The sequence below is a fragment of the Rhopalosiphum maidis genome, chromosome 1, assembly GCF_003676215.2.
Source record: "Rhopalosiphum maidis isolate BTI-1 chromosome 1, ASM367621v3, whole genome shotgun sequence".
NCBI lineage: Eukaryota > Metazoa > Arthropoda > Insecta > Hemiptera > Aphididae > Rhopalosiphum > Rhopalosiphum maidis.
The window spans coordinates 48,235,596-48,498,807 of record NC_040877.1 but is presented as its reverse complement, the minus strand read 5'-3'; the positions used below and the strand labels follow the sequence as shown (position 1 = coordinate 48,498,807).

The 263,212-nt window shown below is 27.1% G+C and overlaps 4 protein-coding genes across 5 annotated transcripts; 3 read left to right on the top strand and 1 right to left on the bottom strand.

Annotated features, from left to right (window-relative positions):
• Positions 1–45,735: 45,735 nt before the first annotated feature.
• LOC113549116 (maltase 1-like) lies at positions 45,736–51,996 on the top strand. The gene is made up of 9 exons (XM_026950283.1): positions 45,736–45,925; positions 45,993–46,172; positions 46,279–46,454; positions 47,176–47,534; positions 48,038–48,218; positions 49,183–49,375; positions 50,366–50,564; positions 51,505–51,651; positions 51,807–51,996. The coding sequence occupies exons 1-9, from the start codon at positions 45,763–45,765 to the stop codon at positions 51,967–51,969; spliced, it is 1,761 nt and encodes a 586-aa protein (XP_026806084.1). The 5' UTR covers positions 45,736–45,762; the 3' UTR covers positions 51,970–51,996.
• A 23,476-nt stretch (positions 51,997–75,472) lies between these two features.
• Positions 75,473–90,354, top strand: LOC113547816. Its single transcript, XM_026948337.1, has 5 exons — positions 75,473–75,578; positions 85,230–85,305; positions 85,727–85,874; positions 90,020–90,116; positions 90,209–90,354. The coding sequence occupies exons 1-5, from the start codon at positions 75,476–75,478 to the stop codon at positions 90,352–90,354; spliced, it is 570 nt and encodes a 189-aa protein (XP_026804138.1). The 5' UTR covers positions 75,473–75,475.
• A 22,527-nt stretch (positions 90,355–112,881) lies between these two features.
• LOC113550519 (C3 and PZP-like alpha-2-macroglobulin domain-containing protein 8) lies at positions 112,882–252,662 on the top strand. 2 transcript variants are annotated; one of them, XM_026952410.1, is made up of 25 exons: positions 112,882–113,004; positions 167,702–167,797; positions 206,499–206,683; positions 235,962–236,150; positions 241,549–241,904; positions 242,121–242,276; positions 242,849–242,977; positions 243,085–243,251; positions 243,326–243,443; positions 243,514–243,647; positions 243,714–243,884; positions 245,163–245,391; positions 245,490–245,640; positions 245,778–245,954; positions 246,027–246,233; positions 246,324–246,693; positions 246,761–246,931; positions 246,995–247,205; positions 247,330–247,567; positions 247,649–247,779; positions 247,849–248,061; positions 249,589–249,743; positions 249,816–249,957; positions 250,030–250,240; positions 250,320–252,662. In XM_026952410.1, exons 2-25 carry the CDS (start codon positions 167,709–167,711, stop codon positions 251,459–251,461), a joined length of 5,442 nt encoding a protein of 1,813 aa, XP_026808211.1. In that variant the 5' UTR covers positions 112,882–113,004; positions 167,702–167,708; the 3' UTR covers positions 251,462–252,662. The 2 variants fall into 2 exon arrangements, with proteins under 2 accessions (XP_026808211.1, XP_026808210.1); XM_026952409.1 differs by having other exon boundaries at positions 247,330–247,576.
• A 239-nt stretch (positions 252,663–252,901) lies between these two features.
• On the bottom strand, positions 252,902–259,739 carry LOC113550521 (muscle-specific protein 20-like). The gene is made up of 5 exons (XM_026952411.1): positions 259,583–259,739; positions 255,406–255,487; positions 255,200–255,329; positions 253,601–253,721; positions 252,902–253,305 (listed from the first exon to the last, which is right to left on the bottom strand). Exons 1-5 carry the CDS (start codon positions 259,607–259,609, stop codon positions 253,114–253,116), a joined length of 552 nt encoding a protein of 183 aa, XP_026808212.1. The 5' UTR covers positions 259,610–259,739; the 3' UTR covers positions 252,902–253,113.
• Between the last annotated feature and the right edge of the window lie 3,473 nt (positions 259,740–263,212).

Genomic DNA, 263,212 nt, shown 5'->3' with positions numbered 1-263,212 from the left:
TTATGTACAGCGCCCTTCATCGAATCGACCGATAAATATGAAATAATAATTGTTCAAAACCGTTGGGTAAACCATTATTTTTCATTGTTATTATTGTTCTGCAGAAGAAAGGAATAATGCGTTCGATAGGCGTGTGCATTATATCTGCTAGTCTAAATCTACGAAAACGATAAAAAATGGAATACGAATGACTGAGAGTGTCCCCCTTAAACAATAATGATTCGAAAATAATATTACCACGTAGTAAAATGACGCATGAGGTTGTATACCGTTCGATACTTACGTCATACGCAGGGCAATCATTATGCTTTAAAGTTTTAATACATTATCCCGTCGACTCTTATGATTTTAAATTACGTACATATTATACTGCATACTTATAAACAAAATACATTTTGATCGGTAGGTAGAACTTACAAGCTGATATTTTTAATATAACCATATGATATTATTTATACAATTTGAAAGACAAAAATATAAATAGAAAATTAGAAACTGTATAGTGGACGTTTCTCTTTAGTCGATTCGATTCTCCTGTACGACTGTGGTATCGAAAGATTAATTAGTATTGACTTATTCAAGCAATGGATGTCCCCTGAGGTCCAAATTTTTAAATCTCGGTCTGGTTCAGTTTAGGTAGTTATATAATCTCGGTTAGAAACCAAACGGACAGCCCAGAGTCTAATTAATTATTCCATTTCACGCCACCAGTCCAATTTTATGCGATAATGTAAAATGAAACCTTAAAACGATGGAAAAATGTTAAAGGGTCATTGATTATTTTCTCTATTCGAGCTGCACAAGGAAGTCGACAATTTACTTTAAGAACACGGAATAGTGGATTACTCTGATATGTCGTAAGTTACCGTTTTATCAATTACTCAAAATTATATTTTTCAAACTAACATATGTCATGACGGAGAGAAATATATTTAGCTAATAAGCTTTTGGTTGTCATTTTCTGTTATAAACTATAATAAGCTAGTCTCTCGTCAAGAAGTTAGGATGAAGCTAAATACTTTGGAAAATCTGAACAGTTTTTATTTTCAATACAATATTAATGTTTAGGTTCTAAAACATATTTCTTCTTTCCGGTAGCTTATCCGTAAAAAACCTATTTAAATATTATATACTACGCTTTTTATCAGTCCTATAAAAAATTACGATCTGTAAGACATTTAAGTTGAAGAACTACAATATAATATGGTAATACAAATATGGTATAGATTATATCGTGACGATGTGTACTGTTTATCATTTTATTATATAACAATTTTTATTTTAGAAATATTGACTTTATAAATTATATACCTTACTTAATAAATATTTTACATCAGGTGCCGCTCTCTCTTCGTGTAAATGCATGCGTGTATGCAGTAAGAGGATTGCCTCGGGGCCGGAGAGGGAAGAGCAAAGTAATATCGGTGGCTAAAGTGAGTGCATATACATATTTAGCTCAACAACTACCGCCGCAGGCAGATGAAACTAAATAATAATTAGAACTGCGCCACTGTACATTCGCGGTAATGGTAGCGTCCCGTTCGGTGCATAATTCCATTAACGGACCATAATATAATATGCATACATGCGTGCGCGAATATACGTCTACATATTATTATTATTATTATCTATATTATTATATGATATAGATAATACGCTCTCGGGTCTTAACGACGGACAATGTTAGCCTGCAGACTTTTACCCGGTGGCATAATTTGTAAGTCCTGGAGAGACTCCGTTTTCCTCGCAGATTTAGACGGTTAATATGCCAACATCGTTGGAAGGGTAAGCTGCAGTGGTGGATGGGTGGAATTGCAAAAAAACACAGAGACACACCCCGACCCCGAGCGATTGCGTTTTGGGGGTAAAAAAATAACGTTTACGACAATAATTATATCCAGAGCTTCTTTAGGGAAATTATCATGGTCGTATATATTATGTAAATTATATTATACAAGGTGATTATTTATTTATTAATTAACGCAGTCATAATATCGGTGAATATAATATATGTATTTTTTTAAATATATTTATTTTTATAAACGATTTGAAATAACGACAATTCGATGTTTTCGAAGAAAAATTGTATACTTCTAAGATGATTTTATCTCATAACTAGTTGATTGATATTTTAAATTTTAACGGCCTGAGTATAGCGACTAGCGACTATTTTTGGTTACTGAAAAACCAAAAAAAATTTTTTTTATATTGATACTTGCCGGCCGTTCAGCACATTGTATATAGATACGTTTACGATCTTCCTATACATACTCTTTTTAGTATTAAATATGACATCGTTATCATCCTAACTTGTGCTTTTAATATTTAAATTCATTATTAAAACTGTTGATAATTTATCAGACATCTCAATTAATTTTAAAAATACTAAAAAAGTGTGGGAAAATACGGTTTTTAAATGTTGACATCGTATTTGTTTGTCGGGCTATTGACATTTTACATTGTTCACGATTACAAAAACATCGGCTTTTCTCAGCCTTTTCAAGTCATTTCTCCGAAAAATAATTATTTAATAGGTACATTTTTAATATTATTAGCATATTATATTATTTGTGCTCAACTCTTGCCGTCAAGGTACTTACTACTTAAATTGAAATTTTATAGTCATACCATATACGATTTAACATAATGATAGTGTTTTGAATTCATCAAAATCATATATTTATGTAGAGCTATAAGAAAATGCTTATTAAGGGGTTAAATATATTATATACATATGTAGGTGGTTTTCTTAAAATACTATTTAATGTAACGAAATAAAAAGTACCATTTTTCCCCTTCGAAATTCATCAACTCATACCGGTAGATCATTTGCTTATATATAAAAAACTAGCAACAGACAATCATTTACGCTGTTTAATGGGCAGTTAAAAATAAATGGACTGTTAATTGGCAATCTAATGGAAACGAACTATAGCCATAGCAAGTAGGTACAACGGCGAATCATTAAACTCGCGCAGTCGTGCCCGCGGGTTATATTATTACATCTCATAATTTCACAAAGTATTGTGCATCGCCGGAATAAAATTTTTTTTAGTTTGTCGTTGATAATTTTCTTTGCTTATATCATTAAATAATTATGTGTTACTTATGTCTGCTGTCAGAAGCTATTTTTGCCTTTAAATGCTTAGGTATAAATTAAAATGCAATTATTATGATGCATACAATTTTAACATAGGTACAGTGTTATACATCATAACAGAAGTCAAAAATATATATTTTTAGAGGGTGCCGCTTTAGGAATTTAAGAAGTTTTTGAAAGCCATCAAAATGTAATCTACATGACGTTTAACCAAATAGAGTGTATAAAAATGTGTTTCGTATTATGCATTCGTATAATTTAATATCGAAACACATCTAGATTATCCAGATATTATACTGCACGATAAAATAATACAGGGAAAATACTTTTGTGATGGTTGATGATGTTTATATAAATGACATTACCACGCATGTCTTTTCGGTTTATAGTTTCATAGCAAAGCGATGAATGTGTTTATTTTTGCAATTGTGTATGTAATTTTTTTTTTTTGTGTCATTTTACACAAAAATCAATATAAAAAGTGCTTTAATTTTAAATTTTGAGAGTGGTTTCTGATAACAAATTGGATCTAGTTGGTTCTTTTGAGTGGTCGTCAAAATTGAAAATGTTTAGTACTTTATCGGTCATTGATACAAGGTTCTTTATTAGTTTTATTAAAGTCATTTAAAAATATTATAATCCAACTGCATGGTTTTTTTTAAGTGTTCGAAGTTAAAATTTGGACGTAATTGGACATTTAAACTAAGAACAACAATTTTAGTTATTTTATTGTAATTAAAAAATATTTTTTATGGGTATTTCAAAATTACTGATGCTAATTATATAAAATAAATAATTTGATAATTATCTAGTAATCATAATTTATGAAATAATATTATTTATTTATTTTTATAACCTAAATAACATTGTAATAATTAGAGAACTTTATTTTTCATTCTATAAATGCTTATTAATTCATTATTTATTTTATTGATTTGAAGATATCTACTGTATGCATATATCTATTAGGGGAAAATACCATATCTTGCCCCTCCATATAATTATGCCAATGGCTATATGAATACTATAATTATTGAGTTAGGTACTATTAAAGTTTTCATATCAACTGAATATTTTAAACTGACTAAATAAATTTATTTTTATTTAATGCACATATATTAAATATGTATTGTTGTGTACCTACAATATAAGAACACTTAAATTTCACAAAATATGCCTCCTATACGGATAATGATAGTTGAAAAAAGTTCGATACAAATATAGTTTGTTATATCTGTTAGTTACCTATGTTATCTATTAAAATCTATTGAATGTTAAGTACCACTTCACTTTATGGTTATAGGTAATTAACTATAGGTTATTTTTATACTTATAAAATGAATTCGTCATTTTCAAATTTAATTTTTATCTCGAATTTGCTATTTTGATTTTATTTTGTTCGAAATGACTTCTAATATATTCGAATTTTATTTTAAGAATGTTTGTACATTAATTTACCACTATATCATTTTACTTTCAATTGGCGATCTAACATTTCAAAATATTTGTATATTATATATTTTTAAATTTAAACATAGAGCATTGCGTTTTTGGAATATTAATTGTACAGAATAGTTAATAACTAATAATTTAGCAGGTCGGTAGTATAGCTTAAATATAAGAAGAGCGGGTACTGATTGGTTTCTAATAAATAATCTTATTTGGTTTTATATAATGTGTGGGTGCCCACTACTAATCAATTATCTAATTAAATCATAACAATCATTATGATTTATGACTAATGCAGAGAATTGATACCTTTAAACCAAAACAAGTATTTACTATGTTATGTACAAAATATATTGATTAATAAAAAATTTCAATCAATATCAATTAAAAATATGATTTTATTTCATATACATTACACATGATATATAAAATAATTTTTTATTTAAAGGATAATTAGGTCAAAAAACATATTTAAATATTAACTAGGTAGGCATCTATTTGTTTTATCAAGATATATATTATACTAATTTTTCATAACTAATTTATAATATAAATGTAATAAAAACGATTTATAATTATATCTGTATATAGTCATAAAATGTACAGTATAAAGTTAAAATTATGACTTCTGAGTTATGACTGTATGTTTTTAGTTTTAAAAGTATATTGTCTAAACATTTTTTTTTTTTTTAATACACTAAAAACTACTCTAACTAATTAAATGCAGCACATGCAAATTATAAATGACAACGCTGAACATATCAGATTTTCTTGTTCAAGATATAGTTGTGATCTAAAAATGCTATTAGGAATATACTTTAAAATATTAAAATTCCTAAAACTTTAAGTTAAAAATTTGATAATAAAACCTACTTAAAAATATAAGAATAGTGCCGTAATACGAGTATATGAAACTTTATTATACTATACGAGTCTATAATATATTATTTTTCTTTAGATCCGTAGATATTTTGATATTTTTAAATGCAACAAGTTCATTTAAAAATTGTTTATACTGTGGTATAAAGATAATACAAATGGTTTTTATTACCTGTCATTTTTTTTATTATTATTTATTTATACGTCTTAACGGCTATTGTTATTGGCATTTATAGTAAATACATTATAATATTTAATATTATATTAAATTAAGTTTAGTACATAGTATTCTATTTATTTTAACTACACGGGATTATTTCACCTGACATTTTAATTGAGCTTCCTGTGTATTAATTTATGGTATTCTAAGAAGATATCAATTGAATAAAAAAGTAAGATAAAACAAAAGACAAACGTACAATTTTTAATGATATATATATTTGTTTTTACTTACTTTCCTTTGAAAATCTAACTTTAAATAACATACTATTTCTTATAATTGTAAGCCATAAGTATAAAACGAAAAGCAGAAATTCCACTACACAAACAAATTTTAAATTATTCTGAATTAATTTTGTATCTGTGTATCTATCTTCAGTATTTTAGATTTTTTTAATGAGATACACCATGAAAGATTTGAAATAATTATTGTTGGAAAAAAGTTTTATTGACGTTATTTTTAAATACGGTAACACAGAGAAAACTGTTTTTTTTTTAACGTAATTCCATTTAATTTAAACATTTTGTGATATATTTTATTCCTTCAATAAATTAACCTTTTAAAATTGTATAGGTATGTTTTTTTATTGATATATTGAACTGTGAATAATTTGATTAATACGATAAAATAAAACGATTTCAATATAAAATTATGATTGAATGAACAACAAAACAAAACATTATAAAATATAATAATAACAAATCAATGAAAAATAGTAATACTAATTAAATTTTTTATTATTTAAAATTAAATAAATATTAAGTTATAATCGATTGAACATAATTAAAAACATTTCTAATAACAAAATTGTTAATTTAAAATAGTGTTTTAGTACAATAAAAACAAAAGGAACACAAATAAAATTAATGAATAATGATTGCATACAATTTAATGCCAAAAAAGTTTTTTTTTTATATAGAATTTCACTTATTTGTTGTACTTGAGTAATTTTTTCAGTTTGAGAGAGGATGGAAACGCAAAAAAAAAATAGTTTACGAGCTACACGTATACTTATACAAGTTTGTCGAGTATCAATATTATGCACAGATGAGCGCGTGCCCGTGGTTGCTTTTAGAAGTTATAAGCGAATGGGGATGATTTAGATTTTAGGTTCGTATAGTACTAGCCTAAACCTAGCTCTTATAATATAATTTAATTTTTTAATAGTATACAATTTGATTTTTGACTTTTCTGTTCATTACGGTTTACGAATACATTAGATTTTACGTAATATAAAATGTAAATTTAATAAAATATTGTTATTGAGTATATTAATATATTTTTTTCATATCATAGTGATTATTACAGATGTATAGGTACACATACATTATTGTATAGACACACTGGCCCGATAGGTGTTTATGTATTATAATAAAGGCAAGTATACTTTTAAAATATTTAGTGTGATATCGACGAATAGGCCAGCCGCTGACTCTTTATCGTTAGAATACATTCAAATCGTTTATATATAAACAGTGAAAACATGAAATTATTATTGATTCTCTCACTCGGAAACCGTTGCAAGCCGCATTGTCCGGAGGGAACACGACTACTAGAATTATATGTACATAAAGTTAAATTACAGGTAGGCATTTTTCCGGAAAAACTTGATTTTATCGCGTAATTCGCTGAAGATCGTAATTTCATGTGCTGCCGACCGTGGAGGTGGAACGAAGTAATCTATTCCTATAATCGAACTCTTCATTCGATTATCAATCGAACCGTATCGATAGGTTTGAAAGACCCAGAGGTTCGTCGTCGCCCGTTGGTGTAAACCTCGCGGGCGCTGACAAAAAATTATTTTTGCCTTTTGTCCGAAAGCTTATATTTAGATTATTATACTTCACTATGTATTCAATATTAACAACAATATTGGTTTGCAGTGACGGTTAAGCACGTCCTCGCAAATAATGATGAATCAGTGCCGTTTTGCAGTCGGAATAATCCAATATATAGCTGCCCACGTCGCTCAATTGTGTTGTACTACGACCCCTCTGTTCTCATCCGCGACTGATTGCACGAGAAGATCAAACGAGCTCACAACATTATTGGTAATGACTAATGAACATTCCGAATAAAGGTATAAAATATTTCCAACGTCCATTTTGGCAGTACACAAATACTGCATTATGTACACTGTAAATTGTACAGGACGATTCGTCAATAATGCTCATTCATCAATTACGCATTTATTATAAATTTTTTTTAAATTTTAAGTTATGAAATATTAAAATAACGCTACTAAATTTTAATAAAATATACTATAGCAGGATATATTCTAAAAGATTTATAATCTATTAAAGTAGCGTGTTTCAATGTCCAGGATAAGTATATATGCTCTATAATTATTATAATAATATAGTGAGCATGTTTGGTGAATAATCATGTTCACGGGAGCGAGGTATTTTATTTTTTAAATGAGAGTCCATGCGTACTAGTGATTACAAATAATAATTAATGTTTAACATTTACTCTGAAGTGCCACGTCGTTCAAGAGCGGCAATTTGATTGAAAAGGAACATTCTCGTTAAAATACTGAATTCCACTTTGATCGTTATAATAAATTAATATTTGTATATTATGCTAAATTATTATTTTCATTATTATTTTATTTATTCTTATTAAATGCAACTCAACTTTATTATTAATAATTGAAAATAGGCGCGTAAACCTATATGTATATAGTTACTTAAAAATCTAATCTGAAAGTCGAGTACTTAGAATAATAAATTTATTTAAACGTTTTATTCTTCAAATACGTAGTAATGTACCTATATTGCCTATACGATTCGCCGTCCAACACTAGATCTAGATGTCGGACAATAAAATACCTGAACGCCGGACGGGATCTATGTGCTGAGGATTTAATTTTCTTGACAGTTAGCATCGGTATTAATATTATATTAATCTAATTAATTAATAAACTCGCCGAGTCTAATACAACCACAACGTCGTTATTTCGTTTATAATATTGACTCGTACACGTTTGTAATTTATCGCCGTCGCTCGTCATGTAGTTATCATAATATTATGTCTACAGCCGAATGTATACATTGAATAGAACTTCGATAATTATTGATTATGCGTGAACATCTGTCCGAAAGGTTGGCTCTTGTACGTACTTGTAGCCCATCCACTCTCTTTACAACAGTGTTCGTATTTGTCCTGTCGGTCGTATGATACTATAAAATAAATTAATACCGCGTACGGTACCACGCCGGATAATAGCAATGCCTTGTTTTAAATATAATCTGATAAACCTGTTTTCGACCACAGAGTAGATATAATTATGTTATTATCAGTCCAGCTATCACGTGAATAATTTTATTCTGCTCGTTCTGTGATATTGTTCTCTAGTAGTGGTTAAGGCAAACACACTAATACAATATTATGATTCTTTTAAAGGAGAACATATATTTTTTCAAAATTATTAACAATTTTTCTACGTCATTTTAGGTTATTACACAACCACTTATTTGAAAAATAAATAAATAATATTCCTATTTTGTATTGATACAACTTTGCTTGAATTCAGTATCTTGTTTAAAGAATAAAATAGATATAAAATTCATCTAGATAATTAAACTTCAAATCTGTCTCACACAGATAATTTTACTATTTCACAGTAAAATATGTATTATGTCTCATACAATTTGGTAGCTCCTGTATGGCTTATGCTATATCATGATTTTTTTGGTTTCAAATTTCTCATAGCTTTTATACTAAGTACTACACGTTTAATTGATGTAAAAAAATATTACTGAGTTTATAAAAGTTGGCGGTGTACCACCAAGTTTAGGTATATTTTATATAAGTAATAAATTTAATTAATTACGTATTGTGTAGTATGGGCGTGGTAATAATGTTTCGAGGGAAAGTTTATTAATATGAATATATTATACATAGTGTACACTATGTAGTATACACGTTTTATATTGCGACTGTGGAATTTTAATTAATAAGAAAATTAAAAACAAATGTTGGCGTTTTGTTCTCGGAACACATTAGATTGAATTAAAAATAAAAAATAAACAAAACGAACAACATTCCCCCCGCGTCATGATAACTTTTGGAATTTTTACCAAGTATAGTAAGTATATATTAAAATATAAAAATATGTATCCAACAGAAAATGGATGACATTTAAGCGGAAACTACTTTGTCGGTCAGAAGTTATAATATTATCTACTGTACAATGGAAAATACGCGGTGAATGCAGTTCAACGACGGTCATCGTTTAGCAATATGCTACCATGACTTTGATCGTGACTTTAACTTATAAAAAATTGCGAGTGATTAGTTTTTAATTAACTATTACAAGTGTGGATATGTATATAATATATATTACTTATATATTACATACATATATAGTGTATTTTACTAATTTCTATTTACTAATTTATAGGTGTGGAAAAAATCTCTTGAACAAGATCAACTGAATATAAATCCAAGAGAGAATAGTCAAATGGTTGTTTGTGAATTCTTACATATTTAAATCAAGATAAATCTAATAATTAAGTAAAAAAAAAAAAAATACTTTTATGCCGTTAATAATCTGAATAATCGAATGCAACATAATATAATAAAGTATAGCGAATGCTGATCACGATGTATTTCAAGATTAAATATTAAAAACAAAGGTTTTACTTTGAATTTATTAATGAATCCTATTTTATTTATAATTAGTTAATAATACAGAAATTAGTTTTATTTATTATAACAATTTGATAATTTTAATCGAATAAGTTAAAATAAGTTATCAACACATTTTTTTTTTAATCTTTTATAATATAAGAACTTATAGTACCTACTAAATAGTATTAAAAAATAGTAAAACAAACCAACACTCGAACAAAAATAATACGAGTCTGAAATCATTGACGAAGCACAACTGAATGAGGCATGCCATGGATGGTTAATACCACGGCAGCTATAACGGAGCAGGTTTTGGGATAACTAGTATTTCACAGCAATAAAAAGTAGTATATAGTTGGAGCACACAGTGATCGTATGCTCTGTCGGTAGTAAAAGTTACGATAAATTATTCATGATAAACAGTAAGCACAGATAAGTATAATAGAAATAGATGACATTTTTGTCATAAATCATTATTACTTTTTTAAATTCAAAATATTGGTGATAAAATAGTGTTTGTGTTTTTATTCTTAAGGGTGCGGTGCATGCTTAGCATTCCCAGAGAATTTGCCACTGATATAATGGTTGCTTGCAATAGTATCATGATACCTTTTAGTAAAATACTTGAATAAAGGTAAACTTTTGTCGTATTCCGTGTGGACTACGTTCAGAATTTTCTTGTTAATTACTAAATTAAATAATATTGTCTAGATAAAATGATTTAACTAGTCCCTAACCACCTAACCAACCTAGCCTACGATAGAGTAATTGTATATTTTCATCTATTTGTATATTGTGGTAACGGATTAACTATATAGTTTACATAGAATACTGGGACAATGTAATAGTATGATTTAAATGCAAAAAAAAAATATAATAAATACACTACATTATATAATAATAATATCCTTTAATCATATTTATCTTTATCAACACTAAAATGTAGTTATCTGGTCTTAACTCTGTTTAGTACGTATAATATATACCGATCAAAATCAAAATAAAGTTTAATTTATTTAAACTGTATGATGTTTTAATATATTGTGTACTGGATGTTTTGCCGTATTCCAGTTATGTAACTGATACAAATAATTTGTGACTATTTCTTTATAAAAAAAATAACAAGTTTATATTATATAATATATAAATCGAATCTGAGCTATTCACAGGCATTTATAATATTGTTTGTTATATAAATATTTATAAATATGCATTTTAATTTATTGTATTTGGTTTAAATTATACCGTTGTATTCGATAAGCCGATATAGGGTTTAAGTAGATGTCATACTTCAACATTATTTCTGTATTATAATCTCAAGTTTTGACCCAAATATGTGTTAGTACCCAGTCTAACAAAAGGTGGGGATTTTTTTTTTTTTATAAACATTTTAAAGCTAATAATGTGTTCCGAATTTCATATCCATTCAGAATTTAAGTACTTTTTCGAAATTCTATTTGAAGCATTATCGATGAGAATAGCAAGGTTGGCGAAATAATATGGGCATCCATGTAATTAGAATATATTTATCACCATCGATAGTGGTCACAATGTATTTTTGCGTTTATATCTTGATGAAAATAAGCAACAATCAGTAAAATATTATACTCATATAGTATTCCTACCAGATAGGTTAGGTTATTAGTATGTTAATATATATTATAGTTATTAAAATATGATGTAGAATACTAACATATTTAGTAGTTAAAATGTATTTCTTTATTATTTGGCTAATTTATAAAATACTTAGAAAAATCATTATAAATATATTGTTATAGTAAATCCGTAACAATATTAAGTCATTATAATATGTCCAATATGTACTTTTTGATACTTTATAGTAATAAAATTAAAAAATAATCAGAAACGTAAAATGTTTATTGAAAATTACAATGTTCTTTTAAACAAAATATAATTTAAAATTTGAACGAAGTATTTAAATTACAAAAGTCATAAAAATACATACACATCAATTTGATAATTTAAATCTGAAGATAATAATGACATCAAACTAAATAAAACAATTATTTACTATTTTAGTTTAAGCTTACAATATTTTATAAAAAAAATGTATCTTATTTATTATTTTACTTTCAATTTAAACTGTATTTTTGAAATATCGATTCAGAGCTATTTATTTTACAATTTTGTGATTCTTTTTAGAAACACGTTTCGAGAAAATAAAAATAAGGTCAAAAAGTTGCATGTATCAGTCGATTGAAAATTTAATACAGATGGTGTACTTAAGAAACATTTTTTTACTTTCCACGTAGTTTAAAAGACGTATTCAAAGAACCACGTAAACTTGACAAAGAAATGAATTCAAGTTTACTCATTTTAATAATTTTCGGATAAATTGGATTTAAGCACAGTCATTTTGGTAAGTGTTAAATGTTAAAAGTGTGAAAATTTTCAATTAATTTATATTATTAGATTCTGAGCGAAATAATTAATGTATGGATTTGTATAGATTTGTGTCATAAATTTGGATCTATGTATTTTAAATATTTTTATATAGTTATAAAAACAACTCACGAGGGATTTTGTATTCAACTTTCTAGTATTTTTACAGAGTGCAGAATTTATTATTGATATTTATAAAAAATAAAAAATAAATAAAATGGAAAATTTAAAATGTCTATAAATAGTTTAAAAAGAGCCCAAATATTTTTAAACGATGTTTAGAAATTGATCGTAATATTTAGAATATTTATGTGAAACATAAATATCTAGTATTCTTTCAAGGACGTCAACAGAGTGGGGAGGGGTAATTGTAATTAAAATAAAGGCAACTCTCCAATTCTTTGGCTTTTTTCTGAGTCAATTATTATAACCATTATGTAGTATAAAATATCACATTATAAATATTTATTAAATTAAAAACAAAAACCATTTTTTTCTTTATCAAATGATTTTTATTAAACTCGATTATGAACATTAGAACTAAAAATGTTGTTTTTATAAATTTATGACATGTATAGTGATAGGGCCAAGTGCGCTGTTAACCAAGTTTTTACTTTTTCGCTAAAAATAATTAATGTTTATAGATTAGAATAAGTACAATATAGTTTCAAATGTGTAGTATCAATGGCTGAATTTTTATCAGTGATTAATAATTATATTTATCGTTTTTACTATTTTTAGAATAGTTCTAAAAATATTGAAATTTATGCATTAAAATCTACTATTTTAATGTAATGTATAAGGATACCTAGTGTTCTAGTGAGTAGTTATGACAATGTTTAGTATTTAATATTTAATAAAAATTAATAAGTTATTTCTTAATATATTTGGTAGTTCTATATTTAAAAGTGAATTCAAATCTTCAAAAGTGAAAAATGTAACATTTTTCACTTCTTATCGTGTATATGTGTACACAAAAAAACATAAATCATCTTTATTATTGCTTTGCTCAGAATCTATAATTAAGTAAAAACAGGAATTTTTACTCAAAACTAATATTAAAAAAATAATTTTCTTCATTAATATTGATATTAAAAAATATAACATGAACGCACCCTTAGAACAAGATTGCCACATCTCACAATTTATAGTTTTGAGAAAAATCGATTTAAAGTTTGGACCTAAGATATTTTAATGAGTTTTTTACTTATGCGTTTGAAAATAAACACTTAAGTACTTGAAATTATACTTTACAATATTAATTTTACAAATATGAAATTCTCTCTTAAACCTAAAAATTTGGACTTGTGATCATTTTCAATTTGTTTAAGTAAATGCAAGACTGTCATATTTTGAGATATGACTGTATTGCATAACGAAAAGCTATTCTATTAATAAATACATTGAAGTCATACTGCGTGTTGTGGCTGCACCATCACAAATTATAAAATGCAACACTGCTACTTCTCTAAATATCGCTGTTTTGCACTCAACATATTACATGCTAATTAGTTTTTATTCAGTACATAAACGCCACAAGCCGAAATAAGGCAGTCATGAATTTTGACTTCAGTGATAATTTGGATAAATTAAAATAAGTATACTGTCATAAAGTAAATACGGTTCTCTCGTATTGAAAATAATTCAATACTGACATATCTATAGTTTCTGAATGAAAAATTATATTGAATGTGGAGTTCTAGCATTTTATAGAGCTTATTTTTCTCTATTCAACAGTATTCATAATTCGAAATTGATGAATTTTGAGTTGTGGCAGTCTTGTTCTAGGGGTGCGAAATATTTTTGGTAATATAATAGTTTGATAGACCGTCTTTACTTAAAATCGTTTTTCGTTTATAATTATAGCAGAGCGCTACTTATATTCCTACCTTTAAAAAAAAAAAAAATTGTTTTTATTATAATTTATAGTTTTAGATTCATACAAGATATTTAATTTAAATTCACGAACTCATTTTTCAAAACGCTATACATACAGAGATATATATATATATATATATATATATAGTATAAATGTATTTACTGTAATCGATAGAAACTAATTATTCATAGTATTTTTTTCCGCGTAAACATTTAAAAAACAAATATTATATTTCCATTTGAAATCGAATCATTTTTTGAGAGCAATACAATACAATCTTGCGTTTGTATTTTTACGAGAATAACATATTTCAACTATACAGCACAGGCAGGTATCCACACTATTATATATATATATATATATCTTTGAATAAACACTCCTTTGACCTATTTGTACCGGCATTTTTAATTCACGTACTTTAAATTTAATGATGTTCCATAAAGGTGGTTTCGATTGCTACGAAATAAGAAGATTAGGAAAACACACACACACACACACACATGCACGTATTATACTATAGATATGGTGTAGTTTGTGTAGCGAGTCAGAAGAATAGGTAGTTAATATTTGAGCGCTATAGGTACATCGTAATACTGTGTCTAATGCTCGCTACCATAATACATATAAAACTACTGTTTTTCGAAAAGGTTGGTGTATATAACTATATCAGAAATTTGGCTGTAATTCCATGGTTTTCAGTGAAAAATACGTCATGTTAGAAATGGCTGTGCTTGCTGTCAAAAGTGTCCCACTGTTGCTAGAAGATCCTGTAATAATATCATCTTCACTTTTATTGTCATTCCACTGCCATCCACCAGCCAACGGTATGACTGTATGTGTGCGTATTACATAGGAGAATAAGATTAAATGTCTCACAAAAACAAAAGATCTTTGGTGACGTACTTTCTTCTTAGAATTTGAAAGGTAGGTGCGTTTTTTGGAATTGGTTGGGGAGCAGTGAGAGGACGAAGAGAAAAAACTGCAGTGAATGGCATGGAGTATGATGTTGAGTGCTCACGTTTCTTTTGTTTCGTTGTATAAAATTAGCTTTTATAACGAAATAGACGAAAGCTATTGTCCCATCGATTAAAAAATAGAAAAATATTTAAAAGGGCGTCCAGATAGATAAAAAGTTTGAATACTAAATATTTGTGACTTAACTGGTTTTTTAAAATATATTAACTGTTTTATTTTTCAGCAGTCATTCCATCGTTCTGAGGAGACGATTATAATTTATTTCCTAGAATATTTTTTCCACATAATTTTAATCATTTGTAAAAAGTATAAAAATTTAGATTTGTATTAATTTAAAAACATCGTAATTACTTATTTTGGATAGGTATAAATATAAGCGATATGTATGTAGAACGTAAATTTAAAATGTGGTTTTTATTTATATAAAATATAGGGGCTTGGGGAGAATTGCTTTTGGAAAATGTTGCTATTTACGTTGGTACCCGTACCGATAGGATTCTATTGCAGCTAAAATTAATTTGAACATGTGAAAATGTATTTTGGAATAATAAACTGTTGATATAAAATTAATAAAAAATACATTTTGAAATAATAATTAAATTATAAACGCTGTTATAAGTATGGTTACAAATTAAAAATAATACGGTATTTCATTTAATTGATTATTATATATATGTTATTACAGGCTTTATGTAAAAAACTATTTCAATAAATTGTATACGAGTAACGAGTATCATATTATTCATAAATAATTAAGTAGTGATGTGCATTCTACGGCCGTAATCGTAATCGTACGCATAACTAATTAGATGACACTGGTATGTAATTTGAAAATCACTTCAAAAGTCTTTTCAAATATCAAATATAGATAAATATGTTCGAGTGGGTAAGTATATTTCATACATTTAACTTTGAATCCACGAAATAACTAATCATTACAATACTCCGTGTATGGCGACACCCATATTTTTAAACTATAGTGATAGCGATCGATTATTGAACTGAATTTGTCTTTACTTGAGGCTATAGGTAGCTAAAAAAAAAAAAAAAAAGTTTATATATTACAGACTTAAACCTAATATAGTAAATATTACAATTTATTATTAAGTACGATCAATTTTTTATGCACGACTTGGTGCCAGTCTTTAAGGCACGCATAGCTATCCTATTTAATTTTTAAGATACTGACGTACTACTAAAGTATCTACCTCAAGAATGTTCGTCCCACGAAACTTCATTTCGATATGTAACACGATTTTTGAAATTTTCAGAAAACGCTCGAAACGGCAAAACTCAAACGAGACATATCTCTACATTTTTACAGAAATATTGAAAACATTCTTATAATAATATAAATTGGTATGAATTGGTAGTTATTTTAAAGATTCCGATAGTTTGTGTTATTTTACAACACTTTTGATTACAAGTGCTTATACAAATCACATGATACATTCTAACTTGAAACGTGTGTCGAGAATTCTAATATTGAACATATAACAATAACCCGAAAGTTTCATAGTTTTTAAAAAAAAAAAAATTATTCAAAACGAATAAGATTTATAGGAATATAATTATTTAAATAAAAAATCTATAAACACAAAAATTCAATGTATAATATAATTGGTTTTCGTTAGAAAATTATAGAATCAAGAATAAAATACATTTTTCATCAACTCATAATAATATATGGCAATGTGTTAGTATTATTATATTACGATATGTAATATTGCTATTTTTCTCTCTAAAATTAATGTAAGCTCGGAAACATTCCAACTACAAATTAAGCATACAAAACCCATATGCGAAAAACAATTAAATCACGTAAGTATACCTACGGCAGAAACCGACTTTGGGACGGTTTGTGAAAGATAGAATATCGCAGTAAGACCAACTGTAGGCCTAACCGATCTGCTAGTGCAATGGCGACTTTGATGTCGGTTCTGAAACTTTAAAGGAATTTAATCTAACTCTGCCGACGATTATTACGATGAATTCGCATGTGATTGCAATCATGTTAATACAATAAATTGAGTGTATAGGTATATATTCTGCGCCATCGCATAAACGATTTGTTGTACAGCGTTTATACCATTTCTAGTAAAACAAACAAAATGAGGATAATAATATTAATACCAAACTGATCGCGGCAACTCGATGGAGATTTTACAAAGAAAAACTATCGTCGGATGTGTATGGGTACTCAACAAATTCCCAATGGGTATACATAACATATACTTGTCTTTTACAAGCATCTCTGACGTTTGTGAATTCAATTCGTTATCTACGCATCCCTTTACGATTTCAACAATCTACCTACCTTTCCATTGCAGTTATATTACCTTCGGAGTACCGGCATTACTTGACGACATCGTATCAACTAATATTATTACGGTCTAGCGTAAAACGTGGCTAACGATTTCGCAGTCGATACGAATTATTTATGGTTTTCATCCGTGTCCGTCCGCGTGATGAGTTTTCTGTGCAAAAATAAAACGATTACTAACGAAAATATCGCGTAATATAACGCAGTTGTGAAAATATAAAACTAAAACGTGGAAATTATTTAAAGGTACATAGTATTTTTTTTATCGAAAATTGTAATATAATATAATTATTGCTATATCGTTATAACGTAATAATAATATAATAATATTGCACGTGCCTTACTAGTTGGGTACATCGATTTATTTGCTTTGAAAACGCGTGTCACAATTGGCTCCGTGATCGAGAAAATATTCAAAATTAACTGGTCCATGGTGTCGAGGTGATATTAAATGCACTTCTGGCGATGAATCGTCGGTGATTTGGCGTCGTTTCAAAAACGAGATGCCATTTGTCTTCCGCGCGTGTTCATAATACTATTATTATACCAGAACACATAATATTATATTGTTATTCGAGTTAATTTGAATTTTATGTCAACTCCTCGAATCCCAATCGGTCCGGACCGTCGTATCGAAGCTATGCAAATCGCGCGTTTTGCAATAGCAAAAGTAATTTTGGCGGGGACAATATAATCCCTCGGGCGCCACAGAACATCTTTATGAAAAAACACAGAAAGAGTGTGTGTGAGAGAGAGAAAGCGAGAAACAGACAGAAAAGTAGATAGAGAAACGAAGCTTAGATCCAGAGATAGCCACGGTTTTCAAACGGAGAAGATTCTTTGTGTGTATTTTATTCTCTAATCTACCATCTACCTGGTATCAAAGAAGCATTTTTTTTTAGAAAATCATATTATAGAACGTACAATTTTAGAATATTGAATATCAAAGAATAGAATTGTCTTAAGAATCGTGTGTAAGAAAATAGATTAGACTAAGAAGATAACTAAATTGAATTTTAGTAAATTAATATTTCATAATATTATTTTATTAAATTCAATTAGACATTAGTGCATAATATACCAACAATACAAATACAATACGACATTCAAATAGATAAATAAATAATTTTACTAATTACGTATTTTTCTCGTAAAATTTAATAAACATTTATGCTTACAAACATAAATAAATAAATCGTGTTATTAAAATAGAGGTAAACAAAGTATTATACAAAGTATATTATATACATAATCATAAAACAATTTATAAAATTAAACGAGTAGAAGATAACTCATTTTTAAGTGTAAGTTGACAACATAATACAATTGGTTTGTATTACTGAATTCCGGTTTTATTTTTATACTAATTAATTAAAATGGCCATCGTATATTGATCCAAATCAAGTGTTTCAATATTTAAGGTTACTACTGCCTAGTTTTCATAACAAATTTTCGTCATAGTTTTATTATTTTTTATACGTATTAATTTATAAATATTTGAATAAGTATATTTTATAGTTGTTTTTTTTTTTTAATCAATCTGTTGGATATTAATGAATCTAATAATAAGATAAAATAACTTTCTAGAATATTATGTACCCAAATCTACATACTGATGCGTTCATCATAAAACCGGTGACCGATCGCGCACAAAATCGGTGTCTAAATGAACTATTTGTGTTACCTATATAACGTATGCGTCGAAAACCAAATGGATCATCGGAGAAGATGAAAGCGCAGTGTAACTATACTTCCCGCTGCCATCGGCAATAAATTGAGCAGAGCTAGAAAGCATATATATAGCAGTCGTGGCAAAGCGAAGTCAATTAGCAATTCAAATGCGCCGTTGCTGTGTTCCGACGGGGTAAGTCTATATTGGAAGTTATTATTATTCGCCCGACGCCGAGGGATTCGGTCTGTTAGCAGTAGCAGCAGCAGCATCATCGGTATTATAACAATGAAAACATTATTCCATACCACTAGGTTTTTAATACATTCCACTTTTTATCAATATTATTATTATTTCTTTTAAAACATTTAATTGAATAACCATGTCTGTGGAATTGATTTCATTTTATAAATTTATTTCGTCCAAAATGTACAGCCGTGTAAGTTTACCGTATTCGAAGTATGTATTATTATTTTTTATCATCAATTTCCCGTGGATGTGCTAGAATAGTTTTGTTCAATTCAAAATGATTTTACGTTTCTAGTAAAATTAAAAATAATAATAATAATAATAATAATAATAGTACGCAGCGTATTTTTAACCTTTAAATTTCAGTCAATTTTATAACATATTCTTAACAGCTTAACAAAATAATATTGTATCGGTTTATTTTTATACGAGTATTTATATTCCAGAAATTGCCGATAAAAGGCTTTATAAAGTCAAGAATATTAGTAAAAAAAAATTTATTTTAATAAAAGCGTATTCCGCGTAGCTTATAAAAAAAAATAATAAGCCGAGAAATCTGTCTGTTTCAGAAATTACATCAGCTTTGTATGCATAAATATATATATATATATATATGCATTTAGTTTAATATAAAACTAAAAAAAAGTTTCTTTTTTTGGTTTGCTCGGAGTCATTGAGCTGGTACTTATCTTGGACGACGTAATTCAGTCCAAAATACTGGGTGACTCTACGGGTCTTTAATCCCATTCTAAACGTGTTTTATATCCATTGCCACACCTACGGGTATTTTACGAAAGAGAAAAAGCGGGAAATAAGTCCTCGAAAATACCGTTAACCCAGGACATAAATTTCTAACCGTCCACGCCTCGGGGAGGGAGAAAATATCTTTAACGATATAGCTGAAAAACCAACAATTTTTCTTACGGAAAATACTCAACGAAATTTACCTCGGGCGAAAACAAAAAATCTCATCATATACGGTTATACTTCAAGCGAAAAATCTCATTCGTAAGGAGGGCATGTCTTCTTTTTTTTAACTAAAATGAATCATTCGTTGATTTGTGTGGCGGCTGCCAGTAAAATAAAATGTCCACTTTATATTGGATTTCTTTTGCAATATATGAGCAATAAATGACGACGAATCGTTAGAATTTTGGATTATTTACTACGCGCAAGCAATGTATAATATTTTAGTGATCATATGTTTGTTCCTTTTTTTGATTTTATTTATTTTTAAACCAATAAAACATGAAAACTACATAATATAATTACGATACATGTTTTAACAAATCAAATACGTTAATACGATACGCGTCATCCGTTTCGTCATTTTATTTATTTGTTTTTAGCACGGACATTACAGACGAGTTCGTACAATAATCATATAAAATGCTTAGAGCTCTGCGTGGAAAAAAATAATCTCTGGCCACGGGTCAGGGGACTCCACGCCAATTTAACACGACTTAAAAACAAATACCTACCCCGTAATATATCACATCGGACTATTATGCCGCACGTACAATACAGCTCAAGTGTTTTTGTACGTCCGCGGGACTTATACTTTCAATTAGTAAAAGGTCCCACCACATTCAACCCTGCACATAAAACGACGACCGAATACGATGGTGCACGATTTGCACTCGCGTTTCGTTGAAGAATTTGTATACTTGACACCCATAAACGTTAATGAACATACCCCGTAAGTACCCATACCCAACCACCTACCCATTACATTTCATAACAGAAAACTCAAATCCCCCGATCCTTAACCGTTGCCACCCGTACACCCACATACAAAGGAAGCGTAGCCACTCCTCACAAACCGTTATTTCGGGGTAGGAACTTCGTTTCTGCACGCAGTCCCCGGGACTTGCATTCCTGACAAATGGTTTTCTATTTAACGCGATTGCACGTTTTTTGACATTTTCCGTTGATTTTAAGCGTCTCGCTTCCTCCTGAACTAAATATGAGGACGATCAAACAGCACGTTTGACTCCTTAATCCATAATTAACTTTTCGCGTGATTTGCTATCAGTACGTATTGTTATTTCGAGCGAACAATTATTAAGGGATTAAGATTTTATATCGACTGTCAAAATCCATTGTTTTCGGATGGTTGGAAAAAATCGAAAAATCTACTTGTGGAACATTCGGCTATAATATCTGTAGGTTTATATTCAGTTTAAATAAATCGATGCGTACTTACTTATTCTAAATATTGTTTATTTGTTATTATAATTTTCGAAACTGTCATACAATGTTGAACGGTAAATATAGAACCGATGCAGTATGATTTTAATAGTCGTACGATAATCCATAAGGGTTTTTTTATGCATTTTATTGTTGTCTTGATATTTTTATTGTATTATTAATAAATAAATGCTCAACGTAAACACATAAGCGTACACAGATATTGGTCTGGTAGAGTTTTTATCAATGATTGGAGTCCACTTAAAAAAAATAAGTGCATTTTGATTTTAACTAAAACAATTAGGATGCCTGTCATTTTAATTTTAATATTTACATAGTATATTCTGTCACTGCAAGTTTCACATACTATTCTTTAATAGAAAATATAGTTGTTTTGTATCTCCATATGATCAAAAATAAACATACATTATTAAAAAATATATATTCGACTAATATTAATTATATAAATTAATTAATTATTATAATACATATTGAGTGTTAGGTTATATAACTTAAATAAATAAAATGATAATAAATTATAATAATGATTTATTAATTTTGATATTCAAAATATATTTTGTATTTTAAATATAATATAATTATATGGTTAACAAAGTGTCTATACTGTTAAAGTATTATGTAAGAAATTTCACAACTGTTTTATGCATTATTCTTACCTATAATTAAAATCTTAAACAATTAAAAACTTTGATAATTAAAATTAATTTATAGTGACTATGCGTTTAATGAAGTTAAACTCAAATGGTCAAATAGTTTAGAGTTTGAAGGGAAAAAAATCATTGCAAAATAGAAATTATAAAAAAACACGATTGGTAAAAACTTTTTCTATTAAGGTAGTCGACTGAAGCGAATCTTATTATTTTAAACGTACCCACTCGTTTACAAAGTTATTATACAAAGCATTGTTTTTTACTTATGTTGCGAGTTTTTTTTCAACGTTTATTTAAAAAATATTTTATTAGTATTAAAATAATTAATTTTAGTAAATTTGAATAATAACTCTGATCGTTATGATTCATCTAGAAACGCCTTGTATTAAAATCATACAGTAAAGCCGTCGATAACAACGTTACTTTGAAAAACAAATGCTAACGATGTGTATACTAAATAATTTTCATGATATTACATATTGTTATGGACATTTATTTCTCATAATTCGGTCAAGATCCATCACTAAAAAGTGACAAGGATATAATATAATATTATATTCTATAGTGAACGGGATGTATGTCGACAGAACTAATAACAAAACTATATAATATAGAAATGTGTACTTTGCAAACAATTTAAGTAAAAAGGTCGTTCTCGTAATATTGTGATTAATGACCAAATTACATACATATTTTTGAGTCCTATTACAACTGATGTAAAAAGTATTTAGTGAATGATAAGAAATCACGAGTAATACTACTCGTTAATCATCTCAGATTGAAATACAGATCATCTCGTGTAACTGTGAAAGTCTAAATTTTAGATTCTTTGCGAAGTCATAGCATAATATAAGAGTAATTATGTGTCACTTATCATTATTTGCAGGTTATACGTGGAAATAAGAATATATTTCAAGCAGTTCAACTAGTGTCTACTGTCTCCGTAACTAATTTAAAAGGGAATAAACATTTTGTCAATAAATCAATTTTCGTTGTCTGAACGGGGAGATAAATAACCGAGAAAAATGTATTGTTTACATATGTACCATTATCATCTCATTTGTACAGTAACGCATAAGCGTGATAAAAAACCCAAATATCCGACCACATTTTTTTTTCTGTTGATTTTAGTCGGTATGAAACGTTGTTATAGTCACTGTATAATATTAATTTAAATGTCATAATATATATATATATATATGTATTTAGGTCACATTTTAGTAATTAGAGCTAATTTTTCTAAATTATATTCACAATTAACAAGTGGAATAAATGCAGCATTGCCAACAATTGACCTAACATTAGTAATAGGTTTGATATAAAAAAATTATTAGCCATTGCAATTAAAAACATTGACTGTTTATATAACTTTTTGGTTTAATATTCATTTATATATATATTAAACTAACTACTGTTCAGAATTAGATATTATAATATGTGTATTTTAGATGGTACATATTATTATGATTTTTTTAATACTATACGATTTCTGGGTTTATATTATTATAAGAATAATGGCGAAATGGATTCGCGTAAAATTCAGATGAGACGAAAAATCATTCACGATACGATCTAAACCAGATATTTTCTGATTTTTTTTTCATCATATTAAAATTTTGCCTTTAAAATTTAGTATGTCAATCCATTTTGGACGTTTCGACGAGTGACGTGTTATAATATGCAGGTAAAATAATATATTATTCTGCGGTCAACTACGTGTGAGCATAATAATGTATTATGGTCTTACTCTTACCTGCAACCTGCAGCTGCGCAAGCTAGTACGTGTCCGAGTGCGTGCGGAATGTAAAAAAAAAAAAAACTGCAGATACACCTCGAACGCGCGCTGCAGTCTTCGGCGTTTTATTGGACAGAGATATTTAATATTTGAACAGATGTATTTCTGCAGGTCGGATATTAAAAATGAATGCTCGACGTCTACCCACTGCACACGAGAGCGTATCACATTGCTATGTGCCTATGTACCTACTCCGTATTACGTGTAATACGCGTACGCCTACTCATGCTGGCGAGGACGATACCTGTCCTGTAACCGTCGGTGATATATGTTCGTCGCGTGTGTAGTGTGTACAGAATGATTCACCGACCACGCTCAGCTGAATTTCATATCATTTAACTACGTATGTGTTTATTTAAATGCTGATTTTTATGTTTATACTTCCGCGCCGTTAGTACAGTTGTCTCGGATGTCTACTTCATTTTATGGTTATATATTTTATTCATCAGCTATTCTACTTTGAAAAAAATTGTCTGTCGTCGCAGGACATTCTTTAAACGTCATACCAAATCTGAGTATCTGCAAATATTAGGTTCGGTAATATTTTCAGATACCAAAAATTAGAATCTTAATAAATTCATGATTTACGGACAAATTAGGCTAAGCATGATTGATGAATTGTCCTTTAAGCACAGGTGTCTGGTAAAGCCGTAAAGTTTGAGTGCAATGTGAACTGTAGAAGTAGTCGTCCATTTCGTCGTCGTACGTTCTTCATAGTGCTAATAAATCGAGGTTTTTGTATCATTTAAGGATGGTAGAATCAAAAAAATTTGTTCAATTGATTTTGCATAACATTTTTAAATGGAATAGTTTAAACACTAATACGTTGAATTTACGATTTTATTATTTATATAAATTTTAACGCAATTTCTGATTTAAAAACCAGCAATAATTTAATTCGAAATGATTTTAATAATAATAATAGTCTAAATTTTAATGGGAAGTCTGTATGCAAACTGTATGATTATTATGTTAATTGTCGAAGAATAATTAATAATATTTGAAATAATAATCATTCAAACATTGAGTACTACTTAAATCAAAACTAGAACAAGAAATATATTTATTATTTAAACAGACACAGTGTGCATATACCTAACCGTTTGAAGTGAATAGCTCATTTCAATTTAAATTGAATTTAGTTAATTATAATTTAGTATAATTTGGTTTACATACACTTCAATCATAGTAACCACTACGTAATAGAGATAGGTACATCGTTATTAATCAAGGTTATTTAATGTTAATGAAAAATAAATAGAGAAATATAATATTATTCAATTTAAAATACGGTAGTGATGCTAATGAATACATCTGTAATATATTTTATTGGTAGTCAATAAAACCAACATCGTATCGAAATAATTGTTCTACTATTAGGGCTGGTACTCCTGGAAATTCCCAAGGGGAATAATATCGTTCCTGAAAATACAAGGAGTGCAAAAAAATTAAAACGTATGTATATATTTTAATACATCCTAACTCAATATTTTGAAGTTAATATTATTATGTTTAAATAATATTTCAAAATGTTATTTATTGCAATATAAAAACTATTTCATGCTAAAATATGCTATAAATATGTGTATGTAGGGAAATGTCCGTCAATGATTAACTAACCATTTAGTCTACCTAGGTGAGCTAAGTGGACAATTTGTAACTTTTTTCAATAAAAATAATATTTTATCTACCTATTTGCTTATAACTTTTTCTGATTAAAAACTATTATTTCTCACACATTTAAATGTTTTAATTTAATCTTGAAGTTTTCATAAAAAAAAAAAAAATCCTAGAGTGTGAAACACTGAAACCTATATTGAACCTTAGTGTGGCTTTTTTAGACACTTTTCGTCTACATTTGAATTTTTTTAATATTATTTAATTTAACTATTATTTCTTTAGTTTGTATTATGTATTTCTTCCGTATTCGATTTTTTGTGATACTCAATTGACAATTATCGGCATTGCTTTCGATAATTAATGCCAAATCATGTCCCCGAGAATTGCTTAACCCTACTTGTTACACATTTAATGAATAGGACTACTCTCGTATCTATAGTTACGGTTATGATTTCGACACTTCAAGTCGTATTGTAATCTGATTAACTATCAAACCGGTAATTACAATATCGTTTTGCTAATTGTGTGTTTTTGATTCGATTAGTGAGGCATAATTGTATATTTGTGAAATATAATTTTTGTTTCCATTCGATTTAATTGGTAAACAATTTGTTGTTTTTATTCTTTATAAAATTGGTGTGCCAAAAAAAAAAAAAAACACCATCTAAATTATATTGAATACACGAATTATTCAATTAATTAATGGTGTAATCTATTATTGTTATACGTATTATTGTATTATTATTTAATTTATTACTGAGAGGTTACCTGTCCGGCATTTCATGATGTTTAACATTAAAAACATATCATTATTAATATCGTTACTACAAGAAAAGGTTAGAAAAACAATTTGATATAATTAGACAACGGTAATAATTAAAAAACATGTTTACAATTTTCTAATAAAAAAAATAGCTGTGAGATTGAATATAATTAAAACTATTCATGATAGTACTTCTATTATAAAGCAATAAATAAACTATATGATGGCTTATTAATTACGAAGCATACGGGTAAATGGTTAGGTATTTACATAAAATAATTGATGATTATATTTGTAATTATTGATCTTCTCAAACATCGTTATGAATTGATAAGAAAATCAAATATGTATTTCGAAATATATACAATATGTACAATTATTTGATAATATACATAGAGTTATAGAGTAAATTAAGAACATTAGGTGAATAGTATTGTGTTCGCCATAAAATTAATTGTTGTTTTTATAATATTGCGTCCAATAAATGAAAATAAAAAATAATGTATGTATTAATTATTATACGTAATATAGTTATGCATTTTAATTTGTAAAATAAATAAAAACTATATTTAAAATAATTATTAAAAGTATGTTGTCAATATTAAAATTAATGCTTTTATCCATTAGTATTTTGTGATAACGATCATAGTGTTATTATTTATTGATATTGAAATGTGACTGCAAACAAATTACACTTCCATAGGTCATTAAAGCGAGAGTATAATAGGGTTCGCAGATGTCAGTTTTCGTTGAGCACAATAGTGGCGATGCTATTATGTGTATTGATTATTTTTATTTTTAAAAAATTTTACGTTGATGACGATTTTTTAGCGATTCATTATACATTCATACAAAATGAGATACTGAGGTCGATGTATGTAAATATTTAGCTGAATATGCATTGAATGTACAGTGCTATATTATGTTATATATAAATGTGCATGGACTAAAGAGAAACATACTCAGCAACGTTGGATTTTATGGCATAGTTTGTCAAAATATTATTTTACATCATGTAGGTTTGTTTTAAACGTAATCTGTTTAACGTAGTATTTTGATCCTTTTATCATAATATTAAAATCAAAAAAACCTAATTGAATTCAAATTTAGCACATCTATTTCAGTGTCCTCTACTCGACATAGAATTTCAATCGAAATTTACTAAGTAGCAAATCGATTGATCTAACTCGGAGGAATGTACAAATGCTATATTATAAGATAGTTATACGTATATTTATAAGCTAAGCTAAAGAGTGTGCGTGTAGTAAGTATACGCTGATGAAGTGAAACTTTTTTTGGAGAAATCATATCAACAGTAAAAATAATATCCGCGCTGTTTAAAATGACCATACTGATAAACTGCAGATAAACGCAAATTATAAAAGTGTTGAATATGTTAAATGTATCGACCGTGTCAATAGCCACAGGCAGGTTCGAGTGCCACTAGAACGGCAGTGTCGCCAGTGTCAACCCCGTCGCGTCTGTGTCCTCCACAAACAGCGGCGTATCCGAGGACTTGTAAATAGCTCTTAGATAAAGGTCGTGAAAATTCTAAAATATAGTCGTGCAAATGATTACTAACGGTATGCTAATTAATGTATTGTATTTTTAAAAAAAGTCAGACGGGTAGGAGCGGGAAGACGTAATGCATGTACCATGATTGCACGATGTCGATTAAATGAGGCCACTGTAATAGGTTGTAACGAATGTGTTAAAATTTAGGTAATTACATTTTTTTTTATACTATGATAAAATTATAGAAAAACTGTGTAAATACAGATGACATTTAAAAACAAATCTAAATGTTGTGAAACAATATTCTTTAGGTAAGTTGCCGAGTATGTTTCTCTAATCTATTAAAACAAATATTAGATAAACTATAGTAACAACGTTTTAATAAAATATATATTGTATAAATGATATAATGTGTATGCAATATAAATATTATTATCAAAATGCTTATAAATTATAATTTAAATTTATATATTATTTGTATTAATATGTTTAAAAATATAAGTAAAGTGTAAACATATAAATTATCAATTATTATTTCAAATTTAAGTATGAACGAGTAATTTATTTTTATTTGTATTGAAAACTAACATATCTACTACTTAAGAAGAAATTCGATTAATTCAAGTGCAAATGAATTTATTTTAAAATCGGTGGTTAATGTTATTTATCTATATTAGGGTTCTATTTATATTCAAAAATAAAAAAAAAAACAATAATTGCTTTACTATAATACTAATTATTGTAAAACTGAATTTGTAGGTAAATAAACACTTGAGTAACCTTCGAACTCTTCATTTAAACATCATCTAAGGTACCTAAATGGAAGCGCAAAACGAGTAAGAGTTTTTAATAAAATATTACAAATGAATTGGACACTCGATGAGAAATAAAATTCTACTCGCGGACCAATGTCGAAGATATAAAAGTAGGCATCTTCGAGTTACGATCGAACTTTTAGGCCTTTCATTACATTGCTACATAGGTATATATGATGAACCTATATAATTTTCAACCCAATGTAAAAGTTCCTTTCATCGTATTCAGTTAAGAAAGAACGAGAGCGGGGAGGTCACGTTGTTCTATATGAAACTATAACATAGATCATACCCTTCTTGTATTGTTTATTTTTACGAAATGAATAAAATTGATTAATAAGTAATAAACATTTATACAAGTATTCGTTTTTCACAAAACCTTTAAGCAATTATAGCCAGTAGGTGCAGTGGTACGTAAAACTAATACGAAATTATACGATAAATACGTTGGGGCTGTAAGTATTTAATACACCTTTAATAGGTAAAACCATAATACCTGTAGACGAATAATTATATCATTAATTTTTTTGGAAAATATTCATTTTTACTCCGATATTGTATATGTGATTAAACAGCACATAATAATATTATCACATAATTTACATAATAAACTATATTAATATCTCTGTACAAGTAAATTGTTATTTAAATTAATTAAAATTTATTTTAATTTTTCATAATAATCATTAAAAAATAAAAACACATCATATAATGCATGTATACGGAAAACGTCATATTGACGTTGGAATTTTTATTATTTATATATATTGACAGTCCGTAGTCAACTATAGGGCAAAAGATTTTCATCGTTATTGAGTGTGCATAACTCTAGTGTGTTTTTTTAAAAATATTATGACAAACATAAACACATAAGGTTAGGTGTTGTAGTTGAGAAAAGCATGATACATTAATATTAAGTATATACGAAGAAATATGAGATGTACGCATATACATACGTGTTATACAAGATGGCTCTGCGTGAATTGAATATTATTATTATTAAAAAAAAAAAAAAATTGTTTTCCCACATTTTTTATCGTGATAATATAGGCTTGTCTCGTGTATAAAACTGCCACCTGGATAAGTGATCGTGTTTTTTCATTGTAACATTAAAACCATCTGTATTATAAAATAATATATGGTGTTGAGCCAGGATAACAAAAAAATTATCTAGATTAGTTGAAAATAATTTAATAAATACAATAAATATTCAACATTTTAATTTTATCTTTTTAATACCACAGTGGTACCATACTGTTTGTATTTTAGTTATTTATTTTTGTATATCAACAATACAAAAACTAATAACATTCTTGGACTTAAGTGCACATAACAGTAGCCGTATCTATTATTTTCATATTTATATTTAAATATAACACTTCAGTAAGCAATGTCTTTTAGCACCACAAAGTCAAATTATTATTGAACTTTCAAGTCTTCAATACATATATTACAGGTTTTATTGTAATCATATTTACTCGTGTAAAGTCAAACTTATGTATTTTGTAATCGAAAATATGTACACTTTTCGGGATAATCAGTTATCGGACCTTGAAATGGTGCTTGCGAGCTACATCTGCGGAGCCGACTCTAGAATCAATCTTGCTAATTGATAAACGTGACGTTTAGGATGAGGACGGGGATTGAGACTTGAAGTAAATTATTGATATACGATATTTGAAGTGAACTGTTTATACAATCCGCTAGCCCACACGTTCCGTTCCCTTTGCTGTTGTAAATTTAAATTTATACGAAAAACAAGATTTATTGTAATTCTTGAGTTTCTAACGGAATGCACACAAGGTCGCTCGCGTTTTTGATTACACTTAAATTTGTCAAACAGGGCCGTTTCATGTAGGTACATCAGTACATTTTTACTTTTCATGTGCGTACAAGAGCTGCACATACACATGTACACATACGGGCGCGAACAAATACATGTCGATGATTTTGTGTACAATTGGCGAGTTGTTTAGCAACCTTTATTTTTCTGATCTTTACTCTCTAAACCCACAGCAATTAATGTTTTTCAATACCTTTTTGTTTATATTATTTTAATATTTATAGGTATTTACGTGTTACACGCAATAAGATTTGAGAAAAAAGTATGTTTCTTTTGATTCTGTTGGGTTGTTTCCAAGGGAAAATGTATGAAATCGAACACCCCGCGTCAACGGTGCAATACGATTGCGCGCAAAAAGTGCATATTGTAGGCTTAAATTATTATTATTTAATAAATTCGCCTATAGAAATTTTACCATGCATATCATATTATTATATTCCTACTTCGTTGAAATTTATTATGTATAATACAACAATTAATTACTTTATAGTTTAATATACACGGTATTATAAATGGTTTAATATTTCAATGAATGAAAGGTATGCAATATATTATTATACTAAATATTAGTAGGTAGTGTAAATAAATTATTACAGAACAATAATTGTGAATTAATCTAGTTATTCTAAACCAACATCATAAATGTAGTCAATCGTGTTGCGTACGTACGTAAATGTACGTACAAAGGTAAAAAAAAATTACAATCGTGTTGTGTTTTTCCAAGTAGAAACGTAAAACGTGGTCAATCGTGACATGCGTTCCACATTCTATGCTATGCTACGCATATTTTGTGTTTAACTTCTATTTTTATGATTGTGCCTCTTCCCTCTCTCTTTCTTACACACACACACACACACACACACACACACACACACACATACAGAGTAAAGTTATTATGTAATATAAATTATATTGTTTGTACATTATGATATATCGTACCTATCATATTGTTATGTATCGCTATTGCGCGCAAATTTCACCGTACACAAAACGATAATATTATAGACGGGGGCAGTATCGTCATTTTCGGTTGCGAGTGTTTTAATTAATTTCACTATGAGCATTAATTGAATTGCCGTGTAAACACGCGACTCACCTCGCCGCATTTCCGATTCCCGTGGCCCTGCCGAACGGTCATCGCGCCTCACATTTCCTCTGTAGCTCTTCCTGCTTCTCCTCCGTTTTCGCGAGGCTGCTTCTAGTCTGCCGACCGTTAAGGGTCAAACCGTAGTAGGCTAAATGGAGAGTGGTGAATACTGGGCGGAATCGACTAATGGAATATCATCGTCGTCTATAATATATACATATATGTCATCGTTCACTGCATAATATAATAGATACGAATTCAAATGCTATACACGGTTAGCTGTCTGCAGGATACTCGTCATTCATATATCATGTAAAATATTTATAGACATACAAGATAAAAAGACGGGACATAAATAATATTATATTTTAAAGTTAAAAAATAAAAACTGAAAACAAAATATTAACAATTAAAACATTATATTATTAATCTTTATTCATAATTCATCGATTTTATATAACTTTATACGATTTTATTTTATATGAAAATGAAAAATGTTTTCTCAGTCGAATCAATAATCGTATTTTATTACGTTTTGATCAATATTATATTTTTTGGCAGAATTATTGAGTAGCACAATGTGAAACATTCTACTGTCGATAAACGACAACGTTATCGTTTAGACATTCTGTAGTAATTGTTGTATATTTAAACAATAAAGAACGAATGAACAGTATCTTTGGTAATTTCTATATCGAATGAATGTACGTTATATAATAAATCATCAAAATAAAAATTTATTCGTATAGATTAATGTTTGATTAAGTCAATAAAAAAAGAAAAGCATAAAAAATATATTTCTCAAAATAATATAACTTTTTTGTAACCAGACATAGGCAAAATTAATACATGATTATTTTTTTTATATTTATCCATCAATATGGAATATCTACCCATAAATATAATTTATAATACGAATTTGATAACGGCCATTTTTAGTACACAGCTATAGACAGTATTGTTAGAGATGATTATTCGTCATTAGATTGTTTTTCAAATCTCACGATATATCGTTGAAACATAATAATTTTGAAAAGCTATCTGAAATATAACTTAATAATGCCAATAATATTACAATATTAAAAACTAACTGATATTTAATAAAAAAATATTATAAAAATTTGGTTTTATCTGACCTATTCTTTTATATTATTAATATAATAATCCAATGAAGATTCAACACCCCATTTTTATGATTAAATTATTCATATATTCAAGTCCTGATTTTTTTTGAATTTTTAAGTAACTTAATAAGTCTAAATGTTCGATTACTTTTTTTTTATTTCATAATTTAAGGACTGTTCTAAAACCAAATTAATTGAAAAAAGATTTAAATTCGTGATTTTTTGCACGGGAATCGATCAATTGAAGGCAAGTTAATTATTTGAAAATGTTGATGTATTATTAGTAATAATAATTTATCACTATTATTATAAAGATTTTAAAGAATGCTGTTTAAAATATTCTATTTCACATCTAATTTGTATTTAGATAACTATACACAGATGATAATTATTATTATACATAAAATACACTAAATTATTTAAAATAATTATTTGCTTGACAATTCATTGAAAAAGGAATTATATAACTTGAAAAAAAAAACCAATTAGATAATCATACCTGTACAGTTTTTACAAGTGGTAAAAAATCTAAATGTTTGAATAGAAGCATATAAGTTAATTGCGTATTATAAATAAAAGCTACATACAAAATAACTAAAACATAAAAATACCTCAATGTGTAATGCTATTGTATTATTTTTTAAATCTTTAAAGTGCATGCTTCTGTAATTTTATAGTCGTTGTAAAAAATAAAAAAAACACCCGTGAGGAAGTATTGTTTTTTCAATTCTTTTCATTACTGCACTATCCAAAAAAAAGTTTCAAAAATCCCCTATTTGAATAGTTTTCTTTGGATTATTCTGCGGAGAGACCAATTTGTTAGATTTTTCATCACCATGACTGACATTAATAGAATCTGCTACCCCAAACTCCAACATTTTGTTACTGTGACCCCATAGAATTATGAAGAGGTGTTTCGAAATTAATGAACATGGTGTCAGTTGTTACGTATTTAGTAACTTTACTAAGAACAAGACCCAAGAATGTATCTGTCAGTAGTTTTGTTTTGGAATTGGCTGTCAACTCGTGGAATATATAAATTTTATATTTTAATAATAATAGAAGACTATAAAGATTGTTTAGGATAAAATTGTAATGTATAAATAACGAACAGGAAAATAAGTATTAGATATTAAAATATCAGTTATTGATTTTTATACTCGTATTTAATAATGACTATAATAATTACAATAACTAAAATACTACATAATAATATTATTTTAAATTGTAAATAATTGTTTAGGATGAAAATGGAAGGGGAATCAGTTTAGTTCACGGATGAATGAGCAAATGAAAGTCGATGAGACATGGGAACAGATATAATAAATAGTAAACTAGGTTATACGCGATAATAATTATAGGTGAAGTCAAAACCTACTATTTTGTGGGAATTATGGGTTTTTATCACACAACATTTTGGTCATTCACTATTCTTGTCTATCATCAATAAATCTTAAAATTTGATTATATATATATATATATATATATATATAGGTAAGTGTATTATATTTATTATTTATTTAAATATACTTTTGTAATAATAGTAAATATTCCAAACACAGGAATTCGAATAAACAGACAATTCTTTCTTGTAAATAGTGTAACTTAAAATATAAACATATTACAATATTGCAATGTTATCTTGTTATCTTATAGATGGTATCCATTGTAATCAAGCTTACAATATCCGATGGTCCGTATGATTATTACGACACGCATTCGACGGATGATCAAATTATTACAGTTTAACCAACTCCATTAACTTGATGTCACGCTACATCACGTCATATTGCTTACATAATATTTCGTTCCCGCCCTTACATATATTAGTAACTAAAGTCAAGAGACTTACGAGAGCACGTGATCGGTAAGTGAATAGCAGCCGCTGATAAACTTGTAATTGTCTTACAGTGCTTATAGTAAAGTTTACACAAAATTATCAAATAATAAAAATAATAATAAAAAAAAATTGTAATTTCACTGTCCACAATGATACATTCAATTAAATTTGGATAGTTATGTGCATACAATATTATGTTTTATCGTTGACGGATAAATAATGTTAAATATTATAACATTACACTATACTATGTACGCTATACATTTTGAAACAATACAGAAAGTGAATTAATTGTAAATGCTGTTGAAAAATAAAGTGTTAACTGTAAACATTTTTCGTAACTATTCATTTTGCATGTATTTAACTATTAAGTACTGAAGATTATATTTTTTTCGAATTAATTAATCTAAGAAAAAAAAAATTAAATTAAAAATACCACCATGACTTTGATGAATTAATACTAATTATTAAATCGATTCCACATAAAATTATTAAAATCTAATTATGTATAAGAAACGTCGAGTTAAAAAAAAAATTTCTTGTCATTATAGTGAAAATAAATAATAAAAAAATAATATTATTACTGAAATCTTATATAAAATCTTTCCTGATAAAGTGATAAATATTAGCTTCAGTTATTTAATTTTAGTAAGCTATTAGTTGGATTTTAATATAGTGCACTGTAATAAAAATATTTAATTATTTTTAAATCTATTAGTTTAGAACACTATCTATTTTATGAAAATCTAACATTGTTTATTTAATTTTTCGATAAAAATTGTTTACATATTTTCAAATTATCACAGCATAGGTAATTTTTTTAATTAAAAAAACATATTAACTTAAATGCTCTAAGCCGTTAACATAGATCAAATCGTTAGTTTCGAACTATCTACCCCACAGATGTTTCAACAAAAAATGTTTATTTATCAAACGGAATAAAAAAATATTGAGGTTTATAAAAAAACAATTATGTTAATATAATATATCATATATTTATATGACTAGCATTTTTTTTTAAGTAACCACTTTATACAGGTAAAAATGATGCAGGAATTTATTTTTGAGGATTTAATGTCGATTGCATTCATGAAATATTTTTATTACAATTATAACATGGCTGCATTATTATATAATTTTAATTGTTAAAACTTAATAAAAATTTGTCAAACGAATAGCTATATTACATCTAAATCGTATCGATATTTGAACACACGGTTTTTATTCTCGTCATGAGTTTATTTGTTATTTTATCTCTGACGTAACTAACTATAGTTCAAATGGTGATCCATTAATCTGATTAGAATCAAGTTGCATAGTATTCCAGGATACCTAATGATAATTTAGTTATATTTTTCAAATAGACATTTAAATAATACTATTCTACCGTGCGCCACGTACAATTTATTTCTTTAAAAATAGCGAGAATGCAGATAAATGAAATAATAAATTGTGAAGAATTTCGAAACCAATACAACTTATAATAATATAATTTATTCGACGAGTATTCTTTTAAAATAATAGTATTATTTGCTATGTAGTGGTGAGATTTTTTTCAACACATTTGAATTTTAAACTGTGCAAGATAATATGATATAGATCTTTGTTATTTATAGTGAACAATTTTTAAAATGCAATAAGTATTTTTAATGGTACCTTCTTACTTTAATAATATCGACTTATCAAAAATAACTATTGACGCGTGAGAAGTTACACATGAATGTATTTTAAATAATGTGTCAACTCGAAATGTCAATTATAACTATAGTGCTCAATATAGCTGTACTCAAAACCTCACGCTCGAGTGTTATTCGACTTCGATTTTTCGTTTTATATTCTGTTTAAATTACCTCAATACTTATAGGGTACGATTCAGCTATATCCAGACATTATTTTGTTTTTAGCTATTGGCCTGATCGAAAGCCCACGATTTATTTTCTACAGTCATAAACTTGCGCTTAACGATCGCGGAGTTAGTGAATTTAGCGAAGGAGATACAAACGAGTTTGGAGTGCGATGTAATTTTTAGGTTTACCTGCTTGCTTACCCCCCTCGACAGATCGACACCGATCCGTTCATCTGTAATATTTTTTTCGTCGTTTTTTCCTTTGGTTTGCAATATCTGTTAATTGAATCTGTGAATAATTGCCAGCGACGATTGGTATGGTACCCGTCACGAAGAAGGCGCACGTGCGATTGTCTCGTCCGGAAATGCCCGTCGGAGGCGAAAGTCGAACGGTGTGACGCGTGTACGAAAGTAAAAATACGAATCGACGGTTTTACGGGCCAAATCATAACCGTGGACACGCAAATATTCCAAATTGTTGTTATGGTTATAATCAATATCAGCGACATAGAAGACGAGATAAACGGTAATCATTTTTGGTATTCGATATGCGGTTTTGGGGATGACAGTGATATATTTAGAATTAGTTCTGTTATAGTCCCATTCACCTAAGTGTCCCCTCCGTATTTTGGACAGCGATTATAACACATGTGATCATAATATTATATAATTTAACGCGTTATTGCAGTCCACAGAACATATAATAGTGCACGACTCGCAATTATTATGACGGGTAATAAATAAATACCGTGCCCGGGTGGGCGAACGTTCGTGATAAATCCTGAGCGCGATGCTGCTGATATTCCGTATATAATATTATAGTAACATAACGTTACAAGCGTAGGATACGATTTGACAAAAAAAAAAAAAACAACAAACAAACAAACGCCACAAACATAAATCTATGCTTTTCTGCCCACCCGGTGCGGCCAGCAGTGAACCGGATAAGGATTTCCCCTAAGCTTGAGCTATGAATAATAATTGCTCATTTGTTTTTATTTTACGTTTCCACGTACCCCCTCCGCATCGAATTCCGCCACCAACGCGTGTACAGGATTTGAATGCGTACGATTTGCCCGGGACGAATTCACTTCCGGATAAAATGGGCGGTTCCTTCGAAAACCAGCGGAAAAAAAGAAAATTAAAAAACTGTTACAATATTATAAGGAAACGCATTTCAAAGTAATTGGACGAGATGGAGAATTTTAAACAGTATAATTTTTTCCAGTACCTACGTTTATGTCGATAACGCCTTTTTTCGATGTATTATGTTAATTATTGGCTAGCTGATTAATATTTTAAATTGAGATAACTATTGATAAGCGCGATTTATATACCAACACAAAGTACTTTACTGCGTAGTCTGCGGGAGTTGATTTAAATAAAATAATATTAATAGCCGATTAGACTAAAATATTATAATTAATATGACTTTTTTATTATTTTTATTAATTATGAAAATATTACTTTTTAAATAGAAAATATAATTCAACGCAATGCATAAGTTAAAAATAATGAACAAAACTTAACCTTTACAAAAACAAAATTAATATTTAATTTAAATTATTTTCGAATTTTATGATTAAAAAAAAAAAAATATGACAAAATTCTTTTGAAATGAGTATTTTTTTTTTAATTTTAATATTACAAATTCGATATTATTAATCAATTATTGAACATTAGAACATAAATGAACAAAAAAATCGTTCATTTATGCATTACTGCGTTAGATATTGATTCACAAACATTCATTTTTAATTGTAATGTCTTAATTTTATACTTTTAAGGTTTATGGTATTTGTTGTTTATTTAGTTATACTATTAAAAAAAAATGTTTTAAAAGTTTTAAGTAAACCTTTTATATAGATCAAAATCTGAATTATCTGGAAAGTTTATAAAATATTAAAAACTTACTATTTTCTTTCGGATCAGAATATTTAGTCTTGATTTAAGAATATCACTTGTTTTAATCGTAATTATAAAAATTGAATTATACTACCCATTTTATAAATATTTATTAATAACAAACATTTTAATTTTACTAAAAAATTATTTACTAACACACTAAATTTGTAATAAATATTTAAAATTGTAATTTATTTGGTAACATGCACAAATCATATACTATTGAATACGCTAAATTAAATAAACGTTGTTATTGGTCATAATTGTTTGTTATAGGCATTTAAATTTAAATAATGTAACTTAAAATCAGTATTATGAATCTTTTTATGTTCACAGTGAATATTATCTTTTAACTTGCGTGGTATCTCCAGTTTTCAAATAGAAAATAATAATAAAATATGGACAGGGCCTGATCGAGACAAGCAACACACTTATAGTACCAAATACTGAATATCCGTATCTTGTCAGTATTATAATAATTTTTTTTTTTTTAAGAAGTTGTTTGGGTTAGTTGTAAAAATATTCAATACAAATGAAATGTTATATAGATTTTCTGAGTATTTTATCTAAGTTTAATTTTAGTTACAATATAATAATTTTAATATAATTTCATACAATTCCTTTATTCCTTTATAATTGGATTTTATCCTTTTGTGCAATATTTTCTATACTTCCACATAATACTTTATGGTATCTTCATTATGATGTCTTAAATATTATTTTTCTCGTGGATGTATACAATAGAGGCAGTTTCGAACATAAAAATCGATATACCTTGTATTATATGTATTTTGTAATGTATTTTTTTTTACAGAAGATTATGGATTCTATTGTTTCCGGGTTAATTGTAAACACTTTATCTGTTTCTCTACTTCTTCTTCTTATTCAAAAAAAAGTTTGTAAAACAAAAAAGATATGAAAATATAGGAATTTTGTTATGCTAATTATACTTTATTTCTAAGTAAACGGAAAGAAATGAAAAAAATAAAGAATGGAAAGATATTGATTTAGTAACTTAAATTTTTATTTTGTGGTTATATCGTATATTACTAAATTAATCGATTGTATAATAATTAATAACTAAACTTCATTTCATTTAATTCGAGAGTATGTTTATTAAAATCTTGTTTAAAGGTACTAATAATGATTATAATATAATTATATACATCAATCCGCTATACCTGTATCATGAAATATAACTAATAAATAATAAATTCGATTTTTATATGTTAAGGTATGTTTTTAAAATTAAAATGTGACGGAAAGTAATGGTTCTAAATATATAAATTAAAAACTGTAACAGTATTATTGTAGTTTTATTTTTATATAAATTTATACCTCTATATTTAAATTTAAAAATTACCATATGCTGAAAGTCGATAAGTTATTTTATTTACATAAGTTAAGTATAAAATATGGGATTTTATAAAATTAGTAGGAATGTATACTAATCAATTAATGTTCTATAGTCAAAGATTTAAATTTAAATTCAGATTATTTTATTTGGTTACGTCGAACGTACTATAGAAATTCAACGTGTTGTTTCAAACTGGTCTATCTTTTGTTTGTTTTTTTTACTCGTAGTTGGGTTATTGGCTATTATCGGATGCACAAAACTGATAAAAATAACTGTAATAAATATTTTTAATTTTAAACATAAACAAAAATTATTTCTTCTCGTTTTCCGCTTCTCAATGTATAGGATAATAATTTTATATCTATCGATAATGTTTACTGTTAGATTATACATACTAATCCTAGGTCTATTCAGTTTTAAGAATACAATTAAATCATTATTTTTTGGATTAAACAAACAGTTTGATAAAAATACAATCTCTGACAATTGTTCACTCGTTTGACTATATAATCCATTTATGATGTCAATTTTTCAATTATTAGGTGTCTCTTTGTTTTAAACTGTATTTCTTAGGTGTCTATAATAACGATAAGCACTTCTATATTGAATTTCATAGGTACTTAATGTTTCGTCAGTGTGAACAATCTCTCGTTTAATTATATAATATATAGTAATTGTATATTGGTGGTTAAAGTATATTTATTATGAAAACCAACAATTTACTAAATAAATTTTATTATCATTCAAAAAATGGCATTTAACTTTGTAATGATTCCCAATTAATCTTTATTTAAACTTATATTTTAGATTCTAAGGAGTATGATTATTGTATTAATTTAACTTTACAAAGACTTGTGTCTTTTATGCATATACACAATAAGTAGTTAAAAAATTACTTCAATCTTAAACTTTTATTGGGGTTTTTGATAGAAAATTTGATCTAGTTTGTATTTTTAAGAAGTAAAAGTTAGTAATATTTAAAAAATAATCAAGAAATATCGTAAGAATCAAAAAAAAAAAAAAAAAATAAATAAACAATAATAAGGAAAAATGTAAGTTTTTAAGCAAAATCAATTTTCAATTATTTGAAAAAAAATGTAAAAATGTGTTTGCAGATTATAATCTAGTTTTCAATTACATAACACGATTCGATGACGATTCAGTAGACAATTCAACAAACTTATGATTTGAGAGTTATTTGTATTTCTAGCGACAGAAGAGTATGAATTGTATTTTCCCGTATACCAATCACTGTGTAATAAATTTCCTATTTAATCAATTTATTTGAACGTTTTTTTTTAAATTAAATACACATTTGAAAGTTCCTATGAAGATATTATATAAGATTGTGGTTAAAAAAAATTTAATTTATAAAAATATCAAAATGATAAAAAGATTTTCTATCAATAATCTCTAGTACGGTCACGCAAATTGTAGATGATAATATTTTCTGTAATTAATGTATTAGATTCTATTGTACAGTTAAAAATTAAAATCATGAAATCTGTACCTTAGCATAAAGTTTAGATTTTAAAAAGTATGACTGAATGCGAGATTCTTTGAGTATTAGTGATCGGGTTGATCTAAAACTCGTTGAAGAAAAAATTGTGTTCATTTTAGAATGATTGAACATACATATTAAATATCAAATAGATAAACCTCAACAAGTATTGAATGCACATTTATACAGAATATTTAATAGTATTAAAACAAATGTAGGCAAGTGAATACTATTCTACTGTACATAAAGTGTCGAGCTAATTTCTGTAACGCGTGTGTTAAATATGAATTCAGTGATATATTATTGTAAATGAAAAATGATTCTTTGCGGAGACCGTCTGTAAGCCTATATCACTACGTATATTTTCATGATGTGATTTTTGATAGCTATTAAAGTAATTAATTTTATTATTAGCATTACGGTAGGTTAATATATTTTTTTTCGAAAACATTGTATTTATTAGTATTTAACTGTTATAATAATATATATTTATACCATATTATATTACTGTAAGTACTATTAAATAGTGTTAATATAAACCATATTATAATTAGATAATATCTTAAATTAATTAACATGTTTTAAAAATGTTACTGCGTGAAGTAAAATTTATAAATGTGTTAATGTTTTAAATCCTTACAAATAAGGTTTTAGTATTATAACAATAAAGAATTATAATTCAAATTTATTATGAACATTGTATATATTTATTGTTAATATACGTAATTTATTATCAATATAACTACAAATTAATTTGTAAATTTCGAAATTTTGATAAACTTTAATCAAAATCCAAATTTAAATGTTTAGAAAAAGATATTAAAATCAAAAATTGTTGATAATTTTATTTGTAAAAGAGCCTCATATTATATTTCCAAGCATTTTTACTCGTTTATAATTCTTTTATGGTCATTTAGAGTCAAAATACTTTTAAAATAAATTATATTATGTATAAAAATGATTGTATAATTTAATATTTAATGGAAGTTTATAGTGTTTATATGGTTAATGATTATTTGTTTCTATAATTACACTAATTAAATAAATCAATTTTGTTAAAAAGTAGATTTGCGTAAAAATGTCCGTTTTCTTTAATTTTTTGTTTTTTTCTGATTATTTTGAAAAACTAATATTTATAATTTTAGCTTCTCTTAAGTACAATTTAGATATAATTTCCAATCCAAAATCTTCCTCAATGTGGAAAATAGAACCGTTTTTAAATTATTTTTTCGTGTATACTGATGGCAGTAATAAATGTACATGGGTACACAATAACATACATTATTATAAAATTAATATATTCATTGCTCTCTTAGAAATTGAAAACGATACCTTAAATTTAAATATTTAATATAAATATGAATTAAAGGTTAAATTATTAAAGAATCTATTAATTTATCCATTTTATTTACATCGAGTAAGTATTATAATTTATAAGACAAAAATGATTTTAATAAAATAAAAGAAGTTTGTAATTCCAGTTGAACTATGTTCGTCACATAGTATATTTATTTTAGATTAGGTACATTTTTATAATCGTATATTCATTGTAGAAGAAACAATATTGACAATAAATAATGTTTAGTAAAATAGTTTTATAATTTAAGTACAATATTATTATTTTTAATTTAATAACTGAACTGTCTGAACTGAATTATAAAGCAAACATAAATGAGAAACTATTGAGATTATTTTTAATGCTTTATGATGGCATATAAATATGAATATAAATTTTCGATGTATAAAAAGACATTCTCTCACTTATCGTCATATTATGTAAGTAACTTTTGACTTAATCCAGTTGTATGTCATGTTTGTATTTCATGTATATATTTTACTACAGACTACAGTATTATCTTAATCATACATTTGTATTATTTGTCTATATTAAATACCTAAATCCTAAAATACATTAAGTTTTAATGACAATAGTTTTAAATAAATATTTGATATTGAATTGTGTAATTTTTAAATAAACTCAATTATCAACTTTTTTATTAAACGACATAATACGGGGATTTGTTGTTAGAATTAGATCTATCATATAATTCATTAGTTTTAATAAATTTGTACAAATTTTTTATTTAAAAATAATAAATTGAATATGGATACCTACTAATGATCTTTAAACGGTGCTAGTTTAAACTTTGAGAGGGGGTAGAGGATCCCTTCTGTCAGTTTTACTAGAGAAACTGTTTAGTATTTATAAAAATAATTAGTATTTTCATATTCTCATCGTCTATCGTATGAATGATTAATCATGATTAGACCTGTGTATCTAAAAACGCCTGCCAAGTCAGAGATCGGCTTGTAAACTTTCTTGATTTTCAATTTTTAGAAATGTATTAATTTTTTGCAATATGTATGTATAATGTATTTTATATTCATTTTTAGTTAGTAAGATAGATCTCCAAAATCGTAGAGCGGAATTTGTTATTTGGGGTCTTGTTAGATTCACATTGTCTAGAAGAAGTGCAGAGAAGATTTTCAGAACTGTATTTATAGTTAATTCACTACAGAGCTTTAAAAAAATTAAAACACATTTTATTATGATTTTATTTATGTTTTTTTTTCAGCTTTATAGCTTTGTAGTGAGTTAACGATTGATGATAAAGTTCTGAAAATCTTCACAGCACTTTTCCTAGCCAATGTGAATCTAACAAGATCCCAAATAACAAAATTCGTTCTTCAGTTTCGTATATATCACGCCAAATGAAAATCTAGCAAAAAATTACTATTTTTTTAAGTGTGAAAAATTAAATAATTCTTTTTGAACATTTTTAATCTCACATTTTGTATCTACTTTGTAATTTCTTTTTAATGAGCTATTACCAACTTTTTAGGCTATGATAGTTTTGGAGAAAAGTTAAAAAAAATAGAAATTTTGGGACTGATTACACAGACCTTTTTCTGGATTCAAATCGTTATACCGCTTGGGTCTGATATTGGATCTCTCTCATTAATATTTTATGCTAAAGTTAGCTTAATAATTATCCATCTACTCATTACAACTGAGTTACATTTTTATTATTTTCCTATTTAACACAAATTCTTGAAGTTTTAAAATTCAGACTATTTTCATTTCAATTACAATATTTACTTGATTAAAAATCAAGAAAGTAAAAATATAGTAAATATGAAAAATAAACTAACAAACACATTCGAGTCTTATTAATTTATTCTTAGACTTTTAAGGATATAATATATTTTTATTATATTTTCTGTTATTTACTGAACTAAACAAATATGATCACTACTATTGTTTATGTTAAATGTTTGGTATTACGCTTTAAAATTTTCATACATTTTAAAAACCTTTACAAATGTTAATATTTATATATTACTATTAGTTCAATAATTGGATGAAATTAATTTCTAGATCTTTATAAAAGAAAATACGTTCAATGCATATGGAATAGTTACCGTATTAGTAAAAATTAAGATGCCCATCAGATTGATTTATTATTTATTGTATGCCTATTTAAATTGTCACGCTTTCCAATTGAATAAAATTATATATAATTAACTCTTTAATGACTCTTTAAGCCATTAATAATATAATGCATATAATATTTTTGTATGTATGATCATACTTCATATCGTTCGAATTTAATAACAACTATAAAGTTATATAACCTACTGCAATATATATTATGTTTCAAGTCTCATCGTAAAATAAAACAATAAAATTGATACGTTGTTGATGTTCATGCAAGGGGAAACAAAAAGTGTGATTAGTTATATTAACAGAGGATAATTTAGATTATTTATCGTATCAAATATTACGTGTTTATGTACTTTTACTGTAGGTTTATTAAAAAAACTATATAAACATATAATTATACACTAGGAATATCTATCTACATTTTTGTTTTTGTGATAAACTTCAAATTAATTCTATAAATTTAAATTATTATGATTTATAACTTTGATAATTATAAGTGTATAGTATATAAATATTTTGTATCTTGAATACTGTATTTATAAATACGAGTAGTTGTATTTATTAAATTACTATAAAACAGCGTTTTATACGAGATATTTAAATTTCATTGTACCTATTATTTTTAGTTAGTTATAGTTGTTAATATTATAACAAATTAACAACAATGCATTGGACTTGTTTGTTAATTACTTGCATACAGTTAACATATAGTAAAGTACTAGTATCACCAATTGGAGATTTAGATTGGTGGCAAAATTCTATAATTTACGAAATCTTTCCGTTATCTTTCAAAGATTCAGACGGTGATGGATCAGGAGATTTTAATGGTATAATTTTTATTATTTTTAATTGTTATTTATTTTAATTTTGTTAAAAACTGTTTTCGTCTATTAGGTATAACTCAAAAATTGGATTACCTCGTAGATTTAGGAGTGACTGCAATTTGGCTAACGCCATTTTTCGAATCACCTTTAGAATCTGGTGGCTACGATATAACCAATTATCTAGACGTACAAAATGTTTTTGGTACAATAGATGATTTCAAAGAGCTTTTAAACGCGGCACATGCAAAAAGTATGTAAATAATATATTTTTATGTATTAATAATATATATTAATTATTAAACTAAAATTTAACCAATATAAGAATTGAAAAATAATACAATATAACTATATTATAGATTTAAAAGTTGTCATGGATTTTGTTCCTAATCACACCAGCGATAAACACATTTGGTTTGAAAAGTCTGTCAATAAAGAACCTAATTACGTCGACTATTATATTTGGAAAGATGCAAAAAATCAAGAGGAAGTGTTAAAAAATAACAATACAATTCCCATTGAGCCAAACAACTGGGTAATATTTAAAATATAATTGATACAGAATATTTGAGTGTTCATAAAATTATATATTATTTTACATGAGAGTCATATTTAAAATATTTGCTTCCAGAGCAATTTTTTTTTATTCTACTCACCTATTTCTTCAAAAATATCAAATGTTGATAGAAAAAAAATTAATGTTTACGTATTGCCTAATTAAATAATAAATTAATAAAAGAATTTTAAAAGTCACTATATTTTTTTATAGTATGACAAAATAATAGATTCGTTGAGCAGGTACCCCAAATTCAAAACTAAATTATTAACTGTGTGTAACTATACATTTGGAATTCGTAACTTAATTTTAAGTCTGGAAAATTAATTTTTGAAGTAGAACACTACGGCAAAACTTATCTAGGACACCAAAACTTGATATACACTCAGTAGTTAAAAAATTATATCAAACCTTTTTTTTAGTAATTTCCATATAATTGATAATAAATAAAAATTTGAGTTCTATATCATAAATCTCAGTAATTTTACCCAGTCATATTTAACCTATTGAGGGTATTTTTTTTTCAAAATAACTGTAATTGCAATTCGTTATCAATATTTGCTTTTGTTAAAATGTGCAAATAATGATTCAATAAAAAAGGTGCAAGTCGCTAAGCTTGAAATAAAGCTTTTTATATAAATAATTAGTTTAATATGTGTGTTCGTATATGTTTTATTAATTCATCTTAAATTAATTTTAGCAAATGATTTTTGGAAATAGTGCTTGGGTTTGGCATAACACTCGCAAACAGTTTTATTTTGCTCAATTCATTAACAATTTACCAGATTTAAACTATCGTAATGAAAGAATTCATGAAGAAATGAAAAAAATTTTGAATTATTGGATAGAATTAGGAATTGATGGTATTCGAATAGATGCTTTAAAACATGTATACGAAAGTGAAAACATGGATGACGAACCAATAGTAGATAAGAATATTCCAGCTAATTATTTTAATTTAGATCATATTTTTACAATTGACCAAAACGAAGTATATGATTTGATTAAAGAATGGCGATTATTACTTGACGAATTTAAACTAAAAGATCATCATACAAGGTTTGAAAAATTACTTAGTCTTTTATAGTTTTAATTTTAGAGAAGAGTTTTAAGTAGAGTTATTTCTAGTTTGATATTTATTTATTTTTTTAAATAATAAAAACTGAATGGAATTATATATTATTTAAATCAAATAATAGAGGCTAACATAAAATATAATTAAATAATATATAATTACATAATATGTATTTATGTAATTTGTTTTCATATTATATATTTATGGACTATAGCATTTGGCAAAGTACATATCACTGTGTAAACCTTAAGTTATATAATATGTATGATGCCCACGTAGATAAATATTAAGTCTGAAGATAACCTCTACCTTAATTTAAAAAAAAAAAATAAAAAAGTATAAGCTAACTTAATAGTCATTATTATTAACTTTTTTTAAAGTTTGCAAACTACTTATAAAAAATTAATTTTAGTTACAAATTACGTAATTTATATTTAGGGACCAAGTTAATTATGTAATTATTTTTTTAATTAAAGTCTTCTTTCAGGATAATAATGACAGAATCATATAGTAATACGAGTGTTTTATTTAAGTATTACACTTCTGGAGCTGAAATACCAACAAATTTTAATTTATTGGAAGAGTATTATCATACTCCGAGTGACTATGAAAGAGAAATAGAAAATTGGATAACTAAAATGCCAGCTGGAGCAACATTTAATTCAGTGGTATTTTATATAACATTTATACTAATTTTGTTAATTAAAAAAATTGGATATGAAATTTAATATAACATTTTTATTTTTAAATACTTGATATGATTTCAAATTATAATTTTAGGTTAGGTTAGTATTTTCTATTTAGTATAGTGACAATAAATTGTTTAACATTAGTTAAAAATTAGTAAATGATAAATTTTAATTTTTGAAAAGAATATAATTTATTGATAAAAGCTTTAATAATCAACATTGGTGTTCTACTGAATATATAAAATAATATGTATGGACATATAAAAAGTGGATTTAAGTGGTCATAGTCGTTATTATAGCTTATAGCCTGTAGCAGATTTTTCAAAAATTATTATAAAAGAAAGTAGTTTTAAGTTAAATATTAATTTTCTCCAAAGGTACCGATTTTTTTCGTATAATTTGAATTAATTACAAAATAACATTTTTTAAATCAATAATATTTATTTTATACTATTTTTTAAACATTTTATTTAATATCGACATACATTTTAATTTTAATATTAAAAAACAGAATATTTTTCAGAAAATCTCAATTTATAAAAACCGAATTTTAAACGAGTATACGCAGTTAATTTATTATTTAAGTATTTTAATTTAAAATGATCAGAGTAATGGGTGTACAAATATGGAGATTGATTATTAATTCATAATAAAATATTGATTTATATTTTTTAACAAAAATATGAATCGTAAATATTAAAAGATTCCACTATTATTTAAATCATAATTGTGTATAAAGTACACACATACATTTTTAAAATAGTAAATAATGTATAACTTTTTTAAATTTTATGACTAAATTATGTAAAAAACAACTCTAAAACCTTTAAATTATACAAAAAATATCTTTCTGAAAAAAAAAAATGTTTTCTTTAAAATTTCGTCTTATTTAAATTATATTTTATAGTTCTCAATAATTTAATCATAAACCATTATAATTTAGCTCCAAAACCACGATCATACAAGATTTCCAACTTTTTACGGTAAAGAATTGATTGATGGCCTAAACGCTTTATCCTTATTTCTACCGGGTGTATCCATAGTTTTATATGGAGGAGAAATTGGAATGGAAGACTTACCAGATAAAATTAATTTGTCGAGAGGACCTATGCAGTGGGATGATACGGAATACGCCGGTAGGTACCTATAATAGTGGAAAGCAACAACCTATAATATTGTGTTATCATCAGAATTTTAGCTTTAACCTTAGAGTGAATACTTTAATGTTGGTATATTATTAAGTTGTAACATAAAAAAAAAATCATTTTAAGTTGATTTTAATGATATTTTGTTATTTAAGATAGCTAAAAGTTACAAAGCAATTAGAACAATACACATTTTTGAAATGTAATATTTTTTATATTTTAGTGTTCATAGTAATGCAATTTAAATTTAATACAATATATTTAATTAGTCAGCTTTTTTTATTTCTTTAATATATATGTAAAAAAAATACTCAAAATCTTGTGATATAAATATTTTTGAAACAATTGGTCAATTTTTTAAAGAACAGGAACATCGGAACACATTCTAGTCCATATTATAGATTCACCTACAATATACAAAATTTAATTAAAAATGTTTAGTTAATATTCGTCTCAACCATGGTAACTAGCGAATGAATAAAATTAATGGGTTAGGTTAGGTTATTAAATTAAATTTTAGTTAAACATATATCATACACATATTTATTTCGCTTGCTATTGCTTATTTTAGTATTAAAATGATAATATTCAACAAAACATATTTTGACTGGCTTATTTTTTTAGAGTTTTCTCATTTTTCTTTAAATCTAAAAACTACATAAAAAGCCTACATCATTAGTCAATTAGTATATAATATAGCCATTAGCCTTATAGGTACTTATTTTGAAAGAGATAAATTTATCTTTTTTTCTGTTAAAAACATTTAAGCACTTCTAATGATGGATGACTATACTATGTTATAGATGGATTGTATTATACATAATTTTGAAATTATCATAATAGTACAATTTATTATACTTAATATATTTTAACAAATACATAAATATATTAATAAAATATAACAACTGGACAAAATTGATATTTTGGATACCATGTCACTTTGCATGCATTAATGATTAAATACTGCGTTATATTATATAGGGTTCACTAATAACACGAACGGGCCATGGATCGAGGTACACTCAGATTATATCACGAGAAATGTGCAAACTGAAAGCAAAAATCCTAAAAGTTATTTAAACTTTTTCAAATCGGTATCGAAATTACGGCAGACAGAAACGATTAAAAGAGGAGGGATGGCAATTGACATTTTTAACGATGCAGTTTTTGTTTTGAATAGGTAAATAAATAATGAACTATATATAATTTAAATCTTGACTAATTTCTTTGTTAATTATTCGTGTTATTCTACAAATTAAATATAAATATAATGTAAAAGGCGATCTTTAGAAAACTATTATTACCTCGACAATGATTTACATCATTGAATTTTTTTCTTAAATAATTTAAAGTCGTTATAAAACAACTTTATTGAAAAACAATTTTTATTGTCAACATTTTTTTTAAATTTTTACTTACTTTTTTAAGCGGCAAATATATATTTTTACAACAAGAGTTACAATAGTTTTTAAGAGCTACTGTGCTCACTATGACTGTTAATTTATAATAACCTCTGAGAGTCAACCCCACTTTCATAATATCTCCTACTATCATACGTTCTGGATTCCGAGCTAATTGAAAAATATATTAGTTTTATAACGATATATTTATTTTTGTTAGTAAAATTATCGTAAGCCATGTAAATCAATATACAAGCAAAATATATTTATGCATGTAGCACCAGAATAACAAAAATAAAATCTGTATTTCAGTCGAGAGGGTAATTTGGGGAGTCCTCTAGGTGTATTACTGGCTGTGCTACATACAATATTCGGAGAGACTATTTTAGTTTTAAAGCAGGACTGCAATATTCTCAGGAGCACCAAACTTTCCACCACCGTCCATATAATAGTGTCAGTAAAATGCAGGAGTGTTATTTAATTTTTTTATACGGGATACAGAATATAAATTTATTAAAAACCTACCATAATACTAGACACTAGGGTAGTAGTTTTGGCCGTTTTGCTCATTAACTTTTTCCTCTTTTCAATTGTGATATTATTATAGTTATCGGGGTGCTAGATTTTTATATTTGTAATACATATGTCATGTATATATTTATTCATACTCAAAATATATAAATAATTCATATGATTATCTTATAATATAAAATTTTACAGATTTTTACCGGGATATGAGAATTACACGTTAATTATCAACATGGACAAGAACTATACACAGCATGTACGTTTATCAGACCAAATATCAAATTTGAGCGATTCTTTAACTATTGTAGTTGGATCAGAAAATTCAAATTTTAACACTGGGTTAGTACCAAATAATGTTGTAAAAAATTAGCATGACATATTATATTTTGGAAAGTTGTTGCATTCAAAAAATAATAAACAATTTAATATGTACAACATACAACAATATACTCGTGTATTCATATAATTACATGGTTTTTAAAATCAATTTTTAGGAATTCAATATCAACTGGACAATGGTTTGCATTAAACCCCGGTGCCACAATTATACTAACTGATGCAACTGCTCCAGAATCAATATACTCATCAAGTACTCAGTTGAACATAACATTTCAAGTTCTATTATTTTGTTTATTTTTTATTAAAGTGTATTCCTAATTTGTATAAAGCACAAATTTCTTAATAAAATAAAATAAGTACCTAAGTAAAAAATCATTTAAATTCTGAAATGAAACATTTACTTATTTCAATTATTAGTTATAGATAAATCATAATAATGTACATATTATACTAGTTTAATTAGTGAAAAATATAAAATAAGAATTTAATAGTGGATTTTAAATATAGTTATGAACGTATGATACTAAATTAATATTAAATTAACGAATTGATTATGTACATGCTATTTTTGAATGTTACTAAGTTAATTTGTTATTTTGATTTCATAATTTTTATCATTTAATAATATGTTATATTTTGTTGAGGAGTGAGAACGAAAATTTCTTTAGAACATGACTTTAATTTACAAAAATAGAAAAATATATGTTCATTAAATTAATATTTCTTATCTTTATAAGTGTATTCATGAGAACAAGTTGAAAAGTTTTCATTTATAGATAAACAAAATATTTACCAGTAGTGTTCATAACTAAAGTGGAATCTTAAATTATGAAAAAGCAATAAGCCGTGTATTTGAAGCTTTGAAAAATAAATAAATAAAAATACTATATAAGAGAAGTAGGCAGTAGGAATAAAACTAAGTAATAACAAATAATATAATATACTTTTATTTAATTTTTTTAAATATAAAGAATACGATTTTTAATATTTTATAAAGTTAATTAATTATTAATCTAAACACATTAAGTACTTAATTATTTTTTATTACAATAGAAATGTGACAGAACTATGGTTTGTGGTTAAGCCTTGATACATCTATAACTGAGCGTTATTCGCTAAATCTAAATAATAGACTTATACTGTCCAAGTATAATTAGTACTAGAATAAAATCTAAATTATAAAAAGTCTTAATCATCCGAGTTTCAATAAAGCTGTAACAGTATTTTCAAAAAAGTTATATGTTTAATTCGATTAAATCGTTAATAATTATGGGTGATTTTTGAAAAATACTTTATCCTAACAAAAGAACACTACGTAAATGATAAACAAACCCAATCATTTTAAAATATGAACTTTTAGTATACATATTATTTAAAAATTCAAAAATTAGAATTTTGATAAATACATATTCAAGGATAAAACAAATATATAGACATGATTTATGAATTAGTCTATAATGTTCGCAATATTAAAAAGACTATGTTACTTCCACTCGACGAAAAAATAAATAATTGTATATCCATTCCGGCAAAATATATTCCATTAGATAGAAATAAAATTGTGTAGTTAAAATATAATTGAATTTTTAATGAGTTCAAGAAGAAGTGGAGAAAACATTTGATGCTATTAAACTACATATACCATGAAACATATAACTTAAACCGTTGCCGTTAAATTTAATAGTATTTCAATTATATTTCCTTTTCGATAATTTCATGTTTATTAGAAATTTAAACCGTGGTAATAAAATGACAAAAGAACATTAATTATTGTTCAAAACTTGCTCAACAAGATAAAAACATATAATTAAGTTTTTGTTGATAAAAAAAAAAATGTATATTTATATATATATATATATATACATATACTAAGCCTTACAGTACAAGAAAGAGCAGCGTTAGATAATTGGTTTAGCCAGTTGGACGAAAAATAATAAGCATTCATTAAAAAGGCGAAAAAGTTTCTCAACCGTTGTGATGCCTACTTTTCCGCTTCTTCCTAGGTTCGGCCGACCCCAGAGATAAGGCGTTCGTCTGATTTGCGTGTGGGCTAAAAAACATTTTATGTGTACATTTTAGCGTACATCATTTTCAGTAGCGTATTATCAAATCTCCTGGTTATTACCTTAAACATCTTCCGCTCAGAACGTAAAATATTAATTTTAGTTTTGATCTATATGAATAGAATATTTTGATTTAGTTAATAGTCGCCTGCCTCGTGTATGTTGTTAATACATTTTTAAAATATATAATTATCAATACATGTTAAATATTACTTATACTAGTTTAACTCGGGTTTCTCATACTAAAATATACATATGAATACGTAGATACCTATATTATTAGCAAAATAATAATTACACAATGTAAACCATTTAAAACATTGGAACGACATACAACAGATTGAAAATGTATTGGGTTAGGTGAGGTTAGCTAATCTAACCCCCTTTGATGAAGGCAGACAAAAGCATTTAAAATATGTACACTTTTTTAAAATGTTTAAATACTTTATATTATTAAAAAATATTGGTTAGATAAACGTTAGCTTTTGAAAGTCATTATGAATTCGGTAGGTAGATCGTATATGCAACAAATTACAATTTGTACACACATCTGAAGCAAACTTTCGAAGAGCAATTCCAGTTGTTTAATAAAACTCGATATATTGATACAGAAGGCTCCCAATAGGTTTAAGTAGCTTAATCTTTTTTTAAGAGGATCAACGTTCCTCCCATAATATTTAAATAAACGACTTTTCCCATTATTACTATATTTTGAATCTGGGAATTTGGCAGAAATTTGAGGGGATTAAGTGTCCCCGAATCTCCTATTTGCGCTAACAAGTCTCCCTATTCGTATTGTACATTAACTAGTTTATTGACTTTATTTGTTAATAATATAAATGGTAATCAATTTTATATTTTATTTAATGCTAATTGTATAACTATGTTAATATGGATACAATTATAAATAAACAAAAAAAAAGTCCCAAGCGATTTGGAAATTATCCCCACCCGCCCAATACCTCTCCCTCAAATACACCGCCACGAGTTATTATCAACACACTGTACAAGTATACTATCGTACAAAGTGGCAGTTGAAAACCATATTTACATTGTACAGAACAAAATGCTAAAACCATATTTTACTACGAGTTCAAGTATTACTATCAAATTAAATGTTTATTTATTACTATTTTAGGTCCCACCGTTGTCTCTGCCTCTTTGGGAAGCCAAACTTCCCATTTCGTATTTCATGAGGTTGGGGAAGGAGGCATGTGGCTTTATGTTAATTACGTTATTGGAGCATCAACACGGTTTTTCTATATGCTTAAAATGTTATTAAAACAAAATATACGTCCAGCAGCCTTAATTAATTCGGTATGAAATCATACGAATAGCAATGTTATAAATCGAATAGTCGCGTAATATATTTTTGATCATCGACCATATAAATACAATATAATCCATAACGTATATATATATATATAAATATATGCGTAGTCGAGTATAGTTAACCACCCGTTAGGTGTGCAGCTATTATACTGTTACGCAACTAAACAGTAATAAATGTAAATTTCTGTACAGTGACCTTTGTAACGAGGTATGCCTTAACGAAATTCTAAAAAAAAAAAAAAAAACAACGGTGAAAGTTGGAATAAATTTGACATTTTACGGAATTGATATTCTTATTCGAAGTTTTTGTGCACGCGTGAAACCATAATTTTCCCGCGCGTCCGTAAAAGTGTATACATTATAATATAACGCACGGGGTGGAAGTGTGCGTGTATATACGTAGAAAAATGATAAACGAGACGACGAAATGGTGAGTTGGCAGACATCGGAGTCCGGGGTTAAGGTAAAGGGGGTACCGGATGTGAGGGAAATACGTCCCATATTCGTGCGATTATGTGCACAAGGTTTTTTCCTCTCGCTTCATCACTCCCACTATTTCTCTCTCTCTGTCTCTCTATCTCTTTCTCTTTCTGTCTTTCTTCTCTCTATCTCTTTCCTTATCTCTTTTCCTCCATCTCACCATGTATAATATGGTACACATATAGCAACATCAGACTTATATACAAGTGTGTACTGTGCGGGGTAAACACACCGGATCTACGCTATCCCCGAGCCCTATGTATTCGTCTTGGGTACTGCAGGTCATTGTAGCAGGCAATTTCATCTTGGCCAAACAGTTTGAAAATGTCCAATTAATTTCGTTCGACGACCCGGAACGATGGCCGTGTGTGACGTACAAATGCCGTAATTCGGGTGCGTAGTACACACAAAAGGCGACAGTGCAGATACTTCAATAAAATATGGTGTCATGGTGGCGACAAAGGTCACCTGGAACAAAATTATTATATTTACTATAGCAAAATGAAGTGTGCTTAACTACAAGGAAAATATCAAGGTATTTCCTGAAGATCCTAGCCATTTACATTGGTAATAAAAATACTAAATAATAAGTTGACGAAAACTCGTGGCTTGATGAAATGGTTGACTTCTTCTTATAAATAAAATAGAATTTGTTTAGTACTTTGTTTTGAAAAATATTAATTTTTTATTGCGAGTTTGCTCATAACAGAGTAAGTTTAAGCGAGTATTGGATGCTCGGAAATGATTTATTTTTAGTGTTATTTTGTAATTTAGAGTTCTATAAGCTATTAATCTATACGAAGCTTAGTTTGAAAAAGACACACAAATCACAAGTAAATATCGTGTGTGACCTTATTCCTTTTCATTTATTTCCCTGGACATTTTGCAAGTCATTTGTTAAAAGGATATCTTTATTATACATTACTCGGGATAATATCGGAATCATTTTTCACGAGATTTATAATAGCAATAATATTTTTTGTGGATATACATGATAACTTTCAAATTTTCTAGACTAGTTTTGAATAGACCACTTTATGTACTTTTACCAATTGTTAATAATAAAAAAAATAATAATACGATTGGTATTGTTTATATGCACTTGAAAAATATAAATTAATGTAAATATTTAAAATTATAGTCATTGAGAAATACGATATTTATAAACACGTTTGAGCTTAGATTAGATAAAAGCGTTTACAATTATTATCTATTTCTCGTGAGTAAGTATAATAATATAGGTAAGAATAGTAGTTATCAATGTATACCTACGAATAGGTTTTCGAAAGACATCTGTATTGAGACCGGCGTATTTACATTTACATAAACGATAATCTTATTTTATGATGTTTTTTTTTTAAAATATAAATGAATTATTACTGTACATGTATCCTATATGAATGCGATTAAAAAGTGGAAAAATAACGAATTATTATGTGATATGAAATTTAATAAATTTTATTCAGAATCTATTAGAGCAAATTTATCGTTTGTCAAATTAGGTATGCTTTTCTTAATAAAAATATCTATTCATATATTGTAAATTATAAATGTATTATAAATGTTCGTGTTCGTTCATAATAATAAATATAACGAGCTTCGACGCATTCGCATACTGCTGTGGGGTGATAATGACGTGTGAAAGCGTACATACTACATATAATAATAATCATAATAGTAACAGAAAGTTGTTAAATATATTATTATTATTATTATTATTATTATTATTATTATTATTATTATTATTATACCGCGACTCAACCGACGGTAATTTATAACGGTGTCGTCATTATGGTGTTACGAAATATAGTATACCTACATAGAATATACATACCTACTCGCCAGTTATTAATAATTATTATTCTTGTTCGATATTATTATTATTATTATTTTGCTAGATTAGTGATTAGTGAGAGCAGTTTCGAAAAGGATTGCTCGAATTGTAATTGTATTTCATAAATAATATCGTTTGATGTTCGTCAATCACACAATTTCACCGAATATTTTAGACTATCTAAATTACATGTATCTTCGACACCAGTATAGGTGTTTTTATGAAAAAATAAATAGATGTGTTGGTACATCAATATAGCGGTGCTTAATAAAATATAAAAATATAATCAATTATAAATAAATACAAAATTTGTATAATTTAAATTCGATGTAACCTAAACATATTTATTGATAACCGAAAAAAAAATCATAATAGGTGGAATAAATAATACCGTTAACATTAATTAAAATAAATAAATATGACACCAATAAAAATATAAATGAATGGATTACGGAGATTATACTAATAAATTATTTAACAATAACCAAACAATAACACTACAAACTTTTACTTTTAAAAAAATGCTCAAAAGTCATAGTAAAATATATTTCCAAAATCCGTTTTGACTTTAAATTATCTTATTTAACTTTTCTACATAATTACTGAAACTAATACAAAGTATGAATAATAGTAATCAATAATAATCATAAAAAAACATAAATCATAAATTAATACATAATCATAATATGATGCATAATCCAGAAAAACCAAATTTTAATTTTGTATAATTTATAAATAAATGTGGTCTTTAAGACTAATTGTTTTATAGTTTTGATAAAAATAAAAATTCCAAAACCAAAAAATGGATAGATAAAGTTGTATCTAAGTAGTAAAGCAACACAGTTAATATAATATCAGAATGATATATTTGTACTTTCGTAAATATAGGTAAACGTCATAATAATATATTAATCTTAATACGTTTTGAAATCGGTTCATATAATTTTTTACCATCCATCAGTCAACTTGTTATTTTTATCCTATTTGATTACCTTTTTACTTTTGGTGCCGTTGAATCCTTATGCAATGAGGATAATATGCTTATTATTACATCATTTATACCTAGGCATTTTTAACGAACTTTTTACGTACAGCAATTTTTAAGTTATTATTAAAAAATGTATTAAAAATCTTAAAAACATATTAAAATACATTTAGCTTCGCATGCGCTGGCACTTCATTATTTTATTTTGGACAGTTTTAGATGATACAATGTTTTTTTTAATTGTCTTCAACAATCTCAACTACTAAAGGATAAAATTGGTGATTGGTATATTATATTATATTATATTCAAGCGCCAAGCGTTTTGCACACATATTTTATCATAGTAAATTCCGCGGAGAGAATACGTGTACTTGCCAATATTCACGATTCGTAGAAATATCAACACTCCGTGAAAATAAAAACAACAAATAAAACAATTTTGATTTTCAGTGAAGTAGTACGATGAAACAAGTCAACATTTTTACTTGTCTTATATTTGTCTCGAAACACGCGATTTTTCTGAGAGGTATATCGTTATAATAATATTTTTATTTGAATAAGATGTATCTACGTAAACTCGACAGGCATTTCAGCTTTTGCTAGAAAATGTAAATATTTTCTTGTTTTATTATTTTCATTCTTATATAGACAGTAAGGTTCCTACTTTATATAATATATATCAAATATTATAGTATAAAAATTACAAATATATGATAAAGAAAAAAAAATAATTAAATTAGAATGGATCTTAGGCTTTAGCATATTATCCAGCATTTAAAAACAATTTGGTTTGGTGATAAATTATATTAAACGTGAATTTAAAGGAGGATAAGGAATAAGAAATCTTATTCGTCACCAACACATTTCAATAAAAATAGGGCTTCTTCTCTTTAGGCATTTCGCAGTCATATTATTCAATTATTATACATCGTTATTGTGAACTAAATTCTAGATCACAGCTAAAGTGTATAGATATATTTCATAGGTTATATTTCTCTCTGAAAATAAAAAAAAAATTATACAAAATAAATATGCATACATTTGTTATACAACTTAAGTACCTATCGCCTTGCGTATAAAATACTGAGAAGTGATATGAATGGCGTTTAAGATTGTATTTGTTTGAGGTTCAAACCATATAATCTGACAAATATTATATTATTATATATTTATTTGATTATATATTACACTAATTCACTGGTGCGATGTGCCTAATAATTTAAGCTAATATTTTTAATTATTTATTTTCTTGAATCTTGTACTATTGTTACATATTATGTAATCTTATTAAATATGAAAAGACAACGATGCTTCTTAGTATTGCACTTTTCTACTTACACGATTGGATAAATTACGTCGGAAAATTAATGTGGATGATGACTACTCGATATTGTTTCGTGAAATTCGAGAATGAGTATAATATTTTTTGAATAAATTCTGACGTACGAGTATATTTCGGATTATAAACGGTGTATAATAAATCATTAGCCGAACCATCATCATAATCAAATAATAATTCATCAAACATATGTATGTAAAAAAGAAATTGTACAGAATGAGAATAAGATATTATATGGATTGTGGGTGCCATAAAATAACGAATAAATATCACTTATCGTTCGTTAATAGATATTTCGATAAATTAATCAATCTAATCAAATTTATCAGTTTCACAATATCAATCATCTTGAGTGAACTACTGTGCATAGGTTATAATATAGCTTTTATTACCTACACTATTGTAATTTATTTATTTAACGTTTTGCGGGATACCAATCATGTGACAAATTTATGTAATAAATTGAACATACCTAGCACATGCCTTACTTACCGTTTCAAATGTAACTCTCGGTGATCGAATATTTTATCCTGCATTTTTATTAAAACGATATTGATGGTTTTCTAATATATAATATTTCGTCCGTGAAAAATAGTTCGTAAGATCGTAATTTAAAATGCATACACATTTAAAACGACAAGACATAGTAATTGATTGATTTAAGTAAGATTATGCCGCGTTAAGTATTTCTTCGATTAATCAACGATAGTCAATAAGTGCGAAATTATTTTTATTTAAATTAATGTATGTCAATATTTGCGAGGAATTAATATGATTACCTCGATACAGTTGTACAATATATTTATAATGTATATTATATAATTGGTTTGAGTGTACAATGCAAATGTCTCGGTTTTATATATTCTTAGCGCGTAAGAATTTCAGTTGATTTGTAGCCCGGTCGAATTTAAAACGAAATAATTCAAATTATTTTTCACGCAATTATTCGTGTATTTAATAGAATATTTCTGTACTGCGTGTATAACATTATTTGGTTTCGAACTACTTCAGATGTCATCGAATAAATTATTTTAAATACAACTTTGGTGTAGTTATGTCGACAATAATTGTATATTCCCCGCACGCATTATGCACTGGCGCGTAGTGCTGGATACACAACCAGTCGACTATATAAATATTATACGGGAATAATACAATATTATTTTGTTACAAACAATTTAATGTATACGCATAGGTTTTTCGGATGATGCTCGAATAACAACTAATAACACTAGTCATTATTTTCAAATTGTGAATAATTGAGCCTCAAAGTTAGTGGCCAAAACTCGAAAAGAAAGAAATCAGAATGCCACTCAACACACCTTTTGTTCACTGTACACACACATACCTACCCACGTTGTACATAAATATTATATACACAAAACAAGCGCGGCGAAAGTTTTTACACGCCCAAAGTTTTACCTCAACGTTTACCTCGGCGCATAAATTGTATAATCACGTGCAGCTCCGTTGTTGGCAGCGTAGTGATCTGTAGATCACACACACGTACACATACACTGTGCATATTATAATATTCAGCTGATTAACAAAACGTTATACTATACCAGAACAGCAGCAATATTATCGTATTTTTTTACACGGCTTATCATTGAGTTTTAATAACGTATACATATTCAATGATATGTACATATATGTAATATGTGCGTATATACATAATTGTATATGGGTTTTGGTATATACGAGTACATAACCTTTCGAAGATATTAAACTACCGTAGAGTTTTTTACGCAAGGTAGACACATTTTTAGAAATGCCTCAGTTGAAAAATTATAAATATGGAATCACGTCGGAAATTTTGTAACAACCACTATATAAAAAAAAAAAAACCATTTTTCATAATTTGAGTAGGTTCGTTAAACTAATGTCATGATATTATATAGATAGGCATATTTTTAGAAATTTAATAGCATTTCTTTGTGTCGCATATTATATAAATTTTCAGCTGCACATTTATTAGGGGATGATTTGAAGTGTTTTGCGGCAAATCTTGGCTACACCGATCCCCAACTATGATTGGGCGTGTATAGATAATATATGTGTGTGTGTGTGTGCAGTGGCGTAGTCGTGGGGGGCAATGGGCCATGCCCCCCTTGTATCGACTGTATCAGCTTAATATAAAAATGAACTGTTATTGTTAGTTATTGAATATGTTTTATCAAGTATTTTGGGTTTGTCCCCCCCTCCATTTTAAAATCCTGGATACGCCACTGTATGCGCGTGTTGTGTATAATATATTATAATATCTTACGACACGTATCGTCTTGGCCAGCGGCGGGATGCAGCATTAAATGACGGCAATATGATATGACCTGTTCGTAACAATAAATTTATAAATTTAGGTCAGGGTTTAAGTTTTTGCGAATTGTTGCTTTTTTCACAAACGTTCAATACGCATCTCACTCTCTCTCTCTCTCTCTCTCTCTCTCTTTGCTATCTTGCTTCATCTATATCTCAATGTGGCGTCTCTTTTGTCGTCGTGAACGCCGTTTTCGATACGATAATTTATCAAACCGAACTCTCGTTTCGCCGGAAACGCCCCTAGATCCAATACGCGAATGATCGAGTGGGCTCGTAAATCAAGTATTCATTTTGGCGCCGCACGGACTCATCCATTGCACAACTTTCGTCACTACCGTGCGTTAGTATATCATATATTGGTCGACGCGCAGCCGATAACAGGGCCATATGCAGATAATGTCTCATTATTATCATCGTGTATGCGTGTGGGCAATATATGTCACTAGTGCATTTTGTGTAATGGTAATCATAAAGAAACGTACATGTTACACGTCTTATGCTATGATATAAAACAATATGATACTTTTTTATTGTATGTGGTCATATCACTGTAAACAATAAAATATTGTCAGACGAACGAATCAAAGGCATAAAAACGTTTCTTTGATACCCTACCTTTGCGATTATATAATATGGTGTTATGTCATGTCGCGGTAGTTAGGTTGGTTGGTTTGTTTTCTCTGCACTAAAATATGATACATCAGACACGATACCTATGCAGTAAGATATTTCGCGATACTTTTCTCGAATTATATAGCTCAAAAACTTGTAAACCTTGTGAACTGATTTTTAAATATTACTTATGAGTTAATAGGATGATGTGTAATAATGTCACGTTTAACATGAGTAATACACTAATATACAATATACATAATTGGTATACAATTATTCATACCTATATTTTCCTATTGGAATGTTCTTTATCAATACATTATAATACAACTATTAAGTGTAATTTCGTAACACAAAAATGTTGTTATTTACAATAAACACATATCTGTTAGCCAATAAGGTTTAGTAAATATTATAATATGATAATTAATATAATACAGTAAAAATGTGCGAATTTTATTAATAATTAACAAGCTATGTTATTATTTTATAATTTTGATATGTTTTTGTATCATATGAATTACGTAAAAAGGTTTTTCACTTTTCACTAAACATAAAATTCTAATTTCAGGCAGAATTTCATAGAATTGGTTAATCCGGTTAGTGATAATGATAATAATAATATAGTACATTATAGTGTATTCAACGGTTATAATCCGACTAGGAATTACCAAGGTTTCAGAAATGAAAAACAGTTTGTTTAATATATTACACATAAAATTAAGGGCCATTCTGAGCTCATTTCACTCGAGTGTCTTTTGTGATCTGATGATAATTAGCTCTAATTTTTACTTAAGATTAAGCAACAAAAAATACAATTACAATGATGATTTAAAAAAAAATCTTTTTAAATATTGTTTATCTTATATCAGTCGCGTGCACTATGAATTATGATTGTGAAGTATTTTAATATTATAACTGATATCAATTGCTTGGAGATTACCTAATCGCAACGGTACCTGTCTTCAAATAATATTATAACCTTGATAGTTATTAAAGTTTCAGACTTAATATTATAGTATAATTTAATACATCAAGCCATAAAGTTGAGTAACCTGCTTTATTATCATAGATCAAGCTGCTATACATAGATATATATCATACACCATATGAAATTCTTCAGCTGATACAGTCACAAATTATAATTTAAAGTTTAAGCTTATATTTTGTGTTACAAATAATTTAATATTACTTAAAATTTGTATTACTTCCAATAATGTACCTATATAATGTTAATAAATAAATTGTATATATTTATATATTATATTAAGCTAATTAATACTACTAAATATAATACCAATGTTCCTAAATGACCAAATATACGCATTTAATAAAATTATTTAATAGTATAGTTAAACTATCCATTTATAGTACAATAACAAAATGTATGTATCAAAAATTATAATTTGTAAACGTGTAACTATTTGAAAGATTTTTAAGAATGTCATTGACGTAGAGTTAATTTTATGGAACGAATTTCAATTAGATTAATAAATTCGATCTCTAATTATTTAATAAAAATAAAATAAAATTATATTTTTAAAAAGGTTACCATTTTTAAGATGAATACATGTTTTACATTATTATTATGTCATGTTGTAAAAACATTATAAATTATTTTTTGATGTAAAAATGTTATAATAATACATCATATAATAATAACTCGTATATTAGCCTGACAGCTAATACACAATATATTATAAAACTTTAAAACATTTATTTAAATATATAAAATTCATGGTGATAGTTTCTGAAAGAATATTTTATTCATTTTTGTATTTATAGTTTTGTTATTGTAAAGTTTTAGTATATTTACAATCAACATTTAAATTCTAAACGTTCAAAATATAGTAATACGTTTTAAAACTATTTTCTCAACTCATATTTATTTTTAAACTTTTTTAATAATAACATTTTTTAGATATTTTTATTATGAATTCGAGAGGTAGGAAAGTAAAATGATGATAATATAATATCGTTGTAATTATATTGTAAATATAAATAATAAACAGCAACTATATGTCTATAAATACAAAACATTAAGCAATGTACATATAATATGGAGTTATATTCTTATATAATTATTTATTATATTACTTCTACTTTACTTCATAAGGGAAATAAATGTCAAAAAAAATTTAGATTATAAATCTAAAATATATTGAAGTAATTACGAGTAGCTACCAAATAATAATCTTTAATCTTTACATTATATAAGTACTACAGATTGTACAAGCAATAAAAAATTAAAAAATAAATTTTCAAAAATTTGAAATACATAAATTTTTTGTTGGGTTAATTACGAATATATATAAAAATTAAAAGGGTTTAAAATCATTTCCAATAATTTTTAAGAACAAAAATAAAATAATAATAATATAAATATATAATATTCATTATAAAGAGCATTTATTTTTTCTTTTTCATTTAACTTTTTGATTTTGAATATGAAATTAGTTTTTCTATTACAAGTTTAATATTTAATCTACCATAATGTATTAAAATGCCGTTTATTTATAAAATAAAAAAATGCTTTTATTAAAAATATTTAAAGTTTATTTTGTGTAGGTACCTATATTAAATGTAGATAATGATATTTGATAGACATATAACTAAATAAGTAAGTAAGATAACTTTAAATCAATAACTTTTAATAATAAATGGACGGAATGATTTATTAACACTGTCGTTAAAAACTATTAATAAACATAATATAATAAATTATAATATAAAATAATATATTTTACTTTTTTAAAGTTTTAGATATTTTCATATTTAAAAAAAATATTGAATTCTCTCTTTAATAATCTAAATTAAAATATGATATAATCTAACAATAATTATTTAGATTAGATATTTAAACATTAGATCTGCTTTTAATATATTGAATTATTAATAATTATTGATTATTATAATATTATGGTGAACTATTATGATTCATAGAAGTTTCAAATTTCACAGAATAAGCAATATTATAATACTACTATAATGTTATTATTACTAAGTAATAAGCATTTCAATATAGAATTTTTCATCATTGATTGTATTAAAATTAACAAGATTATACGTAGGTACTATGTACCTTCATAATACGGTGCCTTACAAACATATTAACCGTTCAAATAATTACTATTGTATAGTTCATATATATATATATATATATATAAGCTAATAAACTCAATTATCCTTTGTTGATGCCTTTACTCCGTTTATTAGTTTTAAATTGTATTTACGAAGACTTCCTCCAGATGCCTATGGTTTGGGGTCTCTAGCTGTACCCAAATAATTAGCATCGTATTGCATTAGCTTAATGTTTTGAATGTTTTGATTTTTGTGTGTGTCTTGCAACTATTTAAAATAGCAGATCAATTATAAAAAATGAAGTATTATAAGAATTAAAGTAAAATTACAGTATAGAATGATTAATAAATAAAAAAAACAATTAACTTAAAATTATATTATAAACCACAAAAATTGTATGTTCAGGTAACGTCATAGTAGTTAGTGTTCATTCATTCCCTTACGATTTCCCTTCAGCATTGACCATTGCAGTACCACTTTGATTTATTTGTATCAGGACCATTTGGTAACAGTTGTTCGTGAATTCTTAAAAAAAAATTAAATGGATTTTTACTTTTTTCTTGAAAACGTGCCCAAGTCATGTTTTTGTCATTATGAAGTCTCCATTCTTTCATGAAAATTTAATAGCAGCTACAACTGTTCTCAATATATTTAGGAATTTGTAAATCTGCCATTTATTATCATGACCAGTTGGTAGGTTAGGTAAACGTAACGTATGAGTTCACCTCCATATGTTTGGTAGTAAATGTACATTTCTTATATAATAGCTTACGAGAAATGTAAATGAAATTTCGGATAACCAATTAAATATATATATATATATATATATATCATGCCATTATGATCAAAGAAAAAATATTTTAAAAGTTAAATAATACATTTGTATCTCTTGATATATATTTTCTATTAAAGCAACATATTTTAATAATAAATGTATAGTGTTCTAAGTATAAAATTTTTTTGTTTAAACTAGTAATATTAATTACTAGTTATATTTTGTCAAAATCAATGTATTAACCAATGTATGATTTTTTTTTTCAAATTTCTTTCTGCTGTGAAATTTATTGTATTGTATTTTTAAAATTTAATTCCTTCGATTCTGAACTGTGAATATTGCCATTTTATAATGATATGATTACCTTTTGGTGCACTAAAAATAATTTCACGTATTTTTTTTTTATTATTATTATTATCATTTTCTGTAAGTACATGTTATATAATTTTCATGATATTTTGATATTTTTTTTAGCTATCTATACAATTTTAAATTTACGATGTTTTTTCTACGAATATTGAAAAAAATTGTTCACTAGGTCAAAATGCTTGAAAATAAAATATTCAAAGTTTAAAGTATAAAACACAACATTTTTGTTCATATGCCTACAAATTAAAAAATATCGAAAATACAGTTACAGCAATTTTTAAAGATTTGAAACAATAGCAAAACAAAAACCAAAATCAGAAAAAAAAATACCGGTAATTTAAATTGATGTCGGAAATATGATTTTGGTTTCAAGTCCAGCTAGGTAATGGATATGCATATATAGATTGACGAACTATCTTTAGCAGAGAACTACTCGATTACTATAGGTATTATACTCGAAACCGCTATAATACTATACAATAGAGCGGTTTTCTAATTTTTCTCTCTATTAATTTAAATCAAGTTTACACTTGTGTTAAGGATAAAACTTTAATGTATCCATAGTTACGATGACGAAGTACAGTTAACTATTCATCGCTAAAGAATTCTGTATTGTAAGATTGACGGAAAATGTTGGCTACATGGTTATTTCTCATGTATAGATCACAGATGAAAAAAATAACTATTCAAAAGAAATTAAAAGGTAAATTAAAGTAAATAAATTGAAGTAAAATAAAACTGATAACAACCACGTATGCGCATAGATGAAAATCGATATTCGGTATTGATACAGGTCAAATTATTATGCAAAAAACGATGCTTTTGCAAACCACTTTTTTTTAATTTTGACGTGCATTGGTAATAATTAGTCCACATAGGAATAGTTAGGATAACGTCGTTGCTATAAAATATGTTTTATGTTCAATTGCATTTCGTTGGACAAAAATCGACGTTTGTATACATAGCATATTAGCGTATTATTTCAACGAGACTATTAACCGTAATAATTCATATTGATTAATGTAATTGTACGCGTGCATTATTGCACACATATTATATTACTATAATGATATACGACATGTGCTGAACGAATGTTTACAGTTAATAATTAATATCAGGTATTTAAATTGTTATTGATTATAAATCAATAAAACCATATACTGTGTTATTTCATTAAATTCACACGACGAATAAATTTACCTATAACATAATAATACTATTTATAATGTACATAAATCGAGACGACAAAAATGAATTATTAAACTAATACGTTTGTATTAAATGTAGAATGTTCATCATTATTATTACCGAAGAGGTTCGAGACTTATAGCAATTAAAACATTGACGAAACACAACAGAGCAACATTACATAAATACGTTTTAATACACCAATAAAAAGAATTCCAACAAAGTATTTTATATATTTTTGCTGATTTCCTGAGTTTTTGCATTTTTTTTGCAATTTTTACTGACAATATTTACAATTTTTATTTTACATTTATTTATACATTTTTTTATTATACTCATACATATTTATAAAAAATGTAATAATGCTATGATTGAAATATTCATACTAAAAAAAGAAGTAGTAAAAAATTACTTATCAGGACACAACATAAATATTGCTTACAATATATATGAATTAAATTGTTTATGACAGCTCAATAATGTTAAATTTTAAGTGGTTTATTGAGTGACTATTATAATTGGTACGATTACTGATAAGAAAAAAAAGCAAATTAAAACCAAGCTATTTATCTAAAATGGTATTTTAGTATATTTTTTTATAGGATTATAATTAATTATAATTGATAACAATCCCTATAACTAATTGGCAACTAGTTTTGAAGGAAAATAAAGTTTTTTAAATTCATTTTTTTGTATACAAAAGACAATTTTAACGTTTTTTAGTGCTACGATTTACAAACCTTGATTTATATTCAACAATGTTTAAATTTTATATTATATTATCGTATTGATAATATAACTATGCAACTCCATCTGCTGAATCTGTAATTGCGCGTACACCGTTCTTTGTTCGCTGCATCTCAATCTCTTGGATATAAAAATTATTTAGTCCAATGAAAAGAAAGCTCATGTTTATAAACCATTTATTAAAAAATAAAGTAGATTAAAATATATTATTACAAACGCAGTATTAATAATATGTATACCGTTGGTCTTGACTTAAAAGCTCGTCGTCATTCGTTTTATAATAGTTTAATATTAATGACGTATATAATATCATATTCATCTTAATATTCTTTCTATTGAATGCAATCATCTCCAATAACTGGAAAAAAAAATTATTTTGTTAACGCACTAAACATTATTGTTTTATTACAAAGCAATATGAATCTTTTTCTATTTATACGTTTAAGATTTACTGCTATATTTGTATATTGTTAAACAAATTACTTTTTTCATCTAACATAATAACATAATTAATAATATATTAATTTTGCAAATCATCTTGTGGTTCTTAATCGACTTTTGTTATACGTTTTCCTAAAAATATTTTGTGTATAGGTGAAAGAAAAATTGTTATCTACAACTTTCTATGCTATGTATTAGAGAATAAGTAATATAATTTAGTTTGATATACTTTTTTACACATACATATTTTTTTATACGATATATTATTCAAGTGTTTTTAGGCATTCGGTACAATAAGTTTTGTAAGCATAAATATAAAACATTAGTAAAGCAAGCAGCCTATATAACGACGCAGTAAATAAAAATAAAAAATAGTATATGTACTAACATAATTATCTCTGTATTTATATTACATTATGTTATAATTTTATTGTAAATCATTAAACATCTCCGAGATTTTAATTAATTATTTGAGCGTTATTGCACATATAATAACATTAATATTTATTAATTTATATGGGTTTTATTAATTTTAACAATAGTTTAAATAAATCTTAAGTCGATGAATGTGATATTTTTATAAAATAATATATAGTGAAACTTCCCTTAACGGTTACCTTTAAATAGCAGACGTTTTATTGGGAAAGGGGAAATTTTCACTATTTGTTTATAGGAAAACAACTAAATACGGGATTCTAATTAACGATACTTTTATTGCTATATTTTGATAATTTATATTATCGTAATTTTTATCTTAGTATATTTTATTACAATTTATATTTTACACATTATTACACTATTATAGTTAATTTTATTCATTGTAGGTAATGGCCTTCCAATTTGACATATTCATTGAAACGTTATCGAAATATTATTATAAAAAAGCTAAAGTAATTGATTTTGTTTTAAATGATAATACATATTATAGAGCCATTTATAAAAACAAATAACACAAGTCATACATAATTTGTGTGTAAATGTATTATGTATACATAATATTTATACATATTTTTAACGTTGTACATTTTTTCATTTATACTTACCCCCTCTAAATAGCGGAAAAATGTCGGTTGATAGGAGGGCCCGGTATTTAGAAGTTTCACAGAATATCATTTTTAAAAATGACTGAAAAAAATATTTCATAACGATTCAATTTTTTTTTTTTTTATTATTATGTTCGTTTTAGCTTCGGCAACATAGGCCATTGCCTAGCTTTGTAGATATATACATTATATGTTTACATTTGATACAATTAATTATAAAATTAATGACTTATAAGTATATAACTATTTAATTATTAAATGTTTTTCTCTATTTTTATGATGGTCTTGGGGAATAACGTGACGCTTTCTGGTTGCAGTCAGGTCCGATTGTCTTGTATAGATTCGTTGGTATGTTATGTTTTTTCTTTCTTCTGCGTTTAATCTGCACTCGGTCATCAAATGTTTAACAGTGAAGTAATATAATTTACAATTTATTGTTTCATTTGATTTATTTGATTCTTAATATATTTTTTAAACATTATGACTTTATAAATTGATTACGTTATTCGTGTTTATTTTTTTTCAAATATTATATATAAATATATTTTTTAGTTCCAACAAATCAAGTATAATTAAAATAATTTCAATGTTGAGAATAATGTATTAAATTTCTTAGAAAAATTAATCACATTTTCTTTTTTTAAGAATTCACGCCATAGTGGATAATGCATTTATCGACGCATATAATATTATTATGAAAAGCAAATTGTGATATTTAATGATAAAGATAAATGAAAAGAACAAAAACCAAGCATTCATAATTCTGCGCAACAAGGTACCATTAACTTATTAAAGATGGAAAAATACAGTCAAACATATTATTACAGCGCAAACATTTAATGTTTATATATACACATGGAAATTTATATACATCGTCGTAAATATTACCTATGTACGGTGTAAAAAAAAATAAGAAAAGTTTTAACAGTAGGTACCTTTATTTTATAGGGACGTCGTATATATACACTATACATGGGAGTTGAATATACACTTTATTCGTGTACAAATATATAATGTGTACATAAATATAATATATTGTATACTGAATACCGGGGGGGGGGGAGTACTGTTTCAGTTAAATATGGAAACAGGAAAACACAGGCTGGACACCCTGTTTGTGTAGGTACTACCTGTATATTTATACATAAATTTGGATGTTTTACTACACAATATGTTTCCAAATATTTACCACCACTAGTGGGCTCTGCGGGGACTCCTCGAAACTTTTGTCGAAAACTTCTACCACTTTTCTATTCCAAAACTGACTGTTTATTTGCGTGTATGGAAATATAGATCACCTCAAATCATACACATGCGTCTAAATCAAAATTGATTTTGTATGTTTCTTGATTATTATTTATAAAACTGTTGGAACTAAGGAAAAATTCTATGTTAAAAAATAAAATTATGAGGATTATAACATTAATACAGTTTAAAAACTAAATATAAATAAATATATAAATACTAATATATTATTAAAAATGCAATATTTGTAAAATTTGAAAAAACAAATAAGTGTTTTAATACCAATTATAAGAGGTACGGTTTTTTTAGATTAAAATAATATTTCACAATTTATAATATTTTATGTACCTATAACCATCTCGCTATTAATGGATTCTAGGTTAACCTATTTTCATGGAATGTTTTTTTTTTAGATCATAGACCATAGGATTCATACAGTATAATAATTTAGAGACTTCTTGTTTGAATTTGGATTTAGATAATATATCAACACTTTTAAATTAAAAAATATCTGCTAAAAGTATATAGAGTAAAATAGGTTGCTTACATTTTAAAATTGAGAAGTTTATATAATTTAGTTGCAATATTAAATATCATAAATATTTAGGTATTAGCGAATATGTAATGTTAGAATCATTATAATTAAGATAACTAAAAATAAGAATTTAAATAAGTGCATCACCCTTGAAGGATACAGTGAGGGTGAGCAAACTTGATGATTTGAAATGTTTCTATAAATATAAAATGAGATCTGGCGTTATTAGTTCGGTTTTTGAATTATATTTGTACATTCATTCTACTTGTATTGTTAGAAAATATAATACTATTTTAATACCGCGTATAATATATTATTTTGATCGCATAATAAATGTTTTGTATATTTATTTTACAAAGTCATTAATTTACGTTTTTCTGCGGGTATTTTATAGAATCTACTCGAAATAATAATATTAATGGAACAATAATATATTTTTCTCGTATGTTTTTATTGCATTTTTCCATTTTTATTAAAAAATAAACTCGATACATTTATTTTTAAAACTATAATAAATTTATAATAATTTTATTTGTTTATTAAACAATATGCAATTTTTTCATTAATACAGTTAGGTAGTTCTTATCATTGTCAACTAATAAATTCTGAAAAAAAAATAATAAATTAATTAATTTGATTTAATTAAATCTTTATTACTAAGTAATGGATTTTTTTTTAATAATTAATTGTCTTATCTGGATGATATTTTTCTTAGCATAGTCAAAATAATTTATTTTTTCATTGAAACATTGCCATTTTTAGTTGCAGTTATCGTGTATAATACATTTAAATTTTATATAATGTATCTTAAAGGAATATCAATTTAACACGAAGTGACTTAATGTTAATTAATGAAACTTTAAAAAATATAAACATTAAATGTGGTAGAATAATAAAATATTATGATACATTTAAATGATATGATTATTGTATATATAGACAATAGACATATTATAGTCAAATACAAGTAATTTTTTTGTTATTGTTTATGAAAGAATATAGAAAATCAAAATACACGGAAAAGTAAGGATCTGTGGAGTTATTTTACTACTGGTAAGCATTGATAATTATTTGTTCGTCTAAGAATGCATCGTTATCGTCCGTTGTAGAATATATTATCTGATTAAGGCTGAAATAAAGTAAATCTGATGACATAAATGATTTTTTTTCTACCAATAGGGATTTTTATTTCATTTTTTGTATTATAGTGATGTTTAAAGGTGTTTGGTAATATTGACTGTAAAAATGTGTTTAACAGAATGTTATTGGTAGGTAGTTATTTTACCTATATGGCAGAGGTATATACAATATTCAAAATAGTAACAATAAAAATATTATAAGGTACATGGAAATGGATGGTTGTGCGTACTTTTATTACTAAACGGTACGGTAATTGAAATAAAAACTTAGTGTTAGTAGCAGTAAGTACCTACCGTGAATTCCGTGTCACTCCTCGAACAATAACAATTACTACTTAAAATACTACTGCTAAAGATTAATATACATAAAAGTTTTATGCTTTTAGCGATAGATTGTAATTCGTGAAATTAAACGAAATTCCTTATAGAATTTATCGTTTATTTTTTATTAAAAATACTTAATGTAATTTATCGTAAAAACCATCTCGTTTTGTATTATTTATAGTTCATTTTTTATTTGTTTTTAGTAATTTGCTAATTTTATGGAACATTTGTTTTAAATTAAGTAAACTATTATGACTCGAATTTCATAAATTATATTTTTTTTTATTGAACATTATAATTGATGTTATAATTTATTTAAAGATATTCATTTAAAATGTATACATTTATATACTCAGAGCTGTATTTACTGTAGTGTAAATTGTGCAACGAAATGTAAAACAATGACATTTTGAAAAGCTGTTGGGTTAGTATTATGTTGTGCGCTGGTGTTGTATACTAGAATGATAGAGCAAGTACGTGTTAAATTATATTTTAAATATCGAATATTTTAAAGTACTATAAAAAAAATGTATTTATAAAAAAAACTAATATCTTTAAATTAACAATGAATTTTACTATAAAGCTGCATTAATATAGTTAACCAAATGTGATTATGTGTAATGTTTGATTTATACTATTAGGGAACAGTATTTTGTTTAAACGTGCATTTGTCAATGCACTTTAATTCACTTTTTAGAATATAATGCATTGATAAAAGTAAAAAGATGAAAATTATAATTAATAACAATTATTGTTATATTTTAACATACAAATTAAATAATATTTCTACGTTGCATAATGTATTATTTAAAATTTCTCAGGAGTAATTGTAATAATTTAAGTGAATTATTGTAAATTATTAAAATATGATGCTTAAAGTTAATTATAAAACATTAATGTATGCATCATATACTTTTTTTTTGGCTCACTCAATTAATATTGAATGATCATTGGAATAACGAATAAAAAAAGATATTTATTTTTTGCAATAAAGTATAATTCATGATACTATTTTGAATATCACATAATCTCACACGTAATGAATAATGATTCAATTTTTATTTTAAAATAAATATAATTTAGATATAATTTATAGTCTTTAGATATAAATTATTATAGTCCAGTATGCTTTTTTGTATTACAATTACAAACTTTTTTAGCACAAACAATGAGGCCCTTAAAATTAAAAAATAACTGTTGTACATAAATTATTATTGTGTTTTGTAATAAGGTAGGAATTAAAAAAATAAACAATAATTTTAAACTTTCACCAAAGTGTACCCAACAAAAGCTAATATAATATTTTTAGTACTGTCGTGTCTTGATAACCTGAATTTCAACGGAAATAAAATTTTATTTAACTAATAAAATATATAATACGAGTAATATTACTCGAATTTTTTTAAAATTAAGAACAAATTTGATTTATTATACGCTATTATTATGTATAATTATTAACTGCAATTATTATATTTATAATAACTCATTTTCTATACTATTATATAATATTTTCAAAAATTCAGTCTTTTACTTTAAAATTGGTCTATTTATTGGAACGGTTAAATGCCACCTGTTGCGTATCCACGATAGTTTAAAATAAAATACTGAAATATTTCTAACCCGTGATATCATACTATAATTTTATAGTTTTAACCCTGCCCCTTCCTCAAAACTCGTTATAACAAATATTTGATAATATTCAGTCAACCATGGCAACAAGTGTACAAAATCACGTTTGGTCGATTAAAAATATTACGTGAAATATTATAAACAAAAATTATTTTGGAGTATATTAGTTCTTATAATTTTTAATTTTAGATATATTTACACGCTCACAAATACACATAAAAATATATGAATATATGTATGCGCGTGTGTATTTATTTTATTTTGACAATACGAATCTCTCTACATTCGCGGTGTTTCTACCACGATTCACTTCCACTCCGCATTGAACACTGACTATATAGGAAATGAACAGTTTCGTGAAATACGATCACGGGTCGTCGGCCAGTGAATTTTTCGAACGCACCCGGCGCACCGATGCCGATTTCCGAAAAATGATCTACAACTTGAGTAAGTGAATAACCAAACATCGCGGTGCTGCTTTGTTTCAGCGTTATTGGTCGCTTTCTTTTATTAACAATACGCCACTGATGCCCGCGGCCATAATTTAATAGATTGCTACTTCTCTACACGTAGTAACTACGGTACGAGAAAAAAATAATAATATAATAATTGGACAAGTTTTTCTGTAATTTAAATTTGTCTACTTGTCTCACGGACACAAAAGTTATGGAGAATGTTATTTCTTCATTACCGCTGCGGGTCGTGTGTCCCGAGGAGTATCGTCGAAAGTCAAAAAGTTTTCGCGCAGCTCGCGATCATACGAGCCAAGGCGGAATAACTTTCACCTGCAATTTCCTCACAACATTCCACAGAGTCTTATTATTATACTGTATGGGGAAAATTTAACACTTTTCATATAAAAATACGATTAACGCATCCACGCTAATATCATAATATAAGTAATACTATGTTTCGCATTCCGTATTGATTGGTGCTATTAATATTTTGATTAATTACAACAAGGTACTCAAATAATATATACTGTAATGTATGGTTTTAGTCAGAACGTTTATTATTCCGATATTTTCACTGGATGGTCGGCAAGTTTGCAGGTTTTTTCTGCTTATTTAATTAATTGCTAAACAAGGTAAAGATTAATCCATTTTATGATACTGGTAAAAAACAAGTTTATAGGGAATAATTCTAACTGTACGATTTCTATGCATTATTAAAAAAGACAATTATTCAAAACTTTATTAATTAAAAAAAAAAAAAATGTCCACTATTTTGAACAATACTATGTAAAATGTATTAATACACGTGGCCGATGTTCTTTAATTTAGATGTCTGTATTTATAATATTTGTAATATAGCATTTAGTTTTCTTCAATACTATAGTTTTACAATTGAATAGTCTAAAAACTGTGGTTTAATTTTTTTTTGTATTTAATTAATTTAAAATTACTAAAATCCTATTGAAATTAGATTTATTATAATAATGATTTTATATTTCTTTTAACTATAAATTAGTTAACTTTTTCAATTAAATAATTTAAACAATTTATTGTTGACTTTTTGTTAACGCTTTTATGTATATTAAATTAAAATTATTTTCATAATTTAAATAAATAATAATTATAATAAATGTGTACATTTTTAAAGCATGTATTTTTTTCTTTTTAAGAGTACGTTATCTGCTTTCATTTTCAGTATACTTTTAGAGTATTACGTTTTAATAGGTATATATATGAGTTTAAATTTTAAACTTTTACAATTTAATTTAATTTTCACCAACTAACATTATATCGTACGAAAAAGAAACATTACTCTAGAGTCTAGATTATAATTTTAACGTTCTTCTTTAAATATCTAAAAGTTGTGATGGATTTTTAATACTCATATATTTTTAAGGGTAACGATAATTAATTAATTATGTTGTATGCCAGCATAACTGAGTTAACTACATTCTGCCCACAAAGATATTTTTTTCAAATAATAAGGTTATAAGATGTGCCTACTTGATCAAATTATAAAAATTAATCTATATTTTTTTTATTTACGTCGATAAACATAGTTAGTAACAACATTAAATACTTGTTATATAGTACCTACCTAACTATTTCTATGATATTGTAAACGTTTATAATCTAATAAGGGTAAGTAATTATATTTTTTTTGTTAATTTTATTATTTTATAACTTATTTTTAAAATTTTATAATGGTTCGTAAAATGTATGAATATTCAGTTATTATTTTAAGACGATTCTACGGTAACTTACTCCTTAATCCTTTAGAGGGTTCATCCTAAATTCCTGAAATGGCTTTTTTTATTCTTGGAAATGTTTGTGTCCTTTGGTTATACTCCTGCCCTTCACAGTTTTGATTTGTTCAACTTATCTGACCGTAAAAAAAAAAAAAACTTCTCGTTCTCTTTAAAATTTCTGTTTAGTAGAATTGAAAATTCTGAGTTATTGACATGGATACATTTTAGGATCTTTATTTGAAAAATCAGATCAAATTCTCCTTTTAATTTATTATTTGCTTCAACAAATAATATTAGCATTGTATCTTTACGCACTTATGTATGTTGTAGACTTTGATCCTGATTTTAAATTAATTCTTATTTTTAAATTAATCAAAAAAAGCTATCACTATTATTTTTATTATTATAAATGTTATTTTATATAGGCTTTGAGTATATTTTTAATAAATTTTGAATTACTATTAATTATAATTCAATATATTTTTATAACCCTATTGATTTCTGATTACATTTCTGCAAATCAATCAATAATTAAGTATAATAAGATGGCCATAGTAGCATAGTTTGATCACTTTGACTTGTCGTATCCCATTTCATGTGTATATGTTTTTACGGATTTACTATATTAGAGTATAAATCCTACATATATTCGGACGTTTGTTAAATAAATCGTATTGATATAATTACTATATTTAAACAACGCATTGTGTGCTTTGCGAAAAATAAAATATTATATAAGGTCAATCAAAACAATTTATAGATATTGTATAAAATAATACATTATACTATTTTTTTATACTTATTCTTCAAAGTGTAAAAGAGATTTAGATTTTGTGTTTATATTTTATAATAAATTTATTATAATATGTTATTAATCAATATTGTCTAAATATACTTGATTATTCAAAATTAATAATTTATTATGTTTTTAAACATACATTTTACACCAATATTATATTTTGTTTTGCGAAAATCGTTGTCGTTTTAATTAAGTCTGAAACACTTAAATCGTATATTATAGTGCCTGGTTCATGGTGGTTCCCCGTATTATCTTCGTCGCGTTTGTTATATTTTATTGTAGATTACCATAATAATTTATACTGGTTTTAAATCCATTCCAATTGCCTCTAAGGACATCAGTTCCTCTTAATTCGTCGTAAATGTTATCTTTTATGCTAATTTCTTATCTTATTTTATAACGTTCACCAATATCATTCCAACTCATTCTTTAGCATTAATATACAGTGTACGGCAAGTCACATAATTAATCTGTACTCGGTTCTTATAATTTCGTATATTTTAATTATTAAAACTTATTCACGTTTTTATACCGCCAACTAAAAATTAACAGTATGTAGTGCTTAGTCTAAATTTGTATTGATCGAAATTTGTGCATGCATATTGTAGTTGCATCAATAATAATATGAAAATAACGTTGCATCTAATCATATACTTTATAAGTTCGGAAATCATTCACGTTTAGAATATTAAGATAAGTTTTATAATTACGTTCATCGTTTTTTCATTTATTATTCCTGATGATTTATAATTAACTCATTTCACTAAAATATCGTGTCATTTACGGCAATCATTATTGTTTCTTCGACATTTTTTTATTGAATTTTACGGCTACTTATATAGTGCAATCGTATCTATAGCACGGCTAGCTCAGTTGGTAGAGCATGGGACCTTAAACTCGGGGTCGTAGGTTTGAACCCTACGTTGGGGCACCACTTTATCGTATACGTGGATCGCTTCCGACGTACTTACACACAATTTAAAATATAATAATTTATTATTACAAGCGTGTGTTCTAATAGTGACCGCGTCACAAGATGACCAGACAACGACCCATTCACTCTCCCATCTTATATTTTATATAGTAATACTATAACAGTAGTGATTAACTTAATTATTGTAATATAATTATTATAATAGATAATCGGTACTCACTTACTAAAGAGATAATAACAGTAGTTTTTTTTTCACCTAGTTCTGAATAATGTATCTATTAATTTTTATTGCTTCTTAAGTAGTTATATTATTACGATTGTATGATTTGATTTAAGTTGCTACTTATAACCGATGTAAAATAAACGTTTTCTTAATCTATATTTAAAACTAAATATATTACTTTTTGCCACCTAATTAATTTCTACAAATATCAAATGCATATTAATACAACAATATGTATACACGATGAAAGTACCACTGTTTATTAAAATATTATTGATGACAATTAATTATCGTGAAAAAAATATTTTTAGGTATGAAACAAAATTTAGTTTATCTAACTGAATTTTATTATACCATAATACGTCATAACGTTATGGTACATTAACAAAAAATAAAAAATAAAATAAAACTTCATACTAAAATAATATGTTTGTGTATAAAAAATATATAATTATATCGTATTTTCCTAAAGGTTAAAAGTATTTATAACTGTCACAACTAAAATACATTTTTTTAATCTTTAATTATTGAATGGAAAAATTAAATTATATAATAATATATGATTGCTATATTTATTTTAAAATAGATTTTCATTTAATGAAAAATAAAAATAATTTATAACAATAATTTATTAGGTTTGTAGTTTTTTGATTTTATTACGATTTACTGTATTTTACTTTATTTATTTTTTTAAATAATTTATTCAAAACATTTTTAGTAGAATTTTTATCATTATCCATTGTAAAATTCAGAATAATAAAGTAATATAATTTAACTGTTTATTTTTTTATATTTATCTTACATAGGTATGTATAATTTTAATTAATATTGATCTAAAAGTTAATTACATGTTGATTGTAATAATTAATTTTAATTGTCTTATTAGTAATGAATTTGATATATTTTATGTTCAAGGATTATTTAAGTGGTTCTAGCAATTTTTATACTTTCGTTCTATTACAAAATTAAAAATTATGTTTTAATATAATGTAGTGTGGCCCACATCAAAAGAAAAATACATTTGGATCATTCGTAGAAATATACTTAGGAACCAGGGCAGCGAACCTTTAGATTACCGCCATATAAAGTAACGATAAAGTTCTGATTCCTTTCCAAATAATAATAAAAAAAATATTTATAAGTGTTCACCATTAAGGTAATTAAAACTGAAAGTTTATTCAATTCAACTAATTTTATTCGTTTAAGGTTGAATTTGACACAGAGAGATTATATTAAAACACATTCATGTTATACTTTTAGATCATCGTTTTCAGTTTTTTTCATTTTTTAACGCCAAGAAGTATTTTATTGTTACATATTACAAAATACACTTTTATTATGCACTTTCCTTGTAAAAATTTGTTTATCCAACCAAAAAAAAAAAAAATTATATGATGTGATATTTGTAGACTTTTAACTACTATATTATTGTCATAATGTAATTTACCTTCACGTACTATTATGTCATATTAGGTTGCAGAAAAAATTTTCATGAAACTTACCTAGAAATTTTGAATTATCCAAAGACATTGTAAATTTTTTTTAACACCTAACAGTCAATAGTATAGTTTTTGAACCAGCCAATCAGGTGTTCAAGTATTTACCCAAAAATTCATAATTTTGTATGTATTATGTTATGCATTGTAATGAATTTGATAAGGTATGTAAAAAAATATTTTAAAATACACAAATATGTAAGTATCGAAAATGGCTCTAAAGTGATAAAATAATCTCTTTATATGTTATTAACGTGTAAACGTTTTACCATCGCTCCTGTCTCATAAAACTCCGGTTTTACGACCTATATCAGGTAGGCAATCGGAATACTATAGATTTTATATAGTTTGAATAGTTTGATCGCAGCTATTAAAATACAATCTAGATCCTCACGGGTATTCAATTCAAAAGGATTTGTTTCGTTATCCACGTTGCTGCGCTATTATAATAATATAGGACCGGTGATTCGAATGAGTTTTTCGTGTACATAAATTGTATAAATTGAAGGTATTCGGTGAAATGATCGATAATAGTTTGTCACTGATGAATTGATAGCTAAAAAAGTTTGAGGTCATAATTAATATAAAAATATGGTTTGTGTATTAAACATGATATTATATTGTTTTTTTTTTAATTTATTTAGTATCCAATAAATATGCACTCGATTTAAAATCAACCATAATCTATCTCAACCATAGTTTAATACTATTTGATTTTGCATAAATTTTATGATTGTTAGATTTATTTACAATTTACAATTTATATTATATATAATTTATTATATCATACATTATAATATACCATCTATCTGTATATTTAAGTTTTATTGAATTAATTTTGGATATGGTGAATCAGCAGAGTAAAAATGTATGATATGTTTTAAAGTAGTCATGTTTATTATTTACAATCAATTATATAGTTATAAATTATTTGTATGTTTATTTATTAGTTTTATAATTAATTGATTATTATTTCTCGATCATCACATTTATTTTTTTTTACATTGAAACTTTTACTTTTAATAGATATGTGTTATTAAAAAAATTGTTATATTTATTTCTGCTTACACCTCTAAGTTCAATAAAAAAGAACTTTCGTTGTACTTGGTTGACATAATATTTGATTTATTTTGTACCTAATAAGTTGTATTTAATAAAAATTACGTAATATTACTATAGGAGATAATATCTATACATTATATAAATTTACAAATAAATAAAAATTTGTATGTAAACAAAATAATAAACAAATATTTAAAAAAAAATACAAACGCACTAAGTTTGTGACAATTTGTTCGAAAATAATACATTTTAATTTAATTTTTTTTAAACTACTTAAAGGGAAATATTGTTTTTATTCATAAAAATTAGTTTTGTATTCATTTTATTGTATTATAATTAAAGAAATATATTTTTTTTTTTTGATTTGAGATTAATAAGTTTCAAATCAGGACTATGGGAATTATTCGTATTTTTTTTTTTTTATATATATATATAATTCATCATTATAAAACCATCTAACATTGAAAAATAATACAATAACGTTTAACAGACATTTTTTTTTTTTTTAATTTATAGAAATAATAATTGTTAAGAACTAATAATATACAATATTTGAATAATTGAATCTCAAAGTTTTTCCAAATTCCAAACCACTGAACTATAAAGGCAGAACTTTTAACTCACAAAAGTACAAATAAATAATGATTCAAATATAATATAATCCTAATAAGCCAACAAACTGTACATGAATGAGTTTTCATAAAATAACCATTTCTTTAATTTGATAAATCGGTAGTGTATACAACACTATGCACTATCTGAATTTAATTTTTGGTCGTTCAATCAAACATATGTCACGTGAAAGGATTGATACCATAAATTATATTATGTTTCTACAGTATTTTCAGAGAGAAAAAACACTCGCATAACTTCATTGGAAAACTAATAACATAGTCGTCTGGCACAGACTCTAAAAATATTTAATATCGCACATATCGTTTACATAGTACGTATATAGTAAGTATAGTAATGTACACATATAAACGTAATATCAATGTATGAATTTGTTTACCTAACACATATTTAATAATAATTTATAAAAAATGTACAACTTTTGTTTTGTAGTTTCATATATATATATATATTAACGTGAGTATATATACGTGAGCGTTTGACATAATAATATGTGTATATGAAATAATATTTTTCTTGATATACATATATATTACCTATACAAAAAAAAATTATTATATTTTACAAATATTATTCGGAGAAGACATATGAGAATAAATTTCATTACATTATTATAAACTACGCAATAGTCGCATTATTTTATTAAAAATAATCTAAATACATAATCTCTAAAACATAAAACAGTATGTTTTATACTTGTTATCACTACATTGTATGTTGTCAACTTCATTCCATTTAAAATAATATTTTTGCATTATTCTTCAATTATTATTACTTTAAATCAACGAGTAAAATATTTTAATAAATAACCAATTATTTCTTGTATTTACAGTACCTACGTGTATATTAAAACCACTCAAAACTTAGAGATATATCATTATTTTACCGATCAAATATCTCTAAAAACGATAATATTGTAATATATATTACATGAATGTATTTTTGTGATAATTGAAAATATAAAATATTATTATAATCATAATTTTATAACGATATTAAGTATATTTCGTATAAAAAGAAAAAAAAATGTCAATAAAATGATTGCATTATTGAAGTTTCCAGTAAAACTACTTCAAGGATGGTAACTCGGGATTTGATTTTAATTTTTTTTTAATACAGATGGTATAATGTAGTTTACTTTTTTGAAATTATGAGGTGGATATTCTGGTAATGTGTTAAAAGTTAGAGAGAATAATAAGTAATAAGATGGTTCGGATAACTGTGGATGTTTTTATGCATTTTTTCACTATAATGGCTTTCGTATGTAGCTATATATTATAAGTAACGATTTAATGTTGATGTCATGGTGTATGATACGCATACCATGGAGTGTTAGCTATGAGACAAATATTTATGGATTGAATTAATTGGAAAAATGTTTAATCAAATAATTTGGTATACAAGGTTAGTAAACCTTGGTATACAAACAATGTTGAATATCATATAGATATGTTAATGAAAGACGAATTAATTGATTATAAATTTGAATTTTGCTTTCTAGAGAGATTTTGAAATGAAGAAATTGTCTTAGTTTATGAAATATGAGATTTAAAGATACTCTTTTTAGTTAATGTCTAGATTAATCTCTTTGAATGATGAAATTCTATGTATTTTAATGAATGTATAAAGTAGATTTACTTTTGTTGGTTTCTATTCCTCGTAAAATGTAATATTCTAATAGTCTGCAGTATATAATATGTTACAAAATATTGAATTAAAAATTAAGAGGTTATTAATTTTATGGAAAGCCCGTTTTATATGGAATGAATACCAGAGTAATCATTTTTATACTACACTAAAAATGTTTCAACAGTAATTTAAGCAAGAAGATAAAGTAGAGTTTTAGGGAGAGGAGTTTGAAAAACAGCTGAACAACATTTTTTTAGCCCTATGTCATCGCCTTATCAGTAGCGATGTTATAAATTCGTCTAAATCGTACTTAATGAGAGGTAGAACTGTATTCATCCAAGTTTGTTGGATATAAAATAAGTATATATTGTATTATAAATGTAATTAAGAATAATAATAGACTTATTGAGTAAGTAATTGAAAATTGTATTGAATACAATGTCATGTCTTGAGTATTTATTATTTTGTAAATTGTTAATAATTTACGAAATTTCAGAGGTTGTCATGCATTATGTAGGAAGATTCATTGAAAGATTGATTGATAAGAAAGTTTAAACATGATAAGTGTTCTTAATTAATTATTTTGGATCTATTTTAAAAATCTTATATTAATAGATTTCTTTTATTAATCATTAAATTGGCTAAAAGTGATGTATCTTACGTAGAAGAAGTTTTTTTTTCTTTTTTATTTGGGATATTTTTTATTGCGTCCCAGTGAGAATAATCGTGATAGGTAAGTTTCTTTCTGAGATGTATTTAAGACATTTTTTTTTACAACTCTGATTATTTATTTAAACTTAATTTATCTATACATGTACATTGTACTTAAATTGTAATATATATTTGTTATAATATACTAGTCTGATTAATATTCAAAATGGTTTTTAAGGATTACAAATCAATATTATATTTTTAGAATCTTTTTTTAAATACTCAAACACTCAAAATCCTAAGTTTTGTGTAAATTTAAATTTATAAAATTACTATATTGATAATTATAAACATGTATACATGTTAAAACATACCATAGTTTTAACTCGATGTAAATAAAAATATAACAACGTAACAATAAACTATTATTTTGATTGAAATTAAACAATTCGTTTTTATTATATTTAGGAGTTGCAATGTACAAGACAACATATAAGAAATCGTTTTATTGGCCGGAAAATATACCCAAATCCAATGATTACCAGTAAGTATAAACATTTTAAATATTTATAAATACATATTTCCCACAAAAATTGAATTTATTAATCCCAATGTAGACTGCATTAGCTCGTCCTACAAAATTACCAGATTATATTTTTGCATTTCACATATTATACATATCAATCACACAATAGCTTCAACTGTCAAGTTTAAAATGCATTATAAAGACGTTTTGAACTGAAGTTATATAGTCATATGGACATATATAAATTTAATTTTTTGACTTTCATATTGTGATTTGTGGGTTCTAAGTTGTAGGTACCATAGTGCTATAGGAAATAGGAGTATATTTTCAAAATATAGCATTGTGTCTAATAGAATATTATGTGTTAATGATTCATTTAAAATTGTCGTATTTTAGTTAATTGTGTTCATTAAAAATGTAAAAAATTATTTTATTAAAGAATCGAAACTGGATTTACTATGATACCGAAGCCAAATGAAGATCATTATAAAAAGCTGTATACACCTGAAATTTTAATATCCAGACAATTGAGTGAAAATAAAAGAATTTTACCTCCTTTGGAGTACTCAATAAGTGCCTCACCAAATGTATGTATCTATCAGCTGTTTTATCATTAATTTTAAAGTTTAAATATTTTTAATACAATTCGTTTTTAGAAGACCCCCTTAATGTTCAATAAACAATTTAATATTTTTTTTTTATAAAATGTATGAATAATTATTTATTATTTATTTATTATTATTTATTTTTATAAACTCCATTTCCCCGCATTTTATTTTGTTGATATTATTTATTATATATTTATACCTGTAGTATTAAATAAATCATTAAGCCACGTATTTGTGTTACGGTCAATTTTAAAGTGCATATTAAGCTTTATTTAATTACATATCGTAATAACAGGATTTCCCTATAAATGTGTCCAATGTTAAGGTTTACATTATCTCATATATTACATTTTTTATATAAAAGTATATATTTATGAGACACTAGTATATATAATATATTATACTATATTTAAGTCTTGGAAACGCTATAAATTATTCAGTTGAATTTATTCCAAAAAGCAGCGCGCTAAGTATTATCACAAGAGGTCGAAAATATCAAAATTCCTTTATTTTAAATACAATTTTTGGCGTATTTTGACTCATGTATTTTCGTTTTACTCTCACGAACAATAGACCGTCTGAAGTAGCGTAGATTTTGGACGGTTCGACAAACATAAACGTTTCGACGGTCCGATTTAGACAAAATACAAAGGTTTTTGTATTGGGTTTTGTGTAACGTGTATACACGGGTTGTATTTCAAAAGTTAGCTAAAGAATAAATATTTCAAGAGCCCTGGCTATAATATAATATTATCATATTCTAGAAAAAAAATGTAATCATGTTTTATATATATGTACATCAGAATTATTATTCTACGTTATGCAACCATTCATACTTAAAAAAAAAATATTAAATTCAATAACTATACATTTTAGCTTTAATAAATCTACAAAACAGATAATATTTAAAAAAAAAGTATAACGCGATACAAATTTATAAATCGTTTAAAGCATTAAACCATCGTCTAGTGTTTTGAATACACGCAATAATCGTATTCGTATATATACAGAGTGTCCCGCGAGGATTTACTCATTGTGATATCTCTTGAAATAATGAAGATATCATAATTCTGCTTTTTTGATAAGATTGACAAGAACAAGACCTACAAATATTTCATGTTTTAATTTATTTTTATGTTTTGGTAAAAAAGTTAAAAAATGTATTTTTTATTTAATTATTTAAAAAAAAAATTGAAGATAGCCATTTTGTAGAGTTTTTTTTTGGAAATATTGACGTTTTAACATTTTAATTTCATTAATTTCCTAATTTTTAATATTTTTTCTAATTTCAAAAAAACTGCGAAATTATTATTATGTTTATGTCTTGCCAAAAAATGGGACAAGATAATAATATCAAAACATTAAATTAGGTATTTAAATTGTAGACTATGCCATACTCAAATTACCAACAAACCATAAAATATTAACTATTACGTATTTATAAGTTGGCGGACAAAACACCTTTTTTTACTAATTTCAAAGTAAACAAAATACATTTATTTTATCTATTTATTTTAATTATCATAATATAACCGTATTTAATACTAGGTATAACAAAAATGTACATATTGATATTTTGTACAATAGTTATTTACTTTATTTAAAAATTTAACAATGTTGAGGAAATAAAATATGACGATTATTGCGAGTGACAGTGAAACCAGTTCGCCAGCCGTACGAGCACGTGGGTCACACGTTTGATACAATGATACCACTATGGCACTGTCGTATCAAATAATTCATAGTATTTTCGAAACTAGAAAATATATTAAAAATCAGGAAATTGATGAAATTAAAATGTTAAAACGTCAATATTTTTAGATAAAAAAACTCTACAAAATGGCTATCTTCAATTTTTTTTTAATAGTTAAATAAAAAAATACATTTTTTTAACTTTTTTTACCAAAACATAAAAATAAATTAAAACATGAAATATTTGTAGTTCTTGTCCCTGTGAATCTTATTAAAAAACCAGAATTATGGTATCTTCATTATTTCAGGATATATTGCAATGGGTAAATCCTCGCGGGAAACCCTGTATATATATTATCTAATATTTATCAGCTAAATTCAAACTGTCCCAACTAAAAATACATTTAAATCAGTAAATAATATCTATTTGGCTAGTTATTTACATTATTTTTAATTTTTAATATTCTGGATATAAAATAATATTTATAAATGATTCACTTTATTTATTTCACGCAAACATAATGCATATTAGTTAATTTTATATTTAGCATTTTTTTTTTTATATTGTATCTTCAAGTTTGAAGATAATTTTAAATAACAACGTTTAAATAAAAAAAAAAAAATCTTCAATTTTATATGGTGTTACGGTATTTTTCGTAATGTTTAAATTTACATTAATTGAAAACTGTTTTGATATTTTTAAAAATATTCAAAATATGTTAATAGTTATAACTTAAAATATGCAAGTAAGATTTATTATGTAATGAGATTGTAATTTCTTAATTTAAAATATTAGTATACTCATATAAGTCAATCGTAATATTATAATGTCTAATCAAATTAATTTACTATAACTTTATATCTTGCATATACATTTTAAATACTCAAAAACATTATATCCGTTGATTTCTCGAGGCTATACGATACCATTAGCATTTAAAACTGTTAAAATAAACATAAACACAGGTATACCTTTTTTGTTATTAGATTTGAGTTATGAGTTTCATCAAAATGTATTGTACTCTAGTCTCAAATATACCTACTAAACATAATACATATTAACAATACATGTTATTTACCTTTATATATAGTTTGTTAGTATAATAGGAAGTAAGTGCATAAAATATATTATTTTTTCCGATGATAAGACATATATATATAGGTATATACTATAAATATAATATGTAAAACAAAACGTGTTAATGAAATTAATAATATATATGCTACAGTAAATTATATAAAATGGAAATTAATGTTATTTGCCGGTTATTAACAACGTTAATGGCAAAAAACATGGGTAATTATTGTTTAAGATATGCACGTGAAACTCAAATTCTATCATTTTAAAAATACTGAAGTTATTTTTGAAAATAGAAACAATGTATTTTTATTATTTATTTATTTTTACAAGTTATACTGCCGTGAAATTTACTGTTAAACAACTTTTCAGCCCCACGACAAGTACAACGTTTATTGTTGCAACCAGTCTTGGAATAGTAGCGCTGGTACCTTTGAGAGCCCGCAACAGAATTATTACTAGATACTTTTTAAAGACATTTTTATTTTCTAACTTCATTCACGTATAGTCCTTAGCAGACAAAAAAGAGTTATTAAGATCCCGTTTGTTCGTAAGGCTTTTTTTAAATTGTTTTCGTTAAAAAACGTACAAACAGTATGTATGTCAATAGCCGTTTTAAATTGATATCTACACACTACGACAGTAATACACAATTTAAGGTATAATCAACTATATCATTTTTTGTTAGGTATTATATATTTTCAAATGTCACTTCCACCCAATGTTGGGTGATCTTAATATTAATATTTTAATATTATGTAGGTATGCCTTATCAGTGATCGATAAAGTTGTATTAGTTTACCCAGTTAGTATCAAAATTAGTTCAGCGGCCACCTTAGGCATTGTTCGTGGAAACTATATGTTATAAATTATACACATAATGAACATTTCCCATTTATACTGTTATTAATGTTACTCACTAGAAAGTAAAGTTAATAACCGGTTGTATTTTAGATACAATATAATTTACCGTAACATATATCGTACAACAAGGCATTTTTTAAATCTATTATTTAATTTTATATTTACAAAATGTATTTAGTGAAAGATATTTATAAAAGTATAATCAACTGTTATATTAAATAAAAAAATATTTTTTGTAACATCTTATTTTAAAATCAGTTATTGGATATTTTTTTATTCATCCAGCCTAATATTCTTAGGTCCTTACCTTATGGCCATAATTATTTTATATTCTTATCTTAAAATAACATACTATAAAAGGGATGAGTGACAACCAATAAAACTGGATTTACAAAATCGTGCAGTTATTGATACTTCTGACACTTGTGCTAAATAATTATTTTTATTATTCACTCCAAAATACAATTTAATAAAAAATCATCAACTACAGTGTCAAGACGAAGATTTAAATGACTCAAATACACACGCAAAATCTTTGTATCAAGAGAGCTATATAAATTGGACGCCAAGTCAAGCACATAAAAAAGGTTCAGCTAAAGTTATATGCTTTTTTTTCATCATACCTATATAGTGTATACAGTATATATTGATTGGTTTTATTTTTTCGCTTATTCGCTAGAGGAAACACCAGAAGAGTGGGCTCAGAAATGGAGAAACGAGTGTCACAACGTTCGAGATGCCGACGATTTAGTGCATGACTTATCGAATCGAATTATCAAATCGCGAAAGATGATATTAAGTAGAAAGAAGATTGGCTATGTTTAATAATAGGTACTGTATTAAAGATAAAAATTTTGATGGCTTTTTATTATTTTATTATAATTAAAATTTTGTATAAATTATAATTTATAAAAATAAACAATTAACAATTTTGACTTGAGAATATAATTTTATACTAATTTTTTATTTTCATCAATCAATACACAACTTTAATCACCCAGTACTTATAATCATTTTAATGTTTTATCTATTTTTATTGAGTATACTAATGGTTATATAACAAAGAAATTAAATAATACAACTTATTTGTTTTAATTTTTTTTATGGTTTTCAGTATCATTAAATAGTTTTTAACTCAATGAATAATAAAATGTTTTCATTTTAAATTAAACATTTAACTAAATATAATTATTGTTATTATTATTTTTAAGCTTGTCTTACAACACGTACAACTTTTTTGTGTATTATTTTGCAATATTATAATTATAAAGTTTTAATTTTTGAACGCAATATAGTTTTTTTTTTTCATTTTAACGTTAAGTATAATATTATTAATGAATAAAGAGAATACGCCCTTTAAATAATTCAAATGATCATGGTCCATTTTTAATCTTATCTTAAAATAAATCGCTTTTATAAGTCTACTAGTTCTATATAGTTATTAATTAATTATCCTTAAGTCATAAATAAATAGTTTTTCATGAATATATTTAAACTTACAAATTTTAATTTCATTAAAAACTCATAACAAAAATTCTCCAAATGTGAAAAAATTGCAAAATATTTGGTGATTTAGCACTTATCAAATTTAATGATGTTTTAAAGATACTAGCCCGTCACATTTTCTTATTGTACCCCATTTTTTTTTATTTATTATTACTTCTTATTCATAATGTATTTAATTTCGTTTTCTTGTTAAATTACTGAATTGTCGAATAATAAAAAAAAAAATTTTACTACCGAAATAAATTTTTATTGTTATTTAATATACTAAATTATTATTATATGAATAACGATTTCCAACTTTTAATATGAATTACAATAAAAATGAATGGATTTATTATAATATTAAGAACGAAATAATGGAAAACACTATTAAGGTAAGAATTAATTTTGAATAAATAAAGTCTAGATAGTTTTAAAAGTTATAATATTATCTCTAAAATTATTTTTTAAATATTATAAATTAAAAACACAAGATATTTTTGGCTACAGTTTTCTCAAAGTCAAATACATTTCCATTGTTATTATTTTTTTTTATTGAGATCATTAATATAATTTATAATATATTTATAAAGTAGGTATATTATAATACATATTATTATTCAAATGTATAGGAAATAATGATATGTACAATATTTAACGTAACATTACTTTATTGTGTTATTGTTATTTGCAATTTATAATACAACTATTCTAAGTTTTTAATTATATTTAATAATCTATCGTGGGAGCAATGTTTAAAAAAAAGTTACCCATCCGTGAAATTGGATATAAAGTAATTTTTCTGAGTAGTCTTGTGAATAGTGAATAATTTTGTTTAATATCAAAATTGTAATTTAAGTAGACTTACAATTTAAAATTTAGTTATATTTAAGATTAAATTAGCACACTTCAAAATGATAAATTATGTTTTAAATATATTTTTAAACACAATAAATAAAAAAAAGATATGTATAATAATTGACAGATTTATAAGCAATCTTGTTTGAATTGTCATTTTTTATAATGTTATTATTATCTGTTATATATCTGTATAATACATAACAAATCAAGAGTTACTAGTTATTGAGCATACTAAATTTGTGTTTTTATTTGTATATTCTATTTAATTTATAATTGAGTATTTTTATCAGTGAATAATATTTCAATAAAAAATAACAGAGCTAATATATAGGTATTTCTTATAATTATTTATATACTAATATGTATTAAACTATTTAAATCTATAGTAGTTGTAATAATTATACTAATTATCATGTATTTTCATTTGAGTATATTTGTATACGAGTATATAGGTATTTAAATACTTTAATAATTATTATTTACATTACTTCTTCAAGAATGTATAATTTAAAAATTATAATTTTTCGAGTACGAAATTACTAATATAATTTATATTTATGATGTAAATAGAATTTATTTCCAATTTTCAACATTGTAATAAACTTGTTTTTATTTTTTTTAATTATGAAATTATGAATTGTATAATATTAAAATAAATATAACTAACTTGGATATGACTAAATAATTACAATCCTGCTAAAGAAAAGTAAATCGTAAATATTGAATACATGGTTTTAAATAAAATAAATGTATTGATAATAATAAAAGGTTTCTGACTTTTATAATTATATCTTAGCCACTTTCGATAAGGTATAGATTTTAATTATTTATTTATAAGGCAGTAATATTTCAATTTTATGCCTTTCGTTCTTATTATATTATATTATTTAGGGTAAATAATTTCCTATCCTAATTTTATAAGTTTATAGAATTACAAACAATTTTTTTTTTTATTTATAAATAATTCAAATGTAGATATGAAATAGTAGGTACATAGGTTCAAAATATGTAAATTGGAAATATCAATTTTTTTATTTAAAACTTCAAAAAAATACACCTTTTTATATTAAATTATTTTTACTGATGTCAATTATAAAAATGATCAACATTGTTTAGTGTTAAGTCTAATAATTTGAGCTTGTTCTAAATAAAACATAATGAAAAAACGAGAATGTAAAAAGTAATAGTTAATTAAAAAGTTCTACAGATTTTCAACCTATATCGCTTGTAAATATTTTTTTTTTTTATTCAGTCAGAACATTTTTGTACAGAATTAAATAGTTTCCGTGCAATAAAAGAGGATACTACGTCATATTAAAAACTTAATGACGGTGTTATACTTTTTAAAGAATTACTAAGAATGTTTTATTTTTTTGACCAATTTACAATAACTAATCATATTGTTGTATCAAAAAATTAGTAGGTATGTGTATAACTTTTTAATAACGCACCTATTTTTTTTTTTTTTTTTGTAAACAAACTTAAATTATTAAGCATTGATCTCTAAATGTATATGTATAACAATGTGAATTTGAAAAAGTTAGTATTTTTTTTTTTTTATTCTAAACTCATTGTCATGTAAAGTTATAAGACAGTTTCTCACTAATTTGTGGTTAATGACTAAGCTTACAATGCATATAATAATAAAATATAATATATTCATCATAATATACCATTTAATCTTTAAAAGTATATTCTTCTTTGGAATTTGAAATTAAAAACCCTAAGCAAACATTACACATAAGTTAAGAGAAAAAAAATATTAACATAACTGTGGGAAAAATATAATACTTCAAAGTCATAAGAACGTTTTTATTCTGTATCACAAAACTTGAAATAGAAAATGAGTGTTGCTGGTTAAATGGGTCTCTTGGTACGTATATTTAATATATATACATATAAATATATATCAAAAGTAACCGGAGACATTTTAGTGGACTTTCTACCCGCGGCCGACATTATAATTACATCCAATGTAAATTATATTCGGATACAAATAATGCATTCCCCGTGGACAAATGTTGACTATGTGAATTAGTGACCTAGTAAATTTATATTCCATTTTAATGTTAAAGAAATACGAAACGCAACTACCGATCATTTATCACGACTTTGTAAAATATTGTTCTCGACGGATGCTTATGGGCTCATAATCTCTCGAGGCGGTATATACATTAGTGTTATTTTTTTTTCTTTTAAAATGAAAATATAATGATATTAAAAGTGCATTATTAGTAATAGTACTGTAAAGTTATTATATGCAGACTTTAGTACAGGTCTAGTTATATAATTAATTCAAATAATAATAAATAACGGAGATCGAAGACAATAATATAATGAATAATACAGTTGAACATACGCTCCAATGCCGTTTTTTTTTTAATTTTACTAAGGGCATTTTTTCGTTATCAGGAATCACTGTAAGCACTGTGCATGAAAATACAGTACCTATAATATTTATATGGGAAAATCAATGTCTGCGTCCGAGTTGGGCCCCGATTTAAAAACTGCTTTACTAGCTGGGTACCTAATTTTTTTTTATAAATCAATTATAAAAATACATATTGTTTATAATATAAATAAAATGTAATATTGTTTTCATAAATAATCTTACATTTTTCTCATTAATTTTGTCATTTTTAAATTTCACTTTTAGTAAAATGTAATATACTATCGTTTTATTAGCAATAATTCATAAATGTTATTTTTCAATATGTATATGATAAAATAAATGTGAATTGTATTTTCCAATATGGCATTATAGTTTATAGTTATAGCATAACTAATTATAATGGTATAGAATGAAAGTAGAAATAAAACTTAATCGTGTTTTCTTAGACAATAATTGGACACTAACATATTTCATACAAGGAAATACTAAAAAATAATAATAGCTAAAGTATCTAATAGTGGGTTATGAGAATTTAGAAAAAGTTCGCCCATGTCAACGCTTTTAATATATTTTTTTTATTTTGTATATTAACTTAAAATACTTTGATACTTACTTAGAAAAAACTGGAACTTAACTAGAGTAGTACTCGAAAAAATCCTGGACCCGACTAGTATAGTACCTGCGATAGAACCCTACTACTTGGGACCCAACTCCAATGCGCCGCTCTCCATAACGGACATGTTTTATTCTTCTATGATGTCCCCTATTAAGGGTTGTCTGTTTATGGGGAGTTAAATTCCCACGTAATATTTATATATTTTATGTCAGACAGGTCAGAAGTGTTTGCTATTAAGAGTATATTCTTTAAGGTGTTTCAATAGACAGAGACATCTGATACGGTCACCGGAAAGACCCAAAAATAATTTTGTAATCGAATTCCTTTTTAATCGTGTAAAACCTAACAAATTATTTTAAATGTTGACCTTAATACTTTAGTTTTGTTTATTATACAGAATATATAACAGTTAAATAATAATAACTGATAAATAACATTAACTAAAAATTTAATACTTTTTTATTTTAATATTTGTTTTTTTTTATTTGATTGATCATATAGTTTTATAAAAAAAAAAATAATTTTTTTATATTTATACGATTAAAAGTTATTTCAATATTAATTTAATTAAATTTGTCAGTTATTTATGTTATATTCCGCACGCACACACACACACACACATATATATATATAATATTTATATAAAACAAAATTAATAATATATAATTTTTGAACGAGTATTTTTCACGTCCTCGTATTACAATAACGTTACGAAAATTGTTCAAGCGGAGGTGGGATTTTAATAATTAATTTTTTTTTTTTTGCATTATAATGCTACAGACTAAACGATATCGGCCTAGGTTAGTACATAAATTATTATATTCGCACAACACCTTCAACTAATAACAACAGTTTACAGAAAGAGGGCTTATTACATGCTTTTGTTTTGGTTTACATATACTCCAAAATGTACCAACGTAAATATAAATAATAAATGTAAATATTGTAAATAATTTGTATCCAAATCGCAACATCCACCGGCTTAGTTTTATAATTACGTTTTACAGCGATTTGTTTTTACGATCGATTTTTTTCCGATACATATAAATAAATATAAATATGGTATTACGTAGCTGCTACACGTGACTACAATTTCACAAGTTTTTGATGCATTATTTACTCTCTCGTAATAATTGGTATCTTCTGTTTTTTTCATAGATGTGACAAAATGATGTCTTTCGTATAAAAATGGCACACCAAATAACCCATTTTGTAGCAGAAAGTCAAAAGAGCTAAAAACTTTCTGACACAAGATAATATGTTTTTATTGTTATTCGTTCGGGTAAATTAAGCCAACTGTTAAGCCTCCACCAAACAATAATATATTTTTTTACCAGTATATCTGATCTATTGTGAAAATTAAAAACAATAACGCATTTTTCGTCTATATTGTTATTAACTGCGATCGTTTTATAGAATTTATTCGTATATAAATCCAAACCGATTCATACGTTTGTCTCGTGGAGGATGTACATTTTATTTTAAACCAGGTTGAATATTTCTATGAATATGATGCACACTACGATATTACGCATTTTTTTACTGCACATTATTTGTAGGTAACTTTGGGAACGTCTTATTGTATGTACATTTACACATATAATATTATAGAGCCTGATAATATATCTAGGAGTCCAGGGGCCAATACTTGGTATCAATGGAAAACCAAATACATTCATATTTTAACTCCTGTTAAGATATTGAAAACTTAAGCGTACAAATACGTTTAAAATTAATCACTGTTATGAAAGAATATCAACAATATCATCATTTGCACTTTAACACATTAAATAAAATAAATCAATAACATTAATCTCATTAAATGTTTTGTAAAACATTCAAATGTTACCTTTCTTAAATAATATAACTTAATAGTTTGAACCACTTATATATGATTATTTAATTGGTATATAGAATTAACACTTAATATATATAATATATTTTTTTTTTTTTAACTTAATTCCTTATTTAGCAATATGTTACAAATTTGAACAATAAGCTTAATTTATATAATAATATAATAACAGGAATTACAGAGTGAAAAGACCTCCCAGTGTAGGTACTCCGTCAAGATAGTAATTAGACTATATTACACATTTTTGCATTTTTTTTTTCAATTTATCTTAGCAGGTCACGACATCACTGTCTTTTTAGTCTTTTTTTAGGGTTCTCTGGAATAGTTGCGGATGAGAGTTGAGAATAAGAGGGTTTGGGTGTTGGGTTAGTCAGCTATTGAAATGCTTGTAATGTAGTTTGGCTAACTCGGTGACAGTTGATATTTTTAAATCAAAGTGGAGAGATTTATTGGAGATGTGGAATGGAGCATTTTAAAATGTTCGAAGAACTTTGGATTGGAACCTTTGAATACGGTTAGTATTAGATATTTTAGCTGCACCCCAGAGCTGGATTCCATATGTCCAGATGGGTCTTAGGAGTAGTTTATAAATTAATAGTTTGTTAGGTAGTTTTTTTTTTTGGCAATTAATAAGGGTCATAGCAGACGAAAGCGGTTATTAAGTGCGACAATTGTGACTTTTATGTGTGGTGCTCAAGTAAGTCGACGGTCAATGTGAATTCCAAGATATCGTACACATTGGGCATTAGGTAAGGGATACATATAATATAGAATTATTTTTTTTTTTTAGCATAATAGTGCATATATCATATTATGATTGTTAAAAATAAAATAATTTAATTTAAAAGTTAGCATAAGTATTAATAACATATTAAAATGATACCTTAATTTTTAAGAACGAAGCAACTTAATTAATGAAAATGTATTCTTAAATTTAAAATTTTTACTTTCAGTAAATAATGAATGTACTAATTGAGTATTAAATGTTTTCCGGTTAATTGTTATTCAAATATAAATAGATACATAAAAAACTTGAACATGAACATGAACTTTATGACTGAATGGCAAGCTTAAATCACAATGGCCCGGAATAATGGATTAGCTTTGAAGTGTCTGAAGATAGTATTACCTATTACTTTTTTGTATTTTAAGCTTTGAACGTGAGTTTTTTCCAAAACCCATTTTTTAAAAAACGGAAAAGTACTTGACCAAATGACATTTTGTTGACATTTTCTGTTAAATTACTCGCAGAACTCTTCTAGATGAACTTAAAAAAAAAATAATAATAATAATAAATACATATTTGTAAAACTAATTAGTTGCGAGATTGTTTTGTAAAAAAAAACTTTGGTCAAACAAGTTTTTAGTTTAATTTAAAAATGTGTACCTATTTTTAGTTGTATACTAACGCGAAGTCACTGATGAGCAGACGTAGATTTTAGCTCTAAAATTAGTTGGTTTTTAAATGTTTTCTATAAAATATAAAATCACATATCTCAAAAATATTGGCTTTATACTTTATCATGGTTCAATTAAATATATATAATCTAATAATGTAGTTAATCAAGTTAACATTTATCTAATCGATATAAAAACTTACTAATAAAAGCTTCATAAAAATTTTAATATTTATTTTAAAAACGATATTGTATAATACATTTGGTCATATGGAAAATCTCTTATTTGTTTTATTATACGTATAAGAAGGTATATATTTTGAATTTATAATATAAAAAAAACAGTTACGTAGGATAATGGAAGAATCGAAGGAGTGTACAACCCCTCTCTTTTATCCTGTTTCCATAATTAGACATGGTTTAGTTTAAGTGTATATTAATGTTGTGATCTAATATCTCGATGAAAGGCCTAACCTTCTCTACGGCCATCGATACTGTTAAAATATTCATTTTTTTTGTTTCGCGCAGTGTCTAAAATGATTTACATTTATTAAAATGTTTTCTTCTTCGCAACCCGTAAAAATAAATAAGCGCATTTATTATACAAGTACAAACGCGACGTCACAAACTGCTGCACAGGTATAAATCCGTCGTATATATTATTATATTGTAGTAAGTACAATAATATATTTAAAATTTTTATATTGTATAAACACACTGTGAGGGTGGTTCGCGAGCACAGCGGATGTTTTTAATGATAAGTTCAAACTTTTCGGCTTCTTGCCAGTGGATTATTATATTGAGTTTTCACGACGAAAAAAGGCCCGAAAAATATTAAAAATAAAAAATAAAATAAAAAGTAACTCGAGGCCATAAATCACGAGAACAATAAAATGACAATATCGGTCGCGAGATCAATGCGCCTTACCTGCTCGTCTACCACGCTTAACCTCTTACCCTTACTATTAAGCCAATAGCCTTGATAACGTACACTAATATTAAAATAATTTATGTTACTATTACTTCAACAACGATCTTATTTTTATCAACGATCTTCTCTTTATCAACGGTCTTTGCGCTCGAATTCGATGAGTTAACATCAGATACGCACACTGCATTCGATGTTTTACTGTTCTCCACGGATGTGTCCTTCGATGCTGGACCCTGGTAAAGGCCACTAAATGCCCAAAGCAACCCTGATTTTATTATAATAATAATAACATTACAGCAGGGGGGTATTTTTTTTTAAAAAGTGACACATCACAAATATGATTTGATGTACAATAATTTCAGTATAACAATTTCAAATCACTTCGACAGATACTTAATAATATCATATAGTACCTATAATATATTGTACTAAATTAGCATAGACGGAACAGTACAGTTGTTGTTTAAGAATATTTTTTTCTTCTAAAATTACGTAGTATATTATAAAATCTAGTACACATCAGTTGGAAAAGATAGTGGTTATTATGTACGTAATAACGCACTTAGTACAAAAACGTGAAAATCTCATTAAGTTTTTTTTTTAATTTAATAATAAGTATATAAAATGTGATATGATTTTACACTGATCAAAGTTTTAGCACAACTACACGCTTTTTAAAAAAAATCTTGATCAATAATAAAATAGTTGATTTAGTTTAGGTACCTAATATAACTTTAATTGTGCTATTTTCAGAAATACACATGTTTAGGTGTTTTCAAAAAAAGTGCACAAAATGTTATAAGCCTTAAAATATAATTACATAAAATGAAAATAATAATGCTATTTTATAAGACATTAATATAATATGTAAACTTAAAAAAGAAATTACCTGAATAAAAAAATGAATTCAAATGTTTTCAACAACTCGAATTTGGTTGCAATAACGATAGAGTTCAAATTGTGTTTATTTATAATCTATTAAGATCATTATGTACAATAAAGATAATTTAGTTAATACTCCATCTCGGCCATAACAATACTAACTGATTGATGTAGTTCAACAACTAATAATATTATTCATTATCAGCGTATTATTTCATACAAGATGAGTATGTGGTTTTCTGACGAAAATCCGAGGGCAAGGGTTTTGAAATGAAAACTGTGGTCAACTCGAAATAAGAATTAAAAATAACCTATCTATATTGTTCTATATTATTGTTGTAATATGTGCATCACGAGTTAACAGTAGGTGGAACAGAAAGGATTTGACGTTTTTATAAAACGTCCAAATCAAATATTCCGTTTGCTCATTCCAACTCGTTGTTGTACGCGTAATACGATATACGATATTCAAAATCGCGCGTACTAAATATTATTACAAATCGCACGGATATGCCAAGAATGTGTAAGAATGTGTATCGACAGAAAACACAAATAAAAATACGAATAACGCATACTATTATTGTTGTTGTATTCAATCCTACCATAAGGATATTATTTCAATATAAAATTGCAGAATACAATATAATGTACACGAATGCGATATGCGCGACGTCTGATAACGTTTTTCAACAGCACTTGAATATCATCGGGCATAACATTATAATAATATTATAATGGCACATAGCACTACAAATTGTCCGCAGTCGTGTGTAACAATATTAGTTTGTACAAGAATAAATAAACGGGATGTGTTATTGTACCCCGACGCACGCATATACGTATTATATACTGCAGGATATTTTAGGTTATCCGGTAGATACCTATGCACTTTCGGAATAGGTATAATCCGAATTAAGTGATTTAAATCGAAATTTTCGTTTGGTTAATGCGGATACTGGAACAACACAATATAGTCATTCTATTTAACATTAAACACGTTAGTGCACTGTGTATTATAATTTGAGACTATATTTGTATACTAGTTCTAAAACCACTATTTCGATAGTATGTTGCATACAACTTTTTTTGAGATATTCTGATAACCTATGGTTTAGACCAATTTTTTATTTTATTGTTATTTGTTTGAATAAAAATATATTTAAAATATATTAAAAATAATCGCAAGCATTTATTCATCTATTTATTATTTAAATCCTAAAAAAAGTTACAGAATAATTTAAAGTAAAATAAAATTAATTTCACATTACACATGACGGATTGTCTTTACACAATCACATTTTAATTACATTATTTTTATTTATTGATTTTTGGTGTGTTTTCTATTCCACTAAATACATATTTTGATACGTCAACAGAAAATGTATAAAAAAAAGATTATTAATGAATTTATTTCCGTTACTCAATGATAAGTGTATGTATTTTTAAATAAACAATATAAATATATATATATATATATACATTTTTCTTTTTAGTTATGATATTATACAATATAATATAATAAATTATTAATATTCGAGTATATAATGAAAAAAAAAACACAGCGAAGTTAAACTGACATTTTTTTTGCGCAATTTAAAACTTTTTATTTTAATAACTTACATCATAATGTTACTCGATTAATTAATCTTTGTCAGAATTATAAGAAAACATTGTGATATAAACGATTGATATTATAATTAGTTTTAATATGACAATTTTTGTACGTTTTTATTATTATAATTAAAAAAAAAAAAAAGTATAAATAGTAAATACACAAATACAAAAATCAATAATTCGTAGTATTAACACCATTTTTATATCAAAATACATTTTCAATAGAAACATAAAATAAATAGAATGATAATATTTGTGGGTTTGTTAAACAAACAATTATAATACCAATTATTATTAGCTTTGTATTAACATAATTTGATATGATACAATTATCCGGTACTTAATATTATGAATGGTATAAGTGTATTTTACAATTTACATCTATACACATAGGTATTTTACATTAAAACATAACAAAATATAATGAACCATAAAAAATGTATTTATCTAACATGTTATTTTATAAAAATTCTCTGTGCAATAATAATGGATTAATGTTACTTGTTCTCTTTGCAGTATCAGTCGACTTGTGAGATTAATTATTTATTTTTAAAAAGCTGCTTTTATTTTTAAACGTATAACCAAATGTAGGTATCTAGAGACAAGAATTATTCATATAATATACAATAGAATAATATAAGCTGGTTGGGTTATTCGTTTGTTGAAAAAAAAACATACATAATATTCGCTGTTCTCGTAATACTCCACGTAGTTATATATATATATATATATATAATCACCATTAATATATACATATATATATATATATGTATATATGGAAAGATAAATGGAATAGAACTATCTGACTTTGCTTTAGTAGCCGAAATGGAAACTCCTTTGTTTTACATTTAATAGAGTACGATGATTTCGATGAACTATCTAGTTTTGTTAGAATGATGGTTCAATTCCACAATGGCTTTATGACTATAAATTAACAATATTATATTACTTAGTTTCTGTATTTTTTGTGTAATACAGTTTAAAAAAAAACACACGCACACAAAAGATTGCTGACAAAAATTTTCTTCGTCGCTATTATATTATATTCTCGTATATTTACTTGTACAGCATATACGAGAAATCAGGTTTTATTCATCAATGTAAAGTATTATGATAAGTACTCTTATATTTAAAACAATTGTCTTTATTTTATTGTTTATCTGACACCAATTATATACAATTAAGTTTCTATACTTTGCGAAATACATTTTTTTAATTATGTAATTTTGAGAGAGAAATAATATATTACGTGTACTTACATCAAAATATGTCCACAACAATCTTACAATGCCATTAAATAACCTGCTGGGTTTTTTTCTGATAGTCATTTGAGTTTCAGAAATTGAATAATACGATACATTTTTGTATATTTAGATCTTATTTAGGAAATGGATCATAAAAAAATAACCAAAAATATTTTTTACTGAGAGTATTATTATGTAATTTAATAAAACATAAATATACATTCATTTAGTTAAGAATCTTTTAACTAGTTAGTAGTTTGAAAACTCGTTCGTATTGATACGTGATACAGTACCATAATACGTGAGTTAAATCTCAATAATGTGTACATTGACTGTGAAATAATTCTTGGGTCAGAATTTTCAGCTGACTTTTATCGATTCATCAAATTACGACTTTCCGTCGGTTATAATAGTATGTGTGTATAAGTAAGGTCTATATAACAAGTAATATTAAGGTTGAAATACTTTTAATACATTCAAATTCCTTCTTTTAAAATTTCAATTAATTTCTGCAAATATGAGGAAATTAAAGAAAAACAAAATGTAACCATTTAGAATTAGGTTATATAACAGGACGAATAAAATAAACAAACATCTCGAATTTCTTAAAAATCTCAAAATAATGAACAACTCTGTCTAATCTAACCTTATTTGTACTTAAATTCTAATTATTTTTATTCTTTGTTATATTTACATCTTGCTATATGCCAATTATATTTGTCGTTGTTGCCTTAATATTTATTGTTATAAAAATAACAATAAAAGTTTCGATTTATTTAATTTTTTCATATTAGACATGTTATTTTATTATATATTTGTATCTCTTATATCTCTTAATTAAAGTGCCCGTACACGCATTACATAATATATAATAATAATAATAATAATATTTTACTCGATTACGATCGATTTCGAATGTCACTCTATAAGTATAGTATAATAATATAGTAATTACTTACCTGCTAAACATAATATTATTATAATTCACGTAAAATAGTTATTGTTTTGCCGAAGTTACAAGCGTTTCGTACACATTTACAATGTTAGCAGATATCTAAGTGTAACTGCAGTATGGTTCTAGGCATTATACTTTATATACATACACGAGAATGCCTAAGCAAACACAATCGTGGGTTACCCACCGTAGAACTATGGAACTATTCCTTGGGGAAAACCCAAGTTTCATCATTATGTACCACCGGCTAAATAAATTACAATGCAATCTGTTCAGCGTCATTAAACACGAAGTTTGCTGGAGTACGTCGTGCACTTTTAATTATTAAACGCATATTTGATATAAAGGAAAAAAATAATATATACATATTATAAACTGAATAAATATTATATACGTAGCTCGAGCCAAAACGGTTACTTCACAGTGTGCAAACAATATGCGTTATTTTTTTTAATTGTGTACACAATATATTATGCATTCCACATTATTCAAAGTACATCGAAGTTCTGTACTACTGAAAACAAATATTATATTTTATACTTTAGTAAAATGTAAATTTTTTTCAAGAAAAAAGTTCAAACAATTATTATTTTTATTGAATGAGAATATCTACCATATAATAAAAATGTATAATAAGTATATAATACTATCGTTGTATTTAATGTATATTTAAATTGAAAACTTTATAATAACTAATAACTTTACTCTTTAATTTGTTTTAGAGTAATTATTTTGATTATTCTTGAATATTATTTATCTGTTAACAAAAAAAAATCAGCGATTATAGTTGCAACGTAAGTGTTACTTTTTTTAATCTATGGAATTAAAATAACAAAAATCCTTTGGTGTATCTACTCAACGTTTATGACACTACTTGACTTTGAAAATATACTTGACCGTTACTTATTTTTTTTTCAGATTCACGTTTTTATATAACCTTTAGTCTTCAGACCTGGAGATCTTTCATTATTTTATACATTTTAATGACAATTTAACACAGTCATAGGCAATAAAGATAACAATGTAACAATATTTAAAAGGAGCAATATTTTAAAGACATGCTAAGAAATAAAATTAATGTTTTTTCAGCAACTATATTACTTTAATCTTGATATAGGTTTATAAATATACTCATATTACCTTCTTTAAATACTATTGTTATTTAAAAAAATGATTACTGTTCCAAACAATATCCTTTAATTTTAGTATGTTATTGTTATAGTGTTAATATTTACACATACAACTAATGAACATTGCTTATCTAATATTTCTTATTGTCTTACCTACCTCAGTATCATTGTAACAGAGTAAAATATGATACACTAATATTGATTACTCGCCTCATATAAATTTGCATATAATATTGTTAGACTAACTGAACAGCGAACGTAATAAACGTATACTTTCATACATTATATTTATATTATCCATAAATACAATAACATGTAAAGCACTTATGTTGATCATTTGTATATAATATTTTATAAGTAAATAACTATGGTTCTTAGTGTTCTTGCGCCCACGACATTAAATATAAATTTATTTTAAGTTGTTTATGTAAATTAATCTTTAGTGAACTGAAACTTTCGATCAAATACCATATTATACTTTATTAAAAGGCTGAAAACTAGGAAATTACATTTTCTGACTTCTCTTTGAAGCAGTGCACCTACTGACAAATTGAAACCTTTTAAACGTTATTTTTGTAAGTCTGACAAACTAAAAGTTAGCCCGTTTATAGAAATTTGAGCAAGATTCCGTCATTATAATTGCATTTACCTATATATTTTATAAATATACATTAGACCCTTATATGATGTGAATAATTTGAAGAGTACATGTCAGAAGTAAAAATAATAGTCTTCATACAGCAGAAAGTCAAAGTCAATTCCAAGAATGAATATAATATTATAATCAATGTTTCTAAAAGGATCTAAATACTTGTCTTAATAAATAAATAATTATAAACCACAAATAATATTATAATTTGTATTTAAGTTGTAAAATCGTAAATAAATTATAGTTATAATACCTATGTCCTATACATTTCTTATAATTTTATCATTGCTGTATAACTGTCTTAATTAGGTATTATTATCAAGGATGGATACAATTATTAAGTTAAGATAAAATAGATAAATTTTAATTTAGTTTAAAGTTGGAAATTACGTTTCATTTATAAATGGTTAAATGGTAAATTAATTAAATTTAACTTAATTAGTTAAAAATCAGTAACTTTTTTTTCTTAATTGATTATTTACAATTTGTAGGGTTTAGTGAAAAAGAACAACAATTAGCATATTTGATAAATGTGTTTACAAAAAAACAAAAATACAAGTAAAAATGATACTTATAAGAATAATTTTTACGAATAGATGCCCCCTAATAATATAATCTTATTGATAGAAGTTAATAGTTATTTATGTTGATTATGAATTAATTAGTTATATAAGATATCATATGGTACCACTGACTTATCTTTGAATTCCACACGAGAGATTTTAAATTATTAATGTGTTTGGTGAACTTGTAATTTTCCATAGCATTAATGTAAAGTCATATTTATGTGCATTATTTTGATTCCTATTAAATTTTAGAAATAGTACACTAAATTATTCTTGACAAACAATCTAAAATTTAATACCTGCTTACAAAACATTAAAAATTCTAATTTAATAATTTATAAACAAAGTAACTCTATATAATTTATTTAAAAATAATTTAACTTTTAAACTCTTTAGTATAACTATAATTGTTAAAATTATAATTATTATAACTATATTGCTATTATTATCATAATGTGATACATTTTTATAGTTATTAAATAATGGATGTAGATCATGTATATCAGGAGCGCAATTTCAATGAAAAAACCAAGGGTGCTGAAGCTCCTCTATCTTTTTTAATAATGTTATCTTGAAGTTATGGGTACTTGTTGAATGTTACTGTTAAAATTTAAATTAACACGAAACAATTTTCTGCTTATAGTGCCCCTCAATTTTGAAAATTGAGGGGCACTATAAGCACACTCCCCACCAAATTGCGCCTATGATGAATATGTTAACGATATTGAGAGTCGTGTGCCTAAATGGGAAGAGAGAAACACTATTTTTATTAATGCCACTCTTCTGATGTAGGGCCTTATTAATACTCCTATATATTTATGCTTAAACCTATGTAACGTTAAAATATATGTTTATCCCTGCGATGTATAATAAGTTCAAATAAGCTATCTATTATTTTTATCAACTGTAGTCTTTTTAAGATCTATTATATTTTGGCGGAGTGTGGAGTCATTGGTTTGTCATAAGCCCGTAAATATAAGTTTTGATCCAACTTCGTGTCAGAAGGTTTTTCGCCATATGTTTCAGGAATAAATAAATAAACATATTATTTCGAGTTTACACACGATTGCGTTGTTAAACGCTATATTGTAGGTGAATTAAAATAGTCGTATGACTTGATACTACAACTGCTTACTTAGAATATTTCGGTAGATTTCTATCGGGTTTTCGATTCAAGCACATTATTGTAGTGCAGTTATCACGTCAGAAGAACGCGAGATCGATGTCGGGACGAAACCGTCGGAGGTCGATCTTTGGGACGTGGAGCTCGACATTGTTGGGCATAAAAATGCGGTTTATCTTGACGTCAAGATTAGAACGATTTTCGTGTTTTTCGGTTGAATGCGGTGTCGTAACCGCCGCGAAACGAATCGTCCGTGTTGTAAGTAGTGTACATGAAATCATCGGTAAAAATCAAGGAACACAAAAATATAAATAATAGAAGTCATACTATACAACAAAAGAAAAAAATATAAATAAAATTAAAATAATAGCAATGGTATATACATTTGTGTTGCAAAAATGCGAACTTTGGTTGTTCGAAGACACAAAATAAGACGTGATGATAACACGTTGTATCAGAATAATATCATCGTATTTTTCTATATTATTATAATATTATCACTCCATGTATTTGTATGTATAATTAAATATATCCATGTACGTAATGTAATAAAAATATAGGTATGCTGTTTAGTTTTATTTATAAGTCTTTTTAGTTTTTAGCGCGCGAGCGCGCGCGCGTGTGTGTGTGTGTGTGTGTGTAAAATCAGAATAATGTAAATTTATGTAGCGATAATGGCTAATTATAATCATTGAAGCGAAATAAAGATAAATTAAAATAATAATAATAATAATAAAATAAAAAAACACAATTAAGGAAACTATTTCCATGTCTTTCTTTAGTAAAAACAAAAACTTAGTTGACAAATTTAGTTTGAGTTATTTAATTCATTGTTACTAAATAATTGTTTTAATTTCCATTAATAATTATATTATAATGAAGTTCGTATAAACATATTTATCATACGATTACGACATTTTAATTTATATAATATTCTATGAACGTATTAATAATTATCAATTATTATTTAATAGTGAATTCGATTATAGAATTTTGACGAAATTCTTTGAAATCACCAACAATTTAAATCTATTTGGTAGTTAAAAAGTCATAAAAACTTTTCTTTTTAAATTTAAGTTTTGACTCACTCAACCTTTATTTACTGCAATACAGCATAGTGGTTTCACATGCCTTACTTTATTCTTTATTTATACAAAAATATTAAAAGTATTAAAAATATTTAAAGTTTTATGTAAAAAAAATATCTGGTTTGTATAATATAATACAATTAAATATTAAAACGAAATAAAATATTTATTTTGAGTTTGAGACAGTTATAGATACGTTATTGGTTGTTCTTACTTATGACATTAAACAGTTTATTCTATTCATTTGCAATCATTTTTGAAAAGTTGAGTTTTAATAAATTTAATCATATTCTTGTCTAAAAATAGTAGTGATGTCAAACAAATAAAGAAAAAGGTGGTTTAAGGGTGATATAAATTAATCACTTTGTTTATACAATTATTAAAGTTAAATATTGCTCAATTATCATGTACATTAAATAATGATAAAAATAGTGTTTTTTCTAATAAATATATTCTAAAAGTAATGGCTGGAAAGGATATAACACGGTACACAACATTTATTCTAAATTCAAAAATAAGTCATAAATAAATGAAACTTTAAAGTATATAATACGTTTGAACTAAATACGATAGTGAATACCTTGCAGCTTACATGTGGCTAATACAACATATTATTACCAATCAATCGCAACATTAACATCATCAGTATAAGTTTAAAATTACCTTAATTCAGAGATTCAGGTAACTATATTTGATCAAGTTCAATCACAATAATATTTTTAAAGAAGAATTAGTACGACTATATATACAATACCATACATATAAATAAATAATAAGTTTAATTTTAAAGTTTATTAAATTATTGTTTCATAAAATCAAATTGGTTGTGACCCAAACTATAGATTACAAAGTATTGGACATGTATAATATTTTATAGAAATGTTAGTTTTGCTATTTCAAAGTATTTTTTCCAAAAATGTCGAAAAACCACCTAAGAAACTGTGAAGTTACCCAGTTCAAATCTCTTTGGGGATGGAAACTTTTTCTATTATTTTGTAACTTTTCAATACACTTAGATTATTGGTAGTTTTAAAAAATATTTAATTTATTATTTTACAGATGTAGGTTCTATTTCTTAGATATAAAGAACATTTTTCTATCCCGTTCAAATCTTGAATTAGAATTTATTAAACTCCCTCTAATTTGGTTTTATTTTATAAGATTTATTGTTGTATAATGTTTTAACAATACAAACTACCAAATAAATTGTGATTGATATACATGGATTTGAAAGTTTCTACCATATTTTAAAATTTGATAGAATTTGATTAATATTTGATAAAATATCAACAATTTTGAGTTTGGAGTCGCAAATTGTTATATTAAATTCTAAGATATCACGTTTATTTTAGTAATAGAAAACAAAGTTTCTTGTAGTTGTATGCGTGACAGTAAAGAAACTGGTTTTTCATATAAAAAAAACTGCAAAGTCGGTGCTGGTTAACACTATATCAATACCTTATAATACTTTTAAAATATTTCCCTTCGTACTATTGCCAAAGAAAAGCAAATTATTGACACGATCAAAATTACGGTATCTTCTGTGACACGAAGCTACATAAGTTGAAAAACAAATCAGTCGAATGGCACGAGCTCATATAAGAACACACTAGCTACTACAGTTAATCATGTCTATATTACCGCCATCTACCTATTCAACAACACTAAACGCCGCGTTGAATGAAAATAATGGAAGTGACTATACATAATAAGGGTCTTGAAAGTTTGCAATATAGTATAATATTATGTCTAATAAAATATATGCAATCTAGAAAATATTAAAACCGTCAAAACTGTCATAGGTATATGTTTGATAGAATTGACATTCAGTGGTATTCGATTTTAGCCACCCTTAAATAAAATGTCCACTTTTTATCAACAACATAAAAATAAAAATTTTAAATCAGACTGAGTATTTCAGAAAGTCGTTGCACATTTTATAAGTTTTTAGTGTGGAATTGAACAGCTTTTGTTTCCATTAAAATGATTATTGTCGTTGGATTTGTATTATTTTTGATTTATAGAAAATTCATGAAATTTAATATAATTTGTAATGATTTATATGTATAAAGCTATAACTAAAACAAGTGATAGAAAATATTCTGGTAAATAATTTAATAGTATCATATGATTTGTTAATTATATTTTTGAATTAGGTTTGTTAAATTCGAATGCAATAATATCATATAAAATTCATAAATTAAATGTCATCGGCAGAAAAAAATTATAGACATTAAAACGTTCTTTAATAATACCTTCATAATAACGATACTTATAAAACCATGTATCATGATAATACATCAAGTTATGCAAATCTAAATAAATAAATATGATATACACATATATTATACATTGTAACTTTATATAGAATATACATACATATCGTATGTTTACATGAAAAATGGTCGAATGAATGTTGGAGTTATTCGATTGTAATTTACAAAAAAATGTATTTTTTAAAGAATTCATTTAATATTTTCAATGCAATACTGTATAACATTATAAAGTACACACAGCTGTAAGGAAATGACGAGATAGGTACTACAGGTATAGCTGAATACTATATTAAAATAATATGAACAAAGTCGCAAGTGAGATAAAAAAATAAAAATAAAAAAACTACAGGCACTATAATTGCATATTATATAGACACAAGGTTATTGTTGAAGAAATGGGAAAATAGTAGAAACCCTGAGGTAAGTGAGTTAGCAACTACCGAGAGGGTGTAGAGTGGAGACATATATATTATTATTATAAAAATGAGGCGGGAAAGTGTTTCTGAGTCGTTGGCTGTTCGCCCGTATTATACATGGCACACGCGCGCGGGCACACACGTACGTATACGACACTTTTAACGAAATGTTTTAGAAGTATAATTTGGTAAAACGCTTATTTAGAGTAGAAGTCATGAAAAACAAAAAATCACCAAATATATTATATTTCAAGGTGATTTACAAGTAACTTTTTTAGTTTTCTCTACGCGATTCTATAACGTAGTAAAATTAATTTTTTTGCAGACATTTCCTTTTCCGTTATTTTTTTATAGTAGGTATATTTAATACCCTTTTGTTCTAAATCAAAATCCCATAAGAAAATTAAAAAATAAGTGCGCGTTGTCGATTCAATAGAAGTGACATGTTATTTCCTGCTACTCATCTAAAATTGGAGCACTTTTTATACACATAGGACAAACTATAATTACCTATACATAATAATAAGTTCGATGCTCGACATATTGAAGACGTCAACGAACGTCAGGAAAACGTTCAGCGTCTAAACAAGAGACCAACAATAATATAATATGGTTTTGCATTATATATTATATTAAAAAAATGTATAGAATTTCGAAAATCGGGTACAGAGTTCATAACATAATAAAGGAATTACTGAAATCCGGTAAAAAATATACGACCATTATATATGTATATATTTATTGAGAAAACCACACGTGTATAATAATATAAACAGTATTTATGTAAATTATATTATTGTGTTATAGAGCGGCAAAAAAGTTTATTGTACAGGATGATTCACCATGCTCATATTTTTTTTCTTCAGTAAATTATTCATTCAAAATCTTATTTTCAATTTCATGAAAACTATTCTGACGCGCTGTAATAACTTTTGTTTTTCAAATGTAAATTTTTGGTGGCTACTTTTTCTCAAAATCATTATTCGAACAAGTATTTTTTGAGTTTTTAAATACATGTACTAAGAATAAATGCTATACGATAAAGGGTTTAGAAGATATAGGGGCTAGGGGTATTTGATAATATTACTGATTTGTATTAATCTATCAATACTGAAAATGGCTTAAGGTTAATAAATACTATATCCGATATTAGATCTGTTAGGTATAGTTTTAAAACCGTCTTTTAAAGACTGTTATTTTTAGTAAAACGATTTTGATAACTGTGAAAATACTCGTTCAACTTTTGGATTATTTCCATCGACATTTAAAAAAAAGATGGGTTCTCATTTGATAAACAGCAATTAATTGCATTGTAGTTAGAAAACATCCATTAAGAAGTACAAAATATCTCAGCAGTTTGAAAATGAGTTCGTAAAGTATTTTTTTTAAAAATTTTAAATGTCAGAATTTGAATAAATTCACTATGGGCGATAAAACGGGGGTGAGCGACGAGTGTTCTCAGTGAATCACCCTGTACATATATATGTGTGTAAAGTTAACGCACATATAGGAGCAGGAGACATATATGGTGGCAGAAAATAATAATAATATATTTTGTGTACAAGTAAGTATAACGTCGACGGGGAAACGGTAAGCTGTGCGGGGGATGGGGTTTCGGGAGCAAGGGAATAGCATGCGGTGGGCAGAGAACAGCGGAGAGCAAAAGGGTTGCGTCTGCGTGTGATCGCCGCCACCGCCGACGACGCCAACGACGACGACGACGACGACGACGACGGCGGCGGCGGCGGCGGCGGCAGCGGCGATGGTGGCGGCGGTGGTGGCGGCGATCGAGTCCTCCGCCGACACCGCCACACCACAACCACCGCATCGCCACCGATCCGCCACCGCTACCGCCGCGTTCCGTGGGGTGGTAAAACGCGATGCAGCCCGCCGCCAAAATCACACACCGCTCTCGGAGTCTGTGACGGAATGACTTTTGGTACACCGGCGCGCGTCCAGCTGCAGTCTCATCTCCGTTAATACGACTTTGATACCGTGAGTACGATATTTGATATACCGAAATAACTCAAACTATGTTAAGATGATAGATTACGTACGCAGCATGACGCGTAAGAATTGTCTCCACGAATTTTTTTTCAATAAATAATATTGTAATGTTATTCGTTATTATCATACATCACTGTTATCATCACTGGTAGTACCGAAATGGTAATAAATTATAATTGATTAATTGTGCCGGATTTATATACATTTTAATACATTTACTGAGACTGGTGAAATTCGGCGCGAGAAATAAATATCGACGATTGAGCAGAGAATGCACATAGAAATGCATGTGCTAGGGATGGCCGAATTCTTAAAGAAATTTAAATATATTATGTAGAAAATTATCTATATTTATTATTAATGTAATGCCGTATCAATTATTCGTTTATATAATTGCGATTCCGATAGTAATTTTGACCGGCTTTCTTAATTTAATAATAATTATTAACTTTCGTTGGTTTGCATATAAAATAACCAAAATCATTTTGGATATGATCTTTTATGACTATAATCGTTTTATGGATTTTTCATTCATAAATGCATACTATTTTAAGGTTTTTAGTGCATATAAGTCAGAACTTAATTTTAAGATTAATAATATACAGATTGCTCCGTTTAACACGAAGAACACGTTATTTAAAAAAACACTAACGTTTTTAAAAATATTACTTTTAAACAAATAAAGAAAATATAGATTTTTAAACTTATTATCTTACCAAAATATTTTTTGGAGTATGTATATTTATAAAAATAAATTTTCAGACTAGTTGTTTATTAGTTATAAGTACATAAAGTCAATAGGAGTGGAATAGTGGACTTACATTTATGGGATCCCCTATAGCACTCCCCTTCGATCATTTAGACGTTTATACTAACTCATTACTTAACCTAACTAATAAACTACTCTCCCGAAATTCAATTTTTGTGTATCGAAATCATACTAAAAATATTCTACTTTTGAAAAAACAATTAAAAACGCACATTGTTATTAATAAAAGTAAAAATTAAAAAAAAACATAATGTTTTCAACAGTTACAAATATGTAAAAACAATATTTTTAAAAACGTTAATAGTTTTAGAAATAATGAGAGTCTTATTACGTATGTACGTAATATTATACTAAAATTTTTCTGCGTTAATATTTATATTATTATATTATTGTCGTATATTGTTGTAATGATAGTGATTGGTAACCACACGATAGAGATATGATCATTATATCTAATTAGGTATGGTAGTGTGCGGCATGTACGCACACCCCACACTGCGTGGACGATGCAGAATAGTGTTGAGTTGTAGGTATAGTGACTATGGAAATCGAAAGTATTTTATAAACAATTTAATAATTATTATTTTAGTAATATTGTAATTTTTACACTTATCGTTAGTTTATGAATGCTTATCTATCCAAGTTAAAGTTATATTTTATAACACGTGTATAATACCAAATTGACTATTTTTACGTTTTTTTTATTAATTCAAGCCACGTTTGTTAAAAAATTTTATATATTCGATCAAACGTTTATTAGGTATCTTATATCGTTATAAAAAGCTCGAGTAATATACTACGTCTTTAATATAAAAAAATTAACTATATATACATATATATAAATATTAATTTAAATTAGTTATTAGATACTTATTTGTTTTTAATATGATTTCCATTTAGAAAATGTAGTTTAGTCTCTTTTTGATAAATATACATTTGTATATCTGAATAAATGTATAAAATGTATGTAAAATATTGAAATATTATTCAATTATTCAAACCAAGTGTATATGTTAATAATGTTAATAGTGAGTTGGAGTAGGTATGTGTATTACATATATTATGTTTCATCGTTTGATTTTATATTATAATATGTCGCTCAGTTTAACAAATATACATTTGACAAAGTAAAGATTAAAATATAAAGGATCTTTAGAATTTCTTTTTCGTTTTACTGTTTTATTTATACAGATTATTCTTCTGCAGGATTGGATTCTTTGAAATCAATAATATTAAATTATATAATATGATGCTTATTTATTTTTTCTACAATGTCCAACCGAGTTATAATTCTATCTCAAAGTTAAATATTTCAAAATATAAAACTGCATTGAATATAAATATGGATTCTTATCAAATAAAATTTGATATTTTTGCAACATTATCTTTGAAATTAGATATGTTATAATATAAATTAGATTCGTGCAGACATTTATTTATTTGTCTTGTAAGAAAATAGAAAAGACAATATTATCATTGTATAAATTACTCGTAAACGTGCATCGTATTGAATTTTTTTTTTTTTTTAATTACATATCGTTATATTTTAAAATATATAATAATAATATTTGAAAATTGTTTTATGTTTTTAACTTTAGTATTAATATAATTATTACAGCGTTTGAATAATATTTATAGGAATATCAGATTAAATATTTTCAACAACACAAACATGTTGTTTATACATAGGTGGTAGGTACTCTGTTTTCAATAACGGTTCAAGTATATAAGTTGTTAGGTAAACACGAATTTAAATTATCATACTGAATAATATTTTGAGTCTATATAGGTAGTATAAGTTCGTATCATGCGTATATGCATTGTCAGTGTGTACGGTAGTGAACGAATCACATGCGAACATAATGTTTACAATTATTTAGCTAGGTCAGGTTACGACTACAAAGACCGTTATTAATTGTTTTTGAATTAGTTACGGCCTACGCGCGGATTAGTAAATCGGTCACAATAAAGGCTTATTTACAGGAGTTTCGACTCGGTTTTAAAGCATTAGAACTACACTAACTTTTTTCCCCCAAAAAATTAATATTTTTTATTATATAGTAATAGTAAATAGGTTTAGTCAAAAAAATTGCCCTAATATTATATTTTGTATAATATATAGTGTTTAAGGTAAAATTGAAATACATAAAAACGAATTATTCGAAATAGTAAGCATAACTATAATAATATTAATGTATTAAACTACTACTGTAATGCAAAGATTATGATGCATGTTAAACTGTGCATAGTGCTAAACAAATTTAGTAACTCTGTGTTTATTCGATAATGGTGAGAGAGATATATCACTCACTACGTAGCACTCTTGTAGTAAATAATTACTTTTAAGTTAGTTTATATGTAGTACAGTGAAAGAACACAAAACGACCATTCGATTACCCTACACGAGCACATAAACCTGTGTTTAATATATAGTGTAACGTTTTAATGAAAACTAGTCGTTTTGACCACAATATAATATAATGTAGACGTATTTTTCGGAAAACAAAAAAAAAAATAAACAGAGGCTTGTATATCAATTTCTCCGCTGCAAATTGCCTTGTCACGTCATGTTTACCACTCGTCATCTCGTATATAACTCAGCCCCCTGTAGAAGCAGAACCACTACACTGTCTTAAACCATCACACTTTATTACACCTTCCGGCCACCACTTTGGTCTGCGCCAAGCCAAATACATAGCAACATTTTGACTCTTTGTAATTTCGTTCGGAATGTTTACGGTTTATTAGTTTTCAATGTTATCGTTTTTATAAGCGCTTTTTTATGGGATACAAATTTTTGTTCATCGCGCCCAACCCGAATCACTGTCGTTATATCTGTGCCTCGCTAAACCACGATAAGTACGACGAACAGTCAAAAAAAATATCTAAAAGCAAAATACCTTCAATAATATTATTTCGATATGCATAAACGACGATAATCAGAAATATCTCATCGGTTCTTTTATATGCATAAAATGTAGTTTTTACGGTTTAACTCTTACACGATTGTTTTATTGATTTTAAAATTATTTTTATCTTAATAAATTGAACAAAAAAAATTGAACTTAATTATAAAACTTACATACCATTTAAAAATTTGAGAAATATATCCGTATGATTTTCATTCACATTCTTTATTTAATTATATAAAATGCCTAACTTCATTACAATCCACAATGACATTTTCACATAACATTAGTTATTTTTTTTTATTAAACACGGCGATTTGGATAGGCTATTTCACTACATATATGTCTTGAGTTTGTTTTGGCTACATAATGTTACTTAGCGTCATGGATATTATTTTTATTTAAATTAATTCTAAATCTAACATATGAGCAGGTCAAAAACATTCGACAACTTCGAGCTTAAACTATTTGACAAATATTTTATAAGCAAGTTACTTGTTCACAAACAAAAATATTGCTTTATTATTTACAACCAACTATTGTACCGTTGACAGACAAACTAAAATAATATTATTTATACCTACGTTATCGAGAAAAATTCTATAAAACTGAAACAAAATAATAAGACTGATAAAAAAATATTACGTGGGTAGATTACAATTTTGCTATAAACTTACGAGAGGAATGATTGTAATCCGAATAACCGACAACTAAACACTTGTCAATTTACTGACCTTTCCACGACGATGGAAAACAACAGACCAATTATTATGAACCAAATTAATTTTTACTAAAAAAATTTTACTCATACACAAAAATTAACTTAAGCAATAATATATATAAAATACACATTAAATGTATTAAAAAATTAATTGATAATTTTCACTGTGAAAAATAAATGTCATTAATTATTATTTCATTTAAAATCGAATTATTAAAGAACGAAGTTGAATTAAAAACTAAAACAGTACTTTTTAAAAAGATGAGAATAAAAAATAATGATTATTTTTCAATTTTTTTTTTTATAAAAAGTTCAATATGCGATTTTAATTCATACTTCAATGAATAACGGTAAATTATGAACATCGAACAGTTAATAATTAGAGTTTTGTAATAATAATATAATATAACATAATGTCATGTCCCAATATTTATATATTTTTTTATGATAATAATTAATATTAATTATTTTCGATTTTTATCACATGTAATCGTAAGTACTATCTATGAACTTTTATTATTATTACTATTCATGTTGTTCACACTGTTGCACAGTAACTTAAACCGGGAAAATTGATGAGGGTATTTGCTTAACTTCATAGACACACCATACTTATGCTTTTGTGCCACTATAAAATAAAGTATCGAGTATATTATGTCAGAGTACGGATGTGTGTCGTAGAGGGTGGACCGTGTCGAAAACGGGACATTAAGTTCTGAGTGGAATGTAGCGGGGATGGTGATAAGGGCAGATTCATAAAACACACGACGCGCCGCCGCCGTCTTATCGCTAGAGTTTGTCATGTCCGACGCACTCGACGTGAGATGAGGTATAGGGCTGCTGTATTATTCTTGTAATTTTACACCCCTCTGTTTTCCTTTTGCGTTTCGTCAGAAAACGGTTCGAAAGGACCGAACCGTGATTCAAAACCTCATTTTCCTCCTCCCCTTCCCTCAAACTCGGGATAGTTTGTTTGTATTATTTTATTTTGCTTTTGATTTTTTTTTTTTTTTTTTTTTTTATCGTAAATCTCCTTTTTTCACGTCTCGAGCACCGTAGTGGTGGTTTCAGTTTTCGCATATTATACGAAAAGTCTCCCGACAGGTTTTTCGATAATAAATCAACAGAACAATAACTCACCCCGAGGCGTATACCTATACGGTAAAAGCAGTAGCGTTTCGGACCGCGAGTCTCGTGTGCACGCACACACGCACATAGTTTTCGTATTATTATATACACCTGTATTGTATATATTACTATTAATATAATACTATATATACGCGGCGCGTACCTTTTGTGTTCGTTGTTCTAATTTTTGGGTTGTTCCCGATGGAGTCCAAAAGTACATACGGTTCTATAATATTATATACATTTTATATACTAATGATTAAAACTGCGGAAACACACGTGTGGAGAGGTTTATTTTTCCACGAAAATACATACGTATGTAGTTATAGCGATAAAAATAATAATGATGATGATGATGATGATGATGATAACTCAACCGAATATATCACGATATCTACCTCTCCACACAAACACAAATATACCAACATAAACAATGCACATCGAACAACGTGATTCTACATCAGTGTATAATATATATATATATATATACATATTATACCTAGCATGATCACTTTCATATTGTAATATTATGAAACTCTATGAATTAAATCAATTTAATGTCTAGTGCATAATATTAAGTACTATTCTATTATTATAATATACATGTCGTTAAGACCATATTATATTATTCCAATGCTCTCCTTTTTGTACAATTTGTGGTGCACCCTGAAGTGGCGATACAAACTTGGTTTTTTTCAAAATACCACATTTTTTATTGCAAGTTAACTCAAAAAAATATTATATGATTTATTAAACTAAATACAATAAGAATAGAGAGTAATAGGTTAAAAGTTTAGAAGATAAATGGGTACTTGGTGGTTTTAAAATTATAATAATCTGCCCATAATAATCTATAAGCGTTTTATAATTTGTAAAATTAACGAAGTATCCTTAGTTTGTAAACTTTAGTCTTTCGAATTAATTTAAAAAAAAAAAAAACAAAAATTGAAAATTTGCAGTACTTAAAGAAAGGGAAAGTACTTGAAACAAAAATAAATTTGTATCGTCACATATAAGATGTTAGTTTTTGAAAATTTGGTTGTAGAATATAATCAATACTTCTAAAGTCAGAGTTTGATTATGTGCATATTGTTTAAATTATGAAATGGGGGAGAATAAATAATCATTCAGTTGATTAATCAACCTGTGTATTACATATACTTGCTATTGGATGAAATAATTATATGCAAACGGCTATGACGATGACGCCTCCTGTGAAATTCATATTGTCCATAATAAATAATGTATGTGTATTATTGTGAAATATTATAACGGTTGAGGGGACTCATCGGGCGAGTGGAAAAATGCGTGCGATTATCGGCGCGGATGAAAAAAAATAAAATAAAAAACACCGTTTGATTCGTATCACGACGTACGTCAGTGGAAAATGAATGGACAACGTCACGTGTGAATATCTAGTATAATATAGTATAATAATAAATTATAATATTATAATCGTCGACTTAAACTGCGGTGCAGATATAATCATGAAGTGGCGCGTAAAACAATGTCCCGTAATGAAAAACGGTGTGCATCGCTGTCATTATTGTAGTCGGTAAGGCTCTATATTTCTCTCGTTCGGTCTGTCAGTCCGTCGGCGTATTAAATTACCGTTTTACTTCGGAAATCACTTTGATACGTATGTGGTACGCTTTGTTTGAGTAATGTAAGTGTTATATTATTATACAAACATTGAGTTCTCAGAAAAATAAAATACACGAACACCGTTATGTAGTACAAAATACGAAGACAATATGTGTCGTATACGTCTTGTATAATACGCTTCATTATTACCATTATTGTTTGTTTTTTTATTTTTAAGCATTTATCTTAAATATATATACATTTTTTTTTTATATTTTTATTTTCGAATCGCGTAGACACTATGTTATACACATTATACGTAATATTCTGTTATTTTATGCACCAGCAACATTTCAACGAAACAGTTGAACAAAAAGATGTTAAACTACGCGTCGTGTTCCTAAAAGATTACAATTTGAACAGAAAAGCCGGTGTGGCGTTAGCGATTAAATTTATGACGCGAGTGGCGTATTACAAACGGTTAGTGGTGTCCAAGAATATTGAGTAGCCGAGTTTCGTCACTAAATAATATAATATTAACACAACGCATTGCCACAATGTTTGATCATAAAATATTTTACAACGATATTAATATTGATAGTTATAATTTATTTCAATTTTTTCACTCTGTGTTAAATTAGGTGTCTTAATTATTGCACTCACATAATTAATTGGTTCCTGTGAATTCTGTGAACTGTGATCAAGTATATATCTGATTGACCGTTTATTAGGTAACAAATTTATAGTAAATATTCAATATAGTAAACACTGGACCACGTCTGTGAAAAGACTGAATGGCGTAGCATTATTCATTCGAAATAAATTGTAAATAATTGTGTAATAAATTTGTATATGAAAAAAAAAACGATTATCACCGGGTATTCTGTCCACGGATGGTAAACACTTTATTAATACAACATCTGTGCCGAGTGTATTATTACGCAATTTATATTAATTAATTTTTTAGAAAACTGGAAAATTAAAAATACAAAAATCCCATTTCCAAAAAAAAATTGTTCCCGGTAATAAATTTCTAATTTCACTAACTATTATATAATTGAAGTTAGTGCATATTAGATAATATATTATAAATTATTCGCTTAATTCTTGTGGCAAATGGTATTGTATTGAATATAGTTATGTCGAGTGTTTGTGAGCTATATAAAAGTATTTTATATACTTTGTATAAAAAAAATGATAAATTATCCATACACAGCATGATATTAGATTTACTATATATGATTTTCTTTATACGATAGACTAGATATTGAGACTATTAAAAATGATATATAATAATATTGTATCATACATATTTATTTTTGGTTAATAATATACTAATATATTATTTAAAAAAAATAATAGTTGTTTAATTTGTTTTCGATTATAATTGTAACGAGGTATAACAATTAACATTAATTATTATGGTTTGACGACTAACAATTATTAGTGTTCGTTCTTGTTCAAAATTTATCGAGTACCGAACTCAGTGAATTATGTACGCAGTCATATTAAATAACATCCCTTTTGTTCGTAAATAAATCGAGAAAGTGAAAAAAAAATATTTTATAACATTCTGTTTTTAATTGCCGTTCACAAATTTATGTATGTTCGTATCAGGTATGCAAAATCCCACGCAATTAGTTTCAGCCTTCCAAATATAAATCATCATGATAATGTATTAATATACTTACTTATCTCGTAATATTATCATTTCCACACCATAGAATTATCAAGGGGATTTTAAGGCTTAACCCACTCAGATAATTCTTAAACCTTTTTCAAGTTTGATGAGTATTATTATTTTATAGCTTGTAATATTGGAACAATTTGTTATTAACTTAAAAGTATTTATCAAACTGAGTTATATTTTGGTTCATTTTTAGAACTAAAAGCTTTTATCTTACGATCTGTCGTATTTAATAAATAAATAATTTTTCAATTAAATATAAATCATATTTTTGTGGTTCTAGAAATATTATTTCAGCTACTTAAAGTCACCAACGAAAGTTATTATTTATAATAATATAATACATAATATATAATTGTAAATTACAATAATTATATTAGATTATAATGCTATAAGACTAGTGATAAAAGTAACAAATATATTTAATACATCGATAAAGTAGTGTGAACTAACTCATTTTCATATTTAAAACATAGAATAAGTCTATACCCCTGAAATTTGACTTGTGACTATCTTCCGTATCTGACCGTCGCGTCGCGCGATGTGAACGAAACAGCGAGGTCGTCAGAAAAAAAAACCAATATAATATATTTCACACTGATGGTCAGATTTAGGTGAGTATTATGATACCGTCTGAATAGGATATTCAAAGTCGAGTCCTATATACAGTCGAAACACATTTTTTCGACTATATATGTGATGTTATATTATATTGTTTCCAGGGCGGTATCGATCGAACGCAAAAAATAAAAATAAAACGTAAATAAAAACGTTTTCCATCGAACCGTCCGAAAACAACAAGCAGACATATATATATATATATACGGAGTGGGATACCGTGTTTCGCCGTTTCCCCGTGTTGACCCCACGAGAACACACGGCGACCCACCCTGTATGCGCGCTGGCGAGCGTGTGGGTTTTTTTCATCCCGTGACAAAAAAAAAAACCCAGCCGAAATCCCTCGAGTGCTTGCTTATGGCTCTTCGGTGACGTTTTTTTTTTTTTTTTTTTTTTTGTATACGAGAAAATTCGTTCATTTCGTATACACAGTTGAAATATACGTAGGTTCTATGTATTATATATATATATATATATGTTACGTACTGTCCGGTGTTTCTGTTGACGAAGCGTTTCTTGATTTATTTTGTCGAACACATTTCGTCCATTTCGCGTGGACGATGGATAAAAAAAAATTATACACATCGATCAGCGATGATCAGACTGACAGTGTGGGAGACACACACGCACACGCGCGCGCGCGCGCGTGCGAACACGACTGGGTTCGCGGAATAGCTCGACTGCACTGCACATCCTCCGAGTTTTGACGATTTTCTTTTCTCCGTTTTACCACCTTGCCATTGTTTGCTAAACTTCCGTCGTAATTTACCGATTGTCATAATATTTGATCTGAAAACTAATATTTACAGTCCGAAGTTGGCAAAAAGTTCAAATCCATACTGTATATACTGTAAATACAGTCGCAAAATGCACAATATAATTTCGTATTTTATTTGCAATCAATACAATAATATCTTAGCGTTCAATTCTATTGTCAGTGTATTCATAGTATTATAAGCGTTTGAACATTTTGTCCCACCGGCAATAAACGACAAATACGACCCCGTCGCGCGTCGTCTCCACAGTCCATTGTGTAATACACTATACTCGTGATATGACATATATTATTACATAGCATTGCGTCGTAAAAACCGAATGGGAAAATTTTATATTTTCCTTAATAAACGCAATCGAAAATGTCGTATATGCGTTTGTTATAAAACGCAGCGACCGTGTGTGTGACCAACCCGAGGTGTACGTTTGTTTTATAGACGCTGTGACACTTTTATTGCAATGCTACAAGCTCTGATATCCTATATAAAATATTAATGATATATAATATATATACACATGTGTGTGTGTGTGTGTGTGTGTGTTTGTTAAATTATAGTATTATATATTATGTTATATATCTCTTCGGCGTAGAGTTGATTAATAATTATTCGAATTTACAGTTTGATAAGTGGATTAGTCAGTTAATATAATACTAGATCTATCCTAATCCAATCCAATTTTAATTGGTTTAAACAATCTATATGATTTGTATATAGTGTCTATAATTCTATAATAGTAAGTAGTATACTTATATATATATATTTTATCATCTATACTGAGAAATTTAAAATGTAATAATGATTAACGGTATACAAATGTAATTACTCATTGAATATGTAAAATAAATATTTTTAAAAACACACACATTTTTTACAAAATAACTTTTAAGTTATAAAACAATCACACTATTTGTATTATTACAATAACACTTGTTCCAAATTCAATAGCAGAGTTATTTGAAATTTTCAGCGAAAAACAACTTAAAAACCAGAAAAAAAAAACACTTTCTCCGCGGTGGGTTTCCAATAAAATGGATCTGACAAAGTGACAACGACGACAATACATATGCGATATAACACACTATTATAATACGTATATAATGTGTTTTGTGATGTATGCGAAAGTATTTCCGAAAACGGTCATCTGGTCGACATACCACTTGTCCGCAATACAAGTCATGGAATTGCGTATAATATATGTATTACGTGTGTAATCAGCCGTTCGGAATATCGGCGAAACGCACTCAAAGAATTCGCGTGGAATTCGCGTACGCTGCTGTCGAAAATCGGGTTTTTCCCTTCTCTGTACGTCATGTAAAATCATAGTGTACAAATAGAACCGTTTCATTCGACTCAGCGAACAAATTTCTTTTTGTTGTTTCGAGTATGCAAATCGAGTTATTTGTACCCATCACGGTTGATGCTTATTTTAATATAATAATATTATTGATTATTATTGTACACTCGATAATAGTTTATGAAAAACGAAATAATATACAGCGGTGCGTGGTATTTTGACATGACTTCTAAATAGGATTTATTTTTTTAATCACTATCTCGTTTAGGCTAATGAGGGAGGGCATCTAATTGTCTGCTAATGCATGAAAACAACGTACTACATTTATAAATTATGCTATCAGACGAGTTTAAAAAAAGTATTTAATTGGGGACAAAATAATAATTGTTTGGTTTATTTGTATACATTATACAATATACAATATGATATGATATTTAAATTGTATATCTCAATATCTGTATACATTTATTATCAAGCCAAATAGTGTTTATAAAATAAATAAATGTAAATCTAATAAATTTAATAAATGATGATGCACTTGCCAGGTGTACAGTAACAGCTGCTATTAATTTGAAATAAGTGTTTTTTTTTTTTTTTTTTTTTTAATTTAAATAAAATTAATTAATTTAGAAGAATGGCTTTATTAATTATTTGTATGTTTATCTTGTTAGAAATATTTATCCGTTTTTATATTGATAAATAATTGTTTATTTTATCGACATTTAATCTGGTTATTATTGCTTTATTCTCCTAAGCTTATTTTATGGCTCAGTTTTATTTTATTTCATTTGTCCAACATTTAAATACTAAAAAAAAAACTGAAAAAAAATCGATTTAACTGATTATTCATAACAATAATACGATAGATTTTAAAATTGTATAGCACTGTCGCATTGATGTAGGTATTTATATTATATTGGTACTAACGTGAGTTTTCTTTACTCTTTACATAACTTTTGCTTCGTTCATATATTTTAAGTTTTGGCCGTATGTGTTATTATTCTCATAAGTTTGAAGGACTATTACGATGAGTTCAAAAATCAATTAAATAAATAACAATTTTAGTATAACAATAGAATACTCGGAATATGGTGTGGTATTTTTGTAATAGTTTTGAATGCCTTTTACATAATATGGGAAACACAAATTAAACTAGGAGGAAAAAATGCAAATATAATTTTATATTGATAAAAATTTCAATTATTCATCAATATTTTATAACATTACATAATACATATCCATCCAAAGAACAATACGATGTATATCATGTTAAAAGTCTCGTAAAAATATGTCAAATGTTTTAGAACAAAGAACATAATAATGATATACAGATAATATATATTGTATACAAATGTACATAAATGAAATATAACACATTCATAATTAAGCTATTACCGGAAGAGTTGGTAGTTTGTTTCTCGCCCATTCACATTTTTTATAAACTCAGTGTAATAATAAATTATATTATTGATCAGATCGTTTAATTTAATAATTATTATTATTATTTACCGTTTTTGAATATTTTATTAAATTATATTGATTGTTAATTTTAATATCAAATACAACACAGATGTGGTATATAAATAAAAATATATAATATTTATGGTGGCAATGTAACCACGCAGTGTTGTTTTTTTAACTTCTGCTCCGCTGAAACTGCAGTGTACTCGGAGAGACAAAACGTACTAAAAGGGCGGCAAACTAATAGAGTTTAATGAAGCAGAAACTCGATTACTAAAAAGAAAAACTCGTTGTCGTCTCGTAGCCACGCAGTACTCGCGATTTTTTCGGCAAACTTTTCGATTATATCTCTCTCCGTAGTTATAGCGCTCAGGATAATCGAGTCAGGGATGTCACCAAGGTATGGCGTCTCCCCCTACTGAAAGTCCCACAAAAAAATAAATTAAGTTACGGCAAGAGTATTGGAATTTAAAGTAAAAATAATGACTTATTTCCGTATTTCCGTGTGGACCACCTAGGGAATAATACTAAAACAGTATATTCTAACTGGCCTAGAAATGCGCTGTGTGCACGTGTTTCGGTCACGAGATTGTATGATGACGAGGCGCAAAGAGTTTTGCGTCAACGAGCAACTTTTACGGACGACAAAACGTTTGTTGTTGTGGTTTGCACGTTTTTCGTTCGATCAAATCAATTTCCATCTCGGACTCGGTGCGACTACCTTCACCCCCCACTCACAGATTCCTTCAAACCATACCCACAATCCAATTGTTCCATTGTCGTCACCCCTACTGAATGTTATTTTATTGCCACATCCGGAATCGAAGAATACAACTTTGTAGGTATAAAGAACCATATATATATATATATATATATACACATAAAAATCAAACCAAAGTCCCGCCATTGTGAGCGTAAAAAAAAGCAGAAGATCCAAGATGTTTATCAGACCGCTTTTTCCACCCTTATTGCATGACCGTTCTCCACCGTAAGCCGTATCGTCGACGATAAACCACAGTGTAGTTAGGATAGCCTTTTTCACCGTTTGCATCAAACCCCTCACTGAAATTCCAGTTTTAATTCCTAAATATCTCGACCTTCGAGGGGCGGATATCGTATAAAAGAACACATTCAAAATGCAAGTCATATCTTAAAAGGATTAAGCAAAACTGCAAACATTGGATTTTAACTCATCATAATTTGATTTATTTTGTGTAAGCGGATGTAGATATTAAAACTAAAATAAACTTTTTAATAGTAGTTAATATTCATAGGTTTCATCGATCTAATACTGGAAAAATAGATCAAACTCAATAATTTTAATAACTGTTATGAATTCATAAATTTACTTATTTTTATTACCCGATATTTATTAATGGTTTTAATCGAGAAAAAAATCGAACACATATTAATTAAATTATAATAATTATATTTAATTCGATAGTAAAAAAAAAAGTTCATTATATTTTAAATAATTAATTATATTAGAAATTAGAATAATATCTTTTTTTTCTTTTTTCCGTATTCGCAGTTGTTAGCCGGCAGTATAAATAATTAAATAAATCTTTGAATTTTATCAATTAATAGTATACAAAAGACATGCAGACATATTATAGTTAGAATGAGTAAAGATACAATTATGTACTCGTGTATAATAATATATAATATTATATATTAGACCAGTGAGAACCGTGACATTAAATTCAGACTTTTCTTTTTAAAAATAATGGCATGCGATTTGAACACTTATTTCTCTCTCTATTTTTTTTTTTTTACTACGTGTGATTTGGAGATGCATCGGTATTAAATGATCACGAATCCTTTGTTTCGAGGGTATATATTACACGCGTGAGTATGCTAGGGTAACGCGGCGAGAGGCTAAATCACGTCGGTATTTATTTTTTTATTATTATTTTTTTTATTAAATGAACTCGAATAATAAACTCAAAAATTAACTGCTATACGGAAAATAAGTACCTACCTACTCGATTATTTTATGAGTGCGCACTTGCGTCTAGGATTTTATTATTTTTTTTTTTTTTTTTTACTTGTGTTTGAAGAGTCAAATCGTGATATTTTTTTCAAACGTTCGCATGTATGGAACTTCGGAAAATATATATTTATTTAAACACAAATCCTTAGTGTATACACTATTTTTATTGAATAGACAACTGCAATGATGGGTTGATTCTATACTATACATCTACTCTTTATACTTGTATTCATATATTATGTATAGTACTTGTATTTTTAACACACACCTATATTCGTTTAATACGATAACGAAACCATAAAAATAAGATTATAAATTCAATTTTTGACATACTCTCATTATAATACATGTATAAAGGATGATTCAACAAGCATACTCACCCCTTTTTATCATTTAATTATAAATTTATTCAAATTATGGTTTTTTAAACATACTTAAAAACCATATTTTCAAATAAAAAAAATACTGTTTTTCAAATAAAAATAGCCCCTTTCTACTATGAAGTATTTCGTGAATAATATTTCCAAACATTTTGACATATTATTAATATTACAATTTGAATAAGTAGTTTTAGATTTATATAACTTTATGTGCTTTGGAAACTGGGTCCATAATAGTAGATTTTGAAAATAATGGGGCTATTAAAGTGATTTGAAATTAAATGTTAACAATTAATATTAATCCATATAAATATATTTCATAATCAATAAAAATGTTTCAAGTATAATAAATACTGCATTACATATATTTTATATTTTTACCACGTTTAAGAAGTATCATTGTTAGTATAAGCATTGTAATAACTAAAAAACTACTTTCACAAAATTTAAATTGAAAACATCGAAAATTCCTAAAAAAAATATCCACTTAATAATTTAAAGTAAAAGGGAGGGGGTTATAAATTTAAAATAAACCAGAAGTGTATCTCCACAGGATAATCCGTTAACAGTATAAAAACTTTCAATAATTAAAAATATGGCCTTAAAGTATATTTAAAAATTCAAAAATTCAGAATTTGAATAAATTTATTATAATTAAAAAATAGGAGTTAGAATTTTTGATGAATCATCCTGTACATTATTATTATAACCTATATTACTGGTTTTAAAATTAAATTAATTGTTTTTACATTAATTTAGAGAACTTTAAAGTTCAGAATAACGTGTTAGTATACACCGGAAAAGGCTTTTGAACGCAGTTATTGAAATGTATGGTATATTAATTAATGGGTTTCCCCTTAGATAACTATTTCGTACTGGCGATATGTAATTCATTTAATTCAAATGTTTGTACGTATATAGTTATTATTGGATTCAATTTTTCAATTCGTTTCTTTTCTATAATAATAATAGTGTACATGTGAATACATATTTTATCAATCAAATAAATTAACTCCTATAATGTTTATTAATTTAAGCTATTATCATGAAATTATCTTTATTTAAATATATAACACATACAGACGAATGTTTGTACCTTAAAATGTTCTTGCAGATACTTGTTTTTAATTAACTTCTGTCTTGTTTTATAAGTCTGATCTGTTAAAACATTTTCAATTGGACGCTCCATCGTACAATTTGGGCTTTCAAAATATATTTGTTTTAGATTAGGCTACTAAATTTGAAAATAATTTAAAAAAATACAAAATTTAGTTTTTATTGTTATTTTATTTTTTGGCACCTAACAAAATATAGAATATTAAACAAATGTTTTTAGTGATCGTCAAGAAGTACAATGACAAAGTTTACTACAAAACTAATAAAACTATAAGATGTTCGATGAAGTGAGACATTGTTTGAACAATAATTTTAAAGCGTAGTGTTTGTGTTGTTAACAAGGCAGTCGTTGAAATTTTGAAACGAATTTCTATACGTTGACTATAAACATAAACAAAACATCTTTATTTTGTTTTGTGAAAACCAAAAGGTATTTTTGCTCTAGAATTTCTGTTGTTAAAATGTATAAATAAAAAGCTGTGTATCATTTATTTTAGAAATACTTAAATAATGTACCAAATTCATTTAGATATATTGTTTTTACTATACGAGTAGATAGGTATGTATAATGGAATTTGATAAATTATTGTTTTTTTTTTTGTTTATACATTATTATCATAATAAGTATATGTATTACGTTAATACAAATAACTAAATAACAATAATGTTATGGCATATTACAAATGTTTATACGCATAATATATTTCAAAACAGATGATTAAATAATTTATAATTCGTACTCTTATCGACCTCATAAGATTCCAGGCCGAATAATAAAACCAGAAAACACCGTTGAATACTAAACATGCATGGTTATGTTCAACCTGACCTGTGTTAGATTTTCTTTTTTTTAGTTAAAAACTACTATGTATTACTTGTATGTAGATATTTTATTTTAAGCCTACAAAATAAAAAAAAAATTAACTTTTAATCGAAAACAAAGAAAAAATAACTCTTGAAAAGGTGTGAAATAAGAATAATTTTGATTGGGCTGCATTACGGTTTATAATAAAAATCTGTACACGTCCAAAGCAGTGCGTTTAAGCTTTACTTAGTACCGTCCACCTTACACCATCACGTTATGTCTGTACGTGTTTATTTTTCAACCGTTGTGTTAACTCGACTTCATCCGATATTTAATGCATATATGCAGAATATACCAAAGCCTAAACTAAAATATTTTAAAAAACATTTATGAACACTAAAATATTAAATTACCTATTTTGTTTACTGCTGGCTTAATCGGTATTTACTCTGAAATAAAATCAAATATTTAAATAAATCAAAGCCACTGTCGTTTGAAATATTTTTTTCATTGACCAGATAAATTTTTATCATTAAAAAAAAAAAAATCGCAGTATAAGCAAATATTTGTATTTATTATTATAGCTATGTTCAAAATGTGTATCTATATTTAAATTGTTCAAACATACCGTAAATAATTATATTTTAATGGATTAGAATAATTTTTGTTTGATATCATACCTATTTATTCTATACAAATATGCATTTTATAACGTACCAAGCTAGTTACAAATGCTATATAAAATACTGCAAATACGTGGTTTGTACTAACATATCTCAAAATCGAATCAAATGGAAACTTTTGCATGAAATGTGTAGCACTATTCATTACATTATGATATTTTGTCATAATAATATACTAAGTATTATATTTCATACAGTGACTTGTAAAGACTATTTTTGATACTATGCCGTCATCGTTTTACAAAAAGTAATACTTATATGAATTACACTCTATCACTCGAAATATTTGGCTAGAGTTATCGTTACGCGCCTGGTTGTTGTAGAGTGTCACTAAGGCAAGTTGTGGCCTCTGCCGCCGGTTTGTGCGCACGTGCACTCAATCGGCTCGGTTTCTCTGTCTCATATCTCCAGAGATCGGGTAAGGTTTGAAAGTGAAGTTGTGCTATTTGTGTACCAAAGTGACGATTGAAAGGAACAAGCGTCACCGGTACAACGTAAAAAATTGTACTTTGTAATTATAACTGCTACAGATAGCTTCATATTATGTAGGTAGGAGTAGTGATGAGCGTTTTGAATCGGGAGGAGGTTAGGCTAGAGTCAAAGCTACTCTACAATTGTCTTAAAATAATTTGAGAGTACTACCTACTGATTATGTATACAAGGACATTGTAATTTTGTAAACATTTTCTTTAACATAAGTATAAATTGATTTTGTAATCCATATTTCGTTTAAAAATTATGTTCAAATATAATGATAATATTACTAGAGTTATTACTATTATGCTAACAAGACCAAATAAATATTAAACCATTTATAAATTCACAAATGGATTTATTGTTATCAACAACCATGTTTTCAATATTATCATTCAAACAAAATTTGACCAATTAAATTAAAATTAAACAAATTAAAAAAATAATAAATATTTAATTAAATAAAAATAATTGATGTTATGAAACTAAGTAAAAATATCGGATCATGTGCAGATACACCACTGAATATCTTTAAAAATATATATAGTAGGTATTTAAATAATTACTGTTGGAAATGTCAATAAGCCATTATGACGCAGTGAATATTGTAGTTATGTACCACTGTCCCTCGGCGACTATAATGTGTTAAATAAAATTATACCATCTATTAAATCGTGAAAAGTTAGTTACTCTTTTTTATTTGTTTCCAATTCGAGCTCTGCGTTTGCGCATAATATTTTATCTACGTTTTCCGCTTAATTAACAACGCGCGAACAGCGGACAAAAATAAACCGTTGCCTACACGTTAAGCGGTTAATGGTAAATGCGTATGACAATGAACGTCATTATATGATACTACTCATAATATTATCCGCTGCAATTCATATAGTGTTGTGTTAAATATTAAAACGGCTAAAATAATGGTACATAGGTGAGTACCTATACATACGATTGTAACGATATCGTTATTGTTATTATTATTATTGCCTATATCTACACGCGTTATGCGTATAAAACGTATTACGGACATGTATATCGCAACCATCGTCACACCCGCCCCACACCGACGCCCACACGCGACTATTGCTATACGTAAATTGTACATAGGTATAGGTATTATATATATATATATATGTGTTGTACAGTGCACCGTTCGTTTGTTTCCTTCCGCACAGGTCGTGTTTTAATTAACTCGTTTTATACGCGACGCTGAGGCACCTATCCCTGTAATATTATGCAACACTTTTCCGCCCTATGTCACACTCTCGCCATATCTCACTCATTCTCTCTCTCTCTCTCTCTCTGCACGACGTGTATACATTCATCTCTCTCACTATCGCATCGCCACGCCGCCACGGTGTTTCCGGCTTTACATTGCTATTATCAAAAGCCATTACGAAAAGCGAACTCCCTTTATCGGACGCGTTTTTACAGCCCATTCTGTGCGTATAAAAAATTATGCACCGCACGAACACCGCGCCGGTAGCAAACTAGAAATTATAACCCGTTTTTATGACAATATATTATTTTATGGCTGTCGCACCCCACGCCGTTTTCCGAAATGATGGTTTTCAGCATGAGCTATTGTTTTTATTATGTATTTTCGATAAAATTGCTTTCGTCGTTCTATATCAAATTGTTTTATATATCTATTATCAAAATATGTAATTAACTAATCGTATTAAATATAAATTATCATAATATATATATATATATATATATATCATAAAAGCAATTTTTTTTAATACAATTTTTACGGTTATTAATAATAATTATCCTATTTTTTTTTTAAGTAATCGGAGAAATTTGGTTGCATAATTAGTTGATTAATTTTGTTAATTCTTCTGATTACACTCAGTAAATATAATATATTACTTGGGCCATGCGTAACCTATTCAATATTCATATTTAATATTAAATGATCCACACTCTACAGTAAGGTTATAGAAACTGAGTGACAGAAACAGCAACTTATGTGCTTATAATTATTACAGCAATTTAAATGTTTAATAGGAATACATGTAAACAAACTTGAAATAAACAAAATTACACTAGTTACAGTAAATTATAATAAAAGGTAATATTTTACTTACGAGATTAATTTACTTGTTCATTTTCAAAGTTTTTATAAAAACATAACTTTAACACAATACATTAAAATTTTACAAACATACTGAATTAAACGATAAAATATTCAGGCTCTTAATTAATACAATATCAAACTTATTATTTTTTTAAGATAAATAAATTAGATGTACTATTCTAATAATATACATGCATGTACACAATACACCTTAAATAAACAAAAATAATAATAACTAGTAGTTTTAGATTAAAATACAATTGTACTGTACTGTTTTTGTAAGAACTTCGAGTTTACTTTTGTGTATGTTATTTCAGGTTTATAAATTTAAAAGAACAACGCATTATTTTCCGTCTAAAACATCCAAAATTTCAAAACAAGTAATATGTATCTCTTACAATGCCAACCATAAAGTGTTGGTATTAAAACTTCTTTAATTCGAGTTTTATTTTGTTTATTTAAAGTTTTTTATGAATAGTTACACTTATAAATAAAAAATTATAATACTCCTAAGAATATACGTTTAATAACCTAATCTCTTCAATAACCATTTCTGATCTACTACTCATTTTGACATCGTATTATACTTATTCAATGATTTATGTAATCAAATACAAGGAGATAATACTTAACTAAATAATTTACAATTAATTTGATGGTAATATTATTAATAAGGGAAATATTTTAATATAGTAAAGTAAACATGATAGATTATAGGAAAGTCACGAGTTGACATGTTAACATTTTAGAACAATACATCTGCAGAGAAATACATCAAAAAGTTCTCATACATTTTAAGCAATATGCGTTGCAATAAATAATAATGTCTATTGATTGATTATATATTTGTAAAACTTCTGAAATATTCATATAAAGTTGTCGCAAAAATAAACGATTTCACGTTTTAAATTTATGCGATGAGTAAGCGCCGTCAATGTAAGTAGTAAGTAGGTAGTATACATTATATTATCAGCTTACGGTTTATGAGTTTTGTAGGTTTACGTTTGGGTCTCAACAAATTAAAACTGACCCGGAAATATTATGTTATCATGCAATGTCGATGATTATTTAATATAAATAGGTTCATCAAGAACCTTTAACTCGTTTTCCCTTTGTAAATAATCTACGATAAATGATTTCGCTTTTTGGCAGTTTATGTTTTTTACAATATCTTTTTTTACGTATGCAAATTGTTAAATCCAAATCAAAAACTCGATTGACTGACGTGCCCTTGGAAAACCTGCTTAGGGTTATATTATATAAAAATATAAAATGAAATATTGAAAATAAAATCAAATAAAAACAGTTTCAAAAAAAAAAAAAACACAACATGTATTATCATAAAAACTATCTAAATTTTCATAGAATTAATTATTAATATTTATATCTCATTATATTATATGAATTATTTATCAATAGGTAAGTAAATCAACACGTAAATTGTTGTTAAATTTTAATCTTTCTTACAATACGTTTAATAAATGTAAATGCAGTTAAATCAACACTTGAAAAGAATATAGCCGAGAGAGGAAAGAGAAGAAAGTATCTGGCGAAAGAAAATATTTTTCGACATCTCTGAGTCCTGCAAGTACAATATAAACGACAGCGACGGTAATATAATACGGTTAAAATTAAGATGGCTCCCGTGTGGAAAGCGCGAAGTTAGCAAAATATATTATAATTATACATGTCGTATTCACGGTGACTCATCACCATTATTGTTTTTTATTTCATTACCCCGACGTCCCTAGCTTTTTAATCGGGGGCCGGCAGAATTAAAGAGAATTATTTTCCGACAGTGCGGGATTAATCCCCGCGCAAACGAATCCATTATTGTTGTATATACGCGGGGACCTTATTGTCGGCGGAGATGAATAGTGTATTAGATCATTTCGCTGGCGACTGCGAACGGCGTCATATTATAATCTTCGTCTTCGGTACAGCGCACGCCCGTCGGCGGACGAAGAGTGAAAATAATAGGTAGACGGCAAGCGAAAAAAAATATAATAATAATAATAATAATAATAATAAAAAAAAAAAAACCGAGCAATTTTGCTGAACACTAATCGTCACGGGGAAACAGTGATAATTAATGGTTAATAGCTTTCCGCCGGAAAACGTAATTTTTTGTCTTCGTCCACGTTATATTACAAACTTCAGTCGCGTCATTGAACGAACCCATTTTCACCACCGTTGTTCATACCAATGACGAGTAATCGCTGACGACATTTTTTGGCGACGAAACTACATTTGGGGCGAAGGGAAGGCCAACGATAAACTAAGTTTTAAACTCATAAATTAAGCAAAGCCAATCGAAAGTCTGATTTACGCACTACTGATTAAAATATAAATTAATATTTTTCGATAACGATTAATAATATAAATTTAAGAATTCAGAAACTTTAAATCTTTAAGTAAAAATAATATTGTATAATTATTTACATAGAATAACTTAATGGCTAATATTGAATAAATTATATACGGCTAAAATATATGTAATTTTATTTTACGAATTTTTAAAGTTTATTAGAATTATGGAAAAATCATCATAATATGCTTTGTATGATTACAAATTCCATAGAGTATACTATGATAATATACTATAAACATTATTTTAACGTTCAGAAAAATATAAACTATTTATTCAACGTACCTAATATAAATAGAGAATATAATATGACTGCAATTAAATTTTGTGATAATATCGTAATTTTTTTATGTACTGTATATAAATAAATACATTTACTTTAATTTCTGTTTAAATATCAACGAATAGGGTATAAAAAAGACTAAACCTCTCTTTCTCTGTACACTACCGATGCATGTGGTTTACACGCGTGGTGACTACGAAAAGTGCTGAAACCCAAACGTGGGAGCCTTGCATTCCCCGTTTTAAGTTAGTTCGTATGCTCACAATACTAATGACAACGATGGAGAAAATATAATTGTAACAATCCTATAATAATGTGTTTGTAGGCGTAAAAAAAAATAATAATAATAATTAACCAATGGTTTTAAGAACATTTTTTGAAGTAATGAGTAGGAGGATGATTTAGACCACGAACAGGTACAGCATACGATGTGCAATATTAGTATTATATCAACAATGTTTGTGTGGCTACTGTCAACCAAATTATTTACACATGATGTTACAATGTTTCTCATTGTACATGCCTTAATAGGATTTTATATTTATAACAATCGACATTTTTATTAAAAAATAATAGAAAAATGAAATTGTACTGACGCGGTCACAGCCTGTAAACCACTCGAAATAAAAATAAGTTACGACGTAGACGTGTGTTCTACACTGTCTAATCTAGTGAAAATGTATCCTCCCCACCATCTTTTATTATATTATTTTTGAAGTTAGTAACCAACATTAAAAAAATATCCTTAGATTAATACTAATGCGACAGTACCATAAGAATTATGCGTAAACATACTATAATAAAACAGAAGAGTACCTACCTAATTAAATATTGACACTGACACACACAAAAATTAAAATTGTTATTGTTATAATATGATAATACTATAATCAAGATTTTTATTTTTGTTGTTAATCAATAGTTTAAATTTCTAGTAAATAGCTAACGAGTATTGTAGGTGAATATGCGTGTATCGATCGTGTACAAGACAGTACAAAAAAGTGGGTATGAAAAAATGTCAAGAACATTTCAAAAAGGTAAAATGTTTGCGAGGCTCAAAAAAAAAACTTGTGAATATAGGGTTAGTTGTCAAAAACTCAACAATACGTATAGTACCATAAAATATTTTATACGCACACAAAAAAAAAAAAAAAAAACAGTATACATTCAAGAAATTCAAGAAGACAACAAGTACGAAAAAATGCACAAGCAAAATAAATTAACAATCTAAAAATATTTATTAAATTTATATAAATAAATAAATGTATATAAAATATTATTAAAAACTATATTTACGAATTCTACAAAGAAGACATAGGTGATTTATTTTAAATTAAAATTAATAAAATAGTAAAACAATAATACATAATTATATGACGGAATAATCATTCAATTAGATGATGTATTCAAACAAATATAATATTATTTATGTTTACTCCAGACAAAACTATTTAGCTAATTATCATTTCAAAATACGTCAGACAAATTTTAATAAACAACGTTTCTCGATGGTCATTTATTTTAGTTTCGAAGTTAAAAAAATATGTCAATTGACCGTGTGATGTATTCCTAATAATAAATATGTGACATATGTGTACCATGTACCTTGTATTTTTTATTGATTAAAATAGCACATTAATAATAATAAAAAAAAACCATTTAATTGCGCCAATGTAATATAAAAACAATACGCTTATAGAGATAAAAGTAACTGAATAATACAATGCGTGTAAAACAAACAGGACTAATATTCTATAAAAATTATAATATACGATTTTCAATACATCCAAAAAGTCATAAACGCACTTTGAAAATAATACAAACTGAAAATAGAAAAAAAAAATTTTCTGAGACGTGCAGCAGAACACAGTTACGCAATATTCTATTATTATTGAAATATAGTGGCCGGTGGTAGTGTAATGGTGGTATACAAAAAGGGTACTGGAGTCGAGATGTCAACAAATAACCCTGAAAAATAATGAGAACTGACGGTGATGGTTGCAGCAGAAAATGTGTCCTGGACTGCAGATGTATATGTCTTTTACTAAAAGAATATTATATTTTTCGTCATATTTTCAGTGAACATAATAAAACTATACTATAGTTGTGTGGGTATTAAAAATATACTTTATATTCCTGAAAAAAGTGACCTTAGTGACGAATGTCGTTTACTCGTTTAGTGCTCATCGGTCAGGGCCAAACTCGTTCGTGAAAAACGTCTACGGAAATGCACAATATAGGGTAGTCGCCATGAACAATGTCGATATGATTTTTTTTTCATCTCTACCAGATCCGAAATAAAGCAGTGGACAATTTATTACGTAAATGTATAATAAATATACACGTTTGTGTGCACATGTTCACGAATCGAACACACAAATATCTTTTCCGGTCAGTTCTTCTCTAGTGGGGTATATATATATATATATATACACACCGTATATAGCGTATTGTAAGACGCCCTCTTCACGTTACAATAGTTTTGGTACGGATAAATGTGTTCCACAGTATTTGGACGGCGAAGAAGAGACGGAGAAGCAAAAGAACGGGGAGAGGAACAATAATACAAGAAACAAGACGATCGGGATAAGAAAAGTGTACTAGCTGCTGCAGTCAGCAGAGGATATACAACCGCACGTATAGTAGATAATAATATATACGATATAATGTACGCGTATATACTATATATAAACACACAAGCACGGTGCTTGTGCCTTCGCGTCGGCTGCCCGGCGCGAGGTCCAATTTGTCGGTGCAAAACGCCGTTCATATTTCAGCGGGCCCGAGAGATCCCCGAGCGGCAGTGTGTGTGTGTGTGTGTGTGTGTGTGTATTATAGGTGAATCTCATCCCCATCGTCCGGGCTGACCGGATGAGAGAGTCCCTCCGTCGCCCGCGCGCTCCCTCGACCAAAAGTCCGGTGCACCGCCACGCCGTTATGTGTATATCGTACGTAGTATACCACCACCGCGATCGTGGTGGGGGGGAGGGCGTATAATAGTACGGTGCTTGTGCGCCCGCGAACGCGTGAACGGTCGAGCTGGTGTGCGTGTGTGCGTGTTCGAATTTCCGGTGCCCGACCCCGGAGAATCTCGTCCGTGAGGGTCTACGGCACACGCGCGTTTATTATTTTCGTCGTTCTTCCCCTAAAGTCGCACCTGTTATTTTTTCTCCGAAATTCACACGCATACCATTCATAAGGGTATATGTAATTTTACACGGCTATGTGTGTGTGTGTGTGTGCTTGCAATAAAACTGTATACGCGGTTGTGCTATATACACATTATATTCACAAATACAGACATAATATATATATATACATCGTGTACAAAGATACATCACGCGAACTTAACCCGAAAGGTTTGCCTGCGTAACTGTTTGCGCCAAAAACGGCAATTTAATTTCCCAAAGTAGGTATAATTATGTACGGAGCGATTTTTTTTTTCAGTAGACAGCCATTTTCACCTATTTTGTATTTTTTTTTTTTTTTTTTTTTCAAAAACATTATATTGTAATGACTTCAATATAATACGCTTGTAAAAACATATTTTCGAAAATAATTTACTCCATTTGCAACGCGCGAGTTTTACAATGATATATTATATATTATACGTGTACGCCCGGACGTGGAGTAGAGTGCAGTGGAAGTACCAGTTGCCTACCGACGCTAACGTTAAGCGGGCGGCTTCGTCGCTAGTTCCCGGATGGTTTACCACCTGGGAATTTTAGCAAAATACACTTCATCAACCATAATCGTCAAGATAAATATAGTGCCTAGTTGTGCCTCCCTTAACACGAAAAAAAATAAAAATACGTCTGCGCTAGAATTTATTTTCCAGTGTCTGTGTACAGTTTCAAACAAACGTCGGTAACAACTGACTGAGATAACAGTTGTAAAAAGTTTTAGTTGTTTTTGTTTTATCATTTCGATAACGACTTTTCAGACCAATTATTTGGCTTACCGATGAAATCTTCGGGCCAATATCAAAGAGGAAATTGTGGAAGTGCACCGAACAAATTTCAAATGTTTTTCGACAAGATATATCTTATGGTAGTATAATGTAATCGTTGCCAATAATCAGCCAAACGATATGTACTAATAATATTATCTACGTGACATATTTTCTAAACGGCACCTAACTTTTTCCAATGAAGGACATAATGAAAAATTTACGAGATGTATGGTACACCTTCGTAGCATAATAATTTATTGTATTTCGTTATATATCTAAAATAGGGTATTATCTAATTGTAATTATTATATTTTTTACTTGAAATATACTAGTTGCTTAGTAACGGACAATCGTTCATAGGTATTCCGTTACTTCATTTAACAAGATAATTTAGATTGAAGTTAAACAGCCTATTTTTTTCCGAAGTTAATAGAACTTAAACAAATTTTCAAATTGTACATAATTGTAAAAAATTTAATTTATATTCAATGATCCCAAAAATATAATGATATGTTATATGGATTTTTGGTTTTTAAATTATTATCTAATTTCATAGAAAAAATAAAATTTACATTCTTTAATACCACCATTAAATAATTTACAATTACCTGAACAACTCAAAGAAATATATTCAGTAATACGTCATTGGTTAAAGATGATATTATAATATAATATACATTCGAAATGAATTCGAATTGCGTCCATGAATGTCCATCTCATTATTACAGACCAAGGACTTTTATACATTCAATTAATGTGGATAATAATTATCTATTGTTATAAATTATTGTCTATAACTCTTAAAATTTAATTAAAAATAATCTAATTTCATACCTTGTTGAATTATAATTATATACAAAAATATTGTCAATATATATATTTTTTTAATTATAATATTTGAACGAACTCAATAAGATGTGATATATTATATTTTCTATCAAACTGAGATATTTAGATATTTTTTTTTTTTTAGCAAAAACATATTTTTTTACTTCTTTTGTTTATTTGATTATTAGATTTGAGATTTTGCATTTTATTATACATGGCATTTTTAAAATTTTATATTTGTTAGTTCTTTATTTTATAAGTATAGGACTTCATAAAAACACTGAATTATTCATCTTATCAAGTATAAAAATGACAACCGAAAAATAATTTGAAAAATTTTCCAAATTTAGATTTATTTTTAAAAATGAACTATAGATTGATTACGGATTGGATTTTTCTTCAGGTAGATTGTCCTAGGTGAAAACGACAGCGCTGCGTATCATTTAATCGATTGCAATGAATGTCAGGGTGCCAATGTAATTGTCGTTAACATAAACATAATTAATTTCCATTAATCAATTGTAAGATTGAATTTGCAGATAATATATCGGTAAATTGATAAGACTAGCTAAGACCTGAATATTTACGAGCAAATTACCAAATAAATAGAAATAGAATCACAATTATTCTTGAAGACACAACTTAAAACTATCGCAGACAAACAGTGAACACTACTCAGTTGTCACAACGTATATTTTCTTCAGCATGCTGCTATTTAATTGACTTAAACATTTAAGGCCACATACATTTACTTGAAATGGTATTTTTGTTTTTAAAAGTAGCTTCAATTTTAATCTAGCAAATCTTGTTTACGAAATTTATGTAAAAAATATTTTAATCACCCTTAATTAAATAAAATGAAATAATTAATTTTCATTAAATTTTCAAAATTTAGTCAATTTAACTTTAAATTTCTAAAAAAAATATTAAGTGGAGTGAAGAATGGTTAACCTTTATAATAAATAATAATTTAAAGTGTAAAACAAAGGTTGATAAAATATTGTTATAACATCGTTGTTTGTTTTTATTAGCCTTTTATCTTGACAAAATATATTGCTCAACGTGTTGTACCTAAAGATAATATAAATACAAAGAATAGAATATTATTAAAATTTTAAAAATATTTATAGCACTTGGCGTATTCATCATTATTTCTCATTAACGTTTCCAATAATGAATTAATTAGTTGAAATTGACAGTAAATTAATGCATGTAGATAAAATATTTATATAAAACAAAAATATATTTTCATAGTTAATAAAAATAAATATTTTTCATTTTATCATTTTTTTTTTTAATTTACACCAATATTTAATTGTTTCATGTACAGCAATATATACGAAATACATTACAATGCGATTGAAGCAGTATAATAATTATTTATTGTTACTTCTTATTCACACCAATGTGTAACTATTAATACATTGTAAACTGTTAATTAATACTATAAAAAGAAAATTCAATGAACATAATATCTATTATTATGTTAATTAATATAATTTGAATCGGAGGCTTAATTCCCACTTATAGTATTATTTTTATAATATACATTGGTTGTTAAGCAAATTAAAAAAATAGTGTCACTAATTGTAATTATTATAAAATTAATTTATAATAAATATAAATGGCTTGCTTTAATAAAATAATACGTAAAACAATGAATGTTACAATTTTTATAAAGGTTTATAATAATAAATTGTACGGATCGTGATCGTGTGTAGTCTGTAAAAAACTACCCTTCGAACGCATATGCAATAAAAAATACTAATAATAAAAATGTATTACTCTATATAATACTGATTCATTTTTATTTTAGAAATGTATTAAAATATCTTCATTTTGTATTTTAGTTGTATTGTATGCTTGATAAACTACTACTGATTTCAGACTATGAAAAAAATTATTTATTTTTATCATTCAAAAGTTAGTAAAATATTGTTTTACAACTGAAATGGATATTATATATATATATGTATTTGCCTAACATTAAATAAACACTTCAAATTTCTTTTCCGATCATAATATATGCATTTTGAGCAATTTTGTTTTTATTTTAATATAACAGTAATTTTACAATTGTAATTATTTTTACTGCTGAGTTTTTGAAAAACGCTCACTATTTTCGGTCAAATTCAAACAAAACAGTGTAATTACCAGAAAACTAGAAATGGTATTTAGTAGTTTTTATAATAATATAAGACTCTATAAATTAGTGGCATTTTAAATGTCTTTGCGTTGGCTGCTCACTTAATAAGTCATAGTTTCATTTGAATAATAATAAAAATTAAAAGAAATATATATATATATATATATATACCTTTTTTCATTGTTATACTCTTTATATTTTTTAAATGTTATTTATTTAATTTTGGATGTTAAATAAATAATTTTAATAATATTATTTTTTTTTTCTATTGTTGATTGTCTGAACTAATAAAATAATCTAGAAAACTTAAATATGAATACTATAATCAATTACCTATCTCTATAGTTTAGCAATAAATAAAGTATGTAATGTACCCAAATTATAGAAAAATGTAGTAGGTTTTAATTTATTTTAGATTCTAAGATGAACGATGAATTTATTGGTTTACAGGTATGTGTGTTTTTTTTTTGTTTTGTGTATGTGTTTGTTATACACAATTAATTAATAGTCAAATAAAAATTATATTTTTAACTTTGAGGTGGTTTTGGATAGAAAATTGGATCAATTTTGTACTTGAATAGATCAAAATTAAAAATTCGTAGTACCTTTTTTTATAATCGGAAAAAAACAAACAAAAAATTATGGAAAAACGGGAATATTTACACAAATTCAATATTATTATTTAAATAATTGTTTTGTAACCATGGTTACCTTAAAACTTTTACTTATACTATTATAATTATACAGAATGAAAATTTAAAAATATGTAGATTAATTTTAAGACTTACCTATTTATACAATGAACTTATTCACACTGTTTTACGTAATATGGCATTGAATAAAAAGTTAATGATAATAATATAATAATATATGATATAAAAAGATATATTTATATGTATTTTTTATTTTAGTAATATAAAATAAATCATGAAATATACCTAGTGATGTAGGTTGACAGACAGGTTCCGTTCAGAATTGTTTTTCATTTACAATGATATATCATTGAATTCAAATTTAACACACCCGTAATAGTGAACAGCTCAACACCTAATGTACAGCAGACTGGTACCCACTTGCCAACCTTTTTTACATATTTATTTTAAACATATTTTAATTTAATTACGATGTATTTAAAATGATATGAACAATAAAATTATTTTAGGATTCCAGAAAATCAAATGTTGAAGCGTACTAGTATTCCGTATATTTAAGTTTAAACAATTTATACTTATTGTCAGATATGTTCTTTTTGATGTTAAATAATTATATTTACTCGCACTTAGTAGAACTAATTTAATACGTGTTAAGTACTCTATAAAAAAAAGTTAAAAATTCAAAAATAATTAATCTATCTACATAATGGAAATTTATTAGTGTAAGAATATTATGCAAATTAACTTTAGTTAGTATATTTCTTGAGGGCGGTATACAAAAGAGAATTTAAAAAGAGCTAAATATAAATTATAAATTGCTTATTTCTTTCTCTCTGAAACTCTAAGATTGAGTTAAAAAGCAACTACTGTTGCTATATGACACTAGGTAAAATATAATATTTTTCGATAGTACTTAGACCATACGAAATTGTTAAATTTTGACACGATAATTGTCTTACAATAATTGTACGTCTATTATCAAGGCACACATTTTAAGTTAACGTCTTTATAGACATTTCAAGATGTGACGTGAAACAGGACAATTTGAAAACGATAGTGGTTTAATATTGTCCTCCATTTACTCTGACACGTATTTTAAGCAATTCGAAATGGAATTTCATCAACTCGAATACATTACTCGTATCTTAAATATAATTAGGTTGTAAGCACGCGTATTGCATGTCATATACTTTCATCTTTCGCATATATACCTACAACTATAGTGCACCATGCAATTTATTTTGTAGGTATAGGTACACATGCTACGGTTGGTGGCTGCATATTGATAGGTATTATTATTAGATGAACGCGGTTGGCCCGAGCGGATATCGCATATGGAAATATGGTTGCGTAGATGCTGGATGGTTGGGTAGGAGGTTACGTGCCTCGCCGCGGAATGTCTTACATATTTTTTTCTTCCCGTCGCCAGCCAGATGATGATTTATTTTCGTTCCCGAGGCGTTATTCTCTATCCGGACGACGTGTGATGGCGAAAGGTTGCGGTTTTTTTTTATCAACTAAAAAAGAACGAAATCTTTTCTACGCCATATAATGCGTATAATACATATACATTATCGTATCGGGTAAACATATTATTATCGATTTCCCCGTGAGCTACTGCTTCTATACACCACTTCTGTATGACACGAATCCACTTATTTTTATTCTCCACGCCCAAATACAAGTTACGCGTACAAGTTGTATACTTTTATTTTTTATATACATTACATTATACCGTCAAACTTTTGGGTGGTACTATATTATTATTTTTCCTTTTAGTCCACGAATAATGATATACAATCGTATTTATGCTTTTTTCGTTACTTTTTCGATGAGTAGTTATTATTATATTATGTCCAAATTTTAATACAATTTTAAACTAACAGTTTTGTTAACATATATAGCACAATATTAATGTATAATGTATTATCGATCCACGAGTGTTCAATTATATTAATTGTACTCTCTCCGAATACAAATGGCTATATATAATCAGATAATAAGACTGACGAACGAAATTACATTATATTTTTCAGTGTTGATAAAATAAACTAAAACTGTGTTTAGTTGCTAAACATATTTAAAAAAAAGTATATATTTTAATTATTTTAAACACAATTCAATTGAGTTCGAAATAAAATGATTATTCAACGAAAACACAGATCTCATCGGTATAGCGTAAAAGTATATGAAACTATAAAACTAAATACAATACAAATTATAAATTGTGAACATTTATTAAATAATGATAAGCTATATCATATTCCGAATAATTTCAATTTACATAAATTGTACAGATAAAAATAAATGTATTAATAAATAATGCATTTCCTATTAAAAAGTAAATGTGTTATAATAAAAACTAAAAAGTAGCACAATATTGATGTATTATAATATTAATATATATATATCATAAAGACATACAATAAAAAAACAGTAAAAAGTAATGTACTTAAATTAATAAAACATATGACCATAACTGTTTACGTTCGGTTATCCTATGAATATTTATATATTGGTTATTATTTAACGTTACGAAAGCAGAATATATAAATCTTGTAGTAATATAATATATTTATTATTAAGTAGGTATGTTACAACTTATTAATAATAAAAGAAAATAAATCAAGTCAGTAATGATATAATAATGATGAATTATAACTAGACGAAGAAAGGTTAGGTTAATTATTATAAATGTTTTATATTCATATTTAACAAATATGCAACTTAGTTTAATTACATTTTTTTAATAAAAATAAATATTATAGCTATTAACTAGACCAAAACATTTTGTTTTATTATAGCCTTATATTTATATATGTATATTATTTAAATCATTTGTTTTCAAAACCAGGTAGGATTTATTTTATACTTTGAATTTCGTGTAAGCAGAATTTTAAAATGAAATTTTACATCTCGCCCGTACCTACGAGTAAATAATATTATGTTATCACTGGTTTTATTATATTTGTTGCACGACGTTCTTATAAAATATTTAAAACAATTTATTATGTTTTTGCATTTTGTAGTAAGTCATCTTGGTGTTGTTGTTCCATAGGGAAAAGGTTCACAGCTGAGTGGCGCTGACACATTTGGAGCTGTATGATAATAACATACAATAACATATAATATTATATTTAACTTGTCTGGTACAATAAAATGTAGTTTGTTGTGTTATGTATGTGTATATGGGGTCACGGGGAAAAAGACTTACAGGTCTTAGGTGGGGTGAATTTTTAGATAAACTCTAACTCTAACGAAAAAGTATGACATCTAAATGAGGATATTTTTAGCCTTAAGAGTTCTGAAGCTCATGCCATAGCAAAACTGTTGTCAACAAAATTAAGTAAAAACACCAGCTGTATGCCATAATATAATATAATATAATACAGAATCGTCTATATTTAATCGCATGAACTACAACATATAATTATTGTTACAAGCATACTAAAGCTTAGGACAAATTTAAAGCAACGTGTAGCATTGCAGCTTATATAAATGTTTTCAAATTTCTAAAATGTGCATAGTTCATAGAAATATATGCTATATTTCGACTATTGTGCAGAAAAAATGGATAAAATACTTTCGAATAAATTGAAAAAATATATTAAAGAATAAATTATTGCATGCACACATTTTAATTGTATATTTACAATGAATTGGCAGCTATGCGGTTATCAATATTTTAACTTCATGAGCGTGTAAACCGACGTGCACTTTACCCTTTCAAACCACTGAGGCGTCATAGAATTGTACGCCACAGTGAATACCGTTGTTGGAAGACAATATCGTAGTTCTCGCTCTTAGCGCATTGGTCACATTGGTGAGTACACGACCGTGTTTGTCAGCGCACCCTTTATAACTTATGGAACCTCACTGCAGAACTTATGGAAGGACGTGTTCGGAAAGTGGCAAAATTTATCGGCAAAATCTAATGTGAAGTTCTAAACAACTAACGTGCGGTATAGCCGTAGTTAGTACTCGAACATATTGTTTACGGAATACTCGTGGCTAGCGGGCAACCAAAATATCGCCCATTGGTCAGACTACGGCGGACATTTTCACAACATCCGTCTACGTCCGAATCTCGTCCCCCCCCACCGTCCACGAGTGTGTATACCGTTGTGTTATGCGTTTCGACGAAAATTTCGACCACGAATCTATCATCAACCGTTTTCACATCGTCGTTAACAAGTACGTATAACGTACGATATATAATGTTGTACAGTATAGCGAAACAAGTCTTAATTACCACTGGCCCGATGACATGTGCCGCCCCGTTTCCCGAGCATTGTGTACGTGCCACAGAGCAAGACGGGCTGGGAGGGGGGGGTTATACAAAATCATCTAGGTATATTATTCACGGGTTTCTTGAGGGAATATATATTATTATATCATTTAACAGACTTTGTTTAAAAATCAGAAATATTATTGTGTTTACATTTAGCATGGCTTAACGATATATCGGTCGTGAGGAATATATTTGGAAAATCCTAGACAAACCTTTATAAAATAATCATGTAACAAGTATCTTGATGATTTTCAGTTTAACCACGGAATAGTATTTTTGAGCATTGTCGACGGTTGGTTTTGAGTCAGTGACATTTATACATGATATTCGCATTTTGGTGTAATATCAATGTAATGTGCAATGTGTTACTGTACAAACTGACAGTAATTAACATGCAATAACATTTGGTTTGTGGCGCATTCTGTCCAAATGTATTCCGGTCAAACTTCAAAGGATATTTTGATTCGGGTATAATTATTGTAGACATGTGTTCGTCACAAAACCTGAATAACCCACAACGCACCGTAAACAGATGATTAATCAATAAACTTAATTTATAAAAACTATATATATTGTAATTTATCTTATGTATTTATAAAAAAGTGTACATACTCACACCTATTGGTCACCTATATACATTCATGAGTGTATAGTATAAATAATTATTACTAATTACTTTTATATGAAATATGATTTATGACATTTTATTTAATATTTCTAAAATAACATTATATGAAAATATACTCACAATATGTAAAGTTAAAGTATTAAAAATAATTTTGATAATCAATATGATGTTGTCCTTCTGCATTGATTTAAATATTTCAAATTAGTATATTTTTTTTTCCGATTACAGTGAGAAAAATTCCAAGTAATATTACAGTTCGGTGTAAATGGGCTATTAAAATTGATTAAAATAGCTTGTATTTTTCTATTTTTTTTTTTTTTTTATAATAGTAAGAACGGGTTCTGTTAAAAAAAAAATAGTATGCAATAGAATTTATTTCAATAGGGTTGGTGTAACGATGTTTAGATATTTATACGACAGAATTCAGGATTCCAAAGAAAAAAAATGACCGGAAAGAATATAACATAATACATTTTTTATATGGACGTGACTGAGAGCCAAAACGGCAATATTGTAATAAATATAAACTCGATGGGACGTAAAAACCCACAATGGGTGTGAAATTTTGTCAAGGTCATCAGCGATGACCGTTGTCACTGCAGCGACATCGAACATATGTCGTGTATCTACTCTTTTTAGACGTGTAGGTAATATTAATATTATATTATTATAATAATAGTTTATATACTCACTTTACTGTCTGATGCGTTGATAGATCATTCTCATAAAAACAGTATTATATGACCGTTCACTGATAAAAATAATCGTCATAGACAGAAATTTAATAGCAATATTTCTGTGTTTTGATGAAACAAGCATGTGACCTTGGAACGATGGCACAGCCCATAATTAAAAAATTATAATTAGATAATTATATTTATAAATATATTTATATCAACAATTTTAAATTATTATTTGAAACTTTATTTCTTTATTATAAAAAGAATATATTGTAATAATTGAAATCAATCCTTAAGTAATCCATATTATGATCATAATTTATTAAATTCCCTTTTTACCTAACGCATCATTTTAGTTTAAAAACATTATATGTAAATATACTGTTTTAATAATTAAAGCAGTCTTTTTTTAACTACTTCGTGTAGATTTTGAACTGTGACTTTTCTCTTTTTGTACAAACTGAACTTTATGAAAGCAAATAAAGTTTTTGAAAATGTAAAATGAAAATAATGATAATAACAAAATAGAAGAAGTTGATTTGAACAGTCAAACCACAAAAGTAATATACTAACAGAGAAACAGTACATTAATGTAAATTTTAGAAACTCTGAATCTTAATTAACGTAGTTTCCCTTTTTAATGTTAGACATATTAACATTCAACATAACGTATAAATACACCAAATTAGAATATAACATATAAAATATAAATATAAATATATATATTTCATTAGAAATTCAGTACATTAATTTTGTTTTTATATTTATCATTTTAATTAAATGTATAAAAAATAATAGATACAAAAATATTATATACTATTTTTTAACTCATTTAACTTAAAATTATAATTATTTTAAAATAAATCCATTTGTACTAAAAATGATTGTAAAATGATTAAAAAATAATTTATTGGTGTTTTATTAAAATATAGCTTAATAATATAACAATATTTTGTTACTATTAATTTTTATTAGTTAGGCATTATACCTACGTAACTAAGAAGGTTTCAGGAATTTAAATCTTAAAACTACAGCACAAATTTATCATTTACTGTGAAATGAGATGTATCTATATGGAATCTTCAAATATATATATTTTTAAATGTTTTTAATATTTTAAACTAATTTCTGTTCAGTTTTTATTTGAATTTCATAGGTATTATTGTTCATTTATTTGAACATTGATCCGTTGACCCTCTGGCATGTATTTGATTATTTTGTATTTTAAATACAATTAATATAAAATGTATTAACTTACAAAAAATATTTAGGTACTTGTATATAGCTGCAGAATTAAATAAGTAGCAATCCATCAAAAAAAAAATTGTATTAATTTTATCATGTTCAATAAAATATATTCCATTAGAACTTTGGTACTCATCCAATAAAATGTTATCGATATACTGTATATTTATATTATACGATTATATAAATATATATATATATATCATAATTTCCAGTCGATTGTACGCAGTATCATCTAAAACAGAAATAATAATAATATTATCTAAACAATAGCTAACATATTATCTTATAAACGATATAATGATGATCAACTATGGTGTAATTAAAAAAATCAAATATCATTACGTCGTCTTATCAGTTATCACCAATGCACCTTGGTACATTCGTAGTATCACTTTATACACAGACATTAAACAATTCCAAAAATCACAGCAATACCCTTATAATACTATTAACAATAAAAATAGAAAAAAAACTCTTAAAATTATTCTAGTTAACGTTGTTTGTAAGGATAAGAAATTGTAATTTGTAATGTTTATTTTTAGCATTAATACATGCATATCACTCAAGTGTAGACAAATAAAATATGTATAAATGCAGATAGATTATAATAATATTAATATTATGAACACATAATACTACATATTACAATAGTAAGTTATGATATTATTGTTTAGAACTAAACCAAATTGTATTTTTGAAACTACTATTTTTATTGCTCTAAAAATGTTTTATGAGCGCATATTTTACTATATCTGCCAATCTATAATCTATATTTCCTTCATATATATATATAAGAATTCATGAATGTGTATACGCAAAGCTCCGTATAAATTGGTTTAAAACGAACACGATAATTTTAAGCTGGAAATATATTTATCGAGGTTCTATAAAATAACTTTTACACGAAATCGAATCAAGCGTCGAATAATAATGTTAGTTCGTATATTTTGATTTCTCTCTTAGGCAACAGCTGGATTTTTTATCAGTCACGTCTTTTCGTTTTGATTTCATATACAAAGATAGACACAAAGAGCGAAAGAGAGAGAAAGAGAATGAGAAGAGAGAGAGAGAGAGAGAGAGAGAGAGAGAGAATGCTAAAATCAAAGGGATAGGGAAATATGGTGGCAAGGTCGGAAGGTTCGAGTGCTAATGATATTTAAACGTCAGGATCACGTCGGGGCTTCAAGTTCAGAGGCAATGCCATATAACTTTATTATAAGTTTATCCGGTGCAGATTTCTTATTTTCAGCTGCGAGACGATTGTATTAAGTGTGTCGCCAGAAGGGCTCTTCTCTCTCTTCCCCCATAATATAGCCATCCCTTGTTATTGATTCTTGAACTCTCCCGAAAACTTGCTTAAGTTTAATAACTCATCAATCACGATCTCAGAATTTTGCCGAAGAGTCGTGGAAGAGGAGAAAATATCGTTCGTTGGGATACTAATGGATGTGTGTATGGTTATATACGTGATAGCGGTAGACCTCACGACAACGCTTTGGAAATAAATTACTTACTTTTGGTTTAAATATATTCGGTTTCTTTGATATACTTTTTTTTGTTAATTATTAGAAGAAAACTAAATTTAAAACGATAAACCGGCGAAATTTTAATTTTACTCCAGTTGAATGGGTTTAATACTTTATTTAATAATTTATGTACATATATATGTGTGATTATTTTTTACTTGTTTTCTCTTTCGACATTTTTTACTAATTACATTATATTTTTAATACCACACGAATTTTTCCCAAAAAAACATAATTTTACATTTAAATTAAACGGCTGTATTTATTGATATGTGTGAGTATGAATGCGAATGAGTGTGAGAACATGATTATAATATATTATAAAACTTTTTTAATCAATTGATATACGTATATATATATATATTACCTTATGATTACATTTTTAATTTATATGGTAAAATGAATGTAAAATATTTATTGTAAAGTATTTTATAAAAGTTTAATTTTAAAGTAGTAAACATAAATAATTATTACCCTATAATTCATTATTCAATGCATTCATTTGTAAAGAAAAACAAATCGATTTAAAAATAGAACAAACTTATGATACATAATATATGTTATCTAAATAACGTGTAGATAAAAACAAATTTCCTGTTATAAAATGTCTGATTAATATTTTTATTATAAGATTTATCCATGCACCAAAAAAAAAAAACAACAAAAAACTGTTTACAGAATCAGTATACGTATTATGCACACCTGTACTAATATTTTAAATATCTCTGACCAAACCCTAATATATTTTAGTGTTTTTTATCAGAAAATTTTGATAAAACGTTAAAAATACATACCATCAACCTTTTTGATGCTACAGGCCTGTAAGATCCTTTCATGAATACATATTTATATACATATAAATTTACCTTTTTTTTCTTCGGTTTTTAAAACTTCGGTTTTTTTTTTACCAAGGTATGTACTATGTATAGCTTTACCAACATTGTGTATTCACTGTGTTCAATTTTTTTTTAACAAGAAGCGAATAATCTATTATTATTATTTTTATATAGGAATACTTTTCTTTTATATGTTCAAAATAATCGAAAATATTTTTCAATAAAACTTTTTGTCACATTAGATAAACACAATACGTATAGTGCTGTGATATTATTATTTATCTCATGGTCCATAAAATAGGTAGTGTAATGTATTGGGCTATCATTTTTTATTCAATAAACACTCTCTGCCCCAAATAAAATCACAGTCTGTATAGCGTATCAACATGAAACGAAAAAAAAAAATATAGGTACACTACAAATACACTTTATTTTTTGGCAACATCATATATATATATATATATATATATATATATATACATAAATTATATGACCCTATACAATTATTAAATTATATGTATTGCCTAGGATCATTTAATTTTTTTTAGTCATATATATATACTATAAAAATAATAAATATACTACATATACCAAACGATCGATCCAAAAGTTTCATCGACAATCGTTCACAAATACTCGTAAGTTCACTATTGGCTATACACTGCAATATTTGCAACAAATTTCTGAATAATAAATTGCTGTTAACTGAATGAACAAATAAATAAAGCAAAATACGTGACACGTGTGACGAAGGGTTATTTGATGCATTGTAAAGATAATATGTTAAATGCACAAAATATCGAAGTTGTAATAAAAAAAAGTTATACATTATTATTTTGTTTTTGCTTAATAAGTCCCGTGGCTTTCATCCATTCTCTTAGTTTTTGGCGTTGTGCTTGTATTAGAAACTTAGAAACTGGGGCATTGATAGTTTTTTATGATTAATTTTAATTCTCTAGAGAAATAATCAACATTAGTTAGAGTGCCTTTAACACTCCGTTTTCCATTGATGCCATTGTTTTGGTTCAAAAAGCAGTACCCCTCTTATCCTAAAATCAATATATATTATATATATACATAAAAAAAATATGGACCTAACACAATTAATAAACAAACTGCGATTTTACAAAGAAAGTGCTGGATATTTTATGTTTCAGGGTCTTCATACTGAATATTGACAACATACATGCGTTGGCTCTGGATTTTGCCCATATTAAATTGTAGTTTTTTAACATTCGTTACGAAGGGGTTATTTTTCCACTCAATAATCCAAACACTCTTACCCTGTATTGTGTAAAATTGTTGTTTATTATTATTTTTACTGCACATATGGTTAATATGTTAATATAATTTTTTTTCCTTTCGGTTGCAAAACAAATTGAACTGACGAGTGCGTGTAGGTCATTTATAGCATATGCATACTGCATATATATATATATATATATATATATATATATATTATAACATAGGCGCGTTGATGGGTTACAATAAAACATCCCCCGGGTGTGGGCCGTGTATATATATAAATACAGTGATTAATTACTCAGGACGATAAATGGTAATATGTCAGAGTGGTGGTGTGGTGAGAGGAGAGATGAAGAAAAATATCATCAACGCCAATGGAAATATATACATGTGTGTGGTAGAGCGGGTGGGAGGTGGAATTCGTTTCGGTCGCTGATTCTGTAGTGGTCTACGTCACGAACAGACAGAATAGTAAAATCATGTTTAGCGAAATCGTTTTTATCCGATTTGATAGATCAATTAATGTGTTTGTAGACTATGGCCGTTGATGGAAAGCCAGTCCATCGTTCAGCCATCGATGTAAGCTATATGCCTACTATAGCATACAAATACATTTACACAATGACGGCACTATGTCGATGAGTATAACATTGGAAATATTTTTTTTTCCCACGAAACCAATGTTTTATTACGATCGAAAAAACTTCAAAGTTAATTAAATTTTTTATTGACGTTTAATAACGTGATATAATGTGATATATCGGTACACATAGTACACGGAATATAGTCGATTTAAAAATGATTTACAATGATTCTAGGTATTTAGTTACAAGTAGCTAATAAATATAACACTATAATATATATTGTAATAATAATACTTAACATACTGAACAATTTTATGTTCCTATACTTAAATTTATATTTGGTATAACATGATTTTAAGCTACACAATTCACATATTATTCTTTTAGTTGATAAATTAATATTCATGAATAATCTTAAATAATTTTGATTTTTGATTTGGCATGCTTTTTAAATGTATTATTGTCCTAAATCTGTCTAAATGGTGATAGAACTTATGTTGTCAAAAAACTATTAGGTCTACATTTTTTTTTACAATAAATTGTTTATATAAAATCAACATTATATTACTGCCTATATTATTATTTAATAGATAATTGTATATCACCTACCTCTGGTAATTTTTAAAAATATCTGGAAATCTTTGGCAATATTTGGAAATCCTATACCTGATGTATTAAATGGATTCTAGTGCTTTATATTTTAATAAATATACGAGTATATCCTGATAAGATTGAAGACATTTTGATAAGTAATTTTTAATTTTTTTAAAAAGCTATTTACGCAAATAAATTAAAATTTACATACATTACATATCAAACTTATATTCTATATTACCCCTTAAAAATAACAGCAATCTTAATTTTTCAATGATTCTTTAACTAAAAATATAAATTACGATCAAAATTTAGTATTGTACGTGTATATAATACGACTTTGAAATGAAATTTTACTCAGGTAACTTTCATATTAAAAAGTTATTTTCGCTTTATTAACATAAATGAATTATTACAATAAATCATGAAGACATTGTTTCGTACCTAGTTAAAACAAAATATGATAGAATATATTTGTTAAATTAGTTTTTATAACACAATATTATATTGTTACGCTTCAAATATAAAGCATAATATTTTATATTTATATATATATTATATAACTATTTAAGTAATAATAACATCATTGTTTTCACCAAATATTTAATATTTCTTACGAAAATATTAGTTTTAATGTTTATAAACTTCTGGATAAACTACATGAATGTAGACATCAGTCGATGAACTGTCTTTTTCCTAAAAGCAAAAACTCTAATTCTTACATTTTACAAGTGCTAAAACAAGAAATCTTGACGTCCATTGTAGTTACACGAAGTTTTATCATTGGGATTGGGTGTATAAATTATATTTATACGATGAAGCGATTTATTTCATACATCGGATAAGCTTGAAATACTTTATGTACGTATGTTCATGTAATACAAAATAAAATCACAGACGTAACATAAATATTTCTCATATCTTTCCTTTAAAACTAGGATTGCCTATAATTGACTAATAGTAGATCGTCAGGCATGTCCATAGCCATTAATAATAGTTTTAATAGTTTGAATATCGTTTCATAATGCATCAATGAAACGTTACTATATATGTACTTAGTTAGTTATGAGTTTTCATACTTACAAGACAGTGCTCTTTACGAAACTAGAAAATACCAAATTCACGTTTTAATAGATGTAATTTATGTTCATATATTAGTTTCGTTATCAAGGCTTAAAGACATAAGCAATTAAAACTGCGTTTGCAATAAAACAATTAAGTTAGTTACATTGAATGATTAAATAGTATAAAGAAAACTAGTATTATATAACTAATGAAAAGATTCATAAGAGATTTCCGCGTATTAAGTATATATCTAAAAACGAAAATAAAAAAAAATAATATTAACTACTGTTTCTTTTAAAACACTGTTAAACTACAGTAGACGTCTATTAATTATGTATAATATATTAACATACATAATAAACGTATATAATTTTAATATATGTTATGTTAAACTAGTTATATATTTATTGTAAACCAAATTAAAAATAATCAAACTGTGAGCCACATCACGAATTAGTACAAACATATATTTAATTTATCACTTTAAGTGAAAACAATGTATTTTGATTTAAGCAATAAATTGTTATACGAATAAAAAATAATATTTAATTAATATTAGTGAATAGTAAATAGTGATAGGTAAAAGTTAATTTCAAAGTACTAAATTGGAGATACAAAAATGTTATGTAATATGTTTCTTCAGATAATGAAAAATAACGAGTAGGTATAATAAAACATTTTCCTTTTTGCAATATATATTTATGATCTACACAGCATAAATTATTTTTCAAGTAACTTTTCTTAATCACGGATAAATAAAAAATCAGATAAACAAACCAATGCATTATAAACGTTAATATTTAAATTGTATATTTATATAAATTTATAGCTATGGACAAAAAATAGTGTGAGCGTTAAAGCAGAAATCAGATATAACATATAAAATATTTTTTTTCTACTAAATACCAACTATTCTTTAAAACGTCTCTACATGAGTATTGGTGAGATAACGTTTATAATTAATAATATAAAAATATATTCAAAAAAAATTAAACATATTATAATTAAGGTATATTATTACAATTAGATACCGTACATATATTTCATATAAAATACCTATAGATTGAACTGTAAATTAATATCAACCAAAATATTATGTTTTAAATATCTAAAGATAAATTTGCAATTGACTATTATAATAAACAATGCAATTAATCATTTACATAATATACCTATTAAGCGTATAAATTAACAAAAATCAAGTAAATGTCGTTTAAACGTCATAGTAATTTAATTTTCGTAAAATGTATTACCCGTTCGGAAAGAATACAATATCAAGACGATCGATCGCTCTACCCAGAAATCTTTTCTCATTATCACGACTTCAGATAGCTTTGTATTAATTATTCGCAAGAGTTCGTCCGCTTAATCAACTGAATGACCTGTTTTCTGAATTCAAGCAACCCCTTTTTTGACGTACAACAGTCCGTCTTTACAGCCAGTTGGTTTAATTAAAGACCGCCTGTAAATAAATAGTGGCCGGATTCGTAGAAACACACATACACACATAATATACACGATATTAAGTCGTTGCAATACATAGTACATTTTGAAAATGTCAAGGGTGTGCCCTTTTTCTGTTTGATGGCTTTTAATTATTGTACGCGTTCCACCGCGTCACACCACACGTGTCCCTTATTATATTATTATTACTTTATGTTACACAATAATAATTATACAAACGCGCTTGTAATTAAATAACCAAACTCTCAAAAGCTGGCCAATACACCCCGTGTTACGCGTGGATAACCCGGTATACACGATTATAATAATATCACAATACTGCAATACGAGTATATCGACCATAATGCACAATGGTTATAGCCCGGTATTAATCGTGTTGGGCCATAAAACATATCTCCATAGACACTCACGCATTTACGAACAAAAAAAATAAAAAAAAATACAAATTATTCAATTGGAGGTCATAAAAAATAAATATGCGGCGCATCTGGAATCTGAGTTGTATATCAATGGGTCATCGATGACGGGCGTCATAATATATATAATATATTTTAACTAAATATAACCTATCGTAACTGTATTATTGTTTGTATAATTGTGTACTTAAACGATATGATATATATATATATATATATATACGAGATATAGCTATATGTTACCATAAAAACCATTTTTTGTATCCTAGGTTTTTTTAGTACTCATACTTTTACCATATATATATATATATATAAACAATGAGCAAATTCTTAGGTTTTAAACTCACTTATTGTTAAAGGACTTTTTAAAACATAAAAATTTAAGACCCCTTATAAAAATAATTAAATGCAATTTTATTATGTATACGATACCTGCTTTTAAATTAAATAAATATGTACATAATATATAGATACTCGTATTATATAACCCACAATGGTGACTGAGGACTGAGGAGATGGTATACAGTGACAATATTAATATTTTTATAAATAATCATTAAAAAGTAAGATGTTTACTAAAAAAAAATCAATACATTTTATACAAGTACGACAAAATGGATGAAATATGTGCAATGTGCATTATACATTCTTCGATAACTAATTTAATACCATTAATACATAATATAATAAAAAACTACAAAAATGTATTAAATATTTTACAAATTAATACAAAATAATTCATTGGAATAAAATAAGCGCAACACGTTGATTAACAGATCTATTTTCAATAATATTGTACTGTATACCATGGAGTTAATATACATAACAATAACTACGTGTTTTTTATACTTAGAAATAAACTTGAAATATGTATATTTAAAAACAATTATACTTAACTTGTAGCGTTATAAAAATGCAAATATTATACAATATATAAATAAATATACTCTTAAAAATAATAATTTGTTTAATGAATTATTTAATTTGTTTCTGTTTATTTCAAAAACATATTATTTTAATAAATTAATTATCAATTATATTGAAATGTATTCAACGCCATATTTTTTTTTCATTATTGATTTAAAAATATTTATTGTTCATCTTTATTTTACTCCGTTATTGAATCAGAATATTTCCATATTTCTAATTATAAATAGTTATTGCAATTTATGTAATATTTACTTAATGAGTTGTATTTACAGTTTGTATATTTTTTTTCACAATTTATACATCGACTATTTAGAAAAAAATCAATTTTAGATAACTACCAGTTGACATGGAATTTGGATAACTCCTTTCGATAAGAGTTAGCATGTTATTTGGATGCACCGATAATACGTATTATACGTCTTTCAATATCTTAACTAACAATATACCTACAAGAATACCATTTTCGTAGATTGCCTGACTTTGTTTTCACTTTTCACATCAGTACCACACATATGTAAGGGGATGCTGTTTTCAGTAGTTATTAAAACTAAATAAATATCTTAATTGCGTCTAATGGATTTTCACATACATACATACATACATACATACATACATACATACATACATACATAATATATAAATATATATATACACAACGCCTATATAGAGCATTCATGTGAGCTGGCAATAGTCGACACAAATAGTGCTTTCTAGTTGATCAAAAATGTAAAGAAATCAGATGAACTGTGAGATTGAAAAGCTAGTGGGACGTAACTGTACTATGGTGGGTAAAAAAAATAAAAATAATTCATACAAACCAATCTATTGATCAAACATAATAGATTCATTTTTTTTATTGTATACGATACATGAATTTTATTAAAAAATACACTAGATAGGTATTTAAGTATAACATTTGGATATTTATATATTATTACTTTGTTATATTATGTATATACAATTGTTAGTATTATACTACGAAGTATGAGTTCAAAGTTAACTGATACAATTGTATTTTGTTTATTTTTAATTTTCTAAGACTGAATAATATTTAATATAAAATAATTTGTGTAATGACGTATGAAATGATTAGATAATATGATAAACTTTATGTTTTAAACCAATGTGTTTTATGATGCAATCAGAATACTTATAATATTTGGAATACAATAAGCCTATCTGGATTTGGATCAAAATTGGACATCTTTAACGTATTCCTATTCCTAATGACTAAATGGGTTTAAGAGTGACCACTAAGTTTTTGATTGAGTTATCTATCCTAATCATTCTAGAGTGTGCCAAAAAGATTTAAAGATTTAAACCAAAATGTTCAGTTCCGTCAAATATTGTAAATGAATAAAATTATGATATTTTATCAAAGTGACGTTTAATGCTTGGCATTTTTCCGTCGATTTTCTACAGTACTATTTACTATAAAAAACTACAATGTATCGAAACAATGTAGCTTCTAAAAATAGGAATTTCTTTTGTCGGTGTAGTAGTTTTGGCAAAAAAAAAAAAAAATTCAAACCTCGAAAACTACTAATATTATTATTGTTATTTATATTATACTCATATCCTCGTCTAAAAAATGGCGATAATGACTACTACGCCTGTCGATCCGATGATATTATAATGAATTATACTTTTATTATTTAGTACAAGCGATGTGAAACGTCAACGAATTAAACTCGAAAAAACAAGATGTTGTAAATAGGTTGGTCTTGTAGTGACTACACCAATAAACGCAGCAGCATTTCTGAACAAAATGCGTGTTTTTGTTTTTATTATTATTATTATTATTATTATTATTATAATATTCCTAAGCCATGACGGAAGGCTCGTTTTAACCCTGGATTTTCCTTTGATGCTGTTGAAATCGGAGAGTGTTTTGTACAACATAATATAATATAATAATGTACATTTCTAGTGTTTCCTATTGAGAGTGTTTCATATTATTTATGATAATGATGGCCGTGTGCAGAATAATTATTTTTAAATATTGTATGTGTCTCTGAACTTTTTATCTACTCTCCATAACATCGGTAGATTTTTTTATTATTTATGGTGTCGTGCTATTTCCGACTGCGAAATATTCAGTGCGTTTTGTTTCTGAGAATAATTTTCATTTTTTTTACCTTTGATCTATTTACAGTTTAGAATGGTACCATAGCTCCGACAATTGTAAAAAAACAATTATTTGTAAAAACAAATACATTTAAATTCATAAATTAGAATTCAGTACATTTCGAATTCCGAGTTATGGAATTTCTGTTCTAATTATGTTTTGGTGGTATATAAAGAGTTTGATGGACATTATATTGAAATTGTTGATCTCCCGTAGAATGCTAATAATAATTTAATTTTAAAAAACGCATATGATAATTAATATATTTATGTCAAATCATTCTTATCAAAAAAATAGCACAGCTCAAATGACTGCATTTGTTTTTATTTTATCGTAGGAAATTACACGAGTTTGTCCATCGTCTGATTTATACAACTACTAACGTAACCCCGTCTAATGCAATATATTATTATAAACCGGGCTCGGTGTTTGGTGTTTTAGTCGACCGTGTCGCCGGTCCCACATGGCCGTGTAATGCCATAACAACGACGATTATCGCTTTAGAAGATTCTTCGAATTCCTTGTGCTTGCAGTAATTGTAATTCGTAATGTAGCATAATTGTACGAGAAGCGTAAAAGTAGTTCGTTTGGCGAAGTAATCGTCGTCGTCGTCACCGTCGTCGGCAACACCCACGCACTCGTTATATATCGGTGGTCTCTGATAAGAAATCGTTCGTAATTAAAAGACGGCAACGGTGGCTGCGGATACGACCCCGTTTACACAGTAGCACTCGTCGTATAAAACCTATTACCTCGTTTTTGCAGAACGGGTGCGGAGGGTGCCTTGCAATAATAATATATTACGATGGCAGTTGAAGATTTTCCATCCATTCTTCGCGCACAGCCTTAGACCGCGTGAGATGGTTTCTCTTTCCATATACAAGCCACACACGCACACACATACTCATCCACGCTCACTTCCTATCAGCTTTCCCCTTTCGTACACCAATACGCCCCAATGCCCGCCCTCCTATCCGACTCTTCAAACACTACATTATTTGATATACATAATATAATATATTATATTATTATAGTGATAATAACGACGCGGGAGGCATTTTGCATACGTATACAGGAATTAAAAGTGTTTTTTTCGTTACGGGTTGCCTCAAAAACCATCCATTCAATCGTCGTGTGTTATTTTTTAATTTTAAAAAGCACACTGTGAAGTAATATTTTTAAGCACTATGTATGGTACCCAACTCATTCCAACTCATGAGAGATGTACATAATAGGGATAAACCATTGATGATATGTGTCTAGTAAAATACAATTAAAAAAAAAAAAAAAAACCTATAAACGTTTGAACTGTTTTAACTAATTTTTACATTAAGATCAACGTTGTTTTTTATTTAAATATACATAGAACTAAGGCAATGTCTATAACGGTTGTGGTATATTGACTCGAAAAATAATCTACAAATTTTTACGAAGATTTAAGAGATTATTTTGAGAGGTATCAGAAAATGTTTTGAAAAACGTTAGAAAACATGCCAAGTACTATCCGCCTCGGGTGAATTTCCCGGACCGATAGGATTAGTTTACAGAGCGAGCGGCACACGGTTACCGCGATTTTCCAGTGAAATGAGGTAGGTACACTAAGTCAGAAATACACCAATATAAAGCGTCGTATTTTATGTCTGTTCGTTTTCGGCCGGGGCCGAAGTCGAGTTATATAACTAGAAACAATAATATTACATACCCGTCATTTTTTTTTTCGCCTGCTTAACGGGCTCTACCACGCTTTAATAATATCGCGTTTATCCAGTACAAAATGTTTCTATATTCTTTCATGTACATCAGATGTTCCGTCTCGGCTGTAATCGTCCCTTCTCTCTCTCTCTCTCTCTCAAACACACACACGCGCGCGCGCACACACACACACACACACACACACACACACACACACACACATACATCAACTAAATTCACATTATATATTACGAAAGACCGCACACACTGCCGGACGTATAACGATTTCTTTTTTGTCTCGTCCGATGTTAATTGTTATCTCTGTACAGTCCGTCGTTTCCAACGCCGTTTTTAACTCGATTTCGTTATTCAACGCGTCTTAATTAGTGATATTATTATATCACTGATAATGAAGGGGGAAAAAATATAAACATGTTCGAGTACCGGCGAGACCGGCTGCAACGATTGAAGTCTCGAAGATACTGTATATAATATCGGCTTTTCTTTGGGTTGAAAATTAAAAAATCATGAACTGCTATGTATAATACACGCTAAATATTCGCTGGATGCCCGCTGTCGCATCGGGACTTCGCTCTCACCGTTATACATTTTTAAGCTCATGCCTTATTTACATCGTAATCGTAAACGCCACCGGTAATTTATCATCACGTCGTTCGTATATTATTATATAATGCTGCAGTTTTATTATTAAAACTTTCAAATTCCAAAATCTTGTTATTATTATGATTAAAATTATAATAATATAGTTGTATTATTATTACTTTTTTCCAGATTTCTTACCAAGACCTATATTATGATGTTATGTACACAATAGTAGTAATAATAATAAATGTTAAAAACAGCGAAATTTATGTATATACATTTTAACAGGCCATGGCTTTCTGGTTAAACTAATTAAACGGTTTTTGAAGGGTTCCGCGAAATTATTATATTATAAAAGTCTATCTCGGTCTATTCCGTCTATACAACGTTTTCTAACAAACGTTTGATATATTAAATTTTCAGTGGGGTCTTAAAATGGAGAATTGTATTTACAACCGTTGTAGATTTCGTTGTTCGAAACCCCTGCGCGCCCGGCAAATGACACTAAAAGTCTTTTCGGGAAAATTCCAGCGAGTTCACGTGTGTTTACATCGTTTTTCGATTTAAATTTCGAATCGTTCGCGGAGTCTTATACTGCGAAATCAAGAAATGGAAACCACCTAGAACAATATTACACGATATTATGCATAGTGTTATACCAAACCCGTTTTATTGCGTTCCACTGTTCCAGAAGTAATTCGCTACATCAAGCAGTTTCCTTTTGTGGAATGCTCACCTCGCGTTATTGTTACGGGCAAAACGATGTGCAATATTCACGCCTTAAATAATATTCGTTTCGAGTAAATATTATATCACACGTGATTTTGTATAATTAGTTCTATCTTTAAATGTTAGATACCCCGTAGTACGCTGTATGATTCGCCCGTGCATTCAAATTTAGACTTTTCAATTTTTCGAGTTTTGAATGAAAAATTGTTGATTTTTTGAACGGTAATATATTTCACGGTATATTCTCATACTTATTCCATAAATTATTATTATATTTTATTGTTATTATTATTTTTATACTTTCATACCGCTGCAGATTCAGCAGGCGGTGGTTGTTTTCCGACTGTTTTGGTAACTAATTCATGGTAATGTAAATCCCGGTTTCGAGACCAAAAGCACTCGGTCCAGTTCGGTTCGTTAACTATACCGGATGCACATCAAATTCAATTTTCATGTGCACCGATTATGTGTATGAGATCCTCGGAGAATTTCTAGCGAAATGATTTTATTGCGTCTTCATGCATTATCGCGAAACTTTGAAAATATATATCTGAAAACGACCATGATAATTTAATCACGAAAATGCGGTGTATGAAAACCACTAACACTCGTACAACGTATAGTCGTACCACTGCTTTTTTTTCTCTCCCGAACAATTCTTCCGTAAACGAGCTGTATTGTAAATTATCTAAAACCCTGTGTAATTATCATATAATATGACAGCAAATTTGAAATCACTTGCACCGCCTCGTTCCTCGACTAGAGGTTGCCTATGTTTCACTGTAATTATAATACACAGAGGGTTGTAGGTTTGGTCACCATTGCTACTTATTTTTTTTTTAAATGCACAAATAAAACTCGTCTTGTTTCAATTGCGTTTTTCACGCCAACACATTTTTTTTTACTTAACTATTGTTTTTCCTTAAAAAATATAAAAATATTTGTATAAAACCATCATTCATGTCTTTATTTTACTCAGCGCTTCGGACTTCAATATTCTAAAATATTATACTACATTTTTCACTTGAGTAATAATAATCACGCGAACAATAATTATTTACTATTGTCTCCGTATTGATTTATAAAACTTCTTTTACCTTTAAACTCTGTAATTTAATAACATTAAAACTTACTACTAGTAGTTATGCATCGTCTAATTTAATATTTGAGAGCTATAATATGTGATTTTGTATTTATATATGAATTTTTATATATTTACTTATATTTTTATTTAACTTTTTTAGCATTTAAAATAACAGTGTTGGCCCTAAATAATATTCGATTATAGAATGTATATAAAAAAATATTAGAAACTTTTAAAATCCGTTTATATAGTATGCAACAAAATTGTAGGTCCCTTGGGATGACATAAGTTTTTATACATAATTTTATCTAGGTATACGTATATGAACACTTAAAGAATAAATAAAATAAATAAATGCTGAAAATCTTCTACAAAAACACTGTAGATATTTCTCAAAACCAATTTCAATGCAGTTCATAAAAAGTTAACATTTTCAATGAAATATTATAAGGTATATTTTTAAATAAATTATGATTTTGAAGAAGAAAAAATTTAATTTAAAATAATAACATAGCCATAACTTATGAAGAATCCATGAACTTATCTATCATCTTTTTTTTTAATATAAACCATTTCTCGGGTTTTCGCGTTTAATTTATATATTACGTTTCACTCTTTTCGAGGGTCGGGCGGTGTTTGGACGACGAGAACAAGTAGGGAATGAGAAATGTGTTTATTTGGACCCGGGACTTTTGCCAGCGACTGGCCAAGGATAACGGTTGTTTCCCGCTATATGGGAAAAAGAAAAAAAGAAAAGAGAATAAAATGTGTTTTCCGACATCGAATGAGGTTGTTCTTTGCTGCCAGATACGCCTCGGACATATCAATACCACTTTTTGATTACTTTTTCCGTCTCAGAGTTCGAATTAAAACAATTAAGGCGTGCGCGTAATCTCGTGTATACGTACGAATGCCATCAGACAACCGCAGTTTCAATACACGTATGGGAAGGTATGACCGTGACGCGCGACTGTAGGGAGATCCGACGATAAGACTCTGTAAGAAAAAAAAGATTATAAAAAAGTATAATCACTTTTAAGAAAACGTTAAACAGCTTAAAAATAATGGAATTATATTAATAGTTATTCATGAAATCTATGATTACGATAAGCGTCATCTTGGATTATTTTTCTACAGCAAGCGTTGGTTTTATTTTTCATTCATGAGATTTTTTTTAAAAAAATACGTAAAAGTGCAGCACAAATAAAACAGTGTGATACTGAAATTCAATAGAATGAAAACATATTCTATCTGCAGCTATAATATTACAATAAGTATATCTGTACCTGATCATCATGCTTGTACTACAGTCTACAGCAGTGATAAAACCGTTTTTAAAACTAGTCTGAATTAAATATAACTTATATAGATTGTTTTTTTTTTATTTTAAATACAACACCATAGACATTCAATTTAGTTAAGTACACATCAATTGTTTTTGTTCTGTTTTTTTTTTTTTAAATTTCGTTTGAAAATTTGGTTGACCCGTCAAGTGTTAATGTATATAATATTGATCCATTTTTAAATATTATTGAGTCAAGGAAAAAAAAAGACTATTAACTTTAAAATATCTTAAAGATCAAACAATAATGTAATGCCTACGATCGTTTTTTAATACTTATAGATTTTTTTTTTTGTATGCATTACTGTGAGAGGAATCACTATTGTCAACGTTTTTTGAGTGTAATTAAATCGTGATGTAACGATCTATAATTCGTATAGGCATTCTTGACGAGGTAAAGCATTGAAAATCTAAAAACGTAAGGCACCTACATGCATGTTTTAATAGAACCGTTGCTGGGAACGGCGAAAATGAAAACAAAATAATTTTTCTGTACTGCGTTTATGACACTGATATTTAGACGCAGTATATAATAGAATAATACATTTACGTGTGTTCATGTAAATATTATATATATATAAAAAAAAGACATATCAAAAATATAATATATCGTTTTATGCCACCGTATAATATTCCAAATAATATATGTCGTGTACGACGCGTGCATGTGTGCGTGTGCGTAAGTGCGTTTAGTTCGTTTAGAGTATAATATATATTGTCGCATAGGAAATAAAACCCCCTCGAACATGGTTCAGCGTACATTTCATTTTATTATACGCACGCACACACACACACACACGTATATATATATATATGTATGTATACGGTACACAATGTCATCCGCTATAAACATGTCAAATGAAAATGTCGTCTTATTTGTTTCATATAGGTGAACAATGGATAAGAAAAAAATGGCTTCGGCGTTGGCGTTATTGGCGGTGTTGTACGTGTGCGTAGTATCCGGAACAACAAACAACTGCACCAGGTAACATTCGACAATCGCAATCTTATTATTAAGTCTAAATGTACTAGTGTACATGATGGGTGTTCGTCAGTTCTGCGCAAAATATTTAAAACCATCTCAATCAGTAGCGCAGCCTTGATTTATCAATACAGAGAGGAATATAATTTTTTTCGTCGCGTTTAAAATTTAAATACAAATCATTATTATTGTATAATGTATTATTGAATACAGTTAAGGCATTTATTAAGACAATAATTTGGCAAAACAATAAAACAAACATAATACAATGTATTAGTATAGTTATTGCGGTAACAGCATTAACTATATTATACTACAAATGAATAGATCTTTTTTATTTTTTAGTTTCATATTATTATAATAATAATAATAATTTACATACTGCGGTAATTATACCATTATATCATGTTCTCCGCATTCATGATGATATTATAATATTAGAACAAGACGTCTCACTCATTAGATGGTCCCTCATAAAAAAAAAAAAGAAAAAACACCTGACTAAAGCAAGATGCACTTGCTAGTAGGTACATTTTATCAATTGTCTTTGATTAGATCTGGTAAATTTGAACTTTTATTAGTTACTTTAAAAATTCTAAACAATTTCTACTTTGTTTTCTTTCTCAGAAATTTATATTTTTAATAGTATTATAAACAGAAGATAAATTGCAATTTTAATTAAATAAGAAATAAAAAAAAAAATAAAAAATACGGTATTAAAATAAAATAAAATTGAGTTATTAGCTATTAGCTAAATGGGGGTAATTCATAGTTAATATTTGTAATATAACCATCAAAACTCAGATAAAACACATAGTCGTTACGGTTAGGTTATCGTTCTTCGATGGATCAAAGAATTTATATTATAAAAAAATTTCCATGGTAAAAAAAAAAACATTAAATTATCAACAATTTAAAATGAAATTATCCAAAGCAACGTTAAAACAATCTTTTATAACCATGAAATGCAACCACGTTACTGCAGTTTGCAGTCCAACAAGCTTATTAACATATATATTCTATTGATAACATTAATAATAATAAAGATAAAAACATAATCACAACTAAATTATAAATCTAATCAATAGTAAAATTATTAAAAATTATGTGAATACTAAATAAATATCAATTATGACAAAGAAATTAAAACCATTTTAGTAAAATATGATTAATGGTTGGATGGTATTCATATCATATCCTGGCTAGACGTTAATTGTACATAAATATATATGTTTCTGCTAGTAAATTCATAGAAAAAACTAAAAAAGTTAATATACATTGCATTATAAAACTATGTAATTAAGTAAGTAATAAGAATATACGCACGACGAAAACAATAAACAAATAACTCTAAAACCATTTATTTCAGAAAAATATTATAGTATTTTAAAATATTTTTATATTTTTCAAAGTTGTTTTATCCTCAAATACTTTAATATAACTTATACTTAACGTCACTAAACACAATAAATTATGATAGGTGATGTATTTTTTTCTTTTTACTTTTATTTAATATGCGTAGGTAACTAAATCGAACATACGTTGGTGCAATTGAGAAACAGCAATTATTATTACCACCGAATATCGATCAGCTCAATAAAATTGATGTATAGCCTTTTTTCTTATTGCCTATATTATTTGGCACAGTTAGTGCTTGTTTTACATAATTATATTTTGTACAGCATAAATTAATAATCCGGTTTAAAATTATAATAACTTATAATTTATAATTTATAACTAATAAACATAAATTATAAAGGTATACTTAATACAATTTAATTAGAAAAAAACCAATTAAATAATTTCGTTATTAATGTGTATATGTTTTTTTCTCCGTTATAACTTACAATATTATACAATTTGGTATAAAACATTAATTTTGCTAAATTCAAATAATATTACCTATATATCGATGGTATGTCGGTAATACGATAATATATTAACGATATTTTTGTTTCATATATAATATAATGCATACGTTGATATTTATTTAAACAATAAAATATTATAACATACGTATGTACAACGCATTTATTGAAAATACAATACCTATGCTGTGTAACATGATTTTTTAGATATTTAAGCAAATAATAATATAGTGTATTTTATATCAAACAAACGGAGTCCTTGAAATCCGAATAACCCTTTACATAATATAATATTAAAATACGCATATTATATTATAAGTACATATTACATCCACCACCTCGTCGTCGAGTTGGTTAAATTAATTCTAGAAATACACATGATATGCACACGCAATACGTAATAATATCATTCATATCAGAATGACGGTTTAGATTTCTTGTTTGATCATTGTCAAAGGAGTTTCCTTTATCCGACCAAACAACCTTCGTTCAAAGATTTCACCGAAGGGTTGAATATATTGTATATATATTATTATTGCGTCAAATGTGTCTGAGATCCTTCTATTTGTTTCACATCGTTTCTACTACTTGTAAAGCCGTACTTCATTTGTTTTGGTTCTATATGACGTAGAAAATAAGCTTTCTGTATATTACTGTAAAATAAACATACTATATGTAGTAAAAATAAAAAATATCTAAGACGAAAGCAATAAAATATTATAATATATAAACGTTTCAATATTTTCAATGTTCTATTTTTATAAATATAATACATGAGATATTTTCGAAAACATTATTTATATTTTCTCTTTTCGACGACAAATAACGGCATTTTTTGAGTAATTTATTTAAAATTCACGTACTCAAAAATTAAGTTGTACGTCACTATGAATAAAATTTTTTTTTTCATAAATGTAAATAATTTTTTAGAAAACAAATGTTGACTATTAAAAGAATCACCCAGTATATAATATTATAGTTTATGAGTGCAGAGTTTTCCGTGCACTCTGTGGCCGACGGCGTCATTATAATAGTATAATGAATGCACTATGCAACATTTTAAGAGCTTCAGTTCAATGAGCTGCGATAATGGAGGACGAGGAAATAGTTATTTTTTTTAAAAGCATGACTTCATAATTTATGTAATACTCTTTCTTCTATTTAAGAATTCTATTTAGAAAAAATAAAATAAAAATAAAGGATGATTTTTCGTATTATAATAAAATATATTTGCTTTTAGCGTTCGGTTTCGTCTTACTCTCTATCATTTTCTGTCTTTTCCTCACTCACTCACTATTGCCTCTCTACCATCCAACTTTCACTATTTCCCATTATTTACGATATTTTTGGAAAACGTTTCTGACGTAAATCAATTACTGTTGTTCATTTATTTTAAGAAATTTTCGGCCATTTTCTGAAGAACATAGTATATAGTTTCATAACGTATTTTACTCAAGGTACTCAAAGCACAGCATTGAATTTTAATTTCCATTGCCAACAGACAAATATCGAAGAAAATGTATTATAATCAAAATTTTGTTCCTAATAATCTGTGGCCATCGATTTTCAAAACTCACTCAACCAAAATACAACACGTTTCGTATCTCTATGTAAATACCATTGTGATTATACACGAAAGGGTCTCAACCGACAAACAATCTATTCGTTGTTTCCAGGCATTGGTAAAATAATTCATTAATTAAAATCAATTTGCATATATTACTGTTGTGGCCGTAATAGAATGATAATATAATATGCCACGACTACTTAAACCACAACCACACTATATAGTATATACGTAATGATATTCAAGAAAATAGGTATGTTCAAGTCATTTTTTCCTATTATTATTAAAATAATGTCGGGTATTGAATAATACACACTCGTGCCGATGACCATTTGGGATCACTCTTAAAGTCCAAGCCAAAAGTGAATTGGATCAATTTACGTGAATAAATTATACGTTATAATTATAACGAATATACTCGTTCAGATGTTCATACAACACAAACAATGGGACGGCAATAATAATATCGTTCAAGTTCAATATCAAAGTTAGATCTTATGTAAATTAATGAATATGTATATTGTATGGAAACGCATCGGTTTAATTTAAGCAAACTTAATAATTTCGATTTGATGATAATTTTATCAGAATAATTTGAATGCTCCCTTCATTATAATTTAAAATTGATAGTATTGTGCCCGCAGAGAGCACTATAGTTCGTCGGTGTTCTGCTCAAGCACAATACATAAATACAAATATTTAACTTTTGACATTGTCTATCTAACAATCTGTTTACTAAGTATGCTTGAAATATTTTTGAGTATATTATTATCTGCAGCATTACCGGATGCATTTCAATTATAATGATAATAAAATATCGTAACATTGTACACATACAACTATTGTATTTACTTATAATTTATTTATTTCGTTTGGTTTCAATGTTCATTAAATATTATATTTATTCTATTGCATTATTTTTTTACCCAACATTATACTAATGGTAACACAATTTATAACTTCGTATTATTTATCTTCCCATTTATTTTATACAACGCACGAAAAAAATTCATGCGGATTAATTTCACGGATAGTTTTCATTGCAATATATAGGTGCCTATATATTTTTACTTAAAAACCGTCTTACTTTTGTATTATCACATCTTGTGGCACGCGAATATCTCAGGTTTCAATTTAAAATTCAAATTCTGCTTGAAAATGCATTGGCGGCGTTCATTTAAAATTAGAATTGATGTTTAAGCATTGCTAGCATTTTAAACTTTCTAAATTATTCAAATCTAACATCAGGCTCGCTAAGGAAAAAATATCTTGACAACCGTTTCACAAAACTATGTTTCTAAGAGTTTTAAATCTCAAACAACTTTTATACATTAAACTTTCACTGTTATACGCCATCAAATTTGTGACAACATGAGTTTTGTACAAGAAAATGTCCCTTAACACCTTTTTTTCGAAGATAACAAAACAAATTTTTTCAGATTTCTTAAGTTTAAAATAGTTTTGAAAACACGAATAAAAAAATACTGCTACAACATAAATTAAACAACATTGGAATTTCTCCAGATGAAAATTAAAATAAAAAAAAATATATATATATAGGAAATTTATAAATGCTCAATTGATATATTTGTATTAAAAGGTATTTTATCTTAAGTACTAATTTATATACATATTGTAAATTACTAATATATTATTTAAAACATGAATCATTTGTTAAATAAATAATAATTGTTATTACTATTTTAAATATAAATTTAATTTAATTTTAACTCACGAAAAAAACTTAGTTATTGCTTATTAATTACTTTATTATTTCATTTTGAAATATCCTTTTAATAATTTATGTTTATAAACAAAATAAAAATATTTCAAGCTTCAATAATAATTGATTAAGTTTATTTTACAAATTTTCGATCCATTTATATTTATTTTCAATAACATATTTTAGATTTTGAACGGAGTGATAAATGTATTGAATTTACAGTTTTGTATTTTTTTTTTTTATATCTATCATCACTTTTTGGGAAAATACAAATACTTACATTTTCAACTTTGGGGTTGGTTTCTGGCTAAATTGGACCTAGTTGACACACCAGAGGACAAAAGTAAAAAGTTCTCAGAATTTTTCTTCTTATTTTTTCGAGAAAACAAATTAAAAATGGAAAATAGGATTTTCTATTTTTTTACTAGTTTTTGATAAAATATATTTTTTTATTTTGCTATAGTTAAAAAAATGAATATTTGTAGAAACTTTAATTTTTCTCTATTAATATAAAATTATTATTTTCTATAAATAGTATACATATTTTTTTTAGTAATTTATACCTGTAAGCATAAATAGTTTTTGTTCGGTCAAAAACCTTGAAAATGTCATACAATATTTTCTTCACAAGTAGAATCTGGGCATTTCGACGTATCTATCTTAGCACTAAGCCACTTTGAAGTGAAGTCTACATCGACATCAAGTCCCTTTTCCTTTTTTCATGTAACGATTTTATTCATGTTCAGAATGTTTAGATAAAATTATGTTTATTATCAGATATAATTACAATTGTTATGGCAGCTAAAATCAATGCTTCAATTTTCAAAATAAATATCAATTACCATCTAACACTTTGGCAATTTATTGAATGTTTAAGTATAATACAAAGTGGCGGAACCATCTTATTTTATCAATTAAAACCAAGCAAAAGTATACCAAAAATGAATGTATCCTTGTTAACGGACTTTTTTTTAAATTAGTCGATGATTAAGGTAATTACTATAGTAATGTACTATAAAATATATTATAAGAGTTTTTAAGAAGAATATCACGTAATTCAAACATAATGAATTGAATAATACATATTTAATAGTATTCTTCTCATATTTAATTAATATTTTTGTACTTCAATTAAGTTAGTATTACATTATTTTATTAATAAATTCCACAACGGTTTAAGCCAAAGTAGCCACGCTGAAATATACTAGTTCACTCATAAGTATTCTATAATGAAACTAAAAAATCTAAGAAAATGTACAACCATAATTATTTTTTATAGACATTTTAAGTTCAAATTTGGACAAAATTACATATTTAAACGATTTTCATTATTTTGTTTTAATTTAAAAATGTTATTCATGAGGACTTGAAACTTTAACGTATATTATGAATTTAACTTTCGCAATGATATCTTCAAAATATGTATAATAACTTTAATTTTCAAAATGACTTGTAATTAAATTCAAATTTAACGCATTCATTATAGTATCCCAGCTAGTCCTACATCTACTATACTTTTTAACCTTTTTAATAGTTATATGCGAGCCTATAGTTGAATTATTGATATTTTAAAATAGAAATATAATTTATTAATCTACCACTCTACTGACTACTGACTAAGACTAATATAACACATATTGAAAAATCTAAAAAAATATTATTATTTTCATTTTTGCTTTTCGTATTCTTTATTTAGTTGTTTACTATATATATATATATATATATATTAATATACTTCCTAAATTGTCTATTAATATTTTAATGACATTTACAAAATAAATCTTTTTTGACATACACGAATCAAACATTTTCCAATTATTATGTAAAAAAAAATTAAACATTTTAAATTAACAAAATAGTATTATTGAAAACATAAAATATTACCAAGAAGAACAGTAAAATTATGGTAAAGTAAACCAAAACGTTTATTTATAAAAGGTTTTACTGTGTTTAATTTAAATATATTAGATTTTACATTTAATAACTGGGTGTGATTATGGGGAAATAAAAAATCAGTTAATTCAATTAAAATAGGTTTGTTTTTTACTTATAATAAAAAGTAGTATAAGTTTAAATACATACCAATAATTAGTATTCATAGAAGATAGAAAACAATTTGTATAGATTCAACAATAAATATGTATAACGGGAATTAAATTACCAATACACATAAATTGATGTACTAAATACTAAAAAAATACAGAATATTCAAGTACAAGATATGTATATATAATATGTATTACCCGATGTATTTCAAATATTAACAACGTAAGCATTTAATGAAAACATACATTTTCTTAGTTGCATTTTAATTATGAGTAACTAAATATAAATATTATATTTATATACATCGTTTATATGTTAATATTTTCATGTGTTGTCATCGTGAGTTTTAAAAAGTCAAATTTTTAGTTTTTTGTTTTAATTGTAACATACATTAAGCTACCTTCTGTATACTATCAATACAGACTATTTATACATTTTTAAGAAATAATAAACTGTGTTAAACTTAATTAACTATACTAATAACATTTATGTAAAAAAGTACAATGCAAATTTAATATCTTGGTAATTTAAAATAAAACAACTTTGCATTTTTTATTAAGCAAAACTTTTTAAATTTTACTGTAACTTTTTTAATTATTTATTATTTTAAACACGATAGTGTTAAATATTATAGTAACATGGGTAGATGCAAATACCTGCTTCACTAGTGGAGGATAACTGATTCTCTTATTTATAACTGCGGTGAACCTAAAAAAGTAAGGCACATTGTAAAATCATGTGCTTTGAAGAAATATGCCGGAGGAGTGCTTGGAATCCTCCTATATGGAACTACTATGACTAAATTGTTAACCAAATTACGTATTATCCAACTATAAGTAATTTATTGTAGTATAGATTTCTATAATTTTTAGTTACCAAAAACTTTTACATAATATTTACTTGTTCAGTTTATTTTATTAATTTTATCTATTTACTTGTTTGGTATGTTAATATAATATATATATATATATGTACAAAACTTTGATCAATCGATTGGAAATTACTCATAAATTTCCGGTCAAGTGAATCGGGCACAACGCTCTATTAAACGGGCCGTCAAATTTGACACCATTTTACTTTGTGGTAATTTAAAATCAGTACTTTGCAAAACTTCAAACTTGGGTACGGCACAGATTAAAATAAGAACATTGTCCTCATTATTCTGACATCATCCTGCATAGAAAATGACCGAGGGCTGCTTTTGATCAATCTATTTAAAAAAATTATCTATTAGTTAGATAGAAGAAAATAAGTATTACCAACATCGTAGTAATAACAGTCATTGCAATAATTATGACTGTAAATCATTATCGTTGCTAAAATTATAATTATTTTATTTATCTAATGTAATATTTGTAATTGTGATAGGTACGTATTGATATATAAATTTAAAAGTACTATCGAACCAAAATTAATCTAAACTTCAAAAAACAGTTATTATTAATAAAGGTATTTATTTGATTGATAAAATTCAGTACATAACACAATATTACCAGGAATACTCTCATTCAAACCGATGTACCTATTTCGTATACCTATACAAAACCCTGTACTCTGGTATTTGGTTTTTACGTGAGTACAAAACAAATATGTATATTCAGTTAAAGAAACTGATTTTATTGAAACCTACTTCTTTTTTTTTTTGAAAATAAAATGTTGATGTTGTATGTACTCACGTACTGACCATATATTATTATGTATCAATATTCAACAATCAGTATAAAATATAGTTCTATAAATTGAAATTATAAGTATTATTTTATAATGCCATAAAAGTAACATACAATCATAATGGTGTATACGTAATTAATATACCTATAATATTTAATATTTATCATACATCTTTACGATTTCTATAGTTCCATCGATGAACTGTATCATTTGAGTCAGTATGTATAATTTAAGATATGACATAACATAATAACAATAATAATAACACGTAACCCCGATTTTCAATCAACTGTAATATAATTTAATGCTATTATTCAACGTCAACTAGCTTTTCCGTAGTTATAGTATATCATAAATAGGCTCGGATACATATTATTATTATTATTATTATTAATATTTGTATATACAAAACATAAAATACAAATTTTTCACAAACGAATTTATTCCGTTTCCATCGTCGACAAGACGCGTTTAATAATATATCATGTACGTTCTGTAATAGAATAATATTTTATGTCGTCATACGTGTGGCTATTACGTTTATCTCGGCCGAACCTGCATATCGATATCGTGGTTTTGACTGTGCTCGGTTGCTAAAGAAGAGAATAAATGATCACTCGGAACCCACCGGAGAAAATCCCCAGATTTATGTCCATTCAGATTTTGTTTTTTTTTCCCTATATTTATCTTAAAGTATAAGACCGACAAAAAACAACTTCATACGTAAACCAAGAATATATATTATATATAAATAGATAAATTAAGTTTCCGAATACACATATATACATATACACAGGTTAGGTATATAAACTAATTTACCATAAAGGATGAAAATCAGTCAATCTATTAATAATACCTTATTAAAGCTGTTGAAATTTAGTCTGCAGAATTATTGCGGATGGCTATGCCTCATAAGTTGACTAAAGCTTATCAATCAACGTTAATTAAATATTATTTATTTATTTTATTTGTAAGTACGTATTTTGTTTTATCCTGTGTAACTGTATGATGGTATTTTTTAGCGCAAATGCTACTAACGGAGTAGTGTCATATTATACATATTTGATTGCATTTAAAGCATATAAAGTGTACTTGTCTGATAATTATGTACTTGGAAAGCTTATTGGAAACTAATTAAGTTTTATGCGGAAAGTACGAAAATTATTAAATAAAAGAAAATTAGTTGTCTTTACATAGTATCAATTCAGTTCTAGTTATATGTTTGGTTTATTTTATATTTTATGTATTCAGGACTTAAAAACCATTATTTATGTCAAAAACTATTTTAAGTCAAAAAATCTGAATTATTTTTTTTAACATTTATAAGCAGGTCAATCAGTTTGAGATCAATCATCATTGATGTCAATAGATATATATGCGTATGTTAAGTTAAGGATTTAATAGTCAAAATATTTTCTTTTATATTATAATTCAATAATTAGTCACTTCATTTAATAGCTTGACTAATTTAATTTAACGTTGAAATAACTTGGCTTCTTTTCAGTTAATTTAAAAATAATCCATCATTTTATAATTAAAATGTATTTTAAATTTTTATTTTTAATGGGTTTATACATCAATTACAATGTACACGGTTTTAAATAAAAATAATCAAATACTTATTATAGAAATAATAAGCACTATAAAAAAATATATATATATATATATTAATATATTATTATACTGTGTAATACCTTTAGATAAGACGATATTTTTAGAGACGCACAAAACTTACACAATATTATTGTATATATAATAGTAATAATAATTATAAATATTATCAATACACGAATACAGCTACTAACAAGATTCTATAAATTAGAAAATAACGTTCATATAAAACGTGTCAAATATTTATGGCACATTGTTTTTAACTATTAACTATATACTATGTCGTGACATAATAAATTATGATAAAAGTTCAATAAAATTGTTTACCATATATTTAAGAAATTAGAAACATGTGATCTACGTACATATTAATTAAAAAAGTATAGATTAATCATTTATTTTACTGATTTATGTTTAAGTTGATATTTTCTCTTCAATAACTTAAAGCTTAGCGAGTGAAATTTATTATTTGTCATTCATTAATTTCTAAATTAATGATTGTATATTAATTTAACTTAGCTTAACTTGAGTTAATTATTTTGATAAAATTTCCCACATTCGGAGTGTGTATATGTATAACGCGTAGGTACGTTAATTATTAATACTACGTTAGGCGAAATCCCGATGAAAAATCTTCGATAGCAATTCATGGATTCCGGTCCGTCACACCAAAGTTTTTACCGCCACAACAACAATAATAAAACTGAATAGTTGTGAGGGGCAGTGGTAATATTATAGGACAACTACGAGGCAGTATCCTGGGCGGCAGCGGCGGCGTCGGTGGTAGCAAATCGATGTCCATCGACCCGGCACGGCGAGGCCCGACAAAACTGGCAAATTAGTTTAATATTCTCTCCGGTCAATTTTTCCTCCTTGTCAAAGCGGCCGCGTAGCGACGTTTGTTAAGGTTTATTTTTGTATTTGTTTTATACGTTTTTCAGCGGACAGGTCGTACTCATTTGAGGTAGATGGTGTGCGGTCACGAATGGTAGGGGAGATATTTTTTTTATGACACTCTCGGGAGACGAGTTTTTGCCTTGACAACACGCGGCAGCGGCGGTGACGCCATGTTTTACAATTATTATTATTATCATAAACCCGAACGTTAAACTTCCCGGGACTTCCATTAACGCGTACAAAGCACAGGCGCGTGGACCGGATTCTCAAAATTCATAGTTCTAGCGACCATGGTTTCGACCGTTTTTTAATGGCTCGTTTGTTTGTTCGTTTTTTATTTTAATTATCTCTTTTGAACTTGATTTACGAAAGCGAATAACATTCCACGAGAGTATGTCATTGCAAATTGCGTCGATTTTGATATAGAAAAAAAAATGTATAGCTCGATGTTGAAACCATTTCTATAGACAATATTAAGATTAAGATCAGAATTATCTGCTAAATTCGTGGAACAGGCAATCATTTCGAAAAATAAAATAAAAATAAAATCAAAGTGTTCTTTACGCCCTTTAAGAAAGTTTAGAACACTTAAGTGTTTTCGAAAAATGTACAATGTCCGTTTTATAGGCTAACATTATGGTACTATGCGTATTTATTCTAATTTAAACATCGAATAGTCGTTCATAGCAATTCCTTACAGTAATCGAGCATCAAAAATTATTGCTAATTGTACCGTTACACCTCTTTAAATCAAAAATACGATTTATTTGTAATTGAAAAGAACGATTTTTCAAATAAAATAATATTTTATACATAATACAATTAGTACATACTATAGAAAAAATACTATTCACAATGAATAGTAAACTAACAACAGACTACCTTTTACTTTCACTTGATTTTATTTCAATACAAACATGATATTATTAAACTTATTGGTTAAATTTGTTATCGACCAACCTTTATTACTATATTACTTTTACTTTCATGATACCACTCAGGTGAATTTTTGTTTTCACATTTTAATGACATTATATTAATTTCTGATAGCGTAGCGTGCGGTTTATTATTCTTATTTACGTATACAACCAGTTTCATCATAATATATTATATTATATTGAATGGGTTTGTTTGTGAACAAAGTTTACCAAGTTGTCTACACAAGCGAATAATTTTTTACGGAGCTTAAACGATCCTAATAACATTTATCATAATTTCGAAAACTCGTATTATTTAGTGTTATGGCACGTTAAAAAAAAAAAAAACAAGTAACCGACCCTGTATTATTTAAATATATCCAGCATTATGTCCTTGGAATTCACATTTTTAATAATATGTAGGACACACTTACGCACAGCTTAACTTGACAGTCATATAACTACAAATTCGATACACACTACCATATTTCCATGTGTAATTTTAACATAAAACATTATTGAAATAATGAAGTTATGTTTAGGTAAGCGTAGGAATAAATTTGCACAATTTGTAATACAATTATAATAATAATATGTACAAAGAACAGGCCCATCCTGCCACTTCGTTATATTATAATAATATAGGTGTATGGGATCGAATTTAATTTATTTCACTACAAACTGGAAAAAGAAAACCGTTCAGGCGTTGTTTGTCCGAGAGAAGAAAAAAAATGTACAATCATTTACATTATCCAAACTTTGGAGTATAATAATTTACATATTCTTGTTGTGTTTACTAAATATTTCCATAACGGACACCATATTTTTTTATTATTAACGTTGCTTTATGGGTTTGATAATATAATATAAAATAATACTGTTAGGTGTGTATTGTAATATGAAAGCGGTTGTTAAAAAAATAAAAAAACAGTAGAAGCACGTTTTTTAGATATCTACTTAACTTATTATAATGGCCATTAATACCTCTGAATTAGGTAGGTACTTGAAATATATATTGTCTGTCCTGAAAAGAATTCCAAAGTCTGAATGTTCGATAGACAACAATTTTCCGAAAAATACATAATATTCAATGCCCGTCTTCTTTATTCTTTCTAATTCATTCTAAAAATAAAATTGAAAGAATTAAAACGGAAAAATTTGTATGTATATACTTTGTATTCGTATTTACAGCACGTAATGCAAATGAGCGGATAAAACTAGGACATTAAATTGGCTTTTCGAAAAGAATAAATTTACCAAATTGTCATTTTGATCTGTTTAAAAAAGTCATTATGCATTTTATCGTTACGTTCATTTAGCTTTCCGGCTTTTTATTATAATGAATAATATGAATCGATCATTGTCTCGTTTTTTTTTTTTTTTTTTGCAAATGTTGTTTTAATCGCAAACAATGAGGTTTTGTTAAAATTTATTTAATTTTTTTTACCTTCGTTTTTGATCGTCCACGTAGTTGGATGTGTTTAATAATAATATAATAACAGCGATGATACCCATTAAAGTGCACAATGGACGCATTTGTAGACGACCCAAAGTCCGTACGCTGTCATCTATTATATTCTATACTGACGGCAAAAAATATTTTTCATTACCTAGCATCTAAAATGCAAAAAGTGAAATTCTCGTTTAAGGCCAACTCGTATGTGGTCATAATAAATATCTGAGGTTGTATTTTTTTTCTGCTACGGATAAAGGAAAAAAGGGTACAGAAAACCCTGCGACAACAAATTGATTCCCATTGTGAGATGATGTACGTATGGTTATAGTAACTACGCCTAAGTAAGGGTTCAAAAGTCTGCGGTCATCTAACCAAAACTTGAATGAAAAAATGCAGCAAAAACCTTTGATTTACTGTTGGCAAATTGTTGTTAAGTCCTACAACACACGCACACATTATAAACTAATTGCAAGAATTTCAAACTGTCAAAATGATCACATTGACATATTTTTTTTAAAATTCATTAAAAGCTGACATTTTTAATACGATTAGTAGCAATACATTGTGTATTTTATGTGATTAAATATGATTCATTAAAAGACGTTCGATATATTGGTATAAGAATAATGTATTTGATATTAAATTGCAACGTTCTAATCGAAGAATAATATTAAACTGAAATTTTTAATGATCACTAGTGGTGATCTCTTAACATTATTTACTCAATACATTTCAAATTGACTATTGAATAATAACAATATTTTGTGTTTTGGAAATATAATACAATTTGTAAACGTAAATAAAATTATTATCACAATGTGTCTATTTTTTATTTTTTAATTAAATCGAAATTGTCATACATTTGATTAGACTCAAAGAATGTTGAATGCATATTTGATCGCATTGAAAAAAATTATATAATTTTTAAGAAAATCAATGCGTATCAACTTTCTTTATTTTGTGTCACTGTGTTGATAGATTATACTTAAACTGACCTAAAATAGAAAAATGAATATTATTTTATTTACTATGGTAGTTGCGTTTTATATTTAATAACAAAATAAATAATTTAAAATGTTCTTTAAAACCTATATTGATTAATATTTAAGTATAATTATGAATACTTAATATAGTTCAAACGTTTTTCCAGTCATTAAAAAATTCGAAGTTACATTGATGACGAACAAGAGTAAAGTATTGAATGATTGGTTTGATACAAATTACATTTGTTCACCGATCACATCGTCATTCTAATATATTAATATTACGAGTATAATAGTTAATCAGCTGTTTAAGAGTTATAAAATAAAACCAAAAAAAAATTAACAAGTTATTAACGAAGACAAATATTAAAAATAAAAATATTTAAAAACAAATAAACATGGCGGTATACGCGGTATACTATAGGTACCTACCGCACTGCGATTTATTACTTTTATAATTTGCAAGGTTTGTTTATGCGTTAAAAGAGTAAAGTAGTTGCATTTCTGATTCTGGGTCATAAAGACGTTTTCAACTTTTCAAATCGAGAACTTTTCAGCAGTAATTTATTTTCAACGTGAATAATTTATTTACGGTAAGCACCGCTTTTATAGCCGTCCCGACCCGCGGCGTGTTAGCATTTCGCCAAAATGAAGATTTTCACATTATTTCGTACACCGTAGTTTTCCCCTCCATTTTTAAGAGTAAACTATAAATACTTGCACGGTGCGTATTTAACGGCATCAGACTAATCGACAAGCAGCTATTAAACATTCGGACTCAGTCCATATTACAATACTATATTTATGTGTATATTAATTTATTACAATTCACGCAATATATATAGTTTTACCACCAGATGCAGTGCGATCCATTTACACACTCGCCAAATTGAAATGTTAATTATTTTATTTATTGTTTTCACGAATAATGTGTAAAATTTTCTTACATTTGTATTGTAATGTTTTTCAATGTTTTCAATTTCATGATCAGAATCAAAATAATTTCCGAAAAATGTTAAAATAAAAATATTATCACACTACATTATATAAAAATATTAAGAAATATCACTGTACCAAATTGAATGTATAACTCCGTCCCCCATACACTGTTTAATTATTTTGGAATAATATGTTAATCCATTTGACTCCCCAGACGGAGGATCTCTATATTTCTCTAATGCAAATCTACGTGGCGCACGTCTGTTGCAGTTTAGTGCGGTACCGCATATTGTTCGATGTTCGCAAAGATCCAATATATTATTCATGTAAATGTACGCGAGTAGAATAAGCATACACAGATATCCATAAAGTTATGTGCGGCGGAATTGGTCGTCGGAAAAAAAGGAAAATATACATACATACTTATTGCAGGCCGACACGTTGAACCGATACGAAAAAAAAGAAAAGCTTGCGCACTACGATATACCTATACGCCCCCGGACGTCGTGGTGGATTTTAATTTAATAAAATTCGTGTTGGTCGAATAACGTACATGCTATAATAGCGCGTTTTTAACGAGAAAAAAAATTATAAGGTTTGGCAATAAACGCTATAAAAACGAATATTACGATCACGACAACGTTTATCGTGCGAAAAAACACATTCCAACGACTAGACAATAAACTTCTAGATGGCTCGTTTAAATGCAGACACCTTTAACGTTTGGAAATAATGTGTTATTGAAGAGCAATATATTATGTTAAAATTGTGAAACATGTGTATATACATACATAGTGGTCAATGATAATATTATATGTACAGTCTTAAATATAGAGTATTGAAATTAATTAATTAAAATACTATTTTAACGTATTCGTATTTGTTTTTATAATTTTATTTCTTGAAAATTTAAATTTAAACTCGTTACATTTCAGATTGTTTGTTGATATTGTTAATATTTTTAAAATTCTTATTGTCAGTATTTTCATCAAATGTCTGTTATTATTACATATATACCAATTAATGTCATTAATCTAATTTAAATATAAAACAAAATAGTCGAAAGCAAAAAATTTTAATAATACTTAGGTACATGGGACTTCAATTATAAATCAGTCATGATTGCAAAATAAATTTTGCATAATATTTATATTGATAAATTAGAAAAGTATTTAATTACATACCGAGACGCCGAGTTTTCGTATTATTTTTAAATGCTTTAATGAATTGAAGTATTTGTATTTAATACCTGAATACTGTTTTAAAAGTATTTTTAAAAATATTGTATACATATATTACTAAATGTTTAATATTTTAGATTTAAGATGTTGATGACCTAAAAAAGTATAAGTACACAAATATTTATTATAAAAAAAAAAATAAACAATTGCTCTAAAAGGTCCAAAAAATCTACTTGAATAAATGAAAATAATTTGATTTAAAAATAATTATTATTATTATGTGTGATAATAAATGTCAAAATGATTTGTAAAATTAATAGATATTTAAATTTTAAGTTTATTTTACAGTTAAAAATAATATGAAAAATTATTAAGAATAAATTAAAAAGTATAAAATAGAAATCAAAAGAAATATATCAAGAATATTTGAATTGGTTTTCATTGTTTATCTGAATGGAAATTATTGAAATTAAACAAAACAATAGTTTTAATAATTTCTGAATAAAAACAAAAATTTTGTTATTTTGTTTCACTCCATTTTTTTTCTGTTATACTGTATAATTAAAATGTATCTAATCTTTTTAAAATAAAGTCGACGACGTCCACCAGTTAAGCGTGTTGATCGGCGTATGTGTGTAAAATCACTTGTATTATAATTTATAAGTTATAAAACACGTGTTATAATTAATAACACATGAACGGTAATTAAAACTTGTATATGTACCATTTTTTTAAAAACACACAAATTTTATTAAAAATCTAAAAATAGAGAAAAATGCTCCACATTATACAAAAATTACAGAAATGGTTCTATATAATGAAAAAATGACTTAAACATATAAACAAATAATGTTAAAATATAAGAAATGCATTTTTAGCTGAAAATGAAAAATAAAATTAGTATGTTCCGAATGAAGGAAGCATAATGATTTTTTAGCATTTTATAAAATTAAAGAAAAAAGATGTAAAAGTCATCAATATCCTATTTCTAATCATATTATATAATTATTAGTAGTATACGTATACAGTTTAATAGTAAAACGTCTTACTGTTCACTATTATCGATTCGTTGTTTTTATTTCCCAATTTCGACTGAAACATGCGCCCATTATAAATTTCTAGTCGTTTCTAAACTTGTCGTATATGTTCATACAAGGCAGGTATTGTATATACTGAGAGCAAGGCAATAATAACAAATGACCGCGTCGTGTCTCATCGGCACAGAAAATGTCAACACATTTATATGGATAAAAAAAATAAAAATAATAAATAATAATAATCTACAGTTCATAATACATCGTATTGTCATATCATACCGTAGAAAACACTCTGTAAAAGTTCGAATCGTAAATCAATATTTGTTATCGGATTTTTTTCCCTTAACGCTCCGCACACCATTGTAGGCCTGCTGGCCGCCGCTGCCTCGCAGCTTATGCGCCAAAAGCGAAATGGACCCAAACACACACATATATACATATTATATTTGAATAGGGTTTATGGCCTAATGGTGGAAAATAAGCTCCTTATCGCGTTATGTTTGCGCAAATCCTATTGTAAGCATCATATCTCGGCTGGATTTATATATACATAATATAGTTTACAGTCTTTTAGCGATCTTATACCGGAGTATCTTATTTCCGACGCGACAGCTCCCCGTGAACAGAACGAACGCACAACAGAAAACCTGCAAAATACGACGACGTAACGACAAGTGCAATTGTAAATAATTATCAAAACCTACCGCATCGTAATTAACTACCAGCCCACTTTTCGAGTGTTTTCATTAATTTCAACACTATTGATGCAATTATAAAATCACGTAGAATTTGTCCAGAAATTGAAGAAAAACTTAATTATATTATTTTTTTTTTTTTTGCATACTTAACTGCAGCAATGGTTAGTGGATACACTCGAGTTGCGACCAAATAACAGAAAACAACCTTATTATTTATACATTTTAATCAGGAATGTAAACGTGGATATTCCATAAAAACAAATTAAATTAAACATTTTATTATTGACAATCAAGTTGAAAAATTAAATAAAAAAAATATTGTTCAAAAATACAAAAACTTTAGCTCACAAGTGTAAACATAAAATATAAAAATTAAACGTGTAATAAATTGATCATCTATTAATTTATTAATTGTATATCTGATAATAATTTTCATGGTTTCTTTTTCTTATTCATGCTTGATATATTAATAACATATATGTTATCATAATAATATAATCTATATTAGCAATGTAATATTAATAGTTTTAATTGAAAATATTAAGATTTATATCAACAGAATTATTTTTTATATTTCTAAATAATGTTTATTTTTTTCTAAAACATATTCATACCTATATAAATATATTAAAACTAAAATCGACAAGTTTAAAAACTCTAAGTTTTAGTTAAAAAATGTTCAGAATGTAATTCGTATGTACCTATCGATATACACATATGTTTATGAATATCTTTTTCGTCGACGTCTCGGCCGGGTGTCCATGTATTTTTTATTCCTCACCTACCAACCTCCCTTTTAACAAAAATATTGATTCAACTTTGAATTTTTCATCACCCAGCTGACAAAACGGAACAGAATACGACTACAAAACGACTTACAAAAGTGTCAGGATGTCAGCAGGTAACATCTGTATGGAATCTCATACGCACTCCTGAGGAAATAAAATATAGATAACTGACTGACCGACAAGATTTTTAGTTTTTAAACAAGTCTAGACGCTGTTTGAGTTAATCTCTGGTAATATTGTATTTGTTTTGGAGTCGACGGTCCACCAAAGTAATGTAACGAGAAGACGAATTCGAATCGTGGTCAGATTTGTCAACGGCGTGGTACACGGCAATTATGTGCCCGTCGTGACTTATCACCATCATTAATATTAGTCTCAGTACTGCCAAGTAAAAAGTTTGACTTTTTTTCTTCTCGGAAATCTTCAGCGATAAATTTGTACCCGAATCCAAAACGCACAAAACTGGTGATATTATTATTATTATTATTATTATCATCGTAGTAAGAAAAAATAAATAAGAAATTATACATAATTGCAGTCATTCGGCACACGGCGTGGCATGACCACATGACAAATGCATTTCTTTCGACCTCTTCCGCCAAAATGGCGCTAACAATAGTTATATCCCACCGTAAATAAAAATCTTAAAATAATAATATATCAATATACATATAGTATAGACTTTTAAAATAAATACTCCAATTATATCGTTATTTGTTCACGCTATACGCTAAAGACTAAAATGAATTTGTATTAATAGATTATAGTGGGAATTTGTAAGTTGGACAGATTTATAAAAAAATGAATATAATAATATACAATAATTTTTATTATTTTATTATATTATTACGACACGCAAGTATACAAATAAATATAACAACAAAAAAAGAAAAGATTTGCAATTTTAAAAATAATGATAATGTTTAATTTGCTTTAATTCGATATATTTTACTAACAATCGTTATAATTTTAGAACAATCTTTATTCTGTAGAGGTAATATAATAATATGTTATCATAGAAATTATTGTTATTCGTAAAATCGATAATAATAATATGAAAATTTTTATACTTGACCCTAATAAATATACTATTAATGGGTATGATTTTTCTTACTGAGCAATTTCAAATATTGATTTAAATCTATAGTGGAAAAACTTTATTTAATGGAGCATAAACAATATATATTAAGCAAAGAACCAAATATAATAAAGAAACATACATATAACAGTATTTTTTTACTTATTTTTATCATTTTTGTTTATTCAATTTACAATTCTCTTCATTTCACCCTAAACAGTAAAAATATTTTTGATGAAACTATAATAAAAATGTACGTGAATATTGTTTAGGGCGAATGAAAACAAAAATTATATCTGAAGTCATTTTCAATACATACCTGTTATAATGTTACTGTTCCAAGATACTGCAAAAAATAAAATAATAAATTATTTGCAGACATTAAAAACTTCTTTTTCATGTTTACGCTCAGTCAAAATAATTGTATATTGATCTCGAGTTTCACAGTTAAATAATAATACACACACCCACACACACATACACATACACAATAATAAAAAAATGTTTAAAGTGGTTTCGAATACATTTAACGGTTTAATATAATATAATACACAATATAATATGCATGCACATATGTATATGTATATATTATATATTATTATGCAGTTGTTTTACCCCGGAGAGAAAAACTTTTAGGTCACGCAGGATTATATTGTTATTTATAGTGCGTTTTGCGTTGTTTCCGAAGCAGAAATTCGGAAATGAAAACTCGGATTTGGTAAAACATAAGTCAGGATTTGAAACTTGTTGGCAACACGTCGACGTGCATTAAAATAAAAACGATGCTAGCAGGTCATCGTGATTTATTCGAGTGCCCGGCCGGGTGTTATATAACGTACACGGGGCACACCATGACACATGGACTGCGAATGTACAACAATAACTATAGGTGCTGTTCGCATAATATAGGTAATTCATGTGCACTCTTTATATACGTGAAAGAGAATAATTAAAATTAACTGCAGTTGTGTGCGAACGTAATTTTTTAACACAAATTCGTAAAACCGTTTTATGTATATATATATTTATTATATTTGCATACTTAATGCCTTTTTTTTTTAATTTGATAATAAAAAACTTTCAACTCGACTCGTTATACCTAGTTACTTTACTAATTTCAGTTTGTAGGTACTCTATTTATTTTAATCAAGATGGGCATTTTTTTTTTTTTTTTATGAGACTAATATAAATACATGATACTTTAAATGTTTTGTTTTTTAGGTTTAATAGTGTTGAACATAATAATTATTAATTATACACATGATATAATATAACACATTAATTTGATAAAAACCAAACAAATCAAATAAAATATTTGAATAACTAAAATCGGGATAAAATAGATTTTTTATTCCATTATAATATGAACTTACGAATTCAATATCATTCATTATTTTTTTTCGACAATCAGAAGAATAACAATAAAATGTTCATAGCGTACGTAATTTATTTCATACGGTTTTTGATTTTAATATTCTCTTCGTCGGTAGATAATTGTATCATGCATTGATTTATGTTATTTTTTTTTTCTGAGGTGTAACGATAATGGTTGTCATATTTAATTATTAAAATTATTAATATCTATCATGAACGTGTGATTGATCTGTTTGAGTATCACTATATTTTTATATTATATTAAAACCTAAATGGTTAAAAAAAAAAAAAGGTAAAAGCTAACTTTATTGACATCAATATAAATATGAAAAATATGATAGTTCAGAATACGATAGTTATATATTTAGTTTATTTATTAAAGATCACCTATCTATATGACTAGATAAATATAGCTTTAGCGAAAAGATATATTATATTATTATGCTGAGTTGTATATTTAAATATTAAAATAAAAATAATAATTTAAAAAATCGAAATCAAACCTAAATTGTCAACTGACCATTGTCACAAACATATCGTGGCGAGTAGTCTCTAGCGTGGATAGTATCCTTCACCACTAACGGCGATACTTTCAATTACGGATGAATCTTTTCATACAACGTTATGACGTTTTTTTTTTCCACTTGTGGGTTTTCTCTCCTTTTACCCCTATAAACCCAATAGTCAGATTTAATGTGTAAGCTCGTATATTTAATTAAATGATGACACCGTGTTAATTACATCATAGTCCTTTGAGGATTTCAGACATTATTGTATCGTTTAAATTTTCAAATTTAAAAAAAAAAATTATAATAAACACGTCGCTATAACATAATTATACATAGCAATCTTCAATAACAGCTACATATTTTATTCGGTTACTTTTAAAATATTCTTTGATTGTGTTTTAAATGCAATTAGTTTATATTTGTCCGTCCATAATGAATTACCTCAACTGTCTCGAAACTACAATTAAATACTATTTATTATTGTGTACAATACGGAGAGAACGTATTGAAAAATCGAATACAAGTCAATAATTTAACACTGTAGAACTAGCCAACGATTTATATCAATATTTAATTATTTTTTGTTATACTCATTTAATGGAAGACTTTTAAATTATACGGTCATAAGTTAATTCCGTAACTTCTTAAACAGATAATTTTGAAAGTCGGAAACTTCTAAGTGCACATCTACTTGAAACTAAAAGTTTTCCAGGGTCACGTATTTTAGAACTTAAGCACACTTCTAGATAGCATGGTTTCTAACAATATCTAACGATGTTTCTAAAACGATTTTATCATAAATTTTAGAAAAACGTAAGAATTTTTAATTATTATATTAATAATAATATTATTGTTGTGACTTATTGTTAGTATAAATGTTATTATAATATATATATATATATATATATTTGCTGTTAAACTCGTATCCATGTAATAGTAAAATGGTGAGATTATGTTAGAATAGTAGTTGTAACAATATCGTATGCATATTTTTAATTACACGCTTCAGCAATTTATTTAAAATATATTATAATACAATATGATGAATATCTTATAAAATAAATATTATGTTTAGAATGGACGATATTATTATCTTACTTTTGTTTCTCCTATCTTGTACATTTTAGCATTTTTAATTGTATCTAGTATAGTTTTTAGTTCGTATCTAAATATGTTTGTCTTCGATATATTTTGTAATATATATTTTATATTTTTTTACAAATATATCATTATATTTAAATTAAGATACATTTTATTTTAGAAACTAAACGAAAATAATAAATAGTTTAATCAAGTAAGTTTTTAAATTTACATTATGTTATTTCTATATAAGTTGATTAATGCAATTATGAAATTTTTCTTAGTATAACAAGTTTGACAAAGTCTGAACTTTGTATGAGTGAACTAAAATTATTTTTGAATGTGTAATGAAAAACCCATATTTGTGTAAAACTATTGATTCTTTCAGGTCACTCTAGTTTAAAACTCGTTCTTGCCTCTCCGTCATTTCCTTCGAGATTAGGGGTAAATAATAATAAAAAAATGTACATACGATTATATCGTATTAGAAATTTTACCTAATACAGTATTATTTATCGTTTAAAAAATCTATCTTATATCTTTTCAAAAATGTTGAATTTACCTATAATAATAACTTACGTGTCTATATGTGCTATCTATACACAATAATGTATATAGATACTTTTACAATTATCTCCTTAGATTATGAAAAACCACATACAATATATTCTGAAAAAACAATAATAAATCGTTAAATCGAACGATTCCTAGTTGATTTACAGAATTTTATATTTATATCATTATGTTTGTCACCGGCACCTGATAATGTCTCGAACGGAAATCGGGTCATGCAACCTATACAGTATACGCCGTTATGTGTCTTAGGCGAATCTGATGAATACTGAACATGCACAATAGATTCTTATTTAAATACACTAAACATTAAACAACTCGACCGGCAATATAATATTATTATTATTGTTGTTATGCTATACATATATAGTGTAGCGCGTCTGCCTCGAAAGTCATTCAACCGCAGCCGATCGGTTGCATAAACATCATCAATCTCGTAGCGAGAATATGTACACGAAAAACACAAATACACCCAATGTCATGGTATATGCTATGGTATCGTGCGATATGGTTTTCTATTGATGAGTAATACATCGAAATAGGTGTATTGTGATTTAGTTTAAGTTATAAATAGGCGTATTCGATCGCTTTGCGGCTTTGACGGCACTGCAGCCGCGACCTACGTGCGACGGTTAACGCTGCCCCCGGAGAGGATTGCGCGTGTCGATTCGACATACCGACGTCTTGCGTGGCCCAAAATTCTGTCCACACCAAACTTCATTAATATTATATAATTTATAACATTAGAAGCGTACAAATATTCATACATGACAATATTGACAACAATACACGTTTTTGAGCTGGATACAATATTTATTTTTTCTTACCGTTTCAGTAGCTATGACAAAAACAAACAACAATAACTAAGATTAAATTGATATTACAAAATTTTAATTTTTGGATTATATACCATAATATCTAGGTTTCTTCTAGCAACCAACGTACAACATAATTGCGTTACCATAGTAACCGAAAAAAATTTTTTTTTTTTTCAACTAGATTTTTTGTAAATGTCACTGTAAGGAATTCATTATTTAATTATAATTAAGTTGCTATAGCGACGTCATTGATGCTTATTTTTATTATAGTAATAATAATTTAAATATTATAAATATATTATACATATATATATATATGATTCAATGTTTTCTCGTACGGCGGAGAAAAAATCAAGTAGCTCCTATGTGTTTCCACTGATTCCAACCACTTCCGTATAAAAGTTATTATATAGAATATTATGCGTTTGCTCATAGCTACAGTTTTTCAGCGGAAACGTCCCATTTCAACCAATGTGGAATTTTTTCTGTCTTATAGTTCAAGTATAATTTCCGACCGTTATATGATTGTTTTAAATTGTATTCTACGTAAGTACGCGCGTATAACACACACACACACACACACACTCATCAATGAGTTAACTTCTTTTTCATGAAATAATATAAAATTGTACATGTTTACAAACAATATCTATCTATTATAGAAAATCTATGGTTAGCTTTAAGTAATTTTATACTAATTTCAAAAATCATTCAATATGTTGTTATCATCGATCTAATCTTATATAATACATATTATATTTATATATAATATGTATATATAAATGTACTGTTTTCGTTTTGTTCTATCTTGTACATTTTAATTACATTTATATTAATATATAACTATTTCTTCTGTAATACATAAAGCTTACAAAGTTTATAAATAAATAAAATATATTAAAGGCATGAACGTTATGTTACATGTTTTATCATACACAAAATATTTTTTATTTTTTTTAATTAACAATCGATGCAAGTGGGAAGCCAGTTAGTGAAGATAGTCTGGACCTTAACCTCCATTTCCTACACACCCACACTGTCGATGATAATATTATATAACTTTATTATTAGTTGGTTGTCGTAAACATCCAATGTCAACGAAACGACTTTATTATTATTATTATTATTTTTTGTTTTTCATATTCAGCCCACAGGTGTTTCAGTTCACATTATAATACTATTATATGAGTATATAATATAATACACAATATGCAATGTTTTCAGCCCTTTTGACATAGGTGGAATATAATATGTACATGACCTACATGTATGCGTATAACACGAGGGAAAAAGGTTGCAAAACAACGTGAAAAAAATGAACGAAATAACGGGATACGCACAAAAGGCTCGGTGAAGTGTTCAAAAGAAAACAATACGGCTTTTTAAATTATATACATGAGAAAGAAGCTGACGGGTGGTTTAAAAGGCGAAATACGCAGTTTAGTTCAAATAAGTTTTTCCGCATAATTTTCCCTCTAGTGGCGAGGGAACACTGAGGTAATTGTGTATCTAAAATGATTGAAACAATAAAACCATAGGACATTATGTTTTATACTACATATTATAATGAATTGTAATAAAAATCTATCCGAAACGACCGAAACCATAATAATTATTTAAATTGATCATATGTACATTTTTTTATGTAACATAAATATTATTTTTTTCATACTCCAACTGCAGGTGGACGTTAAACGTCTAATATAATCTAGATTGATGGATGATTCTTTAAAAAAAAAAAAAACAATTTGATTTGTTTAAAAAGAGAAATTTTTAGAGAAAATTATTCAGTTTTTTATTTATTCATCTATTTCCTAAATATTATTATAATATTATACGGTAATGAAAATAAATAATGTTTGTATTGTAGCCAAAATTATAGTTATATGTATGAATTGTCGAGCACCATGATATCTGTAGAGTCCGCTGAAATATATTTTGAAGAGTAAAAACCTACATCAGGCGAAAAACAATAGGGTAAATAGACGAAATCGGGCAGTTGAATAGAAATTCGATCGAGAAAAAGCTTTTAACGTAAATAGTTTACATAGGATTTTAGGTTTTCAAAAACCCTCTATGTTTTATGTTTGTATGTGTGTGTGTGGGTGGGTGTGTGCTTTACAAAAAAAGTGAAATACAATCAAAGATCGGTTTTAAGTGAAACGTCTGAATGTTCTAATGACTTTAAATAATAGCTATAAATTATTTTGATATAATACTTCTATATTTTTTTAGACATAATGTTCTATAATAATTTCCAGGGTTTAACTTGTATAATATGCAGAAACTCTCAAAGGACAGAATATGTCACAACGATAATATAACACATAAATGCAATATTCATCTAAAACCAAATCAGCGATAATTTAAATAATAAATAACAATAATTAATTTAATATCGAACGTATATTGAAACCAAATATCTTTTGGTGGTAAAATATTAACATAATAATTACCGGTAATATTTTCTATAAACTTTAAATACATGAACTCAATTTACGTTTCGTAGAACACAATATTATATGATATTAAAAAATTTTCCAACGTATAACTCTAAAAAAAAGTTAAAATCAACTAAAGTATTATTAAAATCGATTCTAACACCTATACATGTGTGTTATATAGATGTTAGTACATACGTTCATTGACAAACGAGATTATATATTATTGTAATAAATACAATTATTATAATAAAGGGCAATAATAATTGTACATAACTATTGAAAATATAGCTCATTCGTTTGTTTTATAAATATTGATGGTTTTTATTTCAAATCAATTTAATTAGGCATATATATTTATATATGTGTATTTATACATCATTATTTTTGAGAATTATATTCATAAAATTATATTCTTCTTTGTGCTAGCATAAAACACAACATAATTCAATAAGAATTTAAGTATAATCCAAAAAACTTCTCCATCTATCTGCATAACCCAGCAAGTATACGAATATAACTCGTGCCTATGATAAAAGGCCTAGTTAAGTTTGTAGGAGAAGTTCCCCTTCTTTTAAAATGTATACATTCTATATATACCTACCAGCTACCACATCTAATAAGCTAATGAAATAAACATTTTTAAAAAAATCATCTTTTAAAACCAACTTAGTTAACTCTGTAGTAAATATTCCATAAAACATTGATGATTAAATAAAATACATTTATCAAGCATTCCCATCTCGACGCAATTTGTTTAGTACACTACAGCTGTAGGAATTTACTCATTGCCTTTCATTCCTTGTATTATTCCGTATACGACATCATTATACAGTTATATTTCCGCAATAAGCGAAGGTAAAAAGGTACGACGAACAAATTAAAAACAAGTCGAGTCGAGATCAAAACATAAATCACTGCTCATAGGCGACTAATTAAAGCGGATTGCAATTTATGAATGGTCTACAGCAAGTATTAGTTGTAAATCTTTTGCATAATATTACCCTTTTCCGATGGACTGACACATGTCATGTGTGTCATTAGTATAAGCAAATATCGGAGTAATATTCCTATTTATTCTTTGATCGTTGTGATATATGTTAAGAACAAACTAACATTTCACAGTGTATCAACGGAAATTCAAAAAACGATTCAGATCGAAACTTGATTAAATCGCACTCGGTTACATTTTCTTGGTTCTTTATAATATGGTTTTTTCCTGTGAAAATCGAAACGCATTCTGTTCAAAGTATTATTTTTATACAATTTGAGGTGTTGTGTGAAACTTTTTGAAACCGTTTTACTACTTGAGATTAGATTATGCGTCTGTCTATAGAAAAACGTGTTATAATAAACGTGTCTTTCTTTTATACAGTCTGAAATCTATTTAATACTGGAAATATAGGATGAACCGCTAAAAGACAGTGTCTTTATAAAATATTTTGAAAACAATATTAACAATAATTCAATTCAATAGTTATTGAATGTATAAAACATGATTTTTCAAAAAAAAAAAAAATAATAATCAATATTTAGTTTAAAATAAATATTTGTATAGTTATTTATTTTTCTTGACCATTATATCTCTGACTACTATCTTGATTTTATCGTAAATATTTTTAAACATACTCTATTAATGTATACTGTAATTGTGGCTGTACGATCATTTTTAAGTTTTATCATTATCTATTAAAAACCAGAAATGATAAAATAATGATTTTTTTGTTGTTGTGTGAACTATTCATTTCCAGTTAATGCAATCTAAATCTTACACGAAAATTATATTCAAATAGTGTAAATTAATATATTGGATATATATTACTTATGACAAATAAACTATTAGATAGAACCACTTTTAAAAACTTTATAAAAAAAAATTCCAATATACGTTAACCTTTTCCATATTATTTACAAAAAAAAAAACTTGACTGAACTGATCACAACATTTTCAGATGTTATCATTTATTAAAATTTAATTATACTTATAATCTTAATTAGATATGATTTTCAAATATTTACTATACTGACAAATATGATCAAAATATCTAAGTAATATTTTATGGAATATTTTTTAACACACGTATAATATTAATAGAAACAATACCATAGTATAAGTCTATAATAGAGGCCCTATATACTAAGTCATTGTTTAATTTTTCACTTATATTTTATAAAATATAAAAGCCGACATTTAATTTTATTTGTATCACCCAAAATGAGTAAAAAAAAAGTTTCATAAAACTTTTATATTTTAAAGTGTAACTTTTAGGCGAATCCATTGATTAGTTTTCAAAGAAACATGTGCCAAACTAAATAAACAAAATTATATCAAAAATAAAGAAAGTTAGATGTATATACCTATATAGTCATGGACATATAAAATATTATGAATCATGTCTGGAGTAAAAAAAATCAATGAATAATATTCTCTTTATATTTCGATAAATAGGTATATTTGGTTGAAATTTGCAATCTTGTAATACCAATGTGTAAACAATAAAAATTCATTTTTGGTAAATCATAATAACATGTGGATATGTTGAAAACCTGGCGTAACTTCGATGTAATATTAAATCATACTCAGTTAAGGAGGAAGTCAACAAAAAAACCACGTATCTATAAATAATTTTACATCTTGAAATTGCAATTAAGCTGACCACTGTATAGTTATTGTAAAAAGACGATTAATATAATATTATTTTGACTGCAGTCCACAGTGACTAAATTATATAATAACACCGTTTCTCGGGTCCGACATATAATATCTCTACTGCCTCTTCCACCACAACCACTACCATCGCCCACACATACAAACCTACTACACCCTCACTCGCCCGCTACTAGAATTAATTGAGACATTTCAATTACGCGCCACCGACATTAATTTTCTCGTACACCGTGAAATTGGCCAAGCTGAACGTATCAAATTTATGTAAATTATATCGACTCGTTATATTAATTTATCAGCTAAAATGGTTTAATTGGCCACGCGCAAAATGGCTGACATCCAATTATAAAGTGCGAAATTGCGCTCTTTCGTCGCTTAATTTTCAAAACGAACTCTCGAACGAATATAATGATCATTATTATGATTATTATTATTATTATTATTCATAATCTCGTTTTACTCCATCTCTGTGCCTGCGACGGCATAGTAATAATAATAATAATAATAATAATATAATCGAGTCGTGCCAGTAACATAATATTGTCTATTTTAAACAATGGACCGTAGATGTACATGTCAATATATGTAAACGTGTAATGTTACCCCATCAAAACGGTAAAATTTTGCCGGTAAACGGAATTGCGACGACGAAGATGACGACAACGACTGATGGAAGGAAAATCTAATGTGTGATGGATTCCCATTATATTATATTATAGCTAGCACACGTATATAATAGTACAAATTCGAACATCAGAGACAGCAAAGTTAAAATTAAACCCGAGCGCGGCTATAATGTAGGAGCTAGTAAGAATTTAATTATTCAGTTCGATATAAATTAACACACGTCACACACACACACGCACGCACAAATATACAAAGGTATATATATATGTTCAGCCGTATTTATGACTTTTATGTAACAATCTCTGTGCGGTCGTATTTCATGGTTTCTGCGCTAACTGTACATTAGATGTATATTGCTACCGCACAAATATTGATCAAAATAATTCAATTAGACTTAATCAAAATTTATTCGCAATGGATTTATTTGGGCGCACACATACACACACGCATGAACATACGATCGCGATAGCCCAAGCCATTACTCGGGAACGGAAACGTGAATAGCTAACACCGCAATACGATATTTTATCATTATTCTTTTATTGTAAGATATTGTTTATCGTATTACAGTAAGTTATATACTGTTGTTGCGGAGTGCGGACTATGGCACACGTTATAATAACCCGCTATAAAGATTACATTTATTTTGCAATAATATAGTTTTCCAAAGAAATTGTTCGTGACGTGACGGTAGCAAAATGTAGATAGGTTAAATATGAATTTTTTTCATCGTAATATAAACTATAATAGATATAGAGAAAAATATTTTAGATTTAACTGTGACCCAAAAATAAAGTAGATAGTCACATATTTCACGAAAAAGTCAAATGAAACGCAAATAAAATTCAGAAAACTCGAAATAAATTATTAATAATATTTTCAATATAAGTAAAACAATATTATTTTTAAATAAAGTTTTGTATTTTCATAGTGCATATTTAAATTTAAAATTCACCATGAAAATGTTATCGATCGCCATTTTTTATGTTTAGCTTATCGCAGTAGACAATATTATGTACCTAACTTAATCCAATCTAAAATATTATTTATCTAGCACGTATTATTTTTTACTATTATTAGTTTCTGTGGCCAGTAAACGCAGACTAACCCCGTTCTATGGTGTAATGAAAAAATATAACAAGATATTTTGAAAAAGAGAAATTTAAAAACACTGTAATGAAATGATATTGCTGGTTTAATTTATGTAGGTAAATATATAGGTAGTATATTATAGTTTAATATAGTCGACGTTCAAAAGTTAAGATTAAAATATTTTACCACGCCTGATTGATCGTACGTTTCTTATTTTACAATTAGGTACATATTAAAAATATGTTGAGTTTGTTTTTTTATTATTTCAAAATTTAAGGAATATAAACCATTAAAAAAAAATTACAATTTGAATGAAATGAAACAAATTAAACAATGAAAGAATAAAAATCGAGTCTCATTACAAGGTGTACACTATTATATAGTCATTTGTCGGTTATTACTTATTACTTATTGAATTTGACTGAACTCTGTATAATAAATGCGCCCAATTCGCTTTTATTTTCGTTCAATATTAACAAGCAATTCTGAAAATACAAATTAAAAAAAATTAATTGGTTACGGTGCTTTCAACAGAATGATTTAACTTTTACAACAGCAGCGAGTTATTATTCTTACTTTGTACTACGCATTTAACTACGTTTAAATAATACTAAAACATTGGTTTTAACTGTAAACACAATCGAGCCAAAACGGTTATTATTTTTAACAAAAATGAATGTACTGTATTGCCGTATCTCTATTAATTATCGTATATACCACATAAGTATAATATTTTATAAACACGATTGGCTCCTAAAATATTATTCTAAAAAATAATCTAAATAATACTTCTAGAAAATATTTAGTATTCACTGTAATATAATATTGGGTGTTTCATAAATAACGCATTTTCCAATCTCTCTATAAATCAATTTAGTTTTAAACAAAATATTTAATATTTAATATGACGTATCGTTTCATTACGAGTTGAGATCTAAATGTGAAATACGATATCACGCATATTAACCCCTCTACTCGTTCGGTACGCAGTGACTGTCAATTAAATTCTTAATCACGTTTTAAAATACTTGCTCATTGAGTTCACTGATGTCCCGTTCCGGTTGAATTTCTTGCTTGAAATCCAATAAAGTTCCTAGTTTGTTTTCATAGACCTGCAATTTGGTAAATCCCCAAGGAGATAAATCACAGAGTCTTGGTTAGTTGGTGGCCGTTACCGATCGTCGCGGAGAGAAGTTGAGGAGTCAGCCCCGATATTTTCGCAAAGTAATGCGATCATCAACCCCAGAAGTGTGACAGATGTTTTACAATTAAACCTCAATTTGAAGTGAAACCGTATAAAAATATACAGTACTTCTTTTAAAATTAAATTTGTACCTATATTATAACAAAATAAGAAACTGCGTTCTTTATTAATTTATTTTTGTAATACAATTTTGCAACTGTTTAATACATAAATAGGTCTCTGTTATACACATCATTTGGTATCCATTATATACCTATATAATAATTAGATACAACATTTAAAATAAGAATATAATTATTATTCGCTCAATAATGTACAGTAAAATTAGATTCTCATTAAAATAAAAACTGTTTAAATCATAATAGGTAACTCTTTAATAATAAAATAAGAAATCGTATGAAAAATTACATACGTGTTATACAAAACTAATTAATGCAATGTTTCACTAAAATTCAATGCTTACAAATTGTATACTTAATCATGTCCAAATGCCTATTGACAAGCAATTGATTTATTATTTAATGGCTGTATAAAAATCTTAAAAATTTAAAATACGGTTGTTACGTATAAATAAAAATTCTAAAAGTCAAACTTTAAATAAATTCATAATCAAAGTATAAATGGAGTGTGCAGTAATAAACCTGCATGTTGAATCATCCTGTATATTTTGCGTAAATGTATACACTACACATATTGTATACAATTATATATTGTTATAATCTATGTACCTATATAATATGACGTTTTAAAAAAGTAATAGATTAAAACCATTTACTGTTTTAGTTTTACCGTTTACGAGCACGTAATATATAAATAAATCATTGTATATATAAATACATGTAATTTAAGCTAAAATAACCGACAGATAATGTATAATATGCATACTATTACAATAACGTCAAAACGATTTCTGATAAAATTCAAAACTTCAGAACAATATTTGCCTGTATAGGATGAATAATTTCTTTTAAAAATCAAAAGCGTAATAATTTATTTTACAACGATTTATAACTGAGAATTCTATTCTTTACTTAATGTTACCTATAGAATAATTTATGAAATAACCATGAAAATAAAGTACCAAGCAGATAAGTAGATTATACAACTGCAACTGCTGTTAACTTTTCTAGATTGGTAACAACTAAACTCACCAAAAAATAATGAAAATGTTGCGAGTGCTATATTTACATAATATTTCTATGAGGTTATCTAAAAAAAACTATTTAATCAAATAGTCTTCAAAGTTCGAAGGAAAAAAAATTCATCAAAAGGAACTTTTGATTAGAATTGACGACGCGATAAAATATTAATAATATAATTATTGTCATGAATATCTCAATAATAATAATTTTCTATCACACACGATTAGGTCTATTGTCGAGGCGTCGATCATCGATTACCCAACCAAATTGCTTAGCGACCCCAACAGGGTTTTTGTTATTATCAGAGACATTCATTTATAACTGTGGTATAGGTGGTGGTTTTTTCCCTCGGCCCTACCAAATACGCAAGCACATACATACAACTTAAGCCATTTTTATTAGTGGCAGATCCATTAGAGTTTACCCAGAGGTGTTGCTCTAATTCCACCGTTAGCACTCAGCTACGATCGATAATATCTCCTTGCAGTACTTTCACCGTGTACCGCAGCTATGTACGGAGTATAATAATAATAATAAATCATAAACGCAGGTAGGGTAGGATGTGATATTGAAGTTTAGGAGAAGCCATATACTCGTATATATATATAACTACATCGAAAACCAACCAATTCCGAGTTCACCCTAACTATTACCAGTAGTATTTTAGGTATACCTAAGTATTAAACTTGCATCGTATGCAAAATACAAATTATCGTATATTGTGTTTCTATTTATAATTAAAAGTAATTTATTTCGTTAACGACTTCGATAAGATACTATCTTCGAAAAAAATGTATGAATTCCATTTATTAACACTTACATAAAAAACGACAAGTTAATATAAAAATGTACATTTGAAATCGAAACAATACCTTTAATGAAGTTCAAATAACGTAATATGTCATCATCAATAATATGTTATCATTCCAAAGCGCCTTATAAAAGTAGTATAATATAATGCTTATTGACATGTATATGTCTTATGGTTGGGGTCATTCTGTTGATTGGTGCAACACCGGCAATGTTACCACGACATTATAAGGTTAAAAAAATATATATATACAAAATAAATACAACAATAAATACACTTTGTCTTTAAACTCGTTTGTTATTTACACGTGACAAAAATGTATCTATCCCTTAGTCGAACCTTGAAATTTACATGTACCTATGCACCTATCTGAATGCAGTGTGAATACTCCTTTTATTATATTTACCCAAAACACTAAATTTGAATGGCCAACGCGTTTGAAAAGTATCTAAAATAAATTGTATTCCGTTAAAAACACAGCGAGATTTCCAAGATTAACGACGGTATATGTTGGGTGATGAGAGGTATTTGCATTAAAATAGAATACCAATTTCGCTGCGTCGATAATATCGCGACGAGTGACGACCTAACTAAATTGTTAAAATATACATTATACACATCATATTTTACGACTGTACATAAGTCTTAAATGATGGCAACGAAATTATATAAGTTAAATTTACACGTTTCAGCAATAAAACATTGTACATAGATTTGTAACTGCTGTTTGGAAACAACATCAAAATAATAGGATTTTGTTTTGGCCGCATAGTAGTAACAATATGTGTATTTTGATGATCTAAAATCGTAGTTGTAAAACTTCTAATCCAGTGGAAAGTTATAAAATAAATATATAATATATATATATATGTGTGTGTGTGTGTGTGTGTGTGTGTGTACTAATGGCGTAAAATATGTTCAATAATCACACACGTACTTGTACTGTTTTTATGTTTGTCGACTTAGTAGTAATCGGCTTGTTATATTTTGTCAAAATGCAGGTTTTTCACTCGTTCAAATACATTATTATCATTCTTTTTTAAACAATCGGTTTTAAACATTATAGCACGATGATTATTTATAGTACAATATTTTAATTACTTATAACATAAAGCCGCAATATCGGTATCCCGATGTATTACTGATACATTAATATTAGCTAACACGTATAGTACGATCATACTGAATAATGGCCCTCTTTGTTTACCAGTATGGCAGTATATAGGTATTAGCAACCAAAAAAATAAAAAATAAAACGAAAAAATAATATGGTTACCGGTTACCGTGTAGTTCGTATCACACTTTATGTGTATACCTACTATAAAATAGGGATGACGAGTGTTATTCATTTAACCTGTCACTCTGTATATTATACATTTATTTTATTTGTAGACATTTATTACGTGTAAACAGGCTGAATAACCTTACTCTCCTCACCATATTATACATATTATCATTATTCATTGCTTAGCTTCAGTTTTAATTTATTACAGCCTTAAGTTATCAAATATACCAATGTAAATATAATAATGATACCTGTCATGTTGCCAATGCAATAAATAAATAAATATATAATATAATAATATTATAATACAGTTTAATTGTATTTTATGTAATTTAAAAGGCAAACAAAGATTAAAATTGGCAATGCAATTTGTGTCTATGAAAGTATATAAATACAAAAAATAGACAAGCTATAATAATAAATAAATGAAACGAATACATTGTGATTATAACATTTAAATTATGTTAAAATTTAATTAGTATTATTATGGCATTAAACTAGCTAAATAATTTAAAAAAAAAACATTTGTCGAGTTTATAAATACAAGAGCGAGTAATATTATATATTATATCGTATGTGTGTTCGGGGCAGTAAACTATTTAATATTGATAATTTATATTGAACAAAACTACATTCATTGTTCTGTTAAGTACGTGATCAACAGTTATATAAAATAAAGCATATATATATATATAAATGTAATACCACTTCTAAAAGCTTAAACATGTGATAGGTTAGAGAGTAAAGTTATCCTGTTATTCTATAATAATTGTATTTTTACTAATGTTTAAATATCAAAAGAGTTGTACAAAAATCGATAGATATACTATGATAAGTTAAATTAAACATAATTTTATAATAGTAATAATAATGTATAAAAGTAAATAATGTAAAGTTATAAAATATGAAAATCGTTAAAAATAATTTAATATTTATGTATATTGTGTATGAAATGTAATGAAATTATTATATGCAGTTTTCGAAGAATGTATTAATATTTATAAATATATAAATCAAATATTCTACTCGTATGTCATAATTAACTACCTGTTATCTGTCAAAATTTTTCCCAAAATGTAGAGATACATTTTTTTATAGTAGTAATTTTTTTAGTCATACTAATTATAGATTATCCATATTTTGTAAGTGTATCGACTTAATAAGCTAAAACTGAATTATCTTAATGCACTAAAGTAAAATATTTAAATTTAAAGTATTTGTGTCCATAAAAATATTGATGTACTATTTATAAGAATATAAGATAATTATTAACATAAAATACCACTATATAGTTTAAAACGTAAATCATAATAATATATTTTGTGTAAATCTTAATAAAATGATACGGCAACTTTAAGACATAAATCTTATCGACATCTGTTAAATAATGTATATATAATCAGTATTTTCTTAGTCTAACGATCTATGATGAGGAAACCCTTAATTAGCTACTTAAAATTTGATAACCCACTTCACTTAGTCTTTGATAGAAACTCACTACCATAGTTTTCCAATAATTTTCAATTAACTATAATTGTAAATCAATCTAACGATTGTATAAATGAAATAAATCAAGAATAATGTAATTTTTCATTATGTTTTTTCTCATAATTTATGTCCTTCCAAAATACTAAAATATAAATTCTTATTGACAATTATTGTTATACTCCTTATTGTATAACCTATTTCTTACTACCAGTCTTAATATTTTGTCTTTGCTCTTAACTGCAACTTTTGTTATACTCATTACATTGAAAGCATGACTGAAGTCGCAAATATTTCTAAAACGCATAAAAAAAAATACGATAAAAAAAAATAAACACAGACCTTGTTTTGTAAATACATATATACATACTAGCTGTTTAACTTGACTTCACTTGGGAAAAAATAAACAAACATAAAATACAGAGTTGTATTGGTATATCTCAATTTTAGTGTACTTCAGTTCACGGACAAATCCATATCGATGTACCACCCTTTGTAAACTAATTCGACCTAGTTAGAATATAGAAATTGATATATTTTCGAATGTGATTCTAACTACTATCTACATATTTTTTTTGATATCTCTAAAATGTTCATTAAAATCAGTCGATTGATTTTTGAGTATATTAGCTACAAGCACAAAGACATTGCCTTTAGTTGTATATTTGAATAATAACCGATAAATTAAAAACTTTATTTTATTATTATTATTTAATGAACATTTTATAATAGCGCAAAGTGAGTTAGTTAGTCTTTATCAATTAAAAAAAAAAAAGTATTTCTGTAATCTTGAATTATATGCATGTATGACACACCCTTTAGGAACCATTAAGGATTGAAAAATAAACTGTAAACTTCCTTCATGTCTCAAAGTATCTATATATAACTTTTGAAGAAATCGGTCCAATAATTTCTAAAAACAATCATTTTACTAATGAAAGTTTTAACTAAACTTTTATATTTTGTGTAAACCTATTTTCGCTCTTTAATCCAAATGAGCTCTCGATACCTCTGTTCTCTTATAACTGTCGTGTAAAATAAAGATATCTTATAACACAATATGCATAGTAGTACATAATTTATTACTAAACATATTCTAACATAATAATATGTAAACGATTTACTTGTTGTGCAGGACATTCAATGTAGTGGCACCCAAAGTGGCCGTCCCTGGTCAAAGAACCGCGGTATTGGTTAGTTGGAATCCGGCGTGCAGTCCCAAAGACGTTACTTTACGGCTTTTGCGTCAGATACCGGTGACTGAACAACAACGAGCGGCTGACGACGATGTACTGTCACATAACACCGTCACCATACATGGTGAGTAAGACGACATGTTGAAATAATTTTTTTCTTATTTTCTATAAGTACCTATCATGATATCATATTTTACGACTCGACAAAAACACAATTATAATCGTGAACTTCAGCGACAAAAAATAATATAATATAAATAAATAAATAATAAAATATATATATATATAGATTCTACCTGATGCACACGAGAATGGGGGGAAAGGATGAACCTATCCTGAGATAATCAGTAGGAGGGTTTGTTGTGATCCACCTGTCAACTCCACAACCGTAAAATATAACCCAGAGTATAAAATCGAGGCATTCTGTATAAGGCATGACCAGCAATTTCGAGGTGATCGAATATTTCCAAAATTTCTGAAAAGGTATTTAATTTCATAGTTGTAATATTCGTAATTTGATATACAAAGTCTGCAATTTTATATTTAAAAGCAGTGTCCGTGACATTTCGTCTTACTTTCGGGCGTTTGCAATATTTTTTTTTTTATATTTACCAGGAAATTAATATAATTTTTTTTTTTTAATATCAACGATAACAGACAAATTATAATTTCTAAGAAAAAAATTTTGCTTATCGCCTAGATTCTAGAACATTTTCCCGAAAGATATATTGTTTTACAATGCAATTGGTGAAATATAAGAGACTTAAAAGATCATGTATTTTCAACAATAATCAAATTCATTTTTTTGTTATTCTCAGAAGTTCTTAATTTCTAAGTTTATAACACTTACCTATGAATTTAGGCATATAGAACACAAATATCAATACATCAAATTTATATCGCTCTAAAAGCATAAAAAATTATTAATGAAAAACATTTAAAAATTTAAAAAAATATATTTAAAAATAATACTTTAATAGAAAATGTTATGTCTGGTAAGAGTTTTATTTTTATTAAAACGCCAATTAATTATTAAGTGTATTAATATTTTATGAATATTGCTTAACTCTCCTAGAAACACGATAAATGCTGTATACTTTAAAATAAACTATCCGTTATATTATTATGCATTTATATTATTTTGACTTCCGCGAAACCATTATATTAATATACAAAAAGAGCTATATTTGTACATTTTCAACTTATTTGGGCATTTACATTTATTTTCACATTTTCAAACACACACACATATTATATTGTTATAATAATAAAAAGGTCCACTAATGGCGATTGTATTTCTTTTTTATTGAGGGATACATGTGTGTGCACGAACCATGCTCCATAGAGTCGGCGCATAAACCACTAATTCGTCAACGAATTGTTCGAAAACAATCGAAAAACATCGTGCGACCTCCGTTAATTTGGATTAAGCGCCGGCTGTTATTAAAACACGTACCAAAACACGATTATAACGGTGCGTTACGAGCACAATGGGTAGTACAATAAATGCACAAAATACACAATAATATAATATATTATATGCGTGTACCTTCTTTAAACACCCAAATTAACATGGCAATAAAGAATGGATTCTCGATTCAGCTGAACTAATTCTATAGGTACAAGCAATATGTAGACATAGCGCATTCAACGTGGCCAATTTGTCGGTATATACCTAGTCGATATAGATGGTGGTGGTAGAAATGGCGCTGTTGTTGAAGATATAGTGGCCCAGACTTACACACGCGCGTAATACGATGATGTGCGGATTACGGCGGACCTTGAAGTACTACGGTATTTTTTTTTAAAAACCACAACTTACATCTCTTCCCCTACGAGGCCCAAAGTAAATGTAAAATATTAATGCGTAACCATTTATCCATAAATTTAATTAGTAGTGATGCCCACATAAGAAAATAATAACACTAAAATCTAAAATTAATTCAAAATCAGTGTTAAAAATAATTTTCATTATTTTAAGTACTATAATTTGTTTTATAATAGGTTATTATTTTTTGATTAAATTGAATAATGTTTTTAACGAAGTGGTTTATATATTATATAGTATGCATAATGTATAAAGTAAAATATAATAAAGTTCTCGGTTGACGTAAATTACTTAATCGTTATTAATTGTAAATAATTATGTTATGGTAATATAAGTTAAATGAAAGATAATTCAACTTAAGATTTCGAAAATGTTTTAATTCATCTTTTTCAATTAACTACATTTAAAGTATTATTCTGTGTGTCTGAAAGAATCTAAAATAAAAAATTGTCTTTCTTGAAAAAAATAAAACTTACTATTATAGGTAAAAGTCATTATTCAAGTTGTAATAGTAATCACGACGTAAGTTCAAACGTTGAGCATTGTACATAATTTATATTCTTAATGCAATGTTTAAGCGTTATAAACATATATATTATGTTAGGTACTTAAAATACTTTTTCCAATCAAAAAAATAAACGAAAAACTATACATATATATATATATTACCATAATAGCTCCATATAAAATGACAATACGCGAATAAAAAAGTAATAATTTATCACTGGATGGGTATGATATTATACACAGTAGTAGTTATTAGTGAGATATATTTACCGAAACAATAACAATTGTAATACAATAATAAATTGAATAATATCATTGCATCAGCTGGTATTTTTATTCACTGCTTTGCATGCTTTTACCCCTTGGGAATGTGTACAGTGTTTAACACACACACACATACACACACACACACACACACACTAACTGCAAAATATTCTTTAAAATGCTAACTATTTATTAGTCTCTCACTAGTATACTCACGTTTTTCAGTATAATCTTACCACGTTGCGTGAGGTTGGTAATTACGGAGTATAATTTAATCTGGGAAAAATCTTACTGAAAACAATTTTCTCGGTACATATAATCTTATATTATTACACATATAGTATATATATATAGTAAGTACCTATATAACAATCGTATCACACTCCAGTGGTAAAAATCTCAAGTCACGTACAGGACACATATTATTATAGTAAGACAATATTATAGAGCTAGAACTAATTTTATCACCCATTACGTTCGTTCGGCCAGTTAGAAGAATATGGATAGGGTGATTTTGAATACGAAATGTTTTAATTAGAATTTTTTGACAAAGAGAGAGTTAAACTGTTAATAAAAAAATGATAGATATCTTTTTTAGAATAAATAATCTTGCATAATATAAAATGTTTTAATAGTATATACGCGAAATACATTTCCAATAGTTGCTAAATTAGTTCCTGTTTGGAATTCAATATTTTAATAGACATACTAATGTTGCAAATCGATATGTCTCTAATTTTTAATATCGATATCGTATAGAAATACTAGGTACCTGAGCTTAAAATTTCGTAGTGTTTAAATTTCAGATCTGCCCTAAAAAATCCAAAAAATAGCTTCAAAAGTTGTTAAATATCCAAATATTTTCATTGAACTCCGCGTGGAAGCCAATCTCTTGGATTTTTTCTCACAATTACCAAAATAAAACGAATCTATAACCTTTGACAGCAGAATTCTATGGAATTATGTACTTCTGCATTTGCGAGATTAACGAACACATTTTTTAAACACTTAACTGTAGTACGATTTTGGTATTAATTATTACATTTTTAGTGATATTGTCAAAAAACAAGTCGTTACTGTTCTCAGTAGTATTATTTTGGCGTATATGATGAGGATGAGTAGAACACATGAATTTCCTTTATAATAAAAATAGCACATAATAGGTAGAATTGTTCCACGTGACTTTCTAATGTGAAAATATTAGTGTATACTCATACATAATTATATACAGTATTATATGTAATAATTAAAAGTTGTATATTGCATTAAATCAAACGGAAAACAATTCGGTTTTGATATGATATCAAACACGATATAGGAATCGATTTGGCTAGAATACTATAGTATTAAAAGGTAGTGTCAGAAACCAATCCGGTATCTACCATGTGTGTCCGAAAACTGAAACCCACACGATCTCCTCTGTCTAGTATATTATATAAATATTATATATTACGGTACGAGAATATAGAACTTGAGCGGTCACCGTTTCGGACGGCGGGGCGGAACGACGTAGGATATCACGTCCCAGCGGAGTCGTCAAATATTTGCGAGAGCCCGTGTCATTAATTATTGCGTTTTATTGCGGTAAGATGTGTTGGCAGCGGTGGTGGTGGCGACGGTACGAAATTTGTCGACGATAACCGCTAACTAAGTGGTATTTGAACGTCGGCGGCGGGTAAATAAACGAAGCGGAAATTCGCGACCAACCTACCACCCTCGCTTCACCCTCAGTGCGTACACTTCCTTACGTCCCTACCCACTATCCAGTTCCCACCATGTCCCTTACTTCCACCTTTCACGAGTGATCCCTCACCGTACCCGTAGGAAGACACATGCAGCCCCACTGTGGAACCACCCGCACAAGTGTGCTGTGACACAACTTCGACTGGACGTGACTCTACTCCCCTACTCTCGGACTCCTGTCTGACAAACTCCTACTATTCAACCCCTATATCGTCGGTCACTCCGGTCATTTCACTCGTATATCGTGTGGTATACCGTCGGTATGGCCGTCGACAACACGCACTGTGATACATAATAATATCCGAATACCCTGAATCAAAAAAAAAAATTATATATATATATACCAAGTGTATAGCTACATACAAAGCGACACCTCTACCCCGCCAAAAGAAAAAAAACTGTTCAAAAATATTGATAAAAAAAACGCTATTGGATATATGTAGTGAATATAGTAAGAATAATATATCATGAAAATATGTTATCTTTCTATATGGATATAACAAGTCGATTTAAAAACATCAGTTTACATCAAATCAGATCAAAAAAACTCTCCCTTTTCAAAGTGGTATTACACTTGGCAATTCCAGACTGAACCTGCAGCTAAACCTGCAGCTAATATCATAGAGAAGATTTACATAAAAAAAATATATGTATATAAGATACAAATATACCTATTTAAGTTTAATACAGTAAATTAGAAATACAAATCTTATATTTTTTTAACGGTTTAGTAAATTATATATTCATCCCATTAATGAATCTAATACAATAATAATAAAAATAGATATAATAATTTGTATGATATCCACAAGATTTTTATCCGATTATTTTTTTTTTACTTGGTCTTTAACGGGTAGATAAATTTCCATATAAAGAAATAATATTAATAATATTTTCATTGACGGATGAATGCTATCTAAATCTACAAATACCTGACTCAAAAATATAATAAATAAACATAATTTATTATATTTTAACCCTAAAAGGTTTCAAATATTTTATATGATTACAAAAATATCAAATAACGACAATGATTTATAATTAAGATAAATAAAATGACGTAAAAAAAAACTTAACTTTTTGTAACACTTATGCATAATATTACATATTACTAAAAGGTAACTAAAATTTTATTCGTGATTGTCTGTCAGTTCGTCATTTATCTTAATATGTTCTATTAAACTAAAGGTTACTTTTATAATGTATTATGTTTGCGATAAATAAATATGCTTATATTTATATTGTTTGAAAGCCTGCAGTTCCAGTAAAACCTTTTAGAACTAAATGTGTTCCGTAAAAATTAAAACGTAATATTAATAATTGAGTCTGTATTTTAATAGTCTTTTCAAATTTAAAAAAAAAATATTATATTTTCTTACCTTTTTTTAGAAATCGTAGTTAGAAAAAATGTATAATGCTAATTTGAAAATGTTTGATATATTTGATACATTTTTCTGAATATTATTAGGTTATTTCTAATAATAAATAATTACATTTTAAATTGTATTGTTTTATATCAGAAACTTAAGCGATAAAATGTTTATATATTTAAATCTCGATATTTGTTTTTTTTCATAATATCTACGTATTTTCTCTAATTTAGATTTATTTATTTAACATTATTGTTATTATTTTATTTGATTGCGGTTAATGTACTGATTCAGTGTTGGTATTTATAATTCAATAAGATCTATAGAAGTTTACAGTAAAATAATACAAACAAAATAAAAAAGGGGGAAAATAAGTAATCGCAATGGTGTAAGTAAAGTTCAATATATACCTCTTTATAGAATAAATCACTAAAATAATTTATGTGTCAAGTTTGAATTCAATGATAAATCAATGCTAACTACGTAAAACGATTCTGAACGACGACAGACTGTCATATTATACAACTAAGTATATTCCATAATATGTTTCTTAGTATTTCTACGGTAGATTGATTTAAAGTTTTCCGAAAACACTTCATTTATTATATTATTAATAATCAATTATTATAATAGTATATAATATATTTATATAATTTATCTTTGTTATTAACTTTTGAGTTAATACCGCCTTACTGGATAATCGAGTGAATTATAAATAAGTCTATAGTATAAATAAGTAATATCTTAAAATTAATTAATATATTTTGAAAATGACGTTTATATTTAAATTTAAAAATATACGTACAATTTTTAAGTCCTCGTGAAAAACGTTTTTGAATTACTATTAAAATAATTATTCTTATTAAAATACACAATTCCGTCCAAATTTGTACTCTAAATATCTATAAAAAATAATTTTGCTTATTTACTCGTACTTTTTAGATTTTTTTTTCATTTCAAAATATACAACGTATGAAGAACCTTGTATTAATTTTAAAAGCTTTTTATCCTTTTAATTTGTACGAAACTCGCTTATTAGCGATAAAGCATGATTGCGTACCTTTTCGAGTATACGACTGTGTAAGATTTTTAACAAACAATAGAGAATAGACTGTTAAAATTACCATAAAAATAACGAGACTGCGTACGCTCTGAGCAGTGTTTTCATTTATTAATACTATATTATATTATAAGTAACATTATTTTTTCCTAAATAATAACTAAACATTTCAAGACGACAAATATACAGCATAGTTAAACAAATAATAATTAATTAAATAACTTATTGTATAAGTAATACGTTTTTTAAATTAACTGGAATAAGTTAAGTGGTGGTATGGATTTTTTAACTAGTCAAGCTATTAAGATAATTAGAAAATTTTCTTTCTAGTTACGTTGAAAAGTTAAAATTTTCATTTGTATATAATAATAATAATAAATGTAATTGTTTATATAAATCTTATTGTAAAAACTTTTTAAAAGTATAAAAATTATAATACTTAGGGATGTGCCGAAAAATAAATACAGTGTAAACAATGCATCGTATAACTGTATAAGTACATGCAGTGTATTAATTACACTGCTTTAAATACTTTTTTTTTGTTTAGAGATATTTAACCGTTAAATTAAATTTTAAAAAAATGTTTAATTATTCTTATTCTTATTTATAATTTTAACAAAAAAATTAAATAATTAAAAACAAAACTGAATATATACTTTTTAATATAGTCGTAATATTTTGTTTTAGCAAAATGCAATGTATACACTATATAAGTTTCATAAATTTGAAGATACTTGTTTATGCAGGTATAGAATATAGAATTCTAAAGTTATGAAAATCTTACAACATCGTATACATTTTTTATGTAAAAAAAAAAACCCTACGCGATTGCATACCTCAAAATGTTCACGATACTGTACGCTCAATAAGGTCCGTATGCAATCGTGGTTGTACCCGCATTTATCTTAGAAATCAATATAAATTCTCGTCAAAAATTCAACATAATAATTTGGTTTGTATTTTTAATTTAAAATTGTATTTTCGACTATCGATCACATAATTATTGTTATTGTCGTGATATCATCATTCATAATCGCTCTATCCGTCAAAACATGTACACGCGTATTGCCACGGTTAGTATAAGATTTGGGTCATGTATTCCGATGGATTATTGTACACAATATAAATCCTTAAGCAGTGGTGGTAGTTGTGAGATCGCTCTGTTTAAGTGCGTGTACATAACACGCAATATACCTATACTATTATACAGGATGTATCACGGGATTTGACAGCTTTGATGATGATCTAGTACGTTACTAGTGAGCAGTGAAATGGAAACCTGATTTCGAGTTTTGTGAATAGAAGATTTTTCTGCGAGTCACAATAGATATTATATTGTATTTGGTTTAGTTTTAAACGCATTGCAATCTCGAGCACAGTAATACTCCGCGAGAATATTAATATTGTTGCCCCCGTAGTCGTTACGCTGGCGCCTGGAAGTCTCAGAAATCATGTGGACGGCACGTGACAATAGGGATTTCGGGAAACCGTTTTTCATTAAAACCAAAATTCAAGAGTCATCATAAAATTAACTTAAATTACCGTAAGCACTCTTATATCAATCTCATATTTATAGAACGGGAAATAAATTTTCAATTCCCCTTGACGTTTACGCCCACGCGATATAATAACAATAATAGTTGTCGACGTTTGTATGAAAAACCCTGAAACACCCTGTATATAGATACATATAATATGCGTACACGTGTACGTAGACACACACTAGCGCGAGCACGTATATGTTTATATGGGATCTGAGTATACTAGGTGGGAACGGTGTTGCGGTGTAAGAAGGTGGGGGTGGGCAGGCGATCGAGCTTATAGGCGGGTGGTTGTGCCAGGATCGCGGGGCTGAAGGCACACAACAGTCGTACACGCGCCTTCGCCGTGTCTATGCCTGCTGGGAGAGCTTAATGAATTTCCAGACACGACTCACGGACGTGTCGCTAATTCAGTATTCTCCGACCACAAAGCTCTTTGTTGAATAATAATATTAATTTCTCGATATGCGCGCCCGTCTATATACACGCCGCCGCACGCACGCAGGCTCTTGCGTGAGTCTTTCCCATGACGAACTAATCGAACTCGATTAAATTGATTTGTCCAGCACTACCGCGTCCCTTGACGATTTCGACCGAAGAAACGGGATAATACTACCCGCGTTCCGTGTACCTACTTTTTTGTGAGTAATTTATATCCACGAAAGTCATCGACATTCGTCCTGCATATTTTAAAACAACATTTTATATGACGTATACATACAATTAATGCAACGCGAAATAAAAGTAATTGGCCAACTATCCTCGAAATCGTTCAATAATAATTATCATATCATCGATAATTATCAAAAATAAACAATAATTCTGACGTGACTGATAGTGTTTATTTTTATGCGTGCTATGTTAGTTCGCGATGAAATCATTTAAATTGTATTTAAACGATAAATTATTAGTTTATATGATTACCAAAGTGTTCTATTCCCTGTATGTATATATATAAATAAATTATTAAACTACTACATAGTCCATACGTAATATGCCACGTGTGTTGTACCTTAATCCCGCAGAGCTGGTGTAAACCAAAAGAGACCTGCGTATTGTTTTGGTGATTATGAGTAACCTACTTTCGCCCGAGTCCCGCAGCAGTAATATCCAAACTGACTATTTCCGAGTCGACCGCCCTTCCAGGACTTGAACAAATACATTTCACGTCTCGTCTAGCTCGTCTGAGCAACACGCCCAAGTGTAACGCAGTCATAATAATAATTATTAGGCTAATAAAGCCGGACGGGTGTATAAAAAACAGCGCAGTATTCTTACGGTTGTGGGAGTTGTATATTTGTATAATATTATGTTGTTACGAGCCCGTATGACATGCGAACACGGCGCGTACACTATACATTATTATGTTTAGTACGGCTTAATGCGCGAGTTTCGATGTCCATGTTAATGTATCACATTATTATTATTACTGTTGTTGTTATTATTTGTCTGGTACCGCCATTTTCCCGTCACCGTCGTCCGCGGACGATGACCGCGGTATCATAAAATAATATATTATTATTATTATTATTATTATACGTACACGGGTAGTAGCCAACCGCCCAGCGCACTGCTGTAGCGAAATTGCCTATTCGAGACGCCCGACGACGTCGTAATTCCGGAAATTCCGATCACGTACGCGGCACCACCCGAGTTCTTAACAAATCGGCTCCCGTGTGCGCGAGCGGCGTTTTTAGTTTAGTTTACCTTCAAAAGCTCCTCTTTTCATTCTAATATTTTATTGTGTGGGCGCGCGCACGTGAAGTAAAACCCTCTTTACAAACGAATGCTATAAATGACAGGTGTGCTTGATGCAAAGCCCATCCTTTTATTCTTTACACGAAAGCTAAACGCAACCACCAATCAAAGAAATCAGCTTTTTATGCGTGTAACGAGCATTTCTTATTTCTATTTTCTTCTTCTTTTTTTGGTTTATAAGATTTTCTATTTGTCGCTTTGGCGATTCGCGCTCGACTCCCCGATAGAACTACTGTCAAAAAATCATAAAATGACTTAAATTATCGCATATTATGCGATCATTTATCCAAATTTATTTTTCGGCTCAACTTTTATGGTTGTATGTTATAAAATTCAGTGAAATTTAAATTTCAAATTTGATATAAATTCAACGACGGTAATTTTCTAAACGAGGTTAAACGTACACGTCAAATATAATAATATGTTATATCGATGAAACACCACATAATGTAATAATAAAAAAAAAAAATGTATAATACCTCATCAATCAAAATTTAAATAATTAATGAGCTACAACACAATAAAAAATATTAAAATAGTTACACCACAATAATAAATTAGTTTTTTATCTGTTTTTCGTTATTTTATTGAAATACACAAAACACTATAAAGTAATAATTCAAATACATGTAATTTTAAACACAATGTTACTATAATATTTTAATGGAAAACTAACTTAATAAAATCTTTATTAACATAATATCATGACCTTTTTTTTTTTTATATAAGAATGGTTAAAGAAATGTTTCTCTGTAGTATATCTAATTAATTACAATAAAACTAAAAATTATCAGATACTATTAAATATAATATAAGTAACAATGTATTCTAATATATACTAAATTTAAATATTATAATTGCAAAATCTAAGCTAAGCATTTTATTTCCGATTAAATTAAACTATCAAAGGTAACTAAGTTAAATAGTTATATGCGCTCAGTAATCAACTATTTAATATTCATTACAAGCTCCCACTTTATAAGCTTTGGGAAACTTTTGCTAAAATATATTATACCTTCATCATATAAAGGTATAGAACAGAAACAGTACAATTGTATTTTAATGAATATTTAAATACAATCAATAATAAACAGTTAAACCCGAAAACCATTACAAATTTAAAATAAAATATTACATGATTAATCAAATAATATTAATATTTTTTATTAGTACGAAGTTCGTTGAATGGTTCATTGTCAGATACAGTATAAACTAAAACTGCTGAATTTATATATAAAACTAATAAATTTACAATTTATTAAAATTAAACATATTGTAGATAATTTTTGGAAGATACAATATGATAAAAAAATATTTACGTGGTTATTTTCATGAAAATTATTGCTAATATTATAGATTAGCTATTATAAAATATATAGTGAAATATTTATTTGACAAATGATTATAATTTATAATCTCGAAAATTACGATTATTTTAAATAATTTAAGTACATAAATATAATAAATGAATTCCATGCTATTAAGTTCATAAAAAAAAAAAAGCATAGTTTATTTATTATGAAAATTTGTATCTACAGCATAACATTAACAAAAAAATAATTCTAAACATTATTGAATATTTTGGAAGAAAAGAATTAAAAATTAAATAAAACACTAAAATCCGTTAAATGTATATGATAAAAAACTAGTTATGTAAACATCTAAAATTAAATTAAAAATCTTCATATAATATTTCAATTTTTTAGATAGCAATAAAAAATATGATTCACTTATACATAAGTTAAATTAATAATATTTTATTATTATAAATTCAACACCTTGTATGCAAATTGCAAATTTTAACTCTATTTAATTTAATTTTTAACCAAATTTATTTAATGACTAAGAACTAATTATTAATTTCTAAAGAGTGTTGATATTGAGACTTTTTTAATTATTTTGAATAAAAATTTTTTTTTTATTTTTATTATTTTTACTTAATTATGAAAATATAATAATTTTGTTGACACTTTACTAATAAAATTAACCTTAACATTTACTTATTGTATAAATAATATTTAATGATAATGTAATTATAATATAATAATAAAATAACAAAATAAAGCGCTATACAAAAATAAAATGAAAAATATATATTATTATATTTTCAAATACATCTGTAACGCAATTGGGGAGACTCTTATTATGTATAGGTAACTCAGTGAGCATTTTCAGAGCCTTTTGAGTTATAATTTTAACCTTTGATAGGGTAGTGTTTCGTGGAATATAGCTTAAATAATATGTTCTAGGTGACATATTTATTACCTCACGTGATCATCAAAATTAAATACAATGGTATTTAACACTCAATGGAGTGTTTTGAATGACTTACGTCGTCCTAAGTTCTTTAGTGCGTTATAATATTATGTTTGTTGTTCTAAGACTATTGAACTTGCCATTATGTCTCTTTTATAACATTAACATGATTGTTTTTTTACTATATATTATGTATATATATATATTATGTGGCACGTGTGTGAATGACTATAATATAAAAATTTTATTTATTATTAATTTAGTTATTAGGTATTTTTATGGTTTGTTAGGGTGTCACACATTGACAATCCATTATATTATATTGATATACTTCTAGATTCAATCACTGATTTATGTGTTGTCACAAAACCTTTGTATTATCAAATACAATGGTCAATGATGCAAAAGACCATTCATTATCTGTGGCGCTGTTATGAATGGTTCTACTGTACTATTATACAAATAATCGATGAATCCATACAATTACCCAAAACATAATAATTATAGTTGTACAGATTTATTATAATTGGGTGGAAACTCATCGACGCACATATTGTTAATCAAACTTATAAAAGATGCTTATTTTTTTAAGTATTCTAGTACAGATACAGATACTCATTTTAAAAAGTATTTAAAGTACGTATTTTAATACAAATACTTTAAAAAAATATTCATTGATAGTTTAAAATATTTTTAAATTTTATAAAAACAAAAATTTTCTCCTATAAAACAAATTATCTAATATTTTAGCGTTTTTTTCAGTTATTGTATAGATTTTACACCTAATTATTTTGTATGACTGTATATTCATCATATATTTCCAATGTCAAGATAAATTTGAATTAGTGGTTGAATATAAGCCACATAAACAATCTATTTCAATATATATGTATAATATGTATTTTTTAATTTTATTTTTATTGAATATGATTAAATTTAAAATAGGAAATATATTATAAACTATAAATAAAAAGTATTTGGTTTAGAATATAAATACTTTAAAAAAGTATTTAAAATACTTTGTCCAAGTGCTTAATATTTGAATACTTACAATATTACTTTACAAAACTGTTATTGTCAAATGTTTTGACAGCTTTATGGTTTGCGGACAAAACAGCGATAATCAATTTTCAAGTAGATATACAGCTTAGTTATTACATACAAATACGCAGTATACCATCACTAAGATAACATATACTGTTATGTATTATACATATCATGTACATAATACATATGAATTAATATTCCAACATCATAGTATGTATAATAATATGTGGTTTGAGTACGATAGTTTCATAAAATATATTATTATTTTTTATTATTCATTCATAAATAAACGTTATGTATACATTTTTATTTACTTAAAGTATACATATAATATTATAGGAAGTAATTAATATGACGGACATTATAAAATTCAACACCAAAGTTGTCTAATGTCTTAATTGAAAATATCATAGATATTACCTTTTATAAATATATATATATAATAGCCATATTAAAATAATAACCAATTTTAAAATACAAATTTAATGAAAATATATAATTATGTACTTTCTATCATAGGGTGTATACTATATATATTAGGTATTTCCTACATTTTTTTTAAATATAATTTGATTACCTACTGCTTCATAAAATATAATCATTTCTAAGAGCTTTACAATATAGTTGTATGATTAATGATAATAATATAAGTTTTGATTATTTTCTCGTCATCTCTATAGTAAACATATTTAAGTAAATAAAGAACCCGTGTACAATATATCACATTGCAAGGCATTCGTATTAAGTTATTTCTTCAAAATGTAGGTATACAGAACAAATAAATTATAACCACGTGCTAGAGTTAAATCATTTTTAATGGTACAATTGAGCAAATGTAGAAACTCCTAGAAAATATTAAATACAAAATCAATACAATATATTTTGTGCACACAACACAAACACTAAGGAATCAGATTCCGTTAAATCTTATTTGTATTTTCGAGAACAAAAAATAAAACCTACAACATTGTATAAAACTTGTAGTGTCCGCATATTATTGTATTTAAAAACATTTATTAGGTTACATTTGTATAAATTTACAATTGTTGTACGTTTAATTAAATTTTTTAATAAGCAGATTGGTACAGTATTACAGCATTTTGTGAAACGTGTCTGAATAAAGGTTTATTTTTTTGAACTATCAAATGTTGTACATATTTGAAGCGGTTTGACTTTCTTAAATCCGTGAATATATTTACCCTCTATGCCGTGTATACACAACTTCAGTCTTTACTCATATTAATAGTCGAACGAACGGATAAAGTCGAATTACGATTATTTTTAGTCGAATTTTACTCGAGACAGAAAAAGGTAATGTTTGAATTGCATTTTGCTCCAATCGTTGCATAAAATGTATTTATTAATAATTATTAGTAGAAAATCTGAAGAAAATTTTAATTTTTATAAAGTTTGTTATTTTTACTGTAATAAACAATAATATAAAAATAAGTTATTTATCATAATAAATAAATAGGCAATAGCTACAATTATTTGAATACTACATAATTTAAATCTCGAAATAATAATATAAAAATACAATTATATCTAAAACAGGTAGGCGCATATTATAATACCTAATAAATCAACCGACACGCATGGAAAACTGTTAAGTTCAACATTTGAACACCTTGGTTTAGGTAAAGTGTAGTTGAACAATGCCTGAACAAATTTCTTGTGACAAACTGACAACTATATATATTATTATTCATTACCATAACACAATGGTACTTCGGTGGATTATTTGAAAAATCAGTCGCGATTGTTAAAAATCGTATAATATGCATTTTAGACATAATGTCTACGTCGTACACTATGCGTGCCAGTACATGCGTTTATAACGACGTTTTATGATGTCTGGCCATTATGACGGAGAAATAATGTATATGATGTATATGTAGTATATGTAATGGAAAAATAAAATACGCGTTTGATGTATTGCACACGTCCCTGTGCTTGGTATACAGAATAAGCTCTGCACTGTAGCGAATCACGACCGTAAAAATATGACCTGGCTATTAAAATAGCCGTACCGTATACGTTCGAAAAAGTCAATTTACTACCGTGGTTTGAGATTTGATTGATATTTGAAACTTTACGTGTCAGACAGCCTCGCAGTCTATTTTATTATTTATTTTATCCAAGCTGTGCACCGTCAATATAATAATAATAATAATAATACATATATTATGTGATAAGAAATTTACAAGCACAAGATGCTTCTCTCTTCAATTAGATTTATATGTGAATTACAAACAGATCTTGCAAACCAGATTTTTATCTACAAAAGAGATTGATGTGTAGTTTTGGAAAACATTGCCCGTTGAAAAATATCCACTTTTACGAGATTTCACTTTGAAAATGTTATCTATGCTTGGAACGACCTACATTTGTGAATGTACATTTTCTAATACGAAGCATATGAAATTATAAGAAATAAATCGTATTACAGATGAAATATTAAGTCTGTTTTTCGTGTTTTCACTTCAAAGATATAAGTTGATTTTGCTGCATCATAATTCACAGTCACCCGTCCTCAAAAATCACACAAATAAATTGCAAAAATTAAACAAAATAGATGCTGATTAACAACAATATAATAATATGTTTATAAGTGGACTGTAGATTTATTTCGCTGGTTGTCTAAGATACTCTGCTAGTACGAATGAATAAGAACTTTTTAATTGTATACGTTCAACGATTCCACGGGCACTGGGCAGTCGACATTACAAGCATGGCCCGATCGCCGCCGCCAGTGTCGACTACCCATCGACAAATACAGTGTTCACTTTTATGATTCATAATATTTCGATTGGCATTGTGATAATGTTTTGAAATGTATTGAAGGCGATCGATCAAGTAGTACCTCAAGAAGACAGGTATAATTGGTTTTTTTTGTTTATTTTTAGTATTGGTATTTAGTTTTTCCCCGAAATGACAAAGTTATCGAACGTCGATAACAATAACATACCATTTCTACTATATTATTATTTCTGTAAATAATTATTTTAATAACATTAATAACTTAAGACCTGATATATATATATCTGATGTAGTTAGCATGTTCCAATAATATACAGTGATTGGAAAAATGTAAAATTATTTTTATCACTTATTGAATTTATTTTTAACTATAATTTTATTTACGACCATTTTTCCTAGCAGTGGTTATTCTTAATTATTATTTTTTTTTAATTATCATCAATTACGTATATAATTAGTATGTTACTGCTGCGCGCGAGTCATACGGAAGTATTTTTGACGTGGCGGCACGGCTAGCCTCCGATAATACTAGTGAAGCTCAACGTTTTTATTTGCTTTTACTATACAATTTTCAAACGTCCATGAGTCGAAGACACTCGAAGTGTCTAATTGGAGGTCAATCAAGCGTTTTGTCAATTTAAGTTTGAACCGCTATTGTTTAGCTCGAGTGCGTCTGTAATAATAATATGTAATACAAATATTAGAATAGGTAATTATTATTATTCGCGTAGCGATATCACCAGACCCGTAAAATGTATGCCAGATTGAGTTAGAGGTCATACATTTGAAAACTACCGAATGGTTTGTCTTATATTGAATCTAATTGATTTAATTTAATATATACTTAACATTTAGTGTAATAATTAAGTGTCTAAAAAGTTGAATAACCTTATCACAACATTGATGATAATACAACACGATATGAATACCGAAGTACAGTGTTTTCCTATGTAATTACACGTCGTGATTTGTTTCTACTAGTGGGGCAACGGTTGGTATACTTTTATTACGATAAATATAACTTTTTATTACTATAAAAAAATTAATATTCCCACGAAAAACGAAATTGTTAGAATATTCAGTAAAAAAAAAAAATATAATATGCAATTTCTCAAAAAATAAATAATTATATTTTAGCTTTGAAATGATTGACAACTTGAAGTTATGAAATGGGCTTTTAATTTTTAGATTGAAAAGTTCGGTGCAAGACCATACTTTATATTAAAACTTCTTAACGTTATTAAATGCTTCTTAAATATTTACGTTGTTACACAAAAGCGTACAAATAATTCGTTATGTCAAAAACTAAATTTTAAAATCTGTGTTTGGCATTCGCATTTAAATTTTGGCCATATTATTATGTAGGTAATAAAAAAAAAATACACTCCTATGCCACCTGCAGATACGCCACTGAAAAATATAATACAGACCTTAATACCTATATATATAAATAAATAAACGTTAAAATAATAATAATAAGTATATCGACGGATATTATCACGTGTGCAATAATGAACGAGTGGCGATGAAAATTCCTCCAGCACAATATACATCCTATGCACATTTAATATGAATAATAATAATAATCGCCAATCGGTCGTATATAATACGCGCAGTGGGTGAGCGCTTTATTCTAGAAAATCAGCGTTTATTTGACAAACAAAACATTTGCGCTCAGTCATAAATTATATCGTATCTGGCGAATGTGTGTGTGTGTGTGTGTGTGTGTGTGTGTGTGTGTGTGTGCGTGTGCGTGTGTGGGTGGGTGTGTGTGCGTAAGAGAGAGAAAAAGTGAGAGAGAGTGAACAATTATAAATAAAACTGACCTCGTTTGGATGCCAAAACCAACATGGTGTTTACAAACAAACGTCACGCCACATCGCTATATTATTATTATTACTATTATTATTACATAATAATATACGTCGTCGTGTATCCGTGACCGATATTTTGTTTTATGTGCGTTATTTTTTTTTCCGAGCTCATCGTTCGTGCAGACAATTAAAACGCCAATGTATGTGACTATACCCGCACTGGGAATATAATTTGATTCCCGAAGCTTTTCGAACCGATCCCCATTGCGCGCGTACCATATATATATTACCATACATTGTGTGCACACATAATATTATATTGTTTCAAACCCGAAACTTCCGCCGCGGTATCATCGAACGTCCATCGCTGCGATTCATCATCCACATTACTGCCACTTATATTATATATCTGTGAATAACAACACTGCAATATCACGTTATTCTATGTGTCCATTTATATGCGCATTATATACCAGCTACGATATACGGATTAAACGAATCACGATCAGAACTTATTCCAATGAGAACCCCGCTGAATTGATACCATTTCGGATCACAATATTATCTGCCGGAAAATGATATCGCTCCATTGAAAATAGTCACGATGTATACACGACCGTCTTGATTTGACTAACGATAAAATAAGATTCGCTTGGTTGTATGATGTAATACTCAAATTTTCGGAGTATAAAAACAGATTTACTTGTAGTTAAAATTTCTGAATCGTTTACAGAAAACTTGATGGTTGGATGAGTTGTACACGGCTTATAGTTTACATACGTCCGTTAATAATCGGGCTTCCGAATTTTTAAATAATCGACGATACGACAGGTTGAGAGTGATTGTAAATCTATTATCATTACGGCGACACATCGTTCAAAAATAACGAAAATGATCCCTATAAAAAAACCCCAAACCCCCGTACCTATACTTATTATATGGTATTTTATTTACAAACATTATCATTAGAATATTTTAAATATAACTCTTAAACAAAAAATAAAATGTTGCTATAAACGCATTTATCTTATACGATATTAATTTTAACAAAAATACTGAATGCCATTTATATTTTTTCATTGTAAATACTATGGTTCCAGTATTTGATATATTTTGTTACCTATCTTGTGACACAGCGGTTGGCACCACACTACTCCTCCGGTTAGAGCGCAGTTATAAATGTATGTATATTATTAATCGTTACGGTTTTAGTATATATGGCGCAATTAAATAAGTCTCGTCTATTTATTACGGCTGTACATTTAAATCCTATCATCCACCATGACCCCGCACGCCAAGATGAATTCTGAATATACTGCTGGTGTTGCCGCGGGGTCACAGTCGATCCTCTCCATACCACAGCTCAACGACGAATCCAGTCGGTTCTCGGCGCGTGGTGACAGGTCATATTTCAAGTACCGACGGACCATTATTCAACCACCAATTGTCAACCATCCCTTCCGCAACCTAACGTAGCGAGGTGTTCTCTCCCCCTCACCACAGCCGACCTAATGGATACCTCACCGCCACTTTATGTAGGTGAAGAATTTAAACCGCAAACGTACAATATAATTCCTGCCATGCGTAATGACGAGGACGACAATGTTTCGAAAAATAATCAGCCGACATAATTTTTTTAATGCTATGATTGGTATTTTTTTTATTTTTTTTTTTTTTTGAATCATCATGTATACCGACATCTATTTGCAAAAACAAAAAATACATTTTATTTATTGTTAAGACAAATAAGTCGTCTTCTTTTTTTAGAAATAATTTTCGTGATTTGTGATCTTTCAAAATTCTCGAATAGATAGGTACATTAAGTTCACATAAACGCGATAGCATTTTTAGCACATGTAAAAATCGTTTCAGCATTGTCTGAAAAACCGTTACCTAATTCTCATTTGAATAAACGAGAGTACAATTTTTGGTAAATCGTATTTTGCAGCATGCGCAATAATAAAATAATAATTCTACGAAGATTATGATTTATAATATATTATTATATATAAAATTATGTCTACTTTTTCTTCAAAACTACGAAAACGAGTGCATTTTAAGTCTAACATTTAAAATCAATGCCTGATAAAATATTTTAATCTGTCATAAATATTATCATAATGAACCTACTGAACACATATTATATTTTAGTCGTACAAATCTTCAATGATAATCTGAATAGCTGCCCCCCACCCACCAAAAAAAATGAGTATCTCGGATCAATATAAATTAAGTAGTCGATTACTTACTTTAATTGAACACCTCAGAGTGAACATAAATTACTCAAAATTTGTTATTACGGAAAACGTATTATTACTAATTGGACATGATGTTAGATAATTATTTTTATATTTCTTAAAATTATCTTTAATAATAGTTAATAATGTTAATTTATCGAAGTATGATTAAATTTAGTAAAAACTGATACCTTGTATAAACCTTTTGTATTTTGTAATTCATTATGAGGTACTTACTTGTTAAAATATATAATCCCTACTAATTCAATTAAAATCAATAATTTTTTGGTGATTAATTTATTGATTTCATCTTGATATGATTTTTTTGTGTTTGAATACACGATAAGTTGTCGATAAGATGCTTTGATTTTCAAAAAATGTAGGTAGTTTTAAATTATTAAATTAAATGTAGTTTGTCCTTTAAATAATCTAAACTAAAAAATTCTCACTATTTATTTTTATAATCGAGAAAATCAAATAAAAAATTAAGGAAAAATAGGAATTCCTACACAAATCTGATTTTTAACAAAATCGATTTTGTTTTTTTGATGTAACTTAAAAACAAATAATCCTAGGTATTTGAAATTTCCAGAAATGCTTGAAATTTTAATACAATTGATAAAAATAGGCAAAAAAATTGTTAATTTCTTAATTAAAAAATATCGATAGTCATCACAATATTGTTTTATAAACGTTCTAAATTATGATTTTGACAATATTCTTAAAAATTGCGAAAATTCATTAATTATTTTGTAGCTACCAATTCAAAAAAACGTTTGTTTTTTGCATTAAAGATTTAAAAATTTAATACAAGGTTTTTTATAAGTTAAAACTTTATATGAAAACAAAATTTGACGTTTAATATTTACCCATAAAATAATCATTTCTCCTAACTATTTTTGATATTTCATTATATTTCAGAAAAAAAAATATTAATAAATAAACTTGAAATTTTCACGAAAATATAGATTGTGCAAATTCCACATATTTTGTATGATAATTTTGAATATTACTAAGTTACCTATTATATTTTATAAAACATATAGACTATGGTGGATTCGAGAAACACAATTTTATTTAAATAAACAGTTCTAAAAATAAAAAAATAAATATTATTTTTTTAATCTATCAAGCTTTGTTTTGTGATATAAATTTATTTAATCCATTATAATTTAAAAATGTTATTACGATCTAAATATCTTATATCAAATATATAACCGTAGCACAAATTATACAAGAGTATTAAATTCCTAGGTAGGTAATACAGGATTTATCGGGGATGATTTTATACCAAGTAAGTGATACCTAAAGTAAGATTCTACTGGATCGGTATTATGCTCTAAGTCGAAATGAACAACACCAAAGAGCCTTTTCTAAGTACCATCAAAGTTTGATAATTTAAACTTTGATATTGGTATCGTATTACGTAGAAATAATCGTACTTATGTTTTCTACATTATATTAGATATTAAATAAATTCTTGACGAATATAATATTATAGATCACAGAAATCAGCATTTACTAGATTTATAACATTTAGAATTTTTTTTTTTTGTCCATACATATTTTTATAAATCCTAAATTATATAGTAACGCTGTAAATTAAATAAAAAAAAAAAATAAACTTATTTTACGGTTTTGTACCAAAAAAGAAGTTATTACAATAAATATCCATTATTTCTGAAGTATTTTAATTACATTAATAATGCATTGTTAATAATTAATATTAAAATTGATATAATATAGTTGTATTTGCGTAATGGTTTTTTTAAAATAATTAGTAAGTCCTACTAATAGTTAATATAATAACAAAAACTTTCAAAGTATAATAATCAATGTTTAAATATATGTGAGTACTTTTATGTTATCTGAATATTGACTAATAACTTAACGAAAAAAAACTATCTGTGCAGAATTTGTCAACAATTAGAAAAAATTATCAACAATAGCTATCATTAATTGAAAGGATACATGTTTATATATGTTTATTAAGGATGAAATTTAATGTTAAATTTTTACCTATATAATGTTTTTAATTATTATTTATGTTTAAATAAATATATATATATATATGTGTGTATATAATATGTTTACATTGACTGTTGACTATCATTGAATGATCACCATTGGTATTTAATTCCAAAACAATTATTATTAATTATTCCATAATATAAGAAAATAATAATAATAATAATAATAAGAATAATATAATATATATTAAACATTTACACATAAGAAATGTACCTACTTGCATTAAATTTAAATGATTTTAATTTTTACCAAAACAGTAAATACACTTTTGTAAATAGTATTATAAACAGATATCTCCCAAAATATTTGTTAATAATTTAAATTAAAGGCGGTAGTCCAACATTAACCAAAATTGTAGCTTTGTTCAGTCATAGCGTTGTTTCCGTTGATTGGGTGGTGAATTTTTAAATATTATAATATAATATAATAAAAAAAAAAAAAAATGTTTCGACTGTAGTTTTAAAAAAAATTTTAAAAATTTTAATTATCTCCTTAAACTGTATTAAACTAACTAATTGTTGTTTTCAAGTTTGAACAAGTTAGATAATGCGATATTAAAGAAAACTGAAATATATATTATATATACATATATTTTTATACAAAGAATATAATAAAAAAAATTAATTTCTTAAAAAACAAAGTCTAAAAGAGTTAAAAATAATTTTTGAGACATTCAAATCAACGTTTATTGAACAATATAGATAAATTAAAATAATTTGTAGTTAGAAACTCAATTTTAAAATGTTTTCTGTATCCTATCAATCATAATTATAAATTATAATATTAAATTCCAGTCAAAATGCTAATGTTCCAGAATATTATATTGTTCACGATCGTTATTATATGTTTTTTGTTACTCGTTCCGGTATTAAAATTGTATGCACAAGCGAAAGCCTTAACCTATAAACACACCTATTATAAAACGTATGCACATTTACATTTATATACGCAATTAAAATGTTATCATAATAATATATTGTAATAAACTTTAATCTATGCATATTACTATAATAATATTAAACGGTATATTATGGACAGTGCACTTTGGGGCTTACAAGCACCCCGGCCACCGATCAAAGCCCTGGGCCACGCATATTATATACGTGAGAGATATAGAGTATATGGAGATTATGACCGCGTATGTCGGTCAGTCAGCCGTTTAATGGGATTTGAGCGGCTGCTCGGGGATGAACTTAACTCCCGCCTGCCATCACCACCACCCCTGACTTAACCCCATCCCCCCTTAACAAAATAATGTGCTTCGGTGAGCCGGCAGAACTCCACCCACGCCGACATCGCCAGTGAGATATACGACCAGACTACTACTGCGGACTACCACGACATTCAATTACCCGGTAACTAGTTTAGAATCGACCGAGTAAAATATTATTACCCATCATATACATGTACCTATACAAATTATATACTTAGGCGACGAGAAAGGGGCAGTGTGTAAATAGATTGTATGGATATTGCTGAGTAATCAATTTAACGTAAGACACTCGTCATTTCAAAACCTATTAACCTTTTTCAAAATATTTTTTATATAAGTACTTATAAACACTTGAAAAACAACATTTTTTGAAAAATATATATATTTTTATTTTTTATTTTTTTATTTTATCACTTGAAAACATAATATTTTTTTCGAGTCTCGATTTATATTAATCGAATGTTAGACGAGTACTATAGTAGTTTACTCTACAAGTAATGAGGATTTAAAGTTTTGATGACCGGATGAATGGAGTACTACTGTAGTACTCCGTAAAATGTTTGTCCACTACAACTACATCTATCTTCAAGACCTTAAATACTTATAAGTTATAACTTATAAACTACCTAACCAAAAATTGATTTGTATAGATCGAAATATTCTGAATATGTTTTTTCTGAATATGAAATTAAAAATATATGTTGTCATCAAAAAGAGTTAAAAACTTAAAAAATTATAACATAAAATGTAGTAAAATATATTTTTTTCTCAAAAATTTTGTTTTTGGTGATTTAAAAAAGCATGTAAAATATGACTTTATTTGTTTATGAAATAATTTGTGCCATACTTCAAGCGAACTTCTCCGTGTCTATATATTATAATTATAGCGATTCGTGTGTGACGCTTTTTTATTACTATTATTATAAAACGAATCACTCTATGGTCGAGTAAAACGACTGCAGTGCAGGACAAAAAAGTCAGACAGATTTATATATGTATGTATGGCACGATAAAAAGGCAATTGGATTTCTGGAAGAGCTCTCCCTGAGAAATTGATATGTCCACGCCGTCGACTTGCGGTCCGAATAAAAACGCCGTTTCGACGAGATTCTATCTTCTATATATTATATATTTTTTTCTTTTAAAATACCTTTTTTTTCACACGTAATAGCCAAACGTTATATATATTTATATGTAAGCGAGTAACGTTACACTGACTCCATAGCAGTACAAACGAATATATAAACGAATCAGTCTTAACTGATAAGTCAATCAAAACAAAATTACTTGGTCCACAGTCGTTGATAAACTTTTGTTATTGTATTCGGAAAATGTATTATATAATAATGATAAAAAAAAATACAATGACATTTATAATCAATTTAAATCAATTCTAAGACAAAATTAAAATGTATACTACACAACTACATAAGTTTAATCTACGGAACTGATTTTTTAATCAATCCACTATTATTATAGAAATATAATAATATAATAGTGTTATGATTATGTTTCATGTCTATTAATTATCAGTCTTAAAATTGTGATATAACCCATTTTGTAAATGTGTAATTATTATTGCAGGCATTGTCGCATAAAATAAAAAATATGTCATACAAATAAGATATAACATATTTTATTAAAAATGATATTAATATGAATTTTAAGATACCAGAAAAATAAATTTTATGAAGGAAATGTAGCTAAATTGCATACGTTGACGCCGTATTACAATCATTTTAAATGTATAAGAAAAATACATACCTACCGTCTTATAAAAGGTACAAACTATAGAAATATAGTAGTATGGAAAAAGGGGAATGTCACATTCAGATTATATTTAAGTCAGTTATTATAGATATGTATAAGAATAAAAAAAATTACACGAATGTGTAATATGCGTTCTACCGTGAAAATGGAATTCATATGATTTTTTTACGTAGACTTTTACTATTGCTACACAAAATTACCCCCCTTTCATTCCACAGTTATTACAAATTGGGATTGAACGTGAGAAGCTGATTAATCGGCGTTTCCTTTTTTTTTTTTTTAAATATACGCCTTTGTCGTAATATTACGCCTTCGCGTATTGCGTGTTCTTCGATAAAAACCAAACAAAACAAAAGCTGCCAAGTGAGTGACGTGGTACTGGCGGTATTATAAACTATATATATATACCTAGGTAGGAATACGTTTAATATGTTTCCGATGGAAAATCCGTGCGGGCAATGTCGTCAAGTGCACCTGCGACGGACACACGTACAATAATAACAATACGACTACGGTAACAACAATGTACATCCGATGATCGAGACTGTGGACTGTGGGTCACGAAAACCAAAAATCCGAACTGTTTTATCCCGGGCCGGAGAGAGGTGTACGGGAAGAGCGATGACGGTTGGCGAGCGGAAGAGAGGAGTGTGAATCTCGAGTTCGTGCAGGTGTGCATGCTGATGTATAGGTGGTGGTGGCGGCGGGTAGAGCAAAGGTCGAATATCGTTTCACTCATACCCTTCAGTTCTGCGCCATACTCGGAGGGTATGCGTTCTTTCGCGCGTTTATATACATTATATAATATTAATTTATAATGCTCAGGACAGAGTGAACAGCGATGTATAGTAAACGGACGAGCGTAAAGGTCGAATATCGTCATTTCGTTATGCACTCTCCGTCTTATTACATACACATATACGTGCACATCATATTATATCATACAATACACACGTAATAATAACAATATATTATATTATTCGAATTGCTCGCGTGTCTTGAAGTGCTCGCGTGGTCCTCGTATTCCTTTTGTTCTTGGCTCGCGTACAACTGTGATATTATTATAATATAACCTCTCACGCATATACAGCATTATAGTGTGTGCTACCACTCGTCATTACTCCGACTACCGCTCACCCCTTCCGCTCACGCTACCCGTTGTTCGAGGTACCGCGTTTCCCGCACTGCGCGCACACCATATATACTTTTTCTCCGTCTCCCAGTCATAACTGCACTTGTACGTAATAATAATAATAATAATATAATGAACCAAACTGTAAGTTTTGAACACTACGCCATAATGCAAACGTATTATAATACGACGAATAGCGTACCTACCTACGTATTTCTCGCGATACATATTCAATATAACCGCTGTATATGATGTATATTGCCCGGATATCGTACAGACCGCACGCAGTGCGATTTATAATTTACAACCCCGTTCGCGGGGGTTGACATTATATCGGGTATGTATGAGTGTGTGTTTGTCAACTACCGCGTATAGTGGCGGCCGGTGCGAAACGATAGACCGCTGAAAAGACGAACGGGATTAATGATCAATGATTGTACGTATAGTACAAACCCTAAAACGCCGAAAAGACGTCGGCGACGACGATACTTCGTATAAATGCACACACACACACACACACAAAACCTTCGATACCTATACGCGCATACGAATAGTGTGTGAGAGAGTTAGTGCAAAAGAGAATGAGGGTAAGGGAGGAAGAGAGAGAGAGAGAGAGGTGTTTCGATATAATGTACAAATATATGTACATATATATATAATATGGTCGTATGCCACCGCCGCGCGCCCGGGAAATTAATGACAAAAAGCGCTTTACGCCCAATTGGCACGGATAGTTAAACTTACACTCACGAGAGTTTGTCAGACGTCAAAACGCCGCCGATCCTTATTCGCCTACCGTCTCTCTGCCGCATATACCCATCCGTTCGCTCCAGCCCCGAGAGAGAGAGAGAGAGGAGGTGCACAGGAGGAGAGAGATTTGTTTTGAGAGAAACTTTATGATTAGTTCGCGCGTGCCACCCGCCGCCGTGGGAATACTCTTTTTTGTTTTTTTTTTTTTTTTTCTGGTCGATAGGTTGGTCGGGATCAACAACGGCGACGGGGCCGGATATTATATTAATCCTTAGAGTTATATAAAACGTTCGGTGCAGCGACGTCTCGCGAGGCGCACCGGTTAAACGCGGTTTGGAAAACGGAATCGCGGAGAAAGTTTTCGCGCTACCACGACTTAATCCGTCGCGTTCGCCTTTTCCGCTGCCGTCAATTTTATATAACATAATATTATACTAAGCGTGTACAATAATACCAGACTGATATTATACTAATAGGTTTATATTTTTACGTCGGATTAGCGATCGGTCGTATTATGTTTGTCGTTGGTAAATATAAGTATGCACGTGAATTATAGTAGATTTCTACGAACGTATTGTTCCAAGTTAATAAAATTCTCTCCTGTAAATGAATTATGTTCACATTGTTGTTTTATATTATGAACAATATTGAAATCGTGGAAAATATTCAGCCACGGCGAAACACCATATTTTTGTGTACTGGATTTTCGAAATTGTTAGGTATATGAACTTTAAAACAAAATGATATTGAACAAGTAACTGTGTTTTGAATTGTAACCGTTCGTGGTTATATTTTCACTACCTAAACAACAGTCCATACTACGCATTTAAACTAGTTCGGAAATAATATCTACCGATATATTATGTATATTATTATATTGATGGGTAAAACTTAAATTTTTAGAAACTAAAACTACAAAATTTGCATTCAAATTATTTGAATTTCCAAAAGTCTGAAGTTTTAAGGTATTCGATACTCAACCATAGTAATAAATTGCGATTTTAATAAAAAAAATAAAATAAAATTGATATTGAATTGAAAATAAATTAAATTTTAACAGATAGACATGTAACAAAACAACTTCAATAGTGTGTAACAGTAATAAGACTAAATATTATCAAACATTAGAACCGTTTTTTAACCAAAAATTGAACCTGAACGTCGATCGATGTATTCGAACTCCTTAAAGTACAAAGAGTTCAAAAAGTCCTCGCATAATCAGCTCAACCGAGATAAGTGTAGGCTTTGTAAATACTATACAACAATTATAGTACTTGGAACTGTAATCTGTTCGAAAATTATTTTTTGCCCGCTTACAATTTATATGTGCTTAAATTTTGTTAATTTTCGTACCTGTCTTTACGTCTTTTTCATTTAAGCCTACTCGCGTATTTAACTGTATTTTATAATATTATACACATAATTCTACGTAAGAATATGTCTTAAACTCTCGGTTATTATCAATGGCGATCAATGGGTAAATATTGAATTTAGACATACCGTACAGTGATAGAACGAATAGTAGTATGAGTGTATGACGTACAATTCAATTAACTCAGTTTCAATAGTTCAATTCTATCCATTACACGTGGTTATTTATTCTTCCCGATTCTATGCATTAAGCCCAACAGTAACATTACATGATGTTGTCGGGTACGGTTGAAACGGGCCATTGGTAGTCTCGCCGAATAAGCGACCGCAACGTAAACTCATAAGTAAATACAGTGATGTGACCGAGGAGAGGCGAGTGACCGAGATTGAACACTCCGCCTCGAACCGTATAAAATGATTTATTATTTAATCTAGGGTATACCATAGATACATTTTCATATAGTAACGATTTGCAATGATTCGCATTACGATGGCGAAAATGATAGCACAACAACTACTGTGAAGAACCCTACACAACGTTCAGAACATTCAATGAAATGTAGACACTTTCATGTTGAAGAAAATCAGGTTTCGCTACTGAGTATATAACCCGTCAGCAATATTTTTTTATATTATGCAGTGTGAAAAAATACGAAAATATGAAAAATATTATATTATACTTATTTCCGATGGAGATGGGTATTCCTGTGAACACTTGTTTTTTTTTCTAGATTATTATAATATGGTTGTATCAATGAGACTATTAGATCTTTTGATATTAGTGAGTTTTGAACTTGATGAGAATAATAGTAGGTATTATCGCAAGAAAAAAAATCAAATAATAAACGTCTTAAAGATCGCCGCCGATTTCGTCAATATATTGGGCTATATATTACTTATAAGAAATACAACACGATCTTCATTAGCATTGTGACGTTTGCATGTTATAGGCGATGGAATCATTCCACTGACGGTGCCCACGCAGACGCCTGACACGTGTTACCTGCAAACGCTAACAGACTGCGTGAACGGTACGACAAACTGCACGCTTCAGACCACGTCCAGGTTGCGGTTGGTCGGATCGGTGCGCGACGTGGTCGTGCAGACTTCCAGCAAGTTCTACAAGCCCGGCGAGACCAGTGAGTGACATATTATTAATAATATATCATTACGTTTTTATCTTTCTCGACCAGACATTCATCTAACTGTTATAAAAACACACACGATTTAATCATGATACCTGGGCAATTAATAACTTAAATAATAGACTTATACGTATATTATACCAGACCTAAATCATTTTATAACTTCTAGCCAATTAGAGATGCGTAAATTATGAATTTTTCAGTTTTATTTCCACGACGTACCCATACAGTGCTTAAACCCTATAGTTTTGTGTTACAATAAAAATATTAAACGGATACTAATATTTAACACCTGGCATATTAAAACGCACTGATAATAATTATTTTCTAGATATCGGTAAAATACCCGTGTTCGTTTTGGTACAGTAGTTTCTAACCTATTTTAAATTCTGATAGGAATGAATAATGCATCGTCGATGTGTATAAAAAAAAAATAGTTACCTTTCCGTTAAGTAAAATAGTAAACGCATAATAAATTTAGTTTGTATCATTGTAATCTCAATAATAATTTAGTTTTTTTTTTTTTTTTACCACAGAGATAATCGTTTATTTTAATTTAAAATTAAAATATAGTAAGGAAATTCGTTGAAAAACCATCGTTGCGTTCAATCGTCAAACTAAATAAAAAATAAAAAACAAACTAGTTATATTCTTAAGAAAAAAAAAGTATTATTAAAATTATCAAAATAATATCAAATCACATGTGCTTGTAACACATATAAATTAACTTTTTATAATAGGAACAACAATTAAAGTACAGTATTATGTATTATACGAATGTTTTTTTAATATTTTATTAATCAAAGACTAGTTTTTGGTGAAACACTAAAAAAATATGTCCGTAATAACAATGTAGAAGCTTTGTACAACATAATAATACGTTTGAAAATAAAAATGTGAAATCGCTCGCAACATATTCTAAGTAAAACAAAATAACTTTAAATAACCCTACACAATACACATACTTTAACAAAACACTCTTTAGATAATTTCTATCCTGAAGTACATATTGTGTGTATATATTTGTAAAATCCCTATCTCAACGTATTATAAATTTCACACGGAGTTAAATATATTTTTTTTTTTCACATTTTGACCTTCTTTTATAACATCCAGTTAAATCATACGAATTATGTTACACAGAAGTAACTACTGAAATCTAAAAGAAAGGAATAAATATTTTTTCAAACCATAATGTTTTTGTTAAATTCCTCGTAGGATCTTGATATAATCCACTGTTTATTTGGATTCGAATAATCATTCACGTGACCGTCTCTCTCGCTTTTGGCTCGATTCCCAGATATAAAAACAAAAACGTTTACCATGTTAAATAAAGAAAACAGCAAACGGATATTATGAATAGCCTTAAAGATTATTAAAGCTGCTTTTGTAAATAAGAGCTGGTCCCGGGCACAGTGTTCAAAAGCATCTGACATTTGTTTGTCCTATACCCGTGGGGTGCCAATTGTATAAGCCCTAAACAAATGAGAACGCTATGCGTGTGCCCGATTTTAATGGGTTTAATGGAAACGTTTATTTTTTTATCTTTTATCAACTTTAATTGTATTCAACTGAATATTCTATTCAAATTCAAAAATTAGCTTTCAGGTCTATCTCTTAATTAAATCATATGCTGACCATTACTTATAAGTTATAAACTCTGACCTAAGTTATTACCACATTTGACGGTGTAATTCAAAAATATGTTATTCTATCATACATGAAAAAACATATAAATGGCACTGCAGCATAATTACATAAAGATAAAGTATTCTGGTCATAAAAATAATATAAATTAACAATACCTGCATTATAATATCAATAGAATTTATCAGGACAATGCATATAAATCCATTATACACATTTTCAGATTCTACAAATTTCGTCAATTTAAATTATATAGGAGAATGGTAAAAGAAATTTTATAGTTTTATTATAACTTTTTACTAAATGTATTTTTTTTCAGTGTAGGTATTTGTATGATTAATTACCATACGGATAATTTTAAATTTAATTCAAAGAGATAATGCATTTATTTTGTTCGTAATTATATGAAATGTCATACTAGAGTCTAGAATGACCTATATTTATTAATGTATTATGCTATGATGAAAATTATATAGTATAAGCATAACTTATTCACTAAATGTAAATTAAAACATAAAAAAACTAATAATTAGTAAAATAAAACATGTTAACTAATTAAAATTTATTATTAAATTTTATAGATAAAATAACATTCTATACCTAATTTATTTTTTGTAAACATCATAGCTAAAGATATAGATTTAATTAAAAATAGAATTAATAGGCTTATGGAAATTTATGAAAGCAAATAAAAGTGATAAAGGAGTTTACTACTATCATAAAAATATCCTGTGTAAAATATATACAAAACATACTTTTATAGTAAAAAATATCACTTGATTTCTTACATAATAAGCATATACGTATCGAAATTCACTCTAAGTTTACTAAGAAGAAATAAAATAGATTATTTTTAATTCTCTATCTACTCAAATTTATTAAAACTTTATTTTGTGGGATTACTGAATTAAGAACTGGCTTAAAAAAAGTTTATCATATTGATTTGGTATTAAATCCTATTTGATATAATAAACCTCAAATAAAAATTGATTGAAGGAATGTGTCTATTTTACCAACGTTTAGTTTAAATTTTAAAAAAACAATGCATAGTGTATAGTTATGCGTCATTATAATATAAAAATGCAGTTTCTAAATTGATAAACACATTATAAAACTTCATGTTATTTATTGACTTATAGTATATTATTCTAGAAATCGACTCACAGTTATTTTGCACGTTAAATCACTGTTAAGTTATTATTATACTTGAATTCTTAAATTTAGACGCATTTTATAATACAACAACAATACGCCAATTCAATTATTGTAGAAATGTATGTATTCGTTGTCAAGGAATCTGTGATTAATATAATTGACATTTTATGCGTCTTACCTTAACGCGTCACATCACCATCACGGATCGGCTCGTAATCCTCGGGAAATAAAGTGACGCGTTTTGTCAGATCAGAAATGATGCAGCCCACTAATTAAATATTTTATTAGGTTAAAATATTTTAAGCAATAATATTAATACATATAAGAGTTGTTTTTCTGGAATTTAGTCGTTCTGAACTTCACCATTAATTATACGTATACTTATAGAAGATGACACGAAAATCAACGGTAGGTACAAAGAACATTAAAAAAAAAAATCCAGTCATAGTACCTGTCCGTTTTTCTAAAACATGAATTAGCATTTATATTTTGTAATCGCGCATAAAACAGTACAATATGTATTTTACATAATATAAGTTTAATAAAAATCTTAATAATACCTATATTAAATAGTAGTTTAACTATTAATTCTAAAAAGTGATCTCTAGACTTTGAGTATACTTATATGCTAAAAAGCAGAATTTTAATAAATGTATAATTTAAGCATAAAAATTAATTTAGACGATAAAGTGTACTTAAATTTTAAAATCACCAAACATACATGTATTACATATGAAGACTAAAACTGTTTTTAGGTGGTTCTATAGTAGAGAGGAAAAGAGTGATTGCTCTAGGTGGCACTTATTATATATAGGTAAACACACTAGTGTTTATAATTTGTTGTAAGTTTATATCAAATATTATAATCTTGTTGGAAAAGTTTTTTTTTTATTTATCTTGTTACTGCGCACCGGTCATGTAACAACGGACTAAAAAACACTGTGTCCTGAGGGTCTTGATCATTATCTTCCATAATAAAACGGAAGATAAAACGTGTTTACTTTTCTTTGTTGATTTTGTTTTTCCTTTATTGGATTATGTAACATGTATGAATTTAATTTTTACTTTCAAAAATAAATATTTACCAATATAGCAGAAGAAATAGGGTAACAAATAAATTATCATACAATATACATCTGTTCTGGTTCACTGAACAAGACGAAAAGTTACGAACAACTACAAATAAGTGACTTGTATCATTGTGGTATTCAATATTTCAATTTGTGTATGACAATGTAATTGTCGGTAACTAATTAATATAATAATAATGAATATAGATACCATACGTATTGGAACATAAAAATAAATACAAAAAAGAGCGTATAATGATATTTTACATTGAATAGTTATTTTATATTTCATGTATGTATTTTGTACACATATTCTGTGTTCTGAGTATTCACTATATATTACTAATTTTATAGACTGGTTTGTACATTAATGTAATAAACAAGTTTCGTAAGTACACGCACGGTATCTTTAACAACTTTAAATGTACTAATCAGTAACAAAGTTCATATAATTAATTATATTCTGTTTTATTCAAGACAAATGTCTTAGAGTTATTTCAATATAAAGTAAGCTTATGCCATAGTTAAACCGTGCAAATTGTGTATAAACTTTTTGATAGAACAAATTTAATAAAAAATAAATTTTATGTAGAAAAAAAATGTGCCTATTATTCAGGGTACCATGATTCAATACTTTAAAAACTTTTTCATTTTTTTAAATGTTTACATAATTATGTAATTTTTATTTCTAAATTAACATAAAATATTTTAATATTAAATATATTAATTATTAAATGATATAAGGCTATAAAAATTAATTACCAATATAATATAATAAATGTTGCAACTAATTTCAGCTAAAATTTATAGGCTATTAATGCTAGTTTACTTGAATATGATAAAAAAAAACCAATATTTTAAAAACTTCAACCTTCATAATACTTTAAATAATGTGCCGCCACTAAAAAAAAAAAAAAATAAAAAAATCATAAATCTAAATTAAAGTATGAATCTAAATATAGCTAAAATTATACTAAAAAGGGGAGATGGAGTAGAAGAAATTCTGACTTCCGAGATAAAATTAAATAGGTAAATAAAATATATGAACGTATTAAGACATCTTATTCATTACTGACACTGCAGTCGTGTGATAACATAAAAATCGTTTTATATAACCTTAAATTAACCATAAACACATATTATTTCACTAAAAACATTTAAATATAAACTTAAATAAGAGAATTTAAATTAGTTTCTTTATTTATTTTTATTTCATTTACTTCAAATTCCGTAAAATAATATTAGACGTTTAAATCTTCAAACAAGACGACAATATTTCTAAAAATAATTATTAGCATTTTTTTTAAACTAAAATAAATATTTAATGAATAATTTATTTAACAATAAAAATTATGAATCAATAACAATATATATAGAGAAAAAGTATTCTTTCATTTAGATATTTAGTATAGAAATGTTCAAATGTCTAATACAATTCTAAGTTTGCGTGTTGCGTCATATTTTATTATACGTATCAAGCACGTGTTTTAATTTATTTTATATTAACTTCTTATTTTTAGTTGAATTTTGGCTCTTGCCACTGGACCATTACCTTCGAATCGCTGAAGATGTCACTATGGACGTTTACATCAAAAATCCCAAAGGCACACGTGTCGCACTTTGGGACGATGTCCCTTCGACCCACAACACTCCGTTCAGTTTTATGTTGTCCGAGTTGGCTGTCGTTGGAGAATGGACTGTCGAGGTCACCTCCGAAGGGGTGACATTTAAGACGGCAGTGAACGTGAGTAATGCAAGAGGTTCCACTGATCCTCCAAAACGGGAACAGACGATAACCGAAGAACACTTCGTAGAGTTACGATTTGGACATGAAATGAGACACAAATACAAGCCTGGATTACCATTCCTCGGAAAAGTTAGTATTATCAATATACTTTTCTATTTTGATTGTATACATGATTTCATTTTGAATAAAACTGCTAAAAATAGAAAATAAGCGCATATTATCCCAAAAACATTTAATGAAAATTGATTAAACTCCATAATTTGTATTTTAATTAAAGAGATTGTAGGTCAAATAACACAATTTGCATTTTATTTTTAATTTTACAAGTATTTTATATATTCACAGGTTGAAGCTATGAGTTCAGAAAAGAATCTTCGAGTCCGTGTTAAGGTATTTGACAACTCAACTACAATATATAGTCAAGACGTTGAAATAATTCAAGGTGAAGGAACATTTGTTGTCCCAGCTATGTTATCTGACAATGAAATAATCGTACTTCAAGTAAGCAAATAAAAAAACTGAAGTATTATTAATTATTTATTTTTATGATTTGTTTATTATTTTTAGTTTTTAAACGCTTTAATATTATACATTTTACCATACACAATATTGCTGAATTAATTTACAACTGAAAAAAGTTTTTCTATTTAATACATGTTAATTTAATTACGTTTAGTTCCAAAATAATATATAAAAAAATAAATGTTTTATCTAAAAATATTGATAAGTAAAAAACAAAATATACGAAAACTCATTAATTATTATGATATTATAATTATATTAATTATTGTGTTTGGTTCACAAACTTACTTAAATTTATATACTGTTATTTTAATCAAATTTTTGTTAAATTTTTATATACTACCCATATGTTAATTTATTTTTATCTTGTATCAGTATATTAAATTTTTAATTGTAAACACTAAGTATGAAATATAAACATGTTAAAATATAGATAACCCTGGGCCTCCACATAATTTATCTCAATGAGGTCCAGTGATCTATAAAAAGATTTTTAATAAAAATAAAATAACCTTATATTAAAATAATATATTGCTTTAAATTTAAAACAGGCTGAATTGGTATCCGTTGAAGGTAAAGAAATCGAAGGACATTACGTATTAGCTAAAGAGTTTATACAGAAATGGAACTCAACATCAGATTGTTATTTATTGGTCGAAGGAGTAGAACACACTTTAATGGTAATAAATAATTACTGAATTAATGCGATAATTATAGTTGTTTTAACTTTTATAAATGGCAATATAAACTAATAAAATACTTTTCGGTTACACCATATGATGGTTAGGCTAATGAAGAAGCAGAAGTGGTTGTGCTATCATCGTGCCCATGCAACCGATACGTTAACTATGTCGTGACCACTGAAGGGCACGTAGCTATTTGGCAAAAATATAAGCCAGTGGTCCATATGACAAAAATTATGGACCAAGTGGATATTTGTCGATTCAATTTAACGTATGTCGCTTTTTGTCCCGTAAAAATAAAATCAATCTAACACATACTCATTTATTTGATTTGTTGTAATATAGATTCAACGTAGACCCCGTGATGGCACCCACTAGTCATTTATTAGTTTACTATACCACCGAAAAAGGAGAAACAATAAACGATGTAATTAGTTTCAACGTCAAACAAACTGATCCAAAGGTAAAATTTTATTTAATGTAAAATATAAAATTATAAACAATTATAATCTAAAGAGGCTGGTTTAAATTAGGTGAAAATTAGCTTGAAGGATAATAAAAATAATTGGTACCCGGAAGAATTGATGGAACTAAATTTAATGGCCGAAGAAAACTCATTGGTATGCTTAATTGGAGGTAGAGGGACGGAAAACATATCTCCATTAAGGTCAGTCTTACAATCATAGATCACTGTTAAAATGTATTCTTATTTACGTAAAATCCTGTATAATAGGAATATGGACGATGACACTGACCTTCTTGAATCCGGATTGTTATTCCTTGAAAAACGATTGGATGGAAAAGTGACGACTTCCAGACAAAGTGATCTATATCCAAGACATCATAGCTTTTTGGATACATTTTCGATGGATCAACTGTGGACATGGAAATGCGTAAACTTTACGTGAGTGATTATTATAAAAAAAATTTTGAATACAAAATATATTTAACTGAGTGTAATATATGTTTGGGATTTTATCACTAAAAAATACTGAAATATTCACAATAATATGAACTAAAAAAATTTAAAATAATAATACACAAAAAATAGCATGAAAATTAAATTATTATTTTTACTATTCAATTTACTTACCTTATAAAAATATAAAATTAACCTATATATAATTAATAATCAATAAGTAAATTATTAAAAAAAAAAAATAAATAATTCAACTTGAACGAAATTATTGATTGAATGTACTAATATGAAATATGGGTATTATGTTTATCAGTTCACAAAATTAATGGTTCTACTATTTTCATTCAAACTACGAGATTTATTGAAAAATCAAAATAAATCAAATTTAAAACATATTAGTAGTACCAAAATAATGAAATAATGCAGAACATCAAAAATGCTTAAAATCATATGTGACATAAAATTTTATACTTGGAATTCTTCATATATAAATTTATAGCGTACTTTATGATTTTTATTTTGTATTCTTTAATAATTAGAAAATTATATAGAATTTTAGTTTAAATAATGACTATTTAAAAAAAAGTAATATCAACATTATTAAAAAATGATTTGATATACAAAAACTGGATTTAGTATCTATATACAGTATACACTATACACACTATCTCTACTCAAGTATTATGAAAAATGTTCTTTTATTAATTTTAAATGCATAAAAAGTAACAAAAAAAAATAATGTTCCAACATCCTAAGAGTAAAATATAAATTGTTGTTTGTAAAGTGTTTAAAACCACTGCAGTCAGTATTAGGATAAGATGCTAGGAAAACTTTCATTAGAGACATTTTTAAGTTTAAAATGCTTTCGAGAATAACCAGATGGCCGCGATTAATGTTGCCGTACACAACTGCCACTCAAGTGAACTTAGAAAGATTGAATAAAATATTTAGTACAATCTTATCAACAGGGTAGTAGTAAAAAAATATTATTATTATTAATAGTATGATAAATATATTATACATATATTTATTATTATATGATTAATATTATAAAAATGTATTTTTCCAACTCTGTTTACGAAGAATACACCATTATAAATTATTCATAATATTTATTATGGTGAATTGACACTAATAAATCATAAAAAAAATATATATTATATATATTGAGTATCTGTAAAATTTTATTTTGAGTGACAATATATTTTTTTACAGAACAATTTTTAATATTTAATAGTTTAATATTTTACTTTAACGTAACAGGAGCAATGTTATGAAAAAGGGTATGAAAATTCATGCACCGTACACAGCTGGCCATTGGAAATTGCGCATGTTGGCTGTTGGTAGTACCGGACTTAAAATAACAGACACATTAGACATCAAAGTCACTAGCACTTTGGAAGTCGATGTTCGTACGCCAGTTGAGTTAAATGTCGGCGAAACCGTCCAAACAGATATTTACGTTGCTAATAATGTCAATTCTTGCATGGACGTAAGATACATACCTATATATACATTTAATATGAATATTTTGAACATAACCACATTTTGGTAACCATTTATAGTAATAATAAAAACGTTTTAATGTAGGTGAATGCACTCTTGTCATTGAGTGAAGGAGCTGTATTTAGTAGTTCCAATCAGCCGTTTGTTGCAGAAAAAATGAGATTAGGGGCTTACGGTGCCACATCGTTAATCGTTAGAATTACAGCATTGAAAGAAGGATTAAAAAATCTTACCGGTAATTAAACCAAACGTTTCCATCGAAAAAATGTAATTTATTTCATTCAATTGTATATACAATATTAATATTATACAGTAAAAATTCGCCTTATGATAGGTAAAAAATTATAAATATTTAAAACCATAATTTTACAGTGGATATTTCGGGTTATGTGAGCGAAAAGTGTCATATAATAAATGATAATAAAAAACCAGAAGTACCTGAATTGAGCAATTCAACTGCCAGTATCGTCGTTAAGTCCGTACCCATCTACGTACATCCAGAAGGCATTCAACATCAAACCACCGACAACGCTTATTTTTGTGCCAACGGTAACAACTATAATTTTGTTTTTAAATATTTTATTATAACGGCCCTTTGCTAATTTTTTAATCGATCTATAGAGCAACTCATTGTGTCAACGACGTCGGATTTCCGATACCAACACATAAATGCACCTAAAAACCGAGACGGTATTGTATTCGAAATACAAGCGAAAAAAAGTGCTCATATTTTGTTAAGTCAAGAACGCAAACCGACAACATTAATGTACCAGATTGTACTAGGTGACTTGGACAACACGATTTCGTGGATAGGTCGCGGAAAACATGGTGAATACAATTTTTCGAAAATTTAATTGATCAATCATTAAATGACCGCAATAACTCATATCAATAAATGGTTGTTCTTTTAAATTTTAGGAAATGGTGTACATTTAACAAGTCGAAACACGCCCGGAATTTTGTCTGAAGAAGAGCCACGTACGTTTTGGATCAGCTGGGAGAAAGGAGTGTTAGCATTTGGTTACGGTCAGGAAATCCATCAGTATCCATTGCTGAAATGGAATATGGACAAAAAAATAAAAATAAACCATATCGGTTTCGCCACTATTCTTGGTACTACAGGGCAGTTTAGAGTGTGGAATTACAACGACGAAGCTGGCTTCTCACAAGTACTGCATTTAGAAACACCCAATACGATGATATCGGGGTCCGAATCTGGCTCGTTAGTCGTAACCGGGGGTCTTAATTTTCCATTTTTCGTTCAGAATGAGCCTAAATTTTCGACAAGGTATAAAAAAAACGCAAAATATATTTCTGAACACCACATTTATATTGAACCTATATTATTCGTTTAGTTTGGTATCGTTCCTTTCAACTTTCACCCCTCTACTCATGTCAGAGCACAACAATAACGGCACTGAAGAAAAGTCATTGGTAGATTTATTATCGAAAAGTATACCAGTACTTCTTTCGTACCAGAATACAGATGGCTCGTTCGGAGATCACCCAAATGTACCATGTTACTGGTAAATTATAAAATTAATCATTAAACTTGATATAAACTATATTATATTCTTATAAATCTTTAGGTGTGATATTCGGGTACTCGAAATATTATGGAGAAGTCAGTCTCACGTTGGTGTAGATTCAGATCTAATCAAAGGTCTAAAAACGTGGATCCAAAAACAGGTTTTCGAAGATTTTTCAACTGTTGTTGGTCAAACTGACATTGAAATAAACCAAATAATATGCGCCGCTGATACTTTGGCCACTCTAATGGAATTGGGAATAGAATCTGAAGTATGTGTAAAACCAGAAATTAATATGATATCTAAAAAAAACTATCTTAAATTTATTAATATTAATACATAAAAATATCAAATAACTATATATATATATTTTTTTTTAAACTTAATTTTAACAGATTGATTCGAAAATTGCAAATCACACCAAATCATATCTTGAACAACATTTAGATAATATTGTCAAACCATATCCACTGGCTATAACAACTTATGCCCTAATGATTTCAAATAGCTATTTTACCAAAAAAGCACTAACAAAATTACAATCTCTATCAACAAATCAAGAGAGCGAATTTGGATGGCCTAAAGTGCATCCTACGTCCGATTGGTACGATGACGTAGTCCCGCAAAAAAAAGGTGAAAACAGTGAGTGATTATATAATAGATTTGAGTCTTTGACTACAAAAAACTTATTAAAATTTGTATACTATATTACAGTTTCGATTGACGAATTCAAAGCTTCATTGTATTGTTTAATGATCTATTCGGCAAAACGAGAATTGAAATCATCCGAACCTATAGTCCGTTATTTATACTACAGAACTAAAATCTTGGATATATATCCAGAGGTATGTACTTATCACAGTGTGGAATTTAAAAACATATCACGTGGTTAATTATTATTTTTTCCATTATAGTTAGCGTATCTAGCTGTAAAAGCATTTGCTATGTATGATAAAATTGGATCGGATCCTCACCGGAAATTAACAATTTCCCTGGCTACTTCCGGCATGGAATTGACCGATACGTTAGAACTTGACCCGAGTACAAAATCACAATACTTACATCTACCTTCTTTACCGACAAAAGTTTTCGTCTATGCCACTGGAGCTGGATGCTCAACAATACAAGTACGTACTTTTTACTTTCAATATCTTAATACAATAAAATAAATATAATATTTATATTTAAATTTTAGTTTTAAATAACATTAAAACTAAATTTCCGTAAACCAAAAAATGTTGTCTTTACTTTTCTTAAAATAAATGTACTCACTACTTAATCTTTTTTGCATCTAAAAACCAATAGATTTAATATTTTTATAAACTAAATTTAAACATTTTTATATTAATAAAAAATAACTCTTATAATATTATTATGTCAATGGCCTATAATACAGTTTACAGTTTATTAATTATTCATTTTTTTCTTATATGAATTTATTAATAGTTTTAATTATTTTTAAATGTTTGGTAAGCCTAATTTATAAATTATTATCCCAGTATTTTACAATGAATAATTAATAATCTATTATTATGATTAAAATATACATACAGTAGAAGCCGCTTATTATGATATTGATACGTTTCATTATTGAAGTAAAATGTCTAGGAACATACCGGCCGTATATTAAAACATTTAAAATCAATCGGATTATTGAAACAACATATCGGGTATTTAAAACAATAAGGGCCAAAGTATTACTATATTACTACCATAGTATAATTATTTTATCTTTACTGTCGTTACAAATCGATACTGAATTCCATTTGCCCAATTAATTTTATTTATTTTTACTGTTCTTTATCATTTAGTACAGTGTCTAATATGCTATTCACTGTTTTGTTTTTCTAAAAACATAAAAATTTCTAAATTCCAAGATTTAAGTTCGTGATAAGAAATTGCGACTTGTTTAAGTCATACGATTTTCTTTTAAAAATTAGTTTATGTGATACTACAGCTTGATTAAATGTTTTTCATACAAATTAAAGTGGTACCTAATTGAAAAAGAAAATTTGTAGATATGACGGATGGAATAGGCTTAAACACGTTCACGACCGCATGCCAAATTGGGTATCCTTATAAAAAACCGGAACAATTACGTATTTTTTTATAGAAGTAGATTAATTTCACTATTTAATTAACAAATTTGATCATGTACAACTTAAAAAAACATATATCAATAGATACATATTGTACAAAAGATAATAATATGTTTTATATTATAAAATAATTCATTGTTTTCATAACAGATATAATTTTTGAATTACACATTTTTTTTTTTATAATAAATAAAACCAATCGCATATTAGAAACAATCGGTTAATGGTCCAAAAGTGATCCTTATAAACAGCTTCTACTGTAATTTATTAAATCTAGACGGAACTATAAAATATATTATATGAGTATAACCAATATATAATCTTTATAGTGTTTTTGTTACCCAATAATTATAATTATAACATTATACGTAAAAACTATATTCACAGATATAGATAATTATACAATTTTGGTTTAAAATAATAATTTAAAATTTAAGTTATTTTTAAATGTTTGTAATCAAATTTTAAAAAAGAAGATTTTATTTTTATATTTATTTTGCCTTTAATTAAAGACAAGAAATAGATATTATTTAATGAATATTTATTTATTTTTAGGGAAGAGTTTTGTATTCTACTTATACTACTGCAGAAAACGATAAAAAATTATTTGATCTGTGGTCAGGAGTTACTGACGTTATTCAACCAAGTAAAGGTTTTACAGATGAAATATACGGTCATGCAATAACATTAAGACTGAAAACATGTTTTAGGTACCTATACACAATTATTCGAAAAAAATGACTTAATATTGTTTTATTTATCTTTTATTATCTATTTTTTAGAATGAACAACGAGTCGGAAGATGCTATAAGACTAGAAGTAAAACTCTTCTCGGGGTACTACTTTGACAAGATTTCATCTGCTAGCGTATCAGATGTTCATCACGACTCGCATTCGAATCATATTTGGTTTGTCTTTGCTAAGGTACACTTTCTAACATAATTTTTGACTAATTGTGTATTGATCGAAACTGATTTCACATCATTTTAATTGCAGGTAAAAAGTAGTTGTGTCGTTTGCGTATCTTATACGGCCAAGAGTATTCAAAAAGTGACCGGTTTACGACAGGCGGTAGCAAAAGTGTACGCCGTATCCAGGCCGGACCAGAGCTCTTATAAATTATTCCACGTAGACGAAGAACAGAACCCGTTGGCCGAAGGTTTGACGGATATGCAAATTGCAGACTGGATAACTAACGATTCCAACGGTACACGTTCATATGACCAACAACGATATAATACAACACCCTTATATTAAATATTTTTTTTTATCGATTTTTCGTTTAGACTTTCCCGTTGATAACAACAACCCATGTAAGTGCAACAACCACTGTGAACCGCCTACAACGGAGAAAACAGTCGTTATACCGACTACGTTGAGTACCCCTTATCAGAAACCGTCAACTTATGCCGTCACCACTTCTATTACCGGAGACGTAACAACGGATGGAACACCTGCGGCGACTCGATCAACAGAAGCGGAGGAAGTGCTGTCGAAACCAAGGATTGCGACGATCCCAACGAAAATCAAACGAACGCCTGTGAAATCGACGGGAAATGTGGTACGCAACATGAAAAAACCCAACAAGAAAAACGAAAAAGATAAGGATTCCACTTCCAAGCACAGGACGAGTGACAGCGGACCCGACTCGGTTGATCGCGACTCTGTGCCATTAAAAGATACTGTCAATACCGATGCCGGGACAATGGCCAAAATGGCCCAAATGAATACAATGAGAAACGGCAAGCCGTCGGTCATCGGTGGCTCAACAACAAAACCAACGACAACAAAAGTCACGACGGCACGCGGATCAAATGCGACGACCGAACGTACGACCGCACGAACCACCACTTATTCCGCGTCAGCAATAACTACTCTAACTTCGACAAAGTCTGCATCAATCACCCCAATGACTCCAACCTCAGCGACAATAGCATCTAAAACATCAACAACCAGCAGCCCGACTACAACAGCCACTTCGAAACCGTCCAAGACCACAACTACTCCCATCACTACCTCCACTACCGCCGCCACCACAACCACTATCGTAACACCCACAACTGTCAAACTCGTGCAAGCGACTTCTTCTACAACTTCCAAATCGTCGACATCGCCCGCCACTTTCACTTCACCGGTAACAACTGCCAAGTCGCTGACAACTGCACCGGTGACAACGGCCAAGTCGCTGACAACTACACCGGTGACAACGGCCAAGTCACTAACAACTTCAACGGCGACAACGGTAAAACCTACTGTGACTACAGCCACACCCCCGCCGGGGACCACGACCTCTGCGGCTAAAATTCAAACGACACCTGTGCCGGCCAAACCACTGGCCCCTTCTACCACACCGGTCGCCGATCTCATACTGGAAGCAAATCGAAACAAAAAGATCACCAATGACCAGAAGAAGGACGGTTCTGACTAATCGTATAACTGATTTTGGTTGCTGCTCGAAACTAAAATATTAATTGCTCCAAAACGTATTTTATTATTATTATTATTACCCACTATCTACAGATTAAAAGTACAGCAATAATCATCTGCGATGTACATAATTTGGGGCGCATTACCGCTTTAGATATGGGATCTTATCAAATATTTATTTACTTAGTTACAAGCAGAGTTGGTTTTTTTTTTTAGATATACAAGGGCATGATAACACAACATTATATCTACGTATATTGTACAAACTGTACTATAAACCATATCGTCGTCCAAATTGATATGGTTATACTTAGGACATTTTTAAGTGTTATTGAAACATGATAATAATACACATAATAAGGTATCGAAATAAAAAAACTTACTAATAATACATCTTCAAGTAGACATACAGTTTTTGACATTGAGTGACAATCAATAGATTTGAGTTTCAGATGTTACCTTAGTATTATATAAACATTCATGCCGTTCTGTTTTTATTTTCACAACAAAAGTATTATTACATTTCATAAAATGCTCAAAATAATATATGATATATTTAATATATATTATATTATAGATATAATATGCCAATTTTTAGAAACACATTTTGGTGCTTTTTGGCTAGTCAATTTGTTTTTCTGTTCAAAATATGTCCATTTTGATTAGAATTTATAAAAACCTAAACGGAGATCAAAATAAATAAAAATAGTTAAAGTAGAATAAATGAATAAAAGTAACGTAAAATTATTTTGCTTTTATAAATTTCATAATTTGTTACTTTAGATTTGTCTACTAATATTGTAAAATAATAATAGAATTTTTCATATTTCAATGATATTGCACCCAAAGTAATTATCACACAAACATTTCTAATGTAATATAATATACAACGTTATTAAATAAATTTTATTAATGCACGCGTATATTCTAGTACACATGACGTATCCGGCAACAATAATATTATTTTTAGGAATTATTATTTCCAAATTTTATTGTTGAAACTTAATTTAAGTGTATAATTATTTTTAATGTATGCATGTGTTGTATGTAGTCGGCCCGTAGTTAACCAGTACGATTTCAGTAAAGACATTTAAATCATAATATTATAATGTAAATTTGGATAACTAAAATAATATACAAAACCTTTTAACGTATTATAATATAGTAATAATATTATTATATTTGTCACAACGAAAACACTTATATTATTTTCCGTGTCAACATTACAATTTATTTTTTTAATCTAAACAGTTTTAGATATTTAAACTATGTAATATGTATATTGTTTTCCATTAAAAATTGTATTCTTTTACCTCAACACATAATGAATATATGTAGTGTGCTGTCGTTGGCTGTTACGACTTTTGTACTTATATTGTTGCAATAAAGTTGTAGTGATGCTCAGATTCTATAAGAGCATTGAGTATGTTGTATTACATAATAATAATTATTTTTCATTTATATTATTTATTAAATTATAAATACAATTTGTCCATCTTCTCTCTTGACAACATCGATAGCGAAACAAATGGTATAATATTATCGTTGTACACGTGACCCACAGCAATATTAACAAAAACGCATACAAATAATAATGTTAGATCAATATTAAATAATTAAAACGTATAGCAATTGCAAGTGTGGCGTGTACGCTCATTTTCCGAGCAAGATCTTTCTTGTAGCCCCGAAGTTCTGGCCAGCTTGCGTGGCACCCTTGTTTTGGCCGGCTTGCAATCCGATGACGCCCTCTCCAGCCCGCAATTGCATTTCAGTCCATTCGCGCTTGTTCTCCTCTGACGGCCTTGGTCCCAAGAATGGGCCTCTCCACTCTGGGTGTTTGTACGCCTGTAACCATCGATCGGTATAAATGCCATTCCCGGTCACCGTGCATCCCCCATATCCCTTCAAGTGCCTCAACATTATTAGAAAAAGACGCCAACACATATACTCGTACAAGTTATAGAACTTAAAGTGTATGCCATATTTTTCTAAAAATGTAGTTATATATCTTTGTGGTGAAACTTCTTTCAATATTTCGCCATAAATTGACAGAGATGGACTAAGATGAATTATATCTTTTTCTAACAATGTTGCCCCCGGCCATATTTATCTATTTTTGAATATATCTATAGTTTCTTACCGTCCTGCCGATGGCAAATATCGTCATGGTCACTCTGTATATATTCTTTTGTTCAAACAAGTCAACTGATTGGAATAGATCGACGTCTGGGACACCGTATTTAATGCAAGCCTTTTGAAACCTACAAAATACGTACGATAAATTTAATAAATATTAACGCTCATCATCGTACAATATAAATATATACATGTTTATTATATTTAAGAATATACAAAGCGTATTACAATGATCTAACACATTCAAATGTTATTTTAATGCAACATTTTCATTTCTCCGTGATACACTGTATATATGTAATATTATGTGTATAATATAAATTATACATTATATTGTTTAAAAACATCTAATATTTATGATATAAGACAAATTTGTGGATACTTAAGTCATAGCCATTACGTTTACAGAATTTGTTGATATACCATATAGTTAATCAATCGATTTGAATAATGACCGAATAATAATTAAGTGTTAATATTTTAAATTCGTATTCAATATTTAAAAAAAAATTAATAATAACAAGGCTGACTTCCACATTTAATGATTAAATAAACCTACTGTTGATATCTGTTCATAACCTAACCCTACTCCGTATACCTACTTAAAATAAAAATTATGTTTTAATCTTGAAATTATTATAAAATAAAAATACATTATTACTAAAATATTATATTTCTATTTTTAGATGTACATTTTAGAATAAGAATACTAAAAACACATAGTGCATAAACACAAAATCCTTAGTCTGACAATCTAACCTCAATATATATTAATATATAACTATTGATAAAAGATCAATAACCTACATAACTTATTCATTATTTGATGATTTTTAGCTGTCCTTAACGATTTTTAATGCTATTTGTCAAATTCTCAATGTACCTAATATTTTAGTCTTTACGATTTTTTTTCATAATCCATCTCCCACCGTTTTATAATTACTCTGCTAAAGTAGGTAACTAAAAAATGGTATCGATATAAATAAATATTAATCACTATAATAGTTTTGTATGAAAAATCACATATTTCATCTTAATAAATACACAACTATAACTATACCGTAACTATGTCAAACATATAAAAAAATATGCCATCAATTTTTATCGCAAGATAAATAAAAAATTAAATCATATGACTATAACGTATTAAATAAACTACGGAAACGTCGGAGAGAATAATAATAAATTAAATTGGAGATTCATAGACTTAGGTATATTAAAAATAGAGTTTTACAAATGTTTGAACACTTGTACGCTTGTAACAAAAGATCAAACAGATAATACTATGATTTTCGTGTACCTATATTATGTTACATAATACATGATGCCATTTTAAAAATTCTCGTCGAATATTTATACAAGGAAATACCTATTTTGAATTTGTGTTTTAATTAAAACGCATTTTCAATAATAACATAAAATAGTAAAACAATAAATTAATCATTTTTAATATACCAATGTGTACGTCGGTAGAAGTACTAAATAATTTTAAATAATCTATGGAACATTCTCGTTGATCCGATTACGTACAAGGAAATATTATTTATTTTGTGACCAATAGAAAATCATTGAGTACACGATATTGTAATATTATTATACGTACTGGCTAATGTTGTCCATCATTTTATAATCGCCACCTGAAGTGTTAATTTTGGGTATAATACCCGGTGCCAATTTGTTCATCAACTTGCATAATAAAACTCCGTCCCTAAGTGCTAGCTCAAATGGCAAACCTATAAAAATGATCAAACACGAACAGGTTATGTTTATCGTGATCAATTGTTGCAGTATAATATAATATATATTTACCCGGTGCAAACTTTTCACCAGTCACGGCTTCAATCCATTGTTGTGCTTCTACTTCTTGATCCAGGTCTCTTTTACCGGCAACCTAAAATCAAATAGCCATATTAATCAATACGATTTCAATAAATCTTTTTTTTTATTCTTCAAGAAGATAATAGGCCCCTCTGAACATGTTCATACTCAATTATGAGTAGGCATATATACGCATTCCTATTACTATTTCATTAACTATTTTTTAAGTTTGGGTAAGTATTCATATTTTTACTGTGGTATGTAAAAATATATTGAATATTATAATAATATTAAACTGCTGTTTTTATTTTTTTTTTTTTTTTTTTTTTTTTAGAAAGGATTAAAATACTAATTTTCCATTTCGATAAAAAACAAGCAGGTTTAGTAGAGGTTAGTATATTTACTACCATATAGGGATCTAATATTCTTATACGTAAATGGTACAGAGAAATAAAATATCATACCAAGGTTAGATTTGCCGACCTTATAGTAGCTGTTACCATGTAAAATCAACGTCAATACAGATAAAAACATAAAATAATACCTAACCAATGCTAGTTGCATTATATGTTTTAAGATTAAAGTAAATATAATTATATTATAATTTATTCAAAATAATGTAGTTCTTATCTTATTATAAAACTAAATAAACATACTAATAAATTAAAAGTATTTCTAATGTGAACTTAAAAACAAAATAAAAACTTAAAGAAATCTTCTATAATTCTAAATCTTATATATGTTAAATTTGTTCAAAATGGTTTTAAAAATTACTACGTCATGAATATTAAATAAGTCTATAAAATATAAACTAAATAATTTGTGAATTACTGCAAAATATCAAAAATATATTTTTTTAAGTTATACCTATAAATTCCATTTGCAACTTTCTGGATCATTTTTAATTTTTATCATTATTATTTTTAAAGTTTTACTGTTGATTTGTTGTCAATTAAACTTAATTATAAACAATATATTATTTGTTACATTTTTAAAAGAAGTATATTACAATAAATACAATTGTATTTAAAAATTTTAATTAACGCGAGTACTTTTTATAATACTAATCTATAGAAATTAAAAATGTCGAAGCACTCCTTAATATGTCTCGTCTCAAAGGATCAAACTAGGATGTTAAGGAAAATACAAATGTAAACATATGATAAACATATTTTACTAAATAATTCTCACTTAAAAAAAAATAAACATTAATAATTTCACTGATACAATATTATATTCAAATTCTAATTAACAGTATTAACACAGTTGATGGTTCATTGAAAAAGTCGAAAAGAATTTGTTGAATAAAAAATCAGTTATAAATCATATTTATTTCATTTGAGAAATCAGTTTTTATCATACGTAATATTAATATAAATATATACCTAATAACAAAATAATAGTAAAGCAACATAGGTCCACGCCTAGGGCGGAATTTTTCAGAGGCGGCATTTATTTTTTGTATTATAGATTTGATGTAGTATTTATATATAAGGGGTGGCAAAACTCAAGTTTGCCTAGGTGTGTTTAAATATTTGAACCAAGCCTGAACAAGGAATGTATATCAAAGTGACGAATTTGTATATAATTGTGTACAAGTATTTATGGTTAAAAAAATTATTTAAAATCAATTACATTTCTGCAAAAATATTTTTAAAAAAATCGTACATATAGTTTCATAAAAAAAGTTCTTCCAAAAGCATTTGACTGAAATAAAACTGATGATGACACAACATATTTTATATTACCTACCTATGTAGGGTAAGTAGGCACCTAACACAAAAATAGTATAAAATGGTTTGATGATCGTTTTAAGTTACATCTTATGGGTATATGAATAAGATTGGTACATTGTGAATTATACGTCATTTCTTATTAAACATCTTTTTTATTGTCATTATTCTTTTTATAGTAAACAGTCACACATAATCAAAAACTTTTAAATCATATTTTTAATGGTTATCAAAAATTGACTGAGATCCAAGTTCTATTTGGGAAACGTTTAATAAAACCCGAACCCCCTTTTCTTTGTAGAGGGCCTTCAACGAGACACGTAATATATACGTTACATACGTATTTGATTCTTTGCCAACCAAAGGTTTATTTATTTCATATAAATAAAATCCAATAATATCGAAATAAAAATGCATTGAATACATTCAATTGGCACACATACATACTTGCATCTTTATATATATCAGGTAGTCACATAAATCAATGTTTGGACTGTATTGCATTACCTCAGGTTACACCGCGTAATACGTTTATTTGAATTAAAACATTATTTTTATCCAACAAGTGTAATAAAAATTAAGAGACTAACTATATTATATTTCTCCCATGCCATACATAATATTATTTAAATCATGGTTGTTCGTAAACACCTAAACACTGTTAGTAACATACAACTTGAGATAACAACAAAAAAAACCCTAAAATTATCCTTAAGTCGATTTAACAAAACCTTGAACTGAATTAAATTAAGGAAAGCTTGATTTTTATATTTAGATCGTTAATGGCCAGTCTACATCAGAAAAACTGACTACTACTCTTTCCCCTCTACCTACTAATGACTATTCTGATGATGTTATGGTGTTTCTAAAAGACTGATGTGTGTGATAAAGTAGTCTAGTGATCGTGACCTTGAATTTAAAAAAAAAACTTTATACGTATATATATATATATAAATTTGTCAAAATGAAAATATGAAATAAAGATTAATTACCTACATCTTAATAAAAGTTATGTATTCAATAAAGTTAAGTTGAATTATTTATGATTTAAATATTATTATAATTAATCAAGGATTTATATATTTTATAATGAATTAGTATTAGCATTACTTATACATCATTTATTATTGATATGTATATATATATATATATATATATATATATATTACTTTTATCATCATAATACTATAAAGGTAATCAATAGCATTATTTTATAACTTTACAATCAGTATTATTTAAACAACTAAAACAATTTTATAAAAACTGAATGATTATTTTCGTACGTAAATAAAATTTGTCTTTGTAATATTATATTAACTATTTGTATATATATAACTTTTTTTTAAACAACAATTTTTAATAACCATCAATTGATCAAATTAGCAATATAATGAATAAATTATTAACTTAACTAATAATAGTAGGCGTTAAGTTTATATTAAAATTAATCATAAATTAAACGACCTTGCTATTATTATAGCCATTGGTTAACATCATATAACATATTATATTCCACCATTTGTAATATATCTTACAATAAAGAAATACAGCCCTATATTTTACATCTTGAAATTAATGTATTCTGCAGTAATGCATAATCCTATACAAATTCGGGTTTACATTTTTTGTTATATATCAAGTAGGTATAGAAAATAAATTAGTTTAAAACATTTTAGAGATGTGTTTTTGATGTGAATACATATTATATAATATAATAATATTAATTTTATGATAAGTTATGTACTTCCGAATTATTATACTGATCCTAAAATAATACATAATATTAATTCCATGAAATACATATTGCACAAATATAAGTGTAATATATTTTAATGTACTACGTGATAACACTATTCTAATAAGCGTTATTTCATGAATTATTTAAAAATCATATTAATATAATATATAACTAATAAATAGGTAGGTAATTGATAATAAAAGAATATTAAGATTTTAAAAATAAAATAGTTTTAAAAGTTCAATATTATACATATATTATATGTGAGTATTATGATTATAACGTTCTATGAATATAGTAATACGTGCTTAAACCTAACAAAACCTAAATAAAAAAAAAAAACTAATTTAATAATAAAAACAGACTTTTAAACGAAAGTTTACTGAAATTCTATAAAAATTAACAATAATCATATATTGTTTGAAAATCTTTAAAACCAAAATAAACTTATAAGTTAAATACTTATAATAATTAAGACTACTATTGTATTCCTATATAATTTTTAAATTGAACCCTTATTAACTACTTAATAGTAAATTAAATGTGTCGTTAAAATGTATAAATCCGTTGTGTAATAATATAACATCCTTTTTATCATACCAAATTATTAACTAACTTTAAGTCTCTAAGAACGTTAATTTTATATAAAAATATAAATGTTTTCAATTATCATAAAATAATTAATAATTAATTTTACCTGCCACAAAGGACGTCCACTTGGCATTGTATTTATTTGAATTTATAAAAACGAAGGAAAAAAATTTTATTTGAAATTGCTACAACGAATCGTGTATTCGTGTCTCTCTGATAGCTGAACTGTTTGTGTGCGGAATAGGCGATTACACTGTCATGCCAATGAAGCTTTTCTGAGTTTTAAGAAGGGCGCGTTCACGCTAAAATCCTTGTCCCACGCACACACATACACCTTACAACCAAACTAATAATAACAATAACAATAATAATAGAATGACTAAAAAATTAAATGGTATATGAATAAAATAAACAAGCATTAATAAAATATTATATAAATATACTTTCAAACAATTTAGGGCTTGGATCCAATTATTTAATAAGTTATAGGTACTCTCGGTTTAGCAATTTCGACCAGTAAAAAATCTGTGGATTAAATCTACAATAATTCAAACAATAAAAAAAATTATAAACATTTTTAAAAGTGTTATATAACATGATAGATATACTAGACGATATTATGCAAACATTTTATCGCTTACACAACTTTTTCCACAAAGATATTCAATTATATCTAACAGTGTATTATTACGTAACAGAACCAATAATTGAATTAAAAAATCACCCAATTGGAAAAACACAATTTCATTAATATTCTTAATAATATTATAACGGTATAATATTGTATTGTAGGTTCTTACCCACTTATTATTAGAATAATGCCAACTTAAGATTATTGAAAAACCAATTTATTTTCTTCTTTAATAAATCATCAAATCTATAATTACTTATATATATATAATGTATATTTATATCATGTCTACGCACTAATTGTATAGTCAAAAGTTCCCTTAAATATCTAAAGCTAAGCAAGTTAACTTATATTTTCAACTTGCTGATGATCATAGAAAAAGGTAAGTTAAAAATATAATTATTTTGGTATTTTTATCTTTAAAATTACTATTCGTACTCGTATTTATTTATTGAAAATAAATCGTCATAATCGACACCAAAATAATTCTATCTAACCTACAATAATTTTTCAATCAATAATTTAAATCTTAAAATGTGCATGTACAATCTTTAAACACAATAAACAAAAATAAATACTATTTTCTATACTTAAAACGAATGTATAATAAGCATAGCCCTAATAGTTCACTAAAAATGACATATTGACATCGTGCATTAGATATAATATTATATCAGCATATGATATTACGTCAATCTGAGTAGATAACTACGTATTACAATGTAAAAATACAACCTGTTTAATTAGTTATAAGTTACTTTTAGATGCTAATCGAAATGACAAATGTATTGATTTTACAATAAGTATATGTTTTTTTGATATCTGTAAACACTTATTGGGCAACTAAAAATGCTTTGATTTTCAAAAATGGGGATGGTCTCGAAAATCAAATTAAATCTAGCAGTTTATACAGAAGACTCTACAGTGTAGACTATGTTGAGAGTCAAAAGTAAAAAATTCCTAAAAGTAAATTGTATAATCAAAATCAAAAAAAAAAAAAAAAAAAAAAACAAGAAAAATAAATTTTGATTTTTTGAAGTATCTCTAAAACAAATAACCGTAAATACTTGCAATTTTCACCAAATGTTTATATCATAGGTTTTTGTTTACAGTAAAAATGTTAAGCTATTAATAGGCATGAGAAATTTTCAATTGATTTTAGTTTTTTCTAGAAATTTCAATAAAACATTATTAAGAGAAAAAATGTTTGAAAATGAATGCAGAAAATGTAATACAAAACTTGCATACAATATATTTGAAATTTATATTTTTATGATATTAGATATTTACGCGTAAATTAATTATTTTTCTCAGACAACTTTTGTACTTAAAAAAAATAACAATAGATACTTGAAATTTTTATAAACATTTTCATTATAAATTTTAATATAGGATAACATTTTTAGAATATTTTAACACTTGTTGAGCTATTTATAGCCATAACAAATTTCCAATTTTTTTTTTCTATAATTATGGATAAAAATTATTCACTGAATAAAAATATATGAATGTATTTGAAATTTGAAGTTAGAATCATGACAATATTCGTCCAAGTTGCAAAATAGTTTAAATCAAACTATTTTATAGTAAGAAATTCATAAAAAATTAAATTTTGATATCTAAGTTTTGAAAATTTAATAAAAAATTTTTCATTAATAATTCACACTGTAACCATAAAATCTAAAATATTTATAAAGACGATTATTTTTTCTAGACATTTAAAATTTTAATTTTGACGAAATTACTTACTTAAAATTAAATAAAAATTTTAATTAATTAGTAATAATTTAAAACATTATTTGTAGGAAGTTGTTTTAACTTCCTCCTTTTGTCTTTTACGTATATTATATTATTATTAATTTTACTTATACGTAATGTAATTTTTCATTTATTTTAAGGTATTATTAGCCATTTATATATTTACAATATAATAGGCATATCTGTATATGTAATTATTAATTTAAAAAATATAGGTTTTTGTGCCCTTCTCTCATTCTCTCCACAATTCTGATATCATAGAGACCTAGTTTCCACCATTGTCTAAATAAATTCTAAGCGTAAGTATACAAAAACACGTACTACAGTAAATTCTTATATACTTCGAGTTTATATCTCAAACTATATTGAAATCCTCTTGAAACTACCATTATACATGATACCGTTTTTCTTTATATAACTCGAAATAAAATTAATTGTTTTTCATTATCTCGAATACACAAATAATATTTTTATTAAAGTGAGAACAAAATATTCAGCAGTACATTCAATATAGTGATTGTGATTTCACGCGTTGGTAGTCAATATTTGTAGACATTCGTTTACAATATAGTGAAATGGAAAATAAGCGTAAATTAAATTTTCTTATAATTAATTTATACATTCTTACAAAAACAAAAGTAATATTAAACAGACTGTGACAACAGTTTTTAAAAAAAAAAAAAAATTATTAATTATTGTAGTTTGTTGATAGGTGTGGTGTATAGTATTAGTTATCTAAGCATTCAGATTATATACCAATTTTTTTTTTTTTAGAATCTTAATAAAACTCGATATTTCGAACAATACCTAAACATTATATTATTCATTATACTTCTATTAGTTTTATTACCAATACAAACGTCGACTCAATATTTAGTATTTTAAATATTTTTAAAATGTTTTAAAAATTTCAAATAAAAATGAAACTTTTTACACCTATAGACGGCATATAACTATATTTTTAGACCTATTCTGATTTCTGATACACTTTAATAAATAATTTATGATTGACATGACAGTCACAGCGGTTGTTGATAATAAATAAATATGAATAAGAATTGATGCTGACATAGAATTCTTAGACAAAAAGTGTATTATTTATTGTTAGCTGCTTGTCAATTTTCCAATGATGTCATATACATACTTAAAATCAATAATCGCTGTAATAGTGTAATATTATATTTTAAATAATCAATAATCTCCTTGCCCGCGTCATTCTTAATATACCCAACCATAATTTGTCCACCAGTGAATGGGAATATAATTATATATTTTGACCTAACCATTCCATTATACACTAGACGAGTGATAGGTACATACAGCTCTATTGTCTATTTTTAGTCAAAA

Bases quoted from the DNA above. Each gene is read 5' to 3' on its own strand.
- LOC113550519 (XM_026952409.1), top strand. From the start codon at position 167,709: ATGGATAAGAAAAAAATGGCTTCGGCGTTGGCGTTATTGGCGGTGTTG. The intron at 236,151-241,548 runs GTGAGTGACATA...TCTTATTTTTAG, and splicing joins CTACAAGCCCGGCGAGACCA to TTGAATTTTGGCTCTTGCCA. The intron at 245,955-246,026 runs GTAACAACTATA...ATCGATCTATAG, and splicing joins CGCTTATTTTTGTGCCAACG to AGCAACTCATTGTGTCAACG.
- LOC113550521 (XM_026952411.1), bottom strand. From the start codon at position 259,609: ATGCCAAGTGGACGTCCTTTGTGGCAG. The intron at 253,722-255,199 runs GTACGTATAATA...CGTATTTTGTAG, and splicing joins ATGATGGACAACATTAGCCA to GTTTCAAAAGGCTTGCATTA. The intron at 253,306-253,600 runs GTAAGAAACTAT...CGATGGTTACAG, and splicing joins TATTTGCCATCGGCAGGACG to GCGTACAAACACCCAGAGTG.
- LOC113547816 (XM_026948337.1), top strand. From the start codon at position 75,476: ATGAACAGTTTCGTGAAATACGATCACGGGTCGTCGGCCAGTGAATTT. The intron at 75,579-85,229 runs GTAAGTGAATAA...TATTATATTTAG, and splicing joins AAAAATGATCTACAACTTGA to GAGTTGCAATGTACAAGACA. The intron at 90,117-90,208 runs GTTCAGCTAAAG...CTTATTCGCTAG, and splicing joins AAGTCAAGCACATAAAAAAG to AGGAAACACCAGAAGAGTGG.
- LOC113549116 (XM_026950283.1), top strand. From the start codon at position 45,763: ATGCATTGGACTTGTTTGTTAATTACTTGCATACAGTTAACATATAGT. The intron at 46,455-47,175 runs GTAATATTTAAA...AATTAATTTTAG, and splicing joins CCATTGAGCCAAACAACTGG to CAAATGATTTTTGGAAATAG. The intron at 47,535-48,037 runs GTTTGAAAAATT...GTCTTCTTTCAG, and splicing joins CTAAAAGATCATCATACAAG to GATAATAATGACAGAATCAT.